This window comes from Pseudonaja textilis, chromosome 4, assembly GCF_049901715.1.
Source record: "Pseudonaja textilis isolate UNSWEBS1 chromosome 4, rPseTex1.2, whole genome shotgun sequence".
Lineage (NCBI taxonomy): Eukaryota > Metazoa > Chordata > Lepidosauria > Squamata > Elapidae > Pseudonaja > Pseudonaja textilis.
The window spans coordinates 62,636,893-62,871,023 of record NC_141993.1 but is presented as its reverse complement, the minus strand read 5'-3'; the positions used below and the strand labels follow the sequence as shown (position 1 = coordinate 62,871,023).

Sequence of the window (234,131 nt, the reverse complement as noted above, 5' to 3'; positions counted from 1 at the left end):
ACATGTTTCTGAGCATTCAGCAGCCTTTGGCTTTTCACTGTGTATTGATGTCAAAGTTGTTAGACAACTGTTGATCGAGTGCTAGAGAGGGCTTCCTGGATTTAAGCTTGCCAACTGATAAATGAGGAAGATCAGCGTGCACAAGTAGAAGTGGGTTTCTCAAAATCATCATATTATTCTGTCTATATTGGCCTTCACTCATTATTGTGATGAACTGAGCTTTTTACTAAATGCTGTTTACTAAATCTACAAGAATAGTTACCAATCTTAGCAATATAAAACATTTACTGTGCATATCAACCTTATTTATAAATGAATGTACTGTATGGAAAGAAAAAAACAATTATAAAGAAAACAATGCCATAAAGTTAATTAAATGGATGTAGAAACAAAATAGATTATTGAGACTAAATTACCTTGCCTTGACTCCAAAGCTCTTCAAGAGATTTGCTTAACAGAATGCTTAACAAAATCCACCATTAGATTTTAACTTTTGAATATTTTGTCCCAGTTGAACTTAATGATAGTTGGTGGGCTATTTATAGGATTGTTATATCTATTATATCTAATAGATCTAATTTCTAATTTGTATCTAATTTCGGTTCGATCCAGTCTCCTAAGAATTATAAATCTATGCCTGAGTAGAAATGCAGCATATAACCCATTTAATTCTAACAGCACAATTCTGATAGATAAGAGCTGGAGTTTGCCTTGATGGTTGCAGAATGTAGCTAATTTATTTGATGGGTTTCTATGAGCCCCAGGAATACAGTTTCATGGCACAATTGTGTAGCTGGCAGTTCAGATGACTTGGGTAGTAGTACGCTTTTTTCAAAGTAATAAACATTACTGAATGCACTGTCTCAAAGTCCCTGAGCAGCTTTGAACTGTGTGATCGTGATTGCTCCTTGACTTTTCATTAAGCTACTGTTTCTCTCAAGCCATTCCCTGAAGAGGTGATGATTGAGAGCAGGTCTGTGCCAGCAATACATTGTCATATGTCAAGGGACCTTTGGTTTTATGGCCTCTCTGAAAGCAGAAAGTCTTGTACATTGTGGCCAAGAAAATGGAAAGGAAGAATAATTTCTGTTTATTACAAATGCAGCTCATGAAATCTAGCCCTATGCCATTTGTTTTCTTTGGCTTAAGTAATTCCTTATAGTTAAAAATATTTCCCAGTTCTGTCTAAGATTGTAAAAATGATCTAATGGCTTTCCTTTCCCATTGTCTGTCTTTTCTGCTCCAAAGGTTTACAGTATTTTTGGAAAAAGTATATGAAAGCAGAGAAGTGGGTTAGTGATTTTAGTACAAGACTTATTTAACACAAACACTTCATCATTCTTACGAGGGAGGGAGGAAGGAAGAGAGGAAGGAAAGAAGGACATCATACAATAGTTAACACAAAATTGTTTCTGACATATAATTGGAATTGAGAAATCAGCTTTCTATGAGAAATATTATCTAAAAGTTAGCAAATTTTCAAATTAATTTTAGCCTTGCTTTATTCCCCTCTTCAAGGCATATCCATTTACCTCAAGATTTATCACTTTTTTATTCAGATATGCTCTGAAAATCAAATTACAAATGCAAATTTGTAAGAGGAAAAACAATAACAAAACAATCTCCTTAACAAATATCAATGGTGGGATAAGCACTCTGTAGCAATAAAATAAAATAATAAATGAAATAAAAAGGGGAAGATATATCCATACAATTAGCACCAATAAATTATTTCAGACAACAGAGTCATGGTTTGCCAACAGCTGGCACAATGTTTGGCACCAAGTAACTTATTGCAAACAATAAATATTTGAGTCCCACATGTATATGCATATTCTTAAATATGTGTATGTGACAGCTGCCACCACCCTTTAAGATACTGTTGCTACATTCTGCACAAGGAGTTAAGAAAGATACACTAGGAAATATTAAGCTAATATATTTATTGGTGGCTTGTCAAGGCATGAATTGTTAGGGTAGGATTAGGTTTTTAAATAGGCTTTTAATCTTCAAAAATAGAAAAATCTAGATTCAGTTCAATGTAACTGGTGGCCCACAGTAAAATTTAAAAAAATAATCCATAGCTCACCTTGTTCCTATCTCTTCCATTGAAGTAGAAAACACCAGTAGAGACTTGAAGCCATTTTAGACTATTCTATCTGTTGAATTATCAAAAGCTATGCAGACAAGCCAATAACATTTATTTACAAGTTAATTCATTTATAACAAGTACAGTTATTTGTATATACATCAATCCACCCATCTTTGATAGTTTGACGATAGTCAAGATGACTAAAAAGTTAGAAATGTGAATTAAAGTTGATACTAAAATGCTTGCTAAATCATTTAGCAATTAAAAAATGGGTAAACAGCTACATGACCAAATTCGGATCCCCCAAAGTACATTCCAGAAACTGAAAGCAATCAGGAGAAGCAGGTTTACACAATGTTCCATTAAGATGGAGTTCTGATAGCAGAGACTATTCAAAAGGGAGTTTCTTAACTTCAATCTAGATCTCAGGATAATCTAACCTTAATTAACATCTACCTTTATATTTAATTTGTTCATTTAATAATGAACAATTACCTTTAGATTTTTAAACTGTTCTTGTTAGTTGATTTGTAGAAAATGGTTCAGAAACACTGATTCTTTACAGCTTTTATCCATTAGGTCATCCTCTTTGTTCTCATTGTCTGTGTTCAGTTTCTTCAGTTGGAGAAGCTATACTTTTTAAGTGCTTTCCTTCAATCTGGTTCCTACAAAAATAAATTATTCATTTCTTTTTTCCTTTTCCTCTTTATAAGGCCAGAAATCTCATAGCTGCAAGTTTCTATCACATAATGTGATTTTAAATTTTCCTAATAAATCCTCCATGTTGTTCTGAATCTTAAGCATCTGTTTGTAATAGTTTGAATGTGCCCACTCATGCATACTTTGATAAATATGAACCCCAGTGAACAAATTAGAGGATCCTCACATTTCCATACATCTGTCACATATTTGAAAATATAGTCCTTTTTTCTATGACCCTTTTCGTTTTATAGGCTAACTGTACTTTCAATATTCCCCAATAAGGTTTTTTTTACATACTGCTGACTGTCTTTATTGGTCTTCTCTGAACTTACTCAAATATGTCTCTGTCATTTTTAAAGGAGGGTATTCAGAACTATTATATAATTCTGAGGAGAGGTGTTAAATAGAACTAGTACTTTCAAGCCCATGGTTGTATGAAAGGGGATTTCATTGCAACACAGGCCAGATACATATTAACAAGAGAGATCAGAGCAGCAAAAATAAGATAGTCTGAAAAGTTAAGGAATCAGTTCTCAACAAATGAACCAGCAAACATGTGGAAAACTCTTAAAAGCATCACTGGCTACAGCAAACCTTCTTCCCAGGCAGAAGGAAATCAACAACTAGCAGATAACCTGAATGTGTTTTACTGCAGGTTTGAAAGAAAACTACAGCCACTATTTCCACAATCCCCATCTCAAACACACCAACAACATCCAAGCCTCCCACAACTGACCCCAACTCATGGGTTCACAACCCCTGGTGATCACAGAAAATGAAGTGCAAGATCTATTTCACAGACAAAAGCCAAGAAAAGCACCAGAGCCAGACAAGATAACTCCTTCTTGCTTAAAAGTCTGTGCTGTCCAATTGGCCCCCATCTTCACCCAAATCTTCAATAAATCACCAGAGATGTGCTATGTTCCTTCTTGCTTCAAACACCCTACTATCATCATGCAATGAATATTGGAATATTTGATGATTTTGGAAAAAAATTAAAGAAGAATTAATAGAAGCTGATCGTTGGAAATAAACATCAAAGACACTGGCTGAATTAAATTACTGGACAATTGGTCTGGACTTAAATACTAAAGAAAGGGATACAGAAAAACTAAAACAAAATAAGTGTATAAAAATGTCACAACTTTTCTTGGAACTAAAAATGGAACTAAGAAACATAAAGGAAATGTTACATGAAAGAAATGAATCATGCTATATTGCCTTATAACCAATAGAAATGGTGATTTTGGAGAATAAAGAACAACAAGGAGTGCCAGAAGGGGAGGAGCTGATTAAAGAGGAAGCCAGCTTTAATGAACAAATAGAACAACGAATATTAAAATGAAAGGCAAAAGAATGGAAATTAAAACTTGGAGGCTTGAGGAGATAATTAAAAAGTGAAATGTCTGGAAAGCCAAACAAAGAAAAAGGAAACAGTAGAAAAGGAATTCACAGAAGGAAGTCTTAAAGAAGGAGGGGGAAAAAACCAGAATAAGAAATGGAGGGGAAAAATGAAGGAGGAAAAAAGGCAATAAGAAAAAGAACAGGAATTCTGCAAGGTAATGTGTTTTAATATATGAGAATGTATTTTTTTAAAACTAATGGAACTGATATCTCTTTTTTTAATTGGTTTCTTTTTAAATGATTATTGTTAAATTATATATAGATATAATTGAAATAAATGTGGAAATTGAAGCTATGATAAGAAAATGATACAAAACAAAGAATACAGTTAAAATGAATTATGAGGATTCTAATGGGAAAGACTAATGTCATTCCTATAATTAACTGAATAGATCAATATATTTGAAATAATAAATGATTTAGAAAGTAACTGAGGGAAAGAATACCAGGCGGAATCTATCTATCTATCTATCTATCTATCTATCTATCTATCTATCTATCTATCTATCTATCTATGAATGATATATAGTAGTTAGGAGATTATTGTTATTAAACCAGAATTTGATAATTATAAATTGATTATATTATGATAAATTTTGATTATGGATTAAAGGGGAACAAATTGAGGGACATATAAGACAAAGGGGTGGCGCACTCAAAATGGTAATTAAAGAGGGAAAGTTTTAAAATTATTAGATTTCAGATGAAATTTATTGAATACTGAAATAAAAGTATGTGATAAAATTGCAAATGTGACAGCTAAAAGCATAAAGGTATAATGAATTTAGAATAAAAAACAAGAATGTTAGATTATAAAACAAGACATGAGAATATTTAAAGAAAAGGGAATTAAATTAAGATATAAATTGAAAATGTAATAAGCGTAAAGAAAATAAGATGGGGAAATGGAAGTAATGATATGATACAGAATTGAATGTGAAAGATAAATATATACTAAGGTCATGTATTGTTCACTGAAAGAGATGTTTTTAAAATGTAAAAATAACAAATTTATTGCAAAAAAAAGCACAACAAAGAATGTTCTTTCTATGCCAACTCAAAAAGCTCAAACTGCCCAAGGAGCTGCTGATACAGTTCTACAGAGGAATTATTGAGTCTATCATCTGCACCTCTATAACTGTCTGGTTTGGTTCTGCAGCCCAACAAGACAGACACAGACTTCAGAGGATAATTAGGACTGCAGAGAAAACAAATACTACCAACCTGCCTTCCACCAAGGACCTGTATACTGCACAAGTCAAAAAGAAGGCTGTGAAAATATTTACAGACCCCTCACATCCCGGACATGAACTATTTCAATTCCTACCCTCAAAATGATGCTATAGAGCACTGCACACCAGAACAACTAGATACACCAGAACAACTAGCCACAAGTTTTTTCCTAAATGCCATCACTCTGCTAAACAAATAATTCCCTTAACACTGTCCAACTATTTACAAAGTCTGAACTACTATTACTATTAATCTTCTCATCACTCCTTATCACCCGTCCCCTCCCACTTGTGACTGTATGACTGTAACTTTGTCGCTGTATCCTTACAATTTATATTGACTACTATGATTTGATTGCTTATTGTACCCTATGACTATTACTGAGTGTTGTACCTTATGATTCTTGACTCTTGACAAATGTATCTTTTCTTTTATGTACACTGAGAGCATTGGCATCAAGACAAATTCCTTGTATGTCCAATCACACTTGGCCAATAAAGAATTCTATTCTATTTTATTTCTATTCACAGATAAATTGCTATATCATCATCATCAAAATGCTTTATCATCATCATGAAAAATATTTAAGTCTGATATTATTGTTAGCCCTCCCTCAAAGCTTATGATTTTGATATGTTAAGTCTTTATTTTTAACTCAATGAAAGTTTATATCCCCAATTCCTTCTCAAAGATTGTTGTTAATATGACATTACTTAAGAGTATTCTTTCTAAAATATCTCAATTTGCTTCTTTTCAGCTTAAGAACCTCTGGAGAAACATCTAGACATTCCAACAAACTTCAAAACAGTTTTATGATAAAATCTGAACCCTAACTACATTCTTCTGATTGATTATGCAAGGATTAATTTAACTACATTAAAATATTGTTATGGACAACTGAACTCCTTATAGTTTATATGAAACAATGGTTAATAAACTACACTGATGAGAATATTTACAATTATAAAGTTAAAATGTGATATACAGATGAATGGCAAACAGCATTCCACTACAGATAAACTTTGGAGTTATCCCCAAGCACCCATAAATAAATTATTCAGGCCTCTGTTCCTTTTCAAGGATTTCAATTCATCCAACTCAATTCATTTTAACAATTATCCTGAAATAAACAGATAGAAGAACATCAAATTTTATTTACATCTTGCCCCACTTGTTTTATCTTCGTTTCATTTATAACTAAAATAGTGCTCCTTGCTTTAAGAAACCTAATTAACTCTTCAAGTATTGCTGTTAGATGAGCAAAATATAGTTATAAGGAATTATGAGACTGAAGTTAATTTCAGACTTTTTAGGCATAAGAAGAAAAGATTTCCTCCAAGCTCAGTATAATAGTCTCATTTCCTGCAGGATTTGAAGCTTCTGTGTTACATTATCTAGAGGCAAAGCTCACTCAATGGCCAACTGCCCACTACTGCAATATGTCCATCTGAAACACATGTCAGGAAGCAAAGAAAGTTTGTGGAGAAATCAGCATTTCCTCCTCCCCAGCACCATTTTAAGCAAAACAAATTTCAAAGCAAAGGGGCTGGAAAGGGAACCAAAACAAAAAATGCTTTCAATGAAATGAATGACGTATTCTTCTACTAGGTCTGTAGAAACCAGGAAACATTTGGATTTTATTCTCAGTTGGATTCAGTCCATGAAAGTTCAGTTAAATGTAAGTCCTTAAGCAAATGAAATTCATTTTCTACCCACAGCCTGGCAAAATGGACTTTGTGTTTTCCAGATATCATTAGTAATGAATCTTCTTCAGCCAAGCTAATTTTTCCTTTTGACTGGTCTTTAATCTTTGTCATTTAAAACTCGTGGCTTCAGATGTTATCTCTATAGTGATGAATATAGTTGACCTGTCAAACCTTCATTAATGAATATGTGAATGTTTAAACCAGGAAGAGGCCCTCCTTTTTTTTTTGATATGTCTCTCCCAACTTAGAGGAAATCTGGAAATCTTCCAATAATGGACAGAAAGTAATTTAAATGCTCTGTTTTCTTGTCAATATTTTAATTAATTCTTTTTTTTTATGACAGAGGATTTCCAGTAATTTTCCAAATTTCCTTAGCTGCTCTGGTTATGAATAAATATACTTGTACAGTTATTTTTCATTTTTTATCCACGCATTGCCTTTGGAGTTTATAATTATTGAATTGTTAATTTACATTATATTGTCTTCTGGTATTTGAAAACTGTTGCAACTATGATTGTATTCAAAAGCAATGATTAAATGTGTTTCATGTTAAAATGCAAATATGAAATATGCATTTATATTAGATGTTGGAATGAGAATATGTACAGTAACAGCAAGTTTTGTCTTGATGTTGCTATGCATGTATCTCCATTATATTGTAAATTCTGAGCCATTATGTTTGACCTCCTGGTTTTGGGGTGCTTAATAATGAGATTGATGTCAGTGTTCTTAGGTAGACTAAAACGTGCCCAGATAAACTAATTCTACTTTATTTACATAAAATAATTTTGCATTTGAAAGTACAAATACCCCATTATTTCCTTTATAGTTTGAGAAGTTGACAAGTGGTCCTTCTGTGCCATTTTCTCTGCTCCTTATAGAGTTGTGGGCTATGCCATTTCTTATCTGACCATTCCCTAGGCAGCATTTCTTTGCCCCGGTTGTCCAGGTTTTTCTCAGACTGTTACTTTAAAACCAATTTCTACAAGTTTCTCCTTGAAGAACATCTGCAAGATTTAATTGACACAAAATGTAACAGTTAGACTGATAATTACTGCACATCTGATACCTGAAATTGAAACATATATATAAAAAACAAGAACAATTGCTTTCCAAACTCAGATCAGAATAAAAGTTTTAACACAGACATTCCCAGATTGTCTAGACCTGAGCTGTCAGACTCCCGACCCAAGAGTTGAATGCATCACATGCTAACCACACCCATGCCCAGTTTGGCAAAGGAGAAAAAAAATATTGATACATTACATGACGCCGCTGTGATGACATGAGTTTGACACTCCTGGTCTAGATCCTAACTATCTAAGGACCTATCTATATCATTATTAGGATCTTTAGAAGAGGCTGTTTTAAAGATATCATTGCACAGAGAAATGTATTTTATCAAGTAGACAGAAAAAGCACTTTCCTTCGTAACTGAAGACTGAGCTTTCTTCAGAATTAAGACCAATCCTTACTCTTTCAATTTTTCATAAGCAGTTTAATTTGACTTTGTAAACTCCATTCACTAGTACTAATATTGATTTACTATTATTTTAATATTTTTATATGGTTTCATTATTAAATTATGCTTTTCATTTATCTAATCTATTGCCCTGGTTATATTTGTGGGAAGGTAAGTAAAGAAAGTTTCTAAATAAATATTACTGGAAACCAACTCTTCTGATTTTGTGGGGGGGTATTTCTATTAATTCAAAAAATATTTTAGGAAAGTAAATATATTTTGACAGTCTGCTTCAGTGAAAGAGTTGATGGGCTATTAGCATGGCTTCTGGAACAAATTTGCATTCCACATATATGTTATGAATCCACATTATAGGCAAGTGAAATGTCATATAAAAATACATTCTTCAACAGCTAGAGAAAAATATATGTATTTTCCAGTTTCAAAACTTGTTTGCCAAGTTTTAGCCCAAAGCAAGTTTTTATGGCTGAGTTACAAACCTCTGAAAGTAAGGGTTTATAATGGAAACACTGACACAACACTGACTATAGTGGCACAGACGTGGCCGTTATAGTATGCACTAGAAATACCAAAGAAGATTAGAAATGACATTTTGGATGCGGGGCCTTCTTTGGGCTTTGGGAAACTTAGTTTGGATTCTATTTTTTCCCCCTACCCTCAGAAAGCTTTCCCAGGTGGAATGTTATCTCTAATTCCATTTTTCATTTCTGTCACGTGTTTACTTAAAGCCCTATTATTATTTCCATAAAATGTATTTAGGAACATTATAGTTTTTCTAATTTAAAGCATTTGGTATTGTTACAGATCTATTCCTTCCCCATTTCACTTCCATTGTGAGTCTGATTTCAAAGGACTGTCCAATCAGTTTAGGCTTAAAGATAAAGAGAAAACTCCAAAGAAGTGACAACAGGAGTCATTAAAATGGCCATCCATCATTAGAGCTTGAAAAGCAGGTTCAAGTGCACATGATAGTCATTTATTTTTCACCCTTAACTTTGTTTAACGGGGAAAGGTAAGGGGCAGCATGTGTAAAATGAAACCTACAAAGCTACATGTATTTTTTAAATTATTCTTTTAAAACAACGGAATGATGGAAAAAAATTATGTAAAGGGAGTTTGCTTGTTAATAAAATAACTTTCCCAAGCTGAAGAGAACAGGACCATATTTGGTGTGAGGGGAGAAGCCAGCAAAAGAAAAATTGTTTATGAAAATTAGCCAGGGCCTACGAAGTTAAAAAAAAAAATCCCAAATTACCTCACTGCATCCCTATGCAAGGAGAGTTGGGTAATGGAGTGACCAATGCTCACTGCTGTCTTCTAATCCCACCTTCTTTCTCCTTCACTGTCATGTGACACAGAGCAAAAAGCATGAAGCTTGTCCATTCTCCTCAATATGCACAAACATATGGGCATTGCTGGTAAAAAAGTTTGAAAGAACTCCAGAAGCCATCCTTTGAATTCTCCTATATTATGAATACAATTACCTTTTCATCAAATTATAATTCTATTTAACAAATATTAATGAAATATAACATGAACCTGCAGAAAATATTTTTGTTAATTTGAATTATTCATTACTCTTGAGTCAATAACTATTTATGCCTTCATAATAATAGTAAAATTATTCTTATTTTGGATATCATACATTGGGATGGTTATTTTTTTTGTGTGTGAAGATTTTTTTAAGGAAACATACTCAAAATATAAGAGAAGGAACTAATTGGGCTATTCAGTGTGGTAATCCTGGTTTAGTGACACAGAACAGTAAGTTATTTAGAATGGTCCTTATCTAATGGGCTAAAGGTATTAGGAAAAGGCCACACAGATGCTTGAACTTTCATTAACAAAATGTTGTTATAACCAAACAAAAACAGAGAGCTTAAAACATATGGCATATACTTCTGCAAGTAAGATCCAAAGGAATTTGATATTGAAGTGGGAAAAGTTATTCCATGAGGCTTTGGTAAATTGTAATGCAATGAGTTTTTCACAACTATTGTGAAAACAACTAATATTCTGGATTAGTTATATTTTGCACTTATTTGCTTATAGAGAGTCATTAGTTAAAAATTATCCAAATTCTAATCAAAAACTTCACAGAAACAAGAGAAGTTTCAAACTGTCAGCAGAATAGAACAAAAGTAGCTTTCAGATTATGTTAGCATCTCTCTTCTCCTTCCCCCCTTCCCCCTCTCTCTGCATGTTATCATCAATAATGTTAATTTCAATAACAATATTAAAATGCTGCAAAATTATATGATATGGATCTATGATCTTCCAAACTACTTACAGAGTTCAGCAAGGCACTCAACAGAACTGATTATTGGGAAAATCCCCAAGCACTGTCTGGAATCCCTTCAGATCCACCCAATAACTAATGAAGCAAATCCTTTGTGGAAACATACATAATATAATCCTTTTAAAATTAAATAAAATATTGCATATATTGTATACATAACTCTTAACCAAATCGGAGGTGGAGATTTACCACATATTAAAAAGGAATTATAATGAATACAGTTAATTTATAAGCAAATAACTAAGTGCAAAAAAAAAAATCAAAGCAGGAGTTAGAGGTATTATTCTAAAATTCTATGTAGAGGTCTACACATCCTTTTTATTTAGTATCTTCATGCAATGATCGTTATTTGTGAATTTTTGTTTTGCAGTCTTTCAAACCTTATATCAGAGAAACATTTATAAGCCTCAACTGTGAGTTTATTTCTTGGTGTTTTAATTTAATTAACTGTTTAAATGAATTTATATTATTGTTGTTCTTGTTCTTTCTCTTGATTCTGTCCATAGAGCACCAGCTTTCAGTACATCAAACAAGTGTTGAGCACTTTTGCTGTACCTGACACAGAGACAGCAAAAAATATTTTTTCCATTAAAAAATAGCACCACTACAAAACCTAGCTAAACACTTAGCAAAGCAGCTACAGCACCATGCTGAAGCAGCAGCTTCACATGTACAAAACTCATACCACCTCTTGGAAATGATCAAAGATCTACACGTGGAACAAGAAGATCTACTTGTAAGTTTCGACGTGGTTTCACTATTCACTCAAGTCCTGATAAAAGAAACTCTCGAAATCATCAAAAATAAATACCAACCAGCTAAACACCTCATTGAACTAGCTGAACACTGCTTAACCAACACATATTTCATATACAAAGGACAAAGATACAAACAAATTGAAGGAGCCCCTATGGGATCACCACTGTCACCCATCATTGCAAACCTATTCATGGAAGAATTCGAATCCAGAGCCCTAGCTAATGCCACCCACAAACCCAAACTATGGTTAAGATACATCAATGACACATTTGTGATTTGGCCCCATGGAAAAGAAAACCTAAACAATTTCCCAACACACCTAAACAGCACATACCCCAAAACCAAATTCACCATGGAAATGGAAACAAACAACTACCATTCCTAGATGTACTAATCTACAAAAAATCAGATGGCACAATAGGACACACCATATACCAGAAGAAAACACACACCAACCTCAATGCCCAATCCCACCACCACCCAGCACAGATAAACTCTATGGGCAAAACACTAATCGCCAGAACCAAATGCCTGGCAGACAAGACACACATAAAGACTGAACTATGCACCCTGACTAAAGTACTGACAGCTAACAGCTTCCACAAAAGCAAAATCACCGGCTTGATCCACAAAAACACACTGAGACATAATGGAGACCTAGAAGATGAACAGACCTATGGAACAGCTGTACTACAGACAAAATCAGTAAGATACTACACAGGCACCACATCAAGACTGCCTTCAAAACAGACAGAAAAATAGCAGCCATTCAAGAAACCCCAAAGATAAAATTGACCTGGAAAACCAAGGCATATATGAAGTCCTCTGTGCATCATGCCCTGCCACATACATTGGACAGACAAATAGAAGAATAAGTACCCACCTGGATGAACACAAAAATGCAGTAAAAAAGCTGGAACACACTTCCTCACTAGTCCAACACATGAAAGCAACAGGTCATAGCACCGACTTCAATGGCACCCAAACCCTAGCCACTATAGAAAAACCCAGCCACAGAATTATCAGAGAAGCCATAGAGATTGAAAAAAAAACTGAAAGCATGAAATCTCCACACCACAAGTCAGGCAAACACCTGGGCACAAACAGATCCTCTCTGATACCTCCAGCTCAAACACACCCCAACCAGGCACCCAGACGAAACCTAGCTTCCTAATAAATGATAGCCATCCATTTACTCAGAGCCAAGCCACACTAAAAGCCTCCAATACAGGAACACAATGTTGCCAGCCAATCAAGACAAAAAAAGCCACAAAACAGACAGAAGATATTAGAAACACCAATCAAACAGAACACAGCAAACTCCAAGACCAATAAACACAGACCAACACTCCCAACCAATCAGGATGAAGAAAAAACCATTCTGGCACAGCAGTAGGCTAGCCCCAAATTTAAAACTGAAATGGCTGTGAAAGTCTGACTCGCAGATGAACACAATACAGGAGCCTGATGATGGCAGATGAGATTCTGCCGAAACATTGCTACAACTTTAAAAGCACAACTATAATGACGTGGGAAAACAATCAGAACACAGCCAAGCCCCCACCCAGTCAAGTCTCACTCCCACTGGCAGTTAAAAGAAAAAACAGCTGCAAGCTCACATTACTCCAAGAAGTACAAAGCCAAAGACACAAGCCTGAAGATGACAAATGAGATTTCGTTGAAACGTTACCAAAATACTTCCAATTTTACGCGGGAGAAAACCCGAATAACCAAAGATACACACACACACACACACACACACACACACACACACACACACAATACATTTCATTACAAAAGAAATCACTGTGAAAAACAAAACTAATGCACATAAACCATATATGTTTCTCATCAATTAGACGGTGTGTTCTTTCCTCAGAAACAATTTTCCTGATATTCATTTCCTGTTGTTGGTAAATATTCTTAGTCTAACCCCTTTATTTTTTTCCAGTCCTTATCTTTTCATTCTCTGGTTTTTATCCTTAATCCAATTGTACCATCAAAAATTACTTAAGAATATGCAATCCTTCATAGACTTCTACAGTGCCATGCAAAGTAGTTTTAATTTTATAGACTGCTATTTCTCAATCTTGGCAACTTTAAGATGTATAGACTTCAAATCCCAGTATTCCCCAGCCAACAATAGTTGAGGAACACTGATGTAGACAACCATGAGTCAGAAGTTATCATCACATTGTAATGAGCAGTTTTTATTGTGGAAATTGGACCTTGGAATAGATGCGTTTGCCATCTACAGTGTATTAAAATTAGCTTTCTATGACAGATTTGATTTTAAGAGGAAGGAAAATTTTCGTTTGTCTAACTTTGAACCATCTCTTTCCCATCTTACAAAGTGGCTCAAAAATTAGCGCTACACTTGTTAACACGGCTTTTACAACCACTTCAATAAGTTAGCTGCATACCATTTAGAATTTCTGCTAGTACTTTGATGCAAAAGTAGTAAAATGAACTCTTTTCTTTTATGTCCCAAAGGTGCTTTTTCAGGAGGCAACTGGACTTGCTTGTTTTTTTCTTTTGAAGATGTTTCGCTTCTCATCCAAGAAGCTTCTTCAGCTCTAACTGCATAGTGGGGACCAGAAGGATTCATATATTCCTTGCAGATAGCTGCAGGAGTGGGATTCAATTTTTTTAACAATTGATTCTGTGGGAGTGGCTTAGTTAGTGGTGTGGCTTGGTGGTCATGTGACTGGGTGGGCATGGCCAACTTGACATCACTCATGTCAAGGGGCGCTTCTCCTCGCCTGGCCTCTCATGACAGTGGGGATGCTACAATGGTCATAAGTGTGAAAAATGCTCATAAGTCATTTTTTTCAGTGCTGTTGTAAGTTTGAATGGTCACTAAATGAACTGTTGTAAGTCAAGGATTACCTGTACAAAAATACAAAAAGCTTCTTTGCTTGCAAAAAGCTGCCCTAAATACCAATCATTAGATTAAAAATACCTGCAAGCTGGAGTTTCAAATCAGGCAGGGTGCCAGAGCACCTTGAAGAATGAAAATATTTAAAATGCAGTGATAACTATCAAGCAGCCAACTCTTGCTCATAAAGTGAAACCCTTTAGCAGAGAGGCCAGTTAAGCTCTCCAAAAAAAGCAGACCCAGGAAAAGCAATCCTTAGATCCATTTGCACCACTTAAAATACCAGCTGGTCTCACTCACCTCACAAGATATCCTAAGGAAATCACCCAGATTTAAGGAAAGGTCACATGCTCCCCAGAAAGGCAGTAAAAAAAATCAGTGCCAAGCTTGCATCCTGCCACTCAGAAGTATACCCCAAAAGGACAGTGCCAGATAGTATTAAAGCAGTGAAGGAAGACCCCCTCCCCAAATAGAAAAAGAAAACCTGAGGCAAGAAAAAATTCAAACACAATATAAATGATTAAATTACAACAGTAGCTGTTGCTTGTTGAAGCTGAATAGGGAAAATTATCCCATCAATAAACACAGGATTAAACTTCACTAAAAACCAGTTTTAGACCAAAACTCAGAAAGAGTATGTAAACTCACATTTGAATGTCAATTCTTCTAGCTAGCCAAGAAGCCTTGCTGAATGTCACTCATCTTGATTCCCTGTCACTAAAAGCTTTGCTTCATTATTCAATTATTTCTTCAAAGTGCTGATTGTCCAGGGAGGTATTTCTTTCCAACAGCAGTGTAAAAATCTTAATACAACCCTTCCCCTTTAAGAAAGCCAAGCCTCACAAACTCTGGAAATAGGAAGTCTAGGCTGTCTCCCAAGAAGGGTGTAAAAAAACAAGCAGAGATTGCTTCTAACTCCCGGTTCTCCGAACTACTTAGAAAGTTAACAAGGGGTTCTATAGAACCAAATAGAACCAGTAGAATCCCACCCCTGGATAGCTGGTCATTTGTTGGTTTATATTGTTGGTTTGGAGAACCAGCAAATACCACCTCTGACTGGAGCTTTTACAGTGTCCTTTCCCTGCCATGCCCACCAAGCCATGCCCACAGAACTGGTAGTAAAAATTTTTTGAATCCCACCATTGGTCAGCATATTCCAACAATCTGGGTCCTCATTTTATTGACCTTGAAAGGATGGAAGCTGAGCCAAACTTGAGCCAGTGAGAATCAAACTGCTGAACTGCAGGCAGACAGTAGAAGTAGCCTGCAGTACTGCAGTACAGCATTCTCGTCCCTGCACCACCATGGCTCTTATTCCCTTTCCATTTTTATGTTACTTTAATTTTAATGTTTGATTCTGAAATTTTTTTTTAAAAAAAATAAAATAAACAAATAATTTGGAACATACGGTAGTACACTCAACTATTTATTCTTCCATGACAGATAGGACTGTGCTACTATTATCATAGCCGATGCTGCAGTGGTTCCTGCCCATGTGTTAGTTGGTAAGAAAGTCATTAATTTTGTTGGTAACTTGCTCTAAAAGAGAACATCTTGTAATTAACTGCTGAAAGGTAAAGATTATGATCTTTTCCGAAAAATAGGAGAAGCTGGAATGGAACTATTATGTAAAGCAGGTAGTATTTTTAATTGCATCCGGCATTTGGTTCATAGGTTTCACAGGAAATGTGCTACACAGTTAAGTATTACACCATTTGTCATTTTATTATGTTTAGTTGTTGTTGGGTTTTAGATAAAGCAATAGTGAGCTAGATCCTGCTGTGTATTAATTATTTATTAAAAGTGTTTTAATTATCTATATATGCCCAGAGGCTTTACTAGGTTGGATGCTTATTTTTTTAATAAAAAATTGAAACATAAATAATTAAATTCCTAGAATATTAAATAGAAAAATATATTGCTGAAACACAATAGATGTAACTGGCCATAAAATAAATACAATAGTTACAATCATAGATAGGGGTCCTAAACTATATTTTGCTCAGATACTTCCTTTCTAATTTAAGTGAGTATTTGTATGGGTCTGTCTTTATATTGTACACACACAGAGAGAGAGAGAGAGAGAGAGAGAGAGAGAGAGAGAGAGAGAGAGAGAAGGAAGGAAGGAGAAATTGAGGAGAGGTAAAATTGAGTTCCCAATTTGGTGAAAATATTACTTGAGCATTTCTTTGGATTTTCACTCTACCTCCTTTTTTTTTTTTTACATAAATCTACATATAAGGAAGATGTGTTGAGGTGGGGGCAGAGAATAATAACTGTGATTGAATTATTCATGGCCTCTATAATACATCAACCTTAGACTAAGGTGGAAGATCTATGAAAGCTGTTCCCAAACATTGGCATTGACATCAACATCATTTGACGATAAGTGAATATATTTCTTGTACATGATAATTGTGCAAGCTTTTAATCCCTCATTCCATCTTACATCATTTTTATTTTAATCTAAAATATATAAATCCTTCCCAGAAACACTACTTACATTTTCTTTGAACTAAATTTTACTTCCTAGTTTCTAACTCTAACTCAGGAGGAACTAGTTAGGTGACTTATATTAGTGGTCACAGATACTAAGGCTTCAAGTCCAGAAGTATGGAAGAGGCAAAGGACTGCTAAGGTGGAGGTCATAAAACTTCTTCCATCAATACTTTCCATATCAAAAAGGCACCATTTAAATGAAATAATTGATTCTTGAAAGGGAAATAATTTTGAGTTCAATTCTTGCTTTTTTAATGACTCAAGCTTCTTTTTCTAAAGTATTGCATTGGTACATAAAAGGCAATACTTTTGAAAATCATATTCCATTTAGTCTGAATTTCATATTTGTAGTAAAACACATCATTCAATTTCAGTCTGTCTTCCACAGGCTGGCAGCATTTGAGAGGTAGTCAATGGCATAACTATGACTTAGAGCCTGATTGTAGCTTTTCTAAACAATGGTGCTTGGATGCTGACTTTAAGGTTCACAAGCTTTTCCTTGCTAAGTGAATTGAAACATTTCTGTTCCACCTTCAAGGACTGAAGAATTATGGCTGCATTAAACTAGGGCGACATTCCTAGAACTTATAAAGATTTATTTTAACAATTTATAATAAAAGAAATATTGCTGTGATTCAGGAGATCTGATGCTCATATATAGTAGGTTGGTAATATATAGTACATCGGGCGAATAGAATTTGAAGCATACAGACTGTCTGGTTGCCAATATTTTCTAGATGATAGATGAAGAACATTGAAAAATAGGGCACTGAACTCAAGCTGGTTTTCTGTTCAGAGATAGACACATAAAATCTAATTTCTCTTAATATTTTTCCCCTGCTGGTATATTTCTCTTGATACAAATAATTGATTTTGATCAACATTACTGCACCCACTTCTCCAGTATTGTTGATAATGCTAAAATGGCATGTACAATTTCTTCCCTGCAATTATTTTAAATATCAGCTGCATGTTCTTTTCCTTTGGATAATACTGAACTCTTGCACTTCTCTAGTATTGCTTCAAACCACACGCTTCTTTTGAAAGCACGTATCTCTCTAAGCCAGAGATGTCAAACTCACCTCGTCATGACATCATCATGTGATGTATCATGACTTTTCCCTCTTGACTAAACAAGGCATGGGCATGGCCAGCATGTGATGCTTCTGGCCCATGGATTGTGAGTTTGACAGCCCTGCCCTAAGCAATTCTATCATTGAATTGAGGAATGACAAGCTTTTCCATTTGTTCTTCTTATTAAATAAGAATATTAAGGTCTTTCCATTCATGCAATCAGAGGATTGGAAGGATTAGAAGGCTCTTGGAAGGACCTTAGTGTTTGGAAGAACCTTGGAGTCTAGTCCAACTCCTGTCTAGAGCTGGAATCCTCAGACTATCCCAGACAGATAGCTATCCAATTTTTGCTTGAAAACCTGCTCTGTTGCAACATCTATTATTCCGGGATATAGACTGTTCTATCATTTAATATCTCTTATGGTCAAGAAATTCCTCCTAGTTTGAGCTTGGGACTCTCTGTAAAGCTTCCACTCACTGATTCTTTTCTTACCCACATTTTCCTGTGTGACATCTCTCCAAGTATTGAAGTCCTATCAGGTCTTTCCTTAGCCTCCTCTTCTTCAAGATGTATTTCCAATTCATTTAATGAAAAATAAAGGCTGTAATACAAACATGTAATCAATTGGGATATAAACTTCCTCTTTGCTTATTTTTGATTAAATTGGCAACAGATTATACAGTTTTTGCAAATATTTCAAATAGACAACACTGCAATTTTTATTTATATATTATATTTTAATCTATAAATATTCAAATAAATATGCATATTCCCAAAGCCTAAATATTTTCAGTGAGGAATCAAAAGGTGAAAGGTAATTAGGGTCTGTGATTAAAGTTATTCTTGCTTTGCCTCTGCAGAGCCATGATCCTGTAGCTCCTGTCCAAAATCTTTTCTCATGAAAGAGAACTCCAATTTCACCAAGGGGAATCTTTTTCATGAGCTTTCCCTCAATGTAGTATCTTTCAAATGTGCTGCATTTATATTCCTATCATCTCCAGTTAAAACATCTCAAAATAATAGGAGTTGCAGTCCAATACATCTGGAGAGCACCAGCTAGAGGAAGACAGTATCTGTCCATATTCAACAAACAGATGTTCAGAAAACTGCTGAACCTTCAGTTCCAGTCTCATGTTGGACTGAGTATTTTAGCAGATATTCTCTTTAAGATTTTATCTACACAACACGATATTATCAAATATCTGGACAAGTATTACTTGTACAATGCTGTGGAATGTTTGAATATAGGTTACAAGTAGACAGTTTCTCTCTGCCCTACTTTGTCTGACATCTGCATACAAAACAGACTTGGAAGCAAGAAGAGGCATATATTTTGCTTGCTGTTAATCGTCAATTATCTAAGGATACTTTCTTACATTCATGGTGGATATTGTTTGCTTATTGCTTTTCATTTAATACTACATTATGTTAATATAAAACAACAACATAACATGCCTAATATTAATTTATATTCCTGTTATGAAACTTTTGTGAGAGCTGCTAACAAAAGAAAAACTGGAAAGATTTGTTCATGGAGCTGCGGAAGCACCAGTAATGAAAGCAAAGTCACAGTCTTTTGTTAAAATGAATAAAAAGGCTTCACTGGCAATAGTGAACATTTGTGGAGAAGTAGGAGGCCATTAAACTGACTGGAAAATATAACGCTCCCTACATTAATGAAAAATTTAATCAGCTTTCTGATGTTCAAAATGACTGGCACATCCTTTCCTCTGTCCTTTTTAAGCCATGGTGGTTGTCTGAGTCAGAGATAAGCTATGTGGTCTGAGGCAAGTATCAATTAAATCAGGGGGTGACGTGATAAATCAAAAGATCAGATATGCTGTCGAGAAAGGAGCCAAAAATAAAAGGCAGCTGGGAAGGCAAGTGTAATCCCCTGTCTTTAATGGGTTAGTAAGATTGCGGAAACAAAGCCTGAGTTAGTTATTTATACAAAAAACAAAAATTCCCTACTGGTTATGCAGGATATCTGATTTAGTTGAACTAATCTGCAGTTTTTGTTTCCATGTTACATATATTTCCTGGATGTCTATGGAACCCAGACATAGGACCAGAAAGAATAATGGCCAAGAAAATGACGATATTCATTTTTTCTATCAGAAAATATTATAACCAGTCTTCATATATCCTGGCTTTACTGCAGTGATATCTCTTAGTGGAATTTGTAAATTATCCCCTATTCAATTCAGCAGTTAATTCTGGAAGAGTGGATCCTGAAAGACAAAGATTGTTTTCATTTAGGAATGTTTAGGCAGAGCAACAAATCAGCAAGCATGTTGTGGATTATGAAATCTGAAATCCCTTATATTTGACTAACATGAACCTTCTTATTTGACAGAGAATTCCATTATACTTTTCTTCATAAATTGCGATATTGAAGAGAACATTCTTGTTCCTTCTGCTCTACCCAGCACAGGTGAAGAAGTGCTTAATTAAATCTTATAATAGTAGTGGCTGAGGAATAAGAATTCCCTAGCAACCATGTACTGGCAGGGATGCTGCATAATTACCATAATATTTGAATACTCAAGAAAACTCAGTGGATGCATACAAAGAAGCTTCTCTATTACAGCTGTAGAGGAAAAGGTCTTGCTTAAATAAGAAGGGAGGGCTGCCAATCATTTCTGGCTAAGTAAAATATTTAAGAGGGAATGTGATTGTTTGAAAGCATGGGATGGAAGAATGTCCTACATCTTATTGGTATCAGTTGTTAATATGGCTGTTACAGCACAATGAGAATGGTGTTGAACTTACTAGATCTGCCACTTTCACTCATCCTGTCTTATGTATTTTTTTTGGTGAAAAGAACTTTACCTTTTACCTATAGCTTCCATGTGCTATTGCAAAGTTCCATATAAGGGGAGACCTAACTCTTCCATGCTGCAGATTTTTACCCTATTATTGGATGGGAAGGAAAATGTCAGCAAAACATGAGCAACCACAGGAAAACCAAAATTTTCAGAATAATAGGTACAATGTCATGAGCTTTGTGCCTTTTCAATGTCCATGTGACATTGGGCAGGACTTCCATCATGGATCCAGGACCTCTATCTGCTGCTGCCAGCTAGGGAATAGCTCTTTTTCTCTTTTTTGTCCATATTAAAATTCTACGTAAGGATATGTGCTTATCTTTGACAAGACCAGCCCAAGTCTGGCCAAGATAGGACTCACAACAGGCTCAAATCTGTGAATGATTTAAAAAGTAAACTACAAATGGATTCCTTGCAATAGGTGATTAGTAAGTAAAATGTGATGTGCGATATGATGAACTGGGAATGTCTGTAGATGAACAAATATGTTTTTTCATTAAATTCACATTTTTGAAGCATAGGATTGTTTCCTCTTAACATTGCATGAACTTGCATATAAACTGAAAATGGAGATGGGGGTGAAGAATGGCTTAACCAAAATCTGATCAGTCAAGAGTCAATAAGACCTGATATTACAGATTTGATTTACAACTATTTGTTTAACAACTGTTCATAGTTACAATGACTGAAAAAGGTGACTTTCATTCTGTCCTCGCATTTATCACCATTGCAGCATCCCCATGGTCATCTGATCAAAATTTGAGTGCTTAACCCTAACCCTAACTCATATAAGGACTGCTATTTTAGTAGGATATTTTATTATATGTTGTCCAGAGGTCTTCAGAATTTGCAGCATAACAACATTGTGATAGATAGATAGATAGATAGATAGATAGATAGATAGATAGATAGATAGATAGATAATGATAGATAGGAAAAGATAGATCATGCTGAGATAGATATAAATAAAAAAGACAGATCAAGATGAGTTGCTCAAGTTGAATCAAGCAGATCACATAAATCAGATTGTATGAAGAAAAGAAGTTTCCAGATTTTGGAAGTTTTAAGAAAGCAATAATGAAGATGAATGGAAAATGATGTCTTAGCAGAGGAAGCCTGAAGATTTAAAAAGTCAGACAGAACTTGGTCTTCCAAATGTTTAAATTTCAGCTTCATTGATAAAATTACTGAAGTTGCTTTTATGCACTGAAACATAGGAATAAGCATATGTAGCACATTTAGAGATGGAAGATGATAGGAAAAATAATCAGAATGGCAGGTGTATAAGGACTGCTGGAATAGTAGACTTGGAAGTAGGACATAGCAAACTAAGAATGCAAATTTGGATAGCGATCTGCATACTGGTGCACAATTGATTCCAAACTGGGGTATATTTTATTTTAAAATATCAAGGATATTCCTCCATTTTATGCTTTCTAGGGAAGTGTAGGGATTAATGGCAGCCAGTAATTCTTTTACAGTTGGCTATTTCAGTACCTGTGACCTTACACCAAACATGTAGACTGTAGCTCATTGTCTATAATCAAGCAGATGATAGCTTTCATACTGAGATTATGTTAAGATCACTAAATCCTGTGATCAAATAAATAGCAAACATTATGTTAAGCATCATGCATATTCAAATTGTACAGACAAAAAAGCACATATATTTTCACAGGACCAGTTAAGACAGGGATTCCAGAAATATTCTGCGTCTCTTATTTTATGCTCCTGAGTCAGAAGATCTACTTACTCCATTTACAACTTTCTGTTTCATAATTCCCCAAACTTCTATCTTTTTTACATATACAAAAACTACTCCACCTCCTTTTATAGTTACTCAAAAACATAGAAGAGACATCTAGGGGGTAAATCGCTGCTACTGGTATCATTTTGTTAAATTCATTTAAGTCAGTGAATTTAACAGAGCTCAATGAAGTTATTTATACCATATCAACAAAATTAAATTGATGTGTCAAATTTAAAATTGGGAATAAATGATACACTAAAATTAATATATCTTTCCATCTGAAATAGTAGGCTGAGGCTATTTCCATCTGAAATAGTAGGCTGAGGCTACCATGGTGGAATGAAAAGTCAACAAAAAGATCCGCTGTGATAATTCCTATCTAGAGAAGGAGAGCACTTGAGATCACTCACAAATGCTCCAGATAACTGTTCCTCATGAGGTGGATTTAGAACTCTGGGAGTAGTGAATAATTGACAACAGAATAGCTATCTTGCTCAAACCATGATTGGTCCCTTGAAAGTGACTAACTTTGGATAAATCCTTTTCTAACAACTTTAAGGAACTGCTCAATAACTGTTTTTTTTTTAAGTTAAAAGTTAAAAGTTTGCATTACCTATTACTGTTATAATTAGTCATCTTTAATAAAATTGCTATATATAAAAAACAAATGCTAGATTAGGTTCTTTACTGGTCAAAAGAAAATCAGGAAGAAATTGTTGTCTGGAATCTCACATCACCAGAAAGTTGTAACTTGGGAATATGTATCTTTGACATAATTTCCAAATGAAATAATGTAAACTTTTGTTTTAATCTGTCAAAATGTTATGCTTCCTGAAATCAATTTATAAAACCAAAAACTGTAAAAATACAAAAATTCCTGAGTTTTAACGATATAGCTGCCTGTCTGAAATATTTCTTCAGGAAGCTTTCAATCCATCAATGCCCTCGAGGGTTAGACAAACAGGAACCCAGAGTTTTATGGAACTGTTGTTATGTATGTTGCCTAGGGAACCAGAACTGGAATGCTGAAATGTGTTCTTTCTCTCAAACCCATATGAGGGTCTTTGCTGTTTGGGAAGGGAATTGGGGTTTCATCAAACTAGATGTTTATCAGAAGTGATAAGGGTTCACATTCTTGCCCAGTTTAATTTGGTACAAGATGCTTTCTCTCCATTTCTGCCAAAAGCAATGCTCTGACAACACATAACTTATGCATTTCTGGGCAAAACGCATCTAGTTTAAAATGCAGAAACTTTAGTGTGCTGTTATCAGATATCTGTGTTATTTCTAAAACAGACTTGTTAAGAAATTGTTATATTGTACATAATTTTGTGCACTGAAAGTGGTTTCTCATTTATCCATATGAATGTCCACACATGTATACAGCAGCCAAAGGATCAGGTTTAGGTATATCATTCAAAGCAAAAGTGAAATGGTTTATTTAATACTCTTTTAGTTTAACATGAGAGCAAGTAAATTCCCATTAAAAAAACTTCTAAGGATGTCATTTAATTTAATTTATTAATATATAATTTACTTTAATTAACTGATCTGTTTATTTAATGCATTTCAAAGAGTTTTGCTGATTTATTGGCCCTGCCAATAGATTGTTGTTAAATAGCTGAAATAATTCACAGAAACCAACTAATAATTTGTGCAATGCTTTCTTATATTTTAGACTTATTCTCAATGGGAGCCTTTTCAAGGTTTGGAACTTTTCATCCAACTGTTCATCTTCAGCTTTCTCTTTCAAAATCTGGCCTTGTGTTACCAATCATTATTTGTAAATACTGAGATAATGATTAAATAAAACACATAGCTTACTGAGATGTGTGAAAGCCTGCTGAAAGATGAAACCATCTTATTTTTATAAGACTCTGTGAAACATTCTAAATTCCTACCATCTTCAAGTCCTTGCTTCTGGGAGAGTTCCATTCATTTTCATTTTTCCTTAAGGCAGTTATTTTGATGGACTTTAAGGGGAGTCCATGCAGTGAGAGGAGTGGGATTTGAGTTGGAAGGTAACCAAATTCATTGGGAGGTCATCCTGCCCAGCTCCCAGTGAACCCTGACTGAATCACAGAAGCACAATATATAAAGCTAACAAATGGATCTTTTAAAAACATAAATGTCTCTAGTTTAAATAGCTTCTATCTCATGGAACATATATTTTTTTAAAATAAATTTGTCAAAATATGATCATTTTTTAAAAATGTGCATGCTTAGGGGATCAATGTCCAGAATAATATTGTCTTTAAATGCCATATGATTACAAGTAGTAGAAATACAAAGAAAAAGGGACAAGTGAGAAGGAATGGTAGATGTAAGCACTATTGAATAAAATATTTTCACATTAAAGTATGACACAGCCATATGCCTTGTTTTTCCTTTTCCCTTTGAAAGTATGTGCAGTTGTATTCAGTATCTATTAACCTTTACATAAAGCCTACAGTTTTCTTTGCTGTCTCAAAATGTCTTGACTTGGCTGTTCTTATCTGTTGACATTGATAAGACTCCACCAGCAGCAAGAGGATTATAAATGATAATTGCCAAAATAAGTCATTTTGTCATAGTGCCATTTGTATGGATCATACAGTAATTGCACAATTTGGTTTGACTGGCAGGTTCTTGGGAGCAGCTAACATCTAGAAAAGTATAGTTAGCTTATATCTTCAAAGTGAATTGCAAAGTCAACATTTGGATGTAAGTCATGGACCTGCAATTGACTTAGACAGATCTTTCATTGCTGGAATTATTATGCATTTCTTAAATCAGTAAACTGGAATCACAATTCTGTTCAGAAATTGCCAAAAAAAAATGAATTAACCAGAGAACCTAATTGAACTAATTAGCAGTTATTCAGGTTATTGAAGTAGAATTCATATCTAATTTTAAGAATAAGATTATTTTATTTGTATTAGAAGACCTAAATATCTTTGATACTAATTTAATTTCAGAACTGCTAAATCTTATTGAAAACCAGTATTTCAGAGTGAGGGAGAATAATGAAAAATACTGAAGTAATTGGTTCCTTATGAATACCTATTGAATTGATATAGAATTTTAGCTTTACTGAACCTTGTCACTAACGTATTTCAGAATTGAAGCATCAATCATGATTTTTTTCCTTATTTAAAAGATCAAAAGAAATGTTAACCTTTGATTTGTCATTTTAAAGATCACTATACATGTCTAAGTAAACTATCATCAGATCAGCAATATTACAGACTTAAAGTATCAGAAAAGAAATAATGAAGTACATGTGCATATCTAATACCAGTTCTCTTATTTTGCCTGGGTAATTACTAAGTTCTTGTCAAACATGCATCCTTATCTGATAGTTTTATTAATTTTCATTAGACCCTAGGCAGAATTGATCAAAGAAATTTAATGCTACAATTCAAAGACACAATAGGTATAACTTTGCAGGGTTCTTTCTTTCTTTCTTATTCCCCAAAGTAGTTGTTTGTTTATTATTTATTTATTTATCCAGCCATCCATTTTTGCTTTCAATGCTTTTTTGAGCTGATGAAAAGAAACTTAACAGATCATTTTCACAAACAAACAAAACAAAGTTCTAATAGTTCAACTTCAAATAGTAGGTATTTCACTCCTGCCTGGGGAATTGGAGATATGTAGATGTAGGTCAGACTGGTTAACATTCCAAACATGTTCTTCCCAAACAGAAGATGTTTGAATCCTTGATAGACTCCCATTTAAGTAGAATTTTAGGAATTTAGGTTCACTCTTACTTTCTGATGTAAACAAATAATTTAGCAGCATATCTGAATTCTATTACGACTCTACTTTTTCTACAAGAAGCCATGGTAGCACGTAAGCTTCCCATTTTATTCTTAAATCAAGGGTTGACTGAATAACAGATTAACAGAATTGGTAAGGGACCTTGGATGTTTCTAGTCAACCCCCCTTCTCAAACAGGAGACCCTATGCTCCTTCAGACAAATGGCTAACCAATCTCTTCTTAAAAGCCTCCAATGATGGAGCACCCATACAGTAACTTCTGAAGGCAAGCTGCTCCAATGGTTAATTGTTCTCACTGTTAGGAACTTCTCCTGAGTTCTAGATTGCTCCTCTCCTTGATTAGTTTTCATTCATTGTTTCTTGTCTTGCCTTCTGATGCTTTGGAAAATAAGTTAAGCCCCTCTTCTTTGTGGCAGACCCTCTGTGATGACCCAGGGCATGACACAAAGGCAACACAGTCAGAAAATCAGTAGGAGTCCCTTTATTAGCTCCAACTTTGCCCCCAATGTCCTGGTTACTTTCGGGGCTGGAGTCCCAAAACTCTCCCAGGAACAGCCTTTGGCTGCAGAGAATCAAGTCCAAAATGTGGTCAACAAAAATTGTAACTATAAGTTCAATCAAGGCAAAATGAGGTAATTAGTCCAGCAGGGCAGAAGCAAGAATTCCAGATATGAAGGCACAGCAATAATTCAACACAGTTGGGAAGATACCAGGAACTCAGATAATCAAATTCAACACAAGATAAAATCATGTTTGCTCCCAGTAGCTGCTGTACTCAGCATGCATTTCTTTTAAACTCTCTTCCCAGATGTTGCTAATGAAGGGAATCAGGGCCCTTTCCTCCCCCATAAGCCACGCAACCCACATTGCTCTCTTCTCTGTTCCTCTCTACATGTCCTAGGATGAAGAGGGATGGGCCTGGGTTTTCCTCTGAACTCCCTCTCCCTTGTTCTACCTCTTTCCTGCTCTGCCCAACCAGACTTTGCCCTTCCCCAGTTTCCTCCATAGCCAATGGATCCACACTCCCACTCCCTGTCAGCTGTTAGTTTTCTTGGATTCAGACTCCGACAGGGGCATGACACCCTCAAATATTGGAACACTGCTATCATATCATCCCAAGTCCTTCTTCTCATTAAACTAGACAAACCCAATTCCTGCAACTGTTCTTCATATGTTTCATGTGTTTTCTAATCAGTTGTTCTTTTCCACATTCTTTTCAGAGTTTCAATATCTTGTTTTTAATATGGTGACCAAGAATGGATTCTAAGTGTGGTCTTACTTAGGCTTTACAAAGCAGTACTAATACTTCATGTGATCTTGATTCTGTCCTTCTGTTAATTCAACCTAAGATAGTATTGGCTTCTTTGATTGCTGCCACATACTGGTGGCTCATATTTAAGTGATCATCCACTAGGACTCCAAGATCCTTCTCACAGTTACTGCTATTGACTCAGCCTAATCTGTACCTGTACATTTGGTTTTTCTTGCTGAAGGGTAAAACTTACTTTTCTCTGCATTGAATTTCACTTTGTTAAACAGTGTTCAAGTCTGTCGTGATCCATCTGGATCTTGAGCCTACCGCCTAAATAGTTTATGAAGATATTGAAAAGTACTGAGTTTAAAATGGAACATTGGGTACCGCACTGTTTACTTTCCTCCATGTAGATGTAGTTCATTGAGGACTACACATTGAGTGTGGTTTGTCAGCCAGTTACAAATCCATCTGGTGGTGATACTGTCTATCCCACATTTTTTATCTTACCAAGAAGCAGGTTGTGGTCCACTTTATCAAATGCTGTACTGAAACCTAAGTATACTATGTCCCCTGCATTTCGTTGGTCCACTAATTTAGTCACTTTGTCAAAGAACGAAATAAGATTTGTTTGCATGAATTATTTTTGACAAACTTGTCTTGGTTTCTGTTATAACTTTGCTTATATTGATGTGGTTTTCATGATTTCCATTCCGGTTGACAATGGCAGCAACAGCAGATGGTAAAAAGATGGCAACAGGGGCAATAAACCTTTCATGCCTTTGATTAGTTAGGCTAACATCAAGTGGCAAATTGGGAATTCACAGTCAATACTACAGAAGGTCCTGCTGAAAGAAAATGATGTTTTTTCAATGTAAGCAGGTTAGATCTCCTTAACTCAGAGAATGTCATTTAAATTGCCTTTAGAAGTCTGCCTTTCAAATCACATTCTTCCATACATGCACAAAAACACAGTTCTTCTCCCGCAGCCAGCCTTTGAAATGGAAAATTTATATTCTGTTGAAAGGGTTGGTGTTATAGTAAACAGCTAGTGCCATCATTCTGCTAGTATTTAGACTGCAATTAAAACTAAACCTCACACAGACATGCTGTTTGCAACAGGCCTGCTCCCTTGGCCTCTCCTTGACTGTTATTATATACTTGGTATTTTTTTCCCTCTTGCCCTTCTGCCAAAATTATCCCCTCTTCTTTCCATCAGGCATGTAAAGTTGGGGGTTTTGCAAACAATTATATAACATGTGAGTCGGTGGATTGTTTAGGCACAGCACTGCAAGAATGTATCTGGAAGGCCAAAACAGAATCTTGTGCTTAAATTCCTTGAGATAAATGAGGTCATTTTCTCATCATCATCTCCTCTTTTCTGTATTTGCCACAGACATGCACACCTTTAACAACAACCTCTTTCTTCATATTAGAAATGGAAACACATCCTCTGCAGGAATTTTCCACTTAATAGCTTGTGCTTTCCTACCAGGGGCCTCAGCACACCAGCACTGCAATGCTGTATTTCTTTCCACTGCAGTCTGACATTTTGCAGTTTGCACAATAAGCCGTATTCAGTCATTGCAGATTTTTAAAAACACATCCCCGTTGGCACAGAGGACATAGCTAGACTGAAACATATTTTGAGCAAGATCTCTTCGCAGAAAACATTGTCAAATGGTAATAGTCTTTTATAGCACTTTCTTAAACTCCCACCTTTTAGACATAAATATCAAGATACAGCTCTCCATTTGTGCCTTGCTTTTTCAGCAAGCATGAAAAGGCAATTCTATGTTCCAGAGCTGACTGTAATTGTTTGCCTTGAATTATATCCTTTACATCACATGTGCAAACTGTATATCACAGCCTGACATTATGATAAGGGGGAACATAGATTGCTTATAATCTCAGCAATAAAAAAAACCTAGCTTTCAAATATGCTAAACAGTCTGTCAGGAAGTCGTAGCATCTGCAAGACCGTTTGCTTTTAAATGCAGTTGTTATAGGATCTCTCACCCAAAAATCCAAATTGGTGAAGCAAATCATTGAAATTGTTTCATTAGGAGGACTAGGTTATAAAAATGATGATATATCAACCTCTCCTCCTCCTCCTCTTCCTTGTCTGGATGCTGGTTCTGTCTATATTTACTCCTCTTTTACTGGCATTCTTAAATCAGAGTATTTCAGGGAACATGGCCATATTTACTGATGGAGCAGAGGGTTTCACTCTCTGGAATGGTATAATCTCCTGACAGAAAGACCATCCCATATTGGCTGGCATTTGGACAGAAATCAAATCACAGTTTAGGAGAAGAGATAGAAGAAAAGGAGGGAATGGGAAAGCAGTAATGAAGAAGTTAGGAGATGGGCAAGACTCTGTGTGTGTGCATGAATGATTGATGGTTTGCAGGACACCTAGGGTATTTCTTTCAGAGGGTATTACTTCCACTGTTAGCCAAGAACAAGGCCTGGGCTGGGGGGAGCAGCAAGAGTTGACAGCCTTCTGTTGATCAAAGGGACATTGCACTGAACACCTTCCTAGCTATTTTTTATTAGAAAGACAGGAGGGCTTTGCTATTCTAACAAGGAAAGGAGGATTAAAGATCAAAAATAGAAAAGAAAGAAATGTATGGGCCATGTGTATGCGTGTGTGTGTGTGTGTGTGTGTGTGTGTATGTGTGTGTATATATGTGTGTGTGTATGTGTGTACACACACAAACACATGCTATATATCAAAAAGGAGGAAAGAAATAAAATAAAATATTTTCCCAATGAGTTACATCAACTACCTATTTTTAGTGGTCAGGTTTTCTAATTAGGAATAACTAAGCATTCTCTATGTGTATGTGCATGTGCACATTTAAATGTAAAGATCTTGTCCCTCTGTGGGGAACTTGATTGTTTATAAAACCATCTTTTAGCCTGATTAACCTAGGAAATAAAGTTAAAATGCACTGCTGGGATTCTATTAGGATCATTCATACACACAGACAACAGGGAGAGGTATTCAAAATGGACTTCCACAGAATAGCTAGATTTTGTGCAGCAAGAATGATTATCTACTACAGGACAGATAAGAAATATTCTTCCTGCATAATTTCTTATATCTCTAGCAAAATTACATATTACAACTCTATAGCCACATATAACAGTATCCTGATAATAATTATTCTTTTACAAAACAGGTTATCAGAGTTATAAAAGTACAATGTTTTTTCTTGCTTTCCCCAAATTAATATTGAGCTATATTAGAAAAATTCAGATCTGAAAAAAATAGATGGGACAGATATCTTGTTTTATTTTAGAAAAATAGATTGCAATTGTCCTTGTTCATGGCACTTTCAAAGCATGAATTGCTTTGGCTCCTGAAAGTATACCAATCAAATTATTTCAACATTTTTTCTTCTTAAACAATTTTTCTTCAATTCTTCTTAAACAATTCTTCTTAAACAATAAAAAGATATTTTCTTCTTAAACAAAACACAAGAACAGAAGCTATTTTACAGCAAGTAAGATGGAAAAAAGGAATATTTGTCCCTGCTTTTTAGGATTTTTTAAAAAAATCTTTAATCTGTCTTTTCTGTGGCTGTATTTGGTCAGTATTAATTAGTCAAGATATAACTTTAATATTGATGGATTGATAGCATTGTCAGATAAATTTAAACTCTTTTCTGGTAAAGGTGATCTTTAAATGCTAACATATATTATTTTCATTGAGTACAAACATGGTAAGCCAGTCCTCTTACATCTGGAAGTTTGCTTGATTATTTTCTTAAGAGTATTTTGTTCACTGTTATCAGTGTTCTGAATTCCAGTATTCATGTTGCTATTTATTTTACCACTTGCAATTTTTACTGAATTAATTTTTTGGAACTCAGAGTTGAGGTGTCTCAACAGTGCTTTTTTCTTCAATAGGACTACGTTTTCCTTCAGGAAAAAGAAGAAAATGTTTTACTTAGTTTGGAGAAAAACATTTTCTTCTTTGTCTTCCTTAAGGAAAAAACAGTCCCGTTGCCTTTTGGGTGAAAAAAAGCACCGTTGAGACAACTACAATGTGGATGACTGAGAATCTCCACAGATAGAGATGAAGTGGTAATCAGATTAATACAAGCTCTAGACTTTGCATGTAGGTAGACAGTGGTGGACAGTCTGGATGGTGCCTTTGGACCACCAATAATTTGAACCACACTTTGAGAAGCTCAATCAATGTAATTCCACAATGTGTATATCACCCAATTTTCACTGAATGCTTTTGATTTCTACACACATAAGGAGAAGAACCATACCTCTGCCCTCTATGAATGTATGTGTTCATCATAAAATTATGTCCATCCAGTTCTACATGAAGAGAAGCTATTGTGGAGTTATATTATTTGTCCAAACAACGCAAAATTTCTTTTAAAATGTTTTTTTTTTCAAACAAAATGCACCTGCAGACTATGGTAAAATCTAAATAAATCCCCTTCTAAATAACTTCATTATAAATATGATGAAAAATATCCCACTGAATATCTTTGCTTACCTATATTTTGTTGTTCTGATCCAGCTTTTATGGTAAAGTTCTGCCGGTAGGAAAAGGAGAGATCTAAAATAAAGCAACAACATTTGCAGTATACAAATTGTATCGCTTTGTCTGTTTTTGGTCTTGTCTGAATTTTTGTAGCCTAGATCCAGTAGCTCTGGTGGATTCAGACCTCTCTATTTGTGGCCTCTTTTTTAATGAGCAGCAGATTTGTTGGTCTTCAAATTGTCTTTTCTTGTTGAAATGTTTTATTTTCCCTCTCTGGAAAATTAAAATGAACTAATTCAAGAAAAATGTCTAAAACATACCTCATGGTTTAAGATTTTTTTTAAACTTTTCCCATTTTCCCTTTTATTCTAATTTTCTTGTTTAGAGATCATTACCTGGAAATGCCTATAAACAGCTGCAGTATTCAACTTTGTTATATGCTATATGTATGACCACAAGTTTTCCATCTTATATTCCGCCTGCACCTGCGGATAGATGAATTAATTAATAGAATCAAATTCCTATGAATTCTATATTATACCACAGTAATTTGGCCAAAAGTAAACACCTGCCACAACATATTGATATTTTGTTCTCCCCCCCCACCAAGGTTAGTAATTACAATCATGAAGAATGTGCTAATTATCATTTTTGATGTATCCTTCACTCTTCAATTTATTCAACCAGTCAAATGATGGCTTGCAAAAAATATCACAATTTTCTCCAGAATTGTGGAGGCTGTAAAAGCCCCAAAATTGGAACTCAAGGTGTCATATAATATGAAGACACTGGGCTACTACCAATGTCTGATTTAAACACCAATTGAGCATTGCTTAATCTTGCAAATATAATTACTCCCCTTGTTCTGATTCTGAAGAATATGCCAGTTAGTCCCAAATCATCAATGATAGTAGATTTTAGGTTTTTAAACTTAAGCATCAGCTAGTCATTTCTAAATTCAGTTCTTTTTCACTCAAACATTATACATCATCATGCATGCATACCTTCCATGGTAGGAATAGGATCTGAATAGGATATTGGATTCTGTTACAGTAATGAGTATTAAATATTACTGAAAATCCAAGTGAGGGATGTGGGTAATTTAGACCATCTTCAATTTTCTTTCCATTCCATTTTCTCAACTATATCTGCAGAAATAAACCCATTTCTGGGACAGTAACTTGACAGAAAATATTGGAAAAGTTTATTGTATCAAAATGATCCCTTTCAAAATCTCCTATCTGACCTCAATCAGGACTGATTTACACATGCCTAGTTTATATATTTGAAAAAACTTTGCATATCACACACTGGATTATTCAATAAATCCTTTGGAACAATCTGCACAGAGGTTTGATCTGCATGGACTTGCCTAGAAGAATTTATATACAAATTACTCAATAGGTTTTATAAAGTACAGTGTTGTCAACTTTTGGGAAGCATTCTTATTTTCTGAAGAAGGGCATAAACAGAATATAGTTAACAATACTTTTAAATTATTAATGAAAGAAAGTCAGTGAAGATGAAGAATATACAGTATTACATCCAAGAGTTTTCTAGGTATGGCTTTATCAAAAATAAGCAAAGTAAACTTGATAAAACTGGATGTCTTTTTTAAAAATGGAATAAAATATTGCAGAGATAAGTAAACTGTATTTATCTTAATTATGAAAAGCTAAGGATATACTGTTCCAAAAGAAAACCAAGTATATTTAAGATGATATACCAGACTATATTGAGTCCCAAATGTCAATGGCTGATCAGCTTCTTCAAAAACTGACCAAGAAACATCCAATTCAGAAGTATTCTGCTAAAACCAAGAAACCCTGAATAGACTGTGAGAAGCAAACATAACTGTACAACAGCTCACATCTGTTCCTCATAGCTTTACATGTTTGTAATACCTTCAATATTTTATTTTCTTCAAGCTGATTTTATTTCCAGTCACAAAATCCAGCAGTTGAATCAGTAATGCCAGAAAAGAAAGGAAGAATAGCTGATGAAATTCAAAGCACATTACTAATTTCCTGATTTTCCCACGAAGACACCTTCTTTCCTATACATAAGATTACACCATCAAACCAAGTTATGAGAATTGAATTTTTCCCATGTCATTCCAGTTAAAGTTTTTGGCAGAAAACAATATCAAAAGAAAAGAAAGTGCACTTGTGTTATTCATGTTCCCTTGTGGATTCATGTCTAGCTCTTTCAGATGAGAGCTGATAAGGAAGTAACAGTGTTTACATGGCATATCTAAAAAAAAAAAATAAACTTCTCTGGAACCTCTCTCTGGGCTTCTCCTCCCTATTTTTTCCTGTGAGTGATTTCATCATGTACAATTCCACCCTTTTACGAGGTTGATTAGGAACATGTTTTTACACCACTACTATTACTATTACTCCCCCTCTGTGTCCTCCATTCTAGATTCCCACCCAGCTTATGTTATGAGTCATGATAAATGTATGCATTTAAATTAATACAAATTTGTTTTGTTCCTGTCTTTCACCTTGCTACATGCACTCTTTATAGCCTCATTTCACAAGGATTTTCCCTCTTGCTTCCCATAAGCATTTTACATTTACATCTATATCTTCATAATATAAATCATGGCTACACTGGAGTAGTTCATTTTAGCAGGTTTACTGCCATATTCATTTAATGTAATCAGACCAAACAGATACAAAAAGGCAAAGCAAACTAGATGTTGGTTTACAGTGAACAGAGAAGCAAAGTCCATTTTTACACATGAGTTCATCCTTTAACAAACATTCATTGCAAAAGAAATCTTTCTGTGAATAGTGGTTTATTTGATAGCAAAGAATGAAGTCATGCATATGCTGAAAAGACAAGAAAGAATAGCATTGTCACATGTTGCATTAAAAAAAATTGAACAAAATATGTTCACAAACTTTGTCCAATAGCTAAATCTACAGCAACTTTGAAAGAAAAATGAAAATGTTTCTATAGATTTATTGAAGCATTTAATGATAATGAAAATAAATTTATTACCCTATTTTAAACAGACTTTCTTGGTATGAGTTCAAAAGTTGCTTGGAAAAAAATAGTTTTAAACAAAACTCCTGGTTTCCATTGGAACTTATTAATTTATTACATGATAACTTCTAGATAATTCTTCTATAGTAGGGCTGTCAAACTCCCGGCCCATGGGCTGGATGCATTACGTGCTGGCCACACCCATGCCTGATTTAGCAAAGGGGGAAAAAGTCCTGATATGTTATGTAATACCACCGTGACAACGTGACTTTGACACCCCTGTTCTATAATCTACTGTTACAGTACATTATTCATTCCCAATTTATAGCTTCTACTACAAAGAACAGTATTTACTAATAGAAGTATAATTCAATAAATTGTTATATTTATTTATTGGATGTTAAACGTTGCCTGACTTCAAAAAATGAAACTACCCAAAGAAAACAAAAAATAATATTACAAAACCATCACGAACATCCTAACCCTAAATTTGGAAAGGGAAACTTTCTACTTCTACTCAATTTAAGGCAGACATATAGGGATTGTTTACTTATTTATTTATATTTAATTTAATTTGTCATGCATGTATGAGAAAACAAGTTTAAGTATATGAACATAACGTATAAGTTTATAAGTATTAAATGGGTATAAGTATATACATAATAAATGAGTACGAATAAATGGGAACAGTAGGACAGGGACAGTAGGCATGCTAGTGTGCTTATGCACGCTCCCTTACAGACTTCTTAGGAATCGAGTGAGGCCCATGGTACACAATTTGAGATTAAAGTTTTGTGGGTTTGAGGATATAACAATAGAGTCAGGTAGTGAGTTCCAGGCATTGATTACTCTGTTGCTGAAGTCGTATTTTCTGCAATCAAGCTTGCAGCAGTTTACTTTGAGTTTGTATCTATTGTTTGTGCATGCGTTATTGTGGTTGAAGCTGAAGTAGTCATTGACAGGTAAGATGTTGTAGCAGACAGTTTTGTGTACTAAGCTTGGGTCAGATCGTAGGTGGCGTAGTTCTAAGTTGTCTAGGTCCAAAATTTCAAGCCTGGTGCCATAAGGTATTCTATTGCAAGCTAAGTAGTGGAGTACTCTGGACTCGTTCAAGTGTATTAATGTCCATTATACAACATGGATTCCATGCAGATGAGCTGTATTCAAGAATTGACCTGGTGAAGGTATTGTATGCCCTGGTTTGCAGTTCAATGTTACCGGACAAGAAGCGTCACAAAATTAGGTTAACAACTCTTAATGCCTTTTTGGCAATGCTATTACAGTGAGCTCTGGGGTTTAGATCTTTTGAAATGAGTACTCCTAGGTCTTTGACAGAGTGAAGGTCATCTATGAGGATGTATCCTCCCAGTTTATATTTAGTGTTCTGATTTTTGTTGCCAATGTGTAAGACAGAGCATTTGTTGGTTGAGGTTTGAAGTTGCCAATTGTTCGACCATTCTGACACATAGTCAAGGTCACTTTGTAGGGCAGCAGTATTATCAGTGATGTTAAATAGTTTTACATCATCAGCAAAGAAGATGCAGTTGTTCAAGTCAGTCTTCCAAATTGATATTCCTAGATCTTCTGGATTGTAATGTTCATCTGTCATAGTCAACATGGCTTCAGAATAGATTAAAAAATACACCTTGAAACATTTAACACTCTGACCACTGCATGATTCATCTTGTACCTGCCCACAGACAAAGACTTAAAACCATGAAACCAACAATTAAATCAATGAAATCTTGGTCGAATGAGGCAAAGCTGAAACTCCAGGCCTGCCTTAATTGCACTGATTGGAATGTTTTTGAAGATGCCTCTGCAGACCTAGATGAGCTCACAGATACTGTAACATCATATGTTAGCTTCTGCGAAGACTTACGTGTACCAACAAGGAACCTGCAAATATATAGTAACAATAAACCTTGGTTCACAGCTAAGCTTAAGCAGCTATGTCATTCCAAAGAGGAAGCCTACAGAAAAGGTGACAGAATGCTATACAACCAGGCCAAAAACATATTAACAAGAGAGAAACCAACTAGCAGTACCTGAACACACTTGTAAGTGGATCATAAGTTCCTAACAGACAGGAAGCAGCAGGTGAAGCTAGGTGGAATCACATCCGATGCCTGTACAATCAGCACACACACACCCCACAAGGCTGTGTGCTATCGCCACTTCTCTTCTCCCTATATACCAATGACTGCATCTCAAATGATCCATCTGTTAAAATACTGAAGTTTGCTGATGACACAACAGTGATTGGTCTCATTCGAGACAATGATGAATCTGCATACAGACAGAAGGTTATACAACTTGCCTCGTGGTGTAACCAGAACAATCTGGAACCGAACACACTCAAAACCGTAGAAATGGTGGTAGACTTTAGAAGAAACCCTCCTATACTACCACCTCTTACAATACTAGACAACACCGTATCAACATTAGAGACCTTCAAATTTCTAGGTTCTACTATATCACATGACCTAAAATGGACACCTAACATCAAAAATGTCATCAAAAAAGCACAACAAATAATGTTCTTTCTGTGCCAACTCAGAAAGCTCAACTGTCCAAGGAGCTGCTGATACAGTTCTGCAGAGGAATTTTTGAGTCTATCATCTGCACCTCTATAACTGTCTGGTTTGGTTCTGCAACCCAACAGGACAGACACAGACTTCAGAGGATAATTAGGACTGCAGAAAAAACAATTACTACCCACTTGCCTTCAATTGAGGACCTGTATACTGCACGAGTCAAAATGAGGGCTGTGAAAATATTTACAGACCCCTAAATCCCGGACATAAACTGTTTCAACTCCTTCCCTCAAAACGACTCGAAGGAGCACTGCACACCAGAACAACTAGACACAAGAACAATTTTTTCCCGAAAGCCATCACTGCTAAACAAATAATTCTCTCAACACTGTTCAACTATTTACTAAGTGTACACTACTATTACTGTTAATCTTCTCATCACTTCTTATCTCCTATCCCCTCCCACTTGCGATTGTAGGACTGTAACTTTGTTGCTTGTAACCTTACAATTTATATTGACTGTTTCCTAGTATGATTTGATTGTTGATTGTACCCTATGACTATCATTAAGTGTTGTACGTTATGATTCTTGATTCTTAACGAATGTACCTTTTCGTTATGTATACTGAGAGTATTTACACCAAGACAAATTCCTTGTGTGTCCACTCACACTTGGCCAAAAAAGTATTCGATTCTATTCGATTCTATTCGATTCTATTTAAAGAACCCCAATTTCAGTTCCTTGTGAATGGCTTGAACCCCAATTTCAGTTCCTTGTGAATGGCTATATGGCTTTTGAATTGATTGTAATGAGTGTTTAAAAATCCTGCTTTTAAAGAAAAATATTCTAAATTAACTTGAAAAAGCAAGAATTCCTTATGATTATAAAACTTGCTGCATCAATCAACAAATATTAAATGTTTGTATAATGCTTTCCTTCACTAATTTGTTAATCAGATTGTTGTAGGATACTTTGTCACATGCTTTGCTGCAATCAAGAGACAATATATCTACAACATTCCTTTAATCTTATGAGGAAGTTATCCAAACAAAACATGAGATAAGATTAGTCTGGTAAGACTTTTGAAACCTCCCTTTTGGAATTCTATTTACCATTGCTCTGAGGTTAGCAAAATATATTTTTTCTGAAGTCCAAGATATATATTTGACTATCCCATGGCTCCAGAAATCAAAATCATTCTGATTTGCACATCTAGTTATTCACTTGTGAAATTTTTCTTTCCTGTTTTCTTCTATGGACTGAAAGGATGGAGAATGAGAATCTACTATAATCTGTCTGCCTGCCTGCCTGCCTGCCTGCCTGCTTGTCTGTCTGTCAGTCTATTATCATCTCCCTAATTAAGAAAATTTATATGTCTGTCCACGTCACCCACAATGACTCCAGGTGATTTACAAAAATAAAATCCCAAATTCTAAATACAATAAACAACAATTACATAAACTGTTTGATGGGCTCACTATCATTTTGTGTTCCCCAGCCCCATGACAAAATCATGTTCAGGGCCCTTCAAAAAGGTATCAAGGTCTTATCTCAATAGTAATGATTTTCTGCAGGAAGAAGGCCACCATGGAATCAAACGAATGCCCAAATTTTATCCCCCCACTACAAAAACCTATTATCAACAAGAATACAAAGATAATAACTAGAAATTAAATATTTATTTCCAATGTAGAATTCAAGGCCAATCTGTGATGGAATCTGGAAGGGGAAATAAAAAGCAGCATCAACTTTGAGTCATTGCTACGCAATAAGCAGTGCAGGGGCAACCGCCATAAATTTTCATAGCTTTAACAGCTATGCAGAGTGTGCTTTAGTCTGGCAAGATTCTGTTTATACAGCAAACACATATAAAGTAACATTGTGAGCTTTTACATGTGTTGTTCTTGTTTTCCTATGCCTGACAAGATCCCCATCCAGTATTGACTTTATTAACATTTGTTTAGATTCAATGAGGTTCCTGCATTATACCCTCAAATCATACCTTGTCATATATTTTTTATTCTTTTAGGTATATATTCAAAACAGGTGATGTTAAACTAAAAGGAACCAGCTTTATTAGTCCACACAATGTTGTGTGCTGTAACTTCTGATGTGATGGACTGTACAGCTGAAGATGGTGTGTGTGTGTGTGTGTGTAACATTAATAGTAATATTGTGCTTCCCACATTCCACAGTCCAAAGAGATGCCAATGACAAGAGACTGTGCCATCCTAAACTGGATAGGAAAGGAAGGAAAAAGTTTGGCGTAGCCATACTCTAGAATGTCTCTGAGTATAACTATTAGGTTACAAGATTATGGATTTGGTCTGGCAGAACTCTGTCTAGTAGGTATTAGCAAATTAGCAAATACTGGATTTAATTGGACCATTCTATATTGTCTTTAGGATAAGGCTTGACACTAACCCAGTCACCATGGACAGCTCACAAGTAAGGTTTAAAACAGGAGTCAAAAAGAAATTATAACTTAGATGGCCCGTGAGCACCCATTTTGCAACTCCAGGGCCCCCAAAGTCAATCCATATTTTCTTTTGGGAAGGGGGTGTGAAGATGAAATGAGCAATATACATAGGCATCTTAAGCCTTGTGGTATTTTACAATATCATTCTCACCCTTTAAGAACAGAAACAGTTCTAAAAACTGGGGTTCTGTCTCAATTTCCTTTTGGAGTATAGGTCCCTGTAGCTCTTTTACTAATTCTAAGTCAAAGTGCTATTGCTAATTGTGTACTCCTAGGTTAAAGAAATGGCATTTCCACACATGCACATTCTTTTTCATCATTGGAAATCAATTGCTTACAGTCTTCAGGGATACATCTGTTGTGCATTTTAATTTGAAAATTTATTAGAAAGATCATTTCAGGTGTAGTGTGGCATACTGGATAGAGCAACTTTTTTCAATGCAAACTCTCTTCTAAGAACATAAAGAATAGATGAGTATAGCCCAATATATACAAGTGACTCTACTGCTTTAGGACAGTTGGCTTCCAAGTGTGATTCAAGGTAATAGTTGTCACCATTATGATCCTCCAAGGATGTTATCTTTTATTTTCTGCCTAACCAACCAACCAGATCAAATAATCAGATCCAACAGAATCATGTTCCTGTGGGATTACTTCCTGATGGGGTCTGAAAATCAAGCATTCCCAGTAGTGGCCTCCATTCTTAGTATTTCTCTAATAGAAATTCAATCATGTTTGTTCCTATTCACCTTCTGTGAATTGTATTTCATCTTGCACATCTTGCTCTGGGATTTAAATGTTGTCTTCTTGATGCATGGTATTTGCATTTGTTGGTTTTTATTGTTTTCTCTTTTTATTTTTTATATATATTTGGGGGTGGGTCCTTGGGTTATTTTTATATGCTTATAGATAGCTGCCTTAGAGTTTTCAGAAATGGGTGGCATATAAGCTAATTAAAATTCCCTTTAAGGTAATTAAGTAGATAAATAAGTTAGTAAATGAATGTCATGCACTATTAATGTTATGTATTTATTGCAAACTGTTTGTTTTTTAATGATGTATTTTACTGTTGTTATTTGCCTAATACATAATTATATAGTCTAAACAAATATGTCTGTGTATTTGTATGTATGTTTAAAGAAATTTGATAGTTTGTTCATCTTTTGTAGACAATTAACCCAATTTAAAATCCAGCTATGCTAATAACTGATTGCATTATCTTTGTAATAAACAATTTGACAAGTTACTTTGGATCCTTCTCTTTTGTCATGACTAAACATTACTGCTTGTCAATAGAATCCATTATAGATATGTGGGTTTAAAAATAAAATAAAACATTGGAATAAATTGTATTTATGATAGCATTTTTTTTTAAATATCATCCACCAGATTATTTCAAAGTGTCTAACATCCCTTTGTTATAGGGAAAGAATTCTCAAGAGAATGTAATTGAGAAAGGAGGTTCCTTATTTTGTTATACTAGATCATTTATTGTTGAAGTTTGTTCATTTCAGCTTGAAAAAACATTCTTGCCTGTTTATTCCACGTAAACACTACAGTTTCTTTATGCCAAGTTGAATGTTTATAATTATAGAAAGTTTTTTTTTAATCCTTCTGTAAAAAAATGGTTCACTTCTGTTCACTTCCACTACTTAGACGGCCTTTGGATTTTACAAACCCCATTGAGTGCTGTGTTATGAGCAGAAAAACAAACTATGCCACTGACCTTTCCCATGACCTTGACACAAATTCCAATCCACATTGATCAGAAGAAGGGAAATATGAATGGGATCTGTCCCTTCCTCCTTTTCACCATGCCTCATTCATTTCAAAGTGACAGAGGCAGAACAGAAAACCATAAGTTCGGAGTGAAAGGCCTTCTCTTAATAACAACATTCCCTTGGGGCCTCACATTCTTTTCTTTCTGCATTTAAAGAAGCCAAGTCATTTTGTTCAAATGCTATTTTTAACACAGTGTTATTGACAATTTTAAGAAATTACATATTGTCCAAATAATACTTTAAAAGGCTCATTTTAAAAAATGAATGACATGGCTTATTTTTTAAAAAAATTAAATTTCCCACCACTTATTGATTATACAGTATAATTTGTTTACCACCTTTTAAAATTATTAAAATTCTGTAGTGTATTATTGTTTATGAAAAACAAGACAATTTGGCAAAAAGTTACAAATTCATTAAATAAAACAGATAAACTAAAAATCTTAAACCATCTTAGAATAATACTAAATTATAAACAAGTTTGTCGGGGTGCAAAAGTTCCTTATTTTTTTTAAAAAAACTAGCTCTTCAAAAGTGGAAAGTCTTGATTTTTTTTTTAAAGAAACAGGTATATTATCTTACATATCATTTCACACGCTAAGAATAAAGCCCTGTGCAAATCTAATCCAAAATAAATGAATTTAATGGGGCTTAGTTCCAGGTTACTTTTCACCCAGCTTTGCAACCTAAAAGCAAGATAGTGTTAATGAATCATAATTGCAACCATGGACAATGTTTGCATCTGTTAATATAAAGGCCGTGTCTCTTGGCAGTTAGTATATGCTAATTCACTGGAGGGGTATTGAGAGAGAACAAATAGCTTAATTGCTTGGGAGTCCAAAGGAAACCCAAACATAGTTTAGTAATGTAATTGTGTTAATATCATCTATTTCTGGCTTCTGATGCTACATTTCTCATCTCTTATCTTGGGGCTGCATTTTTATTTTATTTTTCAAAAACCAAAAATAGTAACATCTTCCACACATCCCCAATTTTTTAATTCACTCGGTACAAATACATTGATCATCCAGAGTACAAGTCATGTTAATTGCCCTGCTCTTCCATTGTATTACCTTTAGTCAGAATTTTTTTTTTCTGTTTCTGTCCTCTATAGCTTAACATTTCTGAAGGGAGTCAATGCCTTGCCAGAGACTTCAGTGATTGTGCTTGCTTTAACAATTCCAGGGCTCTCTATATCATCTTTGTTTGGTAAACATTTTCAATCATCTTGAAAGTCATAAAAAACAGAAGCTGTATAGTAACAAAATACTTATTTGTCTCTTTAAGTGCTTGTCTGTAATTCAGTTTAATGTGGCTGCACTTCTTCATGGTTTTTCCTTGCCTAGAGGATAGTTTGAATCGATTTAGTCATTGTGCTAGTCTCAGTAACAAAGTACCACATAAAACACAGACGATGAAAGGAGTAACTTTTCTCAGAGGGGGAAAGAAGCACATTTATCAATGAAAATAAATTTTGTATGCCAGGTATATATTTGAGAGGTAGAAAATAGCACTAAATAGAAGATATTGAGAGGATTATAGATGGGGTATAAATTCTTGTCTAAATCTCTCCTTTATTACTGGAATAAGTATGTAAAAATTAGTGGGGGAAAACTTATATAACTATATATCCTGAATAGCCACTGTTCAATATGCAGATTATTTAATCTAATTAAGATTTTCTTGACATATTATGCCTGAAAGTGCAATATCTCACAATTTCATTATTTTAGAATAATGAACAATTGGGAAAAATATAATAAATGTCAACTTCTTAGCTCTGTTTCTCATGCTGGACTTTATGTTCTGTTCTACTATCTGACCTTTATATAAAATTGCTCTTTTCCCCTTTAAAAGGAATGGAAAAAGCCACTGAAAGAATTATCAGAACCTACCTCTATGTTTTTTAAAATAAAAAGAGCTGAATATAAAAAGGAAAAAATATTTTCATTCATATTTGGTTTCTAACTATTTACCTAATGTTAATATACCTACCTATATACTTTTATGATAACTATAGAGAAAAAGTGAGAAAGAGTCAAAGTACAATTTACCTGAAAAGAAAACTAATTTTATTCCTAAACGATTTAGATGGAAAGCTAATCTTAGATACATAGAGGGTGCACTAAAGGAGACATCTTAGTTTTTAAAAATAAGTTTATTTTCATGTAAATTGGATGTAACATGATCTAAACAAAGCCCTCTCCTTTGTGTTGATATTTGTAGCTGTTAGCTATTGAAATAAGAGAAATTCTTATTTTTGAAATAATTGAGGTAAAATAATAAACTACTGAAGCATACTTTCAGTTTACTTTTTCTAGAAGAGCAGCAATGTGAGAATATAATGCATATTCATATACAAAACTGATAGACTGTCTTAATTCAATGGTATTGTGAGCAAAGCAACCTTCAGTGGTATTGTGAGCAAAGCAACCTGTGTGAAGCAATACATGCCAAAACAACCAGCTTGTTTCACTCTGCCTATCTCTGAAACCTCCTCCAGCAGTTTCAGTACAGATGGGAAACGTTCTGCATCTAAAAGTCAAGGTCCATTGTCAATTTGCAACTGGCTCATACACTAACTTTTTCTCTTTCTCACATACAAGTACAGAAAACAGAACTCACATGTTGACCAAAATCTGCAATGTGCTTAATAAATGCTTAATATGTAGAAGGAAAGAACTAGACATGGTAGGAAGAAACAGACCTTTCAAAATCATAATCCAGCCTGTCCCTTTGAAGATCTGGGTTATTGAACAGACTGTGAAGGTTGTGAAGAGAAGGCTTTGCTTAACTGAAGGTTCAGACAAATCATTCTCTTGAAACTGCTATGGGAAGTTTGTGCTTCTAATAGTGAAATTAGTGAAGAGGGTCACATTATTTGGTTGTCTCTGCTTTGTTGTTTTCCACAACCTTCTCCAGGACTTGTAGTAGCCAGAAGTTGCTGGAAATGTCAGAAGAGACATCTCTGCAAGTGCTTATGCAAAAGTCTCTTTCACATTTTCCAAATAGTAAAGGAGGCTTTGAGGTTACACTAAGTGTGGTAAATTGTGTCATTTCTATATCCAAGGTGAATTGTGTTATCTTTACTGCAGCTGTACCTTTGTAAATTATAATCTTTGCATATTTCTCTTGATAGGGCTTTGTCTTTCAGTACTGCATAACAGTCAGATTTAATTTACTATGATCATTTTGCTGGGAATATTGCGCATGATAAATTTAATGTTTGCAAATGATTAAGAATTGCTCTGGTTTGTCAGTGGACAATATCTAAAGGTATTCTGTTAGCATAACTTAATGAGCTTATGGACACACCTTTTGTTTAGTAGACCAGAGCACAACCTGCCATTTGGCTGTGCTCTGCAAATGTATTAGAAACCTATCCTAAGCAGGCAATTTTCCTCTACAAATTGTACCCATAACAGGAGTTTTATGAACTAGGATACATTAAGAGAACAATTTCTTAATATATGTTACCTTGTTCTGTGACAATGTATAAAACCTAGATTGTTATGTTGGAATTAATTTGTAACAAGCATAGTAACAAGCATAGCTGCCTCTTGATTGGTTGATGGAATATATATATATATATATATATATATATATATATATATGCGTACCGCAGCTGCATCACTACCCACTTCAAACCCCTCCGACCCATACATGAAGCGAACTGATGCCCACCATGAAGATGCGGCACGACCACGAATGCGAAGCCAAACAGCAGGATCACAGCTCACCAGCTCAAATCCCCCAGCAACTAAGACTAACCTGAGCACAACCAAGCCCCCACCTGAACAGAACACACCCCCAGCCAATCAGAACACAGCCAAACCCCCAACCAACGAAAACACACCCCTAGCCAATCAGAACATAGCCAAGCCCCCCACCCAATCAAGTCACACCCCCACTAGCAGTTAAAAGGAAGAAGCAGCTGCAAGCTCACATTACTCTGAGAAGCACAGAGCTGAAGACACAAGCCTGAAGATGATGAACGAGACTTCATTGAAATGTTGCCTGGATACTTCCAATTTTACGGAGGAGAAAACCCGAATAACCAAAGATCCATATATATATGGAAAACTTAAGAAAATATATATATATATAATATATATATATATATATATATATATATATATATATATATATATATATATATATATATATATATATATATATATATATATATATATTTCTTAAGTTTTCGTGGGTATTTATATGTATAGTATTCAGCTTTGTTCGGGTGTTTTCCCACGTCATTATAGTTGTGCTTTTAAAGTTGTAGCAACATTTTGGCAGAATCTCATCTGCCATCATCAGGCTTCTGTATAGTGTTTGTCTGTGAGTCAGACTTTCACAGCCATTTCTGTTTTAAATTTGGTGCTAGCCTACACTGTGCCAAAATGGTTTTTTCTTCATCCTGATTGGTTGGGAGTCTTGGTCTGCGTTTATTGGTCTTGGAGTTTGCTGTGTTCTGCTTGATTGGTGTTTGTTTTGTAGCTTTTTTTGTCTTGATTGGCTGGCAATGTTGTGTTTCCTGTTTTGGAGGGTTTTAGTGAGGCTTGGCTCCAAGTAAACAGATGGCTATCATTTGTTAGGAAGCTAGGTTTCATCTGGGAGCCTGGTTGGGGTGTGTTTGAGCTGGAGGTATCAGGGAGAGCCTGTTTGTGCCCAGGTGTTTGCCTGACTTGTGGTGTGGAGATTTTTTTGTTTGTGAGTGCAGGCTTCCAGATAATTGACAGTCTGGTGTAGTCATCTCTTTTATTCATGCTTTCAGGTCTTTATTCAATCTCTATGGCTTCTCTGATAATTCTGTAGCTGGGGTTTTCTATAGTGGCTAGGGTTTTGGTGCCATTGAAGTTGATGCTATGACCTATGGCTTCCATGTGTTGGACTAGTGAGGAAGTGTCTTCCAGCTTTTTGACTGCATTTTTGTGTTCATCCAGGCGGGTACTTATTCTTCTATTGGTCTGTCCAATGTATGTGGCAGGGCATGATGCACAGGAGGCTTCATATATGCCTTGGTTTTCCAGGTCAATTTTATCTTTGGGGTTTCTTAGGATGGCTGCTATTTTTCTGTCTGTTTTGAAGGCAGTCTTGATGTGATGCCTGTGTAATATCTTACTAATTTTGTCTGTTGTACCTCTTATGTAGGGCAGGACAGCTGTTCCATAGGTCTGTTCATCTTCTAGGTCTCCATTATGTCTCAGTGTGTTTTTGTGGATCAAGCCGGTGATTTTGCTTTTGTGGAAGCCATTGGCTGCCAGTACTTTAGTCAGGGTATATAGTTCAGTCTTTATGTGTGTCTTGTCTGCCAGGCGTTTGGTTCTGGCAGTTAGTGTTTTGGCCATGGAGTTTATCTGTGCTGGGTGGTGGTGGGATTGGGCATTGAGGTAGCGGTTGGTGTGTGTTTTCTTCTGATAAATGGTGTGTCCTAGTGTGCCATCTGTTTTTTTGGAGATTAGTACATCTAGGAATGGTAGTTGTTTGTTTGTTTCCGTTTCCATGGTGAATTTGATTTTGGGGTGTGTGCTGTTTAGGTGTGTTAGGAAATTGTTTAGGTTTTCTTTTCCATGGGGCCAAATAACAAATGTGTCATCGATGTATCTTAGCCATAGTTTGGGTTTGTGGGTGGCATTGGCTAGGGCTCTGGATACGAATTCTTCCATGGACAGGTTTGCAATGATGGGTGACACTGGTGATCTCATAGGAGCTCCTTCAATTTGCTTGTATCTTTGTCCTTTGTATATGAAATATGTGTTGGTTAAGCAGTATTCTGTTCGTTCCCTGAGGTGTTTGAGTGGTTCGTATTTATTTTTGATGATTTTGAGAGTTTCTTTTATCAGGACTTGAGTGAATAGTGAAACCACGTCGAAACTTACAAGCAGATCTTTTTGTTCCATGTGTAGATCTTTGGTCATTTCCAAGAGGTGATATGAGTTTTGTACATGTGAAGCTGCTGCTTCAGCATGGGGCTGTAGCTGCTTTGCTAGGTATTTGGCTAGGTTTTGTAGTGATGCTCCTCTGGAGCTGACTATGGGTCTGAAGGGTATGCCTTCTTTGTGTATTTTTGGGAGGCCATGTCGTTTGGGGCATCTGGAAGATTTTTCTCTTGGGATGATCATCTGTTGGATCTCTTTGCTCATGTGGCTGGTTATAATTTTCTTCTTAGTTATTTTTTCCAGATATGTGGCTGGGTCCATGTTTAAGGGTTTGTATGTGGAGTCTTGGAGTAAGTCTGTCAATTTTGTTTTGTAGCCTTTTCAATTCATTACTATTGTGGCATTACCTTTATCTGCTGGAAGTATGATTATGCTGCTGTCGTTCCTTAAGGCTTGCAGGGCTTTTAGTTCCTCTTTGTGCAAGTTGCTTTTGGGTGGTTTGCTTGTGCATAGGATGTTAGTAACTTGGTGTCTTATTCTATCAGCTTCATCTGTATTTAATTTAGTTAGGCTGGATTCCACTCCACATATGATGGATTCTGTGGGGATTTTTTTGGGTGCTATAGCATAATTGAATCCTTTGGTTAGGACATCTGTTTCTGTTTTGGTGAGCTCTCTGTTGGAAACATTGTATACTAATTGTTTCAGGTGTTGTTGTGAGTTGTTGGAGGCTTTCTTGTCATGTTCTAATTTCTTTAGTTTCCTCAGGAGTTTGTCATTTTTGTAAGTGGTTTCAGTTTCAGCTCTCCAAGTTGTAAGTTGTTTTTATCTTGTCCCAAAGTAGAGGGTGGATTTTGTTGCTCAATTCCAGGTGTAGAATTAGGGAATCTTTGTTTAACTGATCGAGTTGGAATCTCTTTCTGTGGAGCTTGTTCCTGAGTAGAGCCATTTCAGTTCTTTTCAGGATATGTTTAGTAGCTGCTGTGCTGTGATGAAATGTTGAAGCAGGTCAGTGTTGCATTGTTGTCTCTGCAGCTGTGTAGGAAGTTGAGGTCACATAGTATTCCTGCTCTTTTAACTTCCAGCTTCTCATAAGTTTTGGTCTGGCTGTTTGTTTCCTCCCCGTAGAGGTCTGATATTTGTTTTCTTAAGTTTTCGTGGGTATTTATATGTATGGTATTCAGCTTTGTTCGGGTATTTTCCCACGTCATTATAGTTGTGCTTTTAAAGTTGTAGCAACACTTTGGCAGAATCTCATCTGCCATCATCAGGCTTCTGTATAGTGTTCGTTTGTGAGTCAGACTTTCACAGCCTTTCTGTTTTAAATTTGGTGCTAGCCTACATTGTGCCAGAATGTTTTTTTCTTCATTCTGATCTGCAATCTGCAAACATCAACTCCATCAACATCTGCAAACATCAGCTCCATCAACCAATCAAGCAATGACAACACAGCCAACCTCCCCACCAGTATTTATAGAGAGATGGCAGATCAGATCATGCTTTGCTTGCACAAGCACAAAGCCAAAAGCACCAGACTGAAGATGGCGAATGGGATCTCGTCGAAACGTTGTCAAGATACTCTCAATCTTACACGGGAAAAGACCTGAACACGCCAAGACCTGCACATATACATATGTGTGTGTGTGTATCATATATCTATTTAAAGGGATATTTAATGTCAAATATAAACCCAACACCATATATCACTCACAATATCTGTGGTGGTAGAACAGAAAAAAATTGCCTTATCTGGTATCAATGAAAAACTAAATTGGTGGAGAGAGGGAGGAAGAGGGAGGGAGAGGGAGAGGCAGAGGGAGAGGGAGAGGGAAAGAGTTTAGGAAATGGCAGTAATGGTTTATCTCATAAAAACTGAACGACCCCCACTTAAGTGTTAACAATAAATGATAAAAGAGTTATTTTTAATTCCACATTGTTTTTTATAATGCTACGACTTTTAAAGCAAACAAATTTTTATATAGATGTGCTGTTCAACAGCTTTTTTGCTTTCAAAACTCATGATGAAGGACCTATTGTTACAAACTAGTAAGATAATTATAGTAGTTGAGATTTGTTTCCTTAGATACATAACAGAACCCAAACATTTTGGTTGCAATTTTGTGGCCACGGTTTCAGAGTTATATTTGATTAAAAATGCAGTATTGCTGGATTGCTTCAAGTCAGGGAGTGCCTGATATCACTAAAAACTGCTTAGAAGTGCTACAAAGTATTATTATAACATATTCTATTTAAAGGGATAGTTAATGTCAAATATAAACCCAACACCATATATCGCTTACAATATCTGTGGTGGCGGAACAGAAAAATTTGCCTTATCTGGTATCAATGAAAAACTAAATTGGTGGAGAGGGAAGGAGAGGGAGAGGAAGAGGGAGGGAAAGAGAGAGAGAGGGAGAGGCAGAGGGAAAAGAAAAAAGAGAAAAATATTAAGTACTTTAGAAAGCGAAGCTATTGGGTGAGGAAAGAGTAAGCTGCATATTTATCTTTACTGCAGAAACCATTTAAAAAGTAACCTCAGCTGAAAGACTTCTTTTACTTTGTAAATTTTCCAAAGAAACTCAGTGTTAAAAGGATCCCTTGCTCTGAAGCATTCCACAGCAAAGATAGATAACTCAAAGTAGGAAAAAACCTTAGCAAATGTTGAAAAAATACTATGTATTCATCAAGATATAATAGGTTTTTTTCACATTCATCCTATGGCTTATTTTATTTGGATGTCAGGACCTGCCTGCAAACTAAATGCAAAATCTTGGAAACCACAGTTTTGGATATACTTAAAAGCATGAAAAGAGGTATAGGTGACTGGTTAGATATTCAGCTGTTATTCCTGATCTTGGTCTACGAACACCCTTTATTTTCCATTTACAATAAATATTAAATTGCTTCATTTTAATGTTAGACTATGTATTATGAGAGATGTAGTGAGAACAAGAAAACACATTCGCATAGTATGTCTGGAAGGTCAAAGGAAAAAGATGTAGGACTGGATTAAACATGCCTTATGAATGGGTAGACTATTGTGCTTGCTAATACTGGAATTGTTGCAAGTTCATGACATCTGCCTTGCAGGAAAGGTATTTTTTAGTTACAATCACCTAATGCCATCAGTCTCCCTTCCTCTTCTTAATTCCCTTTTAAACATCTTAGCTTGTGAAGCTCTAAATCGTTCTTCTGAACAATCCAGATTTCAAACTATAGGAATATTTTAAGCTACACTTTCAAGATTGATTACCAAAATCTTTCATTAATCTTTCATTAAATCTTTCAGGATATAATGATTATTTTTTATATATGTATTGTTTTATTTAATTGTTGTACATTCCCCAGAATCACTTCATGTGATGTTGATGGCCATAAAAAAAATTATTATTATGGGTGGTTGCACAGCCAGCCAGATGTTAAACTGGATTTGGCATTTTAATCCACCTATGGACTCCTTCCCAAGAACCTAGGAGAGACAGAGGTTGTTTGATGGTGGGAAAGATATTGTCACAAGTTGCAAGTTGTTCTAGATAAACCTGCCTTTTACAATTAATGATGGAGATTTTGTCACTGATGATGATGATGTTCAAGTGGTGCTCCAGTTACTTACTAAATATTTAGATGTTGCATGGCATAAAATCATATGGGATATGTGCTTATATGAAGTGTATATCATTATATAAACTGAATACAAAAAAGCATATAGTGAAGAAATATGCTTCCAAGATCTGTATATAATACCAACCACTAGTATGGAGTGACACTTATTTGCACATCCTTAAGAAAGACATATTCTTAAACTTATTAATATGAACTGACAAATGGACAAATGAGTTTGGCTGTTGATAAAAAAAATGCTGCTTGTCTTATTTAAAGTTGTGATCTATTTGATGAATACCTTAACTAACTACACATGTATTTTGTTAATGATATTCTTCTGTTCAACAATGCTGAAAACTAACACAGATGAATGATAGAAAATCATGAATTGGAGAAGATCAACAACAGTTTCTATATCTGTCAAAATATTGCCACGAAGGAAGATTTACGAGGAATATAAGAGGAAATTTGAGTATGGCTAGGTTTGAGAACATTTGGACATTTTCATGTTCAGAGTTTTAGAATAGCCCATTGGAACTGGACCTTATTGCCTATCTTTCTTTGAACTACAGCCCAACTTTTCCTCCCTGTTTTCTGTGAACCATAGAACAAGCAAAGCTACATTTTTTTCTGCTAACTTTTCAACTTTTCACCTCAGTAGTTAGTTTTAGTTAGGCTAGTTTTCTCAGTAGCATAGGATTGCTTTCTGATGAGAACATTAGTTCAGTGTCACAGAACTGTTTTTTCTTATGCCTCACAATCATCACAGCAGATATGGCTTTGTTTTGTCTTCTCAGTTTTCTTAACCAATTTGTTATTGTGGAACTGTGCACATAGAACAAACCATACTGTTCCATCTTACTTCCAGGTACAGATCATGACTTCAGATCATTTTCTTCTGAGGACTTATTCTTACTTCACCCTATTTTTATTCTATACTAAAGTTTTTACGATTCTAATTTGATAGTGTCATATTATTATGAATTATTGTGAATGTTTATTTATTTTTATAAGTCAGCTTTAGTTATGATTCTTCTGTTTATAATTGGTTCTTATCTTGGCCTTCTTGTTTTCTCTTCACCCACTAAGACATGGATTTCTATGCAATCTTAGTCTTCAATGAATCTTAGTAAAATCAATAGAAGTCTCTCATATTCTGTCCTTCAGGTTTTAGCCTGAAATTGGTTTCCTATTTAATAGGGGTTGCAGTACCAACCAGATTAATCTTCTTGGACATCCCAACAGAAGGAAAAGATTTCAATACCATTGTTATACAAGCAACATGTCAGAGTGTTTCATTTTGCATTTTATCCTTACATACACACCATAAAGAAATTGAAGTGCAGTGGGTTTTTTAAGAAACAAGTTGAAAGTTGTATTTAAAAACTGTAAAAAAAGTTTGAACAGTTGTTTTGACTTTTTATTAAAGGAAGAGCTTGATCATTTTTTGAACCACAAAGAATAAACAATTTCCAGAATAATAGCCAAAGATCAGAAGGCAACTTTAAAACTAATAAATGACTGGTGATTGGGTGTGATTTTTTTTTCTTCCAGGGTTTTTTGTCCACAGAAGTGAATGGCTCTGTAAACAGGAGCATGCAAAGAAATCTGATGCTTCTAGGATACGTATGTTATATTTCAACCAATAAATGAATAAATTATTTCATCTGATCATTTCAAATGAATTGGTCCCATTCATTGCATACAGCCCCCTTCATCCTTTTTAGAAATAGTCTGCTCATTAAATTTCTCTAACGATTCAGAGATCTTCTGTATTTAATATATGATGGCAACAGACGGGACTATTCCTATGCATATTTAGCTGCTAAGTGAACAGGGAGACGCATGTCTTGATGTTTGCTCTTTTGAACAGCTGGAAAATGGATCACAACATAGATGGGAACTTTGGCATCCTATCTGTGAAACTGTTGAACAATTGGAAATTATTCCAAGCACTTAGCTAATTTTGGTGTTGTGACAGTGATGTTTGATAAATTGAAATGCAATTAGATAATTCAAGAATAAAAGAAACTCTGCTTGTTTTATAAGATTTTTCAGCATTTTCAAAAGAGCCCAAACAGATTTTTAGTGGGTTTCTAGTGATTTAAAACTTTTTTGTTTTTTTATGGAAAAGAGAGCTCAACCTCTTTTGAGTTTAAGATATCATCTTTAAAGGGCATTGTGTACCTAGCTGACACAAATAAAATATTTTAATTATACTAATAAGAATTTAAATTTTGTTTCATGCTCCATAATGTTAAATTTGGCATGCTGCAGGGAGAAATCTGCACAATAGGTTTTTCTATAACTCATTTAGACTGTTATGTTCATGTCAGTTTGACCTTGTAAAGAACACATTGTACTTTGAGAGTCTAAAAATGACATTCTAAGCAAATGATCCTGCCTACAAACTCTTTCTATAACTTTAGTTTGTAATTTGTTGCATTGCAAAAGAAAGGAAAAGCTAGGGCCCAGTGTCTCTCTGTCACCAAATTCTACCTCGTAGCACATACACAAAAAGGCTTGTTTGGGAAAAAAAATGCTTATGGATAGAAATATTTACATCCTATACAGTAGACTAGACAATTGTTTGGTAGTCAGGGAACACAGTTAAATAATCTAGAGAGAAAACAGAGATCTGTAAAGTTGGCAAAGCTTTCTCGTGGATATAGAAGAGGTCTAGTTTTTCTGGCATTTAGGGTGGATTGGAGATTTCCTCTAAATTTTGAATGGCATTAAGTTTTATTTTAAGGCTTACAACACAGTTTTCATAACTTTCCCAACTCAAAATAGCAGAAAACCAGCAATTATGCCCTGAAATTCAGTGGTACATTAGGAGAGAACTCTGGAAATGGTACAATGTAGTAATAATGAGCCACGGTGGTTCAGTGGTTAGAGTGCAGTACAGCAGGCTACTTCTCCTGACTACTGGCTGCCTGCAATTTGGCAATTCAAATCTCATCAGGTTAAAGCCTTCCATCCTTCCATCAGCCTTCCATCCTTCCAAGGTCAGTAAATTATGGATCCAGATTGTTGAGGGCAATATGCTGACTCTATAAACCACTTAGAGAAGTCTGTAAAGAACTGTGAAGCAGTATACAAATCTAACTGCTATTGCTAATGCTACTGGTTGATCAACTATTAGCATCTTTCTGTGTTGTTTCCAAATAATAAGTCTCAGCCTGTCATATATTGATATAAGCTATTATTATATAGCAGAATAATTCATAAACCCCAAATTGTTCACATTTCATATTAAAAAATGAAATAGATTACATATAAATACAGTGCATTTACACACCCATTAGCATGTTAATTAAGCTTAGTTTGAATTAGTTTGAATTTCAAAACTATTCATAGACCCACATCTTTTCATAGCATTTGTATTCTTTTAATATTTATTTAAAAACTATTTAAATACTTTTAATACTGTACCAACAAAGCAAACAATTTTTAATATTTTTAATAAATCATTTTGATCTTGAAAAAATGATAAGATTCCAGTTTAAACAAGTAGAATAGGTGTATAATTATTTCAAAAAGGAAACAGTAAGCTTCAAGTACTATTTATTTATTTCATACCTATATTGATAAAAAGTAAATATATCCAAACCTTAAATTTCTGAGATAAATATTATAATGGCTAACATGGATATTTTCAAAACCTTTAGATCTAAAATATCTTAAGCCTAAAATACTTTCTTTTATTTACAAAACCACATAAGTGTGACTTTTGCATCAGATGTCAAAATAACAATTATGTAACACCAACTTTTGTTTGTGTCATTTTCAGAGTTTTCTGTATTCTTCAACGATTAGAACATTATTTTGACTTTAAAAGAGCTCCCTTTGAAGATCAAAACACCTGTTTCAAACTCAGAACAGAGTTGTTTCAAATTTGAAATACTTCCAGGGTGGTGAGAACAACCTGTTTTAAACGTGAAGAAGAGTTTTGACCTGGAAATGGAATATTTGGAATATCAAACATTTAAATTTAAGATGGTTTATCGATTCCTACTTTAATGCACCCTCAGAGAATGGCCCAATCTTAACCCTTCATCTATACCAGTCTGGTACTGAAGTTGCTGGGAAGAGTAAGAAAAATAATAACACTTTCCATCCTAACTAAGCCCAACTTATTGCTTTCTCTGATGCTATTAGAACTATCCCATGACTATTAAGAATGTTTGTAATATATATCTTATGTTTAATAAAACCTGGACTTAACTTAATTTACTGGTGAAAACATCCATGGATTTCAGGATGCCATGTATAATTCAAATTATTCACCTTCCCTTTATAATTCAAATGTATAGTCTTTATTATAAAAAGTACAATGAAAAGTATAATTTGAAACATCAAGGATGTAATTTAATAATTTAAACACCTGCAGAATAGTATGTGTCAAACAAAAAAAAAATTGCTGCCTATGTTTCTGAAGCTTAGTGTCGCTTTCATGTCAGTTTTCTATAAACCTAAGTAGTCATATAAAGACTCATTATGGGGCCTTTATGAGTTTAGTTATTGAAAATCATAAGCCTTTCAACCCATTTTGAATCCCTAACTTTGAAAGCTGATTTGGGCTAGTCATGTGAAATATGGACACATATCAGAGAATGGCAAGTGTATAAGAGTGGTGAGATATCTTAGGTGTGAATCTTAGAAATACAGTATTCAATCTAATCAGTAACAATGGATTATCCTGCACATATTCTACTTAAGGCAGAATTTATTAGAAACAAAATGAATTGTCTTTCAAGCTTTTTTATTTTAAGCCAGATTCCTGATTTCCTTTGCTGAGAAACCACATCCAGCAGTAATTCTGGAAACCACAAGAAAACATTCAATACTGTTGCTCTGACACTCAGCTGGACCAGCTGGCAAAGCCACTGTAAAGTTGTAAATAACTAAATTTGTGGCTCATAAAATAAGCCTGCCTCCAGATGTGATGCAGAAACCACCAAATGCCTGACATTGTCTTGAGATATAAATCTCAGTTGGGGAACCATAAAAGAAATTGCTTTGAAATCATTTCTAATATAAACAATGTTGATAGTCATTATTTGCTTCAATAATATCAGTTGGCCAAAGGCATTTTACACAGAGAGAGAGAGAGACAAACAGACACACACACACAAACACATGACATTTGCTCATTGCACGCATACATACAAGTAGACATATCAAAGGAAATATTTAAATTATATCACATGAAGTGTGAAATATAAATTCTATGCTTAATTCCCTATTCCCCAACATCTGATGCCTTTGAAAGAGATTAATAGCAGAAAGCAACTTATTTTATATGCTCTATGATTATCTTTCTAGTTTCATTTTAATATCTGTCTGTGTTGATGAAAGCATTTTTTTTTTCTCTAAGGATTGCTTATTCACACAAAATCTTTTCAATGACATATCAGTTGTAATCTATTCCAAATTCTTGCTAGAATAATGGGTTCATTTCCTCAGATGTTTAACCAGGAAGAATGGAAGCTAACTTTATTTTGTAAAACTATATGATTTTGATATCTGAATGCAAGAGGTCAAGGATTCATTCAGAGTACAATAGTTTCCATGTTCTCTCTGAAAGGCATTTTCCTCTTTTCTAAAGTCTGGTTTTCAGCTATACCTAACAGAGGAGATATCTTCCAGGTTCATGAATTCTTAGAATTGAAAAGAACCATTTATGCCATTAACTTCAAGGACTTCCTCGGTGCTGGAATCCACTGTTAGGACATCCCTAACAAATGGTTCTGTAACCTCTTCTTGAACATATTTAGAGAAGGGAAATTCACTGCTTTTCATGGAAACTGACTCCACAGTTGTGCTTCTTTATTATTAGAAAACTTTCCTATTTATAGCCTTTGGGCTATTTCTCAGACTTTACTTCCACAACAAAGCCTTGTGGCAATGGAAGCAGACTTTGAAGGGAGCTTCAAGTGCTGGTAGGAAGGAAGGATAATTTCTTTCCAGGGATTCCATTATGCAGTGAAATTGCTGTAGGGGTTGCTGAAAACAATGAGGTTTCAGATGCATTCAGATGTTTGTGGCTACATGTATCACAATCACTTGTTGAATCCCAATACCACAGCCACAGTGACAGCACTGCTCTCATACCGACACCTTCAGTGATCATACTTTTTTATGACTTATGGAAATATCAAGATAGAGAAGTGAATCCCTCCAGGCTCTCCTCAGCCTTTCAGCAGGCTTCAATACTATCAACCATTGTATAGTTTTGGATCAGCTCAGGGAATTATAAATGGGCAGCACTGTGGTTTAAATAGTACTATTGTCAATTTTCTGACTTTTATAATTTGAAATTTTCACATGAAACATATTTCTGAGGTGTAGATTGGCTCCCTATATTTGAGCACCTATTTAAATTTAATTTCCTAAACTGTCTGTCTAAACCTTTACTTTATAAATATGCAGCATCAAGACCAGTACACAGATATTATAAGATAATCTTGATGGGCTTTGCAATTTTCTATGATTGATATTATTCAATGGATTCTGTCACATTCGATCAGTGGTTCCCAAACTTTTTCAGTCCACTGCCCCTTGGTGCTACAAACTCATCCTCTGTGCCCCCCACCCAGGGGTGGGATTCAAATTTCTGTCAGCGTGGCCTAATTTGAGGGTGTGGCTTGCTGTTCACATGACTGGGTGGGCGTAGCTTGGTCATGTGACTGGCTGCCATGGCTTGCTGTTCACATGACTGTGTCGGTGTGGTTGGGTGGTCATATGACTGGGTGGGCATGGCCAAGTGACTGGCAAACCAAATACAAGTGGTCCTCACTTAATGGCCGGTTGTTTAGCAAGTGTTCTAAATTATGACTGGCCTCCCCCAGAGCTACTTGACCTGTTTTTGGAGTTCTAACAGCCATGCACACACATACACACACACACACTCCCTTCTAACCCTGCTGGAGCAGGTCATTGGACTAGAATCAGCAAGGCATCTCTGATTAGATTCTAGTAGTGAATAGAATCTAATCAAGAGATGCTTTGCCAATTCTTGTTGATTTGTTTTATTTGTATTTCTTTATTTTATGTTGCTGAATTGCATTGACATGTGTGTCCCTTCTTGTGCACAACCCAGCAGCTTTTGTGATTTTTTGCAGCAAGAATTACCAACCTCTGGCTTTGTTCTACTTTTCAAATGTGCTACCAATGCTGCATTCTAGGTGCCGGTTCCCTAGGTCCACCCCATTGAGCCCGCTGCACCAGAGGGACCAGCCCAAGCAAGTCCAAGTGGAGCGGTGCACCAAGTCAATGGGGTGAGCCTGAGAGAGGGAAAGAGAGAGAGAGAAAAGAAAGAGAGAGACAGAGAGAAGGAAGAAAAGGAAGAGAAAAGGGAAAGAAAGAAAAAGGGACAAAGAAAGATGGGGGATGGAAGGAAGGGACAGAAAGAAAAAGAAATAAAGAGGGTGGGGGGAGGAGAAAGATAATGAGATATCTATTCTAGTCCAATCACCTGCTCCAGCAGGGTTAGAAGGGAGTGTGTGTGTGTTCTTGTAATTTACCAGTACATTTTGGTTTTGCCTTCTTCAGAATTGGCACTGTAATACATTGGGGAAAAGTAATTTTTAGGGTGGAGATCTGGTCCAATGGATCCTATTTAAAGCCTCAACAAAAAGTGAGAGTTACCTGATAGTCTTGACCATGTTTTGTTCACAAAAGCTTTAATAGAAGCCAAATATATTTCAATGTGATGGCAACGATGTTTCAATGTGGAAAAGGGCCTCAGTCTAAACTAGGCCTTATTTCAATCTAATGTATCAGGTCTCTCCCTCTCCCCCCCCTCTCTCTCTCCCTCCCTCCCTTCCTCCCTCCCAGACTGGCTTTGCTTTACTTTCCTGATGTGCCTGCAGGGCTGGAGCTTCGAACATGGATGGATGGATGGATAGATAGGTAGGTAGGAGGGTAGATAGATAAGTAGGTAGGTAAGTAGGTAGGTAGGTAGATAGACAGATAGGTCTATATTGGTAGATATGTAGGTAGGTAGGTAGGTAGGTAGGTAAATAGGTAGACAGACAGACAGAAAGACAGGCAGGCAGGCAGGTAGATAGGTCGGTAGGCAGGAAGGCAGGCAGACAGACAGACAGACCTTTTGGATGGATGGATAGATGGATAGATAGAGAGACAGATAGATAGACGGATAGACAGACAGACAGGCAGAAAGATAGACAGCGGCAGCACTTTGGGAAAGTAGAGCAAAGCGGGAATTGAAGTCCACACAAGTTGCCAAGGTTGAGAAACACTGACTAAATATATCAACCCAGCCATTCTGGTTTAGAGTTTAGCATGCTGTTTGATTCTGGCTTAGTCAATAAACCATGGCTAAGATCTTCCTGCTCCTTAATGCAGCTGCCCCACTGCCCCTTCTCCAGCCACCTGCCCCAGTCTTTCTTTGGCATCCAATTTTGCAATGCCAACCTCCCCAGGGCAGCAATGCAGCTGACTTGACCCTCTTTGCTTCGACCCAAAGTTCACTTCCATCAGGCCAAGCAAGGGGAGGCACTCTGCACATGCTCAGAGACTCCCAACTTTGGGGAAGCACTCTTCCCATCTTTACCCTCCACTCGGGAGGAGGAAGGCATGCGGAAGCAGCCCAGACTGGCAGAGGCAGTGGGAACGATAGCTTGGAAAGTAAGCAAGCAAGCAAGCAAGCCCAGGGCTCATTTGAAAGAACTGGGCTGCAGAGGAAGGCTAGGTTCTAGGTCCGGGCCGGCCACGTAGAGCTGAACCGAACTGAGCCATGTACTTTGGAGAGCCGCAACTGCACCCACCCACATCCTGTGCACAAGCCCAGCTGGCTGGAGAGGCGGAGTGGGTACTACACGCTCCCTTGTTCGCCTCTGGGGAAGGGGGCCCTAACACTGGACCACCCACCCCTATCACTGTGCGTCTTGGGAGGGTTTTGCTTTTGGGCCTTCTGGCACGCCTCCACCACTTCCACCGGAGAGGGCAGCCTGCAAGCTAAGGTGCCCCCTTTCTGCCACCTCCCCCCTCTCCCCCAGGCTTGGCAAGGCTCACTGTGCACAGGTTCCACATTCGAGGTGCCAGCTATGGAGCAGTGAAGCAGTCATTGGGGTGACTCTGCAGGGTTGGTGCCTCGAACGCCCCCCCCCTGCTGCCTCTTAGCATCCCCCTGCCAGCCCCTTTGCCTCTTAGCACCCCCCCAAGGCATCCCACCACCCCCAGGAGGCGGTATAGCCCACTTTGGGAACCACTATATTAGATCATTATGTCATATTCAGTTACAAGGCAAAGTTAACTCAGTCCAAGAACAAGTGAAATTATATCAGATTATAAAATATTCACAAGTCTTCAAATTTGGGGAATTGGTAGAATAGTTAAAATGTTCAAAATAGGTAATGGCTAGTTTGCTAAGGAGAGGGACTACTATTTATAAAGTGGCATAATGGTGATTGTCCTTAAGAAAACAGTCATTTATCAGTCAATAAACTAATGAAACTGCTCTTATCTGCTTCCTATAACTCTTCCCCAAAAGTTTCAGCCCAAAATTTCCCCGTTTTTGTTCCGAGCAGGAAAGCACCCTTCCAAATAAAGCACTGAGTTGCAAGTACCCATTATTTTATTTTCTAACAAACCTGTAGAATCTATAGGAAGCCCAGAGACATTGCTTGGAATGCCAGAGACTGAGGACTTAATTTTCAATAAGCCCACTTCTTCCCGCTGTTGTTGTTGTTTCACTTAAAAGGCTCAATTGAAAACATTCAGTTGGGTTGGAAGCCAGGTGGGTATCAAAAGAGTTATGCAGAGGCATACTGGTACCTATAGGCACTATGCTTGTGGTGGTGAACCTGTGGCATATGGTGGCATGAAGAACCCTCTCTGTGGGCATGCACACTATCACCACAGCTCAGCTCCACCACACATGCAAGCACGCCTCCTGCCGGCCAGCTGCCACACATGCATGGGGGTGTGTGCATATGAGGGGGGCCGGGGGAGCATGCAGGGGGTGAGGGCACATGCATGGGGGACAGGGGCACATGCACAGGGGCCATGCATGCATGGTGCATGCACACATGCACAGGGGCAGGGACACATGCATGGGGGGGACGTGTCTTGCACATGTGCACATGCCATTTGGGCACTTGGGCCCAAAAGGTTTGCCATCACTGCACTATGCTGCCAAAATTAAATGTTACTACATATATTTCCCTTGTGGCCAAATAATCAAAAGTAGCCATGATGCCTGAAATCATGTTGGTTATATTTTAACCATTCAGAATAAGAGACAAATGGAAAATTGCATTTTGGCACCCTTTAGTATCTGAAATTAAAAACTTGCAAAATTCTTAAATCACAATCCATAAAGTATGCAATACATATAGGAAGCTGACTAGAGAATATCCAATATGTGCCATAAACCTTAAGCTAGGGCTTAATATTTCCATATTGCTAAATTTATGGGGTTACATAATGAATAGTGGCAGAATGCTTCTCTGCTGATTTTGGTAGTACTGGGGATCAGGAACAAAAATTATGAATAACAATGTTAGTGACAGAAGTGAGTCTTTGCTATAAGATATGCGGATTCCTATGAGGAGACATGGCATTGTAAAATGTGTAGGAGAATGTGGAATTGGCTAGATCAGAGCAGAAGTCCCTTAGTAATTACTGAAATCCTTATATTCAAATCCATATTTATGTCTCTGAATTAGGAGTTATCACTCACACACACTCTTTTTTTCCTTTTGATTGATTCTTCATTTTCCATAGCTATGTGGTAGGCTTTCAATAATAGTTGTACTGATTGGATTTGGCCAGTACAGATGAATAAAATGTGCAAAGCTTTTGACTAATTTTTAAAACAACTTTGCAGTTTGCAAACTGAACTTGAAATATTAACAATTATAAGAAATGTAAGAAAGAACAAAACTCACAAATCCACAAATCATTGCATATACCTAGCTAGTTAAAAGATTGGTTTGTTGCACTGTTTGTGCAAGCTGCTTCACAAACAGTGCAATGCACCAATCTTTTCAAGCAGCTTGTCACTTTGTATTTTGTATTTCAACCATTGCTTCTTTCTAGGTAGCATTCATGAGATCTGTGAACAGCTGATCAGCCACATGTATAGCCTAGGTGTTTGGAGCACAGAGCTATATGTACAGCTTCCTACAATGGAGGTACTGCTGCTTTTTGGTGATAGTTAAGTTCTACAGGCCAGGAAAGGGCTCATAAAAAGAAACTGTTTAAAAAATTGTTTTCCAGTTCTATAAAAACAAAACAGGAAGTTCTAAAGATCTGTTCATAGATACAAAAACCTTAGTTATAATTCTATGAAGTAACTTTGCTATTGCTACATAATGATATGTGGAAAATAACAAAAGCATACCAGGGTATTCCATAAATTGTTTCAGGATCAAAAGCAGATTTTAGCCTTTTTTGTGACAGTCTTAAATACAAAGAAAGAGCAAATACATCAAATGTAAGTGATGTCCAAACAAAGAGAAGCTAAATTAATTAGACATATGTGCCATTTAATTTGACACAGTCTAATATTTTATGGTTAGAACATGGAACATTGCTTCTCTTGGAAAATTTAGCATAAGGTTTATTAACACCAGGCTTCCATGGGGATGTTTATTCCAATCATGTAGAGATTTATAGAATTAACCTTTAGCTCATTCACAATCTATATATAAGAATACAAACAGATGTGGAGTTTATAAAACAAAGCTACACATCAGGAAACATTCAGAAAGGAAGGAGGGCGGAGCTGGCGTCATGGCGATGCAGCATGCAATCTTTAAGCTCTAAGATCGCTGCTGATATCTCCATTGCAGGATGGTCCCAATGGACCTAAACCATCCCGTAGAGACGGTGACTGAGGAGGCCACATCCTGTTGATCCCAGGGACATTGCAAAGTCCCTGGTAGATCCAGGAGAAACCCTTTTTCCCATGGCGGAGAAGCAGCCATTAAAGCTGCTGAAGCTGGAATAGCTCTGGAATGGAAGGAAGCTGGAAAGAAAGTGTGTCATTTTGGTGAGATAATTTTCTACTTATTTTTTTCTGGAGAGAACACCCTAAAAGGCTAAAAATTAAATTTAAAGTGAAGATAAAAGTGCTTAAATGGCACAAATTAAGCACAAATTAAACCTGAAGGTTTTTTTTTCTTTTTATTGGAACTTTAGATTTTTGTAAAAACTTTTCAATTTTTAAACTGGACTGGTCTTTCCTTTTTAATTTTTATTTTTTCCTTTCAAAATAACTCTTTGGAAAAGTTTTTTATTCTCTTGTTTTTTCTTTTTAATAATTTTAGATTCTTTATATATTTTTTATTTCTGATTTTAATATTAGAGGGGAAGGGAAAGGAAAAGGAAATAAGTAGCACGGCCACCTTGAGGCTTGGATACATGGTTTTCCTTTCTTGATACATTTGCTGTTACATTCGAGGACTGTGCTTTTCATTGAAAAGATAGATGTAGATTGTTTATGCAGATGCTCTTCTGTGGAACTACTGATAGCTGGAGTCTGGATTTGAAATTGAAGAAAGAAGATTGAAGTGACCTTGAAAAGAGAACTGGAAATTTAATTTTTTGATTTAGTAAAGAGCCTCGAACATATAGTGGCAGTGCTTTGCTTACTGACAGAATTGCATTTTCTCTTTCCCTTTTTTTTCTACTCCCCCCCCGTTGGATTTTTACATTTGGACTTGAGTCCTTTGATGCAGGAATAAGATTACTTCCCCCCCCTCCCTCCTCCCTTTGTTCTACCTTTTTAGCAAGGGGAATATACCAATTTCTGCCTTTTTAATTTTTTTCCTATTTTTTTTTTTATTTTTTCATCCTTTTTCTATTTTACATTTTTTCCTCCCCCCCCTTTTTTTTTCTATATAATTGGAACCAATTGGATTAAGGTATTCAAGTGCCTGAAGATTTTTTCCCTTCCCTTCCCTTTTTTATTTTTTGCTTTTTTTTATTGGAGTAGCAGTTGGCTGCTCTTGCTTTTTCTTCTTAATTTTCCTATTAAGTATCCTAAGCAGAAAGATACCAGCCTCAGCTTCTTCAATCCTAACTTCTTCCTCCTCACCATCTGGAGGACAACGATTAATATAGGTGATGTTACAACAAGAGGAGAAAGAAGTGACACTGCAGATGATTATGCAAGGAATTCAAAAGATACAAGTAAAAACAGATAATATTGAAAAGAGAATGGAGAATATTGAGCAAAGAACTGAAAAGACAGATGAGAAAATTGAAAATATTCAACTGATGATGATGCAATATGAGGACAGAATCAAGAAAATTGAAGAACAAGATGTACAAAGAGGTAAGAAGAGTGGAGATATGGATACCCGATTGAATGAAGTGGAAAGAAACAAGGGCAGATCTCTGTAATCATTGGGATGGGAAATTGATAGATCAGAATTCTATCTTAGATTTCAAAATATAGAAGAAAAGGGTGAAATGATGACAGAAATCCTGGCAGAAGCATCATGCATCATGGTCTAGAATAGATATGATATGGATGTCAACAGAATTGCTTTCTAACATACAAGACATTGAAATAGAAGCAAGTACCTGGGCAGATCACAATCCAATAACACTTGTAAGGAAAGGACAAAAAATGAGATCTAGATGGGCTTTAAATAATACAATATTAAAGGAAAAAGACTTTAAACAGAAAATTGAGAGAGAATTGACTTTTTTCTTTAAAGAAAACACAAAAGAGGATACATCATTACAGAACCTCTGGGACACGATGAAGGCTTATACAAGAGGCTTGATAATGGACTATACAAGGAAAAGAAATATAAAACAGAAAAAAACCTTTAAAATATTGGAAGATGAGTACAAGAAGTTGGAAAAAGAACTACAGAAATTTCCACAAAAAAAGGACATTAAAATTAAAATGGACATAACTAAACATAAAATGGGACTAATGGAAAAAGAAGAACTAGCACAAAAAAATTAAAAATGCTAAGCAGAACTATTTTGAAGATGCAAACAAGTCAGGCAGATGGCTAGCATATAAATTGAGAAAGGAAAGAGACTCGAGAAGGATAAATCAATTGATAAATGAACAAGGACATGTATGCTATTGAAATGTGAAGAAGAAAAAAATTTATTCAAGATTATTATGGAAAACTGTACCATCAAGAGAATGTTCAGGAAGAAAGACTTCAACAATACTTACAGGAAACAAATTTTCCTCAGATACCCAAAGATATTGAAATAATGTTAGAAAGTAACATAACAATGATGGAATTAACAGAAACTTTAAAAAAGCAAAACATTCGGAAAGCACCAGGTCCGGACAATTTGCCAGTGGAATTTTATATGACATTCCAGGAAGCATTGAATCTTCACTTATTAGAAGTTATGAACGAAGTTATGACAAAGAAGAGAATACCCAAAACATGGTCAGAAGCATATATTACACTTGTACCGAAGGAGGACACAGACCCACAGCAAGTTAAAACTACAGACCATTATCACTATTAAATTTAGACTATAAAATTTTTGTTTCAATTCTGGCAGAAAGACTGAAAAGATACTTAAACAATTGTATTCACCCTGATCAAAATGGATTTCTGCTGAAGAGACAGAATAAAGATAATATGAGAATAATTTTAAATATACTGGAATACTATGAGGCACATCCTGAAAAACAAATGGCTCTGATGTTTTTAGATGCACAAAAAGCTTTTGATAATGTGAATTGGCGTTTTATGCTGTTACAATTGGACCAAATGGGCTTTGGTAAAAAATTTACTCAAGCCATAGAAACGATATATGATAAACAAACTGCAAAGGTTATGATAAATGAAGAGTTAACAGACTTTATAGATATAAGAAAAGGGACCAGACAAGACTATCCACTGTTGCCTCTGTTGTTTGTGTTAACACTGGAAGTGCTGAATGGGAACATCAGAGAAGAAAAAGAAATAAAAGGAATGAAAATTAAAGAAGAGTATAAATTACAAACTTTTGCAGATGACCTGGATTTATATTAGAGGATCCATTGGAGTCAGCACCTAAACTGATAGAAAAGATAGAAGAGTAAGGGAAAGTAGCAGATTTGAAAATAAATAAAGATAAAACAAAGATTTTAGCAAAGAACATGTTAGTAAGATGAAAGAAAGAATTGGAGTAAGTTTTGGGGATCCAGGTCACAAATAAGGTTAAGTATTTAGGGGTACACATAACACCAAGATGTAGCACACTTAAAGAGGATAATTATCGTAAACTTAAACAACAGATTGCAACAGACTTGATAAAATGGGAAAATTTTCAATTATCACTGATTGGGAGAATATCTACAATTAAGATGAATGTATTGCCTAGAATCTTATACTTATTCCAGACAATTCCAATCAGATTAGGGAAAGAATTTTTTGAAGATTTAAACAAAATAGTGCTAAAATACATTTGGCAGGGGAAGAAAGCGAGAATAAAACTTAAATTGCTACAAGATGCAAGAATAAGAGGAGGATTTGCTTTGCCCAATTGGGAATTATACTACCAAGTGATGAGTCTGATGTGGGTAAAGGAGTGGATAACACTAAGGAATACTAGACTTTTGAATTTAGAAGGACATGACTTGCTGTTAGGGTGGCATGCCTTCCTCTGGTATAAGGGAACTAAAACGCAGGGGTATTTTAGAAGACATTATATTTGAGAAGCATTGTTTCTAAACTGGGAGAAGATAAAAAAGCAATATTATTTAAAAATTCCACTATGGTTATCTACTATTGAAGTTTTTTCCTATCCAATAATATATAAAAAGGAACAAACAGTTAGATATGGTGAGATATTGAATGAAAAGGGTGAACTTAAATCTATGCAAGTGTTGGAAGAACAAAGTGTAAAAATGAATTGGTTTTCATATTTGCAAATACGATCTAGATTTGATAAAGATGTTAAAACAGAAGGTATCTATAATAAGTTGACTGATTTAGATAAAATTTTGACTGGTACTGATGAAAAAGTAATAAAAAAAACTTTATGGACATTTGCTAGAATTTAAATTAGAGGAAGAGCAAGTAAAAGAAACAATGATTGCATGGGGGAAAATTTTGGATATGGGATTGACTTAGATAAATGGCAAAAATTGTGGTCTCAAAATTATAAAATGACAATGTCAATTGCATATAAAGAAAATTTGTATAAGATGTTTTACAGGTGGCACTTACCCCCAATGAGAATTGTGAGGATGTTCAAGAATAAATCAGATAAATGTTGGAAATGTCATCAGATACCTGGTTCATATTACCATATGTGGTGGACATGCTCGGATGCAAAAAGATATTGGACTATAATCCACACATGGTTGGAAAAAAATGACAAAACAACACATAGACTTTAAGCCTGAGATATTTTTATTGGGAATTATACCGGAAATATATTGTAAAGAATTGAAATATTTTATTGTAAATGTTTTAACAGTGGCTAGAATTGTATTTGCTAAGAATTGGAAAATGAAAAAAATACCTATGCAGGAGGAAATTATTAAGAAAATCATGGACTGTGCTGAAATGAGTAAATGGACATTTGAAATTAGAGAACAAGAAGATAAACCATTTTATATGATATGGGATTTATTTTATCAATGGTTAGATAAAAAGACATGGTAAAGAAAGTTTAGTAAGCCTTACAATAAAAGTTAATAGATTGATATAGAATACGATATAAAATATATAACCATTGGATGAATGTATAAGATTAAATCATAATAAAAATTAGAATATCTCATATAAAATGATGGAAAAATAGTTTAATCAAATGAATGTTTAATAATTGATATTACATAAGCGCAAGCTAGATTGATAAGGTGAGAATTTAGATAACTTGTGAGTAATGGTAAAAAAAGGATAGCACAAAAGATTGTAACCAACTGACACACTGTATGTATATAATTGAAAGAGGGTTTATATGTTTTTATGTTTTGTTTGCATGTTTGTTGTAAAAAATAAAAACTCTGAAACAAAAAAGTAAACATTCAGAAAGATAAATGACAATAGGTTGAATTATTCAGGACTTTTAACTGAAAATAAAAAAATAACATTATTAATATGTTGAATGCTAAAGACAACCATAATTAGCATTAGTGGTTACTTATAAAAATTAAACATTAGCAAATCCTTTTAGCATGCCTTTACCCCGAAATCCCTAACCTTTTTTGGGGTGGGGGGCAATTAGGCATTTTAAGTATTTTGAGAGCATAGCACAGCACATGGCTGACATGGCAGATATTTGTTGTATTACTATGGAAAATTAGTTTGTTGGAAGAAGTTTATCATCAAAAATATTAAATTAGACTCAAAACTTTGGAGTCTTAAGAATCATTTTTCAGAGATGGAAAAACACTATAATTTCAGAGAAATTGGATGTGTGATTTAGTTAATTCAAGTTCGAAGAACAGGTGGTAGTTGTGGCCAGGAGGGCCTTTGCACAACTGTGGGTTGTGCACCAGTCATGCCCTTTCCTGGATCAGAGGTCCCTACTCACAGTCACTCATGCCCTGGTCACTTCCCATCTTGATTATTGCAACATGCTCTACATGGGGCTGCCCTTGAAGAGCATCCGGAAGCTCCAGTTGGTGCAAAATGCAGTGGCCTGCTTGGTTTTATGCAGACCCCCGTGTGTACATGTGTCACCTCTCCTGCAGGAACTGCATTGGTTGCCAATTTGCTTCAGGGTGCAATTCAAGGTGCTGGTTGTCACCTTTAAGGCCCTTCTTGGCTTGGATCCAGGTTATCTGAGAAAACATCTCTTGCCAGTGACATCTACCTGACCCATTAGAGTGAGGAGGCAGGAAATGTTGTGGGTTCCATCCCTGAGGGGGATACACCTGGTGGGACCTAGAAAAAGGGTCTTCTCTGTAGTGGCTCCATCTCTCTGGAACATCATTCCCCCAGAGATTAGAATGGCCCCCTCATTAATACTATTTCAAAAGGCACTGAAGACCTGGTTTTGCCAGCAGGCCTGGGGAACCCAGAAAGGGATGGAACCCATCAAATGTCTAGTGTGATCTGCTGTTGTCGGGGTGGGAGTTGGGAGTTGGTTTCAAATATGTATCCAAAAAGGAGAATTTTTGCAGCAAAGATGTAGTTTTAAAAGAGTTCTATTTGGAAAGCTTTGTCTTTTAAAGTCTATTCTCTGTACCATTTTCTATTTAAAATGTTATGGAAAGTTACATAAACAACTATACTTCATGAAATACAAAGAAAGGTAATGAATACAGACTTTCTAGCATTTAAAAATGCATACCAATAAACAGTTTGCAGGTGATAAGAAGCTCAAATTGAGTTCCATGATGGAACCCCATGAGACATTGTGGGCAGGTTGGGGAAAACCATATTAAACATAAACTAAGATCATTGGCAGCTTGTCTCTTTATCGGCAACTTCATCTCTATGGCAATAGGAAAATGGTTTCAAATCTTCAAGTCCTGTCTGCCTTAATGCATATAATAATAATCAAAATGGAAATCCTTGTACTTTCCAAGTTTCTGTGCCTCTGGGAGGGCAAGCAAATCATCACAATGGTGACAGGCAGGGATAGATATAGCAGGAACAAGGGGATCCACTGTTTGAAATTGGACCTGCTATCTGACCCTCATTAGCATCTATCTGGCTGTTGGGTCTTCAAGTTTAGTGACAAGCCTGCTTTGTATCACTGAGACCATGCTGGGCTTAGAGATGAAAGGAAGGGGTTGTGTCTTAGAATTGTGCCCACCTAACTTTTATGTTTAATAACAACCAAAATCTTGGGCATGTTGGAGCAGCTCTGTGAATCTTTGAAGGCTCTCATAAGCTCTGCAGATAACCATTCTCACCTTTCCTTCATGAAATCTGTATAATTCTTGCCATCTTGATCTTGCCCCACTGGATGTGGCCTGACATATATCCTGTAGCAAGCCTAATGGGTAAATTATAAATGGCCTTCCTTTACAAAAACACATTAAAGATTACATCCTAACATGTTTTATCTATATATTTTTACTTGGCCCCATTAGAGAATACAGCTTATGTGTTGACATCATTAATCAGAGATCAAGGACTGAATATTTAAACTATTGCTTTTATTATAATTACACTGGTGCACAAATAAATAAACAATAAGTTATTATAAAATATTATCAATGCACTAAAAGAAAGCAAAACTGGTTTTCAAACAACATCTTATTACTTGAAAAGTATCAAAGTACATTTAATTACATCTTACCTAAAAATAATCAAGTACAAAAATGAAAAGAAATTAATATGTATTCATACGGTGTATATAGAAATGGTTAATATATGATTACAGTTATTATCTATCTACTTCATACACATTTCAGGTAAATTCCTGACATTTCTAATGAAACATGAAAAATAAGATGACATTCAGTTTTAAAGTATTGGTAAACATATTACAATGGAATGGACATGTTATAGTTTCATTTTATTTAAAAACCCTGTCACTTATAAAGGTTGGGCCATTGGCCCCTGTAAAAAAGAAAAAAACCCCAAACAAACATTATTTAATACCATCAATTAAAAATTAAAAAAGAAGAGCAATAAACATACATTTGCTAATATACGTAAACACATTTTTAGTGCAAGAATTAACAAGACCTGTGACCTTACTGTGCTTTCTTGAAATCACAGTGCACTTGACACAAATTGCTACACTAGAATGCTTAATTTTAGAAATGTAAAGCAAAGTTAAGTGCATACGAAATATTTTCCATATATACAATTAGTGTAAGCGTGTGGATATCTATGCATGGCTTAGATGTCATAGGGATTGCATATATCAATACAGCCATTTTAATGTGTTCACATTGCTAATACTGTTCAACCTCCACGCACTAAAACAGTAGAGCATAGAAAATGTTCAAATAGCATTTGGTTAGGGGGATCGACATCCTCTCTCCAGGAGAAGCATCCTTTTAAACTTGGAACAGACAGGTCTGTATTTTCACAAGAGGTTAATTATTTGAGTTTTTCAGGTACTGACAAGTATCTGAAAGCTTTCAGAAACTATTTTAATCATTCAGCAAATCTTTCTATGAAGTCCAAGTGGGTAAAACTACTTCTGCTTTTCTGCCATAACTTGGGAAATAAGAATTGTTCACAGGCATGGGGGAGAATTCACACTTCCATGCAGAAGAGCCATTTATGTACCTTTTAAACTAATTTCTTGTTCATCATGATTGAATTATACATACACAGACATTTGCACAAAAAGATGAGCCTCCTTAGGTATGGAAATATGTAGAAATCTCACTTCAGAATGGTAACAAAGAGTTATTCACTCACAAGATGTTTGGTGGCTTAGGCCTGATCAAGTAATTCAAATATAATTTATACAGATATGGATTAAATTATATAGTATGTTAAATTTGAGTGTTTTGATGAGGATGTAGAATATAAAAATAAATCAAAGAACTTGAAAGGGTTGGGACACCTTTTCTTGGGAAGAAATCAGCTCTGATTTTATTTTCAATTTTCCTGAAGTTCACAGATATGAATGCGTGGGTGATTTCTAGAAAACATTAATTTGGTAATTCCTACACATGGAATAACAGATATCACTTTCTTTGCAAGTATATCTATTGGGCAATTGCCAGCTTTGTGTGGGTTTAAATGCTGATTTAAAAACTCTTGATAGGGTTAAAATAATTGAAAGAAGAAGAGACGAAGCTATGAGTGATTGATTCACAGAAAGGAAGGGTTGGGTAGTTATGCTATAGGCGTTATTTTTAAAATTTGACAAAATAATTCCAGAATTAAGGCCAGAATAAGATTATGCAACTAATCAAACTTCATGAACATTGCTGTAACATTTAGCTGAGTTCACCAGATTTGAAAACTCATGTGTTCCATTTGTGCTAGGAAGAGTATAGACCTTCAAGAAGTATACCACAATATATGGCCTCATCAGAATTGCAAAGAATTCTTGGGTATTGATGGTGCCAGTACCGCAATCAGAATACCGGATATGAGAATCAGGAACAAAAGAAAACTTGAGATTGTCAAAATGAAGATGAAGTGTACCAGTTGAATGTTTTATTAGTAAGAAAACTTAGGTAGAATGGAGAATGCCACTTAAATACAAATGATATGCAATAATTTATTCAGGCTTTGTCTAGAGTGACAGTGATATGTAAAAAGACATATAAGTATTAAAAGACAAATTAATTACTATTTCATAAACATCAATGTTACATTAGTATATGAATTTACTATAGGTGAATTGGAGGAAGACGCTGAGAAATGTTATGGAAGATTACATGAGATGCTAGTTGTAATATCAAGAAAGGCTGTAACATTGTTAGTAGGCAACTGCAATGACAATGTAAAAGAAAATGAAAAATCACATGAAGTTTTCAATTGTCTCAACAGAATAAAGCAAGGGAGATTTTTTATTGTTGTTTATCATCCCCACCTACTTCAAGCACCATAAATTGAAACTCAACACACATGGATATTATTCGATGAATAACTCTGGAATAAAATAGTGTACAGAATGAAGTACACTCTCTAGTCAGTCCGGGCACTTTTAAGTGCACTTCAAGAACAGTGCATGAGAACCAACACTGAATTATTAGTGTGACATATAAGGGTCAGACTTAAAAATAGAATAGAGTTGGTGTAGCATAAAATATGATATGAAAAATGTTAAATCAGAACATGAAACCGAACAGGTTTACTCTATTATGCAAAGGAGAAATTGGAGAAATATGTGAAGAAATGGCACAAAGCCAAATCTATGAAACCTGTGATCATTGCTTAATGATATCCGTGCATGTCTTGATCATATAAACCAAAATCACAATGTCAGTTCTTCCATTTTTGTTTGACTGATGGAGTAGATCTTATGGCAAAAAAGCAGCTGCTGGAACATCTGCAACCAAGTCATTTTTAGCATTCCTGATAAATACTCTGCCAATCAATTCATTTTCCAATACTCTTTTTGCCTGATTGTGTTATAACATTGATATGCATTCAGTATTCATGTGTTGTGGACTAGGAAGTGGAAAGAGACTCTCAGAGAGTCATTCTCCATGTTGTCCTTGGAGGCTTCATGGATGAAGCGGATGGGTTGATAATACTGTAAGATTAACAAAAGAATGGAGTGGGTTTTTGACAAGTTCCTCTGCAACAAGCTGGGAACAACATATGTGGTAATAGTTGAGAACATATAAACTTATTTTTCTTCTCTGGATCAGTGAGCAAAATGGTATATAAAGAAGGGCTGTGGACAAGCAGGAAACATGTAAAAAGGAGCCATTGAAGAGCAAGAACTTAGCCGGGAAGAAGGAAAGAATTGAAACTTTTTTCTCTCAGGCTCAACTCCAAGTCAGAACAAACTAGGGAGACATAATGCTCAACTTACATCAAGTTGGTCTGTGCTCAATGGATTTCTGATTAATTGCAAATCTAGAACCAGGCCAGACTTCTTAGGAGATCCAGTAGGTACATAATTTATGGCCTTCGTATAGCTCCCAGCAGTCCTCAGTATCAGGCATGTTAGCAGACCTGTTGGGATTGTTGGGATTCAGCAGCTTCTTCTGGTCCACATGTTGTGTATTGTGTATTATACCTTTGGGGAACAAGTCCTCAGACAATTCTTTAAAGACATTCCAGATAACAAAATTTTGTGTGCTTCAGAAGAATGGATACATTTTGCAGGTTTTCCAAACAGCTATTTCAACATTTTCTTTCTTAAGAAAATAAGAGCATTTAAAAAAAAATTAAGTAAAATTTTCTTTTTTGGAAATGAAAAATTCCTTCTATATGTTTGAAACAGTTTTCTGACATGGGTCATGAGTGCACATGAGCAGGTGAACCACATACCCAATTCAGTTGTTGCATATGCACAATGTGACAATATGAATTTAAACATCTGTCCCTGTGTTAATGATATTGATAAAACATAAATAATCTTGCTTAAACATCCTACTATACACACTTATAAACCCTTCACTTTTTAATATCTGATACAGAAAGCATCAATTTGGACATTAAAATATTCATTAGTTATAAAATATTTAAAAACTTTATTTTTATTTCAATCTGGAAAGAAACTACTATTGATAAAGTAATCATTGATTTCAGCAATATAGTACAAAATAACCTAGTAAAATTTTATGATTTTTTTTTTTTTTGGTCTTATTGTTCAGCAGTTGCTCTTGTGGCATGCTGTCAATATAATTTTAAACTAAAAAGCCAATATGATAATAAATTCCAATGACACTTTTTTTCTTTTCAGAGAATATAATATTCTTAAAATGATTCTTAAAAGAGGACCCTTTTCATGCTGCCAAATGTTTAGAAGCATAGATAAAAATTTAAATATATAAAATATATGTGATCACATCAACTCTACAGCAATATGGATTCTTTTTAAATCTTATCCTACACAGTGCCTTCTGGAAGATACTTTAATGCACAAATCTCACCCTCTTATCCAGAATATAAACCATCTCTTTCTCCTGTTAAAACCAAGAGGCCATAATTCTTTGGTCATGACATTATAGTCTAGTAAGATGGGTGTGATGTCACAGAGGACTATGACCCAATTACAGGATCAACCAGGAATATGACATTGTGCGACTTGAGAGAAATGTGCTCTACAGATCCAACCCAAGGGTCAGATATCCCAAGATGAAGTCAACCTTTCATATTGACTTTAGTGAGACTTTACACTAACTTATTCTACCTAGACATGAAATGTAGTATCTTACAAAAGGAACATGAACATTGTGAACAGATTTGTGTTACTTTTATCTTCAACAACACAAAACAAATGAATCATTTTAAATGTCTAAAAAATGGCAGAAAACAAATAACTCATGTGATGTACAATATTTAGTCACAGTGAACCCTGGTCTCCGCAAATCATTTCAATAGAAGAAGAAAAGTTCTCCATAAAGGTAGTACATGTACAAGACATATACATGTTTAATCACCCTAATTTATTGGCATTGCTAAAGATATTTACCCTGATCCAGTAATGTAATCCATGTCAAGAAGCCTATTTCTATGTGCAGATGCCCCTTGCATTTATCTTTATTCTAAGTAATGATCAATGTAAGTAACGATCAATGCTTTCAAGAGTCTCACATCCAAATCCATTGGTCAATATGCAGCATTTTTGCATATTTTATACACTGCAAAGCTAAACTAGCAAGCAGAGTTGCCTGCTAACTGATAATCTGTATGGGAAGGGAGAGGTGACTCACTTCCAGTTATCTTCTCCCTACCACTAGTTCTCTTTAAGGAAAGTGAGCACAAGGATTGTGCAAATATTTGATTTAGAGATTTGATCTAGATGCATTTTAAATTATCTGTTCAAATAAATTTAAAATTGATTTTATTTTTGGAAATCATTTGAAACAATAAAATTGGACCGAACTGACAAATGTGGACTGAATCAACAATTAAAGTTTGCTAATCTATGCAGTTGAACAGTGTTTAGTGGGAATGTTCCTTGACTAGCATCTGTTTTCAAAGGTTTTTGGAGGATATCCATCAAATACCTCGATCAACTCTCCAGCCATATGAGGGAGATTGGTGCAAGTGATTTTGCCCATCTTTCTAAATAAATTAATATTTATGAAATATGAAATTGATGTTTTGTATACTAACGAACACACTCTTTTTAAAAAAATGTGCAGAACAATCACATTGAGCATCCAAGCAAATACTGTTTTACCTGCATTATTTGCACTTAGATTCTAGGACTTTTTATAGAAAATGCATCTAACAAATCCACATGAATCTTTATTTAATGACTTCAGCCCTAGCACCAGATTGAGTTGAATATTTTACTGTTGAACCAAAAATGTACATCCACATGCTTTTGTAAAGATATTAAATTGGGCAGATGCGAAAATAAAAACATATACGTAACACAGAAAAAAGTTAAAAGAGTACACAATTAAAACATTTCATACATATTTGCATTATATTTGAAAAAAGTGTATTAACTTGGGTTTTCTTTTAAAGAGATTTGTAAAATATTTACATCTTACTCTTTTTCTTGGTCCAAAAGAATCCTCAGAAAAGGTGCATGCCTTCATTTCTGTGGGAGACATAAACTTGGGTCTGATGGACAGGAGGGTACCATTTTAGTAAGCTTTCTCCCTAGGTAGTTCTTCACCAGAAATTAGATTCTAGCAACTACCTTTCTAGAAAGGTAGTCTGACAGTGCAGTCTTCGGGAATGTGTGGAAGGTAATCCCCATGGACGTATCATATTGCAGTATCCCAGAAAACAGTTTGTTGCTTGGAATATGGAGGAGGACTGTATTTCTTGGTTCCTGTGCTTTTTTTCCAACTTGGCAAGATAGGCATGCTGTCTTGTTTGCAAAGTCCTTTCTCTGATTTCTGTCTTGCCTTGATTTCTTTGCACAGGCATCGTTTTTTCTCAATCATTTCCAGCATTGTATGGTCTCCATGCAACCACTGCATGCATGTCACCTATTTAAAAAAGGCAGAAGATTTAAACATGGTTGAGGAATGGTACTGGCTTCTTGAGAAAAATCAGGAAACAGTTACTTGAGGGGATCTTTAAAACAGTGAAATAAAATGAAATGAAGGACAACATATAGAAGAATAACTTAAGATGTATAAATGGGTAACTATAATTTTGTAGTCTTTGTAAATGTGCATTATTCTAGATTACCCTTCCCCAAACTGAATCCAAGTTCCATGAATCTATTGATTGCAGTTATGGGAGATATGGTTAAAATTGAATCTAGGTTGCAGTGTAGTGTAGACAAGAATTTAATTCATTATAAAAAAATCTGAACTAAAATAAGACTATAGGAGACAGAATGCCTATTTGAAAAATTGCACTTCAAAGAAAATGCCTGTTACTAAACTATAATATGTCCTAAATAAGTTTAGACAAAATATCTGCCATAGATAGAATATGATGCATTTATAAATAAAAAAATCAATTTACAAATTCAGTATTAACTTCTAGTGGCACAGCTATCTAATTCATTTGTCAGTTATGTCAGATTAATTTTTGATATTTGAACAACCAAGCAACTTATCTGAACATTTCAGATATCAAATCTATTTAATGGAAAGTTACTGAAACTTTCCTTCAAACAATGCCCAGCTGCAGTGTAATTATCATATGTTGTGCTAATTGGCTTAAAGTTGGTAGGTTTGCATCTAACTAACAATAAGAATTATTTGTTTTTTAAAAATAAGCACATAGAATCTTCAGAATGAAAATATATTAAACACCCCGCTCTGATTCATGCTCTATGTCAGGATCCCAGCAATCATTTTATTAGTTGACACCAGAGGTGATATTCAGCAGGTTCTAACCAGTTCTGGAGAACCAGTAGTGGAAATTTTGAGTAGTCCAGAGAACCAGCAAATACCACCTCTGATGACTGGAGATTTTACAGTATCCTTCCCCTGCCACACCCACCAAGCCACGCCCAGAGAACCGGTAGTAAAAAGAAATTGAATTCCACCACTGGTTGACACTATATATATAAATCATTGCTATTTATCTGGGGAAAAACTAGTAAGGTATGACTTACCTATAGCTGCATGTGCTGCAATGAAAGTTCTCAGTTTAACACATATTTATTTTACTGTTTTTCCTGTATTGGGGGTATTAATGTTTATAACCTGAACTCCATAGTGCCTGGAATTTCTTTTAGGATTCTTAAGATGTTACCCTGTTCCTTTTCTCTCCCAACCATATTTTCATCTCCAGCATATTAGTAGTGGTATTTTATCAAGGTTTTGTTCTGCAAAAAAGTCTATATCACAGAAAGACAATTATGCAATAAGGTTAAATTATTTTCTGGAACTTCATTCCCAGTGTTGATTCCTTGATTTCCCATTTTTTTCCCATTATGAGCAAAACATTTCTTCACTCAGAAAGCTCTGGCTTCAGGTGATTCTTGCTTGAGTTCTCAAATAAAGTAAAGGAATAACCTACCCAAGGTTTTAAATTTCAGACACCATAATTCAAACAAGAAATTAAGTATTAACACAAATATTTCTTTGCTTATAGTGAAATCCTATCTACTTATAAGTATTGTCCACATTAATGCTGCATACCTCAACATGTAATTTCAATCTTTTAATGTATAATTAATCAATCAGGTTCACTGATTAGCTGATTTAATTATATGCCCGGAATCATACTTTTATTGCTAGTTCATTTCAATGAAACGTTACTTCATATTATCTACATTTCAAGATATGATTCTTCTTTGTTGTCTTCAGCACTAAAAGAATTGAAGATACTTCATAAAATAGGCTAACCTTCACAAGTTTGTAGATAAATATGCAAATACAACACAACTTAAAAATATGGAAACACTTCTGGATTGTATGAAGTAAACAAACAAATACCAATACAAAGAAAATGGAGTTTAGTGCAGCTACCACAAGTGAGTTGCAAAAATCTGAGCAATTGACAGTAAAGTGTTACAATTTTTTGAACTTCTTTGCTTAGAGTTGATGCCAACTAAAATAACATAGAAGCCCAGTAAATAAATAAATTAAATGCTTTCTCTGACTTCCAACCATAAGAATGTGCCCAGAATAAGTTTTTAAATTTAGTGGTCCAGATCCCTGCATTATGTCCCAAGCATGACCTTGAGTCAGAAATGATGGAAATAAAAGCTAGAAAATGAATAGTTACAATTAATCATTAGCTAAAGTTATCTTATTTTTCTGTGGGACTTGGCTCCATGAACTCTTATGTTTGCCAATCATTTGTTGAAAAGAAGATGTTTAGGTCTTCGTTAGTTAGCCAATACTTCTGATAGATACAGGGGTGGGATGCTACCAGTTCTGCCCAGCTCTATAGAACCGGTAGCTCTGAAGAGCAGCAAACAACGAACTGGTTCTGTGTTTGCTGTTGTTTGGCCCACCCACCTGCCCAAGCTCTTACCTGACCTTTATTTCCTGCTTTTTCAACCTCAGCTGCTTTACACAGCACAGCTAAGGTTGAAAAAGCAGGAAAAAAAGTGGCTTAAGGTTTTTTTTACATGTGCGCACAGTGCACATGATGGATAGATATAGATGATATAGATATAGATATAGATCCCTTGTGTTTCCTTATAGCAGTGGATGTTGCACATTGGGTAGCAGTCTACCTACATACTTTTGATGATTCCATGACAACTGGAGATGTGCATAAGTGCTGGGAATATTCTCATGCACAAGAGCATTTCTCTGAAGTACCTCTATGTTTTCCCCATTCATACCAAGATCCCACATGTGGAATATCAATTTCTATGCAGGACTGGGGAAGCTGAGACTACTAAGCAACTTCTTCTCCAATATTTGCTATGCAGAAAAACTTTCAAAGAATTTGAGCTGCTCTATTTTACAAGACCCTTGCTGTTTTATGTTATCTTATGCTGTTAGATCACGAGAGAATCTACAGTAGGCCATTGTAGGGAGAGACCTCACAGCCTTGTCCAGCTTGGGGACTAGAGAGTCATCTATCTTATCTATGGCTTGAAGATAAGAACAGGACTAGTTCACATCATAATGTGTTTCTTTTTACCATTCCTAGTAGTTCCTGTTCAGCTTTTTTAGCTGATGGGAGTAAGGATTTGTAGACAGCAAGGAGGCTGATGATGTACAGTATTCAAATCCAGGCAGTATACTACATCAGCTGCTTGTGAGAACTGTAATTAAAGCTGTGGTAAACATCTTTCCACTTTCTGAAATGAGGGTCATTTTGCACACATGAAAATACTCTTTTCCCTGCCCAGCAAACTGCTTTTAACCGCACTGGAAAATCAACAGTGTCCCGAAGTCCTTTAAATACACTTGTCACATAGGGAGAATGCATTTGCCTATTTCCCTCATTGGATAAGCATTGCATAGTATAAGTTTCTGCTTCTGTGTTTCGATAATCTTTAGCATTTATATCAATGCTTAATAATTCTTTGAATTATCTTCAGAATTTAGAAGACAACAGACATGTGAAATTATGAAGCAAATTTCTACCTTCTTACAATCATAGCATACTTACATTTTTGGTAAATAGCAACAACGTGGATGTCTCCACTGTATTTTTTATAAGTTGAACAATTACAGAACAGAATAACAGAGTTGGAAGGGACCCTGGAGATCTTCAGATTCAACTCCCTGCTCAGTCAGGAAACCCTATAATATTTCAGGCAAAACTTTCAGTACTGGAGCACCCACAAGTTCTAGAGGCAAGTCATTCCACTGATTAATTGTTCTAACTGTCAATTTTTCCCCTTAGTTCTAGGTTGGTTCTCTCCTTGATTGGTTTCCCTTCATTGCTTGTTGTCCTGTCTTCATGTGCTTTGGAGAATAGTTTGGCTCACTCTTCTTTGTGACAGTTCACCATAACCCAAAGAACTTCAGTCATGCCATTTATTAATCAACCCCTTAAAACATCAGTTAATCACTAATGCTGGAAAATTATATTTTGAAGCAAAATGCTAATTAATTGATTACAAAATTAGTCCTTTTATATTAATTCAAGATAGATGCACCTGCATTATAAGAAGCAGTAATTAAATCCTATTAGACCCTCCCTACTAAAAATCATTTTTATAAACACCTGTTATCAATAAATCAATTTACGACTGGAATTTTTAAAGACTGAATGGAATAAGGAATGTGTGTAAAATTGAAAACAGTTTAAATATTAAAAATGTAAATAAATACTAGATTATAGTTTATTCAACAAAAGTTAATACTTCAATCTTATTAGATACCATTGTGCTTATTTAAAAAGAAATTAATACATCCTCATGGGGCGGGGGGGACAAGAAAGTTCAATTGCCTTTTGGAAAAAGCATCTTTGGGACAACCATGTCCTGGATGATAGAGAATCTCCATAGAGATTCAGTTTATAATATACTGTATACGTGATATACACTGATTCTATACATTTCATTTCCAAACTTCCTGAAAAATATTTTTAGTTTTGGAATGATGTTCAAGCACTTTCCAATGCAGAATTTTGTATCATAATGAGTATGCTTCAACATTCAAGAATTATCAAATTGTTTATTCATCCCTGGAATGAATCTCATTAAACTGATAGGGATTGGGGTTATGTTTCCCATGTTTGAATTCCACAATAGGTGTAGTGGAATATGTTTTTCACAATTAGTATTGTTCTTGGTTTCCCAAATCCATTCCTCTGTGCTATTCTAAAAACTAAAGAGTTAAATAATCTAGAGACCACATCTAGTTTTCTGAAGCAAGTCATCAACATGATTAACCCAGAGATGGAAAATCTTGTGCTGTTGTTATATTATAAATGAAGGCAAATATATGTGTCTCGGGATAATGATGCAAGATCAAATCTGGATCAGTCACTGGGATCAGAGATTTACTCTTCCAAATTTCCATGGGCTCCAACAAGAGTCTGAAAGATTGGAAGAGTAAATCATTGGTCCCAGGTCCACATTCAATCTTGATGTTATATTGTATGTATGTATGGGTCTGTGTTGTTATATTGTGTGTGTGCCTTTGGGTGGATAGATGGATGGATGGATGGATAATCCTTTTCTCTCATACCACCTATCTCGCCACCTCTTTTTGTGAAGATTTGGCCTCCTTCCAGCAAGAAAATGCATGAGATTGCAATGATTTATTGTCCAGGCACAATCTACCTGGACAAAATCCTCAAGGATAAATAATATAATTAACATTAAAGTAGTGGAAAATATTATCTTTACAAAATAAGTATGTTTTATGTTAGTACAGATAGTTCCTAATAAAGACTGGGAGGATTCAGAGCACTAATGTGCCCACTGTGAAGTGTGATGTTATTGATTATCTGGAGGTCCAATAAGTAGAACACGGAGACTGGCCAAGCTTTTATCTAGAGCCTTTTGGTGGCAAGTGTCCAGTTGGAGGAATGAGATGTTGCAATAAAACTATAGAGACAAAATATATTGTATATTACTATGGAAACATATTAGGAGCTGGAGGGCCACAGCTATTTTTCCAAATAATATTTACTTGGTGAGTTACTGTGAAAAGAGATGTCCTGGGAACTGTGACAAATTCCAACATACTAGATACATTTTTATTTAATTTTGATATAGTCTACCCAAAGTGCTAAACAGTGACAAATGTTCCAAAATTCAGAATTAGTTTGGTAATGATATTTGTTTTATTGTTGTTTTCATTTGGATTTTTTAAACTTGCCTATCAATTTCTGAGTTTTTGGGATGTCTATACAGCTATGTTTCTTTTTATTTTTTCATCTTGAACCATTACAGAAGAAAGAGGAATTACAATGGCCATCTGTGGAGGATATCAGTGATATTCCTGTGATTATGTTTCCTTAATATTCTACTTGTCTCATGTTATGGCATTCTTTATTTTGTCTAGCTCTTAGAAAAAGTAACAGCATGCAATGGATTAGTCAACCATGGGTAAAAATGTGTGATCCAGTGTCAGCCCAATAAAGCTGAAACTAGCTTCAAGTTAAACAATGATCAGGCAAGAAGTTTTTCATGACTTTATTTAAAATATAAGAATGCCTAGCTGTAACAATATGCAGAACTGATTGAATTTTCTGTCTTTTAAACCAGGAGTCTCCAAAATTGGCAACTTTAAGACTTCTGGACTTTAACTCCCAGAATTCCTTAGCCAGCAAAGTTGCCAAGGTTGGAGACCCCTGTTTTAAATGATAATTCCATAAACTATATGCTACTAAAAAAAGAACCCTGTTTCTGTGTAACCTTTAACCAGGAGAAACAGTGTACCATAAAGCAACTATTCTTGAACCAAGATACCTCAGACAGGCTAACTTACAAAATGCATCCAAAATCCTGTGATCATGATTCCCATAAAATTTGGAAAACTTTAAAAAACATCTTATGACATAAAATTATCATAAAACATTTTATCACATAATGCAAATGTCATAAAATGTTATTACATAACACAAAATGTCACCAAACTTTTTCTGTGGTTAGTTCCTGATGTTTCACTCTGCCATACAGTTGAAAAAAGGCTATTTTCAAGAAAGATACATCTTTGAATATTTACCTATATTTTAAAGAACCTGAAGGTGGTACATTAACAGCTCTGCCATTGTTGAAGACATTGAGGAATCTGATAAGGAAATACCTCTGAACCAATGACCCAACAGGTCACGGTTTGTCTAGTGTATCATTTTTTTTTACTTTGAACTTACTTATTTACTTACTTATTCAATTTCTGTAACTACCCCTCTCAATGACTCTGCATGGCTTACAATTCAAAAATAAATTACAGTCAAAATACTAAAAACATTTTAAAACAATTCAAGTATCTAAAATAAATATACATTTAGACACTTGGCTAGTTAGAAATACTAGGAAATGTGAATGATCACATTCAGTGCCTCGAGTTCAGAACACAACCGGGTTTTTAAGGCCTTACAGAAAGCTAACAGGGCCATTCTAATCTCCAAAGGGAGGATATTCCATAGAGCAGGGCCCACTGTGGAAAATCCTGTCTTCTAGTCTTTGCCAGCTCTTTGGCTGGTGGGATCCGCAGCATGCCCATTCTGCTCCAACTGGTTGGACAGGCTGAGAACCTTGGAAGAAGGCAATCTCAGGTGAGCATGATCAGGATCAATGCCTCAAACACCTGGCAACTAATAATAATTTTCCCATATTAATCCAATTCTTGGTAGCAATTTCCTCCTCTTTTTTATCTACCAACTAAAACCCAGGAATGGGGGAGTTAGTAAGTTAGTCTTTCTATGTGATAACTCTATGGCTAAAGGAAAAAATGATTAAAAACGAAGCCTTGCATGTAAGCTATAAGCAGTATTAATAATATAAGTAGCCAGTCTTTGTCTACGCACAAGTATTTATATAATAGCAAAATAAATGATACATATTAGGGTATATTATGCATTGTGTCAAGTTATAAATTTTTATTTTATTAATGTGTGAATTGCTTTATTATTTTTCTGTTCTGTTATCTTTTGTTTAGTAATGGGATATCATAGAAATAATGTAAAGTCATGAATATATACATCTCAAGAGGGTGCCAAGTGAAATCCTTAGTTTGTTGTTTCTGTACTGATTTTCTCTTGATGACATATTTGCTTTCTTTATCTGGAAATCTCATCAGTACTACTTTGGTCTTGCTGGTCTTAATATTTGTTTTAAATGTAGGTTTTTTTCTTCTGGTCATCTGAGAATATATATGAAACACCATTCTGTAGGGAGCTTAACTGAAATTGTATAAGCCACTCCTGGATTTAAAGGGTTAATGTAGAGGTTAAAAAAAAGAAAAGAAATCATATTTTAAAATTCTCATTTAAAATACATAAAGTTTTATTTTCATTGTTCAACAAGACAAACTGAAGATTATAAATTATCAAAAGTGAGTGCTGGCATCCATACTTGATTATAACTTGCACACTACATATAATGTATATGAAGAATTCAAACATTTCAATGATAGACTATGAAGAGACACATGTACATATACAGATATATAAACAAACTATACATACATACATGGGTGAATAGATATACATAATTATGGGCATACAGTATACAGACAAAGTACTATACAGGTGCTGTAAGTGCAATATACTGTATAAGGCTATATAAACATTTGAGGGAATCTGATGAAATCATGATCACCATGGCAACAAGGCTAGATCAGTCTGTGATGTAACAAAGTGATGGTGATAAAAACAGAATCTTTTCACAGTGCGATGTGTAGTGTCTCCCTCTCTCACACACAGATAAATACAGAAAATCCACTGCATTTCCATATCAAAATGATAAAAATGTGGTATTTCTTAACAAAATGGAAATGTATCTGAGATGAAACAAATGATGTTCTATTTATATCATATTCTCAATTGGCTCTTTATTTTTCTTAACAAGACAAGGGACAGGACACATGATCTCATTTTTTTTAACAAGCTTCAGCTTTATATCAGTTTTTATTCTTGTGTTCTTCAATGTATGAATAATATTCTACAAAATTATTGCCCTGAGTTAAACATAAAGGTACACTAAAAAAGAAACAAAGGCACAACATTTCAAACAGAGGTGGAAAAAGGGAATTTGTTTGAAAGCAATTCAACAATATGGCGGGAAGTCATTTATTTTTTATCTTGCTAAAAAACAACAACTTCAAAATGTCAGCAACCTAATTTCCAGTCTTTTTGTAAATGACAATACTTTAAAAAAGGAAGCCTTAAAGCATAGCTTCACCAAATTAAACATGAGTAATACACTTTAATCAGCATATTTTGGTTTTTTGGGAAAAAATGATTCCACAAATGAAAAATTTCATTTATCCAGGAAGTTAAATCTGATCTCAAATTAATCAATGAAACAATATATCTACATGGTCAACAACAATTCTCTTAATAAGTTGCACTGCAATTCTTTACACATTTATTAAGTTGTATTGATTCAGTAGGTCTTATTCTAAGAAGATATTCCTATAATTGCACCTTTAATTGTTATACATTGTTTTAAGATTCTATGTGTGTGTATATGCACATTAGCTTGTAAGCAAAGCATATATTTATATAAACATTTATGAATAGAAAAAAAGTCTAAGAAAGTGTGATTGGAATTATCTTAAGATTGCACTTGTTACGCAACTGTATTTAAGGTTATCTAGAACTGCACTATAAACCATGAAGAAGAAAAAGATTGAAGAAATTGAATAAATGTTGCTGAAAGGCCAAATTAGGGATTAAACATTAACTTGTTTCATACCCTGAAGAGTTGCTACTTATGATAAAAAGTTATCTGTGATTTCTTGCTGCAAATTGTCATAGAATATTCAATTAATTGTAATATAAAATGAGTCAAATAATGGATTCCAATGAATAGTTTTTCTAATAAAAAAACTGATGGATTTCTGTCATTGCCAAAGGCATAACAGGATGATTTTCTAAAAATGCCTTTCATTAAATGGAGGAAATGGGTAAAAATAGTCAATATTGCTGTCCTTTCCAGTCTCCATGTATCCATCTAAAGATATGAAAAATGGCTTATAAGCAACAAAGCTGTGAATAAATAGACTACATTTACCTTATAGGAACCCTCCTGAAAAGGTTCATGATCATGTATGCCACATCTACATGCAGACAAATTATATGACAAATATTGTTGAAACTGAATTGACACAAGTTCACTTCTACCACAGGGCATAAGTTCCCTTCCATTCAGTGGCTCAGTCTTAGAATGTGTTGTTGTGTCACTAACTTGTTGGCTGATAAAAACAGCTATATAAAATTGATTTAAATCTTTATATATTGTATATATTGCTGAGATTGAATAGTTCGAAGTGCAGGTGTAGAAGATAAGAAACCACAGGATACTACAAGTAATTTAATAGCTATTTCTATGCATTCTTATTCACACACCCACACACACACACCTTTTCTCTCTGCAGTCTTAGGAATGTGCTGAATTCTTGTTTTCTCGTAATGTTGCACTGTCTACTATACACTTATCTTCCTTCTGTCCTTCAAGAGCCCTCAAAGTTAAGCTAAATATAGCAATTTTCAAAACATTTGCATTCTACTTTCTGTTATTTCCAGCTTCTATCTGACTGGCTGATCATAAATAGTTTCAGAGACTTCTATGGGAATTCTTATAACATTTCCACAATGCCATAGATTGACCTGAATATTTAGAATAACAGAGTTGGAAGGGACCTTGGAGGTCTTCTAGTCCAACCCCCTTCTTAGGCAGGAAACCCTATACCATTTCAGGTAAACGTTATCCAATCTCTTCTTAAAAACTTCCAGTGTTGGAGCATTTACAATTTCTGGAGGCAAGTTGTTCCACTGATTAATTGTTCTAATTTTCAGGAAGATCTGTGGTCTGTCTTTTCTGCCATGAAATTCTTGTTCATGCCAGCTTGAAATTAGTCTCAGTTATCTTAATAATCTATATTTCCAGATTATCAGGTTTTCATATGATGGACAATTGCATATGTAATATTCTAATATTAATATTCTTTGAATTCTAATTCAAAGAACTTGCAAACCAAAGATACATGGCAAAAGTGTATATTATTATTTCAACAACCAAAAGTAGCTCAGATTTCTTGTGTATGAAACTCTACTTAATTCTTTTTTAAATCATGTCTATTTAAAGATGGCAACATTCAATCAAGTAGTCCATTTGTCAAAATTTAATGTCTTCAACATATATGGGGGAAAGGGGATAGGAAAACTCTAAGAACAGACCAGCTGTTCATGCTGTCGATCAAAATATTGGTGATGTATTTTTATGAGTTGTAGAAATATGCTTTATTAGACCAGCTAATTGTTAAGAGGGATCTCCTGGAACACCCAACAAATACATCTTTGTCTGCATGGCAGACAGTATTCTCTATGTGCCAATATTAGTCACACAACTCCTAGATGTTACATAAAAGAAGAATCAGTTTATTCTATTTTAAAATGAGAAGGAAAGCAGAGGAAGAAATCTGTGTTGACACTTTTATGAGGAAACTTATCTAATTCAGATCAGTTGAATAGAAAACTATAAGGCAGTTAAATGCTTGCTGCTGTGGTTGAAAGCAGATTTAAAAATGCTAGGTTAAAAACTAAATTGTTAGTATACAAGCCGTTGTCTTTGGGGGGGGGGGTAGATAGTATTAAAAGAAAAAAGACCAATTGCTCCCTCTCGTGGCTCTCCAAAATACTGAAATAAAATCATCTAACATCTTAGAATCTTAGTTAAAATTACATTGAGATTCTGCAAAAAGATTGGGCAGATTATAAATTTTAAGAGTATATAATTATTATATTAAGAGAATTTGAAGGAACTCCATCACAAATTTATGCCTGAACTATGTCTGAAATGATAATCTTGCTTAACGGGTGGGTTTTATACATATTGCCGAGTTCTAAAATAACTTTCTTTTTTGTGATTCATCATGTTATATGGATGCCTTGCATTTTGAAAATGTGTTTTATTGTATGTTGTGAAATGGAAATCTATGTTTACAGAGATCAGCAAAAATATAAGAATCCAATCTAAAACAAAGACAATAAGATGTGATAATATGGTGGAAATATCAAATACAGATATAACCAAATTCATTAGCTTTTTAAACGTAGTTCAGAGAACTCACTAACAAGCTTTGTCAAGAAAATGTGCTATGTTGCCATAATGCTTTATTTAATACTGTAAGTCATAGATTATGGTATATAATTCTATGTGAATTATTGTTCTATCATCTTAGGTTGTATCAGAGAGACTTATTCTTTGTAGCATCACTTTTTCACATTTTTAACCCATATTGATTCTGTAATACAGATTCTGTAGAACTATGTGTAGTACTACAGATAGTGAATCCTTGTCTCTTTCCTTTTCTCTTGTCTTGGCTTTCATCTTCTGATCCAACAGATTTCTCTATGAAGTTTTCTGTACAACATTTCAGCAAGATCCGGGCTATATTGATAATGAACTGATTAGGTTTTCTTCATTGCTTATGGCACCAGAAAATTGTACATTCTCACTCCATATTTTTGAATATTTAAAAGAAACCATAAAGTTTTATCATTGTTTCCTGAAGTAATAAACAAGTCTACACTTTCAGAATTGTGGCAATTCATAGACAAGAAAAGAGAAATAATAGCAGAACATGACAGCAGTATATTCCTCTAGGCTTAAGGTTATTGTTGTCTCTACTTCTGCTACTATTACAATTAATGTAAATTTTATTTGCTTTTTTTCATTCCGTGGACATTCAGTTGATGGAAATTTTGTAGCAATTATAGTATAGATCCTCCATAGGTAAGCGTGAATATTTATTTTTGCCATATTTTTATAAGAACTTATCAATATTTTCAAGCCTATAAACAACATGAGAAAAAAACCCTTGACTTTAAATCTCAGCTGGGATAAATCATTTTTTGAAATGTCCTGCCAAATATGCTGGCAAAGAAATGGTGGCAACATTCTTTGAATATGTTTAAGGAAAAGAGACATTCTAAAGTAGGAAGGTCCATCCTTGGCAACTTTAAGATCCATGGCTGGCTGGCTTGGGAATTCTGGGAGTTGAAATCTATAAGTTTTACAGTTGCCAAGTTTGTACATGCCTGTTCTAAAGAAAAAAAGTAATTCTTCATTTTTTAAGCTCATACGCACAGAGATAAGAGGTAGGAAACCAGTATATTATTTTGAAAACTGCTGTCTCCAGGGTACAATGTGGCCAATCATATCGCTGCTGGCAAGGAAAATAAGGTGTCCTAGCTTTCTTTTCTTTTGTACAGGTCATCCTTGACTTACAACCACATAACCTTGTCATAAATACGAGTCAGGTAATCCCTGACTCACAATCAAATAACCTTATGATAAATATGAGTCAGTTTCCAGGCATCGGAATTTTGATCACATGACCATGGAGATGTTGCAATAGTTGTAAGTGTGAAAAATGGTTGTAAGTCACTTTTTTCAGTGCCACTGTAATTTTGAATGATCACTTAATGAAATGGTTTAATTGAGGGCTACCTGTACTGCTGTGCACTCCAGCTGTTGCCTCCTAAGAGAAAGTCTTTCTTCTAGCTACCTATTGCTTCAGCTGCAGGGATTCTCAAGTAACCAGTATTATCTCCAGGCATCATGCTGTGTGCCTCTGCTGGCAAAAGCCAATTAATCTGAGTTGGTAGAGTGAAATCTACCTGTCCTCTATAGATATGGGCAGTAGTGCATTTCCAAAAAATTTACTACCAATTTGGTGGGCGTGGCTTGATGAGAGCACTTTGCCCGTGTGCACACACTTTGCATGCACACACCAAACATACACTTTGCGCTGGTGGCGTTTTGACTCACTTCCTGTAATCCTGCACTCTCCCTGTTGCTTTAGCAGCTACTGCGCGGCAATCTGCTGTGCTGCACAAAGCAGCTGCACTTCAAAAGCAGGACATAAAGATTAGTATGGGAGCCTGGTCAGGCAGGTGGGCCCAACAGCAGAGCATCAGAAAGAACTGGTTGGGTCTCTGATGCTCATCGGCGCTACTGGCTCTGCCGAACCAGGCTGAACCAGTAGAATACCACCACTGGATATGGGTGATTATAAAATGAAATGCAGAATAGTCACACACTCTCTTTAGCCACTTCTTAATAAGTGAAAAAACTCCATCCATAAGAATTTATTTGAAATTCTCTTCTCCTTGAAGCATTTTTAAAAGAAAGTGTATTTTATGCAATTAAAGGAACAAAACAAATCCAAGCATATTTTTTCACTGTGAACCAGTTAAAACATCAAGACATACATTGAAGAGAAGTTAATATATCCATTAATCTAGACAGAAAGCTTTTGAATCTTTATTCTTAAGGGAATGCGTTGAATCATATAAGCTCAGCTACATTTTTTTTTTCAAATCCAATTTCATTAGGTTTCTTATTTTTCAGATTTTTAGTTCTCCTACTTCAACATCAGTTTGTAATTCTTATGCAAATGTATATGATTTTCTATGCATCTCTCTCTCTCTCCCTCTCCCTCCCTCCCTCCCTCCCCCCCCCTCTCTCTCTTCACTGAAGATTTTCATCCTAATAAAATGCCTCTATTGTTCCAATCATTCTTTTCATCTAATTTTAGCATCTCTACAAATTTTTGTATAAGTTTTTGATTGGCAAAATATAACAATCTTCAGAATAGAATAGAATTTAATTTAATTATAATATAATTTAAAAACTGAAAGATGAAATGAAAGAAAAATTGATTGATGAATTAAAATTTCTCATTTCCTTTCAAGGATCTCACTCTGTATTGTAAATACAAAGATTTAGATTTTTTTAAAGGATAATTTAGATTTAGATTTTTTAAAAGGATAATTTTTTTAGACCCAGGTAGTTTTACTTCTCTTGGCATTGCTTTGATAGATCTAATATTTATTAAGAATACATGATACTACTTGTGCAGCTATTTGATAGGGATCATTGCATTAATTCAATTTGAACTGTTGATTGAATCATTCAAACTGGAACTCTTTCTTTTATAATTATTTGGATTATAAAGGTGCACATGGACTTGTGCAAAGTAGTCCATATCAGGTCAACTCAATTTAAATAAGTTTGAATATACTGAATATGAATTTAATGTTTATATTTAGAATAAGCATTTTAGTTGAGAATATTAATTCAGTATGGAGATTTAAGCTAATTTGCTTTCAGCTGAAACTCCAAATCAAATATTCAGACACTTCTAACAGTTATGCTGTTCAGTGAAGCACTTGACAGTTTCAGTAGCCACTGACACATATATCAATAGAATTAGAAAACAGCAGGAATGAATTCCTGCTGCTTTTACAAATGAATCCCACCTCCCAAAAGGCACTTACAGAATAATTCTAAAAGTGGTAAGTACCGAGTCAACCTTGGCTAAATTCAAAAAGCTGTGTAGGGTCAGACATGGTTACTATTTAAATGGAGGCCATGAAAAAGTCTTATGGTTATAGACTTGATAAGATTCTAGAAGAAGCATTCCAGAAAACTCTGGCAAATCACTTGCCAAGAAAAACACATGCCTGACTCAATGGAGATTTTAAGTTTTAAGGTCATTTTCACTCAATTTTCCCCCAACCCTGTCATCCTCTAGATATGTAGATTTAATTCTCAGAATTGTGGCAATGACAATGATGGCTAAGAAATTCTGCAAATATAAAGAGAGTTTAATTTCAAAAAAGCTACCCTTCTGATAGGGTATAAGACTGATTCTTCTAATGGGCTCATATATCCGTTGGCCATTTGGTTCTCGAAATACTATCAGGCTGGGGAAGGTCTCCAATTACTCAAAGTGATGGAGAATTAAAGGATCTAAAGAAAACATTAAAACATTGTTTTTGCTTCTTAGAAATTCCTTTCCCAATCCTAGTTGCAGTTGGTATTTTCATACCTCTAAATTAGAAGCCATTCAATGCTTTTGTCCAGCACAATATGACAGTTAAAAAGGAACTCTTGCATTCAGAAGCAGAAGAATAGAAGTGCCTCCTTCTTTGAAAGTGGAGGGAGAAATAACATTTTTAAAATAGCTACAATAAAATTTAAATGTGAAAGAAGTGAAAGGCCAGATAATTTATGCTCTTTAGAAAATGTGGTTTACACCTCAGAAATATTGATAGGAAAAGAAGCACTATTCATGGGGATGGGCATTTTTAAATTATGATCAAAGTTTACTTATGTTCAGATACTAACTTCTGGCTCAAGAAATGATTTCTGTAGTATCATGGTGCTCTTATTAGCAGCAATAGCATTGTAAACAGCTGCTTGAAATTTTAGATCCAGTTTTATGAAGCACATTCATTTCTGAATACATTTCTCCCAATATATACATTTTCCTATCCATTTTCCTTAACAAACGCATCCTTATGCTGTCCTTTTTCATACGCTGCTTGCAGTTTGCTAAGAATATATTACTGTACACAGATTTTGATCCAAAAACTGCACCATAAAATTAAGAGGCAACCAAAGAATAACTGTGCCCATTTTTGTATTAATTCCAAAATAAGAACTATAGCACTTTGAAATAAATTTCTCCTTATTTAATACTGCATTTTAATAGTATGTGTTCTTCCAAAATAAAAGCAGAAAAAAATCCCATGTCAAGAAAAAATATGCTGGAAAATATCAACTTTCATAAATTAGGATTTGATTTTTCCCCATTTTTAGGCAATTCTGTTTGAAGTATGGATTTGTGCTGAAAATAAAATAATTACAAGTTTATTGATAATATATCAAAAGAATCCAGCAATTACTAATTATTAGTATTAGTATTTATTTAACCGAGTTATAACTAAAAACAAGAAAAATAAAGAAAAGCCAGCAGACTTATAATGCAGTAAGATAATTTCTGTCATGATCAGAATAAAATTTTAAAGTATTAAATGACAGGTCAGCAAAATTTCTTATAATTTTATGTAAGTCTGCTTTATGTCATGGTGATTTAGGAATAATAGGATTTCTACTACAAAATACCTGGAGAAGCCAAGTTGAAGAAAACTAATTTATAAAAATAAAACCCTGCATATTTGGCATTGGCCATAAGATGGAGCCATTGGCCCACAACAGTTATTTGAAACATTTAAAAAAATTACATACATTTACCAATAGATATAGCACTTAGACTTATATACCACTTCACAGTGCTTTACAGCCCTCTTTAAGTGGTTCACAGAGTCAGTATATTGCCCCCAATAATGCTTTCTGACATTTTTGGAAACCTATCAACAATTATTTTTGTTCATTATAGTATAAAATAGTATAAAACTTTTTCAATTATGGGTTAAATCTAGAACTAGTCAAGTTCTAAGGAGACCTTTTCTAACATATTGAAACATTTCTGCAGGAAAATCTTTATTCAGTTCTGGGGTTGCAAAACTTCTTGAAGTGAGAGGATCTGGCTACAATGGCTCACGGCCTCATGTCCATATTATTAGGTTTTTGCAATGCACGAACATGTGACAGCCTTTGAACAGAAGTTACAGTCAGTTTGTAACACAGTAGTCAACTTTATGACTGGCGCTCATGGCTGTGATAATTTTAAACCTATTTCATGGACCCTGCATTGTTTACCAATACTGTAGGATTTTGATACAATTTAAGCTAATTAGTTAAATAAATACTTCTTACTTCTATTATATTGTAAGCATTTGACAAAATAAATAAATAAAGTAGTTCCAACTTAGAATGGTTCTGTATCTCTTGGCACATTTATAAGGCAGACAGAAGCTATAAAACTGCCTTAAATCAACCTTTTGAGGACATCCCTCAGAAAAAAGCTACTGGTGATGTCCTAAGCTAGTACAGTGAGGGGTTGATAAGGCCAGAAAATTTATTTTACATAGTGCTGCCATTGTCCCCTGGATGCTAGAGTGGACCATTTGATGATGATCTTATAGAAATTGGTAAAAGTGTCCCAGAGTGCCTTGAAACATTGACTATTCTGTCATTCGTGTTTGGTGCAGCCTAACTGTCACTTATCTATTTCTATTTTTGTAATATGTATATTTTAGGACAGATGTTAAGTTTTTGTTTGGTTGCTGTTATAAATCACTAGGATTATCTAAAGCAGGGGCCACACCCATCCCAGCTCTGTGAAGGGAAAAAAACATCACAAAACATCACATGATGGCAACGTGATGCCGTGAGTTTGAGACTTATGCTCTAAAGATTTGGGAGATGATGATATGATGATGTATCAGTGCCCATATAATAAATCCACATTTTAGCATCTAGATTTGACATGAAATTATTGATAATTGCAAAACTGGTATAAACAAAAATGCTGAAGATTATATAATTTTTATAAAAGAAAGCTAAAATGGAAGGGAGCTCAAACACTTTTTAATTTCAAGCTTAACTAAAAATCTACAATTGTGAAGTCCAATTAGTAAAGTAGTAAAGCTGTTTTATATGTGAAATGGTATCCCTGAATCCTTAACACTGGGTGGATGTATAAATTCCTAACTGTTTTCATCCCATCTAGAAATTGTGCACCTGAATTATCATTAGAAATTTCAGGTGATGGTTCATTTACAGCTATTACATTCAGACATATAAACTGAGTGTTTTAAGTTAGTCGTGTAACTCTATTTTTACTATTCTTAATGGATGTTATAGGCCAACCAACAAAACATAGCAACTGTAATGCTAGGTCTCCTTTTAATTCCTTTCATCCATTTCCTCCATCAATGAGTTAAAATATGAAAGTGTCTTTACCATTTTAAGTCTCATAATAGATTTTCAAAACAAATATAGATCAAAAGAGGGATTAAATATTGCCTTCATACTTTGGATTTTAGGGAAGACCTTAATAACACTTAAGTGAAAGGCCTTGTTCCACCAGTTTTGATTCTATAACATGCTACGACATCATTGAATATGCTATTTCATAAGTTAAGTCTTTCATTTACATAAAAATGTCATTGGATATGATCTCAACAATCATATTAATAAAGATAAGTTTGTCTTCTTTTTTCCCTCCATGTTGTATGCATGGTCTGATGTTTCTTCCCTACAACTTCTGCAGATGCAAAACTTCAGCATATTGCAAATAGCCATTTTTACACTGGAGATATATAATATATAATATAGCTAATATGGCTACATATCCAATAAAATATAGAGCAAAACACTAAAGGGATATCCTTACTGCTGTAATTTTATGGCATGACAATTCATTTCAAAAGAAGGAATGGATATGAATGACATACCAATCATGACAGGAGAACATTTTCCAGCAGTATCAGGTTTGAGACAGTATCACTTACTAGTCTGCTAAATAGATCCTCCTCCAGTCTATTATTTCTCCCCAGATGGTCTAAATTGCCTCTTTCTATCTCTTAAAGGAGTAATTTTGGTGACATTCTGCACAAGGTATAAGTTTGTAAGATAAGAATATCTCATCTGAAGCATAAAACAAAACCTCACTTCAAATAGAAAAAAGCTAATTGGGATAAATAAGTTGTTGCTTAGTTCTTTTCCTGCTATGTTAATTTGAAGGGTTTAATGAAGAGTTTACAAAAGTTTGGAGGACCCTCAAAACATTCCAACCAAACTATTCTGTCACTTTCTTCTGCTACCTATAGTCCTTAACTTATGACCACAACTGGAACTGGAACTTCCATCACTAAACAATGAGGTTTTTAAATGAATCACATTTGATTCTACAATCTTTTTGCTGTGGTCATTAAGTGAAACATGTGGTTGTTAAGTAAAGCTGGCTTCCCCCATTAGAGTTTGCTTATTGGAAGTTCCCTGGGAAAGTCCCTGGTGATTATGTTGTGCTGGGACACTGCAACTGCTGTAAATACATGCCAATTGGCAAGTACATTAATTTGTATCATGTGATTGCAGCAATGTTGTGATGATCATAACTGGGAGGGATCATCAGTCACTTTTTTCAATGCCATTGTAACTACAAAAGATCATTAAACAAATCGTTATAAGTTGACGTATACTTCATTCAAATTTTCAAAACCTGGGACAGTATTGTATCTATATCAGCTGGAAAACAGACTGAAACCTGAGATACATTTGGGAAGAGAATATTTGCTTTCTGTTACGAGTAGAGAGTCTCAAATGCACTATTTATCTATAACACATGACTATATTTATTGGGAGTAAATTACACTAGAGGGCAATATAACTGTAGAGTCAAAATGTGGACTAACATATAGAAAGAATCATAAACCGCCTAGAAAAAGCAGCTGAACAATTAGATATGGTCTACAAGTCATATGAATCACTGTATAGAGGGTGGGAAAGCCCAAATGCTTCTTGATAAAAATTGAATGAGACAACTTTTCTCTCTCAACTTGTAAAAATTGCTTAGATAAGCTACAGGAAAAAAAGTTATCCCTAATAGCTTCTATGCAAAGAATTACATTTTCTTTAATATATATATTTTTTCAAACAGTTTGAAGACCATACCAATTTGCATATTGGCACACAGCAAAACCTGCCCAGTACCCAAATATTAAATAACATGTATCCTTCCATTGGAACCCCACTATTGAAGGAAAATGCAAAAAAACATGTTTAAAGAACATATCAATCTCCCAAGTATTCATAATCCATGAAAATTCCATTAACATCTAGACAGCTTATTATAAGGTCTTTGCTATTTTATACGGGATACAGGATATTATGGATCAGTCCCAACACAATTATATGTAATTTGGGAATTTCAAAGGAATAAAATTACTTCTGATAAATAGAAAACAAGTCTTTTATTAAGTTGTGTTTTTTTGAGTAATGTATGTGCATGGATTTATGTGTGTAAATACAGTATATATGCATACACACACAATCATAGTATATGTGTATGTATACACACGCACACACACTAATTTTATTTAATTATTCATGCACTTATCTCAAAATGACAGAATACAAAGAGAATCGAGTTCAAACTGTGTATACAAAGTCACTGAGAAGTCTAGTACAAAATGGTATAGACAAGATGCTTGAAAGAAATATACATTGTATAAAACACAAATTTATAAAATGCTGCTTTTTAGCAGAAGTTTTCAGAAAAGAAAATTACTATACAGGACCATTTAAAAAAAAAACCAAGATATTCAACTACACAGAGTAAAAAAAAGAATCCATATTCATATTACAGAATGGAGACATATAAATGTTAAAGAGGAGACCATTGCAAAGAAAGCTTGATGCTAGAAATGATAAGATTTCTTTGCTTATGAAAGGGAGACACACACACACATATATCATAAAAACAGAAATCAACCCAAAACACGCAGAAGAACAATTTACAATAACAGATGGTAGACAAACACAGAAGGGAGAACATTTGGCATGTTGCATCACAGGAAGTCATTCACGATTGGCTAACGATGGTACCTGGCTCGGTTGCAGTTCACTGGCTTGCCTGAGAGGAGGAACAGAGGGAGGAGGAACACCTGATGTGGAAGCAGATCTCCCTAATCTGCAGCTTGATTTCGGTTCTGGAAAGGAAAATGAATGGATTAAAGAAGACTTCTAGACTCTCTTAAATTAAGGGGCCAATCTGGATAAACTGTAGCTCCAGGGCTACATGAAGCTATTCAACTTTTCAATCAGGGCTGCTGAAAATGAAGGCAATGTTTCCTGTCATTTGAAGTTCGAAAAGCTGTGAAAACTCTAGTCAAAACTCTAAAAGAATCACCTCATGGGTGTGCTTTTCTCCCAACACCTAATCTTGCCTACCCATGTAATCGAGTGGTATCCCTCAAATATTAAGGATGAATTATTTTAGACGACTAATCACAGCCTTTCAAATATAGGGCAGCACTGTCTGTGTTGGTTTTCTTTATTGTTTTCTTCATTTTGAATTTTTGATGTGTTTCTGCTTATTTTGCGAGAAAAATTGTGTTGCTGAATTTCCACATTTTGCGCTGAATTTTATTGTACACCCAGAAGAGGAGTCAGAGTTTGCAAAAAAAGGGCTAGTAGGCCATATGTGTCGTATGGGGAATCTACTCTTATATGTAGAAAGTTATAGTAGAAAAAGGCTTCTATTTTTTTCAGGTCAACAGTTACTAAAGGAATCCATAACTTTCAAACTTTGCAAATATATTGCTTTAAAACCTGAGTCTCACATGTTGATCCAGTGCCTCCTTTCCCCATATGTTAAATGCTAGAGGTGAACATGATCACTTTTCCTCAATCAGCTATTGGAGAAGTGCTAACATAAGATATTTTTGCCACTTTTTCATCTCTAAAAAAAGATCTTATATTTCACTATTATGCTTTGCATTTTAATCGCTGAATACTTTCAGTAATAGCAGCATCTGGGAGAGCAATGCTGTCTTGGCTTAGAAGCAAAACAGAATGAGGCCTGGTTATTACACTGATGAGAAACTATCAGTAAATGCCATGAATATAGTTTAAACATCACCAGAAAAAGACAGAAATCAGATCTGTATGGTTGCCAAGAAAATTGCATGGATGTATGTATGAAATCATCAGGAGTCAAATGTATTTTGATATATTTAATAGTTTTCTTGATAACTATGTCATACATAATTATGTGTAAAATTGGTAGCTGTGAATGTTTGATGAAAACCAAGGTTGGTTCTTTATCAACGTTGACCTGAAAAAATTAGAAGCCCTTCTCTACCATAATTTCCATTGTCTGTCATCTAGGTCATAGCTGTCTCAAAGGTACTTTATTCAAAAGGCAACTGGACTGTTTTTTTGAGGAAGAAGACATTCATCCAAGAAGCCGATGAAGCAAAACATATTCTTCCTCACAAAACAGGCCAGTTGCCTTTTGAAAAAAAGAGTTTTTGAGTCCTAATTTCCATAGTGTTCCTCCATTCTCACAGAATATGAAATGGTCAGCTTAGTATTTAACTCCTAATAATTATAGCATAGATATGTATAGCTTTGGTAGCTGTGCATGCTTACTGCTTTGCCACCATCTTAGGCCATCATATATTGCTGATCGTAAAAAAGAAAAATCCTACAGATCCTTGCCTTCCACAATTTCTGAATTGTGTGCAATAAAATTCAGCCTTTTCAGCTGGGCATCAACATCATCCTTAAAGATTATTATGCCTATAATAACAAAATCCTTTCATCTCATATCAAAGAAAGAGAGAGATGGTATTTGTTCTTTTTTCCTTTCCAGGATTATATGCCTGTAAAAATGTCAAGTTCTCTTATTTTAGAAGTCACCTGTGAACGCTCCACCCTCTTTTTTTTTTGCTTCCAAAATAATGAAAAAAATCCTTCTACATTAGTATAAATTAATGATTTACAAAAAGAGAATAGAACAAATGGAAATGTTTGTCCAGTTTTGGAATGAAATGCTGAAATTTGCATTCCAACAATCTTGCATATAATTTTTTTTCTTCTGGTTTACTCTCTCATTTTCAGGGTATTTGGACATTTATTTTGTTGGGTTTTTGCAGTCATTATATTATATTACTGTGTAGAGAGAGGTGTGTTTTTTCTGTCTGTCTCTCAAGTCTTCTGCAACTTCTTGTCCTCCTATACTTCCTTCACCTAGAGAAGTTCCCACACCTTTGTTTTAATTGGTTCTCCAATAATTTGAGCAGTTTACCAACTTAACCAAAGTACCACAGAATATTTCTAATCTAGGTCCTGAAGTGCGTCTGTTTTATATCCTGGCCAGAAATCATAAACAAGAAGCATTTTGTGAAAATTGGAATGTTGTTTATACTTAAAAAGGCAGTGACTTGCTAAGAACCTAATTTAAACCTATAGAAATTTTAGAGTCCAAACTGTCATACTCTATGTTGCCAGTTTTCAAAATTAAATAATAACAAGTAGACCAAGGGTGGGCAGCTTACAGCCCTTGGGCCAGTTATAGCATTCAATATCTTTTTTTTGCAGACCTTTAGCAATTTAGAGAGAGTTGGAGTGGTTGGCACCACTCCACACATGCTGATTCCTTGGGAGAAACTTAAGTATTGAAGAGCTGAAGTAACAGTTCTAAATCTTGGGGTTTACAGTGGTGCATTGGTATAGCAGTTAAGGCATCAGGCTAGAAACTGGATGACTGTGTTTTCTACCCTAGCCTTGGGCACAAAGCCTACTGGGCAAGACACTCCCTCTGAGCCTTAGGAAGGAGGCAGTTGCAAACCACTTCTGAAAAACCTTGCCAAGAAAACTTGCCATGCAGTCTTCAAGGATTAGAGTCTGGGGGAAAAAAAGTAAGTACATATTTTTTTTAAACTCTTCACCATCACCACCATTTAGATGTATCAGTATTTTCCTGTTTTTGCATGTTTAAGAAGATAAAATCGATTCTACAAACCATATGCTGTCACAATACTACATATTAGATGTGCACAACATTTCCAACAAGATATTTTAAAAAACATAATATCACTGCTTTCCCTGCCAGAGACACATCATACTAATTCAATTTGACATAGGAAACTTCCCCACAGACATAAAACAGGTAGGTCCTTGTATCAGTAGGTAAGTTCAAAGAGTTGTAAATATTTTTCATGTAGCAATTATTTTAATTAATACTGCAAATAATATTTTGCAGGCAAAATTACTTAATAGAATTTCCTTTTTAGAAAAAAAAAGAACCCTACATTTTTTTAACTTAGTATTTATCTTGTAAGATGTTCCAAAGGGTAGTGGTAATGATGGTAGTGGTAATGATAGTAGTTATAGTAAAAAATAACTGAGCAATGATGTAGGCAATCAAATAAACTGCACTTAGGAATATTTTTTATCTGCTAAGAAAAATGTGTAGCATTCTTTAAAATAAATATTTATGACATTGTGACATTATGCACTCATTTTGAGACATTTTCTACACTTATTACATATCTCACTGAAGACCTTTATATCTGAAGAAATGATTCTACGCATCTCCAAAGTACTGTATGTCAAAGAAAGTAGGAAGGTTGGTGTTGCTTCTTCAATTTTCAGCGGACTCTTTTATCCAGCATGTGGAATAGGCCAGACATGCCATTTTTGTACAATGGGATTTGCGCTCTGACTTTCTATGTAGTAACACAAAAATTAGAATCCATCACAGTCCATACAAAGATCAGGACTTCTCCACAACTGCAATCTGAGTTATTAATTTATTGGAAATACTCCTTGCACATCATTTATATATCATATTTTTATTCAGCAGCATTGAACAACATCAATACTGGGATTATGTATACACGTATTTCTGTACACAGGGGTAGTAGGGGTGTAATCATATATATTCATCTATTAAATATTTGGAAGTGAATTAAGCCACATTTCAAAGAAGGAATGGGAAAAAGAAAAGAGCATCCTTTCCTTTTCCACAATTTTATCATAACATCTAAGTTTAAGAATCAGGTAGAATGTGTCCCTCATTTTTCTTCTGTTTTGCTAAATGAATGTTGGCAAACATTCTGTTTTGCTAAACAATTTGCTAAATGATTTGGCAAGGTCTGGAATATTAAGTTATTAAAAAGATCCAGACATACCTATTATCTTGTAAGTGATTGACAAATCAAATAAATAAATAAATAAAATAGGCAACATAATATTTGAAGCATTTGGAAATGAGATGCAGTGTATGTTTCCAACAGCAGATGGCAATGCAAAATACCATCTCCTAGCGGCTACAAGCCTGCAGAAAATGTTCTTCGAAATATCCACCATTAAGCTCATTAAAGAATTCCATTTTGTGAACCCCTTGTAGTCTTCACTGAAAAAGAAACAGTATAATCTTAAGGAGGTGGCATGTATATAAAAAAATCACCAAAATCTGTTTCCTCTCTGAACTCTCTGGTGGAAGATGTCCTAAAACCATCAGAGAAGAAAGATCCTTGCAACATTATTGAAGAGCTACAAAATACAAGAATGAAGGGCAGCGTTATATTTGCAGATTCAGTAGGGAATTAGTTTGCTCTCAGTGGTACAGTATTGTAGCATGTTGCTTATATTGAGAAAGGAAAATAATGGATCTAATTGGCCAACATCACATAATAGCAACAGTCAATTCTACAACAGAAGAATAAGATCCAGCTTTGGATTTTAGGATGGATGAGGACTTGGAGGGGAGAATGGCCTCTTGCTTTCAATTTTCATTGTAATGGAAACATGAAAACTACCATGAGTTTCCTTTATGTCATTGTGTAAAACCAATCTCAGCTGGTTCCATTGCCAAAAGCATTCTACTCATCATTACAACAAACAAGGATAATTTTTTATACAGAAGTAGCTGATTTGGCAAGTAAAAAAGAAGTCAACTATTATATATATTTTAAAAATTGTCTCCAGACTTCTGATATGCTTTTTATACTTCTAATCTTTAATTCAAACTCCACATGAAAAAAACCTGATACTGTATTTCCTATGGATATACATAGGCAACAAAGCTTCAAAGAGAAAATGACACATGTTAATAGCCCAGTGTGTTTTTCCCTACAATTCTGCTGCAGCTGGATAGCTTGGGACCCCACAAAAAGATGCAGCAACTTTAAGCATTGTCCTCTGGTGGTCCATTAGTACCTCCATGCATATACCATTTCCCCACCCTTTAAATCTGAAGCAATGCAAACTTGATAGACAGCACTTCTTTAGCTTTATTCAGCTCCTTGGTTTCACAAAGCACAATTATAGAATTGGGTCTTGATTGGGTAATTTTAATTCAATACCTGGGTTACCTTTGAGGTTGAGTTTGAAGTTGCAGTCGGTCCATGGCTAGGTTGCTGCTAATTTGCTAAGTTTGAAGTGCTTCTAATGACATACAATGCCTTATATTGTTTGTATAATGTGAACTCCCTTTTGTATCTGCCCAGCAACTAAAATCTAGTGGGGATATCTTCCTGAGGCTTTTTTATATGCCAGCAATGTACTACCCATAAGAGATAATTCTGGTTGTGAAATTCTCCCTTGCCCAGATAACACTTTACTGGTGCTGAGAATGTTAATCTGTCCACTGGACTTTTTGTTAAACTAGAACTCCAATGTCCTAACTCTTAAACTGATCAACTTTTAAACATTTCATTTTTTAGATATTTTATTACATTTGTAAATGTGTTTCATTTATTGTAACTACTTTAAATTATTTCCTTACTGGGGATCAATTTTGTAACACTAAAAATCAGATGAAAAATATTAAAAATCATTTTAATTTTCTCCAAGATCTTCTCCACTAATAACAACCTATGACAAAATGTATATGCACATAGAATAGATGTAGTCAGTGTTTCATACTTTTTAAACCTAACCAGGGAAGACTTATTACAAAATAAATAGTTATCATAGTGTCAGAGGTGCTGCTATTGAGGAATATAATGGGTAATGTGCTATCCAAGTCCATTATATTCAAACTCATTTTGTTTTATTAATGATCTCAGTTCATTAATAGAGTTTTTTTCTTTCATTGATTTGGATTCTAGCCAGTCTTGGGAAGGGAGGGAGGGAGGGAGGGAGGGAGGAAGGAAGGAAGGAAGGAAGGAAGGAAGGAAGGAAGGAAGGAAGGAAGGAAGGAAGGAAGGAGTATATATGCATGTACATTTGTGCACATTAGCAACTGAATCTGCTTTATGTGGGTGGTTTTATATGTTTGCTTTCATTCAAGTCTAGCACTTTTAGTCCAGACATAGGTGTAGTTCAAGCCACCATATTGGCTGTACCCCAACATATTAAATCTTCAACCTATTAACTAGCAGGCAAATAACAACATTTTTTGGAAAGTGCAATTGCTTTTTAAAATTTAGGACAATATTCATTCACTTTTTACTCCAATTTTTAATGTTAATGATCATTGAAAATCATAGTAGCAGTTTTAAAAAAACGGTAGTAAAAACCATATTAGTAGAAAAACTTTAGTAGAAAATCATAGTAAGATTATATCATTTAAAAAAATCATAGTAGTAGTAGATGAATTGATCAGTCATCAATTAAAATAATAGTGCAATACTATAACTTGTACTTCTGCAATATTACTCATAAAACTAATCAAAATGTCACAAAAGAATATACAAGAATGAATACGTAGAAAATATCTTACAGAAAATTAAAAAATGGAGAAGAATTAAAATAGATTGTAATTAGACAAGGATTTCCATGTTCTTGTTTGGCACATAATTTTGGCCAAAGAAAGATAATTATGACCTGATTACATTTGGCTGAAGTACCATCCATGTTGAAGCAATATTGATTTTAGAGAATTTCATAAACCTTTTCACTAGAAACCCATAGTACTAGTTTGTTATTGTACTGCTATGCTAATGGGTCTAACTATACATACCTGAACTATTATTTCCTGCCAACATGGTTGGACTAACAGAAGACCTTCCAAGTCGGCTAGACACTAGTGATGGTCCTGGTGTTCCATCCCATTCCTGAGCTTTTATTGGCTCTCTGGAAGATGACCCATGATGACCTCCTTTTTCTTTGTTTTCCAGCTTTGGTAATGGTTCGGTACTGTGACTTCTGATCTTTAGTTCCTCTAATGGTTCTGCAAAAAATGCAAAGTTCATACTCCATTACAAAGTGGAAATTAATTGCATCCATACACTATTCTCTAGGTCTGCAAGCTACTGCCTGAGCTCTACTGTAAATGTACTGTACAAAAGACCAAAAGTTTAAACAAATTAATCAAGAATTATAGCTGCTTCATATTATTTGTAATCTATTTGGATGGAAAGATTGCAGGTAAAGTTAGAAATCTATTGATTTTATTGATTTTATATCCTACATTTTTTTTAACAATTAATTCAAGGTATGTTCAAATATTTCATGAAATCAACTTGTGAATATAACTCTGATGTACATTTTCTCACTGATATATAACTCATATATAATTGAAGCTGAGGTCAATTCCTGATAGTATTTTCATGCCCCCACTGTGAATATCTTCAGAAAATTTTTTATTACAAAATATATTTAAGTGAAGCACAATAAATAGTAACTAAATTTGCATTAAGCTCATATAAAAAACAACAAGACTAACAGCACCAATGGGAAGATTGAGTCATGAAAAGAAATGGGACAGTAAGGAAAATTCTACAGGGATCAAGTTTCCAAATTTCTCCTGATAGACTGTGAGAAATAGTCTCTGCTTTTTATGACTGCTATTCACATTGATAGTAGGGATGAAAGGCAGCATGGAGTTCAGATGCAACCCTGACTAAACAAAACCACAAAAATAAAAGAAATGAAATTTTGCTGACTTAGTTGAGATTATATTTAGATTAATAATTTTAAGATGTGAACAAACAGCCTCAAATATTCTTTAGCTCCTTTCCCCTTATAGACTGAAACAGTGAAAGACAGAAATGTTTACAGGTATCTTATCCCATGAATGACTTGCATGCTTGCATCTAGTCCTTTACAGTATTTATCTATAAAACAAATAAGTACATTGTTTATACTTCAAAATAAAATCCAGTATTGTTTTACATTCTTCTCGTGTTTGGAAGATCTAGTAACAATGATTGATGAATTCTGGCTTTATGGAAAATTTACCATTGCTTCCTATAAATCAAAGAAGATAACCATGGTCTTAAACCACAGCCTTATGAAAAAAAATTAAAAGCATTCTATGTGGAAAAAACACTTTAGACAGATGCAGTAGGACCATTATATAAGCTCATAAGGTTTATATTTTTCAATATACCACCACAACAAGCTGTCAAAGTAGGATGCATCTTTTCCATCTCTCAGTCCTTCCATTGGAGTTGCTCACAATACAAGCATAGCAAAATACAATTGTAATGAAGAACTGATACCAACTATAGGTAAAAAGGATGAGGATATACAATAAAGGTACAGAAGCATGGCTCAGATTGGAAACTGGGATGTTCAGGAATCAATAAAGAAGTATTTATATGAAATCTGTGATACCAAGGTTAAGAATATTCTATTCAATTATTCTATCCCAAACAATACTAGTTACCAATTCAGAACACTGACATAGTTTTTTCTTTGGATAAATACTGCAAATACTGTTAACAATATTAGCCAGTTCTGTTTATTTAAGATAATTGCTCTGCAGACATGCAGTTTGTCCCCAACAGGACGTTTAATATATTTACATGACAAATTTCCCTTCTCAGCTTATTTAAAAACTAATGAAGCTACAAGAAAAAAAGCAGCCAGAATGGATCTGTAGTCCATCAAAGTTGATTCTTTACCCACATATTGTGCAAAATATCATATAAAATATTTCACAACAAAATTGTTCAAAAACACAGCTTTAAAATCACCAAAACCTTAAAAAAAAACTGAGAACATAAAATAGAGAAAATCATTTAGAGAAGATTATTGTCTGTATGTCATAGTGATGAATTTGTTTCTTGATTTAAGATTCTTTAATGAATGGGAAATTTGTTTTACCCAAAGTTTGAAATCTCTTGCTTCATTTAAATCCATATTTGTGATTTGTCTCCTTGTGGCCTTTTTGTTTTTAGTTTTACAAATTAAGTTTGATAATTTTTAATTGAGATGGAGCAGCAAGCACTTAATAACTGAGTACATCCATCCACATTCAGGACTTAAAATATTTCCCTATAGTTTTACATATTTATCACTTCTATTCCAGAACTACAATAACTAAAGTTATTTGTGAGTACTTGTTGTTCATGAAACACAAACCAACATTTCAATTTTCATCCATGACAATTCATCCATGTTTTATAGAATTTTTACAAATCCCAATGGAGGAAAAAAACTGAAATGGAAGGAGATGAAATGACATGAAATGAAATGAAATGGAGACCGCACCTCGATTGATTATTAAAACTCAGAAATGGGACATATTTTCTTCCACTTGGTTATAATGAGTGAAAGCCTTTGAAGTTTATGCAGAAATTCTACAGTGTGGTTCCATCAGGCATCACTGCCTTCCCAATATTTTGTTGCTGCTATTGCAGTGGCCCCTTATGTTATAGAACTCTGTATCTGGAGGATTATGACCTCTCGCATTTCCAACAGTCTATTCAGCAGGAAAAACAAGTCTGTTAAGATAGGTTTTGAAAGCTGGCTTTTCTTTTGTATTGCAGTTTTTTTCAGTTTTTCCCTCCCTGTTTTTTTTTTCTTATTTTATTGTATGTATCCCAAAGTTTACATATTAGGACAGATTATGAAAATTGCAAACCAATGAACAAGCAAGCAAAGTTTAGTATAAAACTAGATCTTAGCCTTTTAAAGCAGTTTTCATAATTATAAGTCCTTATTTATGGACAAAGGAGAAGAAAAACACACCCACAATTTTTTTCTAGGTGGAACCAACATCAAATGTAGATTTATTTCCCCTCACTTTTTTTATTGCTAAATGATAACAGCATTGAAAATCTGAATTCTCCATTGCTAAGGGAAAAATATGATTCACCACAAAACGAAAAAAGAAAAATGAAGATCATTTAGAGAAAATTCTGCAAAACAGGCTTATTTTTCCCAAGTAAAATGGAAAAATTAAAATATCAGACTTTTTTTTTTTTTTTTGCAAAATGTCTCTTAGTGAATTTAATTTTGACTTAACTGCACAATAACAGCAGGCAGATACATCAGAGCAGTGGGAATGCTTTATCTAAAATTCCTATTATTCAAATGAATATACTCTACCTGATTGATCTGGCACAAGGTTTCCAAGAAATTGTTAACTGATATGTTATTGTTATAAACTGCAGACCAGCTTTTAGTAAGCAAACAAGGTACAATTGAAGCATCTCTAAATGAGGGCAATTCTCAGCTAGTCTTCTCTAAATAATCCACAATGTATCAAATAACAGCGCTTGTATTATTCATTCATCTTTCCCTGCTGTCTGTGATGAATCCAAATATATCAACACTCATTTTAGCAGAAAGCACTATTTTATGTGAAGTTATATGTAGGCCAGTGTTTTAACTAGCTGTACTTCTAAGCTATGCTGCTTCATAACAAGGTCAGCCTGTTTGAAGTTTCATCCTACTGAGTTGACCAATTCTTTAGCCTTATAAACTGTAAATAACACCACCACCCCAAGCTATTAACTGAATGGTTCCTCAGCATTGTCTTGGGAATGAATTCATACAGGCATTTATTAAATGACACATCAGCAAATTTCTTAGATGATGGCTTCTAGAATGGCAACATATCTGCTTCTGGGTCAATATCATGATTTTGTATGGGTCCTATTTGCAAGTCTGTCTTTCTGTTACTTATACAGTTATATATTTGTAGTTGTTCTCAGATCATCACTAAGCCTTTTCTCCAGCTATCCTGACTTCTTTGTGATTTTCTTTAAAAGAATGATATTGTTAGCAATGGTATTTCTGGAAACCCTTTTAAGGATTTCAATAGGCTTTTAAACTCATTTTCCAAATAACTTGTCTAGCTGTGGGATCTTTCTTATTGCTCTAAGAAAAAAACACCACTTTTTGTTGCTTGATGATCAGTTTTAGATTCCCTTAAAAGATGAACTCTTTATATTATAGTCACTTTGCCTTATTGTTCTTTTTATTTCCACTCCCTCAACTAAGTTTGAGCCACTGATTGTATCAAATATGCCCATTGTAGCAAATATACTCAAGCATAGCTGATTCTCTTGTGTCTTCTACCTTTTGAAGGAGAAAGTTGTCAGCAAGGAGAGTCAGGAATTTCCTGGAGGGATAATCTATGCAGATCATTTTTCCAAAACAGATGTCAGGGTAAAGACTTTTACTATTACAATTTCATTTCTTTATAAGGTCTGCATTATCACCATTTTCTCTTTGGTTAGGCAAGTAATAATAGACATCAACAACACTATTGCCTTTATTTGTTCCTTTATGTAGTATATCCCAGATTTTCTTCAAAAGCAACGCAAATATAATCATTTGGATTTCTGGGTAGGAATCTAGCATATTTGCTATGAGTATTAATTAAATATTAGAATGAAAATTTGTCATTTCTGTTTCAAAGGCCTGGCAAGCAAGCAAGCAAGATCGAGGGCAAAACAAATCTCCAGCTGTTACCTACTGTGCTTTCCTGCCACCTAGATATTTCATATGTGGCACTCAATTTTTGAGTAGATTCTTATATTTTCCCACTTCCTATTCCCTGCCATGTGTCATCCCATCTCTTCTCTATTTATAGAATAAACCAGCTGTGGCTGCTACTAACTCCGTCTTATCAGTCTACCATTATTTACATCAAGTAGCATACAGTCCCTCCTCAAAGAACTCAAGTGTTCTTAAGTTGGATTTCCATTTTCTTATATCTACAATACATTATAAATGACCATTGTAATGGAATAACAAGAACAGCTCTTTCATATATAATGCAGTTTGATTATAATGTTGAGGAACTTTTGAATTCATTAGCAAATTGGCAAAGATCTACTTAGCAGCTGCAAATCAAATTTGCAATTCAATAACACAGAGATGCATACATATTTAAGGAAAAATGCTGTTCTAACTGATAGCTAGTGTAATAGTGTGGCCAACAACATAGACTTAGATTGGGTTCTCTTTGGTTCAGTTCCCTGCTATATCAGAATTATTTGGGTGAGCTTTTAATCAAACTTTTTCAGCCCAATGCAATGAAACAAAATTAGGGTTTTTTTCAAGTCTTATCTGAAGCTGCATCTTCACTACATAAAAATTTATAGTGTAAAGCAGAAAGCACTTCAAATAGTTATGTAGAATTAGACCCATATCTTTGGTAGTATGTACGTGATATTTTTTACAACATTGTCAGAATTATCTAACTTCTGTCCTGTCTACATTCTTTTCATTTCTTCTTTTTTATTGTTGTAAGCCTCCTTGAGTAGCTCATGGAAAGATAGATGGCAAATAAATTTAACAAACAAATAAATGGCAAGAAACTGTTAAAAAGAGAGCATTTCCTCATGGCTCAAGAAATATGAGAGAACCTAAGGACTAATGATTAATTTCATTCATATATATAGCTACTCCTATCCACTAAAAATGACCAAAATCAACATCAGAAGTTAGTTGATTGCATCCCACAAAATCATACATCTGGTGTTATTTTCTACTAATAATTGTGTATTTTAATCTCAAAATACACACACACACACACATGAAGTGTCACTTTTTTTACATGATGGACTGCAAGCTGCCAAGGTACTGTACAAAGATAAAATATTTTGCAGTGAAATATTTTTCAGTGACTCATTCTTTCACTTTGTCTCTTTCTTCTTGTACACTTCAATATAAAATCACTAACTCCCACAGCACTATTCCAGCATTCTTGCCCATCTCATGGTTGAGTGGGTTGAATGGATCTTAACATAATAATAGAGTTAGAAGGGACCCTGGAGTTCTTCTAGTGATCTAGTCCAATCCCTTGCTCAGGCAAGAAACCCTGTACGAAATGGTTGTCCAATCTCTTCTTAAAAATCTCCAGTGTTAGAGCACCCACAACTTCTGAAAGCAAGCCATTTCATGAATTAATTGTTCTAACTGTTAGGAAATTTGTTCTTACTTCTAGGTTGGTTCTCTCCTTGATTAGATGCCATCTATTGCTTTTTGTTCCGCTTTGGAACACTGCTAACATGTCACTGCTCCTCTGTCTTTTCATTAAACTAAACATATTCAATAGCTGCAACCATTCTTCATATGTTTTAGTGTCTAGTCCCCTAATCATCTTGGTTGCTCTTCTCTGCACTCTTTCTAGGGTCTGAACATCAACCAGAACTGGTGCAGTTTGATTTTCTGATAGGAAGATTAAATGATGGAATTAACCTATAACTAAGTAAAATATTTATATTTTATATACCAAAGTTACATGTTTCAATTTCTGCATCACCAACTTAAAAAGAAAATCAGTAATTGGTGGGATGTAATAAACCTTGGCTTGAGGCATTCAAATGAAAGTACTAAGCTAGGTCACCAAACTACCCCATATGGAATAGTGAACAGGAGTGAGAAATTTATAAAATAGAAAGATGTGGCCTTATGACATATAAATCATTTAAAATTTGGCAACCATTTTACAAATAACACCAGAATGCACAGTTTATTGGGCTCAGCATGTTTTCTGTGCTACTTTTTTCTGTCCAAAAGACATACTTTATTTCTGGTTGCTTTTTAAACTACAGAAATAGAAAATAAACTCTCAAAAATATGTCTCAGCTCGATTGCCTTCAAGATAGCTCAAAGTCATTCATAAATAGCTTTATAGGATCTCCAGGGAATAGTATATCAGACATACTTACTTTGTAATACTATTAAAGACTTAGTGTTCAATTCCTATCTGTATTTTATTCATTTTTCCAACAATCTGTACCAGAACTCTCTCTGACATGGAGCAGATAATCAGAAACAATATAATATGAAAGACTGGGGTGCTTTTTATGTTTGCTGTGTTCTTTGTGTATTTCTGCTTTCTTTCAAATTAATTCTGCCCCTTGCCCAATCTAATCTGATTTTGAGGACAAAGACCTCCAAATCTAAAGTAGCAATTAAGCCTCAAGCCATTTTAAGGATGGCAGTCCTTAAATGTATTTATTTATTTACTTGCTAAACAGCATCTTAAGATGCAATGGTTTCTTTTCATGGTTTCATTAAAGTCAACGTTTAAAATTATATTTAAGCATTTTAAAAATGCAAGAAAAAAACAAGGAAAGACAGAAGTTCAGTAATAGTAACTCAGTACCTGCTTAATATTTCAAAACAGATCTGGCAATCCTTCAAAAAAAATAACCCACCACCCCTCTGCTTATAAGCTAAGCTTCATGATTGATTAAATGTGTAGGATCCTGATGCTTTCTCTGATTTGCTTTGGATGACAGTGTAAATCCACAGGAGCCAGGTTCTGATCAAGATCACTTGCATAGATAATTTCCACTCACCCTTTGCTTTCAAAATCCCTGTCACTATTAGAAGAAGTGTGTGTGTGTGTGTGTGTGTCTTTAAAAAATTGATTTAGAAATATTTTTAATGTCTTCAAAATATTTTATTTGTTTCTCATTCTTTTCCAGGTCCTCTTTGTACTTGGATTTTATGTGTGGACATGTGTTTATGGGATTCCCATTGATGGTGGCCATAATTTGTACCATAGATTATGTGTATTCTGTAGTCAAAACTGATCTACAGTTGTTTGTAAATAATATATTATATCAATGTTCGGAAATCATGTTTATGAATTCAGAAAAAACTCTGAAATAGATGATTTTTTTCAAATATTTGCCATTTGGTAATATATGAAATAAATGAAACTTTTTCATTTTAACATGAGCCAAATTATTTCATTGCTACTGAAATTCAGTAGGGGAATACCTGCATTAAGGGTGAAAAAAAAATCTGAATTTCTGACAGCTTTAATTTATATCACAATTTATGTCCATTCTGGTTTATTATATATAATATTTTTTTAAAAATGAAAAGAGAATACATATGCATTGCCTTGTGAAAATTTACTGTAAACAACATTTTTTTTTTTGCCTAATACTCCTAACTTAGTTTGCAAATGTGTATATAGCATATCATGAATATTTTAAATCTATGAAACTTCACTTTTGGACTATTATAAATCCAGTTCATGTTAGAAGAGGATGTTGATACAAGTTTCACTGTTGGACATTTCACAAAAAAAAAAAAAAATATTGGAAAACAATAATAAGTAACACTTACTTTCTGCAGGCTCTTTAGACTTTCTCCCACTAGAAGATTTCCTCAGTAAGCTTCGTCCTGAGGTAAAAAGGCTGGTTAATTCCTCCAGAGGACTAGTTGGTGTTCTAGAACGTGAAGTACTCTGTGATGATGACCCGTAGGTATTGACAGAGGCATTTACTATTTTCCCTCCTTCTTGCAATATGTTTCTGGCAGTAGAGTGAGGCACTGATGGAGAACTTCTTGAGAGACTTCCTGAATGTACAGAATCATAAGGAGGAGGTCTTTTGAGACTTAAAGGAGTAAGTGACCGACCCATACTCACAGGAGAGGGAGATGCTGAATGGCTTTTGGAATAGCCATGGGGAGACTGTGTTCTGTATAGGGTAGAAGGATGAGGAGGTGAAGAGGAGTGTCCTGGAGTACTAGTTCCATGGGAAGCTGTCTGGTCTTTGTCTAGTTTTTGATGACTTGGAGTATGAGGTGGCAGTGAGGATGGAGAAGCTCCAGTTTGCGGTTTAATATAACACACATTTTCTAATACGGGAAGCTTTGTGACTTCCAGTGGTGTTAAAGGAGATTCATCAGAATTTGGGGAACATTGCACTGGTGCAGGTGGGAATACCAAGAGTGGTGGTCTATGAGAAAGCAAATTTGGAAATGGTGGTGGAATATCACAAATCACACCTTTGGGAGTGGATGGCACTGAGGACTTGGTAAAATCAAGGTCAGGCACTGTGGGAGTAGCACACTGAGAGGAACAGCTGTGATGGTCAAACTCACATGGACACTTTGAATCTTGGCCTCCATCCTCAAAGATGGGATATTTCATTTCTTCATATACTGCCTCATTTTGATCTTCCTCATCTTTTTTGAAGTCTCTTAATATATTTCCAACCATTTCAATATAAACTGGCTCTTCTTCCTCTGTATCTGGAACAGGACTGCTGACTTGGGTCAAAGAAGCATCTCTATTTAGCACAGACTTTATGGAGCCATGCTTTTTGATATAAGTTTCATCAAAAGATGCACTTAGTTGAGTGTTTGGATTCCGCTTTGGCTTTGGGGGAGGAACCTTCTTTGTGTATTCATCACTGTGAGGCCTTGGCTTGGTGGATACTATAAGGCAAAAATGATACACATCAATCAATACACAGAAAATAAATGAAAACATTGTGTATTTTCAAAATACTTGCTGGAAAATGCCTATGTTGTTTTGATGATTGAGCCTTTATGTAAGTTCTCCAGAACTATCTTGTGTGCTGAAATATATATAATGAAACATAGTGGAAATAACTCACCAAGTTCACTGATTGCTTAGATGTGGCAACATTTGGTAAAAAATGATATTGTCAGTTCATACTTTATGAACATAAAAATACTCATGATAGCATCCATGCATCCATCTAGTCCAGTATTCTGTTCTACACTGAATAAGCAATGGAAAGAGTACATGCACTTAAGATCAATTCTGACTCATACATTTTTCCCCAAGTAGCATCCTACTCACCCCCAACCTCTCCATGTAATGGTTTAAACTTCATGTTAATAACTGGAGAGCATAAAAACTTATACGCTATCTTGTTATTTGAATAATTCCATTGTTTTCTCAATAAGGCACAGGGAACATCATGAACATATGCCTAAATAGATTATTTTTCAGAAATGAATATAATTTTATCTTTAGTATGATCTAATGTTATTTTCAAATATTTCCAAATCATTTCCACTCATAACCCACATTGATGGGCTAAGTTAGTATTTAAATACATTTTATTATATCCACAGATGGTTAACCAAAGGGATTGTTCAATTATGGTCAGCTTTAGGGCAGAACTTTAGATTAATAGGGCATGCCATTGTTTTTACATTAGACACATGTGACAAATTTCTGCAAAATCAGCATAAATTTGAAATGGAAAGGGTAATTCAGAATCAAGATTTTGTAGCAGGAATTGGTCTTTTGTTACCATGAGGTAACGGGACTATGTTTTTTTCCTTGAGGAAGAAGGTGTTTTGCTTCTCATCCAAGAAGCTTCATCAGTACTGTTTGATGAGAGTTAGAACTTAGAACTGATGAAGCTTCTTGGATAAAGCAAAACATCTTCTTCCTCAAAGAAAAACATAGTCCAGCTGCCTTTCCAAAAGCACCTTTGAAACAACCATGACCTGGATAACTGAAAATCTCCATAGACATGTAGAACATAATTTTTTCTCCTGTGCAAAGTATATGGAAAAGACAGATGACTTTCTTATGTGAGTCTAAAGTATGGTGATGTTTAACTACTGGACTCAGCCATGACTTATTTTATGCCCAAACTAATCAGATAATTAGTATGCATTCAACTCCCACAGGTTTGGATTTCATGAAATGGAAATTAAAGCAATCTTGATGCAGAATTTGATTTAAGATGGATGGCTACATAAATGTTTTAGAAAGAAAGAAAGAAAGAAAGAAAGAAAGAAAGAAAGAAAGAAAGAAAGAAAGAAAGAAAGAAAGAAAGAAAGAAAGAAAGAAAGAAAGAAAACTTGACTGCTGTCTGAAACCCATTTCCAGTTCATGGAGTTTTCTATACTATGCAACAAACAGCATGGCTTAATAACTAAGCTTTCTTTAGATGTCAGCCTCCTTCTAAGAAAGGTTGTATGAAATGACCTTCAGGTCTATCCAAATCTGTATCCCTCCATTCTTTGAAAAGGTCCTTCCTTTCATTAACTCCCCTCAGCTTGCCATTTAAGCATTATGTTAAATGCTTTATATATAGCATGTTGAAGATGGAATGGTTTGAAATGCACTGTGGTAGTGCCTGCCATTTTCTCACCTGGTGTACAATGTCATTTTATGCCACACACAGAATATGCAATACAATCAGTAGCATAAAGGTTAGTTGATTGTATCCCTATGCTTAATTTAAAAGATAACTGAATAAAATAAACACCTTCTTTCATTACATGTTACAAGACTCATATTCCTTTTGTGAATGAATATATGAAGACCTTTAATTAAATGAAAAAAGAAAAGAAAAATGCCTCCTTTTCTAGGTAGTCTGGGATATAGATATTTTATAATTTATTTTTAAAGATCTGTGGTGTTATTTTGCTATATTTAATCACTATAGGAACAGTAATATTAGGAAGAACAGAGGGAAAGCAAAAAGAAGGAAAAGGAAGCATCTCTTATTTGGAAAAATGTGGTCACAAGCTAATGAGAAGGGAAATTGGGGCATTGCCCCAAAAAGGAGCTTTAAAAGGACAAGATATCCTAAAAAGGGAGAGGAAGAAGGTACATAATCTTCGGGAATGAACTTGCCTTCTGATTCCTATTTTTTCAAGGACTCCTTCCTTTTCCTCTTGGGGATGATGTTAGTTGAGATATCAAAAATTGTTTGGCTTGTCTTGGAATAATTCTTCATGAACAAATATGTATGGTGTTTGGTTCCAAAATTCAGTATTCCTTGAGTTGATTCTAACAGAAATGTGCCTGGAGGAAGGATCTGATTTGAGGGATAAGGCTGGTAAACTTGGGATGTGCAATAAAATGTTCTTAAATTAGTTGGGGTATCCCAATAAGATATTCACAGGGGCTGTTCATCTGCAAAAAAAAATATCTGTGCATTTCTGCACTCTTGAGTTGAACTGGGACACAACAATATTATCAGTATGTTGGTAATACAGACCTTTACATCTCAAACCCAAACCAAACTGGAAGTACGATGATCTTTTGCCCCAAGAAAGTCACTCTTACAAAATATTCAGTTCTCCATTTTTTTAAATGAAGAATGAAGAATCCATCTGGTAATGTTTCTCACTTGCACCCCAACCCAATAGCAATATTGTGAGCAGTATTCTAGAAACAGATAAATTGGAACTATTCTGAAAGGCATTGGACAATTGAAGAATTGATGTTCTCTTTTTGCTATTTCCACATTATTTATTATTCTTGCTTTAATATTTGATTTTCATCACTATGGTAAGCTCTTCATACATTGTTGCATGTTTAAACTGTATAGCTTAAATGAAACAAACAAATAAACATAGGACTACAGCAATTCTGCACACAGCAATCATGGTAAAAATTATGAAATGTTGACAAGTAAGTAATGTTTCTGCACATTTCTGAAAACTTTTAGCATGGATAGTTCAAGTGTGTATATAGACACTCTGTATGTTTCTCTTTGTAGGATGTTTAGTGTCTATTGGCAATGAAATGGAGAGTTGGCAATCTCTTTGACTGAGAAAAACAAAGAATGTTGTGTTAATACTTTGACATTTCAGTCAAGGACAATATTCTTTCCATGCTAGCACGTAAACTCCCACAAATAACCCACCCTAGTCAATAGCCATGTTTAATTATAAGTCAAACTTTCTATGTTTTCCTTTTTTCTTTTTCTTAGATATAAAAACCTGCAAAATTACAGCAAGAATATGTTGAGTGAAGAATAAAGATAAAAGTCAATAGCCACCCCTGCATTAACATGTTTGCAAAACACCATTTTTCATGCTTTGTACTATCTTAAGTACACATATTTTCTACATTCATGTATGAACAATATATCTGAAATAAATGCTCCCTTCTCCCAGCTATATAAAAACAGTACTGAGTTCATTTTTTTGTAATATTTTTAATTGTACATTTTGTATAATTTAATATTAAATGAAGTAAAGCCAGACTGCTGTCTGGAAACCCTAATAATGAAACTAAAGCTTCAATATTGCATTTTGCAATAAAATACAAAACTCCTGATGCTTGGAAAAATTGGAGGCAATTGAAAAATAAACTGACAGAACACCAAGCAGGAGCTTATAAGAACACAAAAAAATAGATGTATAGTTTTCAGATAGTCCTGAAAAAAAGCTGTTTTAGATTATGAAATACAATTCCATCAATACTAGAACTGGGATTCTAGCTTAAAGAATGATAGCATTCAACCTTTGTCCTCCTCATCTTTAATCAAGATAGAATTTTTCACATCTTTCCTTTTTTAAAAAATGGTTTTATTATGTATATTGTTCAATGTGTATAGAAAGGTTAGGGATGTGGGGAATATGAACTGCAACTGCAGTGAAGGTAAAGCAGAAGAGTTTACTGCTATAATACTAGATCCCAATCCAAGTAAAAAGGTACACATGCCTACTTTTAAATAAAAGAAAAAGGCCCCATATACCTATGTTTGAAAGTTAATATATAACTTGGGTCCAAGTTTATTCAGAAAATTTTATGCAAAGGTAAAGGGTGTTCTATTTCACAAGTTGTGGTCGCACTGCTGAAATGAATGAAACTGGTACAGGCATATAGAGGTGTGCCAAAAGAAGCACATAAATAACTTGGCTGTTTTGAAACTATCAATATCCTCAATGTATGACCACAATCAACCCCAGAATTATGGTTGTAAGTCATGGCAGTCACTAAGCAATCACCATGTGATCACACCCGATTTTATATCCTTTTTAATGGTAATCATTAAGCAAATATGGATATCACCTGAGGAAATAAAAATAAGACAAAGTTTTAAGGTGAGATAGGAAAATAAAGGAGTCAGATAATTTAATTTAATTAATGTAACTTTTAAAATTTAGGCACCACCCATCTCCAAACTCTAGGAGGTACACAATAAGACCAAACAGAATAGCAAATACAATATAATGTTTATTTTTAAAAAATGGAAATGAAAAGAGAAGAACAAGAGCTAATTCCAAGTCAGGAAAACAGCCATGATACTCTTAGACAAATCTGACAGGAGGCCAATCATTCTAGTTCTAATTAATTTAAAATTACAAAAGGGAAACGAGAGACAAAGCATTCTTCTTGGTGTGTCAGGAAAGTGACTCATGTGTAAGAGGTAACTGGAGACTGTACAAAGGCCTTTCCTGGCTTTATGCCCTGCTGGCATGTCTGCTTGCAGCTTGAAAAAGTTCTGTCCATGAAGGAAATGAACCCAATACTATCTGGAGAGATGACTGAAGCCAAGAAAGTGAAGAGCACACAACAGTGTGTGATCCATGGGGGAGGAGTAGATCATAAGTGGAATAACCAATGAGTAGCACACTTAGATTTGGGTTGACGCTATCAGGAAGATGCAAGAGAAAGTAACTCAAAAATGAAAAGAAGAAATGGACTTTTACAAGACAACAAGGTTGTTGAATTGTGTGTTTGTGTTGGGGTTTAAAATGTACTTCCCTTTTAAGAGTTGCCTGGCTATGCTTTAAAGGGGTAGGCTACACCCCCCCCCCCAAAAAAAAAGAATCTAATTGGGACACTGATTTCTGAGTTAGAACTATTAGAACTATTGTTCTAATTTATATATGTAATCTTGTTGTGAAATGTATATCTCTATGATTATTTTTAAATAATAAATTATTCAGACTTTGATACCAAGATCAAGAAACTCAGTTAAGTTGGTTCATTACAAGACATGATCTGGGGTTTCAAGAGTGGGAGAAATACTTCTGAGATGACTGCTAGTGAGAGAGTCAGCAAGCTGCGTTGAAAAAGTTTGGATAGGTATTAGAAAAGAAAATACTGAGCCCAGATGTTTTGAAGTTTTTCCTGGAATACAATTTTCTTGAACTCAGAACTGCTGCTATGTGATTAAACAGGGCAACCCAAAGAGCCAGAGAAATAAGTACATTTTTTTAATCCTAGCAAACATTACAAACTCTGTTTCAGCATCCAGGGGTTCAGGGTTGAAAAGAGCTCCAGGGTTGCTCCAGCTGAGCTAGCTGTAAGTAAATTTAACTAGAAGGCATTTTTCAAAGAAGATATTTTTGGAGTTCAAAGAAACAGCACAGTTTTCAAACAGAAATGTGGCTTATGTAGTTTAATGTAGATATTATACTTATCTGTCATCAGTAATCAGGGTCCCCTTTTCCCCTCCTTATTGGGTGAGTGGAAATATGAAATTACATTCTGCTATTTCTTTTCATGATTGTAGTGTATAAGGGAAAAGGACAATTAAAAGAAAAATAACAGGTTTGCCATTTTCTATTCTGCCTCAGCTGCTATTTACCAGGTTTTGGAACACTACAGAGGTAATCTGCTGTGCAGTTCAACTCAGGAAGGAGAACAGCACACAGTACAAGGGACAATTAACACCTACTCTTAACCCGAATACCTTCATTCTTTGTTTTCCTTAAAAGCCCAATAAAATACTGGTAACAATCATGAAAGGCAAGGTTACTGTTTTCTTTATCTTCTACTGCCATCTAACAGCTATTCCAGAGTTTTGATGCCCAGATATAGAAGCATCATAACCATGACTGAAAAGCAGCTCCAAACAGGGTTTTGAAATGAAACATATTCTCCCTCTGATATGTTTAGTGTTATGTCTTTGGGACTGGTTGGAGTCCCCAACCAGGTCCGCTGTTTGAGCAGGAGCACCAGCCGCTCCCATTGGCTGGCACCGTTTGACAGCCGGCTATAAAAGGTGGCTGTCGAGCAGTGCCAGCTCTGTTGCCGCCGGCTAGCCTGCCTAGCGAGAAGGCAGACGCGGCAACCCTTTATTCATTGCAATAAAGCCTTTTACGTTTCACTCTGGTTCAGCCTCGTTCCTCCGCCGCTCTACAACACTGGCGACGAGGGCGGGATGCGATCAGAGGCTACCAGTAGTGCGATTCCGAAGAGCTGAAGCCACAAAGAGCGAGCCACGGGCGCTGAAGCCGCTGATGCTCACAAAGAGCGCGAAATTCAAAAAGCCTCCGGGTTTTTGAGCTGTAGTCACTAGAGCGAAGTCACGGGCGCTGAAGCCGCAGCCACCGGCGCTCACAAAGGGCGTGAAATTCAAAAAGCCTCCGTAGCCGGAGAGACAGACACCGCCTGATAAGCGCAGCCGCAAGCGCTCTTCTAAGAGCGCGAATTTTGAATCAAGACTGAAGGAACGAGACCTGCCGTTTCCAAAATGAATGCCAATCCGCCATTCCCGCCATTCAAGCCAGCCGAGGAAACGTGGGACTCATACAAAAACCGTTTCAGCTACTTCCTCGATGCCATCGGTTTAGCAGATGCTGCTGAGCACAGGAAAAAATCCTACTTCCTCAGCTACTGTGGGGCTGCAGTTTTTGACACCGCTACAGCACTAGTTGCTCCTCGCGCTATCAGGAGCATTCCGTGGGATGAACTCCAAGAGATCATCTCCAACCACTACTCACCTAAGCCATCCCAGATAGCCAGGAGATATGCTTTCCGAACCAGAAAACAGGCTGAGGGAGAGTCAATTAATGAGTATGTGGCAGCTCTGAGGACAGCTGCCTTACAGTGTGGTTTCAGAGACTACCTAGAAGACGTGTTATTAGACCAGATCGTCTGTGGGGTTAGAGACCTTAGGCTTCAAAGACGTTTGCTAGAAAAAAAGGACTTAAACCTAGCTTTAGCCGTGGAGGAAGCCCAAGCTGCTGAGCTCTCTGCCCAATCAGCAGCTGAAATTCAAGGAACTCCTGTAAAACCCAGCAGTTCCACCATCCATTCAGAGGAAGTTTTCCTTGAAGAAGACCCCATAGACTCAACAGACATTAACCGCCTTAAGCAACAAAAGCCTTCACAGGTAGGAGCAGGGCAGAGAAACAACTTCGCCCCCCAAGCAACCTCCCATTTGCCTAGCTTGCGGGGGCTCCCACTCTAGGGCATCCTGCAGGTTTAAGAACGCCATCTGCCTGAATTGTCAAAAGAAAGGCCACCTCGCTAGAATCTGCCAAGCAGGGCGAACCTTTCCTCAAAGACCTCCACCACCTACTACTTTCCAAAGGCAAGTGGAGGACTGCTATACCTGCTACCACGCTAACCAAACTTCCCAGACTCCTAATAAAATCAGTATTTCTGTTTCTTTAGAAGGTAATCCCTGCAGGATGGAAGTAGACACAGGATCTGCACTTTCAATCATCTCCTGGGAAACCCTAAAGAAGATTCATCCCAGATTTGCGAAGAAGAAGCTGCAGAGATGCCACCTGACACTGCGGGACTACCAGGGCAAGAACATCCCTGTCCTCGGGAAAGGCAAGTTTTTAGTTCAATTCCAAGCCTTTAAAGGCCATTTGCCTTTGGTGGTTGTTAATGGTGCCCTCCCCAGTCTGTTGGGGCTAGATTGGTTCCCCTCCCTCGGCCTTAGTGTAACTGGGATCCATGCTGTCTCAACTTCTGACGTAGACGCCCTATTCTCAGATTACTCTGATGTTTTTAGCAGCAAGCTGGGTTGTTATTCTGGCACCCCCATCTCCTTCTCTGTGGACCCCCAGGCAATTCCTCTTCGCCTTAAGCCACGCAGAGTGCCTTTCGCCATCCGTCCCAAGTTAGATTTAGAATTAGATAAGTTACTAAAGCAAGGGGTGTTAGAACCAACTGACTTTGCCAAATGGGAGACCCCCATAGTCACCCCACTCAAGAAAGATGGCAGTTTAAGAATCTGCGCAGACTATAAGACCACCCTCAATCGTTATCTACAGGTCAGCGCCTACCCTATCCTTGTTATTCAACACCTGTTACACACCTTCGAACCCGGCACCATCTTTGCCAAATTAGATATGTCCCAGGCATACCAACAGTTCCCTGTGGATGATCAGACAGCTGAGTTACAAACCATAGTCACACATAGAGGGGCATTCAAGTGCAAACGCCACCAATTTGGCGTGAGTGTAGCCCCGGGTATATTCCAATCCCTCATGGAAAGGATCCTCCAAGGTCTCCCAGGGGTTGTCCCTTACTTCGATGACATTTTAGTCTCAGCAGTTGACAGACCCCAGCTCATACAGAGGGTCAGAGCAGTCCTAGAGAAGTTTAGGCAGCATGGCCTCAAACTTAAAAGGGAGAAGTGCGCCATCGCCACTAGGCAAGTGGACTTTCTGGGGTATAGGATAGATGCCTCTGGCATTCACCCAGTCGAATCCAAAGTAAAGGCTATCCATGAGGCGCCTACACCAACTAACAAGACGGAGCTCCAAGCCTTTCTGGGGCTACTAAACTTTTACGCCTCATTTCTCCCGCACAAAGCATCTATTGCTGAACCCTTACACAGACTGTTAGACAAAGAATCCCCCTGGCATTGGGGACCCAAAGAAGCCCATGCCTTCAAGTCAGTCAAATCCTTACTCACATCTGATGCGGTCTTAATCCAATTTGATCAACGACTTCCCCTGGTCCTAGCTGCTGATGCATCCCCCTTTGGGATTGGGGCTGTTCTGAGCCACAGGCTTCCCAACGGTTCCGAGGCACCAATCGCTTTCTTCTCTAGGACCTTCTCTACTGCAGAAAGGAACTACAGCCAAATTGATAAGGAGGCCTTGGCTGCAGTAGCTGCAGTAAAAAGTTTCATGAATTTTTGTTTGGGCACCATTTTGAACTTATAACTGACCATAAACCACTCCTGGGGCTGTTATCAGGGGATAAGCAAACCCCACAGGTACTATCACCTAGAATGACCAGGTGGACTTTGTTCCTGGCCGCTTATTCATTCAAGTTGGTGCATCGCCCTGGAAAAAACTTGAGTCACGCCGATGCCCTTAGTCGCTGCCCCCTACCAGTCCCAGTCGAAGACCCAGGACCTGTTCATGCCATTTTTGAAGTTAACGAACTTAAATTGCCGGTTACAGCCGAGGACATTGCTGCGCACTCAAAAAAAGACAGAATAATTGCCCAAGTTATGGACTGGGTGGGAAGGGGGTGGCCGGAAACACAATACACCGCTGACTTCGCTCCTTTCAAAACCCGTAAGCAGGAATTGTTGAAACTACAAGGATGTCTGTTGTGGGGGACAAGGGTAGTCATTCCAGCCACTCTTCGTGTACCCATCCTGAAGGTACTTCACGAGGGCCACCCGGGCATCGTAAGGATGAAGGCTCTGGCCCGCAGCTACGTTTGGTGGCCCGGCATGGATGCCCAAATCTCCAACTGGGTAAGCTCATGCCAACCTTGCCAAGAAACCAGGGCTGCCCCACCAGCAGCCACGCCTACCAAGTGGGAGAGTGCTAGTGGTCCTTGGTCTCGCCTGCACATCGACCTGGCTGGACCAGTACATGGCAGGACCTTCTTGGTTGTAGTAGACTCTTATTCCAAATGGATAGACTTGGCCCTACTACCCTCGACAACCACTCAAGCAATTGTTAAGGCTCTGACCCGCTTCTTCGTTACCCATGGGCTCCCTGACACACTGGTGTCTGACAATGGCCCCCTATATGAAACTTACTTTAGCCTTCTCTTAATTGAATGTTGCATTTAGAGTTGTTTAGATTTATTGTATTTATTTAATACAATATTGGATTCCTTCTTTTTTTTTTTTTACATTGTCCTGAGTGGTATTCATTTTAACATAGAAAGGTATTAGTAAATAGATAGGAAGGAAGAACTACTATTTTCATACTCCTGGAGAGAGAAAATAATTCCTAAAATTGTTAAAAACAATAATTCTGTCTGTGGTGTGTGTGTCTCTCTCTCCCTGTGTGTGTCTTTCTCTCTCTCTGTGTGTGTCTCTCTCTGTGTGTGTCTGAGACAGAGAGAAATATGTAGAATATGAACTCTAGCTGATCTTTGAATTCTATTAAGGTAAATTGCTAATCATATGATCCTGAACATGTGGGTTATGGTGGGGCAAAAGAAACATTTATAAGGGTTTCTCATGATAACATCCAGGATTGAAAGTCAGGTAAGCTTTACTATTTTGCCTTCTAGAGACACAAAGGGGTAGATGCAGTTCCATTTCAATAAACTAAGAGATTTAGACTGACTGATATTTTGTATTAAATCAGTATTGTGTTTATAGTGAACTGAATTATTAACTGTTTTGACAATGAAAAATCTATCCCCATGACATTCCTTGGAAATTAGAATTAAATTAGAAATTAGAAAATGAAAATTAGGAAAAATGTGTAAGGAATTTTTTACAATACTTAGTTTCTTAAGATTACCTTAAGATTAGTTTAACATTTATCTATCTATCTATCTATCTATCTATCTATCTATCTATCTATCTATCTATCTATCTAATTTATTGACTGGCCATCTTGCCACAGGGTAACTGGGTGAGGAGATACATTCTTCCACATACATACATATAAGGAAATATGATACATAAAAGGCACATAATTTCTGCCAAATGTGTGTGCTGAAATTTTAGAAAGTTCTAGAAACCACAAAAATGAGGCTGACAAAGCAATTGCATTTTTAGAACCTGCCCAAGGAACTACCTACACTTTTTAGGTCCTGGAGATCTGCAAAAGCACACTTTAGAATGCAAAATCATTATTGTTTTTAAGAGTTATCCTACAGTAAAATAATTGGCCAATAAATTTAATAACTAAAATAAAATAATAGATAAAATAAAAATAGTAGACTGGTGCGTTTATCTTCAACTACAAAGCCGATATAAAAAGGACGTAAAGGAGTATGGAGTATACTTGAAACCTCAACAATTAGACAAAATCTTATTAGGCCCAGATAAATAATATTACCAAAATTTACAAGTATCTCCTAGAAGTAGATTTAGAAGAAGTAGTGAAAAGATGTATGATCGCATAGGGTCAAAATATTGGTCATAACATAAAGTTATCAGACTGGGACACTGTATGGAATAGAAATCACAAATTAACAAAATCAGCAGCATACAAAGAAAACGCATATAAAATGTTCTGTAGGTGGCACTTACCCCCTTCGAGATTAGCAAAAATGTACTCTAAAATGAGTCCTATATATTGGAAATGTAAAATAGAAGAGGGAACATATTATCATATGTGGTGATCTTGCCCAGAGGCTCGAAAATATTGGCTCAAAATCAAAAATTGGCTACAGGAAATCACCAATGAACAATTAGACCTAGAACCAGAATTCTTCCTATTGGGGATCTTTCAAAAAAATATGTAAAGAGCACAAAATACTTATTATTACACATATTGACTGCTGCCAGGATCACCTTTGCCCAATGTTGGAAACAACTATATACACCCGTAGAGGAACTGGTTATACAAAAAGTTATGAATTGTGCTGAAATGGATAAATTAACGCTGAGTTTAAAAGATAAGGAAGCTTCAATATTTTATAAGGTATGGGAACAATGGTATAGCTGGATAGATCGGAGACTGATTAAGGATAGGTAATTATTAAATATAGAATATAGATAGAATAAGAATATAATTATGCACAAATTAATACCTGCAAATATTGCACAAATGATTGTTATATGATAAGCACCACAAATAGCTGTTATTGAGTGATATATTTTTTATGTTTTTAATGAAATAAAAATTCAATAAATATTTAAAAATAATAATAAATAAAATAAAGACTGCTTAGGAGTATTTATAGAATATTGTGCCTCCCTCACTGTATATCTATTTTGTTGATTGTGGGACAAAATTCTGGAGCTAATCAGAAGCACTGCTAATATCCCTTTGAAGCTACAGTCCTTTGTGAATCTCTGCAATTTAGGATGTTCTAGTAAGGAGAAGAGGAGAAGAGGCAATCAAAAGTGTGACTATGACTTCATTTCTGAAGTTCCATCCCATCCTGCATATCATCTTGACTTTTTTTAAAAAAAAAATCTCCCTGCAGATGTTTCTGCAAGTACTCTCCCATATCTAACGGTGAAAGTAAAATTGTTTCATTGCTTTACTCGGTGTTGCTTCTTCTCCAACATATCAATAGTCTAGTCACTCACTAGTTGCCAAGAATATATATGTGTGGATTACAATAGGACTTGTGATGTAACAAAAAGTAAGACTGATACTTCCCTCCAAAGGTGACATTCTTGAGTTCCTTCTGCATAAGTAGAAAGTAAGTATGGATTTAAGACAAAGAATCAAAGAGAAAAGAGAAAAATGTTATGGGATGATATCATAGATTAAATTTAAAATAAAATAAAAAATCCAGAGTTTGGCAGCTCCCAACTTTTAGTTGACTAGATGAACAAAACTTCAGTGGAATACTTTGCCAGTGATTGTTTTTTTGAGCATACAGTATACCCATGCTTCTGACATCAGTGATAATATTTATTATCTTTTGTTCTATGGTTTCTTTTTTGATTGCTTTTGATTCTTCCAATTAACATTGTCTTTTTCAATGATTCATACCTGGAATTGATTCAATGATTCATACCTGGTATTCAAATTTTAGGTTAATTATTAATGCTCAATTTTCTCCAGCACCACAATTCAAAACTTCATTTTTATTTCATTCAACACGTCCAGTGGTCCAGCTTTAATAGCCATACATTACAAGTGTGGGAAAATTGTATTGATAACATATACCTTTGTTATTGTCAATATGATGTCTCCAACTACTTGATCACTATTCATTGTCCCTTTGGCTAGGAATTATTAGACTTGTGGTCTAAGACATCTGGAGGCCATCAAATTTCACAATCATGATTTATCATATTATATTCCATTAGTTTTCTAAGCCTTGCATTAAACTCCTCCTGGATTTCAATTTATCAATGGGTAGGAAAGTGGGGAGAGATGATTATGCTTATAAACTGCATCAGAGAATTTTCAGATCATACTATGTAATTGCATGTTTTACCACTGGAAAACATGGCAGTCATGTCTTCCTCAAAAGTCTGTTGAAGAGCCCCAATGACCCAGATACTGTAGATAGATGCACATAAAATTCCTTGATACAAAGAATCTTTACAAGTGAACTTCATGTCCAAAATAAATTTTCCACATTTTGGCATGAGTATTAATTCACGTATTTTTTTTTTCCTCCTCAGCACAGAATTTGGCAAGTTGCTAAGAGCATTTACTGGTTAAATAAATAAATATAATAGAGTTTAGCCATGTTTCTTCAATTTATTTCAGTAACTGAATTTGAAAGGAGAAATTCATTTTTTTTCTTTAATCCTGGGTTTCTAAATAGAATTAATATGCTATAAAGTCATTGAGGGCAACATGCAAAGTTGTGAGAATATGATCTTTAGTTCCTCCATCTTTTTATACAGATCCATCCCAATAGGATCTCTATACATTCCAAAGTAGATTTGATTGGGAAATTTATTTTGCTAGCTCTCTGTTTCACTGGTGGTGGTAATAGAATTAGAAAATAATTTTATTGTTTATTTTGTAAATGCATGCTGCTGTAGCCTATCTATTTATGGCAGTATAAATAAATCCTGAAAGCCATGAAGAGAAAAATAATACTGTGGTAAGAGAAACATATGCTATAACCAATCCATGTAGATAAATTGAACATTAAAAAATACTAAGATTTATGGAGACAATCCACATTCTTAGGACTTTTCCCATCAATAAATTACAATGTTATCCTCCCATCCTTAAATCAGCAAAAAGCTATGGTATGAAATTCTTGAGCCCTGTTCAATCTCTAGTGCCTTTCTAACTTGTCATCATCATTACCTGCCTTTTCTGCAAAATAATGGGTGTAAAACCAAGAAATGTGATATGTTTGATACTGCTTTTCAATGGAAAAACAACTTTAATGCCAGTATAGCTAAAAAGGTCTTAAGTCTGTTTCAGTCATGGATCAAAGACAAGATGAAGCCAGAACAAACATGATGCTAGGGCATATTTTTGAGTACAGATGAGAACATGGCCTTAGGACAATTACCAGGAAAAAGCAGTAATATTCTAAAGTCAGAATATTTTTTAAAATTCTGCTTGATGTGATGTCATTAGTTGATGCTAATATTATTATTTTTAATTAATTGCATTTCCAATTGCACAATATCCTAGCTAAACAAATACCAGTGGGAGTGCCCTGTTTAAGTTGAAAAGTATTTACTATATTAACAAGAAACTGATTAAAATAGATTCAGAAATAGAAAAAGAGCAGCTACAGAGTAAGGGTTTGGCTGCCATTCCTCCTTAATATATCAATGTCTATGAGATTCTTTTGTGGAGATTATCGTATCAATATTTATCTGTACAAAGAAAGCAGACTCATTCAGCGGTTACTGTGTAAGAATGGGCAGCATGTGAATTCTTTTGTTAAGCCAGTGACATCAGCTCCTTAGTCACTTGTGTATTATCTGCCTGTGGGCTTATCCACACAGCTGCTTTACCATGCTTTTTTCCCCAGTTTGGTACCAGGAGGAAATTGTTGGCAGAAATCACAGTGTAGCCATAATGCACATCTGGCCATGCGGTGGGGCTGCCTATATAGCAATTCCACAAGACCTAATAAGGGTAGTTAATTATTATTTTCCCTGAATTAAATTTGAAAGAGCACTAAAAGTGGAAAGAGTTGGAAAAGCCACTACCAATCATTGTAGAGGACATATATTAGGATGGTGCTTGTAAAGTCTGGGTACTTTATCCAATTATTTTTTTTAATTGCTCCCACAAGATCTCGGCATCTATTGGATGGTAACAAAGAGTTTAGCTTTCTTGGCTGCAAGGCACCTGAATTTGTGACAGATGTAATTGTTACATCAACCCCCACTCTCCCAAAAAAGACCTTTTGGTGTGGTGAAAGCAACGTTCCATTATGGAGTTCTTGAGTATCTCCATATAATTTCTCCAAAATGACCTATTAAAGAATCAATGTATCAACCAACTGGCCACCAGGTAGCAGTAAAGAGGTACAGGAGTTTTCCTTTTTCTCTGTTGCCATCTGATGGGTTTAAATTGTGTAACCACAAGGCAGCCCCTAAATAAATGTTGGTGAAGAATTGGAGTTTGACCCAAAGATGCTGTTCAAAAGGCAACTGGACTTTTTTTTTTGTTTCTTCCTTGAAAACATTTTGCTTCTCATCCAAGAAGCAAGCTAGAACTGGAGAAACTTCTTGGATAAGAAGTAAAATGTTTTCAAAGAAACCATCACTCACCCAGTTACCACACAATCATATCAGAAATAGTTTTTTCATTGAATATAGACCAGACAAAAAAGTTTATGCAAGAAGCTGAGGCCTAATTACTAGACTCCCAAAATACCCCCAATCATAGTTTGCTAAAGTAGAATTGAAGAAAAACACTGGATTACATAAATTATGAATACTTCTGGAATTTTTTTGATGTCAGCTATAATGAGAATGATTTTGAAAAGTTAATTTCATAAATAGATACAATACTCTTTTTAGATCTCTTTAGATCAGTTCCTTCATTGTATAATAAAAACAAATATAGCCGATGTTGTGCCCACGTCAGAGGCCTTACAGCTGCATATATCTCTCCAACATTGGATGCAAATCACATGGATTGCTACAAATTATTATATATTTTGAAACGTGATAGAAGGCAAAAATATGGGCTTTGTGGAAAATTGTAAAACAAAAAATGCAAATGCCTATGATTTCAGTTAGCATATTAATCTCAGTATGATTAAAGATATTTGAGCCACATTCTTTAATAGGACCAAATTGAATTATAAGCTATTTTATAAAGTTTGAACAATACAAATAAGACTAAACTTTGATACATTGAGAAAAATAATATTTACTGGCATGCTGGAAACAGTGTTGGGTAAAAGCAATAAAACATTATGCAACATCCAGTCAAACTTTCTAAAGAATTATTGCATCTGGAAAGTAATTTTATTAATTGTACCATGTGTAATTCTGTTATAGTTAAATGGAAATGAAATGAAGTTGACTTCAACCTACAAGTATAAAACCTGAAAATGTTTTGGATTGGAATTTTATTTTTTGATTAACTTTATATAAAAGTGCTTTCCTTTTTCATATATATAGTATATGGGTTTTATTACACAACTATTTTGCCAGAGTTACTGCTAGCACTGGATAAATAGTTGCATTTGCTTGCATCTTTATAGAGAATACTAACTACTGAACAAACTATATTCTTACTTAGAAATGAGAAATTGATATCTTCATATTATGATGTGCCAGAATACACAAATATTCCATCCTGCATAACTGAACAATAATCACACATTGAACAGAGGTGAGAAATTCAGAAAATGTGTTTTGATCTGCTTTTCAACACTGTTAAATACAACTTCCTCATCAGGAATCACTAGGATATCTTGACTACAAGTATTAGTAATTAGTTTCTAAGCAAAACGTTATTCTTAAGTTGCTAACTGTATGTCATATATTTTAACACTGCACAGACAAGTCTTCACACAGTACCCACAACTTCCCTGAATACCAATGAGTATGTATGTGGAATTTAAAGCATAGAAAAAGCTGATAATAAAAGAAGTGAAACATGTTCAACCCAACCATAACATTTAATCACAAATATGCAACTCTACTATGTAGAGTTTATGTTAAATGAGGAATTTTAAAGAACTCAGGAATGTACATCATGAAGTATAACACTGCAAATAATGCTTTTCTAAATAATGCAAAGACTTCCACATGTTAAAGCCGAGCCAAATGATTTTACAGAAAGTCTCCAGAATAATAAAAATGACACATAGCAGAACAAAATGTAAAAAAAAAAATCTAAATTGTGAAATGTTAACTTAGAAAAAAAATCTTTAGTTTTAAGGTTTATTTACTTTATTTACTTTATTATGCTCCACATAGAATCCCTTTGCTATATCAATTTTATTGTGCCTTAATATTGATACTGCCTTATTCTTATTCTATCAAGATTCTCTTGTTTTAATATCCTGCTTTTGCAGAGAAATATAGTACCTAAATTTATTTTTGTCTGCTTGTTCCTGTTTGTTTCTACATCTACAGTTCATCATGAATTTATTTCTTTTCTTTTAAGTCATTGAAATATAGCGGTATTGAACAGCTATAAATCTATAGAAAATCTTACAAGTTCTACCTGTTCCATAAACTGTACCCATAGTACTGTTTTATTTATTTATTCAACAATGTATGTAGTTGCCCATCTTATGAAATATAACTCTGGGTACTCCCAACAACAGGAAAAATAATTAACAACAGTAAAAAAAAATACTAAGGAATCTCACAGGATGTCTAACTACAATTCACCCCCATCATCCACAAAAAACATTTCTGATGCCAATGTCACCAATGCTTGTGGGAAAACCCAGATCTCTAAAGCTTTTTGGAAGGCTAGAAGATAAGGGCCTATCCTTTCTGTATTTCAGGGGAAAGGGTGTTCCAAAGGATAAGAGTGGGCTACCAAAAAGGTATGCTGCCATAAGATAAGGATTGGGTTACCAAGAAGGTAGATGCCATAAGATGCAATATTTAAAGAATTTGGAGTTTGCTCACTCTTTCAGACTTAGTGGAAGAAGAAGAATATACTTGCAAATAATCTGGATCTGTGCCATTTAGGGCTTTAAAGGTGATAATCAGTAACTTAAATTGCACTGGAAAAAAACTGGAAGCCAGTGCAGCTCCCACTGTAGTAAAGTACCATGAGCAAACCATGGGACACCGAAAACTGAATGCTTCCCCAACATTCCAGACCAGTTGCAATTTTCAGTTGCTCTTCAAGGGCAGCCCCATGTAGAGTGCACTAAAATAATCCAACCAAGATTTACATTATTATCCAATCCAATTATTTCTTTTTGAAGGGTTTGCATTGCCTTATTGATATCATATAATGAAGGAAGCATCAAAACAACCGTCATGGCTAGATTATTTTTTCATAGATAATCTTGCAGTGTCCAATGCCCTTGGTCTCCAAGAAATACTGGTTAGAGGCTAAGAAATGTTTCAATTTAGGCATACCATGCATTAATTAAGCATGACATCCAGTTATATCTACAACATTTTTACTTACCTTATAGGTTTTCTGTAATGAAAATCGTTAAAAATGACAATAATAATATCCTTGTGTTGGCTTTAAAATAATCCTCTCATTATCAGGGAAGAAAGTATGTTCTATGATATAATAGTAAGTATTAACTGCTTGTTTTCTCTTTGGTTGAAGCCAATCTTTTCCCTTCTTTGAGTCTGGAATTGTTTTTAATTGCACTTGTGGTCATTACCTGGCATCCATAGCAGAAGTGAAATTCAAACACCTCGCACCACCTTGGGAGTGGTGGTAGGAACAATTTGAATCAGCTGGCTCTGCCCATGCCCACCCACCTTCTTCCTTTTCGACACTGAGTCCCATCAAGCCACACCCACAGAGCCAGTAGGGGAAAAATTAATTTCACCCCGATCCATAGGTGAGAAAGAGAGGCAAATGACATCAAGCCTAGTAGTATCAGTCATTGAAATGCAGGTATGTCCTAGTTGCATTTGCTAAGGTGGATGTTATGTGTCGCTAAAGACCTCAATGGAGGGTAAGGCTAACTTGACAGCTTAATTTAAAAAAAATATTTGGCATTGAACTTATAATTAATTGCTTTTTATCCTAGTCATTTTATTATTTTTAAAATTCGTGTGTGTGTGTGTGTGTGTGTGTGTGTGTGTTGCATTTAGGTTAAACCTTACATGTATTTTCACTGATTTTATTTGGCTGCTTAGTTTGGGGGTGAACAAATTACAAATGCTCACATTTTAGTGATAGCACTCTTGCTGTTTTATTTCAAACCATCCATCCATCTATTCTGTTTTTCAGTCAAAAGTATATTTCAAAATTTTTAGAAGTGAACAAAACTTGTTCTCAACCAAACTTGCAGTTTCTTTCTCAGATCTCTTATTCTGTGCTTCTTCTTCTTTCCTTTATCCTTTTCCACCTATTATTCTTATTTAATCTTTTCCACCACTCAAATAAATCCAATATTTTATATGATAGTGTATGTTCATATTTACCTTTGATAGCCTGTTCTTGTTATTTTTTCACTATTGAATTTTAAATGATAAGCTCCCTTATGGCTAAAAGGGATCAGTTTTGTTTAGGAAACTGCAAAACAAATGGATCTTGGCATTACACTTACCTTTAAAACTAGCGTATTAGCAGCTGCATTAATGACAACAATAAAATCTATAAAACTTATCAATAATTTATATCCTGAATTCAAGTTTCTTCTGCTAAATGTATGCATTCTGGGTAAATGTATTCAAGGGCACACTGATTGAAACTCATTTGAATGATACAACTAATATTATTCTTGGCACTGCTGTACTTTTCAAGAATCGCCTTTCCCATTCTTCAAAGGGTCAGGTTGTGGGCATAGGGGAAAGAAGAGAAAAATATTAGCCACGTAAACAGGTTTTTTAAAATCACTTTTGGCTCTCAACTACATTACTGGGTTATCAAATAGCAACCATTTTATGTTATGATGAGTATACATTAGTAAGTGAATCGCATATCACATTTTTTTCCAGGAATAAAGAATAGGAGTTCAGCATTTACCTTCAGTCCTGTCTGGCAGCTTTGCACTCTTACTTGTTGTTCCAACATTTACAGTTTCAGAGGATGTGCTTAGTTTGGTACTGGGGTCTCGTTTGGGTTTTGGTGGTGGTTGCTTCCGGGAGCAGCTACTGCTATCATCATCAGTCCCTCCAACAGAATGAAGCGATTGGGATCTTACGGTAAAGCCACTTGAACAAGGGTGGGGCAGTCTGTCCTGAGGTGCAGGCATTGTCATAAACCCCATACGAAAATGTTTGCCTATGTAGCTTCCCTCGTTTGCTTTCCCCACTTCACCACCTAAGCTGTAAAGAAAGCAAAAGCATACAGATAGATATTTTATCAATCAATCAATGAACTTTAGCATGGTTATTGGGCAATTCAAAGAAGACATATTTTGGAAAAAAGCAAATAAATATAAATCTAAGTAATTATGCTATAAAATTGATGATGTGGTCAAAGTCCGTATTTTATAAAAGGTCAAACAAAACTTAGCTACAAAAGGGACTATTGTTTAATGACTGTAGTCATAACCAGATTTCATGACGTTTAAAGTAGGTAGTTTTAAATTGTTCATAATACTTGTTCTAATATTTAGGAAAAGCATTGCTTCAGTGTAACACAGACTTGCAGTCGCAGACCTCCTTATTTCATGCAAACAATTTCATGTAAACAATGAATAACTGCTATTACTTTATCAAAAAACTTTCTGAATCATTATTAATTTCACTTGATTTGCATTCAAAAGATGAAAATTACAATTGCAAGTGGAATGTGAGATCACTTAAATTAAGCACGAATCATCTTTTCAGGAATCTGTAGTTTTCCATGCTTCCTTCATTTTAGATAAATTTCCAAATCCTGTTATGTACAAATTCCTTCCATTTTTTTTGTCCTGATCAAGAAAGTGGGCAGGTAGAAAGAGTAAAGAGTGATGGAGAAATATGTATTTTTTTTAAAAAAACCTTCCCCACTATTTGACAACTATCAAGCAAGCTCAAAAATATCATATCCAAACATTTTAAGAAAGATAATGAAATTTATAAGCATAAAACATTTTATAGAGTCCCCCCCCCCCGGAAAGTAGAGAACACATTTCAACGTATTATTTAAAAAATAGTAATTGGGACCAATTGGGACCAATTTCCAGCACTAAGTGATGTGGCCATTACATGAGATTTGGCTGACACTACTGACTTTTTGTCCTCATCATTAAGTGGCTTCCCTCACTGATTTTTCTTGATGGAAGATGGCTCACAAGGTCACAAATGGTGATCACATGTTCCCTGGATGCTACAACTATCATATATTATATACCATACATGCGTCTTTGAATCTGAATCATGATCACATGACCACTTGGTTGCTACAACAAGCTTAAGTACGAAGACCAGTCATAAGTCACTTTTTAAGCACTCTTATAACTTTGAACAATCCCGAAACAAACAGTTGTAATCCTGGTAATCAAGGTAAGACTTGATTACCTATAATTAAATACTCATAGCTGAGTATTCAATATAAGTATCATTGCGGTTTAATATTCAGAGTGCTTTGTGAATGGCACCCACATCCACCCTGTATTCCAATATTGATTAATTTAGTTTTTTTTCATGTATTTTTAAAAATAGCTTAGGATTTGAACAACACTTGGCATACATTTTCACTGCAGCAGGTTGTTGCTTAGTCCCAGCAAACTGCATACACAAAATAGTTACAATTCCATTTCTTAAAATGCTGGAATTCTGCCAATCTCTGCTTGGTATAAAATGGAAATATTAACCCCACACTTCTTGCAAACAACTCATCAATTGGATTATTCTTTTTAAACTAGAAAAAATTAAGCTGAGGAAGCATGGATGCAGCACCTGTCACATCAACTAATCTCTCACACACAGACACACTTGGTTCTTCTGCATATATGTATCAGAAAGCACTGTCTTTTTACCTAGGATTATGCCAGTTATTTGATTTAGCCCCCATTTTTAATTTTTTTTTAAAGGAGATGTTTAAGTAGGCATTTTTCAATAGCTGTTGTTAAGAGTGGCCATGAATTGAATGGTGGACTGCCACAGTTCTTTGTGACACTGGACTTTCCATTAGATGCTATGATTAGCAGGATTTTAAAAATATTGAAGACTGCTCCCCCATACTCAGTCACATATGAGTAGACGCATTAAACTCATATGGGTTTATTTCTGAGTAGGCTCATAATAGATTTTTTTGATAATTTTAAAGCAGAAAACCAATTTCTTAATGATAATAGGGCTAAACAATGAAACAAAGTGTAACTGAATAAAGAGAAAAGCAATGAGTTTTTTTTTTCTATTCTTTTTAAACAACACCTCTGTGGTGAAAGCAATGATCACAATTTGGGTGGGCAGGTGAGTGGGATCAGATTGTGATTGTGTAGGATACTTATTAATTGTATAAAATATTCCACAAATACTATTTCCACATCTTAAAATTAAGCACACTTAAAGCCCGAGTAACAAACTTTTCTGCTTTTTTGTTGTTTCTACTTTATATCTTTATATTCCACCAAAAATCAGCCTGCTGCCATGTTAGTAAATTCTATAAAGATAGTAAAATATAGCCAAACAAACAAATGTTTTCCCTGATTTCTAAATCATACAGTAGTTTCAGTTCTTTGTGAATTGTTAATGCTAAAAGAACAAAAAATAGGATGTTATAATGAAAGCTGAAACTAGTTTTGTTTTACCTTTAAAACATATAAAGGTAAAGATCTCCATGTCAATCATGACTGACTCTAGGTCATGGTGCTCATCCCCGTTTCCTGGCCAGTATTGTCTGAAGACAATTTCTCTGGTCATGTGTCCAGCATGGCTATATGCCAAAGGTGCTGTTACCTTCTCATCGAAGTGTACCTATTAACCTACTTGCATCTGCATGCTTTGGAACTGCTCAGTCAGCAGAAGCTGGGGCAGGAATGGAAGCTCATCCCATTGTGTGGTGTTTAGGTCTCGAACCCAGACTGTCAGGTGTCCAGTTGACAAACTCAACATCTTTAACCACTGAGTCATCACACCCCCTTTTAAAATATATACTCTTCATTTTATTAAGATTCCATCTCACAGTGTTTTCTTATCAGAACAATCCCGTTTGGCACTTTATTTAGTAACTTATCACTTTGATCTAGGAACAAAAATGCCATATATAGAGAATTTTTTTCTTCCTCCTCTCCCAATAGTAAAAGAATACTGCAGTACGAACTCTATGTGGTAACTTGTGTTGAGTTGGAGAGATACTATCTGGGCCCATAACCAGCCAGGAAGCATCATCATCAACTAGACTTTATCCTAGACTCTTCAATTCCACACAACACTGGAAAACTATACACTGCACTGAGTCTGAATGAAAATATTCTGAATGGGTCAATATTCTGAATTAATCAATCAGTAGAAGAAGTGGTAATCCTTAGATTAATGCTATATACACCATATAGAAGCTTATATAGTTTTATATTCTGTCAACTATCTTTTCTACATTTCCATATAGAAATTTGTGAAAAGTATTGTTATTTTTTTCAGTTGACCACAATTGAAACTACTATAGCTTTTATCTTATTTCTATAAATTTTCATTGTGCCCAGAAATAATCATTAAGGTTCAAATATAAATGTAATTTCCTTTTGCTTTTTTATATTAATGATTTTGTCTTGAACGTTGATGTAAGGAGAATTAGTTGATCAGAGGCCAATGCTCTTGCCTTTTTGTAGCATAGGAAACAATGCAAGATTAAGCTGTGTTTTTTCTGCAAGAGAAAATGAGGCCGGATAATATAAATGGTTGGGTAGATGATCTCATTCTGTTACTTTTGACAGAACAAGGTCTGTGATCTTCACTATTCAAAAGATAAGCTCTTGCTTATTTCAAAATTCTATTACAGGAATTTCAGCATTCTGAAAATGCTGCACAGCTTATTAATATATATAGAAATATAAGTCCAGAATATTCCCCTAAGAGCTTTCCATTCAGATTTGGTCAGGTTCAAATTGTATAAGTTGCAAGGAAGAGTTGTCTGAAATCCAATACAGAATAATGCATTATGAAAAGAAGTATGCTAAAATGCAAAAATAAGAATATATATTTCAGACCGTTCATTCTCTAGTAAACCTACTGATGAATACTTGCTTTAGAATTGCATTTTTGATCATGGTGAGAATAGTTATTATGTAAAATAATCTTCATAAGTTTTAAGCTTTTGGACTTTGACTATCCTAGACACTTACCCAGCATGCCTTTGGATTTGGGCTGGACTGAGGTTAAAAATCTGTGTGGAGATTTTTTTCCATGAAAAAAGAACCTTACAATACCATATTACAAATCAAAATTTTATCAAAAATCAATTTATTTATTAATGGTCGTGGATACAGAGAATGACTAAGGGATTTCAACAGAGGTTCAAGACATTTTTAAAATAATATATTTTGATTTACATATGCATTTTCTTACTTTGGAAAAAGAATATAAGCAACTTCTCCTCTAAACTAATTAGCATATTCAGATTTTAGGTAGCATAGGATACAATCCAGTCGGAACATTTTCCTATGTGAATCCCACTGACAGCTGTACAAAAAATATGGAAATTCTTTGAAGATTGTGCTTCGTGTTTTCCAATTCAATTATTTAAATCTAATGACATTTCTTTCAATGACAAATTATCTGAGAATTAAGGACTCAAACTTCTTGAAATCTCTATTTCCATTAACAATACATATAAAATATAATACTGAGCATATATTTTATATGTGTATGTACTTATGCAAACATAACTTTTTTACTTAGTGTCAGAAAAGTTATTTCAGGATTAGCATAAATTGGAACTGTAAATTGGAATGTGTCTAAAAATTGAAGCTGTACTATTTTTAATCCAGTCAAGACAAGATTCTTCAGTCCATGAAGAATCCCATTAATGGGAGGAGAAAAATAAAGAAGGCTTACATTCTAACAGCTGCACATAAGCTACTCTTGAAAAAAAAAAACTATATTATACAAACTGATCTTTTTTTCAGTCTTGTGCACAGCTGTGTGCAGATTAGTACGTATGCATAAAACACATCTTTTTAAAATGCAAAGTATTTTGAGTTTATTTAGATTTTTTTTTCTGAACAAAGCTCTTGATTTATGGTGTGGCTGTTGCTTTTCTGTGTCAGAGGTACTAGTTCTTTCCCAATGAAAATGTTTGTATCGTAAAGAACATCTTTACACCCAGTCTTATTTTTAAAACAGATTCATGAAGAGTCAGATTCCTGGACCTCCTACATTTAACCCATACAACCATATATTTTAATAGAGAGTTAAGCACCTGCCCATAGGGTGCCAAATAAAATGGAATTATATTCCATTCCATTCCAGAATGGCATCTATATGTCTTGGATGAAATCTAGTTCTCATTTAGTTTTAATTGCCAGAGATGGGAAAGTGTTTTGAAAGTTGACCTTGGCTAATCTCAAAAAACCCTTAGCGGGGTTTCATCTGGTAGTATTTGGAAGAAAAAACTATCAGGAAATCTTCAGATTATGGTATGACAATCAAAAACAAGTCCCACATAGGGCAGTGGTAAACCATGTCCATACCATTACTTCAAAAATATCATGAATATAGTCATCAAGATGTCACATGCAAATCAAAGGAGACTTTGAAATTTTCTTTAGTTTACCAACCAGATTATTACATCTCATCTACAGAAAAGTATTGAGATTTGTGTAGTGATGCTATAAACCAAAATGGAGGAATGGAGAGTCTTTTAAGGGAATAAGAATAATAAGATACAACAAACGAAAGATAGAAGTTCTTTCTTATAGCCTCAGTTTGGAATAGGAAAAACTACTCCAAATCTGAATGCGACAAAGCTCCTATACCAAAAGTAGAATACATTCAACTGCCCAGATCTGCAGAACTGTCCTGTATTAATATTCATATAATTATGCTTATTGTATCCTATGACTACTATTAAGTGTTGTACCATATGATTTTTGACCACTGATGTATATAACTTTTCTTTTATGTACACTGACAGCATATGCACCAATTACATTTGGCCAATAAAGAATTCTGTTCTATTTTATTCTATCTGCGGTTTTGGCTGATTTTTTTTGGCAACACCAAGATGCCAAAAGTTGCCAATGAAAAGTTTTTGCATTAGAAAAATTTCTGCACGATCTCTTCTGTGCTATCGGGGTTGCCTAATTTAGGGGGAAAATGTTACCCAAAACAACCAAACCAAAAGCAAAACACTGAAAGCTCCACGTTCAGTGAAACCTCTGAGCTTTGAGTGGGCCATTATCTGCGATCCTCTGTTGCAAATAAAATGGATTTCCACTTGAAAAACTCATAACCATGGATCTCCAAGCTCATGTAGAATAACTGCACTATCTGAGACATTATCTGTAGAGCCACATAATGCTTGCCTCAAAGGGCTAATATTGTCTTGGTTGGCTGCTGGGAGAATTTTCTCTCCCATATTTTAAAATTAATTTTTAAATAAAATTGATCTTCCTGGCTGTCAACGAGCATCTTTTCTCAATTCTGTTAGAAAGTATTAATCATGGTTCAATGAACCAGAACTTTTGTGAACATTTTTCATTTATCACTTAGGTATCCTTGTTGCTTTGCTTAATTTCCACCCTTTTACTGAATGTTGTTTAAGGGCTGTCACTGCATGTTCATGACCCAACATCAAAAGGGTGTTAAATTTTTTTAAAAAATAATTTCATTTCTTATTTTTGAAACAGTTGATTTGGCAATGCTCACTCATGAAGAAATTTTGAACATAATGAATAATAGCAACAGTTTATCATATACCAGCACTAATATCCATTGTCCCAATATACCTTAATATCTAACCTGTCCCATTTTTTTTACTACACCTATCCAGATTCTGAAAACTAATTGTACAATATAAAAGTCATGTACTGTATTTCTCAATTTTACAAAATGGCAAGCACCAGAACATAACTCATAAAACTGAGTGAGAAAACTTTAATATTAGTCACCTGCCCTTGTCCTCTGTGCATGTGAAGCTAAAGACACATGACTTTAATATGATAAAACTACTCCATCCAATATTGTAGATCAGTATTGACAGCTTTCAGACTTGTGTTTCATCCATGCCTAAAAGGCTGCAGGGTCTCGTTCACTAATATTCAAATTTTCCTTTGAAATATGTGCTGGAGTTCTATTTATAGAACATCTTTATTCATAACAAAATCATAGCTAGTGCTACAATGGAATATTTAATCCTTTATGCCCAACTTTAATCCTGGTGAGTTTATTTCTTGATGGAAGGAACTGTCTTCAACTGGGACTGTCACATGAATAATTAAAATAAGATCTCTGTTTCTCTCTGTGTTTTTGTCTGTATATAAATGGCACTCATATATATGCCAACATACTATTCTTTTTCTGGATAAGCAACATGATGCAGAATACAGGCAATGAATAAGATATAATAAAACAAAGAGGCTAAAATATGTGGTAAGAATAATTAAGCAACAGATTTGCATCATCAATATTCATCATTTCCCATATTTTTTATTATTTTTGTTTGTTTCTATCATATTGATATACCATTCATATGTGATCCTTTATTCCTTAAAATTCTCACTTTTTTTGTATTCAATTCCACAATTTTCTCTCAACCCATCCACTCTTTTTCCATATATTTATTCTACAATTCAATCTTAATTCATTCTGTTTTTTTCATAATAGTTATTCACTTTCCAATCAACATATATTGATTCACTCATTTAGTCTTTACATTGCCTATATTCCCAATATATCAGTCCTTCTGCTTCCACTGGAGATTTTTAAAATAATCTTAAATATTTTTATGTGAAATTTAATATTTATAGTGATGTACAAAGAGATACTGTATACACAACACAGACACACAAGATATTTTTCCTGACACACAAAATAATTCCTTATGTACTTACCACATCCCTTATACTGTATTTTATATAATAAAGTCCAATAAACTCAAACTCAAAATACAACAAGAATTTCTAATAAAATATTCCACCAACTAAATTGATTACTTTATAGTGTGCATTATATGACCATATTGTAAGATTTTCATTCCCCACTCCTTTTTGGAGAAGGGGAATTGATAGTACATTCACATTATTTAAGTATTCAAATATGCCTGTTTGAAGCATTATGAAAAATATATGTTTCTTTCTGAAAATTTATAGTCCAAATCAGTTTGCCCATGTCTTGTTTTGTTTTGTTAATATAGATTTTTAATATAGATTTTTCTTTGACATGCATGGATTTCCTTTCATAGCCAGTAAATAAAGTTCTTACATGTCTGTTCCTGAAGGTGGTGCTTTTATTTTATTTTATTTTATTGGGGCGGGGGGGGGGGAGGTTGTTAAGCTTTCATAAATATGCTCTGCCTAGAATCTTTTACAAAACATTATTATTTTATAGAGAGAGAGAGAGATGGACAGATAGATATAGAGCTTTGCAAATAGAGCAAAATAATGTAATTTCATTAAATATCAGATTTTACCTCCTGAAAGAAAAAAAGTATTTCTTTATTATATCTTTCGATGTCACATTGAATTCAACATCATCCCTGTAGCTTGAATTTAAGATGAAATTGTTTCAGAGAAAGAAATATGAATCTGCCCACGACTCTTTTAAATTAATTTTTAAAGAAAGTCCAGGCAGCCTGAAATAAAGATTTGTAATATTTATTTCTTAGCAATTAACTTTGAGTGAACTATTCTGCACCTCCTGGAATGGCTTGACATATAATTTTAAATCACAGTTTGGACCAGCCTTTCTCAACTCATGTTCCAATAAATCCCCAAATCCCATGGAGGGTTGCTAGAAGCTCCACAAGACATTGTGACAGGAAAAGAATCACTTTTTAACTTCATATTTTGTACAATGCTGTTGTTCAAAGTGGTGAAAAATTTGTGATGCTGTCTATTTATGTGATGCTCTTGCCAAATGTGTGTTATTGACCTGCTGCTTTGCTGTTATAAACACTATAAAACATGTATTACATTAGAAGTGGAGAGTCCTATTATATTTTTCAAAGTTTTAAAGATTTTTATGCAGGGGTTTCCTAAGTCTTGAAAATTGATTCCAAAATTTCACCTGAATAAAAAGTTGTGAAAGGCTGGTTTGGATTATATATGTGTGAATGCTGTGCTATTACTTCCCTTCTCTCTACATATATACAATTCTCATCCAATCTGTCCTCTGAATTGAGAAAACAGTAATTCGTTTGGAAGAATGGAGGAATGTTGCTGGAACCCAAGACAGCAAAACCAATTCAATTCAAAGTATATTTTTCTATTCTGGCATAGTTTGTACAGTGGGACACTTTTAAATGTAGTCCTGATAAAGATAATCAAAGCATGCAAATAAAGCAAAATGTGTCATGTTTGAGCCTTACTCAGAACAGATTTGGTGTTTTCTTGAACCATCTCAAAATGTATGGTAACCACTAGTCTTATTATTATATGGCTCTATGTTGGCACAATTTATTAACTGTTGAATTATATGATTACCAGAGAAAAGAGCTATGTTTGATTGGGATTCAAACTGATTTAACTAGAGGCTCATTGGGCATTTTGGATATAAATAGAGGTCTAACAAATCAAGAAGGTAGCTATGACAGCGCGATCAAATTCCACCCCATTTTAAATCCATTAGCCATCCTGCCCTCTGGAACATCTTAGTCCCAAGTGAGGTCAGTTACAATTCTCCTGACCTTCCATAAAGAGCTCTGCCAGTTGGCTTGGGGTGCCAAACAGAGGGGCTTCATGTTGCGAGTGGTTGATGAACAACAGATCCCACCCTCTCCCTCTTTCATCATATTCCCTTTCCCCATCTTTTTAGCTAGGTTGATTTTACAATATGTATAGTACAGCATTTATACTATTATAAATTACATCGTTTTATGTTTTAATACTGTAAACCATCCAGAATTACTGCATGGCAGGATGGGCAGCTAATAAATTTTACAAACAAGCAAACAAAGAAATAAACAAGCCACTTGTCAAAATTACTAGGTGGACCAAACAGGAACATGACCAGATGAGTTAATTCTACTTTATTGTAGACTACCTTAAGAGAATTTTGTGTGTCTAAATATGCAATTTTTCTCTAGCTTTTTTACAGCCTGTTTAGGAAGTATAAAATTAATGAGGGTCTCTTCCAAGCCTCTTGCCCCATTTACTGTTCTAATATAAACAACGTTATCTGAGCCTTCCCTAGATAGTATCTCTAGCACCTACATACCATTATTCCACTGCCTTGGTTTCCTTTTCACCAGCCCTGCAGATGTACCTAGATGTAATCCTGCTCTATAATACATTTACTTTAGATTATATTGATCCCGATAATTCTAAATATCTTTGTGAAGGAGAAGCCTTGCAGTGCCAGTATCAGTTCTTCCTTCTCCTTGTTTCTTCCTTTAATGTCTGAAGAGCACTGGGCCACTCCTGGTTCTTCCCAATTATAGAAAGAAAATGCAGAAAGCACCTATGCTGCAGGAAGATTTGGACAGGTGGCAACCTAGAGAAAGACTCTGCAGGCAAAGAAGTGGAGCTACCATCACAATAAATTGCAGATTAGCAGGCAACTGATGGTGAAGGAGAAGCAAGCTTGGAGATCAGAAAACCAAAGCAGATAAGCTTAAAAGGGGAAGCAAAGCCCAGCAGCCTTACCACTCCAGCAGAGATGCTGAGAGCCTACAGCCATTTAGAAACTGGTGAAGCATCTGCCTTTCACTTTACAGCCCTCAGCACAGACTGGGAAATTACACAAAGCTAACTTTTCCACAGCCCTGTAGTATAGTACTGATGGAAACACTAATTTGCAGGTGGCTCAGGCAACAAAAGAGAACAAAATTGTTCATTGTGCTGTTTTGAAATTATACAAGCACACTGGCACAGACATAGACATTAGTATAATATAAGTTTGGTGATAAGTGTAAATTTAGAGGTTATGAAATAGGAAAGTTTGTTAAACCTTTTACATAAGAAAAGCTTCCCTGTAAACACAGAGAAGACTAAAAACAGTCTCTTTGTTAGCAGTTTGTACCATTTTCCAAAAAGAAGCCCCCACAACCTCAGATATCTCACTTTCTTCCAAATGTAAGCATTGTGAATCTTACATCTTACCAGCTAACTCTTAAAATAGAAAAATTAGGCTTTATCACTTTATCAATTGTCAGTGTGATATTGGGGCTATATATTATGCCAGTGGACCAATTCTGCTATATGCAAAGCTTAATCTGCTTTAGCTGCCTCATGAAAAGCCCTTTTTCTGAATCTCGCAGACTTAGTCACATGTCAGACAATTGCAAACTTTCAAATGATTAATAGTGACATAGTTTCTATGTTATATGAAACAGATTATCAGACTAAATTTACTTCGATTTGATGTTTTTTGCTACCTTGTAGAACAATCTGAGTGTACTTACCTCAAAATTAAAGACAGTTGCCTTCATTTAATGGACATTTGTTAGATTATAGCCTTTCTGCAGGCTTTACTGTAGCTGCAAGTTTTATTATCTAGTTCTAGTAAAAGATAAAAATGATATAATGATATTTCCAATTATTATGAATGAGAAATTGAGCTTCAGATCCAAATACAATAAGACACTCTGCAGATCCATTCTAAGTTGAATCAATTTATTTTCTGTACCAAAATATGAATCAAATTTCCTTATCAAGTCCTTTGGTTGGTAAATATTCATGTTAAAATTATTTTTGATTTGAAATCATTGGTAGCTAAAAGTTAGATATATTCATATATATATGAATAGAGACTGAAAAAAGACCTGAAAGCATGAATCGAAGAGATGATTCCACCAGACTGTCAATTATTTGGAAGCCTGCACTCACAAACAAAAAAATCTCCACACCACTAGCCAGGGAAGCACCTGGGCACAAACAGATCCCCCCTGATACCTCCAGCCCAAGCACACCCCAACCAGGCACCCAGATGAAACCTAGCTTCCTAATAAATGATAGCTGTCCATTTACTCAGAGCCAAGCTGCACTAAAAGCCTCCAATGTTGCCAGACAATAAAGACACACAAAAAAGCCACAAAACAGACAGAAGATATTAGAAACACCAATCAAGCAGAACACAGCAAGCTCCAAGACCAATGAACACAGACCAAGACTCCCAACCAATCAGGATGAAGAAAAAACCATTCTGGCACAGCAGTAGGCTAGCACCAAATTTAAAACTGAAATAACTGTAAAAGTCTGACTCACAGACAAACACAATACAGAAGCCTGATGATGGCAGATGAGATTCTGCTGAAACATTGCTACAACTTTAAAAGCACAACTATAATGACATGGGAAAATACCCAAACAAAGCTGAATAACATACATACATACATACATATTCAAAGCTAAATATAAAGTAACACAGTTAGACCTACTAAAAAACTGTTCTCCATTTATTAATCTCTTTTCCAAGAAATATTCACAAAAATGTTCCTATTTCGAGGATATTTTTTCCATAATCTGGGAGTTATTAATTTAGTTATTTTATCCTGCTATTAGCACAATTTATCATCGTTTCCAGTTGCCCAAAATAAGTTTTTGAAATTTCTTTTTCATATTAGTTGATATTTTTGTTTCTTGGCTGTTAATATTTTCTTTATTCTTTGGATTACTCTATTTTTAAAAGACTGGTGTAATTTTATTGTAAACCTCCCTGAATAGGGCAGGGGATGATCAATTGGGAGAGGTTAAGAGATAGAAGATTAAACTACCATATTTCCAGCTCTTAATAGGGCATCAATTTGAGGAAGACAATAAGTTATAAAGGTTATTACTAGCTTCTCTCCTGTGTGAGGGACACTATCCCTTCTTTTTCCACCATTCTAGGAAGGATGCTGAGAGTTATACCTTTCTCATTAATCACTCTTATGAAGATGGACAATTATACTCCCTAATAATGGAATGGTGAGATAACTGATGCACAGCAGTTGCTGAAGAATGAAACCTAGCAATTACTTGAAGAGATCTGCGATCCTCTTCCCTATAAACATTAATTATGAAAAAGATCTGTTACCACAAGCAAAAATGCTGAAACTTTGGAATATGTACGTTATATGTGTGGGTTTTCTGCAGAAAAGATTTATCATATAATGATAACATGAATGGTATAGTGACCACAAATACATAATGACAATTCATCTGTTTCAAAAGTTGTAACATCATTTATTTCTACCAATCATTTCTTTTATTTACAATGCTGTTTGTATTTGTAATCTGACTTCTTTAGGGAAACTCTTAAGCATGAGTCTGCTTAGTGCTTTGAAGTGGTGAAGTCTTTCAGAAGTTTTCCCAGGATAAATGTTTATATGGTAAGCAGGATTTTGATTGTCTCAACAGTGATGGCTAACCTTTCTGTCCTCACATGCCAAAAGTGCCAGTAGCCATAAGGCAATGCACCCAGGCCCTCCCACACCCCTGTGCATGGGTGCATGAACCCCGGTGGGCTGTGCATCTTTGTGCATGCACGTGCAACCCCTCCACATGCACCATGCATTTCTGCACATGCACACATGTCTCCTGCGCATGTCCCACCCCTCGCACATGCGCGGCAGCTACCCAACGAGGCGGGCAGTGCCTGGTCTGGGGTGATGGCTCGCATGCCAGCAGAGATGGCTCTGCATGCCACTTCCACCACTTGTGCCATAGGTTTGCCATCACAGAGGTAGAAGATATATGTTTAAGAATTTCTGTTTAATGCTCTTTTTTGTGTTAGTTGTATTCTAGTTAATGGTTTTGGAAACCTTGGAGGAACTTGCTAGATATGAATTCTATATTACTTCCATTACCATTGTTGGAAACATGCCTCATCAGCCATTCATTTTTAGTAGCAGTAAGTTCTGAGGGATCTCTGAACTTTTTGGCTGAGGAGATTTATCTGTTTAATAGGCTCTTTAGATTGCCAGCTACCCAATTAATTAAAAGTCTGAGAACTTTGGTAAGTGGACTAATTTTAGAATGGAGGAAGAATAAGGACTTCAAAAAAATGTGACATTGATGGGTGAACTTAAGTCAGAGGTATTTAGGGAACATGTTAGCTGGGCATTTTGAGTGCAGAGATTGCAGAGTTTTCTGATCATTCAGCATTTAAGTACAATGGGTGCCAGCTAAACCCTATCATATAGTTGTTTGTAAAGAAACACTTGGAAGGAAAACATTTGTAGAATTCTATAGGTAAATAAGGTCTGGGTGCCTATAAGACCTCCCAATATTAGCATTATCAAAGAAGCACAGAATTATGAATGCCATGGTTATTGCTAATTTTGCAGTCATTTGAAAATTTCCACTCTAGATGGCTGATTTAATAATTAAAAGTGCTGCCAAGAATGAATCATGTCTTTCAAAAAACTACTAAATATTTAACACACAGCTGAAACTTTCCAGGAAACATTTCATGTGAAGAGTGTAGAGTGGTTTGTGTTGAATTTTTTATTACAAAATGGTGCCTAAACCTTCAGCTGCTAAAAGTGTAAAATGAATGCTGGCATTTCTCCCAAGACACATACCATTACATTCCCCAGATTTGCTTTGGTTTTTGCCCTCTGTTGCTATGTTTTTAAAACTACTACAAATTAAGGAAAGGCTGTTAGCTTTCTTTTACTATCTTGTAAAAGAATGTTCTATCTTGTTCAGTGTGTATTTGTAATTCCACTTAAAAGAACCCAGGAGAAAATAACTAATATGCTTCAGTTTGACCTATGTAGGTGAAAATCTGAATAATGTAGGAAGGCATATGTCTTCAAGTACTGTAATTTTAAAGCTAAATTGTTTTTAAAATTTAAATTATTATTTAAAATTTAAAGCTAAAGACCTGAATATTAAGGTATTTTTAAAGCAACATTTTTCTGTTCTTACACGTCCGTAAAAAAACGTTCATAAGAAGCATAGGTTTGCATGTACAGTTGGGATAGGCTATGAAAAGCAACAAGATTTCTAATAACTTTCCCCCTGAGGCTATAGATATACTAATAGTGCACCTATTAGTCTACATTCATTTTGTCCAATTTCAGCAATAGCTATAGGGTCAGTTAGCTATAGGGTCAGTTGCAGGTTTGAAGTTGCCCAAAAGAAATTATCTGGTGGATTCATTTATCTGCCAATGAGCCCCTTCTGGGTTGTCTGTTTGGAACATATGAAAGCACCCCAAGAAAAACTTGTTTCTAGCTAGTGACTCCACAGAAGCTTCTAGAAATAGTGTGCAGAATTTATTCAATGCTTTGGAAACTGCAATCTTCATAAAAACCACTAGAAAGCAACCTGAACTTCATTGGTTCCAGTACACACAAGTAGCTTTATTGATGTTGTAAAATGCCTGAGTTATTCCACAGGGACAAATGAAGATTTTACTGGTTTACTGACCTATTTTTATGAGAATCTGAGAAGTTCTTAAATCACAATCATAGCAATAATTTGTATGAATCTAGTTACCCTAGATATTTAGAAGTAAAAAAGAAATATTGAATGACTGGTTTATTGGTGACAATGATGCCAATTCAATTACACAGTTGATTAATAATCAATAGAGCAGAGAGGAAAAAGGCAGTATTTCTTACTGCATCATTTAAAGGCAGTACTTCCTACTGCCTCAAAAATATTTTTTATTATCACAAAATACATTTGACTTTATAAATTATGACTGTTTCCCTTATGAATATTCTTTATATATTTTAATATTAAAAATAACAATTATATGAAAACATAATTTTGTTTCTTTAATGAAAGAATGTACTATTTGGTTGTTGTTTTTTTCTTCTGTTCAGTCATATCTGATTCTAGGAGACTGCTGGACAGGTCCTAGCAATTTTCTTAGTAAATATTTCAGAAGCAGTTTGCCATTTCTTGCTTCCTTGGGCTGAACGAAAGTAATTGGCTCAGGTTTATGTAAAGGTGGGAGTAGAACTCATGGTCTCCCAGTTTCTAGTCTGATGCCTTAACCATTACATCAAAGATCTACTAGTTATATGTCTTATTCCAGCTATGTGACTTGTAAACTTAATTAAGAGTAAATGATAATCACTTTCTGTTTTTTTTTAAAGAAAACAATACAGGCTTTTTCCATAGTTTGTCATCTGCAGAATAATTACACTGTTCATTTTACTTTAACACGCTTAAAATCTTGTTGTTGTTTTTTTGTTAATAGTATTTAAGTTTAAGCCTGACCCAGAATGAATCTTGATTCTACAGAAGAAACCACTGCATGGTTTTCAGTCCTATTTCCTGCAGATTAAGAAGGTGAAGGGCAGGAAACACCCCCCCACACACACACACACAAAGGGATGGGGAACCACTGCCAATCCTTCACACATTTATCTGAAAATAAGTTATATTGAGCTGAGTGAGATTTGTTTGAGAATAAAGATGCTTACAGTTGCATGAATGAACTGCTGGCAATCAAACAGTAGCATTTGTCTTAACAGATGCCTCAAAGACATAGGTTAAGTTGCAAAACTTTCTCATAGATTTCATACACAAATAGACACATAATAATAATTGGTTAGTTCGTTCAAATATCTGCATATTAGCTGCAAGGTATTGTTAGGATTAAAAATCAGTAGATATCTTAAACTAGGTCAGACTGTTAATTTAATTCAGCATTAGGAAGCATGTGGTATTTCTGCTCATTGATGTGCTCATAATAATCTCCCTTGGTGCCCAACCTCACTTGATTTTTTAAAAATATATAGCCTAATTAAAAATAAATAAATAATAGGGAGTTTGCCTATCAAAAAATCCAGCTTCCAGTACTATATTTATTTCAAAGAATCTCTGGTTAGAGGATATAGAAGCAAGGACTAAATCAAAAGTTTGCTAAACTCTCCACCCTCACCTTAACCCCAAAACAGAATGACCAAAGTAACTTGAGAAATGAGCTCTTGGCATAGCCATTTTGTCAATAGTAGCTTTTTTTAAAATACATTTTAAAAGAAAAACTGTATCCTAAGTATTCTTTATTTATCATGATATTTCTGATGTGACAGATTAGCATTGTTTACTATCAATGATAACAGCTTATAGTTTCTGGGTGGCCTGTGGCTGCCATGGAACCAGAGACTTGGTTAGATGGTTCCATTTTTTAAAATTCTTCCTTCACTTTGACTGTATTTTGACTATTTGTTACTATGGTTTTTATGTTTGTATTTTCTATTTTTATATTTTTATGTACTGTATTTGTTGGGAGGTAAATGATATCCAGAGTATCTTTGGTAGTGAGATGGGGAGCTATATAAATAAACAAACAAATAAGTAAATATAGTCAAATCTGACTAGATATTTGGCCAGACTTCAGCAAATCTCTTCTATGTCATTACTGGTCACTTGTAGAAGAGAAAGAAGCTACCACCAAATCTGGAGTGAGATGGGGAAATATCATCAACACTATCTGAAGTTAGGAGGAATGTGCAAATTTAGAATGTGCAATTTTTTTTAGCATCAAGAAGACTTTGATAAGAATCCAGCTTATCCAAAGCATTTGAAAACTCATCAACCAAATTTACTCATGCATAAAGAAGATACAGCTCTTTTCAGTTTGAGTGTGTGTATTTGTGTGTGTGTAAGAACTGACATAAACTGAAATTTCTGTCAGACAGCAAGCTTTTCCTGTTGGATTAATTTGATGATCATTATTTCCTGACTCAACAACACATAAATCATGCCAGCCATCACACAGTAAAACAGCCTCTGCAGTTGTTCTTTTATATTGCACTACATGTAGTGGGAGGTGAATGCAAAGCAGCTGGTGTTTGCATCAGATTCAGGAAGAAATAGTCTCCAGATATAAATTCACCTTGATTTTTCACTGCGAAAAATACATCAATAATTGTACCATACTAAGAGAAAGAGAAGATCTGTATTTTGGCTTCATATGTTGTAAGAAGAACATACAAGAAGTTTAAAGTATTTTTTTTATTTTTTATACTATGTTATATGAATTTTGCTTTGCTTCTGTTATTTTTTCATAAAGCACACCCTGGAACATAAGTTTTTTAAAAAATAACTTAGGAGAATATGGATTCTTCAAGAGTGCATGAATTTGAGATTCAGAGATGGCCAAATGTTATTGGAATTTGAGATTTAAGATTCATAGGCAGCAAGAGTTGATGTGAATTTGTTCAAGATTTTATCTGCAAACCAGAGACACTTAGGAGAGATGAGAAGTATAGAATTTTGATCAATAAACAAATAACCACCAGTAAAAATTGTTATAAACAGTGAAAGACTGTTTGGATATTCCTGGAAGAATGTATCTGTTCCAGAATTTGTAAGTTGGCTTGATTAAATTTGTAAACTTTAAGCCCTTGAATTAAATTTATTAGTAAGGAGAGGAAAAATCAGAAAATCTGACCCTGTGGCCTAGATTTAATTCAATCTTCCAAAATAGAATTATAACAAAATGAAAAAAGTTATATAATTTCAAATATGAATGTGGGAGGGAAGTAATTTTCTTTTATATTTAGAATTAGATATGATTTATTGTGTGTATTTAGTTTTGTTGAGTTGTTCAGGGGAAATTTTAGTATTTATTTATTTCCCACCTGGCTTTGCTTTTTTTAAGAGTGGGGGTATCTTTCTTAGGTTTTTTTTTAAAGGTTAAATTTTGTAATGGAATTCTCTGACCATGGGAATGAAAAAGAATATTTCCAAAAATATTGCAAAACATGCACAGACATACATGTTGATGATATCAAGTAAATAATCATCATTCTTTCCATCAAGGCTTTGTTAGACAGAAGATCAAAGGGAATACAAAGATGTGCCTTAATTTACAATACTCACTGATAAATGAGTGCCTAAAACATCCAATTTCCAGGATTCTAGAACCTAACCCACAGTTTCTCCAACTTGACAATGTTAAGATGTGTTGACTTCGACTCCCAGAATTCTCCAGCCAATATGTGAATTTTTTAAGAGGTGTATTCACTTATACGATAATATTACAAGTATGTTGTTATATAGTTACTTAGCATATAATTATATGATAATATTAATTGTAATGTTTTGACATTTAATAAAATATTGTCTACGCACCTCTTTTAAGGCAAAAACTGTAGAGTTAAGAAAAGGATAGCATAATAAATGTGCTGAAATTATGTGAACTAATGCAAAACATTTTTTAAAATCACAAATAGTTTAGAAAGTAAAATTTTACTAAATATTGAAGAGGCTCTGTACCCATGTATAACTTGCTATTCTAGGCTGGAAATTTTGTTGATGTGTCTTGTTCTCAAGATTATCCTCTTTTTGGAATAATGTTTATGTTGTTCTGCAACAATTTGTTTCAGGGAAAAAAGATTCTTTGTGTGGCTTTCCATGGTATACCTGTATTATTTATTTATGTATTTATTTATTTCTTTGGGCTTCAAGTGTTGATTCCTGACATATCATTTTCTTGACAAGGTTTTTCAGAAGTAGTTTGCCATTGCCTTCTTCCTAGAGAAGAAAGAAGAGAGGGATTTTTTCCACGTTTCTGAGAGAGTATGCAAGATCACCCAGATTCTATGAAACTAGAACTCATGGTCTCCCAGTTTCTAGCCTCATGCCTTAACCACTATACCAACTGGCTCTCTACTATTATGAATATATTATCATTACTGTATATATATTTGACTATGTTATAAATACACTGGAGTATAATATATAGACTAACAGCAGCTTTTTATCTTATATCTACTCACACAATAAAGATGACTCAATATAAATGAAGATGGACAAGTAACAGTAAAGCAACCCAGGAAAATAGGTAGACCTCACATTTTCAATAGAAATGAAAATTGTGGAAATCAATTTGCTGGACAACTGCAAAGAATTTGGATATATAGCACACAGATCAGACAAAGAGATGAAAGTTAAGATAGGATAAATAGAAAAAGAGAACCATTTTGATGTAGTGGTTAAGTCACTGGGTTTGAAAACAGGAAACTGAGTTTTAGTCTTGCCTTGGGCATAGTGACATTGGTTTCAGCTCTAGGAAGTAGGAAAGGAAAAAATACTCTATAAAAATGGAGCAGGCAGTGGTCAGAACTCAGATCTGACTCAAGGAGACAATCTCTCTTCCTTCAAAAGGTATGAGTTTGAGTAAACACAGGGGCCCACACAACTCCCAAAATAGCATCTGAAGAAATCTGGATCTTTTTATCTTCTTCTCTTCCAAGTGAAATGCCCTAAACATTCATTCTGGCAGAAAAGAAATGAGCAGACTAGTACTCCCCCAAGGATTCTTGAGAGGCAGGCTTGTGAGGAAAATAAAACTCATTGGGCTGGCTACTCATATCAGCATCACAGAGCACACTAGAGCACTTCACTCATCCTTCCCTACCCCACATTTCTTGTCCAGATGTAAAAGAAAATTTACAATTATGTCAATGAAGCCCCTGCTTTGATGTTCACAAACCCTGTGATCTATCCGCTTGATAATAAAGAAATAAACAACTAAAATCAACACTGGTATTTATTTATTTTCACTTGTATGTATGCATGTATGCAGGCATGAAGAACTCTACAGACTAAAAAAATTAGAGCATCAGGAGATAATCTATAAATGGATGATTTATTTATATGTTTACTTTCCCTTACATACAATGGCTATTCAAATGCTATTCAAAACTTCCATTAACAAAATTTAAAATAAAAAAAATTGAATGTTTTTATTACATTTGTATAAGGTTGAAGCAAACCAATTCACAGCTGGAATATAATAGTTGTAAAAGATAACTATTTTATATAGATAAACTCAATCAAATGAATGGAATGAATGTAATGTAGCAATCATTTTTGTTTGACAGACAGTTTAGCATCCCTGGCCAAAAATCTGCCTATCAAATCTGCCTATCCAAGCAATGTAATAGTTATTGTAGTCAATGAACTTTTGCACTATGAAATCTACATAATCTTTCAAAATTCATCTAGGCAGTGGGTGTATATTAGGATTAATTCCTCTCTCCAATGTTAACAGTTGAAAGAGCACTAAGGACTGGATTAGGGATTTTGGCTTAAAATCAGCAGAGTTCTTAAGTCCTGATGTGGCATGCATATGAAATAATATAAAATGCTGCTTAGGCACTCTGCTATGCAGCTATTTAATCCTACAGATGTTAACTTGAGACAGAGCTTCTAAAAACACATATTAATCATAGCTTTGCAAGCTGATAGCAGATTTTCTATTTTGCATTACGTTTTGTCCATTGGATACTAGGTAAAGAGAAGACTAAAAGAAAATGAAACATGTTATTTCAAGTCTTTTCACAAACAGAAAGAATGAAATTTTTTACTATTGCTTTGAATTGCATAAGGCATACCACATAAGCTTCCTTTTATTGAATGCATTATATATAATAACTACGGTTTGAAGGTTTAATTGGAAAATTAATCACTGAGGGCAAATTGTAACCTGAGAGTTGAGGTAATTGATGGAGGATTATTTTAGTTCTGGTACATTACTGGAAAAAAAAAACCTATTACAAATGTATTTGTTTATAACAATGACAGGTATTACTTAATACGTACTTCCCACAGTTGCTCAAATATTCTAAAACGGTTTTCCGTTTTAGAATATTTTTCAATTTAATATCTGAAATACATTGTCATATGATAAGGTAAGGAAGTTTTCTTATACGACAGGGGATATACAACAATGTATTTTCTTTTTCTTTGATTATTTGTATAGAATTTATTTGTTTAAGAAAGTTACCTGTGAACCCATCTTATAAAATATAATTCAGAGGAGTTCATGGCAGGAATAAAAAACAACACCTTCCTGGCACCCTATTACTATAGTTAATAGGGTTCAGTCCCATAAATATAAATATATTTTGGATATAAATTATTTTATGATATTCCAGTGGTTCTCAACCTTTTCTTCACCAGGGCTCCCCTTTAAATATCTTTTGTGGCCAGAGATCATGGCCACGGACCACCAAGATTTAATTTAGGATTTAAATCATAACATTTCTTCAAGCTTTTGTGGACCTCCTGTGAGGACATTGAGCCTCCCCCGGGCCCAGAGACCACAAGTTGAGAACCACTGATATAGACTTTTCAATTTGAATAACTTCAAAGAACTACACAGTTCAAAGAAGCAAAACAGTAAACTGAGAATCAAGTATCTTTTATGCAATTGCTCCTCTGATTTTCATCAAAGAAGAAAGCAATCAGCTCAAACAAGTATCTACACCATATATGGAAAGTTTGCAAGGTGTAGTAAATGAGCATGGCTTGTGGCAGAGCTTGTTTGCTTATTAAAGAATGGTCTACCCTTTTATATTTATTATTTTAAATTGCAGATGCCGACTGTTGCTTTAATTTCTCCAGACAATTTAAAAAGCAACAAGAATAATAATATACATTTAATAATAAAAGCATAATAAATGCCAATATTTTAATCAAAAAACCTACAGCAGTACCATTAAGAGCCCTGGATTCATAAATATGCTTTATGTCTTATAGCTGCAGTTAAGAAGGAGTTGCTTCAAATTTACTATCAATTTATTCAATAATATGGGTGCACCATAAAGAATATTAATTTGGTTGTTGATACCAAATTATGAAGCAGTATGAAGCAGAAAAGCATTAATGTTTGCTTAAGTGGATATAGGTGAGACTTTACTTTGTAATGGGGATAATTCCAGAAATTGGATTGCTTGGAGGGATTGGAAGTTTTAAAGTGGTTCTAGTATTTCTTCAAGGCTTTCAGTTGCTTGTCATACAGAAGAAGTGATTGTCCCAGTGGCTGTTCCTGTGGGAACTTATTCCTCCTTGTTCTTTCACATTTACATATAGTCACTGCAAGAGGTCATCAAAGAGTTGAGGGTGAATCAGTAGGGCGGTGTCTGAAGGTTGTTGAAGTTTAGGACCCTACATGAAGCAGAACACTCTTACAATTGTAGTAGTCTAACCACATGTTGATTTCACTCCCTGGATTTGTACTATTACAATTATCCTGATCAGTTGCAAAAAATGCAGTTACTGGGCCCTGCTGGGTGCTGGAACTTCAGATCCAACAATGACAGCCCTTTGTCCACCAGTTCCAAGGCATTTCAGGCCTATCCCCAGCTAAGCACTGAAAATTATCTGGCCACTTTAGGAGCTAGAAAGCATGGGAGATGTTTCCTGTCTGCCAGATGACATTCTATCAAAGTCAGCCCCCTATGAGTAACTGGCTAGATGTGAAACAAGTAAAGATCTTCATTATCGGCAACTACTGAGTGAGATAAGCTTCAGCCATGTGTGCTCATTGAGAAGTGGATTCAAACCACACAGGGATTGTCTTCTGTTGCTGGAAGCAACTTTGGCATCTGGCTTCATGCTCCAAGTTTTGTGCTTTCTTGTTCTTGATTCTTATTACATTCTCAACCTCAGCATGTTCCTTTGGCTTTTCCCTTGATCTTTTCAGGACATTGTATGTTTTCAGATTATGGACTGTTTAGCATAGCTTTATCTCTCTTTCTCAGCCAACACAGAACTGCTATCACTCAAATGGCCTACATTTTTCTCTCACCTGCCTAGGCAGATACTGTCCTCCTACCTTTACTTCACTCTCCTGCCACCTCTTCTCCAATCAAGCACTCTCTTGATATGAAACAGCTCTATGGTACTTTAAGGATCACTGCAATTACACCAGGACTAGTTCCCACACTCTCCTTGCATCTCTTCCATGCTCCCTCCTATTGCAACTACTACCAAGTCCTTTCTTCAACATGTGCCTTGCACGCAATTGTGTACACTGCTGCACAAATATATGTCACCTCCAGTAAAGCAGGGTACTGAGATAAGGCAATCTAAGTGGCTTGCCTATTGTGATTGTGTTTGGTGATTGTGTGGCAATACTTACGTGGTCTCTTCAGTGTTGTGAATAGGATTTTAGGTTCAACTCAAGTTTGTGGTTCACTGGTTTCAATATATAATGCCATGTGAGAACTGGCACCAAGGAACCTTTAAGATTGCTTTTTTCATTCCTTCTTTTTTATGTCTCTTCTGAGAGGAACTGTCTGTGGTATTTCTTTTCTCAGATTGAGAAATGTGGCACTCTAGACTGAAGTGAAAAAAATATATCCCTAATTGGTAAGAAAACCATATTTTCCATGCTAAAATTTCTTTTTCAGATTGTGTGAAGTAACAAATTTCCTGACTGAATAGATAATTTATGATACTGTTAAAGTTTATACACATCATTTTTTTTTATCATGCAAGCTTTCTTTCTTTCTTTGACTGACACATCTGGGGACTCATATTTCTGCCAGATTCTGACTGATGATTTTTAAATGAACATGCCAATGGATTTCTTGTTCTTCAGTGTATTGGCACTGCCTGTCACAGTTCTCTATGGCAAACAGCTCCTAGTTTATTGGTAAAGAGAATGATGCCTATTCGTTAAAGTACTGTTGTCACAACACTGACAATCTAGGGTTTCCAAATCTTGAATGCAAAAATCTGGATCACCACTAAATGTCAGCAGAGAGATACAAAACTCTATTTCCTCACTTTCATCTGATGGTTATGTGATTTTTTTTCCAGCCCAGACATGGCATGCCTCATTAATCTATCAAAATATTTAATATTTTACAATTAGGATTTAAAAAGTTGCTAATTAAACATTTAAAACTTTAGCATTTATAAGAGCACTGGTGAGCATATTTGTGATATTTTATATTTGTGATGTGTGATATTTAAGCTACTAGACTAAAAATTATGAGATTGCAAGTTTGCCTTAAGCACACTTGGGTCAATCACTGTCTCTCATCCATGTGGAAAAACCATTTCTGAAAATCTTCACCAAAAAACTGCAGGGACTAGTTTAGTAGTGATTATGAACCCATGACTGGAGTAGAAGAGAAGAGAAGAGAATTCTTTGTTGGCCAAGTGTGATTGGGTACACAAGGAATCTGTCTTTGTGCAAATGCTCTCAGTGTACATAAAAGAAAAGATACATTTGTCAAGAGTCAAGAATCATAAGGCACAACACTTAATAATAGTCATAAAATACAATAAGCAATCAAATCATACTAGGAAGCAGTCAATGTAAATCATAAGGATACAAGCGACAAAGTTACAGTCATACAGTCACAAGTGGGAGGGGATGGGTGATAAGTAGTGATGAGAAGATTAATAGTAATAGTAGTGCAGAAAGATGAAGTAATCTTGTTTTTCTAGTAGCTAGCAGAAACTCTTCTTTCATTTTGTTTTTGTTTTTTCTTAAAATAATGAACTATGAACATTTCATAGTTCATAAGTGTTGTATGTTTTGTTTCTTTGAAGAAAAAAGAAACTGCAGGTTACTGAATAAGTTAGTAAGATTTTCAAGTCTCCTTCTTGCCAGCTACCTCTTTCCAACATCTTTAAAAATCAGAATGGCAATGTTGCCTGGCAAGAAACAGAAAAGAAAACCTTATCCTATAAATACGGTGAATTACCAATACTCATATATTATCTATTTTTCTCTCTCCCCTAGGTGATAAGAGATTATCACAGCTTTTAAAACTACAATTTATTGTAATCCTTGCATCCCCTTTTGTAATTGGATAATAAAGTATCAATTTATTTGTTAGACAATGAATTGTTCAGAAATTGGTGTATTTTTTCATAACATGTGTCAAAAGTAGTAAATATTATATTTCATTTGTTCATTTATTTTGCATTGGGAAATGAAAAAAGTACTTCATGCTTGCTTCATCTCATCTTACATTAGTGAAAAATGGTTGGTCCAATTATCTGCAGTACACTAAAGTGGTCCCTATTCCACTATTATAATAAATGGCCTCACGGAGAGAAGGAATCCTGGTATGGGAAATATGCCTGTGGCCTTCCAGGACTTTTACATTTCTATAAGTAAAACAATTATCCTCAAAACAATAAATCCGATTGTAAGGTAAAAACAAGAGGAGGGGAAGGAACATTATCACAGTTAATGGGATATATTGTTTTTTTTAAAAACAACAACAATGTGGTACTTCTCATGCTATAAAGTTGTGTAGCCTACATTTTATATTGTAAAAATAAGTACGGAATTCATTACAGTTTCATTGCTCTGATATACTCAAAAGTACTGATATTTTTTTATTTATAGATCATGAGATTATCTTTCCTGTAGTGTAGTAAGGAAACTTTGCAGGACTACCTATTAAAAGTCTAAATTATATGGTTTTTAATTTGAATTACAAAGCACATTTATTTGATGGTCTTCATATTATACAGTTCTGAAAGATGAATTTGAATTTAATATTTTTTTCAAAATGTGGTAATGATCCAATTTTTTCAAGGGATATTATGTATTTATAGACACTGGAATTTTTCAGATACATAAATGTTATGTCTCACCTGTGCCCACGAGGTGAGAATCCAAGTTTCCAAAGGAATATAAACAAACAGACAAGACCAGTAACGACAGGGTTAAATTCCTTTGGCTGGAGAAGTCCTTGGCAGTCTCACACAAGCTGCCTGCCAAGTCCAATAATAAAGCAAGACCATAAATCACAGGCAAACGCCACACACAGAATTTGTCGAAGCTTCTATCCCAAATTAACAAACTGTCCCGGATGAGAATCCAGAGCTAACATGCCCACTTTTATTCCCTGAGGGGCGTGTCAGTCTCTCATCTCAGTCCCTGATTTGTCCTTTCCTTCTACGTTGGATCTCACACCTATGTCTGTGTCTTTGGCTCACATCAAACCAACATTCCTCAGTTTGATCCTCAGCCAGAGGCTCCACTACGCTCTCCTGATTATCTGCCAACACCTGAGGCACAACCAGGGAGGAAGGCAATTCCAAATCCTCCAGAAAAGCAGGCTCAAACCTCAGAGCCAAATCCTCCTCTTCCTCATGGCTCAAGTCTGTGTCCTCCAGCAAATCAGGCGCAAACCTCAAGGCCAAATCCTCCTCTTCCTCATTGCTCAAGTCTGTGTCTTCTAACAGAGCAGGCTCAAACCTCCGAGTCACAACACATAATAATATATGTGAGTACTTGAAATTGTACAAATGATTACTTTAGAGAAACAAAGTTGTAGGGTCATAGTCAATTTAATTATCTCTTTTTATAAAATTAAGTGCCTTTACAGTGTATGCCAGTAACAAATAAATCATTATATTCTTCCTGTTAAAATAATCCAGGAACTAAAGATTCAGAAATCTCCTTCAATTTTCTAAAACAGAATATTCTGTCCCATTATGGTACTTTGTTTGCCATCATACCTACCTTACTGATTGTTGAAAAAGAAAGATGATCTGGTATTTCTCCCTATATCAAACATGTCCTAAATTATTTGAAATTGGACTTAAAATATTTTCTGAATTTAGCAAGCTATAAAGGAAGGGGTGCATTTTCTTGACAAGGTCCTTTACTTTGGAAAAAAGTGTCATCAGATCATAATCTTCATCTGCAAATGAACCATGTAAGTCATATCTTTCTTATAATTTCCATGACCCCAGACAGTGTTTTTCTAGTGAGTTGTTTTACATACTCAGATACCAGCTGAGTAATCAAGTGATGAGAAATCAAATGACAAGCTACTTTTGATTAATTATTTTGTTCTAAAAATCTTGCCTGAAAGTACGTGATTAGAATAATCTCTTTATGATAAATATCCCAGTGGAAAAGGAAGGCTATGACACCTCTAGAATTAACCTAGGAAAGATGAAACTATTAATAGTTTATGGAATTCCTGCAAGCCTTCCTTCTTGAGCTTGTCCTAGGTAAAATGATCCATGCAAATGAAGACATGATCAGTGCCTATTCATAATTATACTATAGATATTCCCAAAAGAATTCATGGCTTGGTTTTTAAGAAACTGGCTTCCTTTGCAATGAAAGAAATAAATATTCCTGATGTATGCACTGACACCTCTTTCAACAAGGTTCTTTGGACAAAAGAAACAAAAAATTTGGCCTATCATTCCTGTGTACACTTCTCTCAAAAGCATACTGAAGATGAAAATTTTTCCCAATAAACAGTGTACACTGGTTATTTACATGCCAAGGCATCATTTTCAGAAGTCCAACGGTTGTTAATGTGGTTGAAAACTAAATTTTAAAAAGTCTACATAGAAAATAGACTTGCAAGGCAATATTACAAAATTGAGTGCTGCTACTTTGAATAGTCATTTCACTAGATCCTTTTGCTCTTTCCAAAACAGTGATCGCCATCCAATAGGCTGGGGATCACTGGTAGTCCACGAGAAAATTTTGGTGGTCCACAGAGAAATGTCACCCCAAAAGCACCCCCAAAAGCAATTAATCCAGGCCGAGCAGGAACACAAGGCTACACTACCCACATGGCCCATGGAAACACAAAGCTTGCATCATTTGCATTGCAAACAACACAAGGTAGTGAGGGGATGGGGGAAAGGGCAAAAGGGGGAACTTGCCCCATGTGCCTTACCTGGCCACAGGGCTGCTTCTTTCTGCTTCTTTCTGCTTCTGCTTTTGGCTGCACACAAGGAAAGCAGCAAAAGTCTTTCTCTTCCCCAAACTCCACCAGAAATGATTCTTTGGGACCCTGCAAGGTATCCTGCTCCAAGAGGCTGTGTTGGCACGACAAGTCTCACAAAGACTCATTTCTGGCGGAGTTTGGGGAAGAGAAAGAAATACTTCTGCTGCTTCTGCTGCTGTCCTTGCATAAAGCCAAAAGTCTCCTCTCTCTCTCCCTCTGAGAACAGAGTTGGAGATGGTATCCTGCAATCCCAAATACAGAATGTTCGATTGGTAGGAAAACGGGGTGGGGAATTTTTCTGCAGACATTTTTTGGGATTTTCCCAGGGTCTTTGGTCTGTGGGATTTAAAATTATGAGTTTGGTAGTCCCTGAGGTCCAAAGGGTTGGTGACCTTTGTTCCAAATTATCCCACGTTCTTCTCCTCAACTGTTTCCACTATAAAATGTAGCTGCTGTTCCCTGAGAAGTGGAAAGGTTCAATTCTGCTGCTTAGTGGCTTCCCCTTAGATTTAGAAAAAAGCCAAATAATGCATTTATGACGTTGCAGCACTTGTTATCATCCCTGTGAGCTTGCAATATCCATGTGGTGTGCTAATATGAAGATTCTGACTAAGAACCAGCACTCAAAAATCAGCTATCTTTTGAGTTTTACAGAGATGAGAAAATACCCAGAAATATGGAGCATTTTGCTATAGAAATTCTCTTTGCTCAAGTTAACATAGATTATGAGCTTCCACATCAAGAATGCCGTTGTAGTGGAAAATAGTTTTTCTTGCTTTTCTGTGCATTATGCTATAGATTTATCTATATCCTTTTACTGAAAAGTCTAAAAAATATAGGTCCACTTCCAAAAGGTGGTTCCTCTTTTTATTTTTTTTTCGTACTGTATTTCATATAATCGGAATTGAAGGATGTATCTTGGATATTTCTACTAAAGCTTTTGATAAAACAGAATTCAGAATGATAAGAGTTGAAAAGGACCTTAGAGGTTTTCTAGTCAAACACCCTGCAGACCCTATTCCATTTTGGACAAGAGGCTATCCAGTCTCTTCCATTCTAGTAATGAATGGAAGCTCTCTTCTTCTGTCTAACTGAACAGAAACTGGAAACCTTTTGCATCTGTTATTGAAGTTTAACATAGATGAAAAATTGTAGGTCCTACTGCACAGTCCAACAGCCAATGAATGTTATTCGATAGCTAATGCCTGGATGCATCTTGTTTCTGGTGGGATTCCTGCTCAGGAATCCTCTTTCTCCTGAAATGTGGGTATCAAATCATTCAGATGCCTTTTGAAAATGTATCTCTTTATCTAGGCTTTTCCAGCTTTGAAAAACATGTGATTATCTCCCATCCCTTTGAATAAATATGTTTTCATTTATTTACTAAGCAGATTTATATAGCCACCAAACTCACATACAATGACAGCATCCTTCAATATCTATATCCATATCTAATCTATATCTATATCTATATCTAATCTATATCTATATCTATATCTATATCTATCTATCTATCTATCTATCTATCTATCTATCTTTTTATTGTAAACGGATTTAAGATGCTGCAGCTGGTTTATATAATTATCAAATAACTGTAATAAATAAATAATCAACCAACCAAACCATCAACAAACACATGAATACAAAAAAGGCTAATGTGCATATAGTTTGCTCCAGTTTAACATTCACACTTTCTGCTTTGAAATGTATTGGATTTTCTTAAACCAGGGATGTCAAAAATACATCATCATGGCGGCATCATGTGATGTATCAGGACTTTTTTCCCCTTCACTAAACTGGGCATGGGTGTGGCCAGCATGGGCCAGGAGTTTGGCAGCCCTGCCTTAAACATTTAAAAATAAAAATTTTAAAATGATTTCATATCCTAGATAATTTAGACAAAATAACAGAAGATAGGTAGATAAAGATAAATAGATGATAGAGAGACAGACGGATGGATGGATGGATGGATGGATGGATGGATGGATGGATGGATGGATGGATGGATGAATGGATGGATGGATAGACGGACAGACAGACAGACAGATAGATATGGTCTTATCTTAATAAATACTTTTTCCTTTTTTCCCACCCACCCCGTGCATAGGAACACAATAATTAGCTTTATTCACTTTACCAAAACTTCACATTACTTTTAGGTATTTTTTTGTTTTGCTTTGATTTCATTTGTTTTTATCTCCTTCATAAACACAGTAGGAATTCTGTCCATATTCCTGCTGAGGCAGATAAAGAGATATAGTAAATGACAAGGTCCCAGGGATTAAAAACTAACCAGCTTCTAGAAAGTCCCTTCTGAGCTCTTGCAGTCTAGGAGACAATTTCTACAAGACAGTTACTTGGTGGGCATCAACTCTAATAGGCCAATTGGGACTAAATCCTTCAGCTATTTAGGTTTAAGTCTATCCTGGGGCTACTATCAGAGCAACTTAGAAAGATGATTATACACAAAATGGGCCAATATGGTTGCAGTTTTGTCGCTTGTAATGAAGCCATCAAAAAGCTGAGCTTAATTAGAATTTCAGCTAACTTCCTTCTGAAGAAAAGAATAACAAGCATTTATTTAGGTAAAGAAGGGAAATGAGTTTATCTCCACTTTTCTTTACTCTTCATTAATTCTAATCTCAGACTGAGGGATATTTGCTCAATATGGAGAAAACAGACTTATCATCATTCTTAAGGTTTGTGCCCACCACTGGTTGCAGATAGAACACAAAATGGCAACAAAACCACATCAATTGCCAAATGGTATCCTTCAATAGTTGCAATAAACTGAGAAGGAAAAAGGATGGACATCTATAGCATATGGCTTGTGTCTAGCCAGAGCAGAACAGCAGTGAATTTTGAGTGCAATCGCCAACCATTTTGTTCAGTCTAAGGTTTTACAGGTAATCCTCAACACGTGATCAGTTGTTTAACAACCACTTGGAGTTACAACAAAGGGTGCTTTACTAAAACACCAGAAAACCCCATTTTGTTGTTAATTTGTATCTATAGAAATTCTATCTATCTATCTATCTATCTATCTATCTATCTATCTATCTATCTATCTCCATTCATTCTATCTGTCTGTCTTTCCATCCATCCATCTGTATGTCCATCTGTTCATTCATCCATCCATTCTATCTGTATGACTACCATCTCAACAAATGACTCTGGGCAGTGAACACAATTAAAATAAAATAAAAACAATTATAATCATAAAAAATTAAAAACTAGAAAGCAACCAAGAAACATCAAACCCAAATCACTAGCACAACCAAGAAGTTGGTCTCTGTATGCATTCAGGACCCCAGATCCAGCCACAGAACAGGTCTTTAGGATCTTATAAGAGATCAGCAGGATTAGAGCCTTCCTGATCTCTGGAGAGAGAATACTGCACAAGATGGGGATTATGCCAGAAGAGGTATGTCTTCTAGCCCACCAACAGGCATTCTTTTGCTTATGGGGCCTTAAGAATGCCCATCCTGCTGGCCTGGATAAGAATGGTAGAACCAAATGGGGAAAGAAGTAACTCTATACTTACTCATGAATTGCTTAAAGGCGACAACCAGCACCTTGAATTGCACTTGCAATTGCACACTGGCAAAATGCCATTCACAGAGCAGTGAAGTTACATGCACAAATAAGCAGTACCATTTATACCAGCACTTCCGCATTTGGTACCATCTGAAACTTCTGAATGCTGTTCAGGGGTGTGTGACTGTAATCCAGTTCAGAGGTCAAGAGGACACAAGTGACAATGAGTGGAGCTTTCCAGTCCAGGAATAGTGCTCCTGGTGTACAATCTGAAGGTATGCAAATATCCTCCAATGTTACCCCCAGATTGTACACCAGTTCTATCTGCAGTGTCTATCTGCAGTGTCACCCCACTGAAGACCACCAGTGGATAATTCCCAGCACCAAAAAGTCCAAACACTCAGAGCCACTAGTTTTGCTTGGGTTGAACTGAAGCCTGAAATATCCAGGCTCCCACAGCCTTCAGACACTGGGGCAGAATGTCCATGGCATCATTCTGGCAGTTTGAGATAAAGCCATAAAACTGAATCATCAGTATATTGGTGATATAGCTCACTCTAAAGCATGAGATGACCTCATCCAATGGCCTCATGTAGATGTTAAATAGGAGAGAAAGGACAAAGCCCCGCAGCACCACACAAAGAACTATTTTCCCTGTGAAATAATATTGAGAGATGAGAGTCATTCTTCATTTTTTTAAGCTGTAACAGAATGGCTAATATGATGGTACAGCTTCTCTGAGTGACCTTGCAGATAAGAAGCTAATTTGCAAGCTAATTAATGAAATGTTAACAGATTCTTTTTCTATTTGGCTCTAAACCTTTCTCCTCTCCCCAAAAGTGGCACAAATAAATATGCTAAAAATAGGTAGCTCCATATTCAGTGACATTTGCAAGGAAATGTAGCTGCTAGACAAACAGGAATGAAGGTCTAATTGATTTGAATTGTAAATTGAGTGGAGGCTTTTCTGAAGTTCAAATGCTACATCAAATCAAAGAAACCATTAATTCCATTATGTAGCACTTTTCAGAATGGATTTTCTTGATGAAATAGAGTAGCCAGAGAGTAACAACATAACCAACAACAAAGACCAGATAATTAGTTATGTTTTATAACATAAAACATAATCTTCATACCTTATAATGTTACCCTAACTTTTTTTAAAAAAATTCATTGATGTAGTAATTGTTCTGCAATTATAAGTCAACTAGAACAGCTGCTATATATGCACAAAGACACAACACATTTATTTATCAACTTGCATACACAAGGACTTTGGCTGACTCACAGAACAAACCACAATATACACAATTCAGATTTTTTTAAAAAAACAGCTATCAAGAATCCAAGTAATATATTTACACCTTACAAGAGGCTTCAATCACTCTAACCTAAAGTTGGAAAAAGAGATCTTTATCACCCTCTGAAAGGCCATCAGGATGAGAGCCACTCAGATCTCAAAGAAGCCTCATTTGAGAGGGCAGACACCACTACAGAAAAATCACACTTCAAGACTTCCAACAGATGGCACTGCTTGATTTATGAAATGTCGATCATGTCAACCCTGATGGATCAAACATACTGAGCTGGTACTGTGGGAAATCAAATAACCAGTCCCTATGTCATGTAGAGATCATAAACTGCATTTTGAATTGTACTTGGAAGCAAACTGACAGCCATTGCAACTTGCAAAGCATGGGCGTTATATGAGCTTATTGAGTCCTGTCACTACCTATGATGTGCATTCTGAACCAATTGAAACTTTCAAAGACAACCCTTTGCAATAGACAAGCCATAAAGTGACTAGGTCATGAGTGACTGTCTGAATGATTTCCCAATCTAGGAAAGGGTAAATTTGGCACACTAAATGAAGCTTTGCAAAAATCAAAGATGGTCAGAACTGCCATGTTCACATGGAAATTATGAAAGCAGGAAAACTCTCAAGTTACACGACACTTTTGAATAAGAAGTGCTGCTCCATCAAAAATTAAATATGGAATATTTCCAGATCTTCCATGAGTGGGCCCTAACATTCACAGCTGCTTAGTGTTGATTGGATTGAGTCACAGATGATTCCTCCTCATCCAAACTTGAATAACTCAAGGCACTGAGAAGGAACTTGACAGCCTCATTTGTCTGGCCTGGGGTTGGAAGGGGTAGTTGGATATCATCACCTATTGATCTCAAATCTCAAAGCAGGCAATGACCTCACCCAATGGTTTCACATAGTTATTGAATAAAAGGAGAGAGGAAGTCAAGCCCTGTGGCACCCCACAAAGGAAGGATTTAGGGAACAACTTCTATTTATCTAACAAACACTAACCAAAATCTATTGGAGACTAGAAACTGAAGATACACTATCTTTCCTATCCACAACCCTCTGGAGTTGACTCAGAAGGATACTATTTCTAACAGTATTGAAAGCCAATTAAGGAGCACAAGAATGGACACAACAGAACCAGTGGTATAAGAAAGACATGTTGAACTGGTTAAGTAAATAATATTGTTAATATTATTATTGATATTACTATAATGTTAATATAATGAATATTGTTATAAACATTTTGATTATTATATCCTAAAATATTTGTACACACACTGTTACATTGAAATTGAATTTTTATATGCTATAAAAATAAAAACTTGGGAGAAAAAAGAATGGACGCAACATTTCCATCTTGGCTTAGCACAAATCAACTACAAGCATGACTAGACTGTCTCTCTATAAGTAATAAAGAACTGAATTAAAAGTATGAAAAGAATCTGCACTTTCTAGATTTTGCTGCTTTTTTTTGGAGTGTTTTCATTATTGGTATTCCTGTACTTCCACACTAACATATGCATATGACTCAAAACATAAATAATTACCAATCTGTGTAAGTAATTTTATTTCTTTGCTTTCTAGTTCTTTCATGACAAAAAGTCTTCCTCTAATAACCTTTTGATTTGTGATTTCTTTCATCCCTTCTAAAAAATGCAACTGCATTTCATCAGTGACAGAAATTATCTATACAATAATAGAGGCCCAAGAAGAAACTTTGATTAGTGTTATAGCTATCATTTTTTTAAAATAAAAACCATCAATTGTAAGGCAAAGTCTTTATAAAGGTAAAGGTTCCCCTCGCACATATGTGCTAGTCGTTTCCAGTTCTAGCGGGCAGTGCTCATAATTCCTTTCTATTCTGCTTTGGTCAGTTTGAATATAGTACAGTATCACATTGAGGAAGGCTAATCTGGAATGTGTCCACATTGCTGTCTTCTGAAAGAAAACTTCTATCCACATGACAGAATGAAATAACTGTAATGTACCTTTTCATCATTTATACAACAAGGTAGCCAAATTTAATTCCTATGGCAAAATATGTATTCACTGCAAATTGGTTAGAGATTTGCTTTGTAAAATATAGATCTTTTCTCCTCCACCACATCCCTTTCTTTGACTACCTTTTAATATTCTGCACTGCCTTTCCCTCTCATTGATCATGCACAGTTTAACCTACTGTCCAGTTGATGACAAATGTACCATTTAAGCAATGGCTAAAAGATATGTCCACATTTGTCTGGCAAGAGAAGAAACCGAGAGTTAAATTTTTATTTATTTTATTTGGTTTGACAATTGCTTACAAGATAATAGGTATAAGTAAAAACATAGTTATGAATACATGGATACATATAAGAAAAATAAAAGAAACAGTAGGACAGGGACAATAGGCACGTTGGTGCGCTTATTCACGCCCCCTACAGACCACTTAGGAAAGGGATGAGGTCAATAGTAGAAAGTTAAATATTAAAGTTTTGGGATTTGGGGAAGAAACCACAGAGTCAGGTAGAGTATTCCAGACATTGACCACTCTATTGTTGAAGTCGTATTTCCTGCAATCAAGTTTGGTGTGGTTAACCTTGAGTTTGTGTCTATTGTGTGCTCTTGTGTTGTTATGGCTGAAGCTGAAGTATTCATTGACAGGTAGGACATTGCAATGTATGATTTTATATACTATACTTAGATCGGACCGAAGATGGCGTAATTCAAGGTTTTCTAGGTCTAGAATTTCAAGCCTGGTGGCATAAGGTATTCTGCAATGAGTAGAGGAGTGGAGAACTCCCTCTTGTGAAATATTTCTGGACTTTTTCAATTGTGTTAATATCAGATATGTAATGTGGGTTGCAGACTGATGAGCTGTATTCAAGTATTGGTCTAGCAAATGTTTTGTATGCTCTAGTTAGTAGTGTAATATTACCAGAGAAAAAGCTATGTAAGATTAGGTTAACAACTCTTAATGCCTTTTTGGCTATGTAGTTACAGTGGGCTCTAGCACTTAGGTCATTAGAGATCAATACTCCAAGATCCTTGACAGAATATGGATCATCAACAAGGTCTTGACTATTCAGCCTATATTTTATTTTCTGATTTTATTTTTGCCAATATGTAAGACAGAGCATTTATTTGTTGAGATTTGAAGTTGCCATTTGTTTGACCATTCTGATACATAGTCAAGGTCTTTTTGAAGGGTAGCAGTATTGTCTGTGGTGTTGAATAGCTTTACATCATCAGCGAAGAGAATGCAGTTGCTCTTAATATGATCACAGAGGTCATTTATGTAGAGTATGAAAAGAGTTGGTCCTAGAACACTGCCTTAGGGGACACCACTGTTGACAGATACATAATTTGATAGGACGCTCCCAATTTTGACCATTTGTTGTTTGTTTGACAGGAATGCTTCTGTCCAGTTATGCAGTTCTCCAGAGATACCATAAGATTTTAGTTTTAGGAGTAGTTTGTCGTGTACCACTGAATCAAAGGCTTTACAGTTTATGTAGATTGTGTCTATTGCTTTGCCCTGATCGAGTTGTGTAGTCCATGTTTTTGCAGGATAGTTTTTTTTCTGAAACCAAATTGTTTATTAGAGAGTAGGTTGTTTGTCTCTAAGTGGAGGATAATCGATTGGTTAATAATTGATTCCATGACTTTACAGGTGACGCAGCATAAAGATATTGGTCTGAAATTTTCAACTAGGCTGGGGTCTCCCTTTTTGAAGATGGGGATGTTTGTGGCTTGTGACCATAGTTTTGGCAAGGAGCTGGTCCTGAAAGATTTTTCAAAGATTATGCTTAGAGGTTCGGCTATGGCAGTGGATAGCTTTTTTAAGAAGTAGGCACATATTCCATCCAGTTCAATAGTAGAGATGGTTTTAGATTGCGTAGTGCTTTTTCAACATTGTCTACTGTAAAATCTATATGTATTAGATCATTGTAGTTGTGTGTGGTTTGACTAGGAAATACTGGGCATGATCCATTGCTGTTTACAAATACTGAGCCAAAGAATGTGTTAAAGATGTTGGCTTTAATAGTGTTGTCGTTGCAGTCTTTTCCATTAGGTCCTTTTAGGGGTGGGATGGACCTTGAGTCTTTTAGTTTGTTGTTTACAAAATTGTAGAAAGCACAGGTGGAATTGGTGCGTAGAAGGTTTTCCTCTTTTTTCATGTGATAATTGGTGCATTCAGTCTTTATCTGGTGGCATAAATTTTTGTATTTTGAAGTTGGCAATGTGACCAGATTTGTTTTTCCACCAAAGTGATGTCTTTTTGGATTGAAGCTTCCTTATTGTTATGGGTAATCTGTTTTTTCTGGTTTTTGGAGTTGTTATTGGTACATATAGCTTGATGACTCTTTTGACTTCAAGTAAAATTATGTTGTAATGGTCTTCAACAGTATTGCATCCAATGAATAGAAACTGCCAATCAAGGGATGAGTGATCATTGTCTATAAGATCATAGTTGCCTTTTTTGAAGTTATAATTGGGGATCACATCATTGTGGTGGTTTTTGTGTGGACGTATGTTGAGAGAAAACTCAATCCTGCTGTGGTCACTGTTAGAAAAGGGTTCTTTAACTTCTATTCCATAAATTGAATTCAAACTATTGCAGACGATGAGATCAAGGCAGTTGTTAAGTCTAGTATTGTTGATTACTAGTTGTTCCAGTCCCAGGTTTTTACAGCATTGTAGAAGGTTGCATGTATGGGTTCAGTTGTACATTCGTTAAGGGTCCAGTTAATGTGAGATAGATTGAAGTCACCAAAAGAGATAAAAGTGTGTGGGGAGGATGTTTCCCATGTTAGTGGTGAATTTAGCTTGTTTACATGTTTGATGTCATAATCAAGGGTTCTGTAACATAGTAAGAATCAAAATGTGATATTTAAGGACAGTTCACAGACGATGGTCTCAGGAAGAGCAAGCTCTTGGGTAACTTAGATGTAAGGACTTTTTATAGAAGATAGCAACACCACCTCCTCTACAGATTTCACGATCTGATTGGTAAACATGATATTCTCTTACTGTGGTAATGGAGTCAGGGTGAGATGCATTGAGCCATGTTTCACAGACAAATATGATGTCAAATTTAGCCATATTTACTAAAAGGAGAAATTCAGGTATTTTATTCACAAGGCTTTTTTGCATTGAGTAGCTTGCATTTAAGACCAGTTGTAATTGGAATTGAGGTAGTTAGGGGCATGCGTGCCTAGTTTTACAAACTTTTGCAGGATGGTAAAGGAAGAAAGCTTTATGGGGATTCTGACTTCATTTTCTAGCATTTTCCACTGCCAACAGCACCAAAACCTGGTTCAATGACCTGGGATTACTGTGCTTGATTGGCCTGCAAACTCGCCTGACCTGAAACCCATAGAGAATCTATGGGGCATTGCCAAGAAAAAGATGAGAGATATGAGACCGAACAATGCAGAAGAGCTGAAGGCCGCTATTGAAGCATCCTGCTCTTCCATAACACCTCAGCATTGCCACAGGCTGATAGCTTTCATGCCATACCACATTGAGGCAGTAATTGCTGCAAAAGGGGCCCAAACCAAGTACTGAGTACATATGCATGCTTATACTTTTCAGAGGTCTGATATTGTTCTATGTACAATCCTTGTTTTATTGATTGCATGTAATATTCTAATTTTCTGAGATTGTGGATTTGGGGTTTTCATGAGTTTCTTTATTTAAATAAGTTTATACATGTAATTTTGGTTTCTGTGCTGGAACATTTCTATTTTCAGTTTCAAATCTATTCTCAGTCTCTAAGAAAATCACAATGAGCAAATCCATAAGCATATGAGAAGAACATGTGTACATTTATAAATTAAAGAATTACATTTAGTTCGGAAAAAAAATATGAAGAAAGAAATGTAAGTGTGGGCATACTGACAAAAAGGGAAGGCTAAAAAACAAAAGGCTTTACTTGAATTTTAAAGACATATTCCAAAGCTGCAGCCAGACATTTCAACAGCAAATTGTGACAAGTGTTAATACATAGTTTATGTTGATTGCTTTAATGATATAGCATGTAAAACAGAGGCATGCATGAGCTACCATATAAGTCTAACTAATTAACTAAATAACTAACTAGCTATGTCTCCTCAACCTATTTCTGCATTTAAGTTATTATGATTCACCAAGCAAAATCAGATTTAGAAATGTCCACATTGTTCATTTCAAATCTCTCTTTTTCAAAAGCAACAACAATTAGGAATAGATGATAATATTTATCTTCTGGTCCTATTGGCTTAGATGCCAATAAGTTAAATAAAGTTTAATTAAAGCAACATTTGCTTTCTGTGATGAGGATACTGCCTTGAAGCACTGCTTAAAACAAATAAACAAATAAAGCTTCTTAATGACTTGATATACATTCCTTAATATTGCCATTGCCTAGAAAGATTTGCCTAATGTTTCAGAAATTAAGTTATAGTGTAGAATAACCAAAGGTGTGAAATATGCACATATCCTGATATTCAAGTCAAAGGCTATAATTTGGCAATTTGTTGAATGGTTCTAAATATGTGATTTAAGCTTAATAAATTAAATTGCCATCAGCTAGCACAGAGTCTACCAGGAAGGTTGTCTTATTTAATCTATTAACAATAAAAAATGATTAATTGATTGTAATTTGTTGCATAACATTGAACTTTTAATATTTTTAAAAAGAGAGCTAACATAATTTCATGGCTACTCATACTGTTTATAAACAAGAAACTTTTCAAATATGCAGATTCTTGAAGCATTTGAACTATTTAGTTGTACTTTGCTTGGTTTACTTCAACATGTATTATGAACAAATTGCCTTTCACTATTCAATGGATATCTATTTTGTACAGATCTGGGTTATCAGAGGCAGCTTTTTGTTTCATAATTTAAAAGAAATCCAGAATTAAGGAAACAGAGAACTATCCAAGGAAAACAGTGTATTAAATCAGCTCTATAACCATATTCTTGAGTATTATTATATTATTATTCATATTGATTAATTTACCAATCTAAAGCCATATATGAGTGCAAGTAATGTACACAACACCCAAGTGTTTTCTGACTAATTAGAAAGGACTCCTACTAATTATACTTAAGGGAAATTCAGTAGGCATAAATTAACTAGTTATAGAAGCTCTCAAAATGGTCTGGGAGGTACTGAAAGAACTTTGGAGTTACTGAATTTAAAATACTGTTATTCCCTTGAGAAAACTCTGGATTTCTTTTTCTAACTTCTACCAGCCTGGAGTTAACATATTAACAAAATTTCTGATAAATGAAGGGAAGAGTTTTCATAGAAATGATTGAGCTTTGTGTGAAGAAATGGAAGGTATGAAATAGTAATGATGCCCTCCTTTCTCTTTTTGGGTAGGTAGGTAAGTAGGTTGGTCAGTTGATTCAAGATTTCAATACTCTAAGACTCTCTTTAACAAGCAGTGCTATTCACATAAAACACAATAGTGTTCTCCTATTTGTTTTGGGTATAACTTGGACAATAAGCACTATACAAAGGAAGCTATGCTAAAATGAAAAGCAAAACTAAGTACATACATTTCTTTTTTGCATTCTTATAAATTAGTCTCCAATAAAGTGGTTAATTGTCTTTGATCATGCTAGTTGGAAATTATTACAACTGATGCATCACATTTGGAGGGTATCTGTTTGGGGGTCAGAGATAGGGACTATACAGTATATAAGAGTTTTTATTTATTTATTTATTTAGTTATTTACTTATTTAAAGGCTTCTATATTTTTCCCAAGAATATATGAACCACCTGTAAAATTAGAGCAATTTCTTCCATGCCATTATCTAATTCCCAACAGCAACCACTTAGTATAAATAGTCAACCACTGGTTATTAGGAGACTCAAATCAAGGATGTATATCAGTATATCTAGAATGATATACTGAAGTACTCAGTGAAAACTCAGTTGATTCTTCTACAATTTTCTTTTATCAGACATTTTATCAGGGTCCTGGTAATGCAGCAGTTAGAAGGCAGTATTGCAAGCTAACTGTACCCACACTCTAGTGTTTGATCTTGATGGGCTCAAGGTTGACTCAGCCTTCCTTCCTTCTGAGGGCAGTAAAATTACGACCCAGATTTTTGAGGGCAATATGCTGATATTGTAAACTGCTCAGAAAGTGCTATGAAATATTATGGAGTGGTATATAAGTCTAAGTGCTACTGCTATCGCTATTGCTGGAAAAATATTTACTGGGTTACACCCAGATACTTACTTTGTTCCTGTCTAATCCACTTCCTTTACTGAAAACTTTTCTAATTCTGATTATCTTCCTTGTATTTTGTTTCTCTTTTATTCTGGCTGCCTTTCTGGGACTGATTTCATCTTGCTTCATTTTGCTGTCACATCATTTTCTTTGGTCAAATTACCTTACAAAAACAAAACACTTCTGAAAAACCAACTTACTCCATGGATCTATCTCTCATGTATCAGAAGATAGATAAATGCTGGATAAGTACAATGTGTGTATTAAAAAGGCAGGTTTATTTATATGTAGGTTTAAAAGATAAAAAAATAACTTTTGTGTAATTGCTATTTCTTAAAAAACATAGATTGACACAAAAAAACACAGGTTTGGCTAGACTTATGAACTTGAAATAGCTTGTGTTACCCATCATTATTTTCTTCCATTAACATTCTTTAAGCATTCAGAAAATATATATGTATACACACACACACACACACACACACACACACACACACACATACACACACAGTATGTTACTGCTAAGTATCACTGTTATTTGATTTTGCTTTTAGTATTAAGTGTTGTCTCGATTTTTTAAAAACGGTATCTTTTCCTAGTGTCAAGCAGAAGAGAATTATTGTTCCTGTGTTTAAAATATTGAGATCAGTTACAGTAACCACACTTTAGGAAGAACATTGAGAAATTGGATCATGTCTGGAAAAGAAAAAACAAAATTACAAAAGCTCCTTTTTATGAGGAATTGTTGGAGGCATTAAATGTTTTTAGCTTGGAGAAGGCTACAAAATAGTAGGATAGCTGAAGGTCTGCCGTGTAGAAGATGAACAGAATTATTCAGCATAAGAAACAATGGGTTAAAGTTTCAAGGAATGATATGTCACTTGGCATTTTAACAAGTTTTAATGGCAGGACCTACTCACTAATGCGACAAATTGCTTTCCTTAGAGGGGTGATTCTCCTTTGCTAGGTGGAAATAGAGCCTTGATGGCCATTTATTGGGGATGCTATAAAAATTGATTCCTATAATGAGCAAGGGATTAAACTAGATTATCTCCAAGGTATTCTCCAAAACTTATTTTCTTGACTCTATTGTGTAAGAAACAATAATATGGTAGTTCCACTATTAAGTAATGCAAATTAGTATTTAACAGTTTATAAAGCCCCAGAAAGTTCAGTGTTCCCCATATGGCTTCATTACTTCTGCATTCTTACTTCCAAAATATATTATTATTTATTGTTGTGCTGTTGTTTAAGATGTTTTTAACTTCTGTTAGCTGCCAAAGTCATGATTTTGAGTTATAAATTGAAATACATACTGTACCCATACACATATATAGAATATTCAAAATAGATTAACAGGTGAAATGCAAAATACATTTATGTATATCTCCCATTAAAAAGCAGGACAAGTTCACAGTTCTCTATACTTACTCTTTTCATCATTATCACTCAGTTAGTTCCCAATCTCTACAGTGCAAGTCACAAATAAAGAAATTGTCTTTTAGCAAAGTGATCAGAGCTGCTTTTTGCTAATATTATAGCAAAAAGAAAATGCCATTTTGTTAGAAATATTCTTTTATTAATGACAACATTTTTCTGAACTCAGCGTGTGGCTAGTTGGCAATCAAGATTCTTTTTTCAGGCTTCTTTTCTTTCAACAAAATATAATATCAATTTAAATATTAATTTAAAATAGAACATTATTTTATTACATTAAACATTAATTAATATTTTGCATTGGAAACCTGAATGTTTTGAAATTCTAAATTGCTTGAAGCATTCAGACACTCAAGTCACTTTGCCTGTGAAAATGCATATTTTATCACTGAAGAGACGGTTTGGTGTATTGGTTAGGGTGCAGGCCCGGACACCAGGAGTCCTGCCTTAGCCATGAAAGCCAGCTGGATGACCTTCAGCCAATCACTGTATCTCAGCCCAACCCATTTCACATTGTTGCTTTTATGGGGAAAATAAGAGGAAGGAGTATTGGGCATACCGTATTTTTCGCACTATAAGATACACTTTTCCCTGCCTAAAAAAGTGGGTGAAAATATCTGTGTGTCTTATAGAGAGAATGTTGCCGAAGCCCTGTCCACCCGCTGGCCCCCACCCTTCATCTGTTTTCAGCCTCTGTGTGCCTGGTTTTTGGCCTCCACACAGCCTATTTTCAGTCTCTGCATCCCATTTTTGGCAGCCTGGAACAGCTGATCAATGTTATTCCAGGAGGCCAATCCAACCACCAATGAGCTGCTCATGCTAAAACACACTGTGCTGAAGCTGACCAGGCTGTTTGCTGTTTGCTGCAAGGAGGCAAATTGCTGGGAGGAAGAGGCAGAGGTTTTTTTCCCATGTTTTCCTCCCCAAAAGCTAGGTGTGTTTTATGGTCTGGAGCATCTTATAGTAAAAAAGTATGGTATTTGTCACCCTGAGTTACTTATAAAGTAATAAAGGTGGGATAACAAAAATCTAATAAATAAAATAAAAGTGCTATGGACAAGTATTTCCATGATAAATACAGTATATATGTTTTTAAGTGATGTTGGTTACCTGCACAGTTTGTACTAAGTAGGATTTAATTATATTTGACCATTTAATACAGCAAAATATCAACTTTTTGATGTGATCATCTGTAAAATGTATAATACTCTCAACATGAGCAAAGCTAATTTTGGCCCCACAAAACAAACATTACTTTAAAAAAATTGCTTTCATTCATTCATTCATTTCATTCATCCATTTATGGCTTGGGATGGCTTGCAGGAGTATTAATATTATAATATTATTACAGGAGTATTAATACTCCTGTAGTAATACTTACAGGAGTATTAATACATTTATGTAGAGTATTAATACTCTATATAAATGATCTCTGTGATCATGTTAAGAGCAACTGCATTCTCTTCGCTGATGATGTAAAGCTATTCAATACCATCTGCTACCCTTCAAAAAGACCTTGACTATGAATCAGAATGGTCAAACAAATGGCAACTTCAAATCTCAACAAATATCGCACTAGTAACTAGAGCATACAAAACATTTGCTAGACCAATACTTGAATACAGTTCATCAGTCTGGAACCCGCATTATGTATCTGATATTAATACAGTTGAGAAAGTCCAGAAATATTTCACAAGAAGAGTTCACCAATACTCGTTGCAGAATACCTTATGCCACCAGACTTGAAATTCTAGACCTAGAAAACCTAGAGCTACGCCGCCTTCGGTCTGATCTAAGTATAGTATATAAAATTATATATTGCAATGTCCTACCTGTCAATGAATATGTCAGTTTCAACCATAACAATACAAGAGCATACAATAGATTCAAACTCAAGGTAAACCACACCAAACTTGATTGCAGGAAATACGACTTCAGCAACAGAGTGGTCAATGTCTGGAATACTCTACCTGACTGTGGTTTCTTCCCCCAAACTCAAAAACTTTAACCTTAGACTGTCTACTGTTGACCTCACCCCTTTCCTAAGTGGTCTGTAGGGGGCGTGCATAAGCGCACCACGTGCCTACCATCCCTGTCCTATTGTTTCTTTTTATTTTTCTTATATGCATCCATTCCATGTATTCATAACTATGTTTATACTTATACCTGCTATCTTATAATCTCTTGACAAGGTTCAGACAAATAAAAGGACTAGAAAATACACTTTTCAAGGAGAGTTCGAAGGCAGTCAGTTTTTAATACTGAGAAGTCATGATAGTAGTGGGGGAGGATGCGATAGCATTCATGAAACACTAGAAAGAATGTCACACATTGACAAAAACCAAGTTGTGTTTTCTCATACACAACAGTGTCCTCCCAGAGTTAGAATGCTGGTAAGAGCAATTCCAGTTCAGTATTGGAAATATTGTGAGTGCAGTAGAACCACTTAAGGATCCAAGTGATCAGCTTCCCTTCACTGGATTTTTTCCAGCAGAGATTGGATATATAATGGCTGCATTGATTGGGATTCCTGAACTGAATGGAAGTTGGACTGATGCCCTAAATAACCTCTTCAAGTCTATGGTTTTTATATATGAAAGGAGTATTGCTATATTAACACTTCTCACATTATACAACAAGTGGCTGACAGGATCTTAGTATAAAGAGACAGTAAACTGAAAAGTTGTTTCTGGTTCTCATACTACACTGAACCATTAATCAATTAAATAAATTACATACGTACAATAAACTAAGACACAAATATCCCAACATTTATCAAGCATAGAGTACCGTATGAATGCATTTGCTAGGTGGTGTTTACTTGACTTTTTAAGCATGTTATACACAACCGCAGGATAACCACTTTTTAAGAGAGATGTACTAACCAAGGCAATAGGCGATAAAATTGAAACCATTTTATTTGTCTTGTGACGGTTACTGTAATGATTTGTCTAATGAAAATCAAGATATATAATATTGTAAATAATGGATCTGATGGCCAAAATGAATTATACTTGTTTGTTTAAGAAGAATATGATTATGGATGCTGGAGATTTTAATTCAAAGATGAAACCCAAAAATATTGTGATTCATATCTCCTGGAAATATAATTAGGACTGAAATATTATATCCTTTATGTGTATCCACTGCAATTCAAATATTTAGTAAAAGCATATAGCCCATTGTTCTTGAAGCTGCATATGCCTTTTTTTCAAGATGCTTCATTTTTGTGCTTCATCCTTGTGTTCATATCAGAGATCTTCTTTATTAGAGAGATGCTAATGGCATAAACAGCTCTCCATTTAATGACTGATACCATAGCAGGCATCACGGACAAATGTTTCATTTAACCAATACTTCGAAAATCTATAATGAAAAATATTATTAGATTTTCACTGATGTTATGCCTGATTCTACTAGGAAGGGATGGGGAATATAGAAATTGTAGCAGATCCATATAGAGTTTCAGTGTCATCAGTTGGCATTCATGCCAGGTTTTTAACATTATCACAAGGATCTAAACTTTACTTTACCACAAATGTCCAGCTCAAAATTTGCTGACTGAGGTGAATAGACATTTTAATTTTCCACGTTGCCCTATTTTTCATGATCCATGTGACATTGCATCAGGGCTGATATAGATCATTTAAATTTTGAATTTGTCAAATTCAAACCAGAGAGCACTAGGGCCCACTGTCATATAATTCTGCCAGAGGGTGGTTTTTTTTGGATTTTCTTCAAATTGTAATCAGTCACATTCATATTTTTTCATAATGCTAAGGATTCATTTATCTAATGGTTTAAACAGTCTTTGTTCATTTCCCACTATAACAAATGATTGTTCAATGGATTTCTGGTACTGTGAATTGTGGCTTTCCTGTCCCTGAACTAAATAAAGTTCTGTTGTATTCAGCCTCTTAACTTCCTAAAATTATTTATACTTAAATCAGAAATAAGCCAGGAGTAAGCTAATGAAAATAGTTCATACGTAGATAAATATAAGAGACACTTAATGAGGCAGTAGGAAGCAATGATGCATGAGCTCATCAAGTTAAGACTATGACTAAAATGATTGATAATAGATAGCAATAAAATGTTTTGGACATTGGCTGAAAACACTAGTTTTAGTATTGCACATAATAGCATATAATATGGTCACACTCCATAAGATTAATTGTGGGAATCATCGAACTAGAGTTCCAGTTAAATCCACTCACATCCCAAATTGGCACCTTAGGTCTTCCTAGTCCCACATTCTCTGGCATGCCCTAATTATTTCAATTGGTATTGTGTCATTTCCTTTTTTAAAAAAAAATCTATGGGAGCATCAGGTTAAATATTCCTTCCAAATTGATAAATTTTAGTGATTTTTTCCCCCCTTTGGTTCTGTATGATGATTATAAAGAAATTGCTAGGGCTGCCACAGTTCAGTCTGGCTTGCATATGGAAAGACATATGGATGCAAGCATTCTGGCTTTGTCATTCAGATCATGTCAGTTATTTATAAATACAGTGAATTCATAATCGAAAGGCAATCTACAAAGAGCAGCAAATCCAAGTTAAACTGTCTACAATCTCTAGGTTGTGAGATATTAGTGTGTGGAGTATATTTACTGATGTCATAGAACTGGACAGAACATAGGAAAAACATTGGCATTTCCTTCTCTTTGTATCATGATTTGTTTATAGGTATATATTATTTGATTAAAACAAGTAATTAATGAAAATTGACAAAGGAGAGAAAAGTATTAAAGTGACAACTAAGGAATGTGTGTGTTTAGTCTGTCTATATCTTTTGACATATGATTCCACCTACCTCTTTGCAATGACCTAGATGCTTAGACTACATGTAAACTGAGAAACTAATGGATGCTAACAGGTTTATCTTATTACAATTAATTATAATTGTTGGATGGAATCCCATGGTTATATTTTATATCAAGTATTAGAGTTCAGACACCTCCTAGCCCTTCCCCGATCTCCACCCCCAATATTATATGCTATACAGTTGTTTTGCCTTCATCATAGCATCAGCACCAGCTCAAAATCCTGGTTTGGTTTTTAGCCTAATACAAAACCACAGCTGATGATATTGCAGTGCTACTATAGCCATTGCAAGCTGGCCAAATGCTTACATTTTTCACTCTGATAGATTACAGGGTCAGATTCCTGGAAGACTTAACTCACAGCATGCTGTCATTGACATTCACTCAGCACAAATCTTAGCCAGTGGCAATTTTTAAATTATAAAAATGGCCTATGCATTTTTATGTTGTCATATCATCCTATCGCCTCATCACCCCCTCATTACTGGATTCAGCAACTGGCTGATCTCTGAGCTTGGGAACTAAACAGAGTCAAGACTGATTAATGCTTGAATGTGAGATTAATACCAAGTCTATAGATTAGAATGACAAATTAAATATCACTCCCAAAGGCAATGAAACAGCATGGTTGAGTCCATGAAATTGCCAGGAAGTAATGTTGGTTCAAATTGCCAGGAAGTAATGTTGGCTAATCTTAAACTTTGAAGAAATTATTCACTCAGATCAGAACATTGTGGCCATTTGCAGCAGGTTGCTGATGGCAGGTATCTCTGGAGACAGTGGAATTTAGAAATAATAGAAACTTGACCTTACTTGTAGGTCAGGTTTTAGATTTTGGTAGTGGTTTGCTCTCCAAGCTGGTTTCAATTTAATTTCTGAATGTTTTGTTACCAGACTAGATAACATCATCAGCAGGATTTTCTTGTCCTATTCTTCTTAGCTTATCAATGTCTTGTGTGCCAGTTTGGCTAGTTAGTTGTGTGATTGGTTGTTCTTTTGGAGCTATATTTAAATTCTGAGCAGCTGACTGGTTCTCTTGTTGATTGGTGATTCGAATGGTCTAGTTTCTTACATAGTCATATGCTGGATCTAGATCAATATGCTTGTTAATTGTTCCTTTGATAGAATACCAGGCATCAATAAATTCATGTGTGTGTGGTGGGTGCTGGCATGGACAATTATTTTCATTCTTCCCAATAGGACTGGTGTTGTTTATTATTAGTGTGGTTTGAGATCAGGGAATTTTTGTTGCATTTTTTTAACTGCTAGTTGATGTTCATGAACCCTTGTTTGCATTTGCCTTCCTGTTTGTCCCACAAAGAATTGGTTACAATTGGTGTAATTGATTTTTTATACTATGTTGCTGTTGTCTTCCTTCTGTATTTTGTCTTTGACTTTAGATAGCTCTTTTCTGAGTGCAAATGTGGGTTTGTAAGCTATCATTAGAGAGTGGAATTTAATTCTGTGGTAAATATATATAGGACTAGATTGCCAGTAGACCAGTGCTTAATAGTCCTATTAATGTTCTCATTATAGCACTAGGTATGTTGCCAGATAACTTTATAACCAGAAATAAGTCTGTGAAATATGAAAGATGCTCAAGTGCTGTCTCATATAGACAGTCCCTGGGTTAAGAACTTTCAACTTACAGAAAACTCATACTTATGAATAAATTGCCATAAAATCTTATTATGTTAAAAATTGAGTTAAATGTAATGGTTCATAAGAATCCATACACTACTTCATGACACTCATGAAAATATTGTGTGACTTCAGTGGTTCACTGGTTCCAGGAAAAAGCCATCCTGCCATTTCAATGATCATTTTTCTTTTATTTATCCTCATAACTATCCCTCCGAAGCATAAATCCAGTCCAAATGCTGGTGATGCATGAAAGAAAAAGAAAGTGATCACAACTGAAAATAAAGTGGAAATAATAAAGTCATCAGAGCAGCAGATGATAGCTTTTGAGAAAGAAAACTGGAATTGAAAACTCCAGAACTGAAAGAATTAGCTGAAGCCTTTTTGTTTCAATGAAGCAGGAATGGCAAAGTTATAGAGGAAAATCCAAATCAGAGGAACTCACCAAAACTTATGGTAGTTACCAAGGGCCTCAAATGCTGCAAGGCCATGTGTGATGAGAAAAAGAAAAGCTCTGGATGCCTGCTTCATGATAAAGATAAAATGTATGCTTTGAACTAATATTTGACTAACTGACACTAGATAAGAATCATATGTACCCATTCTGACTTACTTACAATTTTGACTTAAAGACAGACTAAAAATGGATCTCATTCATAACCTGTGGATTGCTTATTCACATCCACTTAGAACAATGCTCTATTTATCTTCATTGAATTTAGTCCAAAGTCAGGATAAGATTGCAATGTTAATTGCCTCTAAAGTCCTTAGTGTTTTTCTTCCTTTACAATGTCTACTTCAAAAACCTATGTCTATTTCTCTTCCCTCTTTAAAATTACGATTTATTTAATTTTTAACACTTTCATATCTTTTTCATCATCATCTCAGATAGATAGATAGATAGATAGATAGATAGATAGATAGATAGATAGGTAATATTCAGCTTTGTTTGGGTATTTTCCCATGTCATTATAGTTGTTTTTAATTTGGGGCAGCCTACTGCTGTGCCAGAATGGTTTTTTTCTTCATCCTGATTGGTTGGGAGACTTGGTCTGTGTTTATTGGTCTTGGAGTTTGCTGTGTTCTGCTTGATTGGTGTTTCTAATATCTTCTGTCTGTTTTGTGGCTCTTTTTGTGTCTTGATTGGCTGGCAACATTGTGTTCTTGTATTGGAGGCCTTTAGTGCAGCGTGGCTCCAAGTAAATGGAGGGCTATCATTTATTAGGAAGCTAGGTTTTATCTGGGTGCCTGGTTGGGGTGTGTTTGAGCTGGAGGTATCAGGGGGGATCTGTTTGTGCCCAGGTGTTTGCCTGGGTAGTGGTGTGGAGATTTTTTTGTTTGAGAGTGCAGGCTTCCAAATAATTGACAGTCTGGTGGAATCATCTCTTCTATTCATGCTTTCAGGAAATTTAAAACATGCCCCAAATTTAAAACTGAAACGGCTGTGAAAGTCTGACTCACAGACGAACACAGTACAGAAGCCTGATGATGGCAGATGAGATTCTGCTGAAACGTTGCTACAACTTTAAAAGCACAACTACAATGATGTGGGAAAATACCCGAACAAAGCTGAATACCATACATGTAAGTACCCGCGAAAACTTAAGAAAACACACACACACACACACACACACACACACACACACACATATATAAGAAAGTGTTAAAGATAGTAAATAAAAATGCTGTTGCAAATATTCCTACATTTGTCAGTCTTCAATGTTCATTTGTCATAGATCATAAGAGGCTAAGGTGGCAACTATTAAGTAGAATTTATTCTTGCTGCTGCCCAGCTCATCTGATTATCAAGTATTACATACAACATTCATAATAGAAAGTTCCTCCTCTTTGGGAACATCCATCTATGTATTCTGAGGAAAAAGCAAAACAAATCTTATCTTCTTTTTTTGCTGGAAAGTAAACGTTGGAAACTGGCAAACAATGGTAAAAATCAGAGGCATAAGACTATTGGATACTGCAAATGACTATAAAGGTGAACTGATTGTCAAGCGCTCAAAATGCAATCATGTGACTGCAGAAGGTGAGGGATATGGGTGTTGTAACTTCAAAATTGTTCATAAATAGCTTTTGGGGGATCTTGCTTAACTTTAAATGGTAACTAAGTAACTGATCTTCAAGCAAGAATTACCTGTTAATTAAGTACCCTCACAGAACATCTCAGTTTAATCAAATTTATTTTAAAATATTCTGTAAATATAATTACAGTGCATTAATGCAAATAAGCACTGAACATGGACAAAAGTAGTATAAAATGTCTGGAACTAAAGTCCTGTTTTTAATTTTGTACTTGCTACCTTTAATAAATGATAGATATATGCAGGAAACAATATTATATTATTACCTACAAGAATCAAGATTCATGAACTGATGGTCATATTAAAGAAAGGTCAGCATCAGATCATTTGAAAATTTTAAAATATAGATTTCCCTATTGGATCTCCATTAAAAGAACATATATATTGAATGTAATCTTTAGCAGTCAAAAACCTTTGATATGTTAGTTTGGTTTGTTTATAATGTATTCATAAAAACAGTCAGAATCTTTAAACCTCTGGATGACTTATATGTCTATTGAGTTTGCTGTCAAGGTATTGATGGTTGATGGGCAAATTCAAAACCTCTGCCCCTCTTTCATTTTTTATCTTAAAACCAAACTTGTCCTTCCGGAAAAAGATATCTTTCCTCAGAGGTCTGTATCTTGAAAGTCCTTCAAATAGACTGATATTTTCTATTAAATAAGGCAAATGGCCGCTATAAGGATTGTTTTGCTGCTTGAATGTTATCTCTTTGTCCGTGGTTGTCTACAATTGACTTTCAAGAATATTTTAGTCCCCTTCTCACATTTTTATCGTTCTAGTAGCCTCTAACACATTTATTTATGGAGCTAAAAAAATAACATGCAGGAAATTATATTCAGTTGCTCACTAAAAGTAGTGTTAATACTTGCAATTTCTAATGCTAGGGTCAAAAGGTGCAAGGCTGCAAGGTTAATGGACCTGAGAAAATTAAATTATTGGATATGTATTATTTCATTGCACTTTATAAGATATAAACACAAATAAAATAATACCTTTAGAAGGCGCATGTTTAATAGTTGTCAATAGTTAACCATTATAGCAATATAACAGACAAGAATCATAAAGCGGTTCAGAATGTTGTGCTAATTTCTATTTCAAATTATATTGAAGTAGAAATTATTTCATGACTTAGCAAGAACAGCATTCAAGGATCTACATAGAAAGGTAGCGATAAGATCTGATCGATAAATGAAAAATATTTTTTTCCAATATCCTGAGTGGATGGCACTTTCTTTACATTAATAGGCAGTAAAACCTTTGACAGCTAAGTTACTTCATCTGTAAATGATGCACAATACAATAGATGTTTTGCACTAATCAAAATTACTGTCATTTTAAATATAAAAGTTATAATTTTTCTTTGTTTTTGTTTTGGAAAGCCAAGGCATCTGATACTAACAACATCTAAAAATTACATCTGTATTCAGTCCACAAAATCCATGTTAATGTTGACTTTGAACTGCTGCAGACCTCGTTGCTTAATGATCTGCCTAATTTATGGCCCTTTTTTCTTTCCCAGATATGCATTTTAGACAAAATATAGTCATTCCTTTTCAAACTGCTTCCTTTATGGCAGTGGTGGGACTCAATTTTTTTTACTACTGGTTCTGTGGGCGTGGCTTGATGGGCATGGCAGGGGAAGGATACTGTAAAATCTCCAGTCAGAGTTGGTAATTGCCGGTTCTCCGAACTACTCAAAATTTCTGCTACTGGTTCTTCAAAACTGGTCAGAACCTGCTGAATACTACCACTGCTTTATGGTTATCTCAATACATCTTTTTCCACTTCAGTTTAGTAGGGGAGTAACTTTAAGAGAAAGAGGGAGAGAAAGAGGGAGGGAGGGAGGAAGGAGGAAAGGAAAGAAGGAAGGAGGGAGGGAGGGAAGGAAGGAAGGTTGATATGGAGGACAATGTATTAGGGAAATAACTTTTTCAATAGTCATTTCTTCCTGGGCATCTCAGATATTGAAAAGTCCATGGAACGCAGGTTCCTCCATTTCACACCAGGTAATATATCAAGCCTGCCATGCACGTCACAACAAAACAGTCATTCAACTTGCAGGCCTTATTCTTAGAGGACCAGTGATGGTCCATTTTGTGGCTGAAGCAATTTAATTGATCTTTTGCATGCCTTGATCCAACGTTGTAAAAATTTTGCTCCATCATTAAAAAAAACAAACAGTTACAGCTACATCCATTCCATTGCTTGTATTATATTTTTAATATCTTCCCAATGCTACTACATTTGCTTTCTTTCTACAGGCCTAATGCCTAAAACAATCTTAAAAGAGTAAGCTTCAAGAGCAGTTTTCTTTCTCTGAATTTTGCCTTTTTGTCACTTACGGTATTTGAAGAAGGCAGTTGTAACATGATATAGGTTGCTCTGAAGGATTAGCAATGGAGTCTACTAGGTGATGGATCTCCAACAATCCATCAATGCTAAACCTCAATATAGCAACCAAAAGGTCCCTATATCTAGATTCTATTCTATCATAGTCTTCACAAATATAAGCATAAAACCAAGAAGCTGAGATTTGGAACATGAAGACAATTATTTAAATTTCCTTACTTGACTTTTATCAGGTATGTTATCAAGTACTGATACAATCTGTAACTGTTTTCTTGCATTTCCACAAGCACACTTATCAATCTCTGTTGAGCTTTAAGACTTGTTATTTCTCTTTTTATTGGAAAGAAACATTATAGGTAATCCTTGATTTAGTGATCGTTCAAAGTTACGATTGATCCCCAAAAAGGTCTTAAGACCCAGATTTGAACTTCCAACAGCATCATCTCTTGGGTCATGTGATCGCATTTTGGGGACTTGGCAACCAGGTACTCAGCAGCTTATATTTAAACTTCATCAGTGTTATTGAAATCCTTAAATGATGAACATCCGTGTGTATATATAGCAATCTAATGAGCATAATAATTTAAATACAGTATACACACACACACACACACACACACACATATATATAGAGAGAGAGTTATTTTAGCAATGTTCTTTTAATTTTTCATTGGGAACTATCTAAAGTTTGCTATATAAATACTTTAAATAAAATAAATAAAAATATCAAGGAAATCAGGTGGATATCCTTTGTGTGGCATACTAATAACCATACCCCGCAAAATGAGAGAGGTGGAAGAAGATGGTTACAGGACAAAATTTAAGATTGATCATGTTTAATTTCAATTTCAATTTAGTTATTAATCAATTACATATTATTTATATGACTATAACCCCTATATCTAATAATTGTTTATCTTCTGCTACATTAATGAGAAATCAAAAGGCAGGCAGGCAGGCAGGCAGACACTCACATACATGTTTGCCTTAAGGTTGCCCCTTTCTCTCTACTAAGGCCAAAGTTCAGTTTTCTAATTTTGTTCCCCACATGGCTGTAGGATACTAAACAATGATAATGGTGCACTAGACAGCAGTGTCTGTAGATAGCCTGTTTCACTGTTTTGTTTTTAATCCATCAAGCACTCAAAAAGACATCCTCAGTAAAATCATGGAACTTGCTGACATTGCTAAATTGACTTCTTTGATCAGAGAAAAGACAATGTCTTTTATTGCTGACTGGAAACGCCTTACAGACTTTTTGCATAAAAATAGAAAAAAATGAACTTTATATCTATGTTTTTGATGATTAGACAGCAGAGAATATAGAAAGGAGAGAGTTATAACTACAAAGTAGCGGCTAATTATATCATTGTACTTACAACTGCTATAAAAAAGTTCAAAAGCTATTTATTTATATTTTTCTTTCTTTTCTATTTTTCTGTTACTTTCCCCCCACTTTTGCACTTTTAGTTTTCTCTTTTATTTATTTCTTTTATTTATATTTTCTTGCTTTTTATTAATTTGTTTAGGTTTTATCTTTCTTTCTAAAAATATAATATCCCATTTAACCCCTATAGGTGGTGTATGTATCTGTGTGTGTGTTTGCAAATAACAAAAACAAGAAAATCTCTTCAAGAAGAATTATTTTGGGCTTAAATATTTATAAAAGTTATGGTTACTATTATTCATAACTTCTAAAAGATAAACATGAACATTTGTTTTGGCATTGAAGGCTATTTTGGAAATAAGTCAAGAGAACAAAGGCTCTGGTAAACTTGCATGTAAAATTAGAATTAATAAACATTTAGATCCCACACAATAAACATAGCTGAATATTCCATATACAATGGACATGGTCAGAGACACTATTATATCTATTACATATTTGAGAATATTATACTTGAATACAGGGAAAAAAATGCACCAGATCTTTGGAATTGACTACCTCAGTTTTTAATCACTGGGATCTACTATATGTTGAATCCAGACAATATGGGAAAACTGAACATCAGTCTAGGAAGAGATGCTCAGCTTAAGGGATTCTCTGAAGGAGTAGGTATCTACTTTGGAAATTTTCTTATCTTTTGGAGAGAGAAGATTTTTTTGACCAGATTTCTATGTTTTCCAAACAAATTAATAAGTTAACATATTAACTCATTCAATAACATGATATTGTGCACAAACAATATTCTGAACACAAAGACTGTATTAATCAGGAGAAAGAAGGTACATTCTGAAACACATGCAGAATAAGTTATATTTAATTAATTTCTTTTAATTTTATTTCATCTTACATTTAAAATAGATCTGTTGTCATTGCCCTTTTCTACATTTTATGATGAGAATTCCAGTATGGTAATCAGAAATACAATACATATATACTTATTAGATAAGAGAATTCCCCCCCATCCAGAAAATTAACAACAACAAAAAAAGAAGAAATAATAAATATTAGACCAGATATCGCAAAATTCAGCATTTAATATATCCAGATGAAATTTAGGCTGGAGAATAAATCTATCAGGAAAAAAGCCAAATAGAATTCTTTGCTTCTAATAAGGCATACCTGCTTCAATTCATGTAACACAATAGTTTTATAGACTTCAGAACTTTGTATGCATTCATTACTGTACATGTTCTTAGACTGATGCAAAGTGGCAGACGCCATTGGGCCCACAGTCTTCATTTCTAAAGCAGTACAAGGAAAGGAAGCAGTACAAGGAAAGGAAGCAGTACAAGGAAAGGAAAGGAAAGGAAAGGAAAGGAAAGGAAAGGAAAGGAAAGGAAAGGAAAGGAACATAGTGTCGACATGTAACCTTATGCAGCCATTTTTCTGCCTATGAAAGAATTTACATGGTGGAGTGATAGGGAATATGCATATATGGCTTTATTTGCATAGTGGATTCTAATCATGGTTAATGCTTCCATGAGTGAGGGTTTTTTATTTATTTATTCAACAGTCACTTTCCTGTGAGATGGGCAGGTACAATAATATGATAATAAATTATTTAAATTTTATTTCATGTTTAATACCACATATTTTTAGAATAACTAAGATTATTTGGTAATCAAGCCCTTGGAAATACATTCATTCCAATTTTGCTGTTGCAATTGTTAGTGCAATCCAACATCCATTTGATGATAGGTGAGGCCTTTTTTGTTGTGTTCACCAAGACAGGCCACAGAGTAATGAGGCAAAGTCTTGCTCATCCCCTAAACAGTCTTGCACATTCAGCTGAGGGAATGGTGAAACAATAAAAGTGCTTCATGAAATTTGACCTCATGCACTCATATTTGAACAACTGCTGTATTTTTGATGCAGAGGTACCCTTGAAATCCACAAGGAACATGGTGTTTGAAAGCCAAGATCTCTCCATGATATTGCTGATAGACAAATATGACTTTCTGCTGGCAGTCCTGAATCAGATATAGCCAGCATTTGCTTATACACTTTCAAGGCTCCAAACTGGAGCTGAACCATATATAATCATAATAATTCTTGACAGGATTGAGAAAACACTTGTTCAGATTCTCTTGCAGAAGCATTTCCTTCTTCCATGCCATTCAGTTACAAAGATAGAGAACCCATGGCCCACTAGCTACATAGAGCCCCCCAATTCTGCTTTTTGCTTGCTGTAGAATCCATCACATTCATATTGTCAAAACACAATAGTAAATCAGCAAATTACAAAAGTACTATATTATTTTTCTTTGACTTAGGAAAAAAAAAGCAGAGACAAAATAGCTAATATAATATATCCAAGTTCTAGTGCCTTTATACAGAAACACCACATAGCCCTGTGGTCCTCAGCTGCATAAAAAAGAAGTGTGATTTAAGTTGCACAAATAGACACTCTTCTATCAGAGATCTAATCCATTTGCCCACAGCAGCACTAAATTTTTGTAATATGTCAGTACAAAATTTTTCCAAACAAAGGTAACAAAGTTGATTTATTGGGCTACCAATTTCATGATTTATCTATCTCATTTAATCTTAAGTCCACTGAAAGCTGCTGTTTAGGTTACCCATCTCATAAACTTACTTCCTGATTTCTTTTCTAAAAATGCACTGAAATAACTAAACCAATTTTTTTTTACAGCTGCACATTTAATCATTAAATCTACAGCCATTCTTCCAGACCCTGTGCAATTTGTATGCTACAGAACTTTAACAAAGCCATAGTTCCTAATTTTATGCAAAAGACCAATTCTTACCGTTTTATTGCTTCTTCTTGTTTCCGGCGCTTTTCATTCTTTTCTTTCAAGTAAGCCAGGTTGGTTTCATTTCTCATGCGATCGTTCTCCCGAGCAATGTCAGATGCATTCTGTATAACTAAGCCATCGTAGGCCTTCAGGCCCATATCTTCAATGTACTGGAAAAAAGTGCCCAAAGTGACCTCCTCCTGATTAGAATTCATCATCTTGTGGGAAATACTTCCTGTGGGTTGAAAAAAAGAAATATGTTCATGCACTCATACTTTTTTTGGTCATTTGTCAAAACTTCCTTATTTTTGAGCGTGCTCCAATTTGGGCTCCTGTTAGCTCTGTGAGCTCTGTTTTAAATGAACTGCATCAAATAAAACCTTTATTGCTATATACCAAATTAGTTTTTTTTCCTTCCTGTCTATTCTTGCCCACTTTGCTTGATAGAAAATACTGGAAATTTCAGGTGTTTGTGCATTGGCTGTTGTTTTCCTTTCTTATCATCATACACAACTGATTTAATTTAGAACATATATAAGGTCTGAATTTACAAGCATTTTCTAATGTTGTGACCTGTTTCATATAAACACACATGCACAGAGACAAATTTCATGATTTTATTTATTCTTTCATTTAGGTATTTATCATATTTCCACACTGGTCTCCATCTCACATAAGTGCTATATGGATTAATGCATGAAACTTGGCTATCATGCAAGAAAGTATTCACACTAAATCCATATGTTCCTTTCCTTAAAATAAATGCCATGCATCTGTTTGAAGTTGATTGTGATCCATGAAAGCTTTGACAATAGTAGAGGCATTTCTAAAGTGCTACCAGATTGGTTTGGGGTTTATTTATTTCATCTTTATTTAGAAAACAAGTTTTAAAATCAATCTCCAAAGGAATGTATTGATAATACCCTCATATAAAAAGTATTACAGTTTCTAATTACATTGTCATTATATCATATTTAATTTTAAATACTTGGAGAACACCTCAGTATGAATTCATTTCTTAGTTTTAACAAAAAACAACAATATTTAGGTCTATATGCTTACTAGTTAAGCAAACATGAAGTAAGAAAGGTTGTTTGCCTTTTCACCAAATCCCATGCTGCTGAAAACCAACAAATTATATTCAAAAACATTTCAGAATTTGCAATGGCAAAGATAGGACTGAATCAAAGTTTACATTGCACAAGTAAAGGGCAAATCTTATAATACTATCCATGAAAAAAGGGGAAAATCCCACAGTTTTTCACCCTAGCTGTTCTCAATCATTTGGTGAAAGAGAAATTTTTGAACTACCTGTTGAAGAAAATAATTTCAGTAAAATTCTTACAGGTGGGATACAGTGTAGTCCTTATGAGTCAAACCATAGGATGCATGAATATGCTGTATTTCATTCTAAATCATCTCACCACCAATCTGTGGCCTTGCTAGGCTTGTCAGAGTTCAATTAAATCCCAAGGGAAGACATAATTTCACTTTTTTCATTGGCTTTTTCAGGTTTGGAATGCAAAAGAAGCCTTAAAGATATGAAAAGCCAACTAGCAGAAAACAATAGCAGCAGAGGTGGTATTCAGCAGGTTCTGACCAGTTCTGGAGAACCAGTAGCATAAATTTTGAGTACTTTGGAGAACCGGCAAATGCCATCTCTGACTGGAGATTTTACAGTATTCTTCCCCTGACGCACCCACCAAGCCATGCCCACAGAAAAAAATTGAATCCCACCACTGAATAGCAGCATTTGCACTGTCTGCTAATTCCAACATTGAAACTGGAAATTGCTACCAAAAGAAATATCAAAGAAATGTTCATGTATACTAACCATAAAGTAAGAAAACTTTGAGATAAATTAAATTCAAGCATGCTGAATTTGGAAACAAAATAAACTATAAATTAGGAAGGGTCATTTACCCTAGTCCTAAGAACGGATATATATCAGCAACCTTGTTTGTTTTTAATTTCTGCATTCTGCATTTGCTTTAATTGTTCTGGATTTCAAACACTGAAGATTGCAGATCCAAAGTATCCTTCATATGGATATGTAATACTTCAGTTTCAAAGCAAAATTTGCTTTGGAGTACATGAGGTATACCTGAAACCACAACCAGAGGATCTTTTTCCATACATTCAAAAGCATGTTTTTGCCATTAAATGCAAAACCTAATATTTCTACCATATACTAATCAGTTTCCTTAACTAATGTTTTCATGAAAGTGAGGTGCCTGAACAGCCACACATTTAAAGAGAGCTAACCTAAGCTGGAAAAAGAATTACTGCTTTCACAATTCAAGAAAAGGTGCTTTGTACATGCTACTGCTTCACAACATGTCTTGTGAATGATTTACATGAACTGTAATTTATACTTTTACTAAAAACATTATACAATTCAAATTTCCTTGTTTCCTTTATTAATTTTTGTTTGATGATGAGGCAAACAAGGTGAAAGGAAGAACGTGAAAAGACCAGAGGTATAGAACATTGGATTATGGGTTTGAATCCTAAAAAAAAATGGCAGCATTTACAATGTTGTTATTGTTCTTCCATTCAATCATACATGATTCTCAGACATTGCCTGTTACAGGTCCCTGCAGTTTTCTTGACAAGGTTTTTCAGAAGTGGTTTCCATTGCCCCTTTCTTAGGACTGAGTGAAAGTGGATTGTCTCAAAGCACCAGCTAGTTCTATGCCTAAGATGAGACTCCTGATTTCTGGCCTGATGATGCTTTAAGCCAGTGATGGCTAACCTTTTCAGCTTGGTGTGTCAAAAATCGGGAAAAAGTGTAGCCTTCCTTGGGTCGTGCATCACTTCAAGAAATATCAATAATTTGGTTTATGACGGACTGGGCTGGGGTGATCACACAGGGCTGTGAAACTCGTCTCCCTGGTCTCAGGGCTGCAGGTGCAGGATGTGGGGATCGGAAGGCCACCTTACAGGGCTGTGAACCTCATGGATTTCCTTTCCTCCTGTAGCATTCCTGAGGTAATGAAACTGACAAACCGCAGTTTATGGTGGTTAAAACTGGTTCTCTGCTGCAAAGATCTTGCGGCAGCAGTGACACCATGCCTCCACGCAACAAGCAGGGAGCAGGGATTGGAGCAGAACACAGGCAGCCTCTAAATGTGCAGGTTTTCCCCACACCAACAGGCGTGTCAGTCAAAGTGCCTCGGTGTGTCATAAGTGACACGCGTGTCATAGGTTAGCCATTACTGCTTTAAGCACTACACCAAATTGGTGTAGTTTGTACTATACAAATGTTGTACTAAGTAGTCTAAATCCAAATGTAACTTACAATACATGTTAAGGAAGACCACATTTTCTTCAACACCAATGAAGCTAACATAGTGTGACACTAAATAATACATAATATTAACACAGACCTCAGTTTTCCAAAGTTTTCATATTGTCTCAGTCATTCTTACATTCTTTAAGGTAAATCAGTATTATGAACACCTTTATATTAAAAACACTAAACTGAGCTTTGAATACCTTCATCAATCATTTGAAGTGAATGAGAACCCCAAGCTTAATCATGTAATCACCTTGCTATGTTATAATCCTTTATATTCTAAGAAATATTACTGTATTTAGCTTTTAGTAATTTGATTTCATGATTTCATTGCCTGTACATAGCAGATTTGTCACTGAGCTGATTGTATTAATAACATTTGACTTTATTAACATTTAAAGTAGGTTACATGTTTTTCAGCATAGCTATTATTATTACTATTATTATTATTATTATTATTATTATTATTGTTGTTGTTGTTGTTGTTGTTGTTATTGTTGTTATTGTTGTTGTTGTTGTTGTACTTGGTCTTTTACACTGTTTTAAACCCATTGTATGCAAGGGAAATATACAATATTTATACAATTCAAAATATACAGAGAAATCATAATTTCTCTGAAAACAAGTCTTTTAAGGTTTCAGCCAGTCTTTACCTACAAGCAGGACATTTCTCACTTTTCCTCACAAACATTCTTATCTCTTGAACTGCATTTCATGTCTGTTAAATATGTTCACTTGGGTTTGTTTGTTTTTTTGAAAGTGTCTGCATTTTAAGATGGCAGGATATTTTTTCTCTTCATTGTGGCAGAACGTAGGATTGCCCTGTCCATTCTAGTTTCTTGATTAACTCACTTTTCCTACAAATCAAATCTTACTCACACCTCTTCATGCTATTGGATGTATGGTGAATCAGTTATCAATTCAACACTGAATATCAACAATTTAAGAGTGAATGACATGCAGCTTATACAAGCTTGTAATTTGATAACTAGAGAAAATATCCAGCCATGTAACTCTCCTACAAGCCAGAAGTTTATGTATGGAGATCACAGTTTCCTTTAAAACACAGTAGCATGGTTTAACATTTTTACTACTTTTCCTTCATCTCTTGCTTACAGTCATGATGGGAGTGCTGTGATAGGAGGGAATGCCTTAGAATCATTCTGTGCAAAAGGTTTTCTGTGGAGAAGAAATGAAGTATTTTTACTTTTTATTTTTCCTGTTGATTTATTCAACTTACATAGCAAGGTCACTGCATGATACATTCCCCCTCTTTTTTTGGCTTGTGAATACTCCCATGACTAATTTCAGTAGGATGATAACAATGCATGTGCAATTTCAGTAAATGAAAATAAATAATTGATTAGGTTTTTCAATCAAGTGTTTCTGATTTCCAGAAAAGTGATGACTTAATATAATAAAAAACCCTAAAAAACTGAAATGCTAAAATCACTCAGTAAAGGGTGGAAGGGGAACCCCATGAATGATGACAGACTAATTAAACAATAATGTTCCAGTTCATCTAAGGCTATAACATGATGGTGAAGAGTATATATGTAAAAATATTTGCTTTATTCCTGATCTCATTTAGCAGCTCTGGTTAAGTCAGCTTTCCACAATTTAGTAGTTTTTGGATGAATTGCTAATTAAATTCCAAGAATTTTTTCCTTGGTAATTCTGTGAATTATAATCCCAATTTAGAGACTGAAAAACTGGAAATATTAAGGCTAAATCATAATATTTTTATGATTTATAGAACGGAGAAGTGCCAAGGGATGGGGTGAAATTATCTGAAAAGATTATGATAGATAGCACATAAACAAACAGATTAGAGAACTAGTGTGTGACACATCTCAACTTTTTCTTTGTGTAGGCTTTCCCCAAGAATTTCACTGTTGAAGGAAATTCTTCGTAAACAAAAGAAAGTAAACTTACATTTGTCCTCTCTATTAGCAGCATTGTGGGAAAAGAGGCATCTTCAAGATGCTATAGGAAAAAATATACTGTACATCTTCTATTTTTTCTTATTATATCTCTAGTTCAGGTTGCAACTGATGTACAAGTCAGATATAATAAGTTTCATGGCTCAGGTGGGAACTGAACCTGAACCAGTATTAATTCAGGATTATAATCTCTATATCAAGTTATCTCTCATGCAGATTTTGAGGAATGATGCTCATTTGCCACAACAGTTCTTTGCATGACTCCTAGCCATTTTCAGCACACTGAAGAAAATCCTCAATTGGCATTTCTTCAGATTTGCATGGAAAATTCCCTAGTCAGATTAAGAAGCCTCTTGAACCCATATGGTTAGCCATGTGAAGTTCCTTGTGTAGAGTTTCATGTGGTTGCTGTGATGCAATTTATATGTCTGGTTTGAGCTGTGCTGTGCTGGAAAGAAAACAAAATGTGGACAAAGGGGTAGGACAGGTTGTTAAAAGATAACCTATTCCGGAAGTAAGAAATTAATTTCCTATCACTTACATCCCTGTCTTGAATTAAAATTATATTTTTCCCCAGCTAAATGGAATAATATAAAAAGGAATAAGCTTACACAAGTCAGCGTGCAGATTTCCCTTTATCCTCTCTTTGATATGTTCATTTCTCAGCACATGTAAATTCTAATGGAACAATGACATCATCAAGTAGCAGATGCATTCCATTCCAGTTGTAGCCTTTGGGTTCTGTTTGAATGATTTAAATGCTTACAAGACATTTAAGTGCAATACAGACAGACCACATTCCGTTTATACCAAACTGCTGACTGCAGCACCACTATAGGTGTATTGCACTGTAGATTCTCCCCTCTTTCAAGTTGCTGCCTTTTATGCAATGGCTTTTAGGAGACATATAATTTCCCAGATAGGCACATTGTCAATGAAACTCTCATATTATGTCTGGCTCCTTCCTTGATAATTTTTAAGTGGACTTAAAGGAAATTACTTCTGATTCCACATAGTAGACATGCTGAGAAGTATTATCTAGGTTTTTTATATAGTGCTAAAATTACTGATAATGACAACAATAGAGCAAAGTCTAAACTTTTCTGCAAAGTCTTGGTTCAACCTATCTAGAAACTTTCTATGCACAGTTGCATTAATTTATTGTATAGGTGTATGTGTAAATGTAAGAGCCTTTGCATTGGTATATGTATGGGCATGCTTATATGGTTGTGTTTGCATATGTGCATTTACATATATGTGTATTTTTCCCCAACAGGACTTCACAGAGAATGAAGAAAAGCTCCTTTACACCTAAAAGAAGCCACTTGTATGAAAGTATTGGCAATAAAGAACTTTACAAACTGCATATATTAAGGATGGGTGTAATTTGCACAATAGATTCTCTTTCCTTAGTCCACAAGCCTTGAAGAATGTGGATCACTGATACTGTTATTATGGTGGTTTACATGTCAATGGTAAGATGTTTATGCCATGATGCCTTTTCATATGTGTCTTAATCCCAAATGCAATTTCTAACAAGCAAATAGGATATAACTAGAGTCTTAACAGCCAGAAGCAACCACAACTGGCAAATTAAGCTTATCTATAGATGACTAGGGCTGCATGGTTAGGTGTGAAGAAAGATATATCATATTTGCTTAAGTATGTACTTATGTACTTAGAGGGGCATGTAGAGAAGAGAACAAGGTAAAGTGAAGATATTTTGTCTAAGAGAAAGAAATTAAAAATGTGAAATATTAACAGTATGCTTTATATAAGAAATAATTAATATAGCTATAAAAGATATTTGAAATGTATTTCAGAAAAAAAGGGAAAAACATTTTAATAATTTAATATGGCTTTTACAAACGAACACTCCACCCACCAAATTTTCTTATAAGACAGCCTAATGCACAAAAAAGAAGAAAAAAAATCCCAATACATTACATTTTAGTTTAGCTGCTGTTTAATTAATATTTTTAAAACCCAAAAAGTTTTGAATTAGATACTTCTAGACTGTAAATAAATCATTTTGAGTGATATACATTTTTACAGCATTTCATTTCATTAGCATGCTTGGAGGTTGTTTTAAATAAATGGATGGATGTATATGGATAGATGGATGGATGGATGGATGAATAATGTATGTGCATGCATACATGCATATATATGTATATATATATATATATACATACCAAGATTAAAGTCCTTGGGGGACTGCTAAGTGCAATAATTAAAGGTGACTTTTATCTGTAAAAGCCCTTTCTTGTGATTTAGCTCAGTGCAGTCTGAAGGGATATTTCAGCACCATTAAAAAAAAACCCAACAACAACAGATTTTGCAGACTGGCTCAGTTTTTCTTCAGTTAAAGTGCTTGAGATCTCCTTGGCAAAGATATCCAAATGGTAGCATTCTGCATCTCCAGAAGTCAGTATGTTCAATTAAAAATACAGGTCTTTTCCAAACAGGATTAAAAAAAGGCTTTTAAAGTTTGACTTTCAAAAATACAGTATTGGGAAGAGAAAAGATCTGGCATCTTAAATCCACCTTGAAAGAAAAGACAGTTAAGGTATCAGGGGGCACCAATGGTACCCTGCTTTGAAGTCCAAAAGAAATGAAATGGGAGGGTTTTTTGCCCACTTCACCACACAGAAGATTACAGCACCAGCATATGTGATGATAGAGAGGGGGTTAAGGTGCCTCATTGGAGTGGATGCTGTGGAGACCAAAAGAAAGAAAAAGAATGGATAGAAAGCATTGTATCCAAATGGCTTCGTGCAGTTGGAAAAGCAGTCCTTGTTGCCATCTAAACACGGAAGGTTGTAAAACAGTCTTTCTTGCGCTCTTCCCCTCTCCTCCCCCCGCCTTCTCGCTGTCTCTCTCTCTCTCTCTCTCTCTCTCTCTTCCTTTCTGTGGATGCTGTTGTTGATTAATCAGGGATTCTCAAACAAAGAGCAAGCCTACCTTCGGCTTTGAGCAGTAATCTGAGGCTTCACTTTTCTTGCAATCCATTTGAATTCAGTAGCCGAGCAGCCAGCATTCTAGCACCTTGGACAGTTCCCCCTTTTTTGCTTTCCTTGGGCCCGTTGGGAAAAAAATTGAGACAGGGGACAAGTGAAGAAATGGCAAGAGACCGGAAAGCAGCAGCCTTCGACTCCAGCTTGCAATCCCCAGGGGCGCAGCTGCTCATTAAAACCTCCTATACAGACAACAGATTCTCTCTCTTTTTTCTCTGGCTACACAGAAGTCTGACCAGCAAAATAATCCAGTGTGGGTGTGGGTGTGTGGAATCTGAACAAATCCACCCTCTTTAGGTAGGACAAAATATGAAATGAGACTGTTCCATTCTTATCCCCCACTCCTCCCAAAACATCACTCCACGGAGAATGGACAAGTTAACCTTTAGTCCTGGAAAGAGCAGCCACTTAGAGAGAACATTTAAGTCTCGGCTTGATATTCACATATTGATGTATCGTTTGCACTCACCCTCGTTGTAAAAGCCATGCAAAGCTCACAATTACTGCTGACGCAGATTAGGCTGCTGCTTGGGGAATGGTAGGAGGAGCTTTTTAACCTCATCAAAACAACTTCCCACCACCTGCTCCCACTGCATGAAAACATATTTCCCCTACTTGGAATGAGTAACCATGTAATCATATGATTTGTAAGGCATTTGACTTCCTGTAGGTTAGTGGATATGAAACAAATGAAGCTATGATCTACATGATCTACCACAATATTTTATAACAGCACTTTATGTTAACTATTAAAAGCTGAAATAATTTTAGATCAGTATCAGAATATATATATATCTATATTATATATTATATATGCAATGTATCATATATATATATATGCAAAATGTTCAAATACGTTTAATCAACAATTAACTAAATAAATAGTTAGTTATTTCATAATGAACATGAATCCACTAATCAATTAAAATCTATGTTGTATTACTAGTTTTTACCAACTTTTGTCATCTTCTAGATGGATACTTAAGTATAGCTTCCCAAATTCTCAGTCATCATGGTTATAGTCATGGTGACTGGGAGTTCTGGGAGTTGTGGTTCCCGCGCATGTTATGGGTAGCATTAGGTTGGAAAAGTGTCTGGGTGAGATAGGATTCATATCAGTGAGGAGCTTCATGCTGCAGAGGCATCACACCTTGCTTTCTTGACCACTGGCTTGTGTTTGATATGGGGCTTAGCTTAACAAGTTAGATGTTTATTTTTGTATTTTTTTCAAAATCTGATGTTAACCACCAAAAGTCATTACAGTGACATGTGTGGCCATATAGATCAAACAAATAAACAGATAAAAATGTTTGTAGACTTTTTTTAGCTGGCAGCTACCTTTGGTTCATGTGCTACTTCTACCTAGGAACCATTTCCTCCAGCAAATTAAACAAACCATGTAATATATATTGTACAATAAAAACTGTGTGTGTAGTGGAGGGATGTCATGCTGCTTTATGAAACTGCTTCAGAATATTATGTCTATGAATCATCATCAAAGTGAAACAACTCTGAAGATATTCACTGTCCTATTTGTTACTGACTGGCTTTGGCGTCCATGGTTTCACTCAGGAGTCTTTCCTAGCTGAAGGGCCAGATTATTGCAAAGGTTATTATTCTACATTGAGCAACAATTCCTTTTTAATACAAATATCTGATCTTAACATTCATTTATTTATAAAAATATTGTGCATATATGTACATGTTCACATGTGTGGTATGTGGCAGGAGCAATTGTGCTAGACCTGCTGAAGTTAAAGATGTTATGTTTATTATTTTGCTTTGCCTTTGGAATCTGTCTCCTATTCATAGCTCACACACTGACCAAATTATACAGTTCAGTGAAAACAAGATACTTGGATATTAAATACAGAACATCTATAACAATGGAGATGGTGCGAATGAATCATTATGAAATAAGATAGAAGGAAAGGTTCTGTTACCATGTGAAAATGGTAGCACCATAATCTTTAATGTGTAAGCACAGCATATATGTATTGAATTTCTTCCTATATCTTTCAGTTTTAATATTTGCTCTGATAAGTTGATACAGATTTATAGTATCAAGGCACAAACTATATTATGATAGATTTTATGGTCCATGTTTAACTTCATTCCACTAAATACAATTAGGATAGAGCCAAAGCTTTCAGAAGGATATAATTCTTCAATCTCTCATTCAAATGACCAGTACTAGCTAATATGAAGTTGAATTATGAGTGTATACAATATAGTAAATCTGACTAAATCATCCCGATTTCTTATTAAAGTAATATGTTCATCCTATCTAAATTATATATTATATGATAATGAAGGATCCCCTCAGCAACAATTTTGAGATGCCTGTAGGTTAACCTATATATACATATACATATACATATACACATACACACACACACACACACACACACACACAGAGATATCTATATATATAGATATATGTGTTTTTTTAAGTTTTCGCGGATATTTATATGTATGGTATTCAGCTTTGTTCAGGTATTTTCCCACATCATTATAATAGTGCTTTTAAAGTTGTAGCAATGTTTCAGCAGAATCTCATCTGCTTCTCATCAGGCTTCTGTATTGTGTTCATCTGTGAGTCAGACTTTCACAGCCGTTTCTGTTTTAAATTTGGTGCTAGCCTACTGCTGTGTCAGAATGGTTTTTTCTTCATCCTGATTGGTTGGGAGCCTTGGTCTGTGTTCATTGGTCTTGGAGTTTGCTGTGTTCTGCTTGATTGGTGTTTCTAATATCTTCTGACTGTTTTGTAGCTTTTTTTTTGTCTTGATTGGCTGGCAACATTGTGTTTCCTGTGTTGGAGGCTTTTAGTGCAGCTTGGCTCTGAGTAAATGGATGGCTATCATTTATTAGGAAGCTAGGTTTCATCTGGGTGCCTGGCTGGGGTGTGTTTGAGCTGGAGGAATCAGGGGGAGTCTGTGTCCAGGTGTTTGGCTGGCTTGTGGTGTGGAGATTTTTTTGTTTGAGAGTGCAGGATTCCAGATAATTGACAGTCTGGTGGAGTCATATCTTCTATTCATGCTTTCAGGTCTTTTTTCAATTTCTATGGCTTCTCTGATAATTCTGTAGCTGGGGTTTTCTATAGTGGCTAGGGTTTTATTGTAGCAGTTGATGAATAGTGTCTACAATGGATAGCTCTGATCTCAATTTTGTTGAAGAAGCAACCATGGATAATAAATGGATATGCTAGCAGTAATGTGTGAATAATGTTGTGGATTAGACAGAATTTTTTTAGTACTGCATTGCATGTAGGACAAAGTTGGAATCACCTGACTTGTGCAGCCAATAAATAAGTGTAGTCCAATAAAGGCGGTTGTTCTACCAGAAGCAACCACATATGTGTTTTGTTTAGAATGTTGTAATAATGTATACAATGGCAGTGGTGGAATACATTCATACAAAAATGTAGCAGTGGTGGAGAAGACAATGGAAAACAATCACACTATATTTCTATGGGAAACTCATCAGTGAGCAGTGATGGTTACCAACCACCAGTAAGACATGATAGAGCCATGGTGGCACAGTGGTTAGAATGCTATATTACAAGCTAATTCTGCCAACTGCCAGCAGTTCAATTCTCACTGGCTCAAGGTTGACTCATCCTTCCATCCTTCCAAGGTCAGTAAAATGAAGACTCAGATTGTTGGCAGCAGTATTCTGACTCTGTACCACTTAGAAAGTGCTATAAAGCAGTATGAAGCAATATATATCTAAGTGCCATTGCTAATACTATTGCTATACTAAAAGAGGATCCTTCTCTAGCATCATTTAAGTTTCAAGCACTAATATTGTGTGAGAAGTAATATAAAAATACCCAAGCATTTTTCCTTCATCTCAAGTATCGCAATCTACAGCCCATGGACCTGATCTAACCTGCCACCTGAAATCATCTAACAGGAAGTCTAAAAAAGAAATTGATCCACCTTGCTTGTAATGGTCCTTTAAAAAAATCAGATTTTGATTCTATTCTATTCTGTTCTATTTTGATTCTACTCTATTCTATCAACTCTACTCTATTCTAAATATAATAGAATAATCTAAAATAAAATAATATAATCTAAAATAGATTATTATTCTATTCTATTCTATTCTATTCTATTCTATTCTATTCTATTCTATTCTATTCTATTCTATTCTATTCCATTCCATTCCATTCCACTTCATTCCATTCCATTCCATTCCATTCTATTAATAGATTATTTTAATACATTTTAATCACTCAAGCCATATGTAAACACAGGCAAATGTTTATAGCATATCTCCAGTTACTGAGGTCTTCCTTCTCCATACATAAGAATTTTTACCTCAACCACAAGAGGAGCCCCAAAACTTTACTGAATGTGTTCTCATTTCCCTCTTATGCCATGTCTCCTTTTATAGTCATAAACAAGAAATTTTACTTTCAGTTACAATTTGATACAGTGCAATTTAGATTTTATTTTTAAATTATACATTTTGTACCTTTGTGTTTTAAAATACATTACTGTAATATTTAAGAACATTTTTGAATGCTGGATGCATGTACAAAAGTTCAGAAAATATAGGTTTCAAAATACAGTTGGGTTTTCAATCTATGTATTACTTCTAAATACAAGTTGATCTTCAAAAGCAAACTAAACAAAAATTGCTTGGTAACCAATTCTCAGAAAATTCTACTTTCTAAATCAGGTGAAATCCTTGTAAAGCAATTGCTAACATTACTATTGGTCAAACATATTTGCTTAAATATTAACTACCATTCCATTTTATACATAGCTTTTAAAATAGCCATTGTACATGCAGAATAATGTTCGATTGAAAATACTATACACGTATTTTTATTTGAACAGCGATATGTGTTTCTTATTCTTTCCCACTAAGTTACAAATGATGCTATCAGATTCTGCTAGACAATGCAAAAATATTTCACCCATATTTACCATTTTATATCTTCAGGAAATGTCATTTGGTTGTTTATTTAAAGTAGATTAGATTATAGAATTTTGGCAGCTTCCCAAGTTCTGTAATTATTGAATGGAATTTTCTAAATGAAAATGTTCTGATTTAATTAAGCACATTTTTAATCTATTCAAATTTTGTAGAAGCAGTGGTTCCCCATAAAATGGTAAAGTACAAACCTGACATCATAATAATAATACTGTTCCATAAAGTTAAATTTTAACCAAAGAGGCTTTCCTAATTCTTTTTGGTGTTATTTATTTGGAAATAAACCTCACTTATTTCAATGGAAACTGCTTTTGCATATACATGTTTAAAGTTGCAATTCTATATTATATCCCTATACAAGATAGTTCGTATAGCATAATTCTACATGACATGGGTTTTTAGCCTCACTTCCAATGCTTGGTTGGATTTTCAGTCCTCTTCAGTAGAAGGGGTGTACAAATTCAAATCACAAAGAAGCAAAACAACAAGGCTACTTAAAGCAGTACAGAAATATAAACCATAATCCTCTTTGAACCAATTATAACTCTTAACAATTTAAAATTATGGAATTCAGTTTCATTATTGGAACTTATGTCCATGGATTTCTTTATTGCCATTTATGTCAATTTTATATAATATCACACATTCATATTAAGCAGAATGATAAGTTAAAATATGCCTAATAGTAATGATACAGTCAAAAATGTGGCAATAGATTATTCTAATAAAAAATTAACCTCATATTTAAGGACAATACTGTTGAAACAGACATTTATGCAAAGTGTTTTAATTTATATAAAGTATAACACACAATATGCATACATACAAGCCTATACAATTTTGTATTTCTTTAAGAAGAGATTCTTTGTAAATTTGATCAAAATATGATGTTGAACACCTTAACAAGTGAATTGCCTGGTGAAGGAGTGATAGATTATATGTAAAAGAATAGCTCATACTAAAATACAGAAGGAAATGTAACAACTAGTAGAAGCTTTTAAATTATCACTATGTTCCATATTCCACAAATATGTTTAAGAAACAATATTAAAAAATGAAATGATTGTGGCTGATCACATATCTGTTTTTCAGTTGCTTATTTTGGGTTTATTTTGCATCCAAAAAAGGGTAATTTGTTAGAATTTAAATTCTTTATTTTTATTGTAATATATTTCCAATATTACCAGCAAATTCTGAGCAATTTAATCATCCAAAGGATTAAAACTTCAATAATGTAAACAAGAAATATGTTTATGCAAACAACGGTTTTAAGAAAACTTTTCCAAAGAAACAGAACATTAAAAAAAACTTTTGTGAGATTGCATGAAGGTGATTTTAAACAATACCTGGAAGGCTTGGGACCTTAGGTGAAGAAGGCCATCAGGTAAAATGATTAATACTGCATGCTTTCAAAGGTAATCAGAATGAGATCATGAAACAAAATGAGATATCCGTTAGATATTCAACTATGCTTTTTCTGGAGTTTATTTGATCACCATTGCATTATCATTATTGAATAATCCAGTAACATGCTCTTCTTTGAGATAATGCTTGCAAACTTTCTGGATCAGAACAACCATCATTATATAACTATTTTATCTAGTGACAGTAAATTCCACAACTTCCCACATATGGCTATCTATGCATTTGGAAAACATATTATAGGTAGTCCTTGACTTATGACCACAAGAGCCCAAAATTTCTATTGCTCAGTGAAAGATTTGTAAAGTGAATTTTGCCCCATTTTACAACCTTTCTTGCCTTACTTGTTAAGTGAATCACTGCAGTTCTCAAGTTAGGTGTTAAGTGAATCTAGTTTCCCCACTGTCAGAAGACCACAAAAGCTGATCACATAACCCAGGGGCACTGCAATAATCATAAATATGAGTAAGTTATCAAGGGTCTGAATTTTGATCACATGATCATGTGATAGACAATGGTCATAAGTCTGAAAAACAATCATAAGTCACCATTTTCAGTGATGGTGTAACTTTGAATGGTCACTAAATAAACTGGAGCATTACCTTTATATATTCATCTTTAGACTTTCTATCATTAGATCTGATGAAACCTACTAATTTACATTGTTTTCAAAGGAGACAGAACAAATTCATGGAAGGGGAGACTAACAATAACTATTAATATCTTTTGCTGATAATGTTGAATCACAATCAGCAGAACTGTACCAGAAGCACCTTTCACTAGAGAATAACAAGTAAATAGAGTTATTGCCTATTTATTGTTCATACCCACAAGCTTCCTGAATGTATTTAGTAGGCTATTTTAGACAGAGAAATGGTCTTTGAGGAGGTATGCAAAACATGAGATAGAATATTAGTAAGAAACTTAAACAGACTATGGCATAAAACGTTTTAGTATAAGAGAGAGGAACAGCAAACTGTCAAGCTCTCAAGATTTCTTTTACTATAAGTGTTTTTTTGTGGACTTCAATGATTATAAAATATAAGAGTGTGTAATGATGATATCTCTTTGGGAATTAAGAATGGAACTTAAAAATATGAGAGAATTACTACAGGAAAGAGGCGAATCACTTTGCACTGTGTTAGAAGAAATGGAAAGGGCGATTGAAGAACAAGAAGAAAGAACTTCAGAGGAGGAGGAGTCGACTCAAGAAGAAGCCATTTTAAATAGACAATTAACACAAAGAACGCTACAAAGAAGTGGGGAAAGAAGGAAGGTTAAAAAGTTGGGATTTAAGAAGGCAATTAAAAGAGGGAATACCAGCGAAGTTGGGAAAGGCAGGAAGATTCAGCAGAAAAGGGGAAAGGAGGATATTAAGAAAGAGAGGGATATAAACTGGAATGAGAAAAGATGGGGAGAAGCATTAAGAAACAGGTGTAGGAAATAAAGAAACATGGAAATAGTAAAATGATGAAAAGAAATTGTTTTTTCAGAGATAATGGTTGATGAATTAAAAGAGGATTCTGCAGGGTGACAAGAGGTAACAAGAATATATTTGCAATTAAAAAATACTTAGAAAATAGGGTAATATAGATTATTAATGGAGGGATAGACACTGATAACTCTTATTAGATGAATATACATTTTTATTTTTCTTTAAAAGAAAAGTTAAGGTCTATTGAAGAAATTGTAATAATTGAAATGAATGTGAAGATATTTAAAAATGAGGTCACTATCAGTGACTAGGAATTAAATAGTCAATCTTTCCCTTTTATTTGTTTTTTTGAAATTAGAAATAAAATTAAGGGGGGGAAATATATTGTGGAATCCAAATGAAAAGATGTAATGATTATTATTGTAACTACTTAAAAATAAAGGTTTATTGGGAATTAAGATGAGGGAATAAAGGTATATTTTAACCACTGAGGTGTCACACTCAAAGCAGTAAAAGGGGGGAAACCTATGTTTGTTTCTTTTTCTTTTGTGTTAAAACTTGTATTAATCTAGAATTTATAGAAAGAATGTATGATGGAAAGAAAATATGACAGATTAAAGAACTATTTAAATTAATGAACTAATACAGACTATTAAAAGGAAGGAGAGATATTGTCAACTTTTTATTATTATTATTAGACAAACATATATTGTTTTTTTTAAATAAATATCAAAGGATTATATTTGAAATAATTGAAATGAAACGAAAGGATGTTTGGATTGAGATTAATCTAAGAGACTAGGATTACTCTCCTTTCTGAAAGTTTGGAATGGAAAAGGTAATAATAGAATTAAGTATGCATATATGAATGTATAACTATTGTCATATTTGTATGTAAAAGTGATGACCTGGAAATATGTTGTCCACTAAAAAGAGCTTTTTGTTTTCATGTGAAAAACTGAATAAAATTTGTTTTTTAAAAAAATATTTCTTTTACTATAAACTATAACAATAAAGTTTCAGTATTTCTCAAGAAGCCTGTTTTCTGACCTGACCTGCCTGGTACGGTTGACAGTTACTGGGTGAGTTTGAATGCAAGATAAATAGGGTTTGGGGGCTGATCTCATAGGGCTTCTTATCCAAAGCACCTCTGTGGCTATTTGGTATTTTTAAGCAAATTTTGTTTGTGTTGAACAAAAGTTGCATTTCATCATCTTCTAGAATCTAAATCATCTTTTAAAACTGGAAATGCCAATGAGCAATTTTAGGTTTGTACTCTAATAAGCAAAGCACTAGTGTGGGCTTTCTTTCTTTTTGGTTGCCTTTGCTTGCTCACCAAGGTATTTTTTACTGCTGTATTTCTGTGCATATATTCTGGGGTAGTCAATCAATTTAGCTAACATGAATCCCTTAAAAGGATGTAAAGGACATAGAGTGTGGTACTGAAGGACAGTTGGTTGATCCATTAACAAAGGCAACAATCTGACAAGTGCAGCCCAAACCCAGTCCAAGAAACAAACATAAGAAAATACCCTTCCATAATCCATATGAAGATAACCTGAAGAAGAAAGGGAACACATTCAGATTTGCAAGATTTATGTTACTGTAACTCAGTGTTTCTCAATCTTGGCAATTGCCAAGGTTGACAAACACTGCTGTAGTTGTTTAATAAAAATTGTTTCAGACTCCATGACTTCTCAGTTCAGATTTATATGTTTGGTTTTGGTCTCATTTGTTTTTGGTCTCATCTGTCCTGATAGGGCTTGCACAGCAAATGAGTTTCTGGCAATTCAAAATTGTGTACACTTATTATACTACTGCTTAAAATTTTAGAAGGCAAGATATTAGAACAGTCTATGTGTCAGCTATGGGAAGTCTTGTAAGAAATAGGATGTATATACCTAAGTTTAGTATCTTAATTTCCTTATAAATAAATTTATTACATGAAAAACCATTAAATGGAAATTTAAATTTATTACATGTAAAACCTCCTGCTTCCCACTGTTCTTACTTGACCCTCTTAACACCACTCTTTTCTTCAAGACAAACTTTTAGACAGAGAGATTGAAATAAGTTTATTGATTTTGTAATATTCTTATTTTCATTGGACTGAGTGTTTAGACCTAAATATACAGGTGACTCATGACTACAATTGAGCCCCAAATTTTCATTACTAAATAAGGCAGTTGTTAAGTGAGTTTTACCCCATTTGATAACCTTTCTTGCCACAGATGTTAAGTGAATCGCAGCAGTTGTTAAGTTAGTAACATGGTTGTAAAATGAATCTGGCTCCCATTGACTTTGCTTGTCAGAAGATCACAAAACATGGTCATACAACCCTAAGACGCCAGTTGGCAAATGTCTGAATTTTGATCACATGATCACAAGGATGCTGCAACAATCGTAAGAGTGAAATGGGTCATAAGTCATTTTTTTCAGTGCTGTTGTAACCTTGAATGGTTACTAGATGTATGGTTGTAAGTTGAAGGTTATCTGTAGAGAAAATACTAAAAAAAATCTACAAAAACAAAATCACGTGAGAAACTAAACATGAGAAACTAAACTAATTTTCAACTGTTTCATGTAAAAGCATACCTTTTGCAGATTAAAACATTATCTGGACTTTATTAAAAACCAAGATAGAGTTTACTGATAACCATAAGGGAAAACAGAATAAAATAGAACCTGTTCCACTTGCCAGTTTCTATTTAAATAAGCTCTAAGTCAGCCAGCTCTCTTCTTGAGGCAGCCCCATTAACAAGTAATGTTCCACTTGTTTTGTTTAGGAGAATGTTATGAATCTTTGAGTCCTCTTAAGATAATAGCCAACTATATCAATGAATATGCTAAAACTGCCACCACTAAAGGAAAAAAAACAGAATGCAAATTTTGCAAACCAATTAACCTCCTTACAATTAAAAACATCTCTATCTACAAAATCCATTAGTGATATTCTAGTTAATGGTCTGTCAACATTTCTATTAGATCTTTTCTCCCCACTCCTTTATTCCAGCTCCTGTTTAAAAATCTCCACTAATCAGCTTGGAAAAAACATCCCTGTGGATTTACAAGACACCTCATACAGGCTTTCAAAGAGCTGAATGTGGAGGCACATAATTACAATTCATTGCCTACATATTTTTAAAGTAATGAATTCAGAAATTTGCTGAGCAATTTGCTGGTTGAATTTATCTCTTGCTTTTTTCCACATTAGAACAGACCATTTAAATGTCTACCTTAAATTAAAATCATCTGTGCATTGTTTATTTATTTACTGCAGTAATAACAAAAGACTCCATCACCACTTCCTAGCTGCAGCAAACAAACATACCAGGCTACAACATGAGATCTATCCAATCACCCACTGATTTTCATGGTTCATTATCCCTCCCTAGCCTTACATTACCATCCTCTGTACACTTACATAAGAGTAAATCTTGTTCAGTTCACTGAATCTACTCCTGAGTAAGGATAATTAAGAATGTAGCCTATATACAACTTACTGTAGTACACTGTGTTGCTTTTTGATGCAAGATACTTTTGAAAGCTCAGTTGTATTTTCTCAAGCAAAAAATGAATAGAAAAGAAAAATACTGATTATAAAATATTTCATTAGAAGATTTAAGTGATAAAAGGCCCTGATATTACTCTAAGATTTCAGAACTATTAGCAGAGGTGGACAATTCATCTTCCCAAGGGGCCAAATGAGAAAGTTAGGCTGTTGTGGAGAGCTGCCACTGCCCCACCTTCCTCTGCCACCACCCTGCTGCCCTTCTGTCCACCATAACCCTGCCCTCTCCATTGCTGCCACCCTGCTATTGCCACTGCTTTGTCTGCCCCTCAGTCACTGCCCCATCCTCACCATTAGAACCCCACTCTGTGCTACTCTACCATTGCCATGACTTTGCCTCCCGCTGCCACCCCCAGGGGCCAGACGACGATTGCCCACAGGCCAAATGTAGCCCCCGAGCTTTAAAACGCCCAGGTCTGGCTAATATCAATATCAATATATCAATAATATCAATAATAAACCATATTCTCCAGATCTTTATCATGTTCAAATTCGGTGCAAAATTACTATGTTGAGTCTGGCCCTTGGGGGTTGCAGTGGTGATGGTGTTGATGGGTGGGGCAACAGGGCAATGGAGAAGATGGGATTCTAGTGGTGGGGTGGTGGTGGAAGGGGGACAAAGCAGTGGTAATGGGAGGGTGGCAGCACTGGAAGGGCAGGATGTTGTGGATGGCAGGGCAGCAGGGCAATGGCAGAGGAGAATGGGATAGTGGCAGCTCTCCACAACAACCTAAGTTTCTCATTTGGCCCCTCGGAAAAATGAATTGCCCACCTCTGCTATTAGCTCTGAAATTTTGTAAGTAAACTTAAAAACAGACTAAAATTTTGAGTAACTAAAACATGCAAATTGTAAAGTGCCTTTTAAAAGCGAAAGAAATGTTATGTTCATAGTTTAAAACAGAAATATGTGCTTGTTGCTTGGTAACTGGTTTTTTTTTTTTTTTTGTCATTCATGTTATTTGCTGAAAAGCAGAAAATCCTTTGACATGCCCAAGATGATTCATTTGGATAGTTTGAGATAATGTAAATCAAAATTTAACAGGTCCAATTTGGCATACGACTGAGCTCCATCATGTTCACGTTCCTCTATTCCCAATTTTGTTATTTCTATTTTTGTGCTTTTGATTTGTATTACTTATCTTAGCCTGGAGAAAATGAAGTCTCATTAGCCTAGATTATTCCATTTAATTTCCAAGAATGTATTTTGATTTGTTTAACTGGATTTAAACCATCAGTCAGTTTCGTTAGATATTATCATCAGAATTGCACATGTGTGCACTTTTATAAACTCTACAATTGTATTGTTCCTGTTCTTGGATTTCATATTATACAGCAGCACCTTTGAAGCTAAGAGATTTTAACTCATATTTAGCACAAACCATGCAGTTGCCAGGTCAATTGTTCAACACTGGATCTATTTCTTAGGGAATGTTTTTCTTAACTTAAAGTCACCTTTTATTTAAGACATATTTTATTGATTATTATCATTAGACATTAGTACATCAGTTTAAGCCAATTTTATGATGGGAAGGGCAGGACCCATAATTTGTTTAGAACAATTGGGACTTGTAATGTTTATAACATGAATAACCAAATGTATTAATTTTTTCAACACATATTCAGGTAAGGGCAAATAAATAAATATAAATAAAAACAATAAAATAAAAATATATCTAATAAAAATAAAATAAAAATAAATGCAAGCTACTCAATGCAAGAAGCCTGGTAAATAAAATACCTGAATTTCTCCTCTTACTAAATACGGCTAAATTCAATATTATATTTGTCTGTGAAACATGGCTCAATGTATCTTTCCTGGACTCCATTACCACAGTAATAGACTATCATGTTTACCAATCAGATCATGAAATCTGTACAGGAGGTGGTGTTGCTATCTTCTCTAAAAAGTCCCTACATCTAAAAAACATCCAAGTTACCCAGGAGCTTGCTATTCCTGAGACCATCATCTGTGAACTGTCCTTAAATATCACATTTCGGTTCTTACTATGTTACAGAGCCCCTAATTATGACATCAAACATGGGCAGCATCCTGCCCACATGCTTTTATCTTTCTTGGTGACTTCAATCTACCTCATATTAACTGCACCCTTAACGAATGTACAACTGAACCCACACATGCAACCTTCTACAATACAGTAACAAATCTGGGACTAGAACAACTAGTAACCGACAACGCTAGACTTAACAACTGCCTCGATCTCATCTTCTACAATAGTTTGAATTCAATTTACAGAATACAAATTAAAGAACCCTTTTCCAACAGTGACCACAACATGATTGACTTTTCTCTCAACATATGTCCACACAAAAATCATCACAACGAAGGAATTCCAAATTATAACTTCAAAAAAGGCAACTATGATCTTACAAACAACGATCTCTCATCCCTTGATTGGCAATTTCTATTCATTGGATGCAATACTGTAGAAGACCATTACAACATATTTTTACTTGAAGTCAAAATAGTCATCAAATTATATGTACCATTAACAACTCCCAAATCCAGAAAAAAAAAACAAATTACCCATAACAATAAGGAAGCTTCAATCCAAAAAGAAACCACTTTGGCGGAAAAACAAATCTGATCACGTTGCCAACTTTAAAAGCTGATACAAAAATTTATGCCACCAGATAAAGACTGAATGCACCAATTATCACATGAAAAAAGAGGAAAACCTTCTACGCACCAATTCCACCTGTGCTTTCTACAATTTTATAAACAACAAACTAAAAGACTCAAGGTCCATCCCAGCCCTGAAAGGACCTAATGGTAAAGAGTGCAATGATGACACCATTAAAGCCAACCTCTTTAACACATTCTTTGGCTCAGTATTTGTAAACAGCAATGGATCATGCCTAGTATTTCCTAGTCAAACCACACACAACTACAATGATCTAATACATATTGATTTTACAGTAGATAATGTTGAAAAAGCACTACACAATCTAAAACCATCTTATCTATTGGACCGGACGGATTATGTACCTATTTCTTGAAAAAACTATCCATTGCTGTAGCCAAACCTCTAAGCATAATCTTTGAAAAATCTTTCAGGACCAGCTCTTTGCCAAAACTATGGTCACAAGCCACGGTCATTCCCATCTTCAAAAAGGGAGACCCCAGTCTAGTTGAAAATTACAGACCAATCTCTTTATGCTGCAACACCTGTAAAGTAATGGAATCAATTATTAACCAATCTATTATCCTCCACTTAGAAACAAACAACCTATTCTCTAATAAACAATTTGGTTTCAGGAAAAAACTATCCTGTAATCTGCAACTGTTACACTGCAAAAACATATGGACTACACAACTCGATCAGGGCAAAGCAATAGACGCAATCTACATAGACTTCTGTAAAGCCTTTGATTCAATGGTACATGACAAACTACTCCTAAAACTAAAATCTTACAGAATCTCTGGACACCTGCATAACTGATCAAAATTGGGAGCATCCTATCAAATTCTGTACCTGTCAACAGTGGTGTCCCCCAAGGCAGTGTTCTAGGACCAACTCTCTTCATACTCTACATAAATGACCTCTGTGATCGTATCAAGAGCAACTGTGTTCTCTTCGCTGATGATGTAAAGCTATTCAACACCACAGACAATACTGCTACCCTTCAAAAAGACCTTGACTATGTATCAGAATGGTCAAACAAATGGCAACTTCAAATCTCAACAAATAAATGCTCTCTCCTACATATTGGCAAAAAAAATTCAGAAAATAAAATACAGGCTGAATAGTCAAGACCTTGTTGATGATCCAAACTCTGTCAAGGATCTTGGAGTACTCATCTCTAATGATCTAAGTGCTAGAGCCCACTGTAACTACATAGCCAAAAAGGCATTAAGAGTTGTTAACCTAATCTTGCGTAGCTTTTTCTCTGGTAATATTACACTACTAACTAGAGCATACAAAACATTTGCTAGACCAATCCTCGAATACAGCTCATCAGTCTGGAACCCACATTACGTATCTGATATTAACACAGTTGAGAAAGTCCAGAAATATTTCACAAGAAGAGTTCTCTTCTCCTCTACTCATTGCACAATACCTTATGCCACCAGACACAAAATTCTAAACCTAGAAAATTTACAACTGTGCTGCCTTCAGTCCGACCTAAGCATAGTATATAAAATCATACATTGCAATGTCCTACCTGTAAATGAATACTTCAGCTTCAACCATAACAACACAAGAGCAAACAGTAGATACAAACTAAAGGTTAATCGCACCAAACTTCGTTGCAGGAAATATGACTTCAGCAACAAAGTGGTCAATGTCTGGAATCCTCAACCTGACTCTGTGGTTTCTTCCCCAAACCCCAAAAACTTTAACCTTAGACTGTCTACTATTGACCTCACCCCTTTCCTAAGAGGTCTTTAGGGGGCGTGCATAAGCGCACCAACGTGCCTACTGTCCCTGTCTTATTGTTTCTTTTATTTTTTATTTTTCTTATATGTATCCATGTATTCATAACTATGTTTTTACTTATACCTATTATCTTGTAAGCAATTTACAAAAATAAATAAATAAAAATAAAATAAAATAAAAAATAAAAGGGCATGTTTCTTATTGGAGCCCATTATTGGTTGATTTGATGGTTTCTACAAACAATTTTGATTAGCACTTCAGAAATAACTAATGAGTTCTGAAGACTGATTTAACTTACAGGTATTTTAGGCTAATGTATTATTCTATGTTCTCCATCCTGACCCCTTTTTATGCCCACATTCTCAGATATTTGAAGCTGTTTTTTATACTCAACTTTCTAATCATTCTTCTTGTCTTCTGTTCCATTTTCTCTGAACTCTTCTGATGCTCAGAAATTACACAGTACTCAATATGGCATTAAACCAGACAAGAATGGGATGAAACTGGAACTATTTACTTCATGACAACTGCAATTTCCTCTTACACTAATACATCCTAAAAACGCATTTGCTCTTTTTGCAGGTACATCAGATGCTGTTTCTTGTTCAATCTGAACAACAACAACACCAATAACAACAGCTGATTCAAATATTACTCTCTTTTTCATGAGTAATATTGCCATGCTAGATATTTGCAATTCTGGACCTAAACATGAGTTTTCTAATTATTAAGTAGGGAACTTTGCATCTCTAATTTTCAAACCATTATTATAAACTATGAAGATAAATTTACATTTTATTATTGCTTGTTAAAAAATTAGCTCACACGTGTCAAACTCGCCATATCAGTTGCTGTCACATGATGTATAGTGGCATTTTTTCCCTTCATGCAGCTGGGGGGCCATGGCCTGCACAGGATGACATCTGGCCCATGGGCTGCCACTTTGACACTCCTGAATTAGCTATTCCATCTAATCTTTACTCATCTGTAAATTTCATACAAGTTCTCTTCTCTTCACCAAATCCTTAATAAAATGCTGACAAGGACAGAACCTAGTCTGAATCCTTCTTCATATTTTATTTCAATTGATGAAGTTGTTGATAAGTACTCTTTGAATAAAAATTTCAAAGTGAGTTTAATTTCATAGAATCATAAAGTTGGAACAGTGCAGTATACTAATATTCAGAGTGGTTTAACTAATTAAACCAACTTGAGTCAGATTTTATTTGTCATTTGATCTCAGAAGTTCCATTTCAATTTAGTTTTCCTACTGTCACAAGTGTTACAAATTCACTTAGCAGCCCCATAAAAATAGCTGTCATCTTTTTAGTCCCCCCATGTACTCCTTTGATATCATTACCAATGAGCATAATGCCATTGTGGGCCTTGAGAGAAAAAATATAGACATAAAGAAGATTCTAAGAGCTGTTCTATTGTGGCAAAGCAGAAAGAAAGAAAGCTGAATTTAATTAATAATTCCACCAACATTTGTTTGTTTTGCCTCTCTATTCTACTTTTAAAATGAAAGTTCTCCAATCAGCTTAGCATTAGCAGGCCCACAGAACTGAACTGAGAATTTAGCTATGAAGCTAAAAATTAAATTGTACGTAAGCAGCAGATTGTCCAAGGATACTTGTTTTTGATCAAGTTGCCATTAAATGTGGAAATAGAAATAGGCCATCGTTAATTTCTGTGTGCTACATAAACTTTATTATGCAGCTTAATGTAGCTATTTCATATGCCAGGTTTTATCTGTTGGATCTTGGTCACAATGCATGGCAGATTCAAGCTCACTTGGCAACTGCATTTAAAGTATCATCAGATAACAAAAATATTCATAAAACATGAAAACTCATTCAAGTCAGCTTTAACTTAGATTATTATCTATCTTCATGGTTTGGTTGCTGTTTAAATTCACTGGGATTTAAATAGCTATGTGAAGCTATTGAAAACTAATGGAGTTTATTAATTGGCAATAACAGTTAAGTGAGTATCTGTTCGTTATAATTGTTTTTTTCTCCTTTCAGAATGAGTTTTTCCTTTAATATTATTTTTATCATATCAAAGATAAGTCTATCATATGACCAAAACTAATATACATTCAAGATGTAAGTTTAATTTCCTTGCACAGCAAGCAACTGATATAGGCCTGGATTTTAAAAGCCAACTTCCTTATCTAGCACTAAATTAGTTATTTGCTTACCTGCAGTGTTTCCTGGAAGAAATTTCAAATTTCCAGATCAGGCTGATACACCCCTGTAGAATTATAACTCTGACCCCAGGACACTTTTTAAGTCCAGGGTACCAACTAGTTTTTTCATGGTAGTTCTGGTAAGACACATGATAATGACAACTTAGGTTACATATTGATCTGAACAGGTGGAATTCTTAAAAGGGACTTCCCTGTGGTCATATAAGATCATATAATTTAAGGCTGGGTAATTGTTTCAGTGATGGTATCAGTTTTGGGTTGCAATACAGTTGGAACATTTTCCCTTTGATTTATAGAGCTGTGTGTCCATATACCTCATCTATGTATAAATGTTTTCTATTATAAGTTAAATTGGTGATACCATATATAGATGAGACAAATAATAATATGAAGAAATCTTCTAAATTTCATCTCATTCATATTAATGCCACAAAATATATTGCTCAAAAGTCTTCCCTGTTGCTCATTTGCTGAAAAAAATACATTTTTTCAACAAATAGCACGTAAAAATTCATTGCTCAAATTAGGTATAGAACTTTCTTTCAGTGTTGTATAATAATGTTTTTTGCCAATTCTTCAGCTGAAAAATCCACACTTATAAGAGATCTTAATAGACTGAGGATATAGCTAAGAAGAATATACTCATCCTTAAAATACAGTAATTGGTCCAGGGTTATGTTAATAATCTTGTTAATAGCAATAGCACTTGGACTATATACCACTTCATAGTGCTTTACAGTCCTCTATAAGCAGTTTACAGAGTCAGTATATTGCCCCCAACAATCTGGGTCCTCATTTTACTGATTTTGGAAGGCTGAAAGGCTGAATCAACTTTGAGCCACTCAGAATCGAATTCCTAGAATGGGTAGTAAGTTAGCCTGCAGTCCTGCATTCTACCAATTGCACCACCATGGCTTAGTCAATAATATTATTATACAGTCAATAATATTATTCCAATAATGGGATGGAACAATAATTGTAAACAATTCATGAATGATTTCTCCCTCTCAAGTCTTGTGACATTGCTTCATCATGAAGGGGGGGAAGGTGTTTCTAGTAGGCAAAGGGCAAAAAAATTCAGATGGTAAGCCTGGAATATATACTCCCAGCAGGATAACCCAAAGCAGGAAAGTTATTCCAGCTAAAGCAAACAAGTACCTATATTGGTCAGCGGAAATATAGGAAAATTCAGGAAGTAGATGCTTTAATTTCAATGGCAAAGGTATTATTTCATTCTGATAAGCCATTCCAGCATTTTACCAAGAAAACCACATGGATAACAATGTAAAGTGATTTACAATGAAATATGTGTGGTGGGTTGCTGAAGACAGATGGCATTCAATATGCTTCTGAGGAAGAGATGAGGATTTTTTAGAGTGGTGTTTATGAATGGCTAGCTTGGAGAAGCTTTTGGAACGTCTAGTTGCTAATGCTGCCAGACAGAAAAAGAAAATCCGAAGTTGAAAAGACAGAATTACAGTAGGCTCAGGGAATATAAGCATGAACATCAGAAAACCCAGCAGAGTGAACAATGAAATGCTTTAACTGCACATTGAAGTTTTAGGTATCAGCAAATTGAAATGGACTGGAGATGGACAATTTCAGTCCAGATCATACTTCTTAGGAGAAATGAAAAGAAGAAAAAAATTGCATGCTTTAAGTGTCCAGAAGGGTATAACAAAAATACATGACTAAATAATATCAATTAACCTTTTGAATAGCTCTTCAATATGACAATTATTCAAGTGACTGATGTAGATGAAGTGGAGATTGATGAGTTTTATGGCCAAATTCAATTTGAAATCAATAGAACATGCAAGCCATACATGTTGATTTGACTGGAATGTCAAAGATGGAAACATTAAGGAGAAAAATGTAGCTGGGCTATATGGCTTATAGAACAAAATGAAGCAGGACTTGTAAATATGGCCTATAAATGTTGTGAACTAATTATTCCTTAACTGATAACATAGTCTTCCAACAATTGCAAGGACTCCTATAACCATACATAGCACCACATGGAGCAACACAATCCGATTGACTATGTAATTCATACAAAAAGCTAGAAACTCAGTTAGAATGGCCATGGGGTAACTATGGAGTAGACCACAAACTGCTCATGTGTAAGTTCCAAGTTAAGCTAAAGTGGAATAAGTAATCCAACAGTTTCCATAATATGACTCAGCATATACCCATCATTTTTGAGGAGAATATCTGGAATAGTTTTGAATTCTTGTAAGGGAACCAGAGGAACTATGGAATGAACTTAAGGAAGTTGTTAAAAAGAAATATGAAAGACCAAGAAACAAACAAAAGCAAATTGATTACCAGAATAATCAGTGTAATAATTGGAAGGAACTTTTACAAAGAATTTCAGAGGGTCTGTTAAAGGAAACAAAAAACAATATTACAATAACATCTGTAAAGACACTGAAAATGAGAATATGGAAAAACAATGAAAATCTTCTCAAAGATCCAATTCAGAAGGAAGTTCCAACAGTGAAGGATCTAGCATTTAAAGAGTACTCATCAATCTAGCACTTAGTAGAGGCCTCCTAAAAATACCACCATAGCAAACCCCCTCCCCCCCCGGAAAAAATATATGGATCATCAATTAAGAGTTCTCACTTGAGGCACAAATGATGAAACTCAAATTATTACCCTCTGGATATATAAAGAATTGGCTTTGTAAAGGTTTATAATGGTAGGAAATTAGGAGTAATCAGAAGAAAGGGAACAGTCAAAGCAAGGTAAGTGGACTTTATTACAAATGGGGATAGTGAAGCAGTACTGAAGGTCTAGGTTGGGAATAAATTGTCCTGAAGAAAGTGTATCTGTCATTTCTAGGAGCTATCAAATTAATGACATTTAATTAATTAATTCTTGATATGAAAATATATTAGTTTACAATAAATATTTTTCAGCACAATTAAAAACAATACAAATAGTGGTAATGAAAAATCATAAATAACATGTAAACTCTAGCATATATTCCTTTCTTAGACTCTGCTACTGAATTACTAATGATCTTTTCTCTTTGTTTTGTTTGCATTGGATTCTGCTTGAATTAAGTATGTAAACCACCAAGAGAAGTGTATATTTTAAATTAAATGATAATGTCAGTCCAAAATATTTCACTGCATGAATCAGATACAGGATATGAAACCGGAAAAGTGACAAGCATTTTCTGCTAACATTCAGGCTCCAGAATGGTAGTAACATTATTACTTCTTTCTTTATCTCTAGCTCCTCATTATTCATCTATCTCATGCCACTTCAGTGCCAAGATATTCAGTTTTCATTAAGCTACAAATATCTGCATGGCATTAGAATACTGGCAGCAAAATCAAACACTTTTGGCAAGAATTTTATCTAATTTTGAAGCAAAGAGATGTGATTAGCAAATACAAATACTTAACAAAAACACTTGAGAAAAGGTAGATTCTAAACAGTCATTATTAGTTCCTAGTAATTAATTTACTATAAGAATATGAAGTTTTATATTTTGATGAGAGAGATATTCTATCTATACAGAGTCCAAATAAGTATTCTCAAGCCTACAAGAGTATACTAGTCAACAAAAGTTGTAGTAGATCATCACTCCAGGTCTCTAGGAAAAGGATTATTGGGTAACAATGAATATGTAGTGGGGATAATACACAATTAAGTTATTGTTTAAAAATGAAATCTCAAGAGTATTGGATCACACCTTTTCTGCCCAGTTTATTCTAAATTTCATCCAGTTTTACTATATCTCTTCCAACTGTTTAGTAGTACCTGTAACATCAGTTGGCAGTTCTAAAGTGAAATAAAACTTTTAAGACTCCTACTGTGCCTTTGAAAAAATCCATGCATGAATAAATAGTAATAATAAAGCAATAAAATCCTATCATGTAGCACTATTCTGATACCTCCATTTAACTGCTTACAGTAACGTAATGATTGCTAATATTAGACAACCTTTATTACATAAAAATATTTCCACTAGATTTATCTAAGCTAAGCTTTGACAATTGCTCTAAATATTGTTTCCCAATCACAGATGGTTAGAAGGAATGTCAAGATGTTAATATACTAAATGTGCACTTAATAAAATAACAAAGAAAAACCCTTGGGTGAAGCCCAAGAACAGAAGGCTGAAAAGAGGAGATGGCCAAGAAGAAAGGAATCACTCAGGCATATAGGGAGAAAATAGCTCACTCAAAGAGAAACAAAAATGACTTTTCCCCTTCAGTAGATCAATTCATGGGGGAGCTGAGCTAAAGATATTTCTTCATGAAGTCAGAATGATATGGCTTCATACTCAGATTCAATTCTTCTCAGAAATGAACCTAAATTATTCTCGCCACCAAAACCAGATTATTTCTATACATTACAGTATGCTCTGCCTAGGAATATTTTGGAAGATATAGAATGGTTAGACCATAATGTGATAACCAGGATACTAACCAGAAATGTAATGTAAAAAGTGTTTTACTGATACCTAACCAACTTTTGGGGGGGATTTTCCCAGGGTCTTTGCAGAAGAAGTCTTCAGGAAAATTGCCCACCCCATTTTCCTACAGATTGATTGTTCTTTATTTGGGATCACAGAATACCATCTCTCTCTCTCTCTGTCTCTCTCTCTCTCTCTCCCTCCTCTCTCTCTCTTTCCTCTCTCTCTTCTTTCTCTCTTTCACACACACACACACACACACACACACACACATACAAACACACACAGAGGTCCCTCACACACCCCCACCCCCTCCAGGGCAGCCACATTCCTAACCTGCTTTTCAATTCTGTTCTGGGGGGGGGGGGAGAGAAAGAGAGGGAGTATTCTGTGATCCCAAATAAAGAACAATAGATCAGTAGGAAAATGGGGTGGGAAATTTTCCTGCAGACTTTTTTGGGGGTTTTCCCTGGGGTCTGTATGCATTTTCCTACCGATCAACCATTTTTAACCGTCTTCAGCTCTGTTCTTGGAGGGGAGAGGGGGGAGAGAGAGAGAGAGAGACTTTTGGCTTCATGCAAGGAAAACAGCAGAAGCAGGAGAAGCAGCAGAAGTCTTTCTTTCTCTCCCCCAAATTCCACCAGAAATGACTCTTTGCCAGTGCAGCCTATTGGAGCAGGATGCCTTGCAGGGTCCCAAAGACTCATTTCTAGAAGAGTTTGGGGGAGAGAAAGAAAGGCTTTTGCTGCTTTTCTTGCATGCAGCAAAAAGCAGAAGAAGAAAGAAGTGGAAAGAAGCAACCTTATGGCCAGATGAGCCACGTGGGACAAGTGGGGCAAGTTTCCCCTCCTCCGCCCTTTCCCTCCTCCCCTCACAACCTCATGTTGTTCACAATGCAAGCAACACAAACTTTGTGTTCCCATGAGCCATGTGGACAGTGCAGCCTTGTGTTTCCGCACAGCCTGGATTGCTTTGCGGGTGGTGGTTTGGGAGTGACATTTCTCTGTGGACCACCAAAATTTTCTTGTGAACCACTGGTTGGTGATCACTGATGTAGTTCCCTTATATCTGATAAAGGTTATGTACAAAAATGCAGAATTGCTCCAAACAAAAAAGAAAAGGAAAAGCATTAAAATGAAGTAGTAGAATTGGGGTTGGCAACATGACACTCACATACCATAGTACCATAGTATCATGTACTATAAGCTGCATTAAATCCAGATTGTGCCCAGATACATGTCTGTTGGTGTGTCTATCTATTTATCCATGCACACACATATACTGTACATATATAAAATAGACATTTCATTAGTTTACTATATATCCTGAAACCTCAGGGTAGAATATGAAAATCTCATGTGATTGCTAATGAGAAATCTCAAGACATTTTGTCAATTTTTAATCATATACACTGACAATAGATACACTGACAATAGATTATTCTTCCTCTGCCTTAATGCTTGTGAGAATTGTCTGCAAATATCCCTTTATTCATCTTTGACAGACCCATAGATAAGGACAAACATGTAATAACTGACATTGCAACCATGGTAGGGCCTACGGGCCAAGTGGAGGCTACAGTTCAACACCAATATGATTATCTATCAAAAGGAAACTATATTCATAATTTCCTTAAATTAAATTAATTTGTTAAATATGCTAATTCTACATAATCTAGAATGATTACATTTCAGTCATTGGTTTTACTTGTAGCAGTCATATATTTATCCATACATGCAAGACATGCATGCAAGACAAATGTAATGTGATCCTAATAAAAATGAACACAGTTTCAATAGAATTTGAACTATGACTTTTAATCAGCTGAATGGTCCTAGCAGTAGGAGGAGCAGAAAAGGCCAAATTAAACACTGGTTGAATTAAATTACAGAGTTGTTATTCAAAATTATTGGACAAGACAAGCACAGTCTACAGAACCACTCACTGAAAATTCCAAGTTACTCATTAACCTAATGGTGATTTTTATTTTCTAAAGCCTTACAGTATTTGAACAACCAGAAATGTGGCTAACAGCCATGCTAAGATGCACGTTTTTAACAGGGAAGTTCAAATTACATTTCTGTGTCTTAATGGCAACAGACACCATAGAGTACTTAAAGAGCCCTGGACTTTCTAACAACACTCAGCAAGATTCAGCAACCTCTTGGCAGTAATCCAACTTGTAAGAACCATAGAGAAAGAAAGATTGAAAGAGAGAACAGCATAAAATGTGTATTCATTTAGAAATGACACTCACGAGGAGGAGAGAATAGAGCTTGGACAAAACTAATAGCTATGTTTTATAAGTTTTAACAATGCTGAAAAATGCTTCTATCTTTTGACAGTTTGCTGCATACCTTGCAATGTAATTTAATTTTATTTCCTTCAATTTCCATACTTGGTTACCCTTAATTGATGCTACTACCAAGTCATATTAACTTAGCTGTTATTTTATCTGGTGATGTCATCCTCATTGTTATTTGACCCATAACAGAATGAAGCCACCCACAAGACTTACACAGGATGAGAAGAAAGAAAAATGTGCATCTCACTCTCAACTGAAATCTGTGCATGCCTGCCTCTGTATGGCAAATTATTGAAATGCAGATTTCAGTCAAGAAACACCACTGATCCACGATGGGCACTGGATCTTTTCCAGGGCGGCCATTTTATGGTCTGTGGGCCACATCCAACCCATAGGCAGTCCTGGTCTGGCCTATGGCATTGACAGTGTTGGCATCAGAGTGCAGGAAGATGGGAAGCACCAATCTAGGATACACAGGACAGGAGGAGGGCAGCCCTCCACAAATGTCCCAATTTCTCACATGGCCCCTTGGAAAAATCAATTCCTTCTTTCTGGACAGAAAGAAGTACAATTAGCTGAACTGTGCATGAATGACATTTCTCTCCCCAATACCATTTTCCCCCATGGGGTATTATCTTGGATAATATATTTGAAGTGGTTTGGTGTTTCAATTGTCATTAATGGCATATCCAATAAAATACATCACTTCCAAAAATTGTCCAGGAAAGTATGTGTTTCTTAACTTAATTACTTTTCCCATTTAAAAAAAAAGGAAGGTAAGTGGATTCTCCAAAAATGCTATTACCAAGGGGGCCGTGATACATGGTAAAATGTGAGGGATCTCTTCTTTCTACCTATTCCATTCTGTCATGAAACCAAGGGAGAATATAATAGATATAATAGCTTCTACTTATCCTTCATAATTCTTTGACACCAGATCAAATAAAAATATAATTAAGGTCATTGACCAAAATCCAAAAGAGTAAATAAAAATAAATAAAGCCTAACAATAAAAAATCAACAAATTCTCACATGCAAGCAAGGTTATCTCTGTAGAGTAGACAGTCATTCTTATCAAAGTATGTATACATGTCATTAAGCAGAAAACATTTTCTGTGGAGTGAGTGACTTTGGGATTTCAGTCTGCCTTATAAAAATGTACAATAAGACCTGGAATAGGTTTTTTTTTTTAAAAAAAAAGATGTCTGGAGTAGTTGTCATTTGAGTTATGGTGGCTCAGTAGTTAGTATGTAGTATTGCAGGTTAATTTTGCCCCCAGCCACTTGTTATAACCTGACAGGCTCAAGGTTGATTCAGCTTCCATATTTCTGAAGTCAGTATAATGAGAACCCATTCTAACCAGAATGCCAATTTGGTGTAACCACTATGATTTGGTCCATTCAGAATAGCATGAGTCAATCTACACACTATTTGCGCAAGGTATAGGCCTACCAAATCTCATCCATTCAATGAAAACCTAGTGGACAAAAAAGTTTAAAATCAGTTTTTGTTTTTGTTTTTAAATAAACTTTATTAGTTTTACTTTTTAAAAAACAACAACACAGCTACAAATTATATACAACAAAAAGACGAACAGGTCTTGGCATGGGCCAAGAGGGAAAGAGAGGAAAGCTTGAGAGAGGAAAGAGGGAAAGGGAGGGGAAGGGGGGGGAAAGTGGAGAAAACAAAAGTAGAGAAAACACTTATAATAAAACCATATTTTTGTGACTGTCTGTAAGGTCTTTTCTTCTTCCAAACTATCGTCGGCAGTGCTTTTCTTTATCTCTGCCTCGGAGGCCTCGGCCTTAGTTTTCTTAGAGGTGATCTATCTTTGATTAAGCCAAATGTACAAAGGATTCCAATTGCTATAATAGGTTGAAGATTCTTTATTTTTAATGCTTGGGTTAGTTTGTCCATTTCGGGCATTGTAAAATTTTCTGAATAACCATAAGTTCAGTGGGGATAGAGGGTAGTTTCCAGCACTGGGCAAATGCCAGTCTGGCCGCGGTTAAGATATGGATTGTAATATACTTTGATTTTTTGGATATTTGTTTATCAAAAATTCCTAGAAGAAAGGACTCTGGTTTGTACTCAATTTGTTCCATGGTTATTTCCTCTAGCCAGTGCCTAATTTTTTGCCAGTACTTCTGGGTTTCCTTGCATGACCACCACATGTGGAAGAAGGTACCTTCTATGTATTGACATTTCCAACACTTGGGGCTCGTGTTGGGGTGCATCTTCGCCAATCTCGAAGGGGGCAGGTGCCATCTATAAAACATTTTATATAAGTTTTCTTTATAAGCAGCTGATTTCGTGATCTTAATGTTCCTGTTCCAGATCTTTTCCCATTCTGCTAGGGTAATGCTCCTACCCACATTTCTGCTCCACGCAATCATATTTCCCTTGACAATTTCTTGTTCTAGTTCTGTTTCTAATAAATATTTGTAAAACTTAGATATTTTTTTTTACTTGGTCCTAGTAGAATTTTGTCTAGAGTCTGTAATTTATTGTAGATTCGAAATTCCTTAATGTCTTGTTTGTATTTACTATGAATTTGAAGGTACACCCACTGATCAATTATAAATCCTCGCTCTTGTAGTTCTTGTTGTGTTTTCAACTTTCCTTGTGGTTCTAATAAATTTTCGTACTTAATCATTTTGGTTATATTCAGATTATTAGGGTGTACTATCGCTTCCATTGGAGATAGCCAAATCGGTATTTTTAGATAAAGTTTTTTACGTACTTTTTTCCAATTAGTTAATAAAGAGTCCCTGATAAGATGCCTATGGAAATATGATTGCCTGGGTTTCCCAGATTCCCACAGAAAGGCATGCCATCCTTTCTGCATATCGTGGCCTTCTAATACTAGTGTTCTTTTGTTGGTTAGGTTTACCCAATCCTTTATCCATAGTAGGGTGGCTGCTGTATGATATATTTCCCAGTTTGGCAAGGCTAACCCTCCTCTGCTTTTCAAATCTTGTAGGGCTTTTACGTTAATCCTAGCTTTTTTCCCCTGCCAAATGAAATTCAATGTTATCTTGTTTAGTTCCATAAAAAAATTTTTATTTAGTTTGATTGGAATTGTCTGGAATAAATATAGAAATTTTGGCAGAATATTCATCTTAATCAAAGCAATCCTGCCCAATAAGGAAAGTTGTAAATTGCTCCAGAAATCTAAGTCTTTCTTAGATTGTTGGAGAAGTTTGTCATAATTGTTTTCTTTTAACGATTTGCTTTGTGGAGTTAGCCAAATTCCTAAGTATTTAATTTTTTTTGTCACTTGTATTCCCATTGTTGTCTCTAGCTCTTTATTCTGGTCTCCTGTTAAATTTTTAGTCATTAATTTTGTTTTTCCCCTGTTTATTTTAAATCCCGCGACTTCTCCAAATCGTTCTAGTTCTTCTAATAAGTTGTGTCCTTTTTCTATGGGCTCCTCCAGAAAAAAAAACCAAATCATCAGCGAAAGCCTGTACTTTATATTCTTCTGATTTGATCCTCAAACCTCTAATTCTCAAATTTTGCCTAATGTACGTCAGAAGAGATTCTAGGGCGAATATGAAAAGCAGAGGGGAGAGAGGGCAACCCTGTCTTACCCCTTTTTCTATTTTTATCGGGCCAGTTTGTTCCCCATTTATTAGAATGTTTGCCTGTTGAGTGTGGTAAATTGTAGTGATGACATTTTCAAATCTGGTGCCAAGATTCATATTATATATTTTTTGAATTAAGAAATGCCAATTTAAATTATCGAATGCTTTTTCAGCATCCAAGAACATAAATGCAAATTGTTTTTCCAAGTGGGCTTCATAGTACTCTGAAATGTCTATCACTGTTCTTAAATTATTCTTAATTTGTCGAAATGGGAGAAATCCGTTTTGATCTTCATGGATATAAGTGTTTAAAACCTGTTTTAATCTATTGGCTATTATAGAAGAGAATAATTTGTAATCTGCATTCAGGAGCGAAATTGGTCTATAATTATTAGTAAGTCTGTGGTCTAGGTCCTCCTTCGGGATCAGCGAAATTAAGGCTCCCCTCCACGAGTCCGGCATCTTGGCTGCTAAGAGTACCTCATTAAATACATCCAGCATCAGTGGTCCAATTTGTTCTATGATAATTTTGTAAAGTTCTACCGGTATCCCGTCCGGTCCTGGTGCTTTATTGTTACTTTGCTTCTCTATTGCTGACTTCAGTTCGGACCATGTTATATTTTGGTTTAATAATTCTATCTCTTCCTCTCCAATTGCTTTATCATTTGCTTCCTCCAGGTATTTCATTATTTTATCCTCAGAGACTTCTTCTTTTTTGTATAATTTCCCAAAGTAATTAAAAGTGATCTCTTTTTTCTTCTCTATCTCCTCATGCATATTGCCCCCTCGTCCATTAATTGGTGTATCAATCTTTTTCTTTCGTTTTCTTAAGTTTGTGGGCTAACCATCTCCCTGGCTTGTTTGCATGCTCAAAGTAGATTTGTTTAGTCATTTTCAGACTAATCTCCAATTTTTCTTGTTCCAGTAAATTTAGTTTGTGTTTAGTTGTTATTAACTGGTTCTGTATTCTTTGTTTTTTGGGGTTCTTTTGTAATTGGGTTTCTAAATCCTTAATTTCTTGTTGTAGGTTACTTTGTTGGGCATACTTTCTTTTATTTCTCATAGCATTGTAAGAGATTGTTATTCCTCTTATAAATGCCTTTAATGTGTCCCATATATTTTGTTTCGAAGTTAGATCATTATTATTTTCCTTTAAGAAGAAGTTCAGTTCTTCTTTCAGTTTATTAGTATATTCTTCTTCTTTTATTAAATGAGTGTTAAAAGTCCATCTTTTCTTTGGTTTTCTTCTACCCCTCCAGGTTATTTGAATTGGGTTGTGGTCAGCCCAGTCATTTGGTAAGATTTCACTATCTTTGATTTCATTAATTAATTCACCGTTTATCCAAGCCATATCTATTCTTGTCCAAATTTTGTGTGGGTTAGAATAATAAGTAAACTGTTCTTTTTTGGGATTTAATTTTCTCCAGATATCTACCAGATTCATTTCATTCAACATATCCTTACATGGCTTAGAGAATTCTCTATTTCAGTTTTTAAGAGCCAACAATGTAAATTCTTAAAGAGATCCTTACTATTAAACCTCACCAAACATTGACTTCTTCCCAATAATCATAGAAACTTGTGGGTGTAGATCTCTGTTAAAGTCTGCCTAAAATTTTACTTTGGACAAAGATAACAATTAGTTTTTCTGAAACCTTGTATTTGGCAACAAAATAAGGATTGAATATTTGAATGGTGTATAGTATGGTTGCTGACAAAGAGAGTATGTTTTTTTTTTCTTCCATTCAGTTGTGTCTGAGAGACTATCTGGACAGATCCCTGCAGTTTTCTTGGCATGTTTTCAGAAATGGTTTGCCATTGCCTCTTTCCTAGGTTTGTTTTTATGATGGCTTTATGCCTAAGGTACTAGAACACATGGTCTCTTGGTTTCAAGCTTGATGCCATAACCACTGCACCTAACAGTCTCTCTAGAGTGGATTATTGTTTTCCTAATGCTCCATCAATTCATTGTGACTGACTACTAAAATCAGTGCTTATTGTGTAAACCGTAAACACACATAGCATTCTTGCTGTTCAAAACCATATTTTCTTTTCAGAGTGGTATATGCCCTTCTTAATTTCAGTTCTCTTCTTATCTTTTTGGAATTGCCTATCAATATATACTGTAGACTTGGTAGATTTAAAATCTTATCTCCATCTTTTTATTCAACTGATGCATTTTATCAAAGTGGCTTAAAAAGATTTGCTTTATAAAAAAACCTGTTTTATTGAAACCCCCTACCTTCCCAATGGTGTTAACATTCCTAGTTCTCCCTCATCTCATCTCATCTCATCTCAAACAAACAGCTGTGATTAATTTATTTTTTGTTCCATATCTTGGGTTCACAGGCTGTTGTTCTAAAGCTGAGTAGCTGTTGCTAGTAGAAACATTAACAATACTGCTCATAGAATCCCACTTCAATATATATTTATACAACTGGAACTGTTTGTCTGCTTAAACTATATTCTGTTCTAGTGAAGTCTGTTGTCAGTGTGTTATTCTTATTCTTTGTTTTCCAAAACATCATTTAAAATAAAATAATAAAATAGAAGATTCCCATAGTTATTCAGGAGACTTAAGTTTATCTGAACTATGATTTCTTAAAACTAGATTATTGTAATATTAGTATATCCACAAGTTGAAACTAAGGCAGACTGTGGGCAGCAAAGTGACTGAGCAGTCCATTTGGATATTTGGATAAGTTTTGCTTTCATAACAAAACAATTTCTATAAGTATAACTTTCTTGTTAAGTAAAACAATATGAGTGCTTAAAAGCTTAATTTTTTGTCAGCAAAGATTATAAATAACGTCATTTACCTGTAAAGTTTTAAATATTAAGGCTTTGTATCAGATAATTACTAAGGAAACCTTAATTATCCTTGAATATTTTGTTCCAATTTATGTTTGTGGCAGTAGCCAAGTGACAGGACATTTATAATTAATAGTATTTATTGCAAATAATACAATACTTTCAGCTTCTGAATTACTCTGATATGAAAGAAGAACATTCATTGTAGATAATATGTGCATACATATATTAGTTTTATGTGTGTGTATTTATTAACTACAAGTATTTCAGAAGTTAATATTGGCATAGTAATAATTTAAGCTAAATTGAGTATTCACAGTAGGTTTTATTTTAAATAGTTCTTCAAGTTCTGACCAGTGAGAACAATGAAATTAATAAAACGTTGCTACTGATTGTAATACACTTTTTCCCTGTTTGATGCTGCTTAATATTGTACAAAGAGCATAAACTGAGGCTCCAAAAAGTTCACATCTAGTTTCCAATGTTTAATGTGTTAGAAATCAGAAATTATTTTAAACAATGATAATTCAATCATATTACCTATCTGTATATGTAGTTAAAATAAAATGTCAATGAAAAATTAAAATCAGTTTTAGTCCTGGTTGTGCCACTCACCTTACAGTATGGAATATAGCTACAACGTATTACTCAAGGACAAGCCATAGCCACAGTTATGTGCTGCTGGGTTAAACACTACTTCATATTGCTTTATTGTGGGTTGCTATAGAACAGCAGTCTCCAACTTTTTTGGCACAGGACTAGTGTCATGGAAGACAATTTTTCCATGGATTGGAGGGCGGATGTTTTCAGTTTTGCTTGTTTGCCCTCCATTCACCTCCAGTTGTGTGACCCAGTTCTTAACAGGGGTTTGGGGATCCCTGCTAGAGAACACTAACGTTTCATGGGTAACTGAGCAGGTGGGGGGAAAGGGGAAATTATTTTCAATCAACTTGATTATTATTTCATTTATACCTGGTTCAGTTTCTCAAAAGCAGGACATTATTTTCCCTACTTAGTTTGGTTGATGTGTGTTTTCTACAGCCCTGCTGTGACTATGATTAAGCTAAAATTAGAAATGTGCAAATCAGCCTAAATCAAATATATCTTTCATTTCTTTCTTTTTCTTCCCCCTTACTTTAGATTAGTTTGTATTAGTTTTTATTTCTTTTTTAAAGTTTCAAATCATATTTAAAGAAGATAATTGTTTTTTTAATCCTAAAACTATTATTCTAATGCCTGTTTGGCTACTAGAAGGATAGTTGATAATAGCAATTTTACCTCAACTTACCAGGAAGGTGCTAAGCTGGAAAGGACTCTTCTAGGAAAAACAAATCAATAAGCAATGCTTGAAGAAATATAAACATGTTTATCTCTTATTTCCTATCCTTGGTTGCATATCTTATAAACTTTCATTGCATGAAATGTAATGTATATTGTTGCAAGTATAAATAGATCATCAGCCTAAAGTTGCTAGTGCTAAAATACTTAAAGATTGGAAGAAAGAGAAAAATGTGCATTCTCTGAGATAACTTGCAAGATTACCCAATCTGGTGATTTCCAATTCAAGTAGTACAAAACATCCCAGAGTCTTTGTTAAAGTATTTGTTAAATGACATTTCCTTGACTACTAAGTTTATTTGATAGCATTGTTTTCTACCAAAACATCTATCATGGCTTTCAATTTTCATATTGAAATAAACAAAGGTAATTTTGTAAAGTCTTACATGTATTTTAATATCAAACCCAATGATTCATGAAATTAAATAAGTAATAATTTGCTTCTATCAAAATATCTTTATTTCTGGTTCATTCAAGTGTTAGTCATGTCTATCTCTCTGTTGTGTCTATTTATATTTATATTAAACCAAATTGCTTTTCTTCATCATCCAAATGTTAATCATAGTACAGTTAAAGAATCAGAGAAGGAAGGATGGAAATAAAAAAGCATTTCCATATGTATTGTCTTATATAAATCATATAAACAAACCAAACAAGAATTTCAAAATTATTTTCAATAGAATTTCCCATCCAAGAAGCTTCTTCAGCTCTGTCAGGATAGTGAAATCCTTCCATTCTACACTATCCTTCATTCCTTCCATTCCCACCATACTGAAGAAACTTCTTGGATGATCAAAGAAAAGAACAACAAGAAAGTCCAGTTGCCTCCTGAAAAACCACCTCTGGGACAATCATGACCTGGATGACTGAGAATCTCTACAGACTTTTAACTATACAATTTGGGATCAACACTCTGAATGGTGTGGGAGTAAGAATGGATTTCCAGAGAAAAAAAAACACATACTACAGGAACTAGGAGCACCGCTCGGGTGACCCTGAGGACACAGAAAAACCTCCAAGTGCTTCAATGGCCCTCTAAAAGGACGCAAATGACCAGCTATTTGAAAGGAATATAAATCCTTCCATTCCCCACTATCCTGTCAGAGCTGAAGAAGCTTCTTGGATGAGAAGTGAAATGTCTTGAAAGGAAAAAAACCAGGAAAGATCAGTTGCTTCCTGAA

At 35.0% G+C, this 234,131-nt stretch overlaps 1 protein-coding gene across 2 annotated transcripts; it reads right to left on the bottom strand.

Moving 5' to 3' along the window:
- Nucleotides 1-74,235: 74,235 nt before the first annotated feature.
- On the bottom strand, nucleotides 74,236-201,018 carry NYAP2 (neuronal tyrosine-phosphorylated phosphoinositide-3-kinase adaptor 2). Of its 2 annotated transcripts, XM_087933220.1 has the most exons (8): nucleotides 200,438-201,018; nucleotides 199,669-200,189; nucleotides 192,245-192,467; nucleotides 134,133-134,434; nucleotides 113,028-114,125; nucleotides 104,716-104,925; nucleotides 97,845-97,948; nucleotides 74,236-76,971 (listed from the first exon to the last, which is right to left on the bottom strand). In XM_087933220.1, the coding sequence occupies exons 3-8, from the start codon at nucleotides 192,448-192,450 to the stop codon at nucleotides 76,744-76,746; spliced, it is 2,148 nt and encodes a 715-aa protein (XP_087789346.1). In that variant the 5' UTR covers nucleotides 192,451-192,467; nucleotides 199,669-200,189; nucleotides 200,438-201,018; the 3' UTR covers nucleotides 74,236-76,743. The 2 variants fall into 2 exon arrangements, with proteins under 2 accessions (XP_087789346.1, XP_026556912.1); XM_026701127.2 differs by lacking the exon at nucleotides 199,669-200,189.
- Between the last annotated feature and the right edge of the window lie 33,113 nt (nucleotides 201,019-234,131).

What these genes read in the sequence shown, in the direction of transcription:
- NYAP2 (XM_087933220.1), bottom strand. Translation starts at nt 192,450, where the DNA reads ATGATGAATTCTAATCAGGAGGAGGTCACTTTGGGCACTTTTTTCCAG. An exon ending in GCTGCCAGACAGGACTGAAG is followed by an intron (nt 114,126 to 134,132) that starts GTAAATGCTGAA and finishes TTTGCCTTATAG; the next exon opens with TATCCACCAAGCCAAGGCCT. An exon ending in GTGAACTGCAACCGAGCCAG is followed by an intron (nt 76,972 to 97,844) that starts GTACCATCGTTA and finishes TTTTTTAAATAG; the next exon opens with GTGACATGCATGCAGTGGTT.